This window comes from Plectropomus leopardus, chromosome 21, assembly GCF_026936395.1.
Source record: "Plectropomus leopardus strain MGB_pleo_1.0 chromosome 21, ASM2693639v1, whole genome shotgun sequence".
NCBI lineage: Eukaryota > Metazoa > Chordata > Actinopteri > Perciformes > Serranidae > Plectropomus > Plectropomus leopardus.
This window is the reverse complement of record NC_142196.1, coordinates 116,502-370,377: the sequence shown is the minus strand read 5'-3', so window position 1 is coordinate 370,377 and position 253,876 is coordinate 116,502. Positions and strand designations below refer to the sequence as shown.

General features: G+C 41.5%; 2 protein-coding genes and 1 long non-coding RNA gene across 6 annotated transcripts; 2 read left to right on the top strand and 1 right to left on the bottom strand.

The window, feature by feature from the left end:
* Nucleotides 1–15,102: 15,102 nt before the first annotated feature.
* LOC121960495 (rho guanine nucleotide exchange factor 4-like) lies at nt 15,103–175,509 on the top strand. 4 transcript variants are annotated; one of them, XM_088071809.1, is made up of 11 exons: nt 15,103–15,645; nt 108,851–109,002; nt 161,777–161,956; nt 162,420–162,620; nt 163,325–163,504; nt 163,933–164,165; nt 165,516–165,645; nt 167,439–167,570; nt 168,795–169,038; nt 172,434–172,511; nt 174,189–175,509. In XM_088071809.1, the coding sequence occupies exons 1-11, from the start codon at nt 15,387–15,389 to the stop codon at nt 174,341–174,343; spliced, it is 1,944 nt and encodes a 647-aa protein (XP_087927935.1). In that variant the 5' UTR covers nt 15,103–15,386; the 3' UTR covers nt 174,344–175,509. The 4 variants fall into 4 exon arrangements, with proteins under 4 accessions (XP_087927935.1, XP_042366151.2, XP_042366150.1 ...); XM_042510217.2 differs by having other exon boundaries at nt 174,186–175,509; XM_042510216.2 differs by lacking the exons at nt 15,103–15,645; nt 108,851–109,002 and adding an exon at nt 153,845–154,945 and having other exon boundaries at nt 174,186–175,509.
* LOC148185966 (uncharacterized) lies at nt 133,156–136,007 on the top strand. Its single transcript, XR_015775400.1, has 6 exons — nt 133,156–133,382; nt 133,925–134,078; nt 134,738–135,103; nt 135,256–135,435; nt 135,589–135,677; nt 135,801–136,007. It is a non-coding gene; the product is annotated as an uncharacterized LOC148185966 (long non-coding RNA).
* A 45,471-nt stretch (nt 175,510–220,980) lies between the features above and the next one.
* On the bottom strand, nt 220,981–253,639 carry LOC121961011 (CBY1-interacting BAR domain-containing protein 2-like). The gene is made up of 9 exons (XM_042510915.2): nt 253,567–253,639; nt 253,154–253,388; nt 253,001–253,069; nt 248,182–248,283; nt 239,501–239,506; nt 239,282–239,386; nt 239,086–239,199; nt 222,268–222,471; nt 220,981–222,119 (listed from the first exon to the last, which is right to left on the bottom strand). The coding sequence occupies exons 1-9, from the start codon at nt 253,584–253,586 to the stop codon at nt 221,934–221,936; spliced, it is 1,041 nt and encodes a 346-aa protein (XP_042366849.1). The 5' UTR covers nt 253,587–253,639; the 3' UTR covers nt 220,981–221,933.
* Between the last annotated feature and the right edge of the window lie 237 nt (nt 253,640–253,876).

Genomic DNA, 253,876 nt, shown 5'->3' with positions numbered 1-253,876 from the left:
AATGTTCATATATTGTAATATAATCTGCTATATCCTCTTGTAATCAAAGTTCAAATCCACAATGTGTAATTCAGTTCAACTAAACATCGAAACTTCTAAACTAAACTTCCTTTTGTAATCAAAGTTCAAATCCACAATGTGTTATTCAGTTCAATTAAAACACAAGAATCTTGCCTTGGGTGCCTTGGAAACTTGCCAGGGTGACAGGTCACAGGTTGTGCTCCAGAAAAGAATAAGCACACTAAAGAAACTAGGGTCACCAATTAGCTAACACATCTTTGGGGTCATCAGGTGGGAACCTCCTTTCATCAGCGTTTCACCTAGTTGGTTCCACAACACCTCCAGGAGGCTAGGCAGTGAACTCTGGCGTCCCAAAGCCACTCCCCTACTGCCAGCTCTTACTGCTCCTATGCAGCCCAAACAGCTCTGCCACATTTAACAGACCCAGGCTCCGTTAATGCAAGCTCAAGGTAGTGGCAGTACCACCTGGCTGTCACAGACACAGGGCTAAGCTAGACTACTACAAAGCAATCACAGATACAAGCTAAACTAATACAAAGCTATCACAGATACAAGCTAAACTATTACAAAGCTATCACAGATACAAGACTAAGCTATGCTACAACATGACTATCACAGCTACACTAGCCACGCTAGCTAGGCTAGTTATCACATGCCTATCACAACCCAAACAGCAATGCCATCTTCAACAGACCCAGGCTCCATTTATGCAGACTTCAGACTTCAGGTATCATCAGTATCTTTAGTATCATCTAAGAATACTTCAACATGTTGCCTGGAGGAGCTGGGGATCGAACCGCTGACCTTCCGATTAGAGGATGACCCACTCTACCTCTGAGCCACAGCCGCCCCAAGGAGTTGCCTGTTCAGTGGGTTCGCCTGCTGGTCCCCAACTACCATTGTTTCTTCTGATCCAAATCCACTGACTGGATTTAACTGTCTCATCTGACATTTCCGTTACTGTCTTTCTTAAGCTCTGTCCCCTTACTTCCATTTCCCCCAGGAGAGAGGTAGCTGATCCACCTACAAATCCACTACATCCCACTTTAACTGGGTGAACCCTAACTTTCCATCCTTTTTGCTCAACTTCTTCCACTGAGGCTTCCCAAGGGACTGTTAGCTCAATGAAATAAACGATTGAATAATAAACCATAAACCATAAATAAACCATTGACTCACTGACCACAGCACTATGTCAGGCCTCAAATTAGTACAGACTATTTCCTGGGGAATAACAAGCTTTCCTCTTCACAAGCTCCTTCCAGGCAACCACACCCCTGCCTCCTCCCTGTCTTACTGCCACTATGTTTCTCCCACTCACGTACAAACTGGACAGCTAGACTCACCTTTTTAAAAAATTCTCCTGAATTCACCTGTCTTCTTCTCCCCTCAGTCCCTGCAACTAAGCTTCTCAACACCTGAATATGTCACCACGTATACCGGCCCTGTGATGAACTAATTTTGCAGCCTCACAAAATATGTCTTAAGGTTGCTGTACCTGAACACAATGGGCACCATTTACTCAGAACTTCAGGTTCTGGGGGGTTGGCAACACATCATGTAGCCCCTATCAGGAATCTAATGCGGCTCTCCTTCATATTCCACAGGTCCCTCTAGCTAAGCTTCCTCCTCTCTACATTTTCCCAATTCAACCACTGACCATGCTTAGCCTGAGCCACTGACTTAGCACCCCTTGCAGTCTCCTCCTGCCCACGTACCTGTTCCGCTACCAGCTTTCTTCTATCCTTGGGGCCTGCTGTATTCCACACCAGTTTGCCTAGCCCAAGCCCCAAGCCTCCCCGGCCAAACTGAACATTACCTACTATCTCCGCATGCTTTAGCGGTTTAAATAGGGGATGTATTAATTAAAATTAATTAAAATTATTAATTTATTAATAAATTAATACCAAAATACATAACTATAACTCATAATGCTAAATTATGACTCAGAAACATTAATTGGTATAAAGATGAAGTGGAGTAATGGGATTCAACTTCAGCTTTCAGGAACAATAAGTTTACATTAAAAATTAGAGTTTAAAAACCTCGGAGCACCACCCATTAAAATAGAAAGGTTAATAGCCCATTTTGCCTTATAAATTAATCTAGTCTTATAATTTTAAGTTTGCTACAGAGTTCTTTTTCCAGGTGTACAGTGACCTGACATTATACACACACAAATCACAAGATCAAGTGTCTTTATAAATGAAATGTTTATTAAACTATTCACTACACAGCAAAACTACGCCTAAAAGACTACAAATGAATGAGTTTAAGAATAAGTATGGATACATGATGAAACAGTAAATACAGAAGAGACACCAAGTGAATAAAATGACTAAATGAACAACAAAATCATAAAAGAAGCAACAATAAAAACGAGAGAATGAAAACCAATGAGGAACTGAATTTGGTGAAACATCTGGACTTGATCAGGTGCACTGAAATAGTGCAAGATGATCAAGCAGATGAAAAGTTAAGATTAAAGAAAAAAGAGAGGCAACCTATCACATAAAACATAAAAGGAAAAGATAAAGAAAAGGCCTGATCAGAGAACAACCCACAATTGTATAAATTTGAGATCCTAACCTAGGTCTAACACTTCCTATGTGTCCTTATCATTTAAGAGCATCAACCCCATAAAGCCACAGAAAAGATCATTTTACCTTCCTCAGAAGTCTCGATGCCAGGGAAACGGTTTGCTTTAGAAAGTTGCAGTGTGGCCTTTGTGAGGACACTGGATGGGCAGTTTGGTTATACTCGTGCCGTTCCGGTGGCTGGCCTTGGTCGGTTTGACTCGGCTTGAGTTTGATTCCTCCATCTCTCTCTCCATGAACAGCTGGATCATCTTCTGACACCTCATGTGGCTGAAGCCCAAAGAGCCAAAAGCGCAGAACCCAAAAAGCCGAAAGAGCCAAAAGACCCCAAAATACGAAAGTCCTTCAACTTCACTGGGGTTATATCTCCTGTGAAAAAAGGGGTGTGGTGCTTAACCGTGAAAATACACTCCTCCCCTCTGTCACTTCTGCTGTTTTAACTGTCTAGATCTAATTTCTTTCTCAATCGATAAATTTCACTACAGGCCTTCAAATCTTCAATATTTGACACCATGACGCTCTCCTCTGCTGATCGATAACAAACACTTATGAGAAAACCAAATAATTATATGGCAGATCATTAACTAAGGAAAACAGTAGCAACCACGTGTAACAAATATAACGAATATGTGTTAAAGCCTTCAAAAAGGCAATTCATTTGTGAGAAAAATAAAAATAACAATAAGAATAATTCCTTCAGTTTCAAGAGGGTCCTCCCACTGTTCGGTGCTCTGGCCCTAATAATTCCTAGCATTCCAAGAGGGTCCTTGCACCATTCGGTGCTCAGGCCCTAATTAAATCAATGATGAACGGGCCTGAGCACCGAATGGTGCAAGGTGGAGTTACTGGCGTTACTCTGATTGGAGCAATCTTTAATTTTAAGTGAAAGCTGGAAAATACAAACAGAAACTTTGGAGCCTTGTGTGAAACATTTCACATGGTATAGTTCTTCCTCAAGGCCACACAAAATCTATGTCATTTTGATCTACATTATTTGTAGACCAAACCATGTACATTTAATGTCAGTGAAAGGATAATTGTGTGAAAAGCCATACTTCCTGTTGGCAGTAGGTCAAGCAGTGAGTATCATATCTCAATGACATGTTGATGTAGAGCTGCAGCCTGATCACAACTGTGAAATTTGGGGCCAATCGGTTGATGCAAAGTGAAGTTACTTCCTTGTTGGTGGCAACCACTGGGTCTCCATGGCAACAGCATTCATGGAAAACCTATTCTACAGAGGGAGGCATCTTTAAGGTCTTAAAGGTTTTGTCACCAAATGTGAAGTCAATCAGATAAAATCTGTTGGAGCAGTCCAACAAAGAAGAAAGCATGTAATTTCAATGACATTTCATGTTGCCAGTAAGGGGCGCTATAAGTCATGGTAACGGTTGTCATGTGGATGTGTTCAGGACAAGAATGTCATCAACCACGTGAAGTTTTGTGCAGATTGGACCATGTTCCTCAGAGTTATAAACTAGTTCCTGCTAACTTCCTGGTTCAAGGCAAGGCATGGAAATGTTTGGCCCAATGACACCCACAGTGTGATGAAAACTCACGAATTGAATAACTTTTGATGTCCCAGGCCTTCTGAGAAGATGTGTAAAATCTGAAATAAATAGGAGGAAATCTGTACGAGAAGAATGAAAAAATACAACCCCTGAAATTGGTCAAAAATACACCAAAATTGCACATTCAATTCAAAATGGCCGACTTCCTGTTGGGTTTAGGGATGGGTCCAAGAGGCTTTTTTGTGGGTCTTGGGGTTTTACACATGTCTCCCAAGTTTTGTAACTCTGGGTGAAATGTACCACAGGGGCTGCTTCTTTGGAATTTTGTAGGGGGCACAAAATAAAGGAAGAAACCTCAGGAAGAGCAGCAGAGGATGATGAGGACAGACAGACATGCAATAGATGTCATAAATAACAAATGAAATACAATCGTGGCAAAAAGGAAAGGGGGGGGTGGGGGGCAATAATCGAAACAGACATATGTCATATTACAACATGGTCTTTGCACCGTTCAGTGCTTGGGCTCTAATAATAATAATTTCTTGCATTCCTAAAGGATCCTCGCACAGTTTGGTGCTTGGGCCCTAATTACGTCTCCTCATCTTCATTCCTGTGTCCTGACTGACACACCATCCTGATAAATTACTTACCTGAACACATTTAATATTTCTACACACTGGGGTCCTTGAACAGTCTTTGTAACTGTATAAATTGCGTATGACTGGAAAGCTGAGACTCTTGCGAATTGACTGAGCCTAATTTTATTTATGTGTGATGATGTTAGCCCCCGTAGTATCCATTTTACTTTGTCTCTCATGATCAGACCTCTGCTTTCACTTGATTGGTCTTTCTTGATAAATAGATTGCCACAACAATGTCCAGTTCATTATTAGCAGTTAAGTGAATGTCAGTGATAATATAAGTGATTTGAAATAATGCTCTTCCATTTCCACAGACCGATGCTGGATTCCTGATGCTGGATACCTTAAGGCCTATTGAGGCCTTCTGAGGGATGTCCCTGATGGACCACTGCTTCTCTCAGAGCACACCCATTGTTCTTGACTGACTGACATGACTCTGTATTTATTTTTAAAAATGCACTACTATTTGAATTCACTCAGGGTTGTTGAATGGTGCACTGGCTGTTGGGACATTTTAACCTGTGACATTTTGGTTTGTGGACAGTATTTATTTTATTCCATCTTGGTGTGCCTTTGTGGCACTAACACTATCTGCTGGTGACTGAAGGGCTGACAGTTTGATTCCTGACTCCTCCTGTTTACATGTAGAAGTGTCCCTGAGATATACCCTGAAGCCGGCATGTAAAGCCTTGCATGGCAACTTTGTCACCATCAGTATGTGCATGTGTGTATGAGTGTGTGTAAATGGGTAAATGTGAGGCTGATTAAAAGTGCTTTATCTGTAAAGGTTTGCTGTTGGACCCTCTATTTTGTAGGCAGAGTTGTCCAGCAGTGCAGTTGGCTGGCAGTAGACCCTTCAAAGCTGCATGAAGTGGCATCATAAACAAAATAAGGAGATGATGGAGCTTGGTTTTGAAAAGTGTGTTAGTGTGTGTATGTGTGTGAGGACACTTTCTACTTTCATGACTGAAGTTAATATTGAGATATATACTTTTTTTGTCCCTAAGATTTGTGTAATCAACGTCATGTCGTGTTGATTTAACAATTTCCTAAAATGCATCTCTTTGTCCTTTGTCCTAGTAGACATCACGTTCTTAATTATTTATACTTTTTTAAAAAGTGTAATTATAATGCAATAATGCAAATGTGGTGCAAATAAAACAGAATTGGCTCATTAAAATGACTGAAAAGTAAGCACAATAACAGCATATAGTTTTTTGTCAATAGTCACTGGAGGAGGCAGGATAGATATGTCATGTTCAGCCTCCAAATTACGGAGACATCAAACAGTGCAGACGAATAATAATATGACATGAGGAATCATCACACAATCATACAAAACCAACATTTTAACAAGGAGGTGAACTGTCTAGTGTAACAGTATTATGCATGTTACTCTATTACAACAGGCTGAAAATCTGTAGTCCACTCCATGGGCACTTATTTAGTTAAGATAGTATCTGTCTTTTCATACATTTATACATTCTTGAAATTTACAGGGGTATACTCCCCATTTCCTTTTATAGTTAATACTCGAGACTTGCAAATGGCGAGGTAGTGCACAGTTGTGACAGAGAGTAATTTTTTTTTTATTTTAGTGGTGACATTACTGTTTTCCATAGTGTTTTAACACCAATCAAAGTCCCCTTAAACAAAGAAGACAAAGACTTGACTAATTTCATAGGTCTTTCAAAAAAAGGTGTTGAAAAGAGCATGTATTCGTTTTTTGTAATTCAAGCTTTTATTGCTTTTGTCTTTGGTTTATGAGAATACAGCCATTCACACTGTGAGAGAAACCATGTCACTTACAATAAAGGCATCAGTGATAAAATGATGAAAAGAAAAGATGGAAAAAAAGGTCAAATAAAAAGGAAGATTACAAAGCAGAAGTGCCCTGGGAATATTAGTATAAACATCGCTAGGAAGAACATCCACACACCAGATTATGATGTTATATGATAACAAGAAACAATGTTCCTGCAGCAGTTTTATCAGTCAGAATCTGAGCAGATTGAAGGCTTTATATGAGTCCAGAAACAATCCCACAGTGTTGGCTTTCTTTTGGTCCTGTCATTCATCCTGTCAAGCATTTACTGAAAAGAACCGGTTCTCGTTATCATGTTTACCCATTCTTTTAATTCTGGAGACTTGGGTGTTTTCCAGCGTCTAAGCACGATGCAAACTTCATTTGCTGTGACTTGGCAACCCTGTGTGGCACGACTTTGCGCAACTTCTAATGGCGGCCTTTCTTGGTTTACCACGCTTCAACTAGATGAGACGGCAGATACCAACATAATCTACCATAACGTTTTTCTTCACATAGGAGCAGTGGCAGAGGACCGGTTCAGAAGAAGTCCCCAATCAGGAATGTGGTGTGTCATGTTCATCAAAATTGCTGTCTGAGACCTAATGACCCAAATCTCTTGTCTGAGGAAGCTGCCCTTACACTCCAGGATACCTTTGCATTAGCTAATCATTTGAACTATGAGGAATGGGATGACTACACCCTTGTCGAGGTAGCCTTGTTTACTCTGGAGGTTGTTCTCTAATCGTAAGGTCAGTGGTTCGATCCCTGACTCCTCCAGTCAGCATGTCGAGGAATCCTTGGGCAAGATTCTAAACCCCAAATTTCTCCTGATGCTGCGTCATCGGAGTGTGTATGTGTGTGAATGATGTGTGGGTGAATGTGACGTAGTGTGAAAGCGATTTGAGGGGTCAAAAAGACTAGAAAAGCGCTATACAAGTACAGTACATTTACCATTTAAGTCTTGTCCTGGCGGCCACAGTAATGCCCACCATGATCCCCGAGAACTCCCCATCCGAGATGTTGTATATTGGGGTTTGTCCCCTACTAAACACAGTCTTAGTCACACTGGCAATGTCTTTCCCAGCCAGTTGCTCAAGTATTCCAGAATTGTCCTCCAGAAGGGCTGTATGTTTGGGCACTCCCAGATGCAATGTAGAAAAGTGCCTATATCTTTCTGGCACTTCCAACAGAGATTATTGTTTATTATACCCATTCTGTTCAATCTCAATGGTCCAGTAAAACCTGTTACTTTATATTGGGTAAATTTCCCTTTAGCTTCCCTTCCTACTGTTGATATAACTTTTAATGTGTTGTCCTCAATCGCACACCCAAAGTCCTTCTTCCACAGTTTCAGCAAGCTCTTATAGTCATTGGCAAGCATTTGGTTGGCTGCTCTGTAAAAAACAGAAGCACAATGTTACTCCTCTTATAGTGTGAAATAGTCCATGATGTGGTTTCCATCTTTGTACTGGATCCTGGAGATTATACAGTTCCTGATCTGTAATTATATCCAGAAATGCTCTTTCCCTTCGAGGTTATATTTCCTTATCATGTCTGCATAGGACATAATCACACCGTGTCCATATATATCACCAATATTACATAGCCCATTAACATGACACTTTTTTTAAGACACCACTGTCTTTCCAATGCTAATCACAAAGTTATACCATAAGGGAGACAGTTGTTCACTGTTTTTTATTGTTTACAACATAATATCTTACGCATCAACCCACCCTTTGTTCCTAGGAGAATACATTTTACTAAGCTTAATCCTTGGCCTTTACCCCTCCCATAAAAAAATCCTTAATTATCACATCATATTGCTTAAAAATTGGGGACCTATACTAATTGGCAACATCATAAGTATATGATTAAACTGTGGTACCACGACAATTTTATAATGTGAGATTAATTTTTCCCCACTTGTTTTACTTTTACATTCAAAATTTAGCACGGGCATTTCCTCCACATCTCCACTTTACTCGATTTCTATGTTTTAATCCATCTGATAAAAATGAATCCAAATCCAAAATTTGACAAAGGGCTGGAAAATGAAGCCATCGCAGCAGTGCCAAAAACTGCAGTTCCTCTAATGGCCACATTAGGCTGGCTTCAAAAGTGAGTCAGTCACCATAGACCCCAATGTTAAAATGCCCAACTTTACTGCAGAAATATGCAGGTTTACAGAAAAAAAAATTTTGGTCTGTATAGCTGATTATTAACATACAAGATAACTGTACAAGGGGTGATTTTTTTTTATTAAAGTAATTCACCCGATTACATTTTCTTAAGGCTTAAAGTTATGCATATTATTTAAGGGCATGGCCTCTAGAAAGACAGGCTGTTTGCTGATAGCCTGGCAGGACCATCCTAATGAGCTCAACATTTTGTTTGTCTCTCTGTATCAGTCTGGACTCTCTGCTGCCCCAAACACTTTCAATGAGCAGGATTACTTTCTTTGACATAGAAACTCCTCTAGACGATCCTGTCGTTAGCAGTAGCCTGTACTACACAAATACGTTTTTACAGTAGACAGCAAAGTAGATCTAAAAAACAACAATTTCCACAAGGTTTTTGTGATACATTGGTGCTGCCAGCATATTTTGCCATTTCTTATTCAGTAGCCAGCTGCCTTTGGACTGCTGACTACCAGCTGGCAGCATCCTTACTATCTATCTGAAGTAATGTGAATCTAATCTGGATGGCCACAATTCCTAGCTTTATATCTGGTCTGGCTTTTGTCAAATCCAGTCAGAAAATACTTTTTTGTCTTTTTCTCAGAGAAACTCAATAAGTGCATACTATTATTTAAACAACCTATTTTTAATTACCAGTCACCCAGTCCAACAGAATGGAGGGCAGTATTTCAACCTTTAAATGACTTTTCCACACATTTAATTTTGCCTCATCTCATAACAGTTATCCAAAGTGGTTACAATAAGGTGAACTGGTTGACATTATTTCAGTTGGTCTACTACTGTGTCCATACAACCGCAATGTACAGTCATCAGTCATGAATAAAGGCAACTCATAAGAAGAGCAAGAATACAGAGGCTCTAGTTTACTTTATAACTTAGCTCAGTTTTAGCAACTACACAGTGACAAGAAAACAGTCACATCAAAAGTTTATTGCAATCTATAAGCCTACAGTCTGTTACACTAAAATATGTTTATATAAAGTTTATATAGTCTAAAAGAAACTTACGAGTTCAGCATCAAACTGCACCTTTTTACTCTCCACCATGGGGAACGTTGCTTCTTTCCGGGAGCTGCTTGTGACAGGAATAACGGTTAGTGTGACTTGCTGGTGGCAGCATGACTCGCTATTACCTGTCAGGCCAGGATGTGTTATTACAGAAAGGATGCCCCGTCCCTGGCTGCTTAGCAGTGGTTATCTCTGCAGTACAATACATGGGCATCTTGGCCATAATGTCAAAGTTGTTACTTCTTCGCACTCTGTTGATACGGTTAGTTCATTTTTGGAATGTTTTAAACTAAAATGATGTCCATATAGCTCCTTTAAATTGTTGTTATTGACTTTCTTTCTGAAATAACTTCACTTATTACTATATTTTGTCTAGAGTTAGCACCTGCTGCTTGGTGAGCTTTCATTAGTGTTCTGCAAGCCTTCATTTTTCAACAACTAAGTCCCTGATTGGATGCTTACATTTTAAACTACAGAGCAGAGACCTGATTGGATTTTAATTACTGAATACAAGGCAGGGCCCAGCTCCGACATGCATAACAATTCTGAATGTTGAGCTCATGTCATCAGGATGGTTCTACCGGGCTAGTCTGCAAATGGTGTCCAAGCAGTCAGTCTTGCACAAATCTGGTCACCTCAGGCTCCAAAACAAAGATGGGGGTAGCTGAAATGCCAGAATTGAGGCTTTAAAATGGCAGTCCAAATACCAGTGGGTGACATCATGTTAGCTATATCCATGTTTTTTCCAGTTTGTCTGACTCAGACAGAGTGTTTTGGTTGGTCAATGATTGCCATTGATCATTATAAGGCTTCCAAAAGTTTCCAAACAAGAGCCAACAAACCAATGGGTAATGCCAGAGTAGCTATGTCCATCATATTGCACTACATGGGAATGCACACAGTTTATCACTTAATCTGCTGCAAGTGACTCTGGATCAGTGACAAGTCCTTCATTTATGTTAGTTTGCAGCTGTGTGATGTTTTATGAGGGACCAATATCTGGCATGTCTAGGTGAGGCTGGCATCATCGAACTAGTGCAGTTTCTTATTTCACCTGCTGGAGGCAGTAAGTTCTCACTGTAAGCCAAAGCTCGGACAGTTGCTTTTACCACACAGATGATATCAGGTTTGTCTCTCCTCAGGGGAGACATACACTTATAATTTTATACTCCTTTATTGTGGAGGATAGAAGTTTCACTTATCAGACTCGCTCAAATCAAACAAAAAACCTGTTAGTCCATCTCACTAAAACCTCAGTGCAGTAAATCATGTGACATAAATATCTATGTCAGGATGCTACAAAGAATTCAATACAGGACAATATGTGGCTGACTTTTAGTACCAGCCAAACCTGAGTGCAAGCACATTGTTCTAGGAAAACATATTTGTAATTCAACACAAAAGCCAGTATTCTTAACTAATAGATGTCTGTTTGGTAATATTATCTTAAATACCAAACCAGAACGTTGCCCTAAAACTACCAAATGTATTATTAATATTTTGAAATATCTTACGGAAGATAACAAGACAAGGTACCTGACCTAATGGGTGCAAATTAGAACACACTGGCAACACTTTGTCTTAATTCTTCTCTTCTGTCGTCCACCATCAATTTTACAAACAGTTACATTTAGTTAATTTAGTTTTTGTCTTTTTCATTCCAATGTTCTGTCACTGTTTATAACTCAACAGCTGCAGCTTTTTTCTTTGGACTCTTTTCCTTTTCAATTGCATAAAAAGCCCTAAAGGTCTGCCAATGTCATAAGATCAATTCAACCTGCTTCTACTTCAGAACACTTTTAATTTATTTCTTCTTAATATAATAATTTCTACTATTATTTGTTTTATTTGTGTATATAAAAAGATAAAAAAGCAGAAAGCTGTAATACAGTCAAAAAAATATTTTATATTATTCGAACCAACTGATGTAGTCTACATTTAGAACAGGTCAAAATGTAACCCCATCATCATATTCTTTTACTTGTTTGAAAAAAAGAGACAGTTTGATTTTGTAAAGAGTAGCATTTTACTTTTCTTTATTATTTGTCCTCATTAAAAGAAAAAAAAATGCAATAACACAGTTTGGTCAGAAACAAGCTTTCATGTCTAACCTTAAAAATACTAGCAACACTGCTGTAATGCAGCCTTCCTGGCCAACCAGCATAGCAATGGCTGTTCCTGGTGGTATGACAAACACAAATCCTAAACATCAAGATATCATTTCAAACAAAGATCATGATCAAAGTAGGGAACTTTGTTCTCATTCTAAAACCGAAGTGGTGCTTGTTGGTGTGAGAATGGTCTCAGAATGTGCTGTTGGGTGCTCAGTTTCATACCGTAGCATGGTTATTTGCTTAGCTTGTCTTTGCATTCAGTTGTGTGTTTATTACCTACCTTGAATGAATGCATTATTATCCAACAGTCCTGCAATAAATTGTCCTTACATGAAAGTCCTAATGTTCATGTATGGTTGGAACTGTTATAGAGAGGTATACAGTTTGGAGGCTGTAGTTTGTGCTATTGTTGAATTGTATTGTGTTATCGCTAGAGGTGTTTCCACAATTTTGTTCATCATCAATGATGGCATGCTAAATATTAAAAGACCTTAACTTTGTTTGCTTAATAAACTGACAACAGAATTGTGGTCTGAGGGGTCCTGGTGTGGTGGCAGACTATGTAACAGACTAACTGTCATGCACAAAGTAGTTACACGGCTGCATTGACATTACTACACCGTTATCATTCATTTAGTTACAGTCCACACCTGGACTGTGGTTCGTGAAAGCATCACATCTTGAACACAACAGCAGTGTGAGCTCACTGGAGTCTCTCAAAGTGAGCTCAGTGGTCAGACCATCAACAGTTAAGTCAGGCACTGCTAGGCTGAGGAGCATGCAGATTTATCCATTAATTGTTCATGACTGTAACTCAACAATGACATGGACAACACTGGCTTTGAACTGTGCATTTAATATGGCACAAATACAGTTGTATGGAAGGAACTGAACTGAACTGAAATGTGTGCAACGTAAAAGTATTTGATTAATTAGGAATAAAGGAAGTTTTGAAATCCATTGATTTACCTGAGCCCTGTTCCAGACATATCTATAGTCTGTGTTCTCTCTCTTTGTGTAACACACATGAAATTAAAATTCTTAGGTTAGTTCATACAGTTCACAGACACATTTTTCTTTTTGCCTTGATGGATATATACCTCTTTGGGTATATATCCATACAGACAGCTCTGGTCAAATTAGGAAATAATACAGGACATGCTGTTCCAACATCCTACATCCTACATTCTACATTCCAGCTTCCTGTGTGGTGGTCCTTGTAGTGGTTGTTATGGTGACAGCACGCGAATGCTCTGTAACTTATCCATTTTATGGGCAGTTGAATAAAGTGCTGCATGACCATCCATCGTTTTGCCAGATGGAAGGACACGTGTTGATTTCTGCTCACAGCAATATCTCCAGCTTTCAGCAGCATGCTACAAAGCAGCTAGCAAAACTGTGGACATAATAAGTGTGCACAGAACAGTGATGAAATCTAAACAAAAGTGGTCAGCTAGAGACCCATGATTATCATGGCTTGGGGTGGAGGAAGAAATCTCATAACTGATTCTTTAAAGCAGCTGACCTCTTGTGACTTAACTTTGAAGTGGCAGTGATTTATGAAAAAAAATGCTTTCACAATTAATAAATATTAGCAAAATACAAAACCTTCCCAATTTGATTTGACCCATCATTATTAACATCTGGGTTGCTCTGTAATGTATTGTACAATCATATTATACGTAATGATACAATTATGTAAATATACTATTGTAGCACTAGCACCAGCTGTCCAAAGGCTGTTCTAAGGTGTTCAACCATACCATTATCTATATTGTATGTTTTGTGTAGATGCTGCAGTTACATGATACATGATCAGTAACACTTTCTATGAACCCCATGTCTATAATTCATTATAACGCATTATGAACATACTTAAAATTCACCATAATGCCTCTATAATGCTGTATAATCATAGTTTTATGCACTCATGGTTATTTATAATGCCTTATAAAAAATAATCATAACTCATAATGATGCCAATGTATATAATGAATTATGAACACACTTTTAATATGTTGAGGTGCAAATAGCGATAAACATTTATAAATATTTAGATTCAGATTCACTCTTTATTGTTCTCTTAGAGGAAATTTTTCTATTATATATTCAGAATACTTCAGAACAGCAGTCGTCATTCTGTAGTTTAAAAGTAATGTTTGTTATGTCTCCAAATCCGAAAAATTCAAGGTTTTATTCTGAAAACTCTTTCTAATGTGAAATGATGCAGGATTTCCTGGTGATGAATTTGACCCCAGCTCACAACTCTGAATCTGCAGTAAGGCAACTTCATACAGGATTATTTTTGTGCTTTAGAGTTTTACCTTTGTGACAACCAGATAACACTGTTTTAATCTTCTAATTAACTGCTTAATCGACATTTGCTTTCATCATTCATTCTGCTGCTCGCTTGTATCTCTCTATCTCTCTTGTTGAGCTGCGGAGGAGTTATGCCTCTAAATCATAGCTGAATAATACAGAAGACAATCTTCCATCTGCATGCTTATATCTGTATTATTATCTCCACATTGAGACAATAAGTGTTGTTTCAAATGTTTGTCATCACAAAGTTTGTACTGTTTGTATGTTCCTGTTCAAAACAATATGTTTTACAGCATATTATGTGCTGTTCTTGCATTGACTCAGTGTTTTTCTTTGTCAATTTACTTAGGGCAAAAACAAAGACTACTTATAGTGACTTATAACTATATACACATTATAACACATTGTAAGCATGCTTTTAATTCATTATAGACATTGGCATCATAATGGGTTATGATTATTTTTATAAAGCATTATAGATAACCATGACTGATTATAACTATGATTATACAGCACTATAGGGGCATAATAATGCATTATAAGTATGTTTTTATTATATGAAGACGTGGGCTTCATAGAAAGTATTACAGATACATCTAATACACAAGTTTCAGAATGGCTGAAATTTGTCAAGAATGCAATATGAAAATCTGCTCTGTACTTCAAGGTGGAAACCAACACAGTGTGGTGTGTGTTTGTTGTTGTGTGTTTGGGAGAGCTGAAAAGGGAGGGGGGCAGGGAGACTGAGAGAGGCTGTTTTCATCTCCAGCTAAATGGATACTGCACCATTACTAAGCCTTCCATGCTGCAGAAACCCCCCTGCAGGACCCCCACTGATGTCAGCTGAGAGAGAGGCTGCCGTTGTATGAGAGGCGTTCCAGAGCAGAGAGGTGGAGGAGAGGACCGCCGCCACATCCTGCTGCTGTACACTCAATGGAAGGAGGAAGCAGCAAGTTGACAGCTGAAGCTTACCTCAGCGAATAGTGTCGCAGATATCACCGAACAGGCCACCTCCTCCTCTCTCTCCTCCTCTGAGCTCCTGCCCCAGGAATAAACCAGCAGTTCAGTCGTCTTGCGTCCTCTTCATTTCCACTTCTTTCTCTTCACTGCCCACTTCCACCCCCTTCCCCCGCCCCCCTGCTTGTTGTTGGGCATCCAAATCAGGATGCGGACCCAGCAGGGCTCGGAGGGGGGCGTGCCCCTGCCTGGGGGCAGTTGTGGCAGCAGTGGCAGCTCAGGGCTGTCGCCAGGGTCAGACTCGGACGGAGGGAGCCCGACAGTTGGAGGGGTGGACAACATGGTGGACGGAGGTCTGGGGCTGGGTGGATGTATGGGTGGAGGCGGAGGAGGAGGTAGCTTGGGTGGAACTCTGAGGGGGGTCCTTTCTCGCTATTGGAGCTTGGAAAGTCTGCACTCTACCACAGGTAAGTGCTTTCCACACACGAAGCAGGTCTGTGCACATCAATCTCAAAATAATTTAACTGCAGCACCTATGTCATTTGGAACGTCTCCTTTTTCATACACATGGATGCACACACTGCACTGCGTGTGAACACACCAGAAGACCAACACACTGTCGTGAGGTTAGTGTGTTATTCAGGGTTGGACTGGATGTACAGTTTGTGTGTGTGCTATGAGAGAGAATGTGCGTGTGAGCGTCATGCCAGCCATTTGGCTGACACCCGCTGACAGGGTAGGCTCTGTATCGATGTGTCTGGGTGGGCCGTATCCTTTTGCTTTTTAGGATTGCAGAAAGATCCAGAAAATACAAACAGGTTGCCTTTCACATGTTCCTCTTTTCACTGATTGAAAACTGTGTTTATATCTGCTGCACACATGGCTTGTATACCAAGTATCTTGGACTCACAGTGGCCCTCAGGTAGCAAAAAGAATCTGCCTGACCACCCTCAACTCTCAAGACTTGGGCAGGATGTTGTTTAAAGGTTTTCAAACTCAGTGCTGATATTGATGTAGATATTTTCAGACATTTAACTTGATTCAAAAATGACAGCACATAGCTAAAAAGAGAGGGAGGAGGCATGACATGCAACAAAGTTTTGCAGGTTTTACAGAGTCAAACCAGAAATAGGCTATCATTAAGTCGTTATATCAGGATTTAATGCCACAGTAGCTGGTGAGCAAAAACTTTGAAGTCAGGGTAAGGTGAAAATCAATTCTTTATAAATACATGAGAAAAAATACTTGTTGAAAACACATAAAAAGACTGTGACCTGTGAATTGTTATGCACTGGAGCCATGCTAAACATAACCCCTGCCTTGGACGTCAGAGTGCATAGCATCGGTGTGGTCTCGTTCAACCAGTGTGTGAGCGCCAAGTTTGCTGCATTTCACAAGATGTGTGAGCTATTTCATTCTATAAATACATTAACATCTCTGATAAATTCCACAGTCATATAAATACAAGCAAAATAACCATCACTAATGTGCCTTTCACCCAAATTGGTTACCCAGGCCGATGGAAGTTACTGCTCACTGCAGTGGCCGATGTTAACGCTAACATTAGCTGTTAACTGCTGAGCGAGTGTCTGTAGTAGGTGGCAGCATGTTCTTTGACTTAGATATATGTGTGCTTTGTATTACTGCAACACATTCTGACTCTCAACGTGTCTTCTTGCTTGTTCAGTGGACTTTTCATGTTTACATATGATGTATATCATGAATGCATTTGTTGTTGACTGTAACATAGTGTGCTTTTAAAATACTCTTCTGATTCCACAGGAAATGTAGAATTTCTGCTCATTACATGCATAGTCTTTTTCAAAATAAACATACAACTTCAGTAAAACAACTTGTATTTACCTTTAATTCCTTGTACAACACAAGCAGGTGGTTGGTTTAGGCAACAAAAGCACCTGGTTAGGTTTTAAAAAAAAGGCCTGTCATGCATACATACAGGAAGCAAATAGCGGGCTCCTGTGTGAAGGTCCGGTGTTTGCTGGACCTATCCACCACCACTCCCGTGTGCCCTATATGGATTTGCAGCTTATGTTAAGCTGTTGCCTGGCGCTCCAAACCAGGTTGGGCTGGTGTGAGGAACAGGCTGTCTATAGATAGTGTCCTTGGCTCTTCAGTCAGATCCACTAGGTAACACTCTGGTTCAAGTCAAAAGAGCCATATTAGGTAAAACACTAGTGAGGCTGATCGTTGCCTCAAGTTCCAGGTCAAGTTTATTCTTATCAGGTGTGCAACAATTACAGAGAATCAATGCTCCCTCCAAAGCAAAATCAGAATTTCAGACAAAAAAAGTGCATGTTAAAACACAGGGCTAAAATAAAAACAAAGACAGTCCCATAGAACCTGTCTGAATATTGTCTGATAAAAATTCTCCAACTCAGCCAGTTTTTTTTATGATGCACTACAAGTCCAGGCTGACTCAAACCTGGTTCATAATAATTTAGAAAATATTTAAGCAATGATGGATGACCCCAAAACCAATAGATTTGAGGTTGCATGATGTTTAAAAAGTCAGGGCAAATTTTCCTAATTAAAAGTAGGATATCACACATTGTACATACAATAATTATGAAAGCTCTGTGTCAATGACTTAATAAAAACAGAATTTTTCCCACAGTTTTCTCACAGTTGTTTTTGAAGTTGTATGGAGTAGCTCACCTTCTAGAAGATAAAATGTTTTACAACAGTAACACACAGGAGTGGGACTGTTTTTCTGGAGCCAGTGTTTTGTAATGACCTTTTGGGGTGGCTGTGGCTCAGAGGTGGAGGGGGTCACTGGTTTGATCCCCGGCTCCTTCAGTCAAGATGTTGAAGTATCCTCGGGCAAGATACTGAACCCTGAATTGCTGCATTGGAGTGTGTGTGCGTGTGAGTGGTTACTGAGTAGCAGGTGGCACCTTGTACAGTAGCCTTGGCCACCACTGTGTGAATGTGTCTGTGAATGGGTGAATGTGACATGTGGTGTGAAAGTGCTTTGAGTGGTCAAAAAGACTAGAAAAGTGCTATACAAGTACAGTCCATGTACCATTTACTATTTTACTTAATATAAGATAATCTTCACTTAATCCAGCAAGAATATTTTCAGGATAAAGACTGGATTTTGTTTTGATGATTGTTGTTACATCCCTCCAGAAAGTCTCAGTAGAAGGACAAAGACCAGAAATTACAGCCGTAATCAACCATGCTTTCTTAAAACCTCTGCTTGGGATTGATGGAAAAGCGAATCAGGTTTTTCCAGCAGATGTGTCACCAGGTCCGGAAGTTAGTGGAGGTCAACTGTGTTTCCCAGGCGTTCAGCCACATGTCCTCAGTTATTTCAATGTAGCTCTTTTTCCCATTGTTGTTTGAAATAATCTGCATTGACCTTATTCATTGATGTGATGCCGTGGTATAACTTACTTGTTACACCTTTTTGAGTAATAAACATCAATAAATATATGAATGACAGTTGGTGGAGTCCTGCCCACCCAAGTCATATGATGACTTGCAAAAAGGTTGGACAGCCAAGATTTATACATTGGATCAGGAGGTGAGGGTAGCAGAGGAGAACTCCTGCTATTGTTTCATGTTGCCAGTAGAATAAATATAGTTTATACATTCTTTGGTGCCCATCCTAATTCACCTTGACATACTTACGCATTTTCATCAAAAGCTTCCAGTATAGTACCTTTGGAACCGAAAGTAACTGGAGGGGTGGGGGTGGGGGCGGGGGGATGTCTGTCACATGGACTTTTCACTTGCCCTGCTACCTCCAACAGAGGACAATAAAAACCTCCAACCTAAATCTGATTAAAATTCTCTTTTAATCTCCATCAGAGGAAATCTCAACTGCAAAATCCCCATCACTCCTTCTCATATCTGTCAAGGACAAAAACTACACAAAAACAGTAACCAAAAAGTCTTTTAAACCTTGTATAATCTGTTTCCACCTCTTCCTGTCTTCTGTCTCTACTTTTATTGCAGTGACTACCTGCATGTTCTCTCTCACCATATCTATAAAGCTTCTCTTTGGCCTTTGTCTTTCTTCCTGACAGCTCTTACATCAGCATCTTTCTCCCAATATATGCAGCATTCTTCCACTGAACATGTCCAAACTGTCTCAATCTTTTCTCTCTCTAATATACTCATCATGTTCATCCTCATCCAACTAAAAATTAGCATCTTCAGCTCTGCCACCTGTGGTTTGGTCAGTGTCACTGCCTCTACACCATACATTATAGCTGGTCCCACTACCATCCCGTAAACCTTCCCTCTCACTGTAGCTGATACCCCTCTGTTGCAGATCACTCCCGACACTCTTTTCCATCTATTCCTCCCGCCTGCACTCTGTTAAGCTGAACAACTGCCTAAATTACCATATATTGTTTGCCAGTGCCTTTCTAATATGACCCATACAAGCTTAAAAAAAAGATCTAATGCCACACGCTGCAAGTTCTCATCCCAAGTCGTCATATGTTGCTGCTTTGTAGTGGATGAAATATTATACTTTAGGTATGCGTCTGCGTTGGCTCTTTGTGTTGCATGATGCAACTGTGATGTCAACAGATGCACATTGTGCAGTTGATGCTGCACGTGGTTACGTTTAAGCAACCAACGCCGGGATGTAAACAAATCTGCATGCTGGCATGGAAGATTAGGTTTAGGGGAAGGAGGCATGTTGTAAGGTATAGAAAAAAAAACATCATGTTCAGATGGGAAACAAACATATATACTACGCCATTACCGGCAGCGTTTAAACCTGATACTGTTCTGGCACATCTGTTTCAGGCACATGGGACATGTTTCATTTGGCTACATTCGCAAGGTGCCCATTCACTTCTCAGGCCAACACAGCAGGTGCCATCAGGCTAACCACCAAAATAATTGCATTGTCTAAGTCTAATTCTTTGTCACTTTACTTAAGGCAAACAACGACCTCTTATAGTCACTTATAACTACTTGCACATTATAACATATTATAAGTATGCTCATAATTCATTATAGATATTGCAATCAAAATGAGTATGTAATGAGTAAGTATGTTTACAATGCGTTATTATGAATTATAGACATGCGCTTCATAGAAAGTGTTTGCACTCGACTCATTTTTAACACTGTTACAGCAATTTACAGACAGAAAGTAAACAACAGGGGAGTGAGATAAGTTCAAAACCAGTTGAAAAAGAATTGTTATGCACACATCGCATAGGTGCAAAGCTTTTGAAAAACTTGAATGAAGAAAGAAGGTAACCCCTGCACACTTACTCCATGCCACACAAAATTGTTCAAGACAACGTTTCGATCCCACTTGGATCTTTGTCAGGTCGAATGTTTGAAAGTATCATCAGAATCAGAATCAGAATCAGAATACTTTATTCATCCCAAGGGAAATTCTGTTCGTAACAGTGCCCCGCTCAACAACAACAAACAGGTAAGAAAAACAAGACAATGCACATAGTGCACATAATGACAGAATAAAACTATATACATAGTGCAAAGAGCAGTGCGCAAGAAATAAATAAGACTGTACGATAAGTGTCAGGTTATTATGAAATAACCTGACACTGTGCAGTGAATGTGGAAGGATGACAGTGAATTTACAGAGATGAGTTGTACAGTTTTATTGCCACTGGGAGAAAGGACCTTCTGTGACGCTCAGTTTTTGAGGTGGGTGGTCTGAGTCTGTTGGTCCGTGTGCTCCTGTGCTGGACCAGGAGCTGATGGAGGGGGTGGGTGTTGTTGTCCAGGATGCTCCGTAGTTTGAGAAGCATCCTTCTCTCCATCACTGTCTCCAAGGAGTCCAGTTTCACCCCCACCACATCACCAGCTTTGCGGATGAGTCTGTTGAGTCTGTTTGCATCTGCAGCCCTCAGTCTGCTGCCCCAGCACACCACAGCAAACAGAATCGCACTAGACACCACAGACTCATAGAACATCCTCAGCATCGTCCTGCAGATGTTGAAGGACCTGAGCCTCCTCAGGAAGTAGAGGCGGCTCTGTCCTTTCTTATAAAGGGCTTCGGTGTTCCGAGCCCAGTCCAGTTTATTGTCTATGTGGACTCCTAGATATTTATAGTCCTCCACAGTGTCCACGTTGACCCCCTGGATGGAAACAGGGGTCACAGGAGGCCTGGTCCTCCTCAGGTCCACCACCAGTTCCTTAGACTTTGCCACATTGAGCTGCAGGTGGTTCAGCTCACACCATGAGACAAAGTCCTCCACCACAGCCCTGTACTCAGTCTCCTCACCCCTGCTGATACATCCAACTATGGCAGAGTCATCAGAAAACTTCTGAAGGTGGCAGAACTCTGACCGATAACAGAAGTCCGTGGTGTAAAGGGTGAAGAGAAAGGGAGAGAGAACAGTTCCCTGAGGTGCCCCAGTGTTACTGACCACTCTGTCTGACACACAGCTCTGCAGGCGCACATACTGTGGTCTGCCAGTCAGGTAGTCAATAATCCAGGACACAAGAGGGGCTTCAACCTGCATCTCCGTCAGCTTCTCACCCAGCAGAGCCAGCCTGATGGTGTCAAAGGCGCTGGAGAAATCAAAAAACATGATCCTCACAGAGCTGGCTGGCTGGTCCAGGTGAGTGTAGACTTGGTTCAGCAGGTAGATGATGGCATCATCTACTCCCAGGTGGGGCTGGTAGGCGAACTGGAGGGGGTCCAGGGATGCAGTGACCATGGGCCGAAGCTGATCCAGAATCAGGCGCTCCAGGGTCTTCATAACGTGTGACGTCAGAGCCACTGGTCTGTAGTCCTTATTGCTCCTGGGATGGGGAGTCTTCGGGACCGGAACCAGGCATGATGTCTTCCACATCACAGGGACCCTCTGGAGGCTGAGACTCAGGGTGTAGAGTCGATGTAGAACTCCACACAGCTGGGGGGCGCAGGCTTTGAGCACCCCAGGCCTGACACCGTCAGGGCCTGCTGCCTTGCCTGAGTGGAGGGCTCTCAGCTGATTCCTGACCTGGTCAACAGTCAGGGACAATGGAGGACCTGGTGGGGAGGGGAGAGATGGGGTCTATGGGCTCTGATGTGACAGGGGGGGCAGGTGGCTGAGCGAAGGTGTGAGGTGGAGGTGTGAGACCCTCACAGGACGATGAGTGAGGATAAGGAGGAGGGGGGGTGTCAGGAGATCAAAGGGCGCTGTTCGGGGACAGACACCAGCAGGGACTGATGGGGGTTGAACCGGTGCCACTGAGTCAAATCTATTGAAAAACAGATTCAACTCGTTGGCCCTGTCCATGCTGCCCTCAACCTTCCTGCTGCCCTTAGGTCTGTAGCCGGTGATGGTGTTCATGCCACTCCAGACTTCCCGTATATTATTTGTCTGGAGTTTGGACTCCAGCTTCCTCCTGTAGTTCTCCTTGGCCTCTCTGATTTTTAACTTCAGGTGCCCCTGAATGATCCTCAGCTCCTCCCTGTTGCCATCTCTGAATGCCCTCTTCTTGTCATTCAGGATGGCTTTGATGTCCTTTGTTACCCAGGGTTTGTTGTTTGGGTAACATCTCACAGTCCTTGTTGGACATTGGAGTCCACACAGAAATTAATGTAATCGGTGATACACTCTGTGAGTTCGTCGATGTCCTCTCCATGTGGCTCACAGAGTGCATCCCAGTCAGTGACTTCAAAACAGCCCTGCAGTGTCTGGTAGGCCTCCTCAGACCACTTCTGAACAGTCCTAACAGTCACAGGCTGCCTCCTCACCAGGGGCACATAGCAGGGGTTCAGGTGGACCAGGTTGTGGTCAGATCTTCCCAAGGGGGGGAGAGGTGAAGAGCTGTAAGCCTCCTTAATGTTAGCATACAGCATGTCCAAAGTCTTCCCCTCCCTGGTTGGACAGTCCACATACTGACTGAATCCTGTCAGGGTTTTGTCCATATTGACATGGTTAAAATCCCCAGAAATGGTGATGAGAGCACTGGGGTGATACGTCTGAAGCTCCGCGACTGCTCCGTGGATGACGTCACACGCTGCTGTCGGGTTGGCGGAGGGGGGGATGTAAACCGTAACAATGATGGCGTGTGAGATCTCCTGGGGCATGTAATATGGACGCAGTCCAACGGCTAACAGTTCAAGGTCCGGGCCACATATCCGTTTTTTAACAGTGATGTTACCGGGATGACACCACTTGTTGTTAATGAGAACAGCAAGCCCACCTCCTTTCCGCTTGCCGCACGCAGTGAAATCCCGGTCAGCCCGTAGAGTCTCGAACCCAGCCAGGGAGACGTTGTTGTCAGGAACATCCTGGTGAAGCCATGTCTCCATAAAGCACATGACACTGCACTCACGATACTCCTGAAACCACACTGAAACCACACTTATATTTATACATAGTTCACACCAACAGGCCGACAAGTTCTATGGCTGCAGGTGTGGTTGAGTCATTCCAGGTAGTTAAACAATTGCCAATAAACAATTAAATAGATTACATAGGAAATACATTGAATGCATAGACAAAAAAGTGATGTCAAGGCCATATTATAGAAACATTTGTATTAGATCCATCAACAACAAACGTCTAAAAAGCAGAACACATGTAGTTCCAATACAGGAAAATAATGTTTTAGTTCAAGTTCCAATGAAGGAAAAAAAGGGGGGAGGGACACATCCATAAAAGAGTAAAAATCTCAATGTGGAGAGACACACACTTACTATATTAACAAAAACACCTTGTTATATTAATAAGTTTGCACGTCCAAAACTGTATATATACAATGGTACACAAAACACAATGAAACACAGAAAAAGGAATTAATCTCGTATTCTTGGTTTAAACCTCTGGGTGTCAACATTTAGAGGGTGAAGATGTGGAAACTCTCTCTGAAATAGGAGAGTATTTAAATCTCCTCCTCTTCTTGGAGACCTAACGTGCCAATATATCTGAGGGAGGCCACAGAGTGATTAGCCTAAGCTAAGACCACATGGACATTTTATCAAGTAAATTACATTTTTTGTTGAGCAGTATATGGTGCCTTTTATTTTTAGTTTTTTTTACTGTTATCGAGTGGGTGTATGTAGTACACTAATATGTAAATTGCACTATGTGCATGAACCACACCGTTAGTTACCTGGCATAGGATCAAGGAAAGTGATGTTTTTGATTGGGGTAAGATCAGATTTTATGAGCATTTGTCTTAGGTTGGGGGGACGCTTGTACACTATTTGGGTTGATCCTTAAATTCATTTTGTAGAAGCAGATCACTATTCAAAAGATCCCCAGTCTTTTTGAAATCTAACTCGCTAAAAACTCTTTGACACATTGTCAGAATTCAGTCTTCTAAATGCATTTTCAAAGTATTCTAGTGTATGGTATGCATTAATCACTTATGATGTGCCATACATTCTTATAAATGCATGAAAATGATTACACTTTACTTAATACCTACAATGATAACTTATGATACAGCATGGACCATTATATCACACTATTGTCATGGTTCCTGCTTCCTCCCCCTCCTCCTCACCGCCAGTATTTTTCCACTCACCTTCTCCTGACCTGCTCTCCAGACAAGCCACGCCCACTGCTGCAGCCTCCTCTCTCACAGCTGCAGCTCATCGCCAATCAGGCCGGTATTTAAGACACTCCCACACATTCATTCACTGCCAGATTGTTCCTCTGCATTATGCACGACTCTCCAGCTGCTTTCCCTGCCAGATTTACCGTTGCCGACTCCAGCCTGTTCCCGACCAGCTCTCCGTGCCTGACTCCCCGTGTACCTACCTGCCTTCTGTCCCCGACCACGTGCTTGCTTCGCTCCGAAATCTGACGGCTTCACTGGCAAAGACCTCCCCGCTCAATTAATGACGCGATCCTCCTGCCTGCTCTCGGACGGCATTGTTGTTCTCTCGGACTGTTTTCCTGGCTTCGATCCACTGCCTGTCCTCGACCACGATTCAGCGCCAATCCCTCGACGCACGCTCACACACGTGTTGTCGGGCTCGTCGAGCCACGGGTTTCCAGCTCTCCAGCCACGGTAGATTCAAGCTTCGTGTCTTCTCCTCGTGGGATTCCCAGAGACTGTGTTTGGGCTCACGGCCCGAAGAACGAACTGAATAACTGTGAGTTGCTTTTCGTGAGTGTTGGTATTACTAAAAGTCATTACCAACCATCCATGAGCTTTGTAGTACTGCATCTGGGTTCTACACACCCGCTTCAGTACAATCTGGCCAGAAATGGACCCAGCAGACGCCAGCACTCTCCAGAATCGCTCGCAGCGCTTCGAGGAATGTTGCAGCAGCACGAGGCTCAGCTCTCCTCCAACGCGGCTGAGGCTCGTCAGTCTGCCTCTGCCTTGGAAGAGCTCTCACCCTGTTGGCTAATCAGGTCCACCAGATGGCAACCACGCTGGACACAACACGCCGCCCCAGCAGCAAGTTCGCTCAACGGCTCCAGTTCCACTCCATCGCCCAGCTCCGCCTCCAGAACCCCGGGTGAAGCGCGCCAGGAACGTATGCCGGAGATCCAGAGGGGTGCAACCTGCGTTCCTGACTTAACTGTTCCATCTTGTTTGCTCTGCAGCCACACACATTCGCCACAGAGGGAGCCAGAGTGGCGTTGCTATTAACCACCTCACGGGCCGAGCACGCCTGTGGGGAAACGGCCGAAGTGGAGAGGGGCACTCCAGCCTGTTCGTCATTCCACGCTTTCGCTGAGGAGCTACTGAAAGGTTTTCGACTGTTTCCCTGGGTCCCGACGCCACTGGAGGTCTCCTGAACCAGCGACAGGGCGATCGGACCCGTGGCTGACTTGCTATTGACTTCCGGACCCGAGCCGGCAGAGTGACTGGAATTGGCGGCCCAATGACGCATTCCTCAACGGGTTAGCTCTCTTACATAAAGGATGAGCTGATCTCGTTTGATCTTCCCCACTCCCTGATGGCCTCATCGAACTGACAACCAGGCTGGACAGGCGATTCAGGCAAGGAGGAGGGAGCAGCGACTAGAGGGAGAGCGCTCAGCTGGTTCCTGTTCATCGTCATGGTCCTTCTGCAACCGCCAGCAGTTCCCAGACTCAGCTCCTGGTGAGTACGGAGCCCATGCAGGTGGGTCGCGCAGGTTATCTCCAGAGGAGCGAGAGGCGACGTCTGGCTAATCTCTGCCTTTACTGTGGTCAGGCCGGCCATTTCATCTCCGGCTGTCGGTAAAGGGCAGGGTCAGCGGTAGAAGGGGGCATCCTGCTGAGCCGTTCACAGAACTCTGCTCCTAGTCTTCGTCCCCTATTCCACGTCCAGTTCCTGCTGAAAGAGGGTTCTCACACCCGCTCCACGTTCATTGACTCTGGGGCCGATGTAAACCTGATCGATGAGGACCTCGCGTTGCAGTTGGATATTGAGCTGGTTCTTCTTCCATGCCCGTTACCAGCCAGCGCACTGGATGGTCACCTCCTGGGTACCGTCACTCATCAGACCACCCCCATTTCCATGCTCCTGTCGGGGAAACATCACGAGACCATCCAGTTCCACGTCCTGAAGTCTCCCAGCTTACCCCTGATCCTCGGATACCCCTGGCTCCGTCGTCACAATCCGCACATAGACTGGTCCACTGGGTCAATCCTGGCGTGGGGGTCAGCATGCCAACAGATCTGCCTCCAACAGCCAGATGCAGCTAGACCCGTCTCCAGGACCGGGTCCGTTCCAGATCTCTCCGGGGTGCCGCTCAATACAACGACTTCAGGGAGGTGTTCAATAAGTCAAGGACCACTTCTCTGCCTCCTCACCGGCCCTATGACTGTGCCATTGATCTCCTTCCCGGGTCAGCACCTCCTAAGGGTCCTCCTCTACTCCCTCTCTGCACCTGGAGAGGGAGGCCATGGAGACCTACATAAATGACTCTTTGGCTACGGAATAATCCGCCTCCTCATCTCCTGCGGGCCGGATTTTTTCTTCGTGGGAAAGAAAGATGGTTCCTTACGACCTTGCATTGACTATAGGGGGCTGAATGACATTACCGTGAAGAACCGTTACCCTCTCCCCTCATAAGCCTCTGCGTTTGAGCTGTTACAAGGGGCCACCGTCTTCACTAAGCTGGACCTTCGTAACGCCTACCACCTGGTCCGCATCAGAGAGGGGGATGAGTGGAAAACGGCCTTCAACACCCCTACTGGACATTATGAGTATCTAGTGATGCCGTTCGGTCTCACTAATGCCCCGGCCGTTTTCCGGGCCCTCGTCAACGACGTCCTCGGAGACTACCTGAATGAGTTTGTGTTCATGTATTTGGACGACATCCTGATTTTCTCTCGGTCCAGACAGGAACACATTCATCACGTCCAGTCGGTCCTGCAGCTTCTCCTCAAAAACTCTCTGTTAAGAAAGGCGGAGAAGTGTCACTTCCACGCGTCCTCTGTTTCTTTCCTGGGGTACATCGTGGGTCACAACCGCATGGAAATGGACCCTGACAAGGTCTCGGCGGTGACCTCCTGGCCCGTTCGGACACACGCAAACAGCTGCAACGTTTCCTGGGGTTTGCCAACTTTACAGGACGGTTTATTGTGGATACAGCACGGTGGCAGCCCCCTCACGGCTCTCACCTCATCCAAGGTTCATTCCGCTGGTCTCCTGCCGCCGCCGACGCCTTCCGACACCTCAAGGAACGCTTCTGCTCTGCCCCCATACCCTCATTCCTGACCCAGACAGGCAGTTCGTGGTGGAGGTCGGCCTTCTCGGATGTGGAGGTAGGAGCTGTCCTTTCTCAGCGTTCGGCTGTGGATGAGAAGTTGCACCCATGTGCCTTCTTCTCTCGGCGGCTGTCACCAGCGGAGAGGAACTACGACATTGGCAATCGGGAGTTACTGGCGGTAAAGTTGGCATTGGAGGAGTTGCGCCATTGGCTGGAGGGCACCAAGATTCCCTTCCTGGTCTGGACGGATCACAAAAACCTCGAGTACATCCGCTCCGCCAAAAGACTGAACTCTCGCCAGGCCCGTTGGGCTCTGTTCTTCACCCGCTTCTCCTTCACCTCTCCCTATCGACCCGGTTCCTGCAATGTCAAGCCCGGACGCTCTGTCCCGCCCAGTTCCTGGAGGAGGAGGAGGCCACATCCCATCCTGACAACATTCTCCCTGCTCCCCGCCTCCTGGCTGCTCTCACCTGGGACATTGAAGAACGATCCTGTCAGCATTGGAGGAGCAGCCAGGTCCCAGCTCCCTGCCCACAGAACCGCCTGTCTGCCCCGGATGAGTACAGGTCGGAGGTTCTCCAGTGGGTCCACGCCTCGCCTCACCTGTCACCTGGGATCACTCAGACCAGGGAGGTCCTACAGCGACGGGTTTTGGTGGCCCACCCTGGGCGAGGACACTAAAGACTTTGTTAATGCCTGTCTGGTATGTAACCAAAGTAAAACGCCACGCCAAGCTCCTGCCGGCCTCCTGCACCCACTCCCAGTGCCTCCTCGCCCCTGGTCCCACATCTCACTGGACTTTGTTACTGATCTACCACTGTCGGGTGGCAACACAGCAGTCCTGACAGTGGTAGACCGGTTCAGTAAGATGGCACATTTGACTGCCTCTACCCAAGCTTCCCTCCGCCAAAGAGACTGCGGGGTTACTCTTGGAGCATGTGGTCCGCTTCATGGCATCCCTTCTGATGTGGTCTCCGATCAGGCCCTCAGTTCACTTCTGCGTTCTGAGAGAGTTCTGCCGGCTCCTGGGGCGTCAACCAGCCTGTCCTCGGGATATCACCCCAGTCCAACGGCCAGACCAACGCCTGAATCAGGAGATGGAGACGGGCGCTGCATGTATGGCCGCCAACCAGCCAGCGCCCTGGTCATCTCAGCTATTATGGGTGGAGTTTGCTCATAACACCCTCATCTGTTCCGCCACTGGATTATCCCTGCTCCAGTGCGCATGTAGTTTCAGCCTCCGCTGTTTCCTGCTCAGGAGAAGGAGACGGCCTACCCTTGGTGAGAGGCTTCATTCATCGGCGCTGGGCCGTCAGACCTGGTGCCGGGCCAGAGCGACTCTTCTACGGGCGGCGTTGGTCGGTACACCTCCACGGCCAACCGTCGCCGCCCCGGGCTCCCTCCTACCAGGTGGGCCAAAGGTCTGGTTGTCAACAAAGGACCTCCCGCTGAGGTGGAGTCCCGAAGCTGGCTCCAAAGTTCATCGGTCCGCTCCCCATAGAGAAGGTCATCAACCCTGTGGCAGTTCGGCTGAAACTGCCCCGCTCCATGAGGGTCCACTCCACGTTCCACGTCTCCAGGGTCAAGCCGGTTCGGGAGTGTCCCCTGCAGCCAGCCTCTCAACCTCCCCCACCTCCTCGTCTCATCGAGGGCGCTCCTGCCACACGTGCGCCGCCTCCTGCGCTCCAGGCGCCGCGGCAGGGGTCTCCAGTACCTCGTGGATTGGGAGGGTTACGGTCCGGAGGAGCGGTCCTGGGTCCCGGCCCGGCAGATCCTGGACGGCCAGCTCGTTGAGGACTTCCATCGTCTCCATCCGGATCAGCCCTCCCGCGCCGTCCCTGGACGGGGGTCCTCCGCCTCCGCTCGTCCTCCTTCTCCGGTTCCTGGACCGTAGGGGGTGGGATCTTAGCCCGGGGAGTTCCGCCTTCCGCCTGGGGACGTCTTCCGATGACGACGATGACGACGATGACGACGGTGACGACGATGCCGACGGTGTCGACGTTGGGTCGGAGGTTTCTGAGGAATTCCACGTGCTTCGTTTCGGCGTTCCGGAAATCTGACGGCTTCACTGGCAAAGACCTCCCCGCTCGACCACGACGATCCTCCTGCCTGCTCCTCGACGGTACTGTTGTTCTCTCGGACTGTTTTCCTGGCTTCGGATCCACTGCCTGTCCCCGACCACGATTCAGCGCAATCCCCGACGACGCTCACACACGTGTTGTCGGCTCGTCGAGCTACGGGGTTTCCAGCTCTCCAGCCACGGTAGATTCAAGCTTCGTGTCTTCTCCTCGTGGGATTCCCAGAGACTGTGTTTGGGCTCACGGCCCGAAGAACGAACTGAATAACTGTGAGTTGCTTTTCGTGAGTGTTGGTATTAATAAAAGTCATTACCAACAATCCCTGAGCTTTGGTGTACTGCATCTGGGTTCTACACACACCCGTTTCAACTATGAGTCCTTACTACAGTTAATTGTTTTAATATTTATAATGCATTATCGGTCCCAGCATTCAACCTCTAGTTTATAACAAGTCAAGAGCATCCATAAGATTATTGCTACTTATGAATCATTATAAGCCAAATCTATAATGGTTTATGACTAATGATATAGTGCATCAGTAAACATTATGTGTGTTTATGACGGTATTTATAAAGCATTATGAATGCATTATACTTCACTATGAATGCCTACATAATGCATTATAGATTTGGTCTTCATAGAAAGTGTTACAGTTTTTTATCATTTATAACAAAAAAAAAGAGAATAAAAAAAGGGTCACTGATTTAACCATGCAAGTGAATTTATGCACATTCTCCTTTGCACAAAATCTGCAGGGGGAGGCGCTGCAAAAAGCTGTCTGACGTATAAATCAAGCTTTATAAATCTCTCTCTGTCTCCTCCGCTCTGTATTTCAGTATGGACAGCTCCATACTAACCTCTTTCATTTAGTATTTCCATCAGTGACATGTCCACATTGACATTACATGCATATAAATAATAGTAACCTATGCCTGTGCCATATGAAGATATTAAATTGTGAAGAATTAGAATGAGCCCACGATTCGCCAATACAGAGAGGTCAATGTAACATGCTACAGTGCACATTCTATCACCTGTAGTCCTATGCTCATACACGCAACACATCCAAACTTCCGAGCGGAGCTGCAGAGGGAGGATGTGTTAATGATCAGCGGGTACAGCTCCAGAGAAAGCACCTCACCTCTGCTTTGTGACTGTGTCTAAGGCTTAGTGTATTGTTCTGCATTTTAACATTACAGGGTTGTCAACTCTCAAGCTTCTGGCGTTTGACACACGCTTTCACTGTCAGTCTCGTGCTGCCTGGGCAAATCTCACGCCAAAACACTGCAACAGCAGAAGTGTTCAACAATCATGTTATGCAGTGAATGACTGACCGTAGAATAAAGCTGATTATTTGATAAAAAAGCAGCGTTTCATTATCACGGATCAAACAGCTGATTGCTTCTCCTCACAGCACCAAAGTGTCTGAATGAACCAACAGACAAACATTCAGAGGTGGAAAGTGACTTCTTTAGACTCCTAAAGACTATTTCGCTTTAGGTTTAGTCAGACTTTGAATGGAAGTACTTAGAGCGCATCGTTCCGTGTCTCATCCTCAGCACTGATAATGAGAGCACTGAGGTTAGGGGCAGACTTAGTGATTTGGGGGCCTGAGGCCACAGGCACATTGTCTTATTTTCAACCTTTCTCTTAATTTAATATGAAATATCCCTAAAAGATATCCTCAGTGTACTCAGTGATAGTAAATAAATCCTTAAATAAGTCCCTAGTCTTGTTTTTTCTCAGCCGAAGGCTTGGTTGGTTGTACTGTTCAGTAACATGCACAATAGTCTTAAAATCCAAATGAAAAAGAATCGTGATAAAATTGTGATTGTGATCCTGCCTTAAAAAAATTATGATATGGTATTTGGCATATCACCCAGACCTAACCTATAGTAACCTTTATTCATAATTAATAAACAGCATCCATCTAAAACTGACAGCTTCGTAGTAGACAACCATGCCATTTCCAAAGTTGAAATATCTCTTGGCCATGACTTAATTATTTTGTGGCCACAAGATAATAATGCTTTTTATCAAATGTCACCAGACAGGACCGTACTTTCCCTCTTGACTCAGCCCATTAGAACTCCTGTCAAACTGCCAAAAGCACAAGACAATCCGTAACAGTTTCATTTAAAAAAAAAAAGAAAAAATTGAAATAAATAAACGTTAATTTGGTGAGTGTCGGACCAGCCCAGCCAAGCCCAAACCAGGCAGGTCAGATCTAGCCCAATCGAAAGAATCAAAGATCTATACTACAAGTCCTTACTACAAGTGGTTGTTGATGCATGTAAAGGTTAATATAGGTTTTCATCATGTATCATAAGCCCCATCAGTCAACATCCAGTTTAAAAGTAGTCAGTTCATAATACATTTTAAATTTATTATAAGTTACATCTATCATGTTTTATGACTGTTGATATAGTGCAGCAGACAGTAGTGTGTTTATGAGTGTAATCATAAAACATAAATACATTATAATTCACCATGAGTGCTCTTAAAACAAATTGTAGATGTGGTCTTCATCGAAAGTGTTACACAGATTTAAATCCTTGACGCTTGACCCCAATTCAACACTACCATGTCACTCATGACAATACAATTTAATGCCATAGAGGTTATGTGTGTAAATATATCTGTGACTGGCCCATGCTCGTCTTAACTCATGCCTGGGCCTGTCAATTAGAGCAAGGCCAGCTGGAAACTGTGCAGCACACAGTGCCACCCAAATAACACAACACACACTCACACACACACAAACACACTCACTGCCAAATGTCTTCATCTGTAGGGCAAGAAACAGTGAGAGGAGGAGGGATGAATGTCTGAAAGCATCCATCACAAAACATGGGAGGCACAGGGCTCTCTGGGAAATAGGTCACTGTTTAACAGCCATTGAGCCCAGGGCATCTTTGTGTTCTACCTCTGCTAGAGTTACTTGGTTAAGAGTGGGGCAGGGGAAACTAGGAACAGAAGTAATGCAACTATCATGTTAGTTTTATCTATCTGTTAACTATGTTGTCATCTAATAAGGGACTTTGGCTCTGTGGTTTCCATTGATGGGAGCAGTGCAGCCATCCGCTACATGTTTGCATTTGAAAGAAGAGAGTTGCCAGGGTGAGCTGCTCACTGTATGAAGGTATTTTGAATGCTAGCATGTCACTTAAAGCAAAAATATATGTAAAACAGATGAAACATCAAAGCTTTGAACTGCAAACTGAGAACTGTACCTTTTTGAACCAAAACAAATTATTTTGTTTTCACTTTAAACAGATTTTGTTTTTTTATGTTTTTTTTGTACTCAAATTACATGAGAATTACAGAACAAGACTCTTTGGTCTTGGTGAACCTTTTACCTCTTCTAGCTTTTTTACGGGTGGAGATTGATGTAGAAAAAAAAAGGTACGGTAATGTTAGGTGGTGTTTTGTTTTCAACAGGTCACTTTTGCTCATTACTAGCTGCAAAATCTATCAGCAGTTTCAATTTATGAAATTCTGGGGCCTTATTTGTAACAATTGTGTACAAGCAAAAAGGGACTTGAAATGTGTGTACGTCACTTTCTAAGCATAAATTTGGATTTTTTAAAAATAAGACCTGTAAGTAAGACATGTAAGTAAATTTAGGGAAGCCCTGTTCCATGCACAGGTATATTTTAAATAGGAGGGGAAGTGGCAAAACAGATGATATACAGGTTACATGGAACATGACTCTGCAAACACAGAGTACACTGCAGGGAACATGACTCTGCATGCACAGAGCACACCTGAGACACACTCTGCTTCTCCAGTCACCTCACCTGGCACATATTCACCACCTGCACATATGGATTGTGAAAGATGGTGGGGTTGGGGTGCAATTCTTTATTTGTTTGTTTTGTAAGATTTAGATCTGACCTTTTTATAAAAAAAAAAAAAAATCCAATATGATCCTGCATGTTGAACCCACTGCATGAACTGCTGTAGCAAAATGTTGCCACTCACCTGCTGCCTTTTCTTTTGTTTGTGATCCAACTATAGAAGGAAATTTGGCACTGGCAGGCATACACCATATGAATATTGTTTGGTATACCTACTTTTCCTCATTTGTATGTATTCTGCTGAATCAAATTGTTGTGCAAGATATTTAGTGTATCAGTATTTGTTGTCATATTCTCAGTCTCAGAGTTTAAACGGTGAAGGTGAATTCTACATTATAGACACGACAAGGGGGGGGGGGGCAGTATTTGAACTTGTAAAGTAAAAGTGTAAAAGTGTTCCTGTTCCTGTGAGCCAGTTGAAGGCACATGTGTGCATTTGTATTTGTTGAGAAAATATGTCTAGTATAAGACAGTTAATTTGAAGGTAGAGGAAGGTAGATTTATTAGTAAAAAATACATTTGTCCTTGATCCTGCTACATCCCTGGAGGTGAAATCACCTGCTACTATGAAGATTCCTTTTGGTTGTTTGGGCAAGTTGCTGCTGGTGGTATCATTCAATTCCTGCAGTGCATTTTTTGAGTCTTGTGTCCTTATGGCTCCCAACAAGGTCCGCCCATCCTGTACAACAGCTTGATGCTGGATGTTAAGGGTTTAACCATGGCTCTGTGAAGATGTGTGCAGGGCAGTCTCTGATTGCCAATTGGTGAGTGAGCCTCAATCACATCTCATCCGCTCATCTCATCCACATTAGCCAGAAGAAGGCTTGGTAGAGGAACAGCTCTCAGTCCAAGTTGTGTCAGCCTCACCCTGATGCCAGCTCTCCTCCCCCTCTTCATTTGGTGCTTTTGGCTTCATTTCTCCCCTCTGGTCTCACTTGCTGCTCGGCGTATGCCTTTGGTGGAAATCCTTTTGCGGTCTGTTGCATTAAGTCCAAACCCCACACAACTCTTCCCGATGTTGATAAATGCTTCCCTAACATGGAAAAGTTGTTGAGTAGCCAGTAGCTCCTCAAGGATTTGAGGAACTACTGGCTACTGCATCTACATGCGCTGCTGTCAGCATAGCAACTAATTTGTTGATGAACCTTGTGAATTGTATCTAAGCTAAATTTTCTAATGCTATCATTGTTAAATATTGCTCTTGTTGATGGCTTCATATGAGTAGAGGAAATATGTGCTAGCCACTAGGCTAATTTATACAATGTACAATGCTTGTTCTAATGACCATAGGCTTTTTCTAATGATGTTAGCATGTGATCCTGTCACAAAAAGTGAGATGCTTGCAGCCAGCTGTTTACAGTCCTGTAATTTATCCCTCCACCACTAGGTGTTGCGGTGTCTTTCTGCTAGTAGACCCCAGAGACTGAACTCTGGTGGTGCGTGCTGTGCACTACATACGATGAATTTAATAGAAAGAGAACCACCTTTGGGGCGGCTGTGGTTCAGAGGTAGAGTGGGTCGTCCTCTAATAAGAAGGTCAGCGGTTCCTGATGCTGCGTCATCGGAGTGTGAGTGTGTGTGAATGATTACTGAGTAGCAGGTGGCACCTTGTATGGTAGCCTCGGCCACCAGTGTGTGAATGTGTGTGTGAATGGGTGAATGTGACATGTAGTGTTAAAGCGCTTTGAGTGGTCAATAAGACTAGAAAAGCGCTATACAAGTATAGTCCATTTACCATTTACCATTTACCTGTACTTATGATGGTATTAAAAAATAAATAAATCTGGATTTCTAAATACACTGGTATAGAATAATACAGTGATACCACCAAACCCACTGTACATATTGCCAAAGCATATTTAAATGTAGAAAAGTAAATATTTTAGTTTGAATTAATCACATTTCTCTCTCTCTCGCTCTGTCTCTCTTTCTCTCTCTGTCTGTCTGTCTCTGTCTGTCTCTTGCTCACAGTTTTCACTCTCAAAGAAATTGGTGTGTGTAGTTGCTGTGGCTGCTTTAAACTGTATTTAGTCTGATGTCAAATACATTAAAGCTGTCTTAACACACCCAGGTTTATTTACCTTCCCATGATCCATGGTTTTCATGCTAATAAAGCAACCAACACTCAAAGTTAAACTTTATTTTCTTTTGGTTTTATCATATCAAGTCACAGCTTTACACCCAACAAAAACATCTCTGCTCCCTCATCAGCAGGTGGTTTTTAGAAACATTTCCTCTTTTAACAGATTTCCTCTGACAGAGGACAGAGCAAGGCATGCCCGCCCAGGCTGAGAAGAACTGAGGCTGAAACTCTTGTCTTCTTGTTCTCTCTCTTTATGCAACTTTCTTCAATCTCGCCTCCCCCCACTGTCGCATTGTTGCAACTCTGCCTGTCATCACTGGGAAGGACAGAACAGGGTGATCAGGTGCCTCCACCTGGCTGCTCACACTGGTGTTGATTGACAGGCAGGCAGAGAAACAGCACAGAGGATCACTGAGGTTCAGGAAGATGGAGGGAGACTGGCATTTGAAAACAAGTTGTTAAATGCAGATAATTGGCACTGTATCACTTCAGATATATGTTCCTTTTGCACAGCCGCACAAGATTTAAATCAGCTTTGAAGGCTTCTTCATTGTCAATGTATCTTTTCAAAATAATTGTTAGTATTGATTTGTAATAACTACTCTCTAGCATTTATTTGTTCTGCACTTTTTTTCATATATTTTTAAATCCCAACATGATGTTGCTAATCTCTATAGACAGATTTTTTCTTATGTATACATAATCCGTAGGTAACAGGATATTGGTGGTACTCACTCACTCAAATGAATAAATAAATAAATAAATAAAATAGCTCCCTGAATTTTTGAAAAAATCAACAAAATAAACTGAATTGAACTGTTCTCAAATTTGGGATTGATTTAGTACTTCCAATCCAGTAGCACCAGATTGTGGTGCAGAAAGCAGAGCTGCTCAGCATGCTCTCCTGTTAGGCGGCTTTTCTTCTTCTCATAAAGTGCAGAGACTTCACTGAACACTCGTTCACTTGGCACAGTGACTGGCAAAAAGACGAATATTTAACATCTATGCTGTGTGATCATTGTGTAGTGACAGCATGAGCGCTGAGGGAGAGGCGACTATAAACAAACAAGGACACATTAGCGTGTGGTGTTAAACTTATAGGCTATAATCGCCTCGGGTGTTGTTTATTGACAAACCAGGAGCCGCCCCATGGGTTGAGACATGTTAGGAGATTAATTATTCCCACAAAGTAATGATAACCGTAAGTGTCTCCTATTATTATTGTGCGTCTGGCCCCAGCTCTAAAGCGGCTGGTCGTGTCAATTATAATGTAGCGGTTAGCCATCATTAAATAGCCTACCCCATGTTGAAGTTGTGAAAAGTTTAATCTCAACAGCCAAACTGCAGGTTTTCCTCCCTTATACTTGCTACAGCCTACCTATGTCATATTTTTATTTAATTAAGCAAGGGACTTCAGGTCATCTTCACTCACATCTTTTTTTTTTTTTTTTCTTGTCGTGAGTGATGCTAGTCCTATCTTGCAAAGTCGTATGCTTGATGTGACTAGACAAGTAGGTTGGTGAAATGTCGACTCTGGGCCTGCATGTTATCACTAACATTGATCAAGGTTGTGGTATTTTTAAAATCATCCTAAAGGGCTTTGAAACTTCGACTGACACTGCCTTACCTTTTCTTCTGGATCAGCCACCGAAGCAGTCCTCTGTTTCTCCTCTGTGTCTGTGGCACTGCATGTAGAGGCTTCAGTGTTGATTGATTGGCTGTCACTGGCTCACTTGTGCCAAGTAGCCAATCAGTGAGGGATGTGGGCGGGACATTGTTACACAACCAAGAGAGTGGTGACTTCAGGCAGAGACGGCTGCATCAGAGCCGAAGGAGCGCATTTTAAAATACATTAATTAATTTTATCGGTTATCGGTGAAAAAAACGGCCGATGCCGATGATCGCAAAAATGCCGAATATCGGACGATATTATCGGCCAAGCCGATAATTGGTCGATCCCTACTGCATTCATATGCAGTTATCTGTTTATAGAAATTAATCAAAATGACTGGCAAGTGTCAGATAAAGTCATGGTCCAGAAATCAGCTGGCTACACTCCATCAGCCTGAAATATTGGCCCTCGCCTTCAGAGGCTTTATGGTTTTCAGACTGAAAGCCTATGAATTCAGAGATTGTGATGTTGATACATCTTGATGAATCATGCAAGAGCTTTCCATGTGCTTTAACACCACAGAGATGTAAGAGCTGCAGTTTTGACCTTGTAATGACCAGTGACAATCAATTACAAGCCAAAAAAATGTGTCTGGGTCAGACAAGTTTGAGTCAATACGATGCTGGAAAAATAATGTATGTATCTACCATGATTTTACCCACTGGTTTGTGGACTGAAATTTTGAGCTTTCCAATTACCTAGTGCGCTAACTAGGCATATGCTAGCTAACGCATATGCTAGCTAACGCTGATGGTCAAAAACAAATATATATGATCCATTGTTGCATTGACAGTCTAAACCAGGGGTGTCGAACTCATTTTCACCGAGGGCCACATCAGCGTAATGGCTGTCCTCAAAGGGCCAGATGTAACTTATAAATGTAACTAAATGTAATCGAATGTAATGTAAAATAAATGTAACTACTCCTTAATGTTAAATAACTCTGAATTTATTACTTATTCAAGTCACAAACATTACAGTTGCATAGAAAAAATATGTTTGCTTGTTGCTCTGTTATAACATAAATCCTTTTAATTTGTCAGCTTATGAAACCCACATAACTCCATCAATCATGGATCAAACTATCCAAGTGAATGAAGAAAAATAACATAATAAATAACTCTGAAAAAACTCAGAAAAATAACACAATAAATACCCATTAAAATGGGCTTAATTACTGTAAAATCAACAATTGTGAGCTGCTAAGAACATGTATGACAGATGTAGCATTTAAAAAAAAAAGGCTGCACACAGCCTTGCATCCAACTGATGGTTTGATTACAATAATTTGTCTGCATACACACATTAAACCTGCAAACACTAAATAATTGCAACAGCAGCTACACATAAATAATATGTAATAAACTAAAAATAACAAAATAAAGGTTGACTCAGTTCACAACTATATTGGTCAAGTTTTTAGGTTTTTGCAGAAGAGATGCCGCCTGTCCTTGAACACACCCTCTCTACCATCCATTGATCATGTTCTGAAAATAACAAACACAAAACAAAATGCAAGCACAATCATTAAATTGCACACAGAGTTTAACTATTATTCTTCTTGGTTGAATTACATTTTATTATATTCTAATGAAGTTTTTTAAAAATGCTTACCCGTGTGTTTTCTGACCAGATGTCTGACACCGTTTTCCCGTTACCAGTGTGTCAATGTCTGGTTTTAGGTCCTGTGCTGAGGCAATCCGTAGAACAGCATGGAGGTTGTCATCAGTGAGGCGTGATCTGTGCTTGTTTTTGTTCAGATTCATTATGGAAAACATCTGTTCGCACAGATAGGTGCTCCCAAACATGGACAGAACACGGGCAGCATGAAGTTGAAGCTGTGGCATCAAACCAGGGGGCAGCAGACGGTAAAAGTCCTGGATTGCAGCATCCTGGAACTTTGATCTCAGGCCACTGTCACTTTGAAGCTCAATTAACTCCATCTGAAGGTGTTGGGGTGCAGTGCAGACGTCGCTGGTGAAAGGATTGGCAAAGATGTCAAAGCCAGACTGCTGTGCTCTGAAGTCAGAGAAGCGCCGATCAAACTCAGTCTGTAACCGGCTCAGTTTGGTAGCCAGCTGAGTACATGAAAAAGTCTCGGGAAATGAGGCTGACATACTCTGACAAACAGGAAAGTGGGCAAGATTGTCCTGTTTCACTTGGCACATCCATAGGTCCAGTTTATGCTGGAAAGCCTTGATCGTGTCGGACATCTGCGTGATGACTTGTTTGCAACCCTACAGCTTCTGATTCAGTTGGGCGAGATGCTCGGTTATGTCACACAACACAGCAAAGTCACACAGCCACTTTGGATCTGACAGTTCAGACAAGGGTTTTCCTTTACTCTGCATAAAAAGAGCAATGTCCTCCCTGAGCTCAAAAAATCGCTTGAGGACTTTGCTCCTACTCAGCCACCGCACTTCTCTATGGTACGGCACATCCCCGTGCTCTGAGCCCATCTCCTGCAAAAACAGCTGGAACTGACGGTGACTCAGGCCTCGCGCCCGAATGAAGTTCACTGCTTTCATAACTGTGGTCACTATGTCATCCATCCCCAGCACCTTCCCACACAAAGCTTCTTGATGGATAATGCAATGATACGTTATCAGAGGCGTGACAGTTCATTTTTTGCATTTTCCCCTTCATTAGTCCAACCAAGCCCACTTTTCCTCCACACATTGCCGGTGCACCGTCTATAGTTAATCCCACCACGTTTTCCCAGGGCAATGCATTTTTACTTACAGACTTCTCCACCGCATCAAAAATGTCCTGTCCAGTCGTGGTCCCATGCATTGCAGCTACATCCAACAGCTCCTCAGTGACAGAGAGATCCGACTTCACGCCGCTAATAAAAATTGATAACTGCGCTGTATCCGTGTTATCTGTGCTTTCATCAACAGCTAATGTGTGCTTTCATCAACAGCTAATGAAAAAGCAGTGTAGCTGCGTGTCTCCTCGGCCAGCTGTGTTGCAAGATTTTCTGCTAGTTCCTTAACTCGGTCCGCGATGGTGTTTCTTGATAAACTGACATTTTTAAAAGTCTGTAACTGGTCGGGACATACCTGCTCACAGACCTTCAGCATGCACTGCTTCAAAAACGCTCCTTCTGAAAAAGACTTGGAAGCGCGGGCGATTTCTTCAGCCACAATAAAGCTAGCTTTCACTGCCGCATTGTTTTTGGCTGTGGATTTCGTGAACACACTCTGCTGCAACCGCAGTTTGCCTTTTAATTCTTGGGCAATTTCTTGCTTTTCTTGAGGGCTAGCTTTGCCGTACTTAGCTCCGTGTTTGGTGTCAAAATGCAGACGCAGATTGTACTCTTTGACAACCGACACCGCCTTGTAACACAAAACACATACCGGTCTTTCTCCTTGAAGCACAAACAAGTATTCGCCTTCCCATCTTTCTTGAAACAGTCTTCCGTCTGCATCAACTTTTCTCTTCCTGGACATTTTGGGATCATTATTTATTTCTCAATTCCACTCATTAGCATTGATGTGGAAACACTGCCGTGTAGTGGCGCTGAGCTGTCACTTCGCGGGTATCGCGGTATATATAGTCGACAGGCATTGTGGGTAATGTAGTTTTTGGTCAAAGCACTCTTTTGACCTATTTATTTTTAGACACTCAGACCTTTTAAGCTCTTGCGGGCCACATAAAATGACGTGGCGGGCCACATTTGGCCCGTGGGAGTTTGACACATATGGTCTAAACAAAGAACTTGTTGTGGTGGTTCTTCTAAAATGAGCAGTGGTGAAAGTTACTATACTCCATAATGATATAGTAACGATAAGCAGACCGTAGCAAGCACTAGCATAGCTAAGTAATTAAAAAATACTGTGAAGCGATTAGATAGGAATTGTTAGCCTATGACTGGCCCAGTTAAGCTCAAACATCCGCATGACTTAAATGGTGGCTGAAGTCGCCCATGTGCACCTCTTATGATGGCTCTCTGGCTCTGACTGGGGCAATGCTTCTCTTCAGTGTTGGAATCATTTTTCAGCCTGACAGTGGACATTCCAGACATGGATTAATCCTACATCATATCTTACTTCAAATCATAGCTTTAAATGTTTAAATCATATGTGTGCTTTACCCAAATTGTGAAATAATCTTTGATCTCACTTACCTCAGTTAGTATCTAACCAAGAAGATCTGTTTGGTTTTATTTTTCTGGGCACTATCTGAAATTTCTGCCTTCACCCTAATACAACAGAGGTAAATGAAATTTTGGTTGTGCTGCTAAAACCTTAATCATCTCTTTCCAGAAACCCCCTCCTTAAGACTCTGGTTTTCACAGAACACACTATCAACAGTTTTTCTTGGAACTGTGTTTTTGGTATACAGTGATTCTGTTGAAAACCAGCCACAATAATGTTTGCTATATCTCCAAATCTGGGCAAATGAAGCCATGCAGAAACTGTATAGAGTCTTACAGTTTTTGTACCACCAGAGCTAACTAATAACCAGATACCTCATGGTCAAACAAATCTGATAATTAGTTTTAGAGGGTCAGCAGGGACTTCCATAAGCTTACATTAATATTTCCACATAAATATGCTGTGCTAAGGGGCTCCATCGGCCCTGGCAGCGATAATGCTCTTACATGTCATACAATATCTCCGGGGCTTATCTCCCTTTTGGTTTTAGATGGTGTAGCCCTTTTGCCTGTGCCTTCTTGCACATTATTGAATGTTTTCTCTATGTGATCTACAGTCAAAGCACTAACTTTTCCATGCTGATGGCTGTTTTGGCAAATTAAATTGAATTTAAAATGCTGTCTTAAGCTGGTACACACTACAAGATAATTGGGCTGATTTTGGGCCCGATTCCCCCCTTCCGACCAGTCAGCAAAGGCCAGATTATCTGATGGTTCTAAAGATTATTTTACCAGATTCTCCTGTGGTGGATACCCTCTACCCTCTGTCCTCATCGCGAGCGCTGGCATTTAAGCGGCTGCTATCCCGTCCAATTAATCCACCCACGTCATCTCCTTGACCTCAACCATCCTCCCGTAGTAGGCCAGCTACGGGTCGGCGCATGGTTCTACCTGATTCCTCCACATGCAGGTGGTCAGTCAGAGAGACGACTACACACCCCCTCCGCGTCTATCAGCCAGCTCCGCTGTCAACCCTCATAATTGGAGACTCGATTGTGAGGAACATGAGAATAAAGGGAGGTTACACACTATCATTCCCTGCTACCACTGTTATAAACATTGTGGAAAAATACACAGACATTGTAAAATCCCATCCAGGCATTGATAAGATCGTCATTCACATAGGTACAAATGACATTCCAAAAGAGCAGTTTGAATTACTAAATGTGACTTCAGCGTCTTCATCTCTGGTCCCACTCCCACCTGTGACCATGAAGTGGGGCTTTTCACCAGGCTGCTCAGCTTAAGTACCTGGCTCTCCTCTATCTCCGACTCCCATTGCTTTGGCTTTATAGACAATTTCAATGTCTTTTGGGACAGACGGCATCTTTTTGGATCGGACGGGCTGCATCTCAATAAATCAGGCACACAGATGCTGGCAGCAAACCTGGTATATGGCATACAACATGTTCGCACCACCACACCTAGCGGCTCATGCCAACTGCACATGGTTGTTGATAGGTCCTTCGGAAATTGATGTCCCCCAGGTCCTTGACCCTACCGCTGTAGTTCCACCTTTAATAGTACTACATTATTTAATGGGCTTGGACCCGCTGCTGACATTTTCTTTGTTAGCAAAAGATCATTTTATGTGTAAGATCTGTTGTGTCATCGAATTTATTAAGTGTCATACTGCTCCCTTCAGTTATTTTCAGCTCTGTACTTAAATCTACCTCAGTTAAGCTCGGTCTGTCATAATTTAGAATCAGATTTATTTTATGCTCTTAACAGAAACATGGTTGCACTCTGGGGATGACTGCAAGGTGTACGATTTTATGATTGTATTAGTCAGCCCAGATTAAGGGGCCATGGTGGAGGTTTAGCTGCTGTGTTTGACAAATGGTTTAAATGCGACTCCATTAAGGTGTCAGATGTCTGTAGTTTTGAGGTACTTGTTTTTAGAATTAAGTGTGACACCCTTACTATATGTGCAATTGTCTATCGTCCTCCTAGATCTGCAATAGACTTTCTAATGGACTTTTCTGATTTCCTATCATACTCCTCTCTCTTAACTGTATAACTGCTCTGTGATCAGGAAAGACACCCTGATCACAGAGGACCCCTCTCACCCCCTCCACCACTCCTTCCAGACGCTCCTAAGTCCCACTGGCCCACAAAAACATCTACAAAAAATCTTTTATTCCATCTGCAATAACCACCCTGAACAAAATGAAATAGACACTCCACTACATATTTTTATCTGCTGCTGCTTTTTAATGTCTGTACTTTGTGAGTGTGGTTGTGTCTTAAGTGTGTTTAATAATGTGTTGTATTTTTTGTTGGAGCCTTGTTAAAGGAGAATTTCTGTCACTAATTGGGACAGACAATAAATTTTGTCCTTTCTTGTGATAGAATTATATTAGCTCATGATGTTAACATTCACTCTGATGACCTTTCTGATTCATTTGCCACAGAGTTCCTAAACATGGTTATGTCATTTGGGTTGCAGCAACATGTTTCTGGGCCTACACATAACTGTAGACATACTCTGGACCTGATTTTTTCATACGGTCCAAGTATTGACCACATAGATTTTGATGACCTGTACATATCGGACCACGTATGTATTTTATTGGATAGCATTTTTTACAGCCACATTTACAGTAGAAAATGCTCATATTATATGTTTACGCACTTTAATGGGAACACTGCATCAAAATTCACAGTGTGTTTTTCTGCCAAAAATAGCACTCCAAATTTTTTCAGACAGAAAACCTCATGAATGCCTCTAATCTCCTCCACACATCCACCTTAGACTCTGTGGCACCTTTTAAGACACAAATGAAAAATAGACAAGCTTTGGCTTTTCACTGGATAGATAATTACACTTGCACTCAAAAAAGAATGTAGAAGAGTGGAATGGAGGTGGAAGAAGGCAGGACTCCAGATACATTATCAAGAAATTAAAAAGTTAATGTAATGCAAGGGCCAACTATTTTTTGGCTTTAATTCACACAAATAAGCACAATCCCAGAGCTCTTTTTACTGCTTTAATACTGATTAAATACTACTTTAATCAGTGTAAATCATCTTGTGAAAAATTTGTGACCTTTTTTTAATGATAAGATCAGCAAGATACAATCAAAAATTATAGCTACAGAGTCTTTTATTGATGTAACCAGCCCTAATCGTGCTATTTTGTCTAATTTTATGCCGGTCTCTCTAAAGGACCTCATGACTACTATAGCACAGCTCAAACACTCTTCAAGCCCTGTCGATATTTTGCCCCCTGAATTTCTCCATGAGGTTATGGATGTGACTGCTCCTTGGTTGCTTTCAGTTGTCAATAGTTCATTATCCTCTGGCTGTGTCCCTGAATATTTGAAAACTGCATGTGTGCAACTGCTGATTAAAAAAACCAGCCTTGATCAATCGGAATGCAGTAACTGCAGACCAATTTCCAAATTACCGTTCATCGCAAAACTCCTTGAAAAGACTGTCTCCATACAACTCCTTAAAATGTTGAAACAAATATGAAAAATATCAGTCTGATTTTAGACAGCATCATAGTACTGAGACAGTGCTTATTCGAATTACAAATGATCTTTTGAGAGCAGCTGATATGGGTACATGCTCTGTCCTTGTACTGCTTGATTTAACTCCAATATTTGATACAGTTGACCACAATATTTTAATTGATCGACTGCAGCACTGGGCTGGTTTAAGCGGGACTGCCCTGAAGTGGTTTGTTCTTATTTAATAAATCAGAGATTTTTTGTATCTGTTGGTGACCATGTCTCGCCATGCTCATCAGTGTTTGTGGACATGAGATCTCTTTTCTCTACTATGCTGATGACACGCAGCTGTATCTCCCTGTTAAATTCAACAATACTCCAAATCTTTCTAACCTCACAAACTGTCTAACAGATATAAAAGATGGATGTCAACAAATTGTCATGACTCCTGCATTCTCCTCCTCCCCTCCTCTGCCAGTACTTTTCCATTCACCTCACTCTGCTCTGCTCTACCTGCTAGCCACGCCCACTGCTGCAGCCTGCTCTCCCCTCAGCTGCAGCTCATCTCCAATCAGTGCAGTATTTAAGACTCTCCAGTTCACTCACTCTTTGCCAGATTGTTCCTCTGCCATGCATGACTTTCCAGCGTTCCTTTGCCAGATTACCTGTTGCCGACTCAGCCTGTTCCCGACCAACCCTCCGTGCCTGCCACCCGGTGTACTTACCTGCCTTCTGTCCCTGACCACGTGCTTCGCTTCGGCGTTCTGCAATCCTGACGGCTCCACTGGCAAAGACCTCCCCGCTCGACCGCGACGATCCTTCAGCCTGCTCCTCGACGGTACCGTTGCACTCTCGGACTGTTTTCCCGGCTACGGATCCTCTGCCTGTCCCCGACCACGACCCAGCGTTATCCCCGACAACGCTGCCCCACGTGTTGTCGGCTCCTCGAGCTACGGGATTTCCTGCTCTCCAGCCACGGTTGGTTCCAGCTCTGTGTGTTCACCTCGTTGGATTCCCAGAGACATTGCTTGGGTAATTCACCCGAAGAACGGACTGAACATTTGTGAGCTGAACTTTATTCGTGTTGGTTATAATAAAGGTTATTACCAACTGACTTTGAGTGTTAGCGTACTGCATCTGGGTTCATACACACTTCGTTTCACAAATTTTGTTTAATTAAACTCAGACAAAACTGAAATCCTTATCATTGGTCCTAAAAATCCCAGTATCCAGTCCTCTCTTGGTCCACTATCTCTAAATATAAAACAATGTCAAGAACCTAGGTGTGCTCTTTGACACTGACCTCGCCTTTGAAAGGCATACATATACAATCACTCAGTCCTGTTACTTCCATCTGAGAAACATTGCCAGAATACTACTATCTTAAACTTTAATGATACCCAAACCATCCCTCATGCTTTTATTTCCTCTAGATTGGATTACTGCAATGGTCTTTTAACAGGTATAAATCAGGGGTCAATTCATAAACTACAAATGGTACAAAATACAGCAGTAAAGCTTTCAACTGGAATCAACAAAAGGGAACACATTACTCCTATTTTAATGAACTTACACTGGCTGCCCATTTGTTTTAGGATTGATTTTTAGATTTTACCGGTTACCTTTAAAGCCCTCCATGGCCTTGCCCCTGAATATATATCTGAGCTACTGTCCCCATACCGACTAGCCCGAAACCTGAGATACTCAGTAAGGCAGTAACCTATTGACTGTTCCCACCTCACACTTAAAGACCAAAGGTGACTGAGCGTTTGCAGTTAGGGCTCCTCGGCTGTGGAATGATCTGTCTGAAGATCTCCGTCTTGCTATATCACTATCTTCCTTTACATCACTTTTAAAAAAAGTATTTTTATCGAAAGGCATCTTTTTATAATAGATTCATTGATTAATATGTGGTACCTGAGTCTTGCATTGCACTCATTTGATTTTGTTTCTTAACCACTGATTCTAAATTTTCTTTTGTGCTGTATTTCTTTTTTTACTAACATTTTTTTCTCTGTTTTGTGATTTGTAAGTGTACAGCACATGGTTTTGGTAAGTGCTACATAAATACACTTTATTAATATTATTATTTATTATTTATTATAAGGAACTGTACTTTATTTATCAGAGGTGGTGACTAGGGTGATTTTTCTTTTATCTTGACCCTCACTGAAGCTATAAATGGTTTTCCTAATCAATCACCCTCCCTCCACCACAAATAATGCTTATTGATGAAGGAGTAAAATGATGCCTCTGATAAATAAAGTACAGTCCCTGGAGATGTTCCCTCAGTCGGTGGCATAAGCAGCTTGAATACTGCCAGCACTGACCTCATTTCCCCCGAGACCCAGCGCTGCTGCCCACTTAACAGCCCTTGCTACAGTGATTCCATCTCCTCTCCGGAGGTGCAGCCGCTCTCATTACAGCAAAAGTTTCTCACATAAGTCAGGAGTGAGGCACAGTTGAGCCTGGGAGTAAAAACTTGTTTCCCGATTTTAATTTTTTCATTTTAAATCAAAAATCTGTTGGTCACCATGTTCACAGAACATCAATACATTGAGCTCTTATGTCTTCCACCAAACAGCAGTGTGAATTTGCATATTAGGTTAATAATTAGGATCATGACATAAAGATTTAAGATTTTAATTTAACATTTAAGATTTAGATTTATCTTTTAACATTTAGATTTAATATTTCACATTTAGATATAACATATAGGCTAGCATTTAGATATGACATATGACATATGACATATTTAATAGCTAACATTTAGATTTAACATTTAACATTTAAATATAATATATAAAATTTATATTTAAGATTTAGATTTAATACAACGGAGTGCAGCTGCAGCGGTCGCCGAGGCAAAAACTCGGGAGGAGTTCATTGAGGCCATTGAGAAGGACTTCCAGACGGCTTTGAAGAGTTTCTGGACCACAATCTGGCGTCTCAGGAGGGGGAAGCAGTGCTCTGTCAACACTGCGTATGGTGGGGACGGTGCGCTGCTGACCTGAACTCGGGATGTTGTGGATCGGTGGAAGGAATACTTCGAAGACCTCCTCAATCCCACCGACATGCCTTCCGGTGAGGAAGCATGGCCTGGGGACTCGGGGGTGGGCTCTCCCGTCTCTGGGGCTGAGGTTGCCAAGGTGGTCAAAAAGCTCCTCAGTGGCAGGGCCCCGGAGGTGGATGTGGAGGGTGTGTTCCAACTATAGAGGGATCACACCCCTACAGTGCTTAGACGATCACATTGACTAAGGAAACCCCCGCAAAAAAAAAACCCTATAGGAAGAGCAACTGAGGAGGGTTCCCTTTTCCAGGATGGCCAGACGTGCAATAGATGTTGTAAAAACAATTACAGTACATGAGAAAATGATATATAGGAGCGAGGGAGAGAAAGGAGAAAGACAGGGAGGAAGAGAGAGGGAGAGAGGGGATGAGATACACAGCAACAATAATGGTAACAATATCATAACGTATAACAATCGTAATAGACAAAAATAATAAATGTAATTTATAGTAACATGTAATGTTACATGCAAATATTGCAGTTTATGTAAGTGGCAATAACAGTCATATGTTTAAATTAATAGAGGAGGCATGACTAAAAATATTTGCAGTAAAAGTTGGCATTGATTAGGATCACAGCATCAGTGCAACCATGACCATGATCCAAGATAAGCCACACAGGTGAAAGCACAGCATCAGTGCAATAACAATCCAGGCACAGCCAAAGGTAGGATCATAGCATCAGCACAACCATGACCGTGATCCAAGCGTAGCCATGATCCAGAAAATCTATGAAACATGGGGGAACAGAGGCCAAGTTAGTGTTATGCAGTAATAGGACAACTGTTTGCAGATGAAGAGAGCAAGAGGAGAGAGGAGCTTAGTGTATCATAGGAGGTCCCCTGGCAGACTGTATCACCCCCATTCTGACCTGTTGTCCTGGCTCCCCCTTGCCGTAGCATCGTTGTTGTACCTCTTCAATCTGAGCTAGCAGTTGTTTCTTAGGTAGTATTCATAGCTGAACTGTTTAGTCCACTTTAAATGGGCCAGATTTAGTTTCATTTGGGTTAGTGTGAAAGCTCATTCAAACACTGGTGCGGACCAAACAAGTGAACTCTGCTTGAAAAGAAGAAGTCAGAAGTTATCATATAATGACCTGATTAATGATCTCTCAACTGGTGATGCAGATGTGTGTCTCTGTAGAGCCTCCAGCAGCTGCTGAAAAATGCCTGTTCTTCTGTAGTGGAACATATATGCAGAGTTTATAAAGTTTTGTGATTGTGTCACAAAACTTGTGACACAACTTGTGTCAAAACAAAATACTATACACTTGAATATTAAAACATGTCAGTACTCTCTAATAAACAAAGTGTGTTATTACAACATAGTTTCTCAATTACATCAGATTGTACTTTGACATTTTTTTTCTTTGATCAACTAAGTTCTTGGCAGGGAAAAGTCAGTATTTAGTATATGAAAATTCAGGAGCTAAGGAGACAAGAAAACAATTGTGTGTGTTTTTTTTACCTGTTTTAAGTGTTTGTTGCAAGGTGCATCATCAATGACTGCTCCCTGTCATTCAAGACCCAAGGGATGTATCAACCCCCCTTCTCTCATTTTTCCAGCCTATGCTGCGTCGTCCTATGTTCCTGACTTTCCTACCTTACTACTCTGCCACTTTCCTGACTATTCCAGTCCTTTACTGTCTACTGTCTGACCCTTAGACTTATCCTGTTCTTATTCCTATTTTCACCTCTTATACTCTCATCCTCTGCCTCCATCTTCTACTTTAACTCAGCTTCCTGTCTCTCAAATCAACTTCTTGTCTCTCAACTTAACTTGTTGTAACTTGCCTAACCTTCCTGTCTCCCAATCCAGCTTCATGTTTCTCACCTCAACTCCGTGTCTCTTGACTGTCCTACCTGTCTCACAGGCCAACTGCCTGTAACTTGACTGACTTTTCTGTCTCTTCACCTAACTTCTTGTCTTTCCCCTAACTTCCCGTCTTGAATGTCCTTCCTGTCTCTCAACCCAACTTCAAAAGTCACCTGTCCCAGATAAGACTTGAATCACCAACGTCAGGCACATTTATCACCTGATTTACCAATCAATTTCATGGTTTATGTATAAATGTTTTAACAAACCAAGCCAATGCATCTGACACTTCACCTGTGTTTGACTTTGAATATAGCTCTTTGTTTTGGACAACTGACTTTAAAATTCACCTGCTGTGGATAATCATTGTCGTTGTTTCTTAAGTAGCAATGATGTGTAGATGATGAAGGTGGCGCTATTCCAGATAGTGAATATTGTCATATAGATGTGTTCAGGGCGGGACCCTTATCAAACCCTTATCAAACCTATGAAGTTTCATTGGACAATGTACACTAAAGTTACAATTTACAATTTACAGTTTTATGGTAAAACATTAAAATTCTATCCTGCACCATGGGTAAAACATAAAAGTTTTGCGTGGACTTTTGATAACTTTTTATCATCATGGGATTAATATTGGACACACGAAATTTGATGTGGATTAGGACAAATTTGCAAAAGTACGAGGCCAGAAATCCTCAAAAGTTAGCACAAAGTTCAAAATGGCTGACTTCCTGTTAGGTTTTGGATGGAGGTCAAATAGGTTTTTTGTGCATCTGGGCATGATACATCACCGTACCAAATTTCATAATTGTAGGTGAAACTGGCCACTGGGGCTACATGTTAGGGGTTGCTATGGAATCATTTTTCCACGCCCGTTTCACCAGGTCAGACGTGCGTACCAAGTTTCATGAGTTTTTGAGCATGTTTAGACCTCCAAAAATGCTATTCATTTGGCAGAAAAATAATAATTCCTTCAAATCAGATTCAACGGAGCTGAACTCTCAACTGAACCATCTTTTTTCAACATTCCATTATTGCAGTTTAGTGATATCTCTGCTTTTGTGGTCTTGACCAATCCTCAAATAAAATTCCAAGTCCTCCTTGTCTGGGACCAAGACAAGACAGAGTAGAATTCCAGTTGAGCCTAGAGACGAGAGTGATCTATGCAGCCATTTCACTATTAAGTGTTGCAGGGACCAGCCCTATCCCTTACAGTTCTCAAGAATTCTGGGGAAATGTATAGTTCCAGGTGATGTCTCTCCCTGACTGTAGTTATTCCCTGCCTTTTCATGTAATACAACTTTGAGCTGAATATCTCAACATGTCCCCATCAGGATGGATTGTAATATTTTAGCAAGCACAACATCTAGTCAAATGTTTAATTTGCACTTCTGACCAAATATCTGCAAGACTAATGGCCGTTCAATGAAGACCACATCTATAATGCATTACGAAGGCATGCATAGTTGATTATAATGCATTCATAATGCTTTATGACTACGCTCATAAACACACATAATGCATTACGAAGGCATTTATAGTTGATTTTACTGCATTGATAATGCTTTATGACTAAAACATATACGCACATAGTACTTACTAATATACTATAACAGCAGTCATAAAACATTATAGATGTCACTTACAATGATTCATAAATGGCAAGTGTCTTATGGATGCTCTTAACTAGTTATTAAACTAGAGGTTGACTGATGAGGCTTATAATGCATGATATATACCTATAATCACCTATACACACATCAACAATCAACTGTAGTAAGGGCTCACAGCGTGCTTAACAGTGCAAGTTATCGTTGTATGTAAAAAAAGTAAAGTGGGGTACATATTGATGCTTTTATAACAATTTATGCAATTATAACAATTTGTTGGTGTTCTTTCACGGCCACCAAATAGGAGTAATCATACAGTGAGGCTCAAACTGTTTCTAGGAAATATGTTCAGGGCAGAAACCCTGGAAAAAACGATGCAAAACGTTTTGAGATTAAACGTGCCCCTGCTAAACATCAGTGTTATGTGTCCTATATGTGACATGTCATTCTATGTTGTACATTCTGTTATGTTTCACATACGTATGTGTGTGCCTGCTCTCTGTTTTAGGTGAGGGTCACTAGTAGAGGTAAGATCTTAAGCCCGAGCCCGAGTCCGAGCCTGACCCGGCCCGAATTTCAGGCCGGGTCGGGCTGGGCTTCTCTCTCGCTAACTTTTTAAAAATAAATATATATTTATATATTATGTATACTAAAACGATGTATGGATATTAAACTAAGGAATACTTGTTATAAAATAAATAATTTGGAAAAAACAGAGAAGGCGCTGTATGGTAATTGCTATTTAACTACTAAACAGGAGCCGCAGACTGTACACACTCACAGTCAAAAGCATACTAGGAAGCTTTAGGGCTCTGCTTTTTCAACCAGAGGCAGTGGCACCTGTTTCACGGGCCATTGCTGACTGAAGTCTGTAATAACCAAATACACTGCTTGGGACACGCGCGCACTTTACGCAGCGCTCAATGCCAGATGTTCAAGAGGACAAGACCCGAGACTGAACTCCCGCACAATACGCACTTCACACCGAGATGACCGCCCTGGACCAGCTACCTCAGCAGGTCTGACTTCTGCAAACAGCAGCTGGTCCAGAAACATGTATGAATGGATTCATCCGTGCGCGCAGTCTCCAGCGGAGGATTTTTAAAGTCTGTTTGTTTTCGCCTTTGGTAACGAAGACTATAGTGAACCTGCTGCGCTCTGGAGGCTTTACCCCGTGTATCTCAGATGCCCTTCCTTGTGATCTACAATGAAGCCCAGAGACCTGCCCCTGCTGCTGTTCCTCTCCTTGTCAGAGAGGCGAGCACAATATCACACACAGAAATATAACAAACTTTTCCAGCGTTATTTCATTGTGTAAATGCATTTATAATGATCATAAAAATATGTAGTTTATTTTAACATTAAGAAAACTTGCGTTTTTTTCTGCCAACTCGAAGAAATTAAAATAAATGTCAAATGGGCTGCTGCATTTTGCCAACGAAATGAAGCATGAACGATCACACCTGATAGAACAGACACACAAATATAAAAGATATAAATGTTTATTGAATATGCATCTTACAGTCTTGTTTAACTGGGAGAATTCGTTACAAAAGACAGGCTTTAATTTGTTATCATTATGCACAGGCATCGTCACAAATGTGATCACACAAATCGCAACCAGTCCCTTTTCCCGGAGCAGTGCTCTGTCCGGGTCTGACTGACGCATCTCCTCCCTTTCCTCCTCCTCCTGAGTCCTCACAAATAAAATATAAAATTTCGGGTTTGTTTCGGGCTCGGGCCTGCAAATCAAGTTAATTGATCGGGCTCGGGCCAGGTCGGGCTTTAATACCCGCGGGCCCGGGTCGGGTCGGGCTGGATTTTTTAGGCCCGATCTTACCTCTAGTCACTAGTGATTGGTAACTGACTGACAGCTGATTCAGAGCAGCTGTGTGAAGCTGTGGGCTGAACCGTTATCAGTGGCTCCATGCTCTGCTCTCACTATCTCTGACTTCCTGTTAGTTAGTAGGTCCAGGCTGTGTTTGCTACATGAGGTAGATCCTTTTTGATGCCCGCCTAGTTAAGGAGGCCTGCGGGTGTTGGTGTGACCTTCACCACTTATTTGTTTTTGTGCAGTAACCCTGGGGAGGCTCCTGCCATGTCAGGTCTAGGTTTAATTAGATAGCTCTAAAGACTTAAATAGAGAGGAAACCAGATGAGTTCTATTATAAGTCAGTTTGACATGTCAATATTTAACCTAGGGATAGTGTGTGATGGCTTTTGCTGAACTTTCTTCATACACATTGTATTCTATGTGAATTGAGGGAGTCGGGGCATTTTTTTTTGTTATATGCGGTAGTTTCGTTTAATGCTGAGCTGTAGTTGTGTCCTTCTGAAATGTTTACAACCGTAATTGCTCTGTGTAAGCTTTGTATTTGTGTGGCCACATGCAGTGGCGTGCACAGACTTTTTGAAGGGCAGGGGCGAAAAGGAAAAAAAGGGCACATATAGCGTGTCCTCGCCACTGAAGAGGGCACTTTAGACATGTTTTATATGTTATACAAATGGCACATTAGGTAGCCTTAAAACAGACTAACTAGACAGACTACTCAGGTTAGTTTGTTGTTAGGATCAGCATCCATGAGAACTGTGTGGATTCAATGTTGGACTGTGAAGAACACACAGTGGCATGAATGTATTCTAATTTTAACACCATATTTGCACCAGATAATCCAAACTGGTTTTGTGAGATATAGTTCTGGCTCAATATACATCAACAAAGGGCCCAACATAAAAGTAATTGCAACAGTAATGTGTCATAGTATTTCTTAGTCCTAGCAGTCTTCTGGAGTTTGATGTGTTTTCTTCACACAAGAGGGCTCTGTGATAAAATCACACAGGGAACTATACACATTTAAACTATTTATTTGACATCTCGAAAGAAACAAACTATGATGAAGCATGAGAATAAGTGCTGCTCCATTGTTGCAGGTGGCAGGGATGAATCAAGTCTCAAGTCTTTGAGCTCAAGTGCAAGTCAAGTCTACAGTCTTTGAGGTACAAACCAAGTCAAGTCTAAAGTTTTTGAGGTACAAACCAAGTCAAGTCTAAAGTCTTTGAGGTATAAACCAAGTCAAGTCTCAAGTGTTTGACCTCAAGTTTTAAGTCATGTCAAAAGTTTTTCACCTCAAGTTTAAGTCAAGTCTCTGTGTGAGTGACTGAAGTGCGACAAGTCTCAAGTCTTTGTGCCCATACTGTATGTGGCAAGTGGAACTACAGTAAAATTCTTCGTTTGGCCATCTGTTTGTATATGTCAATGACCTTTTTCTGGTCAATTGGGATATCTCTTTCAATGGAGAGTAGCATTAGGTCAGAGAGCCTTTTTTCCCCACACTGGTTTCTCAGCACAGTTTTAATGAGTTTCAGTTTTGAGAAGGACCGCTCTACTGAAGCCGTTGTCACTGGTATAGTCGCATACGTTTTGAGGAGCATGGTCAGACTCGGAAAAACTGATTCAACATCCTTTTCTCCAAGGCACTTGAGTGCAGCTGTGACATTGTTGGAGGGGAGTGCATATGATGAGTGGAATACCTTGAGCTCAGTGATGAGGTTTTCTTCATCTACATCATAGAACTGGCACATATGTTTGACAGATGCAGCAGCTTTGTCATCTAGTTTACCCTTCCAGTGACGTGAGACAGTAAGGCAGTGAAGACCTGATAGGATTGACCCAGTAGGTGTGTCATTCTTTCCCTTGAATCTTCAGTGTAGCTCATGGGACAGCCTGTCAAGGAAGGAAAAGAACACCTTTCCCCGGTAGTGCTCTTCCAAGTCATGGGCTTGGTAATCCTCTGTTGCTGATTGAGAGCTATACTTGTACTTTTGAGGTACCTTTCTGCGTCTGGCTTGTCCAGGTATTTCTTCTGGCACCTCAATGCCTGCTGCCTCGGCTTGTCCTTTTGCTTTTGTAAAAAGGACCTTGAACTCCTCATCTGTCCTCATTGCCTTTACTCTTTGTATGACCCCTTCGACAATGGTGTATGATGCTGATAAGTCAAGGTTCTTTCTCTGAAGTGTTGCAGATGTGATGGCAGTCTCATTAAAGATGGGTGTGGTGATCTCCATGCACAGGATAAATTCAAAATCTATTCTGCGCAGGAGCATCCGGGCATCACCTGCTGCAGAGTCTGGTGGATTACTGTCAGCCATGTTCTGAAGAAGCTTCACCACTGCAGAAAGGACCTTCTTCAGGGATCTCAGAGCATCTTCTCTGCAAGCCCACTTTGTTTCAGACAGCCTTTTCAGTTCACAGACTCTTTGACCCAGGTACATGGTTTGTTGGAGTGTCTCAAATGCAGCATGGCGTTTTGGGGATCTGGCAAGGAAAGTGTAGAGACTCTCAACTAGATTGAAAAAACTAACAAAGGGCTGACTTGATTTGGCACTCTCCACCAAGACGAGGTTGAGACAGTGGGCATGGCAGTGCACGTAAAAAGCTTTCTCGTTGTGGCTTTGAATTCGTGACTGCAGGCCGTTGTATCCTCCACTCATGTTAGCGGCTCCGTCGTAGCCTTAGCCCCTGATGTTTTCCACTTTTAATCCATTCTCCTCAAGGACTGTCATCACAACATCGTCCAGTTCTTTTGCTGTTGTTCCGCTCACATTACACACCTGTAAAAATCTCTCCTTGATTTCCATTTGATGGACAAAACGAACAACAAAGGACACTTGCTCAACATGAGAAACATCTGTTGTCTCATCCAAGAGAATGGAGAATGTTTTTGACTCATCCATCTCTGAGAATTTCTCCTCTGACACAGGTAGCAAGGGCACTGGTTATGTCATTCTGTGTCCTGTTGGACAACAGTGATACATGGGGTGTTTTCTGTTTTGAATGGATTTTGTTGATTTGATCAAGGTGCATTTTGATGGCGGAGTCATATTTTGAAAGTAGCTGTACAAGCTCAAGGAAATTTCCTTTGTTCAGAGACGTATTACTTTCATTGTGACCCCTGAATGCTCCATTTTGTCGTGCACGATACAGTGTAATGTCTATCAGTCTTCTCATTATCTCCCTGTTTTGTTGTCCTTCTTCTTCTCTTCTGGCTTGGCCTTCCATGTCTGCCCTTCTGAAAGCTTTTTCCAGTGGTCTCTGCTTGAAGTTGCTCCACCTAACCATGCTTACCATATGTACTTCGGTTTTTTTATGCTCCTTAATTTTTTCTGTGCCTTTTTTCCAATTGTCAACTCCCACCGTTCTCCAAGCTACTTTACTCTCATACTCACCTCTTTCATGAAAAGTCGGCAACTAAAACAAAACATGGAATCACTTTCCACAGAATATTCCAGCCAGGGATTGTCTTGATACCTCTCCCTGTGGAATGAATGCCCCTCAGTTTTTGGGAAACCTTCAACTGGCTGACAAGGTCCAATGGAGCAACAAAACTCAACAAATCTGTCAGAGTGATCTATGCTGTGCTTTTGAACATGTGCTGGATCAGTGGGATGTTTTAATGAAGATAAGAGAGCATAATTGTTATTTGTTGCTGTATCATCATCTGTTTTCTCTGGTATGTCTTCAACTTCATCATCACTTCTCTCCATATCACTGTCGTCAGTCTTCTCTCTGTCTTCATCATCACCATTTCCCTCCATATCATCCTCATTTCCCTTCTCTCTGTCTTCATCATCACCATTTCCCTCCATATCATCCTCATTTCCCTTCTCTCTGTCTTCATCATCACCATTTCCCTCCATGTCAATATCTGTCTTCTCTGTGTCTTTAACTTCTTCCTCCCTGATTTCATCATCATGTTCCTCCTGAATATTTTCATCCTCTTTATCCTCTATCTGCCTTGTATCCCTCGGCTCTCTGGTATCTCCATCATCACTGTCTTTATTCTCTAAGATAGAGCAAATAACAATAGTATTATACCAGTTGAATATAATTGTACTGTGTACTGTATTGTATGATAAGTGGCCCAATGTATTATCAAATAGTAGGCCAATGCCATACAGCACTACTTAACATTCTTGGCTTGATTGGAGGAGAAAGGTCTATGGTTGGTCAATTCAAATGCTGGTGAATTTAAACCTTGAGAACTATTTTTCTGTACAAATTAAGCATTCTTGATCATGTTAGCATCAAATTCTCTGTGATAATCCAAACTGGCTCTGAGTGATACAATACTAACAGTGAGGGGTAGCCTATAAGCCTACACATACCTCTATCATGATCTCCTCTTTTGTTTCTTTGGATCCAGTCTTTCTAAGACAAGCTGCCTTTTGCAACAGTTTCCAGCTGCTTTTTAAGGACTTTCTGTTTTCTTTCTTTCCTGGGCATTCTGAATCTGTAATCATATAATATGCAGGGTTTCCCCCCAAAAAACTGTTAGGCCCAGGGCGGGGGCAAGTACTTTTTAAAGGTGGCCAGTGGACTGGTGTAGACAGACTGATAGCAGCATTAAGATTATTTATTTATTTATCTATTTATTTATTTATATTTCTCTGTTTGTTTTTCTCCCTCCCCTTCCACATTAAGCCAATTCCAAAAGCTGACTGGAGAATTTAAAATATGGCCACATAATGCATTGTTATAAAAAAAAAAAAAAAATCAACAATTCAAGAAGAGTCTTCTAGAGAATCAGACAATGTACATTCTTGTAATGCTGTTTCAACAGCAAAAAAATAAATGGAATTAAAATAAAACAAATAATATCAAAGCTTAAGCCATAGCTGTTGAAAAGCTCTGAGACACATTTACTGCTCCTTGGAATAAATTGTGGCTTATTCATGTCTCTAAAATTAGCTAGCCTAAATGTATCTAGCCTTCACAAAATTCAGGAAATCTGCTTTGCACAGATGACTGCAGATCTATTTTTATTGCAAAGTGTATCATAATATACACTAAAGCTACATTCACAGAACATAATGCTCACCCAGCTCTGTTCTACTTAGCTGATGGGGAAGTCAACTTAAACCTGGCGGAAACCCTGATATGCAATGCTAACTTTTCTTGCTAGCTTTGAAAAGCTATTCCCACAAGACGTAGTGAGGTTGCTCCTCCTTAATGTGCATGCAATAGGCATGTCTACCTAATAATAGAACTTCCAGGCTACATACACTAATATTTATTAGTGCATTATTGGTAACTCCAGAGGCAGCTTGCTATATTAGCTGGTTAGCTACCTACCTCACACAGCAGTAGGATGCACAGTTGTGACTGCACCTCAGTCAGCATTAAGCCCGCCTCATTTTTTTCTCCCACATTTAGCAAAGACCTGCCCTACCTCTGATTGGCTAGTGGGCCTACTGTCGCAGCACACCAGTGGGTTAAGGTTAGGGCCAGGGCAGGTGGCCAATCAGACGCAGATAGGGGTGGGTCTTCGTTTGAATGCGGGTGCGTCCCCACTGTGACCATATGAGAGAGTGTGTGTCTAAAACTGAATACTAAAATGGATGGAATGGACTCATTTTAACAATGGGAGTGTGTTTTTAAAACTTTTAGTTACTATCTATCTAGCTGCTATCAATTTATTCCATCATTTACTGAATGAATCCATTTAACTTGTCGGCACCATAAAACGACTCTGGGAAAGCTTGCATGCCTTCATTGGAATCAATATTGTCCATCCAACAGCAGCAGTTTAGTTTGTTTTTCCACCCAAGAGGGCAGTTGAGTGTTTTTTCCATCCAAGAGGGCATTTTAGTGTATTTTGCCAACCAGGAGGGCACTTTAGTGTGTGCTTTTGCCACCCAATAGGACACTTTAGTGAGTTTTGGCTCCCAAGAGGGCACTTTAGCACGCGTTTTGGCGTCCAAGAGGGCACTTTAACACGCGTTTCGGCGTCCAAGAGGGCACTTGAGCACGCGTTTTGGCTCCCAAGAGGGCACTTTAATGCGCGTTTTGGCTCCCAGGGGGCACTTTAGCACGCATTTTGGCTTCCAAGAGGGCACTTTAGCACACGTTTTGGTTCCCAAGAGGGCAGTTGAGTGTTTTTTCCATCCAAGAGGGCAATTTCGTGTATTTTGCCAACCAGGAGGGCACTTAAGCGTGTGCTTTTGCCACCCAATAGGACACTTTAGTGAGTTTTGGCTCCCAAGAGGGCTCTTGAGCACGCGTTTTGGCTCCCAGGGGGCACTTTAGCACGCGTTTTGGCTCCCAAGAGGGCACTTTAGCGCGCGTTTTGGCTCCCAAGAAGGCACTTTAATGCGCAATTGCCCCCCCCCCCGTTAAGTTGTATTTTGATGCTTTTAACGCACTGAATTATTAATTATTCTTGTGTCTAGCAGTTGTTGTTATTGTTATCCTTTTCTTTCTTTTTCTTCTTCCGCATGTTTTTTGGTCACTAACTACTTCTGCATACTTTCTATTCTATTTCAACCATTCAACTAATCAAAACATTCAGATCTTTCAGGACATTTCTGTGATGACATTTCTCATTTCAATTAGTTATATTTTTTTAAATATTTAATAATAACAACAATAATAGCTTTTTTCAACTTTTTCTCCTATTAAATGATTGAGAAAAGTCTTCAACTTCTCTTCAACCCATTCCACTTTGAAAGCCTACTGCTTCCACACAGTGTCAACTAGAGACTCCATTTTAACTTTAAACAGGTCCCAAAACCTTGAACTATTCAGCTGTGATTCAGCTCTTTGACATCATTACTGTTTTTGTATTCTTGCGATTTAAGTTTTACACTCTTTTCAGACGATTTTTGAGTTTATAATGGGCTCTTATGGAAATAGAACTCACATCTACAGTGGATGACATCACTAACGGCATCCCGCACTCTAGATAGTTCTGCCTCTGTTCTTTCACAAAAAATTGTCACTGAATCTCCTCCAGTGGCCACATTTTGACAATGTAAAACGCAATATTTACATCAAAACATACAGTCCCTGACAAAAGTCTTGTCACTTATCCAAGTTGTAGGAACAACAAATAATAACTTGACTTGTAGTTGATCAATTGGAATCAGAAATGGCTTCTACGAAAGGCAAAGCCCTCTAGATTATGCTTATTGTACCAAAATAGTTTTGTATCATTCATTGACTTTTATCATTTAATTAGGACAGAAAGGTCAGATTTTGCTTGGACAAAAGTCTTGTTGTGTCTTTAAATGATTCAACCAATCACAGATTAGAGCTGCACTTGTGACAAATACCAGAATTAACACATTCCCAGGTGTGTATAAAAAAAAAAAACCCAGCACACCAGACCTTTATGTGAAATGCAACCTACCAAAGATTCAACCACAGACCAAAGTGCTGATCATCAAAAGCCTGAAGACCAAGTCTGCTGCTGAGTTGGCAGAGATCTTTTAATGTATCAAAACAGAGGATCAGAAAAAGATCTGAAGAAACTGGTGGCGTTCATGGCAAGCCCAGGTCAGGTCCGTTAGACAACTGTTCAAGAGGACCATTTGTTGCTTTGACAGTCCAGGGCCAGCCCCTTTTCAACTGCAGCGGAGCTACATGAGAACTGGTCACCAGAAACCCCTGTATCCAAATGAACAGTTTGTCAAATTCTCTTACACAGTTGTCTCCATGGCCGAATTAGTGCTCAGAAACCAGCATTAAACAGACGACAACAAAAAAATCGTGTTGCATTTGCCAAGGACCACAGCTTGCAGAACAGATGGACAGTGGAAAAGTGGCAGAAGGTTGATTTTTCTGATGAATCATCCATTGAACTGCACCCCAATCACTGCAAATACTGTTGGAACCTGCATGGACCCAAGATTCACACAGAAAACAGTCAAGTTTGATGGAGGAAAAATCATGGTTTGGGGTTACCTCCAGTATGGGTGTGTCTGAAGTATCAAGAAATTCTTGCTGCCCATTACATTCTAAACCACAGGAGAGGGCAAATTCTGCAGCAGAATGGCGCTCCTTCTCACACTTCAGCCTCCACACCGAATTTCTTGAAAGCAAAGAAGGTCAAGGTGCTCCAGGATTGGACAGCCCAGTCACCAGACATGAACATTATTGAGCATGTCTGGGTAAGATAAGTTGGAGGCTTGGAAGATCAAACCAACGAATCTTGATGAACTCTTGGAGTCCTGCAAAACTGCTTTCTTTGGCATTCCAGATGACTTTATCAATAACTTATTTGAATCATTGCCAAAATGTATGGATGCAGTCCTCCAAGCTCATGGAAGTCATACACTATATAAAATCTTTTTTCCAAGGCACCATGACTTTATGTTCTGATGTTATTGTAGCATGTTTGTGTTTTCAAAAAAAAAGTATACGTATTATCTTTAAATTTTTCTGTATGCGACACGACTTTTGTCAGAGCAAAATCTGACCTTTCTGTCCTAATTAAATGATAATGATACATCTTTTGTGTACATACTTATTATATTACTTACTTATTATTATGTGTACATACCTTATTTCCTCTATGTACATACTTATTTTATTACTTATTTATTGTTATTTGTTATTGTTATTTTCTTTGTTACATTTCACTTTTCTTTTTTCATGCTGCTGTAACATTTTAAATTTCCCCCAATGGGGGATCAATAAAGGAATATTCTATTCTATTCTATTCTATTCTATAAAACTCAATGAATGATACAAAACTTTATTTTGGGAAAATAAGCATAATCTAGAGGGCTTTGCCTTTCATATAAGCCATTTCTTATTCCAGTTGATCAACTACAAGTCAAGTTATTATTTGTTGTTCCTACAACTTGGATAAACAACAAGACTTTTGTCAGGTACTGTAGGCATTTTTGTCTTCTTTAACCTCATATGCTCATTTAAGCAATAGTATTTGTATTTTGTGTGCCTTTTCTGCCTCAGAGCAATAAGAGATCCCTTCCAGCTCCCATTTGCTGCAATGTTAATTTCTCTCATAAAGTTTGAGAAAAACCCAGATGGAGGGACTTTTTGGAATTTGCGATATCTCCGTCATTGTTCATTTTATCTACACATTTGACACATCATTCTCTTCAGTAACATTTTGTAGTACTCATTGTCCGTTCATTTTGACAGCATAACTTAAAGTTATGTCTGCAGGGTGTCTTATTTAATCACTGCTTGTTTGTCTTTTATCAGTTCTGACCATGACTCTGAGATGCTGTCTGTACCTCTTCCCTCCTCTCACACAGGTGGGCCATTAATTACCATTGCAATGGTTACTGGCTCACAAACACAGAAGCATGTTGGTGTGTATGTGTGTTCTTCAAAACACAGATGCCTTTTATAGTTAACAGATTCAAACTTCCAGAAACTCAAGTTTTGAAACTACTTCTTTGTGTCTTTCTGTCTCTCTCTGTCTGTTTCTGTGGATGTTTATGTTTATGTCTGTTTCTGTTTATAGACGTAACAAAAAAAAAATAACTAAAAAATAAGACAAAAAGTGAAACGTGCAGGACAAATGAAGTAAAAACATCATGTCAGGTTGTTGTTCAGGTTGTCCCGTAGACTGTGACATGCACCAACAAAACTCGCTGTTTCTGTGACAGACACTGGTGCCTCCAGTAGATACTGTATTTTTGTCTGGTCAGTGAGAGCATCAAAATCTTGGCATTTACATTTAATTTGTGTGAAGAACTTTGTTCTAATATTCTGAGAAATTTTTGAATTTGAAAAAGTCATTTGAAAAGTCAATTAGATGAAATCTGTAGGAGAAGATCTAAAAATTGGGACTTCCTTTTGGGTTTAGGGTATGGGTATGGTATTGGTAGTTCTTGGGCTGTTACACATGCCTCCCAAGTTTTTAGCTTGAGGTGTAATGTACCACACCACTCAAATCTGTGAAATTTTGACCATCTGATCTGACCATCTGAGGGGAAGTTACAACAGTTTTTGATGTCATGCCGAAACATCGAAATTGTCCACCCCACTACAGTAACGCCTTTCAACGAAAACTCACAATGTTCATTTTCAAGCATCATCAACATCTTTAAAATAGTTTGAGACAATTTTGAGATCAATCGAGTCAACCTGCTAGGAGCTGGACGTCTTGGTGTAAAACTTTGCCTTTCCTGTGCCAATAGGTGGCGCTCTCATTATTGCTTAAAATTGTCATATAGATGTGTTCAGGGCGGGACTATCAAACATATGAAGTTTGGGTCATATTGGACCATTAACAGCAGAGTTACATACCACTTCCTGTTTACTTCCTGGTTCATAGCAGAACATGAAAATTAGATGCCTCATACAGATCACACAGTGTGATGAAAACTCATGAATTTGAACTCTTGCTTTCAAAGGTCCGATGACGGTAGCCATAACATTTAAAGTCTATCTGATAAAAGCTCTAGGACAAATTTGAAAAATTAGCACCCCTGAAAAAGGTCCAAAAACTACACCAAAATTAAAACTTTAAATCAAAATTGCAGACTTCCTGTTGGTTTTATGGTATGGCCCCAAGAGACTTTTTGAAGGTATTGGGGTGTTGCACAGGCCTCCAAAGTTTCACAGCTCGTGGTAAAATGTGATGAATGGGCCCTCGCACCTCCGCGCACATCAGGGCTTCTGGGAGGACGCCGACTGATGCGACTGTGAGGATGGGGAACACTCCACGCAGCAGTGAATTAGTATTTCCTCCATGTAGTGTTGAGGCTGGAGATGTTTGTTTTTGTTGTAGAATGGTTAAGCTATAGCCAAAGATTGACATGTAGATGTCCTCAGGCTGTGACACTTTAGCAGGATGTGAAATATGAGAGAGACTGGACCATGCAATGTCAAATGACAGCAACTTCCTGTGTTATGGTTGAATATTGAAATTTGCTGCCCGCTAAAACGGACAGTCAGTGTACACAATTAATTTTTTGATTAATCAGCCAATTTGGCTGGAAGAAAAAATCTACTAGCCAAGCATATTTTTTTCCAGACAAAATAATAAATACCCTTTTTATCCTCACATTTACATTTGTTTCAGTAAATGTAATTGAGATAATATGCAAACTGAAAGAAGAAGTCAGAGCACAATCTGAAGTAAAAGTATTAAATATTATGAACATCTCATCACACCACAACCTCTGTGTATAAATGAGTTCCCTCTGGCAAGCTGTGATGCTATGTGTCTGTCTAGGGCCTTTATTGTGGAAGGTAAGATCAGAAGAGTGCTGCTACTGCCCTGACACTGTCAATGTGAGAGCCAAAAAGAGTTTGCTGTGATGGTTCAAATTAAAGGTCCTCTGTCTTAATATCTCATAACCTTCATCAGTATGCACACAGCGTTAGCTCCCAGCAGACCGGCTGCTGGTGATAGTTTAGTGATCAGCTGATGTCTCGTGCTGTCAACAGAGCCGCAGAATGAGTAGCACTCGAGACGGCTGGCGCACTGCGCAGTTGACACAGAGACAGGTACAGGAGCGGCGGCACAGAAAAGCAATGCCATTTGCCCATAAAAACGCGTCAGAGATTCTCAGCAGAGTTTGATACATGACTATTTTGGCATAAATATTTACCCGCCAGTGTGGTGAATAAGCCTCAGAGATTTGATGACATTTGGTACTCAGGGGGTGTTTATTTGGGACCCCGCCGTCAGATTTTACCATGATTCCAAAGCACTGCGATCATGCAGTTATCATGATAATTAATATTGAAAAGGTAAAGGTTACTAAACCTCGTGGAATGTCACCACAGTTATCACTGGAAACCCTGCCATCTGTATACCTATGTATGTTATTGTGGCTTACTGTGAAAACACGCTGCTCCACTTTGCTCTGCTGTGCACTCTTTGCTGAGAGTAGTTTAACAATGAAGTAAATGACAGTATATTTCCTCCTTGTCCCCTGATGATCCAAATAAGTCTAAATGTGTCTCTTATTGCTTTTTAAACACAATGCCGATGAGACTCTCCTCCTGTCACCCTGGGACCTTAGATCGTCTTGAACATTTGCAGAATGATGAGGCCATTGTTTATTAACTTCACAGTATGTATTTCAACGTTGCTTACAGTGAAAATGCTTTGACTGACTGCACCACCATCCACTGTTCTCGAACGTTGTCTGTCACAAGGTGGTTGAGTGCTGAGAGTAGTTTAAAAATGAAGTAAGAACGCACTCTGCTGGACTAACTGTAAACACAATTTCTAAACCACCAGCCATCATATTCTGCATTATATGGTCACAAAAGTTTTCTTATCAGCGACACGCTGATGCCAAAATTCTCTATTATGTCTGTAAAAGGCTTGCATTGGCTGATAATATCAGTGAATTAAAAAATCAGTTGGGCTCTTATGGAAATGGCAAAAATTCGCCCAAAAAATTCAATGAAATAAAAAAAATGATGGACTTCTGTTGAGTTTACACCATGGATCCCAGAGGCTTTTTGTAGTTCTTGGTATGTTACACATGTCATCCAAGTTTTGCAGCTCCAGGTTAAACAGTCCGTGGGGGCTGCTTCGTTGAAAATTTCTAGGGGGCCCTACAGAGCCATTTTTACAGAGCAATGCAAAATATTATATTAAGTATCACAATTAGTGATTTCTGATGTTTCTATTCACGTTTGTTGAGTTTTGGTGCATAGCTTGCCCCTCAAAAAGTGCTTCAGTTTTATATCGTATGATGCGTATCTTTGGCATCAGCGTTTGATGAAAACTCAAAAGTTTAATTTCTGTGCATGATGAAGGTCTTTATTCTAATTTAATATGAGGTCAATTAAGTTAACCTGCTACAGGGGATAAAAATAAAGAGTAAATAAAGTAACTTCCTGCTACCAATTCAAAATTCGATTCAAAATTGCATTGCAGATGTCTTCAAGCCTGAACTCTTATCAAATCTGTGAAATTTTGTAAAGATCTGACCATCTGGGGCGAAGTTACAACAGTTTTTGATGTCATGTCGAAACATCGAAATTGTCCACCCAACTTCAGAAACGTCTTTCAACGAAAACTCAGGAGATCAATCAGGTAAACCTGTTAGAAGCTGGACATCTGACTGTAAAGCTTTGCCTTTCTCCTGCCAATAGGTGGCGCTCTCATTATCACTTAAAATTGTCATACAGATGTGTTCAGGGTGGGACTCCTATCAAACCTGAAGTTTGGGTCATATTGGACCATTTACAGAAGAGTTACATACCGCTTTACTTCCTGGTTCATGGCAGAACATGCAAATTAGATGCCTCACATAGATCACACGGTGTGACTTGAATACCTTTTGCTGTCAAAGGTCTTATGAAGGTAGCCATAACATTTGAAGTCAATCTGATGAAAGCTCTAGGACAAGTTCTCATGATTACAATCCCTGAAAATGGCCAAAAATACACCAAAATTACAACTTCAAATCAAAATGGCTGACTTCCTGTTGGTTTTACGGTATGGCCCTTAGAGACTTTTTTGTAGGTACTGGGGTGTTGCACAGGCCTCCGAAGATTCAGAGCTCTAGGTAAAACGTGCTGCGGGGGCTGCTTCATTGAAAATCAGTAGGGGGCGCAACTGATACATTTCCTCCCACCCACGCACAAGACCATTAAAATATCAAATTTTTCACCAGACCTGATAGGTCTGCAAAGTCATGACTTTTTGAATATGTTAAAGCCCTCAAAAAGGCAATTATTTTGAGAAAATAATAATAACAATAATTCCTTCAGTTTCAAGAGGGTCCTTGCACCGTTTGGTGCTTGGGCCCTTATTAAAGTTACAAGCAGCGATGAACAGGCCCTTGCACTCTCACATATGTCGGGGTTCTGGTGGGACTCCAGCTAATGCGCTTGTCAATTTCTATGAAAGTCAGAGAATATACGCAAAGACCACTAGAGTGAGCTACTTCACATGGTGTAGTACTTCCAGCAGCCACTAGGTAGCAGCAGAGGAGTGACAAATTCCATGTTGTCTTTGTGTTGACCAAACCATGTAAATATCATGTAAATCCAATGATAATTGTCTCTCAAGGCTTGCTTCCTGTTGCCAGTAGGTGGCGCTATCATGACTAGTAAATATTGTCATACAGATGTGTAAAGGGCGGGACCCTAATACAACCTATGAGCCTTCAGGCAGATCAGACAAAGTACACCAAAGTTACAACAATGTCCTGTTTTCTTGCGAAACATCAAAATTGTACGCCAGAAAACATGAAAACATTAAAAGTTTTGTTTTGATCATACACACAGAATTTCAACTGGATCCAATTAATTGTTTAGGCCAAGTTGACAAAAGTATAAAAAAATGTTATTTCCTGTGGCCAATAGGTGGCGCTATCATGACTAGTGAATATTGTTATACAGATTTTTTTTAGGGCGGGACTCTTATCAAACCTATGAAGTTTCAGGCAGACCAGACAATGTACACCAAAGTTACAACAATTTCCTGTTGTATGGTGAGACATCAAAATTGTACGCCACGCAATGGTTAAAGTTTTGCGCAGACCTGTGATAACTTTTCATCACCCAGGGGTTGAGAATGGACACACATATTTTGAAGTCAATCCGATTAATCCTGTACGACAAGATACTAAAAGTACAAGGAAATCGCCAAAAATCAACACAAAATTCCAAATGGCTGACTTCCTGTTGGGTTTGGGGGTTGGGTCCAAGAGGCTTTTTTGTGCATCTACACGTTAGGGGGCGCTGTGGAGTCAATTTGAGAAACCACAAAAATCCGATTTTTTTTGCCAGGCCAGGCGAGCATACCAACTTTCATGAGTTTTTGAGCATGTTCAGGCCTCCAAAAAGAAAGAAGAGAAAAAAATAATAAGTATTCCTGCATTCCGAAAGGGTCTATGCACTGTTCAGTGCTTGGGCCCTAATAATAATAATACCTTCAGTTTCAAGAGGGTCCTAGCACCGTTCAGTGCTCGGGCCCTAATTATAATAGTGCTAGACAGAATTATCTAATAGATCTTATGTATATAAAAGGCCTGTAACTGATTTCTCATAAATTACAAGGTACAAAGTACAAGGCAGATGTATTTTCATTTCTTTAAATGTAGTTTAAGAAAAAAAGAAATTAAAATTTGTCCCTAAATCCTGCTACATCTTTTGGCGTTGAAGGAAGAGTTTATGAGTCTCACAGCCTGGGGAACAAACCTGCTCCATAGTCTGGTGGTTCGGCAGCGCATACTTCTGTATCTTTTTCCAGATGGCAGCAGGGTGAACAGACTGTGGCTGGCTGCTGACCTGGAACAATAGGTTGTTCTCTGTGCACCACTCTGCAAGATTCCGGTATGAACTCTCATCATTGTTTGTAATATGGCCGATGATGGCGGTGTCATCCACATACTTCACAATAGAGTTCTCATGATGTCTGGGAGTGCAGTCATAGATGTACAGTGTGAAAAGGAGAGGGCTGAGCATATAGTCCTGGGGGACTCCAGTATTGAGCACAAATGTAGAGTAGGTGAGACTGCCAATCCTAACTCTCTGGGGTCCAGTATGTAAGGAAGTCCAGTATCCAGCTGTGTGTTGTACTGAAGCCCAGAATGTTAAGTTTTCCAATTAGCTTCATGGGGGAGATTGTGTTGAATGCTAAGCTGAAGTCAACAAACAGCATCCTGATGTAGCTTTCTTTTTTCCAGGTGAGTGAGGACTTAGAGAAAAGCAGGAGATATGGTGTCCTCTGTGGATCTGTTGGTTCTGAAAGCATACTGGTGAAGGTCCAGCCTGGCAAGGATGTTGCTGTTGATGTGCTGGAGAAGCAATTTCTCAAAGCACTTCATCAGGATGGGGATAAGAGCCACAGGGAGATAGTCATTAAGACGAGACACAGCAGCCTTTTTGGATACAGGAACGGTAATGGCTGTCTTGAGGCAGGAGGGAACAGTCTCTTGTGAGAGTGTGTCGTTGTTTCTTAAGTAGCAATGATGTGCAGACGATGAAGAAACCTCTGCTGACACTGACTTGGTTGCATAAGAATCAATTTATTACAACAAAGTTCAGCATCCACCAGGCACCATGGTCTGCCTGGGAGAGGATTCAGGACCAATGCAAATCTCTCTCTCTTACAGCTCATGCATGTCTCTTATATAGGTACAAGCATCTACACATTCATCAGTAAACGTTCCTCACCTCCTGTGTTCAATCACAAAAACCCCCCAAGGGGCCACATTCCATGTCATTTAAGCCTGGTGCCAGTACTCCAGACATCTGACCCCAAGGCCTAACCATCCATCAACCTCTGACCTCAAAATAAGACCCATATAAACAAAGCATAATACACCTCAAGTGCAATGTTTAAAATATCAGTTATAACATTAACATGCTGATCAGCACAAGTTTTTGGAACTCATCCTGGAATGTTTTCTGCGCCCGTGGACTTGTTTATATGTTTGTTTATATTCACTCTTGGCAAGAGTTTTCTCACATCTGCTGTGGTAACTGAGAGTGGCCGGTCCTCTGGATGCGGAGTAGACCTCAAAGCTGAGTCCTTATTAGGGAGGTCAAAGCGAGAGTAAAATGTGTTCAGCTCGTCCGGCAGCATGGTCTCACATGTGATGGGGATGCTCCTGCTTCTGTGACATTTTTATTCGCCTGCCACATATCTTTAGTGCTGTTGGTGTTGAGGTCTATCTCCAGTCCCTGCTGGTGTCTCCTCTCAGCCTCCTTGATGCCAGCTCTTAGTCTGTGGTCTGGCAATGATGTATGCCTCCTTGTCCCCTGACTGAAAGGCAGCCCTTTTAGCTCTGAAATGAGCCTTTACCTCCCCATTCATCCAGGCTTTCTGGTTGGGAATGATCTCACTGTCTTTGTGACCACCACATCATCAACACATTTGCTGATACATGATGTCACAGCAGATGCATATTCTTCAAGACTGATATTGTTATCTTGAGTGGCAGCATCTTTGAACATTTGCTAACCCATGCGCTCAAAACCAGTCCTGTATACCTGCTGTGGCTTAATCTGTCCACACTTTTAACAGTTTTAACTGTTGGTTTGAGCCTTTTTATCAGCTGACAAGATGTCAGCAGAAGGAGCAGAAAAATATGACCTGATAGGCCAAAGTGAGGGTGTGGGAGGGCTTTGTAGCTGTCAGGAATATTTATATACATGTGGATTTACACCAGGATGTTTCTTCGTCTGGTGGGGATCTGGACATGCTGGTGGAATTTAGGTAAGACAGATTTGAGGTCTGTTTGATTAAAATCACGAAATAACTAAAATAATAAAATACATGGAACATCAGTACCATATTTGGAGCATCGTCCACTCCTACCTTTCAGCATTAATGGTGCCTTCACAGATGTACAAGTTACCCATGCAATGGGCACGAACACACCCCCATAACATTACAGATGCTGGCTTTTGAGCTTTACGCTTATAACAGCATGGTCCTTTTCCTCTTTGGTCTAGAGGACACGACGTCCATGATTTCCAAAGACAATTCGAAATGTGGACCTGTCAGAACACAGCACACTTTTCCACTTTGCGTTAGTCCATCTCAGATGAGATCGGGCCCAGAGAAGCCAGAGGTATTTCAGGGTGTTGTTGATATATGGCTTTCGCTTTGCATGGTAGAGTTTTAACTTGCCCTTGTAGATGTTGCGACAAACTGTGTTAACTGACAATGGTTTTCCGAAGTGTTCCTGAGCTCATGTAGTAATATCCTTTATAGAATGATATCAGTTTTTAATGTGGTGCTGCCTGAGGGATTGAAGGTCACGGGCATTTAATGTTGGTTTTCAGCCTTGCCGCTGACATTCAGAGATTTCTCCAGATTCTCTGAATCTTTTGGTGATATTATGGACTGTTCCTTGCAACTGTAAGTTGAGAAACGTTGTTCTTAAACTGTTGGACTTTTTGCTCACACAGTTGTTCACAAAGTGGTGAACCTCACCCCATCCTTGCTTGTGAATGACTGAGCCTTTCGGGGATGCTCCTTTCATATCCAATCATGACACTCACCTGTTTCCAATTAACCTGTTGACGTGTGGAATGTTCCAAACAGGTGTTTTTTAAGCATTCCTCAACTTTCCCAGTCTTTTGTTGCCCCTGTCCCAGCTTTTTTGGAAGATGTTGCAGGCATCAAATTCAAAAAGAGTGAATATTTGCAATAAAACAATAAAGTTTCTCAGTTTGAACATTAAATATCTTGTCTTTGTAGTGTATTCAATTGAATATAGGTTAAAAAGGCTTTACAAATAATTCTTTTCTGTTCAGCTTCACTGTTAAATCTGTTAAATGTTCTGCAATTTTTTTTCTGGCCATTATTCAGCATCATAACTCAAGAACAGGAGGAGAGACATTTATTTAGAAAATGACTGGTGACACTTTGGGTGTCTTCCTTGAAACTGTGCTAAATGTAGAGATCTTCTGTACTGCTGCGGGGAAGATGCACACATCCTCTCCCTGGCAGCAAAGAAGCTACAGTCTTTAAACATAACGTATTCATGTTTTCACAGACATGGATGTACACTGTAACTGCAACTTGACTCTTGGTATCCACTGAGAAGCTGTGAGGTGTGCCTATATCTGTCTTATTGGTAAATAATTTATCAGCACTGTTGAGAAGCTCTCCAAGGTCACTCAGATTGATCGATTTAAGGTTTCTATGTGTGTGCAGATTCTGCTGCAGAGCTATGTTTTATTTCTTTCCTTCATGTACAGGTGCCCTAGCTGTAGGTTATCATGATGCACACAACCTAATTTTTTCAGACAAAGTGACAATTTTCTTTATTTCAGCCTGATGAACGCTTTGAGAAACTGGTTCTCTTGCACATCAACGACAACATCCCTGCCAGCCTGGACCCTCACCAGTATGCTTTCAGAACCAACATATCCACAGAGGATGCCATATCTACTGCTCTTCACTCAAGTCTTCACTCACCTGGAGAATAAGAACATCTACATCGGGATACTGTTTGTTGACTTCAGCTCAGCATTCAACACAATATCTCCCATGAAGCTGATTGGAAAACTTAACACTCTGGGCTACAGTACAACACTCTGCAACTGGATAATGGACTTCCTCACATGCAGACCCCAGAGTGTTCGAATTGGCAGTAACACCTCCTCTACATTAGTGCTCAACACCGGAGCCCCCCAGGGCTGTGTGCTAAGCCCCCTCCTGTTCAAAGGATGCGGACAACACCACCATCAGCCATATGACGCAGAGTGATGCAGAGTGGTGCACAGAGATACACTTACTGCTCAACATCAGTAAAACCAAGGAGCTGATTGTTGATTTAGAAAGAAGGAGGCAAAGACACACACACCTGTCTACATCAGCAGAGCAGCGTGGAGCCAGTGAACAGCTATAAGTTTCTTGGAATTATTATAACTGAGAACCTACCTTACCTACCTCACCACACATAACCACCTATGTTAAAAAAGCGCAGAAAAGGCTCTATTTCCTACGGAAACTTAGGAAGGCTAAATTCCAGAGCAAGATCCTGGTTAACTTTTACAGAGGAGCAATAAAATGCATACTGACTGGAAACATAACAAACTGGCATGGTTGGTGCACGGCCCAGTACAGGAAGGCTCTACAGTGGGTGATTAAAACTGCCCAGAACATTACTGGTTCCCATCTACAGAGCATCAGCTCTGTGGTGATGTTCAGCATATTTCAATATGCTCTTATGTTGAAAGGACTGCAACAGGAAGTAGTTCTGAGCAGAAGCTCTATATTGCGTATTGAGAGTTAGGCAGATGCTTGACGGATTTAATGCGGTCAGACAGTAAAGTGAGTTCCAGAAAAACCCGACAGTTGTGGCAGTGAATCCTTAACGCACAATAAGACATGGTGTCAGAAGTGCTGCGACAGCGAAGGGTACGTGCAAGAAAGCTGTAAAAGGGAGAGTTTTGACATTCTCACGGCGAGATGGACGAGGACGACGGCTAATGAGCGGCTAAGTGCTATATTCACTATTCAGCCTCCCGAAGCCTTCGACTTCACAAAATCACATGACTGGGAAAGATGGATACGGAGATTTGAACGGTTCCGACTGGCCAGCAATCTTCATTTGAGCTCAGAAGCAATTCAAGTCAACACGCTAATCTACTGCATCGGTGATGAAGCAGACGATATGCTGCGAGAACAAGCTGTTTCCGAGGCCGGAAGACAACAATACAACACGGTAAAAGAGACATTTGAGTCATACTTCGTGCCCAGGAAAAATGTGATTTATGAGAGAGCAATATTCAACCAAAGAGTGCAGCAGGCTAATGAGACTGTAGACACCTTCATTACTGCTCTATATGCATTAGCTGAAAACTGCTATGGTGCACTCCACGAGGAGCTGATCAGAGACAGTCTAGTTGTGGGACTGAGAGACGCTAGCCTGTCCGAGCGAATGCAGCTGGATAAAGATTTGACCCTACAGAAGGCAGTCAACATGGCAAGACAGTCGGAAGCGATAAAAATACAGCAAACAGATCTCAGAGGGGACAATAAACAAGACATTGATGCAGTAATCCCCCAGCTATGGGAAATCATAGTGCCCAGCCAAAGAGGTAACATGTCACACCTGTGGAAAAAAAGGACACTATAGCAAAGTGTACAGATCAGCTAAGACAGTGCATGAAATAGTAACTGCCAGCACCTCTAATGCCACACCACTATTTCTAGGCTCAGTTAATGCAGGCTCAGACCCATGGTTTGCAGATTTGACTATAAGACAACACAAAGTCAGATTTAAGATAGACACAGGTGCTGATGCCACAGTTATCTCAGCACAGACCTATCACACCATAGCTGAGCACACTCATCTAGCTCAACCTGACATACCACTGTTTGGCCCAGGTGGTAAGCCCCTGTCAGTCTTAGGCATGTACGTTGAGATGCTGAGCAAAGGACAGCTTGCAATACAGAAAAAGGTGTATGTACTGGAGGATCTACACACAGCTTTACTAAGCAGACCAGCAAGTGTCAGGCTTAACCTGGTGTCCAGAGTAGATGGCATTGACAAAGCTAAGATGGAAGAGTCATACCCAAAGCTGTGTCAAGGTTTAGGTATGTTGCAGCAGCCATACTCCATCAAGTTAAAGCCAGACGCCATCCCCTTCTCTCTTGCAACTCCAAGATGAGTCCCCATCCCCTTGCTAGGGAAAGTGAAAGCAGAGCTGGAACATATGGAGAGACTGGTGTAATCTCGAGGATCGAGGAGCCTACTGAGTGGTGCTCAGGCATGGTTTCAGTACCAACCAATGGCACAGTGCATATATGCGTAGACCTCACTCACTTCAACGAAGCAGTCTGCAGAGAGAAACACATCCTGCCTTCAGTCAAACAGACACTTGGTTCTCTCGCAGGTGCTAAGGTCTTTAGCAAGCTAGATGCTAACAGAGGCTTCTGGCAGATTCCTCTAAGCCTTGAGTCGGCAAAATACACCATCTTCATAACCCCCTTTGGCGCTTCTACTTCCACAGACTGCTGTTTGGCATAGCATCAGCCCCAGAGCACTTTCAGCGGATAATGTCCCTGATACTCGATGGACTACAGGGAGTTGTGTGTCATATGGACGACATTCTTGTTTGGGGAAAAGACCAACATGTGCACGACACCAGACTCCACACTGTCCTACAAAAGCTGCAGGAAAGAGGAGTCACACTGAACATGGAGAAGTGTGAGCTAAACAAACATGAGGTAAAGTTTCTGGGTCACATATTGCCCACAGAAGAGGTGAAACCAGACCCAGACAAAACTCGTGCTATCAGGGAAATGAAAGCACCTACAAGCACAGGAGAGATCCACAGCTTCCTTGGAATGGTCAATCAGCTGGGAAAAATTCATCCCAGGTCTGGCAGAGAAAGATAAGCCACTGCGCAACCTACTCTCAAAGAAAAACCAGTGGGTTTGGGGCACGGTACAACAAAAAGCCTTCGACCAACTAAAAACTGATCTAACATCAGCTCCAGTTTTGGCACTGTATGATCCCAACAGAGAGTTGAAAATGTCTGCAGATGCGTCATCGTATGGACTAGGCGCAGTTCTCCTACAGAGAGAGAGTGAGCAGTGGAGACCGGTGGCGTATGCATCACACTCCATGACAGAGACAGAGCAGAGGTACGCACAGGTGGAGAAGGAGGCGCTGGGATTAACATGGGGTTGTGAGCGGTTCAGAGACTTTCTCATTGGGAGACACTTTTCACTAGAGACTGATCACAAGCCACTTCGCCACAGTCAGTTTGTTAGGCCACCAAGCACTAACAGAACTTCCCGCAAGAATCCAGCGGTTCCAACTCAGACTGATGAGGTACAGCTACTCTATCTTTCACACCCCAGGTAAAGCCCTGCTAACAGCAGATACCCTCTCACGGGCACCTGTCAGCCAAAACACAAGTTTAAAGGACAGTGACAAAAGTTTAATGGAAGACACTAACATCTATGTAGATGAGATAGTGAACAACCTGCCAGCCAGTTCAACCTACCTTTCACAGCTGAGAGAACAGCTAATTGTGGACAGTGTTTGTGCAGAAGTCATGGCATTTTGCCAGAAAGATTGGCCAGACCGTAGCCAACTCAGGGCTCAGTGAAAGCCTACTGGCCAGACAGAGCTTTATTCACTGTTCATGATGGACTGCTACTCAAAAGTTCCAGACTGGTCATTCCCACAGCCATGCACAGTTTGGTCCTAGATTTGCTATGTGAGGGACATCAGGGTATGACTAGGTGCAGAGAGTGAGCCAGAGAAGCAGTATGGTGGCCAGGAATAGGCAGCCAAATAAACAAACTAGTGAGAAACTGCAGGACATGCATCCAAGAATGTCCAAACCCGGTAGAGCCACTGATGTCAAGTGAGCTCCCAGACAGGCCGTGGCAGAAAGTAGCCGCAGATTTATTCACTCTTATCAACAGCAACTATCTGCTTGTAGTGGACTATTATTCTAGATTTGTAGAGATTGCAAAGCTAACACCAACCAGATCAGAGGATGTGATAGTGCATCTCAAGTCCATTTTCTCACGGCATGGCATCCCTGAACTCTTCTACAGTGATAACGGACCTCAGTTTGCGAGCCAAGAGTTTTCAGACTTTGCAGCAAAATATGAGTTCAAACACATCACTAGCAGCCCCAGGTTTGCTCAAAGTAGTGAAGCAGAGCGCCACGTACAGACAGTGAAGAGACTGCTAAAGAAAGCACAAGATCCATACCTTGCTTTGTTAGCCTATAGAACTACTCCACTATCCTGTGGCTACAATCCTGCTCACCTCCTAATGGGGAGGAGACTTCGTACACCGATACCCCAGCTCCTGTCTCTGCTCACGCCAGATCTTCCAGACCGAGATGTTGTTGTTGGTAAAGAAAGGGAAAAGAGGATTAAGGACAGTTCAACTTTCAACAGGAGACATCGTGTGAGAGATCTGAGCCACCTCACACCAGGACAGCCAGTGTGGATCACTGATGTAAAGACTCCAGGTACAGTGGTATCAATACACTCCACACCACGTTCCTATCTTGTGGAGAGTCCTTCAGGCACTGTCAGATGAAACAGACGACATCTTGTTCCGTTAGATAAAACTTCACCTCACACAGAGACACTCAGCACTCCTGCGCAGCCAGACGAGACTACTGCAGCTATTCCAGTTCCTCACACGCAGAGGCGGTCCTGGGTAGTTTTGCGCCCTGGGCGAACCCCCCCCCCCCCCCCCCAAAAAAAAGTCATCCATTAACATCGTATTATCTAAGCATAATGCCTCAAATTTTAATAGTTGCTAGTTCAGCAAAGCTAAAAACCAAATAGAGTCGTCTTCTGTGGCTAAGTAGCAGCATATTAGCAAGAGGATAATAATAATAAATAGCGTATAAGCTACTGGTTCATTACGTACAATTAACGTCACTCGACCTGCATACCTTTTATCTTTTGAGCGTTTCTCCTCTTCTTCTTTCCCTTTCTTTCTGAACTGGACATCTGATGGTGTCTTTGGTCTTTTGTCCATGATACACCCTTGACTCAATTTAACATCATCACCTTTTCCCTCCGTCAAACGCCCATGTGGTGATGTTCAGCATATTCCAACATGCTCTTATGTTGAAAGGACTGCAACAGGAAGTAGTTCTGAGCGGAAGCTCTGTATTGCGTATTGAGAGTTATGCAGACGCTTGACGGATTTAATGCGGTCAGACATTACAGTGAGTTCCAGTAAAAACCCGACAGTTGTGGCAGTTTTTACATTTTCACATAGCGCAATAAATGTAAAAGTATCTATGTTAATTTTATGAATGAAATACAATTTATTTGGAAGCAGCTGGGATCATAACAGGTCAGTCTATCCCTCACCCCCCTCCTTGCTTTTCCTCTGAGAGTTAAACTCAACCTGCTCACAGCCTCTGCAGCTGTGAGTTGATCGCCCTCCTGTCTCCCTGCTGCCTTTTCTTCTGACGCACACAACCTGTAGACATGACTCAGCAGAAAGTTGACATGATAGTAAGGGCGCCCCGCACCTACTCCACTAACGTGACGTGGAAATGAGCGGTAGAAAACTTGCGATTTTTATTTATTTATTTATTTATTTATTTTGCGGGTGCTGGTGCGCCCCCAAATAGATTGCGCCCTGGGCGGTCGCCCACATTGCCCATAGCAAAAACCGTCCCTGCTCACACGTCCCCAGAGAAGGCTGCAGAAAAGACCCTTGAAAACTTTTCACCTGCCCATACCAGAACTAGGTTTGGCAGAGTTGTGTGCAAGCCTAAGAGACTGGACTTGTGAATTAAAGGACTGAAATGTGGTAAAGAAAAAGACAAACAAAACATAAACCAGTGTAACAGATCCTGTGTTCTTTTTGTTAAAGAAAAGAAAGCAAGAGAGAATTTGACATGACGTACTGAAATGTTTTGTCTTGAGTTACATGTTATTCCAAGGGAGAGTCGAAAGAAAAGAAAAGAAATGTTTATGGTTAGAACATTTTCACTGAAGAGGGGAGATGTGGTGATGTTCAGCATATTTCAATATGCTCTTATGTTGAAAGGACTGCAACAGGAAGTAGTTCTGAGCGGAAGCTCTGTATTGCGTATTGAGAGTTAGGCAGACGCTTGACGGATTTATTGCGGACAGACATTAAAGTGAGTTCCAGAAAAACCCGACAGTTGTGGCAGTGAATCCTTAACGCACAATACGACAAGCTCCCAGGTGAAGTGAGGTGTCTGCACAGAGCCCCAAGGATACTGAAAGACAGACAGCCACCCCAGCCACAGTTTGTTCACCCTGCTGCCATCTGGAAAAAGACACAGAAGTATCTGCTGCAGAACCACCAGACTACAGAGCAGCATTTTCCGCAGGCTGTGAGACTCCTCAACTCCTCCTTTAATGCCAAAAAGATGGAGCAGGATTTAGGATCAAATTCAATTTCATTTCTTTTTAAACCACATTTAAGAAAAATGACAATAAATCTACCTCATACCTTGTGCCTATTATCCAATTCCAAAGCCTGACTTGCTCTGTCATTTTGTTCCAGTGCACATTGTAGAGCGAGGTGACAAAACATAGATGCTTACTTTTTAATTTTGTCCATATTGACACAGGAGGGTCCTAGTGAAGAGATGAACCTCTCACTGAAATCTTCAAAAACTCTCATCCTCATCCATTAGCTGAGAAGCTTGAGGCATCAAAGAAGCCTCCTTGTCTTTTCTATTGAAGAGCAACTCTATTTAGAGAGAGGACAAAAGTTCCTCTACGAATGTGTGTGTGTGTTGAGTGTTCGTGTATATATATTCTGCCCACTGAGCTGCAGGGAATGGCAGCTGAGACACTGGCGGGCAACTCTGTCCCCTTCAGAAGAGCTTTTGGCATGGTGCTCCACTCCAATCTGTCATTTCCTATAAGAGCTGAGAGTAGAGAGGGGCAGTGGCAGTGTCACGCTTTACCCAGTTTTCTACTGAACTATTCCCTAAACAAATCTTATTTAATCTATTCAACTCCAATAAAGTCACTGTAGCTGATGGTAAAAGAAAACAACTGAGGAGGTTTTCATATTGTGTTTAAACACTTGGTCAACAGGGTGTGTGCAGTGTCGTCTTAAACAGTAATTCTGGCTATTCACAGTTTTGTCCATAACTTCTGATTCTGATAATCAGGAAGTAAAGCATGTCAAGAGAGCAGTCAGACGGTTAATACAGATGATATAAACCACTATATTTGGTGGTCAAACTGAAAGTGAGCACATCTGAAATGTTTCCAATAACCCAGAACTCCAGGAAGTAGAGTCAGTAACTGCTGAGGCAGGAAGTTTCTCCTTTAAGAGTTTACTCGTGGCTTCATGTTTGCTTCTTTTTCAGTGTGACTAACCAGTCAACCTCTCTGCAGCATGGTTGATAATGTGACAGCTCATGTTTCTTACCCTTCTGACCCATGTTGCTAATGTTTATCGGTGCAAAGAAGCTAGCAAAGAAAATCTAATGAGTAACAAACATCTCACTAAAAACACAGTAATAATGGTAACAATAGCATATCATATAACAATAGTGATAGATGTAAAATTACTAAATGCACTCTATGATAGCATGTGATATTATGTGCAAATATCATAGGTGTTGATAAGAGTCCCATGCGTATATTAATGGAGGCATGACACATAATGGCAGTAGAAGGTTGCGTCAAGCAGGATCACGGCATCTGTGCAACCAAGGCCCATGACACAGACGTAGCCTCAAGACAGGACCACAGCAACAACCCAACCAAGATCAAGATCAAGGTGAGCCGGAGGTGCAGCCACAGCACAAGCATGGCCAAAGGCAGGGTCACAGCATCAGCACAACCATCACTGCGATTCCAGCGCAGCCAAGATTGCAGCCAAGATCCAGGAAAACTACAAACAAGGGAGCACGAATGCTCAGGAGAGGCAACCAAGTTAATGTAATGCAGTAAAAAGACAAGAGTGTTTGCAAATGGAGGGAGCAAGAGAAGAAAAAGGAGCTCAGTGTATCCAAGTCCCCAAGCAGACTACACCTATAGAGCCAGCCTTAATTATAAGCTTTATCAAAGACGAAGGGGTTAAGTCTACCCTTAAAAATGGACACAGTGTCTTTCTCCCTGACTGAACCTAGAAGATGATTCCATAAAAGAGGAGCATAGTAACTGGATGTTCTGGTTCCCATCCTACATGTGGAGACTTTGGGAATCACAAGTAACCCTGCGTTTTCAGAGTGCAGTGCTCTTGAGGGTTGATAGGGAACTATGAGCTGCGACAGATAGGACGGACCCTGTCCATTCAGAGCTTTGTAGGTAAGGAGGAGGATTTTAAATTCAATTGTGGATTTTTCAGGGAGCCAATGCAAAGAAGCTAAAACAGGAGAAATACGATCCCTTTTCTTGGTTCCCATTAGTACGTGCAGCAGCGTTCTGCACCAGTTAGAGAGACTTCAGGGACTTGTTGGGACAACCGGATAATAGGGAGTTACAGTGATCCAGCCTAGAAGTAACAAATGTGTGCTCTAATTTTTACGCATCTGTTTGAGACAGGATATCTCTAATTTTTGCAAGGTTACACAAGTGAAAGAAGCAGTCCTTGAAGTTTTTTTTTTTATATGGGAGGCAAAAGATAGATTTAAATCAAATATAACTCCAAGGTTTCTTACAGTTGTGCTAGAGACGAAGGCAATGCCATCTAAAGAAATAATATCCTTAGAAAAGGAGTTTCTGGGGTGTTTGGGGCCAAGAACAATAACTTCAGTTTTGTCTGAATTTAACATAAGGAAATTGCGGCTCATCTCGGCTTTTATGTTCTGAAGGCATGCTTGTAGTCTAGATAACTGATGAGTTTCATCTGGCTTCATAGATGGATACAGTTGTGTATCATCCGCATAACAATGGAAGTTTGCAGAGTGATTTCTGATGATGTTGCCTAGGGGAAGCACATATAAAATGAAAAGGATTGGTCCAAGCACAGAACCTTGTGGTACTCCAAAGCAGACCTTAGTATGCATGGAGGATTGATCATAAATATGTACAAACTGGGAACGATCTGATATAATTATAATTATTATAATTTAAACCACCTTAGTGCTGATCCTTTAAGGCCAATTAGATGTTTCAGTCTGTGCAGTACGATTTGATGGTAAATGGTGTCATATGCAGCAGATCTAAAAGGATTAATACAGAGACCATTCCTCTATCAGAGGCAATCAATAAGTCATTAATCATTTTTACAGTGCTGTCTCTGTACTATGATGAACACTGAATCCTGACTGAAAATCCTCGAATAAACTTGGAGAAAGTCACAAACCTGATTAGCAAATACTTTCTCAAATATTTTAGAAATAAAGGCGAGATTTGATGTCGGTCTATAGTTTGCTAATACCTCTGGATCGAGAGCGGGCTTCTTTAGAAGAGGTTTAATGACAGCTACTACCAAGGACTGTGGTACATAGCCTGTTAATAGAGACACATTGATTTTAACTAGCAAAGAGTTGTCAATTAAGGGTAAAACTTCCTTAAGTAGCCTGGGATGGGGTCTAACAGCCAAGGTGATGGTTTGGATGCGGAAATAAATGTCGAGAGTTGGTGAAGGTCAATAGGGGAAAAACAGTCTAAATAAACTTCAGGCCCTGCCATATCCACATTACCTGTGTCTGAGGTCAGGTCGGTTAATGGCAAGAGGTGATGGATTTTATCGCTAATAGTTATAATTTTATCATTAAAGATTTCCCTCAATTAACAATGAGTAATAGTTTGCTCTGGCATGGCAGAGGGCCTTTCTTTATGTTTTAAGACTGTCCTGCCAGACTCTTCCAGGTTGGCTGAACACCAATTTCGTTAAAATGTTTGCGGTATTTGTTTTAATTTGCAAGTCTAGGTTAAACCATGGAGCTAATTTTCTTTGTTTCATTAGTTTCTTCTTAAAAGGTGCAACAGAGTAACGAGCTGATCCAAGAGCCATTAGCACTATCAACAAGACAATCAGTTTGAGCGTGATTTAAATTAGTAAAAGCATTCTCAGTCACATTGAGACATGGTAATGAGGTCAATGCAGAAGGAATCAGTTCCCTAAATTTATCTACTGCATCATTGGAGAGACACCTAGTATAGTAACTCTTGCTGAGAGGCGCGTAATCCAGTACCAAAAAAGTTATTAAATAATGGTCAAACAGAGTGAGATTGACATTCTCATTATAATGCTATATAAAAATAATCATAACTTGTTACGATGCTAGTGTCTATAATGAATGGTGAGCATACTTATAATGTTTTATAATGTGCATATATTTATAAGCATTTATAAATATTGAGAATACTTAAACAATAGCCATCATTCTGTAGCTTAAAAGTAGTGTTTATTATGTCTCCAAATCCGAAAAAAAATGTAAGTTTTTATTCTGGAAACTCTTTCCAACGTTAAATGGTGCAGGGTTTCTGGGCATGACTTTGACCCCAGCTCACAACTCTGTATTTCTAAGAGTTTCGGGTCTGTGTGTGATTGAACATAGCAGTGGTGTGGCTGAGCCAGAAGCTGCTTAGTGGACAAAGAGCAGACAGTATGAAACTCAGGTGTAAACTTAGGCTAAATTTAAACTACTTATAGTGACTTAGAAGGGTCTCTGGATGTGGTCAATGTGGGTACTAATTCCACCCAGTATATTAGGACAATGCCCAAAGCATGTGCAGCAGAGTGCTCTATCTCTATCTCTATGATGTGCCCAGATCAGATTCCCATACTACTTTGATGGCAGATGCCAAATTATCTGTGAGGAGCTCTCGATGGCGTACCATGGAGGGGCTCACTCTGGGGGTAGAGATCAGTGAACCATGTGACGCAAACAAAGGCAAAATGATGTCCTCCCCTATCTACTGCTCTCTGTAGCTTCTTCAACTTTAATCTGGGGTCTTTGCCATTCCAGAGAAATGAATTGCATAGTTTGTTGAATTGTTGAAAATACATACAGAGGAAGCTGATGGGAGGTAAATGTAACAGAAATTTTGGCACACAATTCATTTTGAGAACATTCGTCTAACCCCATAAAGAGAGATAGAGTGGGGCCCATTGTTCAATGACATTCATTAGTTTTTCCAAAGGTGGTTCAAAATTGACATGTATAAAATCTGTCAGCTGTGGGGGGAAAGTCAGACTGAGATATTTAAAGCCTGTTGTGGGCCACTTAAAGTCACCAGGTTTAAACTGATTTTGGGGGCAGTAGGCTCTAAGAGGGAGCGCCTCAAATTTCTCCCAATTAAGCTTATAACCTGACAATTTAGAAAACAGATTGATAGTTGTAAATAAAGATGGGAGTTAAAAGAACCAGCATGTCATCTGCGTACATCATTAATAATTAATACCAGGAAAATTGGGGCCTTTACGTATGGCTGCTGCTAGGGGTTGGAGTGCTAGTGCAAAGATTAGGGGACTTAGCTGGCAGCCCTGTCTAGAGCCCCTGCCAAGCTTAAATGATTGTGAGAGGACACCATTAGTCACAATCACATGTGCATTTGTTGACAAGCTGAGGGATGTGGCGCTGGTGTTGTGTCAAAATATGCTCCCCCATTAAGTAGTGTTTCCGACCTTGTAATGTAAGTGCCTACCTTGGTGGTTTGGGTTGGGGACTGTTCGTTATTTATGATGGGGAAAGGGGTGGTGCTAAAGCATTTTAAAAAAAACACTGAAGAGGGATGTATGTTTTGGTTTTTGTTTTGGCTTACTGTAGCTTATTTTTGATGACTAGGAAAAACATTTATAACAACATTTAAAGCTTTGAGGAGGATCAAGATGAAAAAAAGTCACAATCCAGCCACCCCCCTCCTCTGAAAAGTCTCTTAAAGAGTTTGGGTCAGGTTTAGGTAGGGAGAATATATATTGCTGTGGAAACAGTCTTCAACACATCACTGGCAAAGATGTGAGAGGCCAAAGAACCATGTCGACTGACAGGGTACAGTAATATTACTGGACTTTTGTTGCCATGCAACAGTCAAAATCTGCAGAACCGCTGCACTAAACGATAGGTGTGCTTGAAACCGTTCACTCACTCACTGTTCTTGTGTTGTGTATATTAAATAGTAAACTATTTAGTGAATAACTGTATTAACTGTGAAGATTTTGGACACTACACTGAAATTGTCTTCCTCTGGAAATACACGACTGAATTGCATTGTGTTATTCTACAATTCTACAATTTCATTTAGCAGACACTTTTATCCAAAGCGGCGTACAATACGGGAGTAAAATGTAAGGTACATCATATGCACACTCTAAGACTAATTTATCAATTAATCTAAAGATAATTTTTTTATTACTTGATTAATATTATAATTATTTTAACTGGAGGTAAATGTCAGAAACTTTTCTTATTAGTTAAATAAATGTATTCAATCATCTTCTCTCCAAAAAAAAAGAAAAAGATAATAGCAGTACGTTTTTCAATCAGTCTGATTTCAGTGTCACTGATGTGTTTTCATATTAATAATAATAATTCTTACTTTAATAGACCCTACCTGTCAGATGCCTGATCAGAAAAATATTGGACCTAAAACTCAATAGCATTGCTGTAACACATTTAATCACTCAGTCATGTCCTGCACTCCTAAAGTATTTCACTTAAAACATAAAACGATTATGACACGGATTTATTTAACCACTGGAGTAATATCCAGTTAAGATAATTGATGGTAATGCATTTTTTAACCAGTTTGGGACAAGGAGAATTACAAAAAGTTATTTACAGAATTGTAACAAGTGTGTAACACAAGTTGAAGCCGTGCACAGCCATTAAAGTGAACTAACATTATGAAACAGAAGAATAACAACGTTAGACAACATTTACGGTGATGTTAAAGCGATTTTGACAAACAAAACTATGTTCCATGTGTTGATAATGTTGATAAACAATATATCTTCCCTGGTTGGGGACGAAAAGTAAAAAGGTCAGTGTCTGCTGCTGGACCACACTCAGCGATACCGTCATTCATGCAGAGCAACTGTACTCCTGTGAAAACACATTTTAGAGGCAGCCATTGGCTACTGTATGCTCTTCGTTCGAAACAACGCTCTGCAGTAACTTACTTTATTGTAAGTTAATTAATGTATTTACTTGCAAATTAATGTATTTTCATAATCGATTACACAGATGAATCGCCCCTGCACTAATCACGGAACAGTAACATTATGCTGCTAAGATGCTACCTGCTAAATCTCTGTCCACATAGGCTGAATGGATTTATGATAAAAACATTTAAAAAAAAAAAGACTCAATTAATATGACAACGATCCAACAATGAAGTGCAACAAAACGAGCATTTCACTCACCTGTCTAACAGCAGCTCACCCAGCTCGTCATTACAATTGCTTCTACTGTTTCGCGAAACACAAGATCATTTACAAAAACACATACACAGACATAAGAGGCTTCTTTTTAGCTGAGGGCTGGTGTGTGCCATAGTGCTCTAATGTCACACAAACTTCTTGCTGAAAGCAGGCAACACTCTGTGAGAGTGGGATAGACATAATTCTCCCTGTTGGAAGTTAGTGTACAATAAGATCAACTTCCAAATTGCTATTTTAAAGTGGGAAACTTTCATAATGTTGCTTTAATTGTTATTTTTGTGTTATGGGTTTGTATGTAGCTTTGTTGAGTTTGAGAGAAGTGAAAGACAAATTTTCACTTAGGTGGACAGATAGTTTATGTGCATGTTTAGTTCATGTGCACATGAGATTTGTTGACAAGAGGAAATATATAGAATGCCACCAGACTTTTTCTTTAAGGTACAGATGCAAAAAAAGTTACTTCAGTCTAACTTGGAGCCTTGTGACGTCCCCAACCACACATCCCACTACCCATCTCTCTCATCCCTGCATGGCAAATAGTTAAGTGCAGTCAGTTGTACGAGACTATGCAGTCATGCGCTGTGAGGAGACAACACAAACACACACACACACACACACACACACACACACACACACACACACACACACACACGTGGTAGTAAGGGAGTATGTTTTCTATGTAGAAAAATTGGATTAATTATTGTGGCTAACCCACATTCAGAGGCTACAGTCCAAACACACGCTACCTTGCTTTACCATAGCTTGAGCTTCCTATAGTTACACTCAAACAGACACAAAGGCAGTTGAATCAGTGCTCTGTTCTGTGATCCCATTCGCATCTCAGCCATAGTACACACACACATTTCTCAAGGACAGGCTAAGCGGCAGAGCGAGAGGCAAAGAGTAAAGAGTGCAATTTAGTTCTCCCTGTGTGCTGTCAGTGACATGGTGGCCTGTAAGAAGCTGCTGCTGCAGCAGTGGCTGCTGCTATTCAATAGGTGACACTGATTGCTTTTGTTCTCTGCAGAGAAAAAAAGCTTTACTTGTCTCTCTCTTACCCCACTGAATATTTATCAGTCTTCTATTCAGCACATTGTTTCATAAAATAAGATCATAGAGCAATATCTCAGATGTTTCAATAATTGTTAAAACACATCTGTATGTGTTTCTTTGAATAGAGAAAACATTCTTTAAAAATGTTTTCTATATTCAAAGAAATTATTTCTTTGTAAGAGTGTCAGGAAGAGTGTGAATTCCCTATCATAGAAAGGTGAATGTCAGGAGTGTGTGAACAAGCTGACAACTTACTGTAATTGTATCGCTTTGCTGAGATAGAATTGTGGATTGAATTAAACTGAATACACTTTATTAAATGAGTGTATCATTCATTCATTTGATAGTCAATTTGAAATCCAATCGGAGCAATTTGTATGTCATTATTAGTTTATTAATAGTTTTGCCTTTTCTTTTGATTTATGCTCAGATCAAAAATAAGTAATTTAAAAAATGTGCCAAGGGCTGAACTTGGTTTTGATATTTAATTTGTTAGATTTTTTTGTGACCCGATAGTTGCTTCTACAAACGAACTGCTACACCTGCAGTTCCATCATGGTCTTGCTCCCAACCAGTCACATGGTCCCGCGTCAACCTATAACGTTCCGGGATGCCGTTACCATGATGTCAACAAATGCATGTGTGGTGGGATGAAGCTGCATGGTCCATATGTTCACACAACACCGTGGACTGTCACAATGGTTAGGATTTAGCACCAAAGTTACAGATGATTAGGTTTAGGCAAAAGAGGCAGATGGTAAAGTTGAGGAAAAAAAAAACATACACACACACACACACACACACACACACACACACACTCACACATTTACAAAGTGGAACTACAGCGTCATGTGATGCACACTGGCCCAGAAACACTTTTCCCCATTTGCTTAACACTGGGAAAGAGATGTCATATTCCCGGAGAACCCCCCACAGGACTCCCTGAGGGACACGGTTGAATGCCTTCTCCAAGTCCACAAAGCACATGTGGACTGGTTGGGCAAACTCCCATGTACCCTCAAGGACCCTGCCAAGGGTCCAGAGCTGGTCCACAGTTCCACGACCGGGGCAAAAACCGCATTGCTCCTCCTGAATCCGGGGTTCGACTATCCGGCGGACCCTCCTCTCTAGTACCCCCGAATAGACCTTACCGGGGAGGCTGAGGAGTGTGATCCCCCTGTAGTTGGAACACACCCTCCGGTCCCCCTTCTTAAAAAGAAGGACCACCACCCCAGTCTGCCAGTCCAAGGGCACTGCCCCCAATGTCTCCGCAATGTTGCAGAGTCATGTAAGCCATGACAGCCCCACAACATCCAGGGCCTTGAGGAACTCCGGGCGGACCGCAAAGGAGCTTTTTGACCACCTCGGCAACCTCAGCCCCAGAGATAGAGGAGCCCACCCCCGAGTCCCCAGGCCCTGCTTCCTCACCGGAAGGCGTGTCGGTTGGATTGAGGAGGTCTTCGAAGTATTCCTTCCACCAATCCACAACGTCCCGAGTCGAGGTCAGCAGCGCCCCATCCCCACCATACACAGTGTGCAGCATTGAAGTCCCCCCAGCAGAACGAGGCAGTCCCCAGAAGGAGCACTTTCCAGCACCCCCTCTAAGGACTCCAAAAAGGGTGGATACTCTGAACTGCCATTTGGACCATAGGCACAAACAACAGTCAGGATCCGTCCCCCAACCTGAAGGCAGAGGGAGGCTAACCTCTCATTCACCGGGATGAACTCCAACGTACAGGCACCGAGCCGGGGGGCATTAAGTATTGCCACCCCTGCCCAGCGCCTCTCACCAGTGGCAAATCCAGAATGGAAGAGCGTTCATCCCCTCTCGACAAGACTGGTTCCGGAGCCCACACCGTGCATCGAGGTGAGGTCGACTATATCTAGTCGGAACTTCTCAACCTCGCGCACCAGCTCAGGCTCCTTCCCCGCCAGAGAGGTGACATTCCACGTCCCCAGAGCTAGCTTCTGCAGCCAATGATCGGACCGCAAAGGTCCCCGCCTTCAGCTGCCGCCCAACTCACATGGCACCCGACCCCTATGGCCCCTCCTATGGGTGGTGAGCCCATGGGCAGGAGGTCCCATGTCACCTCTTCGGGCTGTGCCCGGCCAGGCCCCATGGGTAAAGGCCCGGCCACCAGGTGCTCGCCATCTCCCCCCACCCCCAGGCCTGGCTCCAGGGGGGGGCCCGGCGACCGGAAACTCTGGACCACTTGTTGTCTTCATCATAAGGGTCTTGTGAGCTACACTTTGTCTGGTCCCTCCCCTAGGACCTGTTTGCCATGGGTGACCCTACCAGGGGCATAAAACCCCCGACAATTGAGCTCCTAGGATCACTGGGACACGCAAACCCCTCCACCACGATAAGGTGGTAGCTCAGGGAGGGGTACTTTAGCTAAAAGTTTAGCTGTTTCATAATACACGGGGCAATGTTACAAGGCACCACCTTTTATTTTATTTTTGTGGGCACAGCACCTTTTGATTCTGTTAATTTCATTTCTCCGGTAGTGATTACGATATGATTCCCTATTAGGTTGTATGTATATTTGTGTGTGTGTGTAGAGAGATAGATATACCATTATCTTTTTATCGAGTAAATATTAAAACTGACACAGCACCACTGTAATTATACCGTTGATTAGCTGCTGTTGCTAATAAGCTACGCTACTACGAGACGGTATGCTCGAGAACAAGCGCTGTTGGTTTCGAGCACTCAATAGCTCTGTCCAAAATCTCCAAAAACAGCTTGCTTCAGGTGGGGGGAGATAGGTAGAAACTCTGTTTCTTCTAAAAAACCTGCCAGCGAGCAGGTTATGTTCACAGAGTTGGTTACCATGGTGAGTGACTTAACTCTCTTTCTGGAATGGATAACAAAGCGTTTCCCCCCATTTCAGGGTTAACATACTCAGAGTTTTCACAGGACCTGCTTTCTGAAATACCCTCCAGGTTCATCCTGCATGGAATCAACAACACTATCCAAAACCCCAATAACAACAATATCATTATTAGCATGCTTTACAACCCTAAGGCATAGGGGGTCCATGAAAGGGTCTGTGGTTACCTATTAAATGGGATCATTTATTTACTGTCTCATATCACTGACAATATATACAATATATCTATATCTATCTATCGATATAGATAGATAGATAGATAGATAGATACCTATATATATATGCATTTTTCTCCAGGCACTCAAGTCAAGTCAGTTTTATTTATAAAGCCCATTATCACAAAACACAGTTTTCCAGAGGGCTTTACAGTATCACATCATCAACCATCTCGCCTTAGACTCTCACATCATGAAATGAAAAAACTGGTAGAGAGACTGAGAAGGGATCCCTCTTCCAGGATGGACAGACGTGCAATAGATGTCATAAATAACAATTAAATTATAGTAATGACAAAGAGGAAAGAGAAAGAGAAAAAGAAAGGGGGCGGGGGCAACAGCAATAATGGTGACAATAGCATGTCATACAACAATAGTGATAGTTGTTAATGCACTCTATGATAGCATGTGATGTTAGATGCAAATATTGTAGGTTTTGATAAGAGTCCCATGCGTATATAGATAGTGGAGGCATGACTGATAATGGCAGTAAAAGGTCATGTCAAGCAGGATCACTGCATCTGTGCAACCAAGGCCTCAGACAGGACCACAGCAATGGCAAAACCAAGACCATGATCAAGGCGAGCCAGAGATACAGTACAGCCACAGCACGAGCACGGCCAAAGGCAGAGTCACAGCAACATCCGGGAAAACTACCAAGCAAGGCACAATGAATGCTCCGGAGAAGCAACCAAGTTAGTGTAATGCAGTAGCTCAGTCAATCAATCAATCAAATTTAATTTATATAACACCTTTTAAACAAAATTGAATACTATAATAAAGTGTGCTTTACAGTTTGATTGAAAAAATAAAAACAAAACAAGTACTTAGACTTAGACGACTTTATTGATCCCCGGAGGGAAATTTAGTTGTCACAGCAGCTTGGCACATAAGACATACAGAGACATACATAGATATGAAAAATAAGAAGAATAATAGAAGATAGAAATAAACATAAAATAGAATAAATAGAATGCTGAGGTAGTGCAAAAGAATACTGAGGTAGTGCAAATGCAGTGGTAAGGTGCAATCTGATGATGGTAAGGATACACATGAGCATGGTAATGATGACAGCAGAATAAGGGGAATATGTAAAGGAATACTTATAATACTAATAATGGTAATAACATCAGTTTGAAGACATCGCACACATAATAGTAGTAATAGTATTAATAATAGTAGTAATAATAGTAATAATAGTAGTAATAATAGTAATAATATTAATATTAATAATAGTATCAGCATCATGACATTAGCACTTGACATTTTTATGTCTGATGACCGATGTTATGTATAATATAATATAATAATAATGATAGAATGATATATATATATATATATATATATATATATATATATATATATATATATATATATATATATATATATATATATATATATATATATAATGATGTATAATAGAATATTTATAATACAATGCAGGCGACGATCCGATGTTATATATTTCTACATATATGTACATGATATGCATACACACATACTGCAGTCTGTACTGTTTGGATGTGGAGTGACGGAGTTTAGTCCAGTTCAGTGACAGTGACCACAGGTCTGACAGAGGTGGATGTGTTGAACAGTCTGATGGCAGCAGGCAGGAATGATTTCCTGTATCGCTCCCTCAGACAGCGGGGTTGGAGGAGTCTGTTGCTGAAGCTACTCTTCAGCTTGTCCAGTGTCTTATGGAGGGGATGGGTGACATTGTCCGTTATTGCCAGCAGTTTTGCCAGCATTCTGTCCTCAGCCACCTCCTCCAGGGAGACAAGCTTAGAGCCAACAACAGACTCTGCCTTCCTGATCAGTTTGTTCAGTCTGTTTGCATCCTTTGCCTTGATGCCTGCCCCCCAGCACACCACAGCAAAGAAGATGGTGCTCGCAACAACAGACTGATAAAACATCAGGAGCATCCTGTTGCAGACATTGAAGGACCTGAGTCTCCTCAGGAAGTAAAGCCGACTCAGGCCCTTCTTGTAGGCTGCCTCAGTGTTGGTGGACCACTCCAGTTTGTTGTCCAGAAGGACGCCCAGGTACTTGTATGATGTGACAATTTCCACATCAGTCCCACTGATGCAGACAGGAGAGGGTGGGGGCCTGTTCCTCCTGAAGTCCACCACCATCTCTTTAGTCTTTGTCACATTCAGCTGCAGGTGATTCTCCCCACACCACCTGACAAAGCGGTCCACCAGGTCCCTGTACTCGTCCTCCCGTCCATTCTCTACACTGCTCACGATGGCCGTGTCATCTGAAAACTTCTGGAGATGACACGACTCTGTACAGTACTTGAAGTCAGCAGTGTAGGTGTGAAGAGGAAGGGGGACAGCACCGTTCCCTGGGGGGCCCCGACGCTGCTGGTCAGTCGCTCAGACACACAGCTCTGCAGTTCCACAAACTGCGGTCTGCCTGTCAGGTAGTCACCGATCCATGTGACCAGGGGAGCGTCCACCTGCATGTCCTCCAGTTTGGCCTTCAACAGTCTGGGCTGGATGGTATTAAAGGCACTGGAGAAGTCGAAGAACAGGACGCGGACTGAGGTGTTGGGTCTGTCCAGGGAGGAGTAGGCCTTCTGCAGCAGATACAGCACTGCGTTGTCCACACCAACTCGGGGCTGGTATGCAAACTGCAGGGGGTCTTGTGATGAGCACACCAGTGGTCTGAGATGTGCTAGAACCAGTCTCTCCATGACCTTCATAACATGAGAGGTCAGTGCTATTGGCCTAAAGTCGTTCAGTGCTACAGGATGTCTCTTCTTGGGCCCTGGGACCCGGCAGGATGTTTTCCATAGCACCGGGACTCTCTGAAGGTGCAGGCTCAGGTTGAAGAGGTGCTGGAGTACACCACACAGCTGGCTGGCACACGCCTTCAGCACCCGGGGGCTGATGCCGTCAGGTCCTGCAGCCTTCCTCTGGTTGAGCCTCTCCAGCTCTCTCATCACCTGGTCGGCTGTGAGGTGTAGTCCAGTCTGGGGGGTGGGTGCGGTGGGAGACGGCGGTGGGGTGTGAAAAAGTTCTGTGGTGTGTGACAAGCTGGGGGCGGGGGGTGGTGATGACGGGGGTGGAGCAGAGAGGTGTCTGCTGTAGGTGTTGCTGGGGGCTGTGGTGGCAGAAGAGCAGCGGGGGGGGTGCTGGAGTCAAACCTGTTGAAGAACTGGTTTAACTCGTTTGCTCGTTGTTCGTCCCCTCAGCAGCACGCCCACCTTTCCTTTGGAAGCAGTGATCTCTCTCATCCCACTCCAAACATCCCTGGCCTTGTTCTGCTCCAGTTTGTCCTCTAAATTCTTCCTGTAGGCGTCCTTGCTCACCTTGATGCTGTGCTTTAGCTCTCGTTGTACCTGCTTTTCTGTACTTTACGGTCCCCTGATCTAAATGCCCTCTTTTTTTTGTTGAGGAGAGCCTTCAGTTCGCTGGTAACCCAGGGTTTGTTGTTTGGGTAACAGCGAACCTCTTTGAATGAGGGATGGAGTTGTCCATACAGAACCCAATGTATTCAGAGACAGTCAGTCAAGCCATCAATATCCTCACCGTGAGGCTCACACAGGGCATTCCAGTCAGTGGACTCCAGCGCACCACGCAGTGTCTCTGTGGCCTCATGAGACCATTTTCCTCACTGTCCTCACTGTTACTGGTTGCCCGCTGAACAACAGGCTTGTATGATGGTGTGAGCAGGACTGGGTGTGGTCTGACCTGCCCAGTGGGGGGAGGGCAGTGGAGCTGTATGCATCCGTCACGTTTGCATACAGCAAGTCTAAAGTTTTATTTTCACTTGTGGAGGATTTAACAAACTGGTAGAAGGTAGGAAGAGTGGCTGAGAGAGAAACATGATTGAAGTCACCGGTGATTGTGATGAAGGCACCAGGGTGCTTGGTTTGGAGACGGGCAGTCACAGTGTGGATGACGTCACATGCGGCGTCTGCGTTCCCGGATGGAGGAATGTAAACGAAGATGGCTACTACACTGGTAAACTCCCTCGGCAAATAATAAGGACGAAGTCCGACGGCAATGAGCTCGATGTCCGGGCTGCAGACACGCTCTTTGACAAAGATGTGTCCAGAGTGACACCACCTGGAGTTCACAAGCACGGCAAGCTCCCCTTCTTTCTTCTTACCGGTCGAGGTGGTGTCTCTGTCCGCTCGGACTGTGTGGAAGCCAGGGATGGTCACGTTGGAGTCCGGGATCTGGTCGTGCAGCCAGGTCTCGGTGAAACACATGATGCTGCACTCTCTGTACTCCCTCTGCGTCCTGACGAGCGCTTCCAGTTCGTCCGTTTTGTTAGCCAAGGACCGTACGTTCCCAGTGATGACTGCAGGGATGCAGGGTTTAAACTTCCTCTTCTTCATCTTTCGTTTAACCCCCGCTCTGCAGCCTCGCCGTCGCCGCCTCAGCTCCTCTGGTACTGTGGGTCTCTCTCTGGCCAAGGGGGCCGGTGCCCTCAGGGCCAACAGCTGGTCGCGTGAGTAAACAATGCCGGCGATGTTACAGGCGTTGCTTCCAGTCGTCAGGAGTAACCCGAGTGTGAAAAGTAGTAGAAAATGTCCGAATTTCCAAAAAAACATCTTGGCGTTGTGGAGTGCCCAGATGCGCAGAACAGTATACAATAAAACACTATAAAAACTTGATAGAAAACAATAAAAAAAGACACGTTCAAAGAGCTGCTGCAACAGGCTGCCACTCTCACGGCGCCATCTTAAGATTGTGACATAAGACATCAGCAAAAATGGGAAACAGAGTAAGTAAAAACCCTAAAACCATAAAAAACATAAAATAGTAAGACACTACATAAAGCCAGACTAAAATGGTAGGTTTTTAGTTTACATTTAAAAGTATCAATATTTGCAGCTCTTCTCAGATCCTGTGGCAGGCTATTCCAGCGTTTTCCAGCGTTTTGGAGGAAGGCTTAAGGAAAATATCTGTTGCTCCAGGGAGGGTCATGATAACAATAATAAAATAAAGAAATAAACAAGCATCTGTTGCTCCAGGGAGGGTCATGATAGCAATAATAAAATAAAGAAATAAACAAGCATCTGTTGCTCCAGGGAGGGTCATTTTAACTATAACATAACAAAGAAACACACTAACAAAGAAAACAAACAAAAAAATCAAAGTCACACTGCAGCCACCCATCTACCCTGATAAATAAAGTACAGTTCCTTACCATTTTTCAAAACGGGCTTGGTTTTTGTAATAATTTGTGTACTGGGGTCCCTAAACAGACTTAGTTCTGCACAGGTTTCAATCATTAAATTAAGAATAAATTTATTACTATGCATCACTAAATTCGTCACTCGTGATTTCTTCTAGTCATACTTATATTTTCCCAATCAATGGTTAATTTCACTTTTCTATCATCACTTTTAAGCAATTTTTGGTCCAGGACCCAAGGGACTACCTCTGCTTTTCAGAATGAGATCAAGTTTATCCCTACATAAATACATGTGATGTGTAAATATGATTCAGAGTATTCTATTCACAAGAAGCATGACACATGTTAAATTCCACTCCATTGTGAGAGCAATGTAAGTGCTATATGGGGTTTCAAGCACATTTTGTGGTCTAATGTCACACCAAGAAATGTACTTTAGTAACACTTTCTATGAAGCCCATGTCTATAATTTATTATAGTGCATTATGAACATACTTCTAATGCATTATATTATGCCTCTATAGTGCTGTAAAATCATTATAATAAGCACTTGTGGTTATTTATAATGCTTTATGAAAATAGTCATAACTCAATATGATGTCAATGTCTATAATGATTAAGAACATACTTAGAATGTGTTATAGCCTGCATGTAGTTATAAGTCACTGTAAGTAGTCTTTGTTTGCCTTAAGTAAAGTGACAAAGAATAAGACTGAGTCAATGCAAGAACAGCACATAACATGCTGCCAAACATACTGTTTTGAACAGGAACGTACATACAGTACAAACTTTATGATGATGATCATTTGAAAAAACACTTATTGTCTCAATGTGGAGATAATAATACAGATATGAGTATGAAGATGGAAGATTGTCTTCTGTATAACTCCTCAGCTCAACAAGGCAGATAGAGAGAGACAGGGGGCGAGGAGGCAGCATAATGAGTGAAGAGAGTGAATGGCGCCAATGTCAATTAAGCAGTTAATTAGAGGAACAAAACAGTGTTTTCTAGTTGTGACACAACAGTAAAACTCTAAAGCACAAAAAAATCAATTTCTTTACCCAGAAACCCTGTATCAGTTTTCAGAATAAAACACTGAATATTTTGGATTTGGAGACATAACAAACACTACTTTAAAGCTAAAGAATGATGACTGTTATGAAGCAGGTGTTCTCAAACTTTTGCAAGCTGCCCCCCCGAAGCTGGTTAGGTGTAGTGCCCCCCGGCTCCCCCGAGATAGATACTAGATAGACAGCATATGGCCTAGCTAACGCCTATGGTCAGACCTTAGTTAGGCCTATACAGACTATTACTACTATTACTAGGCAACTCTAAGGCTTATTATTACTATTATTATTTTTATTAGTACTATTACAATTATTGTTATTATTATTATTATTACAGTATTATTGTTATCAGTAGTCACTCTTGAGAAGCCTGCCTCACACAAATATGTTTATGCCAAAGGGAGGAGAATCTTTGCACAGCTTTGTGCACATACGATTCATTTTCAGTCTGGACAATGAGTGGCGTGGGTCTCCTCTCTGCTCTGAGTGCAGCTGGGACTGTGAGTCTACTGTGAGACTGACCGCCTGTTAGTGCTTTGGTACCTGCTGCTCATTGAGGACAGTAACTGCAGAATGATACATGCCTTCATGTCAGAGTTGTAGGTGCAACTCCCGTTTAAATAAAAAAGGCTCTGTTTTAATTGATGGATCAGTAAACGAACCTGCGTAAGCTTATTTGGTTTGTTTGTGTCAGTCCAGCCCCTTGCATTTTCATCATGTAGGGAGCCATCACTAACCAGTGACAGGTCCACGACCCTTTTTCTCCCTCTGTCTGTGACATCGCACCCCACCAGGAGAGTGTCCGTGCCCCCCACTTTGAAAACCACTGTTAGGTATTCAGAATATTTATAAATGCTTGTAACTATATGCACACTATAACACATAATAAGTGTGTTCATAATTCATTATAGACATCATAATGAGTTATGATTATTTTCATAAAGCATTATAAATAACCATGAGTTCTTATAACTATGATCATACAACACTATGGAGGCATTATAATACATTATAGTCCACAATGTGTTACAATGCATTATAGACATTGGCTTCAAAGAAAGTGTTATCTGTATTTTTATTTGTTTTTCTTATAACACCACTGTCTGTCTTAACTTGTACTTGTGTATTAACTTGTGGGATTAACATACTTTTTTGACTGTAAAGTTTTGGTTCAGCAATGGTCCTGTCCTAGCATGGCCACTGATCCATAAGGACACTGTAGTTTTGTGTATTTTGCAGTTTTTTAGGGATTTTGCTCCACAAAATAACAATAAAGTACAATATCAGTGTTTGCAGGTTGTGCAGCACAGGTTTAGCTAGTGGAAATATCTGTCCAAATGTAGTTTGAAGACTTAAATTATCAACAATGTCATTGCTTGATCAGTAGACTTCCTCCCCATTAATATCGACAGAATATGAACAAGCACTAAAAACAATGTCAAACAATAAAGCCCCTGGACTGGATGGATTTTCCACTGAATTTTATAAACATTTCTAGGAAATACTACCACCACTATTCACTACAATGGCAGATGGAATTAAAAAGAACAAATCCACCCCTTATCATATGAACACAGCACTTATCTCATTAATACTTAAACCAAATAAGTCACAGACCTATTTCCATAATAAACATGATATCAAAATAATCAGCCATCAATTCCACACTAATCAAACAGGATTCATCAAAGGCAGACATTCATCAAATAACACACGCCATCTTTTCAATCTGATAAATTTAATTCACCAGAACAACTCTAAAGCTACCACCCTCTCACGAGATGCCAGAAAAGCGTTTGTCAAGAAACTGGACATTTCTCATAAAACTCACAAACAAAAATTTGGTTTTGGACAGTCATTTATATATTGAATTGAAACACTCTATAACACACCAAGGGCAGCAATTATTACTAACAAGCTAATCCCTCACTCCACAGAGGCACCAGAAAAGGATGTCCACTTCCATCTTCACTAATTGCACTTTTTATTGAACCATTAGCAGCAGCAATATGATAAAATAACAGTATCACACAAACACAATAATGCATAAAATTTGCTAATAACAGATGAAATACCTATATTCCTACAAAACCCAGACAGATTAATTTAAAGAACTTATCAAGACCTCCAACATCTCTAATTACATAATAAACTGGAATTAATCCACCATTATACCAATAAATGGCGACAGCTTCCATGTTCGTCGCAAACCTTACCACCCACTTCAGGCAACATTACATATGACACATTTAGGCATAAAAGTATTCTCCAAGCTGTCAGAGTTGTTCCACCTGAACTTCACACCATTAATAAAAACAATAGAAGATGACTCAAACCGATGGATGACATTACCGCTTTCCATTATAGGATGCATAGCAACAATAAAGATGATGGTATGACCAAACTACTTATTTACAATGATCCCAGTCCAACCCACAGAAAATGGTTTCACACACTGGACACACTAATAACAAAATGATACTGGAAAAATAAAGAACCTAGAATCAAATTATCCACGATACAACAATCAAAACGCATTGTGAGGGTCTGCTGGGAACGTCTGGCAGAGTCTCCTGTCAGAAGGCTTCAACTCCACCTCCGGGAACTCGACCATGTCCCGGGGAGGCGGGGACATTAGTCCAGTGGGCCGTGTTCCGTGCCTCCATTGCTGAGGCGGCCGACCGGTGCTGTGGCCGTGAGGTGGTCGGTGCCTGTCGGGGCGGCAACACCCAAACCCTTCTTGGCCTTCTTGGCCTGTGGGACTCCGGAGGCAGCAGAAAACCCGGGCGTGGGAGGAGTTCGGCGAGGCCATGGAAAACGACTTCCGGGCGGCTTCGAAGAGGTTCTGGACCACCATCCGGCGTCTCAGGAGGGGGAAGCGGTGCTCTGTCAACACTGTGTCTGGTGGCGGCGCTGCTGACCTCGACTCAGAGACATTGTGTGGATCGGTGGAAGGAATACTTCGAAGACCTCCTCAATCCCACCGACACGCCTTCCGTTGGGGAAGCAGGGCCTGGGGACTCTGGGGTGGGCTCCTCTATCTCTGGGGCTGAGGTTACCGAGGTGGTCAAAAAGCTCCTCGGTGGCAGGGCCCCGGGGGTGGACGAGGTCCGCCTGGAGTTCCTCAAGGCCCTGGATGTTGTGGGGCTGTCGTGGCTGACGCGACTCTGCAACATTGCGTGGACATCGGGGGCAGTGCCCTTGGACTGGCAGACCGGGGTGGTGGTCCCTCTTTTTAAGAAGGGGGACCAGAGGGTGTGTTCCAACTACAGGGGATCACACTCCTCAGCCTCCTAGTAAGGTCATTAGGGTACTAGAGAGAGGGTCCATGCCAGATGGTGAACCCAGTTCAGGAGGAGCAATGCGGTTTTCGCCCCGGTCGTGGAACTGTGGACCAGCTCTGGACCCTTGGCAGGATCCTTGAGGGTGCGTGGGAGTTTGCCCAACCAGTCCACATGTGCTTTGTGGACTTGGAGAAGACATTCGACCGTGTCCATCGGGGAGTCCTGTGGGGGGTTCTCCGGGAATATGGGGTTTCAGACTCCTGATACGGGCTGTCCGTTCCTGTATGACCCGGTGCCGGAGCATTGGTCCGCATTGCCGGCAGTAAGTTGAACTTCGTTTCCGGTGAGGTTGGACTCCGCCAGGGCTGTCCTTTGTCACGATTCTGTTCATAACTTTTATGGACAGAATTTCTAAAGCGCAGTCAGGGTGTTGAGGGGGGCCGGTTTGGTGACCTCAGGATTGGGTCCCTGCTCTTTGCAGATGATGTGGTCCTGTTGGTTTCATCGGGCCGTGACCTTCAGCTCTCACTGGATCGGTTCGCAGCTGAGTGTGAAGCGGCTGGGATGAGAATCAGCACCTCCAAATCCGAGACCATGGTTCTCAACCGGAAAGGGGTGGCGTGCCCCCTCCGGATCGGGGACGAAGTCCTGCCCCAAGTGGAGGAGTTTAAGTACCTCGGGGTCTTGTTCACGAGTGAGGGAAGGATGGAACGGGAGATCAACAGGCGGATCGGATGCAGTAATGCGGACTCTGCACCGGTCTGTCGTGGTGAAGAGGGAGCTGAGCCGAAAGGCAAAGCTCTTGATTTACAGTCGATCTTCGTTTTCCTACCCTCACCTAGTCCACGAGCTTTGGGTAGTGACCGAGAAAGAACAAGATCAGCGGGTACAAGCGGCTGAAATGAGTTTCCTCCGTGGGGTGGCTGGGCTCTCCCTTGAGACAGGGTGAGAGGCTCGGTCATCCGGGAGGAGCTCGAGAGCCGCTGCTCCTCCCGGGTTGAGAAGAGCCAGATGAGGTGGCTCGGGCATCTAATTAGGATGCCTCCAGGACGCCTCCCTGGTGAGGTGTTCAGGGCACGTCCCACCGGTAGGAGGCCCCGGGGAAGACCCAGGACACGCTGGAGAGACTACGTCTCACTGCTGGCCTGGGAACGCCTCGGGGTGCCCTGGGAAAAGCTGGACGAAGTGGCCGGGGAGAGGGAAGTCTGGGTTTCCCTGCTTAGGCTGCTGCCCCCGCGACCCGACCCCGGATAAGCGGAAGAAAATGGATGGATGGATGGATGGACAACAATCTTCGTACCCAGATTCTTGACTGCACCATGTCTCCGGCGGCCATTTCTCCTACCACTTCAACCCTTTCCCCCGGGGCATCTGGCGGTGGGGTGCCGTTGCCCCCAGTTGTACACCCGCAGCAACCTTAACGTTTCGCTCTTGTTGGGGCTTCTGGCACTGAGATGCCGGTGCCCCCGGCTGTCCGACCTCAGCTACCGCACTGGTTCTCTCTTCTTGAGGCATCTGGCACCCGGCTGCCAGTGCCCTCTACTGCTTAACATCGACGCCTGCAGCGGATCGCTTTGCTGGGGAGTCCGGCATTGGGATGCCATTGCCCCCGGCTGTACACGCTCGGCAGCCGCACCACTTCGCTCTCGCTGGGGCATCCGGCACCAGCATGCTGCTGCCCCCAGTTGTACATCCACAGTGACCTCGACAGTTCGCTCTCTCTGGGGCATCTGGCACCGAGATGTCGGGGCCCCCGCTGAACGGCATCGGCTACTGCACCGGATCACTCTCCTTGGGGCATCTGACGCCAGGCCGCCAGGCCGCCAGTGCCCTCTGTTGCTTGACCTCCGCGCCTGCAGTGGATCGCTTTCGCTGGGGAGTCTGGCATTGAGATGCCATTGCCCCGTGGCCTTCCGCTCTCTGCAACTGCACCATTTCACCCCTCTCGCTAGGGCATCTGGCGCCGAGGTGCCGTTGCCCCCAGTTGTACACCCACAACAACCTTGAAAGTTCGCTCTCGTTGGGGCTTCTGGCACCGAGAGGCTGTGCCCCCGGCCGTACGACCTCGCCTACAGCGGTTCGCTTTTGCTGGGGAGTCTGGCACTGGGATGCCATTGCCCCTGGCTGTGCACGCTCGGCAACTAAACCACTTCGCTCTCGCTGGGGCATCTGGCACCCGGGTGCTGCTGCCCCCAGTTGTACGTTCACAGTGACTTCGACACTTCGCTCTCGTTGGAGCTTCTGGCACCGAGATGCTGTACGACCTCGCCTACCGCGCCGTTTCTCTCTTCTTGAGGCATCTGGCACCGGGCTGCCAGTGCCCTCTACTGCTTAACATCGACGCCTGCAGTGGTTCGCTTTTGCTGGGGAGTCTGGCATTGGGATGCCATTGCCCCCGGCTGTGCACGCTTGGCAACCAAACCACTTCGCTCTCGCTGGGAAATCTGGCATCGGGGTGCTGCTGCCCCCAGTTGTACGTCCACAGTGACTTTGACAGTTCGTTCTCGTTGGAGCTTCTGGCACTGAGATGCTGTGCCCCTGGCCATACGACCTTGGCTACTGAACCGGTTCTCTCTTCTTGGGGCGTCTGGCACCGGGCTGCCACTGCCTTCTACAGCTTACATCAACGCCTGCAGCGGTTCGCTTTTGCTGGGGAGTCTGGCATTGGGATGCCATTGCCCCGGCCGTACACGCTCGGCAACCGCACCACTTCGCTCTCACTGGGGCTTCTGGCACAAGAATGCCGCTGCCCCAAGTTGTACGTCCACAGTGACTTCGACAGTTCACTCTCGTTGGGGCATCTGGCACCGAGATGTTGGGGCCCCCAGATGTATGACATCGGCTACTGCACTGGTTCACTCTCCTTGGGGCTTTTGGCACCGGGCTGCCAGTGCCCTCTACTGCTTACCCTCGAAGCCTGCATCTGCATTGTTCCCCAGGGGAGGGCTTTCCTTTCTCACCTGTTGCCTGACGCTTCTTCCGTCCCGTCGCTCATGACCTCCGTCTCTCTCGTTGCGCCGAGCCGCGCAGAGCTCTGGTTCTGGCTCTATCTGCTTGGCGATTGGAACGAATCTCCTTCTTTTATGACACCTGTCTCATCCTCAGGACATCAACCTTTTCGATGATGCGGCTCCGTCTGCCGGTTTTGGGGTTTTTTTACGATGGAAGATGGTTCGTAGGCAAATGGCCCCAAGAGTTGGAAGGAGACTGCCAGGTCACTTTATCTGCTCTCTTTGAGATCTACCCCATCATCGTCGCCACCATGTTATGGGGCCGTGAATGGAGTTGCCTATCTGTCCTCATCTACTCAGACAATCTTGCAGTAGTTTGACATCATAAATAAAGAAGTTCAGAAGCTTGGCTCCTCATGTAGACGCACACCCGACTCCGGTTCCTCCATATTCGACCTTGCCTTTCAACATCTAAACCCAGCTTTCATGCCCCTTATCTGGAATCTCAGAACACCATCATCAACAGCCTGTCCCCTGCAACTCTCTCTCCATATTGGTCTGCTTGGAATTGTTTCCACAACTTTCACGACATGCATAACATAACTTTTCCTTCATTTGATCTCATCACCTTAACCTGCTTCATCACCCACGCCCATCCTGTCTTGGGAATTTAAAACCCAGACAATCAAAGTCTACCTCAGCGGCATTTCGTTCATCTCTAAACTCCTAACCGGTAGTCATGGCCAGCTCATGGTCATCCCCAGATCACCTCACTGCTCAGAGGCCTCTCATGCTAAGAACCAGCCCAAAATCCTCGTAGACTCCCATTAACCACGGATCTGCTGTCACGCTGTATCCACACCATCCGCTCCAGATATAGCATACCTCACGTCAACCAAACTCTAGAGGCAATGTTCATTCTCGCCTTCTTCGGTTTCCTCAGATGCTCAGAATTCACTGCTTCGACCCTTCGATATGATCCATGTCGGCATGCCTGCCTCTCGGACCTTTTTTCTCTAACGACACCATAGTTTATTGTTTAAAAAGAACCAAAACCAACCAATCTAGCCAACCCACTCCCATCTTCTACTTTAACATTCAATCAGTTTTAAACCCCTTCCTTATTCTCTCCAACTACTTATATTTCCGGACGTCACAAAGCAAATCCCAAGATGACCCTCTGTTTGCATCTGAATCCGGCCAGGTGGTTACCCGCTTCTGGTTCCACCAACACTTCCGTCCTGTCATTGTCAGGCATCTCTCCCATGCATTACTCCGGACATTCTTTCAGAATCAGAGCAGCGGTATACCGGAACACTTTATTCAGATCATGGGCAGATGGTCCTCCCAAGCTTATCACCGTTACGTCCGTTCCGACCTAAGAGATCTCAAATGGGCTTTTTCCTCTCTCATATAATGCACGCTTTTGGGGGTCTGTCGTGCCCGGGAGCCACGGCAGATTCCCACCGAAGCTTCCCCACACCTCACTCAACCATCCATTCCAATAATTCAACATCAATGTTTATACCAAATCTACATTCACGTCAATGAATTATTAAAATTAATTCCGATTGAGGTGTGGTCCTTGCTAGTGAATAATAGGTAAGTGCAGAGTGCAAACTGAGTACTGGTTGGTCTCTGGGTAGTGGTGTAAGTTAGTAATGATTAGCCCAGGTGCAGGCTATCATGACGGGCCCTTGGGGTAATTAGTTATGAAGCACACATGCACACACATATGTACGCACTCAGATATGCACACACACTAGATTCCAATCATGTGTTGGATTTTACAATGGTAAAGTGATACCTTGGCTGTTATTTATTTAGAAAAAGACCAGAGGTCAACGAAAAACTGATCAAAAGCATGGATAATGCTGTCAAAGTCAAAGTTCTGAAATGTGATAAAAGGCACCTGAGAGCAGAGATATCCATTTCACCGTGCTGCTGATAATTTCCAGCGTTTTTAGAACAACAACCTCATGACAACTGCTCTCCTCCACATAAAGGCAACAGATTACAGTAAATAAGAGACAAGAGAGCTGCAAAACTTATCAACAAGCTATCAACAGCTACAGTGTCACACACACAGTTTACCCACAAAAGTACACACACACACAATGATGGAGGTGCTCAGCGGTGACCAGACTCCCAAAATAATAACAACCTTTTAAAAGGACGCTTGGTGGCCATCAGATACCCCCAATCCCCTTGAAAAGTCACATGTACTTATTTGTTTGAATGGCTCTGACTCTGACTGGTTAGACTTGCAACCAAAAAAATGTAAATATAAAGGTTATGCAATGCTATATAGAATAGCCAGCGTACTGGGCTATTAGCCTACAATAATAACTCATAGGTTGGCTATTCACCTGTCAGAGAAAATTTAGCCCAAAAGCATGGCCTACATAATACATATATACCTTGTCTTAGAATTTACATCTAACACAACAATCTAGTATTATGATTATTCAAACCAACGTCATCTAACTGGCTGCTAAGGTTAGTCTGGTGCATGTATATTGACACACCAGTGGGGCTTGTATATGGGCTGGCAACTGTAAAAAAAAAAAAAAAAAGAATTCAATTCAGCTTTGTAACCATCTTCTCCTGTTCTTTATCGCCTGTCTTTTCCTGCAACTGCTTTTGTGTTTGAATGGCATGACTGCTCACATGGCTCGCCTAGTTGTGCTCAGCTAGTCAGTCTTGACAGGTTTTTTGCTTCACCAAGCAGGAGTCTTGTTGTCTTGTCACGTGATCAAGAAGACTCTTATTCATGGGTTCCATGTGATGTCATTGTGCCATTTCTGTGACCAATCACACTTGCATACCTCAGGTAAAGAAGATGATGGAGGCACAACAAAATAGAAATTTAACAAAGAAAATAAAGTTTATAAAATATGCCCGAAATGTGTTGTGCTGTTGGCTGTAACGACAGTCTTCAAAGTAACCCCAAACTACAATTATATTCCATCCAAAAGCAACTATTTTGGTAGAATAAACAAACAGAAACAGAAAGCAATAACTTATTTTGAGCAAACAAACAGTGGTGAATTATTAAGTCCTATTCGCATGGGACAAATATTACATGAGGACCTCTGCTTATTAATCATAATTGTAGAGGGTTTCTGTGATTTTAATCCCGTGTGAATCAGCAATGTCCATAATTTGTAAAGTTAAAAAAATTCCAGGGCAAATTAGCTTACATATTTTGGCAAACACAGAGGTCATGGGATAATATAAGTTCTGCGAATCTCCACGTCAATGATTTGGGTTTGTTTTTTTGTTTTCATTTTCCTCTGTCAAATGCACACCTTAGTGACTGGACCAGGCACCTGGTGTGTGCTCCTTGTCACTGCACTGGCCTCCTAGGGACTGTTCATTATTTAGGGGGGAAATTGGCGCTGAAAAAGGAGTCAGGCATTCTAAAATATCTAAGCAGTGATTACTTGTTTTCTTAGTTTTGGCTTAGGGGTCATACAACTTGAAAAGGTAGTATTTTATATGTATTTTGAATAAAAAAAGTCACACCCAGCCACACCCTCCCCTAATAAATTAAGTTGCAGTCCCTCAATACCGGCATGGAAGCAAAGCAATGTCCTGCTGTGGACGGATCTGCAGTAAAAAAGATTTTAGCCATCTGAAATATCACTATCAATTTAACTCTACACTATATTTGAATATTTAATCCTCTTTACCTTCCAAAATAGGCCTTTGTAAACCAGCAGTTCTGCTGTTAAATGGAGTAAAATGACAGTTTTTTTCAGTGGAGCCTGATGTTTTTGATATAACGGCTTCAAATGTCGGTCAGTAAAAGCTGTCTGATACCAAGGGAAAGCAGTGAAAATTTCAAATATGAAAAATGAATATAGTATACATTTAAACTTATCTTATTTTGTCTTATTTTTTTAGGTGGCTTTAAAATAATCAATGAAGGCAGAGTTTTCTCAGCGCCGTTAGATTATGTTTACATGACACGGTTTTCTACCCTGAACTTATTGTAAATAAACTCTTATGATTGTGATGCAGTTTATATCATAGACTGTATAAATAATAAAAGGTTATTTTGCATTTAGCTGAAAGAGGGCATATCTCCACCTGCCTTGGAGGGGTCGGACATACTTAATCTATAAACTGATTCTCCCTCATGCTTGCATACTGGAACAAGAACCGTCATCCAATTAAATTACTTAACTGAGCTATAACTGTACCTCCACTAAATTGTGCATGCAAATGTACTGAGTTGTCACTAAATTGAAGTAAAATACAGACATCACCTATTGCGTGCAAATGTGTTGCATGAAACACAGACATGAGGTCCCGGGGTAATATTTGTCCCGTGCGAATAGAGCTCTGTGTCATTTAGATGTGCTTTACCCTGTCTCTAGGCCTATGATGAAGCTGCTATGTGTAATCTATTTGATAGGACCTTGAAGGCCATAGTGTAGTGAAGGTGTTTTATAGGTGGTCAGTAGGGGCCCAACAGCATTTTTTTCCCAGGAGCCCCTAACACTTTAATCTAGCCATGATGTTGAGCAACTGTCTTCATGTGATGACAGCTAGCGGTAAAGTAAAGAATCATTGGACTTCTCTGTGCACTGATTTGAACACATTTTTATTGGATTGTTGTATTGCAAGTATTCACAAGTACATTTCAGAGAGTGTTATGTCATTATGCCATTGCTGTTTGAGAGCCCCCAGCTGATGGTTAATAGCAGTGCCTTTAGGAGAATTCATCCCTCCATGCTGCTGTAAACCAGACTGCACATGATAAGCCAGTCAATATGTGGAGCTTCTCCATCTCGCTATAGCATTACACCCCAGCAGTCAGTGTCCTACACTGCCCCCATGTGGGCAGCACCCGCTACTTCCATGGTCCAGATGATTGCAGTGAGGGCGATGTTACATTATATAGTGTTACATAATGGCTCTGATGCTGCCAGTGCTTCAGCAAAACAAACCATCCCTGTTACTTTGAAACACTTCCCCCTAACTGGGTCTTATTGTGTCCTCTTTAGTAGCTGGATGTGGTCATTTATCAAATGGTTGATTCGTCACCACAGATCCATCCTCCATGGCAACAGCTGTTTGTGAGGCAGCCTAGGGTGATGTTAAGCTAATTGGGTGTGGCAGCAAGTGTATTTTCAGCTCATGAGCCAGGTAGCCAGAAACTGTGAGTCTAATGCTTCACAGGATGTTTCTGTGAGGGCAGGAAACACAACGATAATAAAGTTTACCTTGGTTCCTTTTTGAAAACCTTTCAGTATGGAATGAGGAAGCTGAGAGATTATTATATTTAAAAAGTCTCGACATACGTGAACACATGCAAGCTCAGAGCTAAAACTTTGTAAAAAATATAGGAAAAAAGGTTATGGATTACTCTGAAGGAACTTAAACAGTCATCTGTTGTCATTGCCTCAGCAAGCACAATGATTCACCATGCAATGTTTGCATTTGATGTATTAGTCTCTATTGACTTTGTAATATTATTACTTAATTATTTACTGTGTAGAAATGTCTAGAATAATTACATACAATAGCCCTTGTTGCAGATGCCACGGTGATGTCTTCAAAGCTCTAATTGTATCTTAGCAAACTAAAGCTACAGAAAGTCAGATTCCAGTGATAAAGACTTGTGGAAAGCAAGAGGTCACAGTGATCATTAATGACAAATATGGTAATTGGTTCTGACTAAACAGCTTTTGTGTAGACAAGCCTGCAGCTACATGGACAAACTTTATTTTGTTTCCCTATTGAGTTTTAAAAAAAGGTGACATGAAATCTGTCTGTGTCATCATTGTTGCCTCTGTTGTCTCACCCTGTGAGGAGTTTCTGTCCCATTCTGAAACACTACACTCAGACAGGCTTTTCTACTCTTACAAAGCAGTAAGGAGTTCAGTCTTGTATTGTATATATATATGTATGTATGTGTGTGGCCAGTGTTGGGGAAGTTACTCAAAAAAAGTAATTAGTTACTTATTACTAGTTACTTCTGTAAATTGTAATGAAATTACTTTACTAGTTACTGCATTTGAAAAGTAACTCGAATATTTTTGTCCTTTCGAGCTATAAACTGAAAGTAGTGGGAATATCGCCACTGGCCGAACCCCCCAGTCTCCGTCTCCGTCTCAGTCTCAGTCTCCGTCTCCATTTTCCTCTCTCCTGTTCGTACCGGCAGCAACGTCACTCGCCCCTCTCTATGCAGCACGCGTCTCGCACGCACACAGACAGCAGCCGCAGCACGCACATAATTCCTGCGCCACTTAAACAGACAGACACAGCACAGGCAAACACGGCCTAGGTGACGCAGGAAAGCGCGTTCCTATAGTCAAGTAAAGTAGTGTAGTTACCGATATTTTTTAGAGTAATGCGTTACTTTACTTCGTTACCCCAAAAAGTAATATCGTTACAGTAATTCGTTACTTTGTAACTCGTTACCCCCAACACTGTGTGTGGCACCGAAGCTCTACTTGGTTGCTTAGTAATTGATTTGCTCTGGTGAGGAATGTAACTTCTTTAAGCGGCCACAGTTTCAGAATGGTTCAAAAACTCGTCCTAAGTCAGTTAATCACACCACCTAATGTCTTTGTTTTCCTTCTCTCAGCTGTGGTTGTTCCAGACGGGACGTCAGAGAAGGCGGAGCTTGGGGACGAGCTGGGTAGTGAAGAGGATCTCCTATATGAAGAGTTTCGCAGTTCTGGACATCGCTTTGGTCACCCTGGAGGAGGCGGCGGTGAGCAACTGGCCATCAATGAGGTAGGCAAGTCTAAAGTGCAAGCGCACTGAGCGCATGTCCAACTCCATTTTGCTAGTTAAACAGTGCAGTGATTTTTTTTTTAAGCCTATTCTCACTCTGTGCTTATAAAATAGCACAGCTTTTTCAGTTCATTCACATAAGAGCACAACACCAAAAGGCACCTTTCGCGTGAATTGCACTGGATGGCATTAGGTAAGAATGTGGCTGGACAAAACAGGTCAGAACAGTTGTTGATCTCTTGCATCATTGTTTTTTATGCTTTGTAGCTGTGTGGAGGAAGACAAATACATTAATAAAAAACCAAAGAGGAAGTTGTCATTATACACTGGTGGACGGCCAACACCTGCTGCGTCGTCCGATTGCACCCATGGGTGGCGTTACTTGAGAACACAATCTGACTGAACCTTTCATGTGAGCATGAAATGTGGCAGGATGTTGTCAGATTGATGTGCTGCCAGTAACAATGAAGTATAAAGAGCCCAAGGGCTTCTCAGCCTGTTCTCTCCTGCGTAATGCCAAAGTGCACCATTTGCATGTGCATGTCAGGTGAGAATGTGGCCGAACAGAACTGGACGGGATGTTATTGTACACCTGGCACCCATGCACTGAAATGCTGATGCATTTCATGCACACTCGGCTGGACAGAACCTGTTGCGTGCACATGTGCGTTTGTTGACGATCTGATGTTGGTTGCCATGTACTGTTGTTGTTTAAACATAACCATGTGCAGTTTTCCCACCATGAGCATTTGACATCACAGTAGCATCATCACACAAGGAAGAGAGCAGACACAGAAACGAAATATTTAACATGTACCTAAAACATTATGTTTTAGATAGGGAATTCCACTGTGAAGCTATAAGAACATTTTTAATTGATTTAATTTAAAACAATTGGAAGATCAACGCTTCAAACCCTGGTTCTTCCCTGCTCACTCCCTGCAGGACAGAGGAGTGGATGAGATAATTAATGCAGGCCCCCAGGAAGTGTGCCACCCTCTGAAGCAAAATTTACATAGTGGCTGAAAGTGGAACTACAGCGTAACATGATGCACACTGGCCCAGAAAGACTTTTCCCCATTTGCTTAACATTGGGAAAGAGACCTCCTTAAATCACTGGATAATTTTTTTGAGACATGTTGACTTTTCAGAATGCATTTTTGCACACTTTTTGATTCTGTTAATTTAATTTCTCCAGTCGTGATTACGATATGATTCCCTGATTTTTTTTTTTGAAGTTGTACGTATATTTGTGTATGTATGTGTGTGTGTGTATATGTAGAGAGAGATAAATATAACATACCATACCATACCATATCTGATTATCACGTAAATATTAAAACTGACAGCACCGCTATTATTATACCGCCGATTAGCTGCTGTTCCTAATAAGCTAAGCTACGAGAGGAATGCTCGTGAACGAGCGCTGTTCGCTTCGAGCACTCAATTCAGGCACCTTGTGTGAGCGAGCCAGTGAGTCGGAGTCAATGCTCGGGTACACTGAGACGTGTTTGGCTGTCGTTAATCACTTCTGCGAATGCTCTATGGGCCAGTAGATCCAGGTATTTTAATAGCCATTATTAAAAACATTAAATCCTAAAGACGTAAAATGCGTCATTTTCCAAATCAAGATTTGGAATTTGGTATTTCTCAAGACATAAGATGAATGCGCATAGGACCCGCGGGATTCTACCGTGTGAATGCGCAAGTAACTCTTAGATTCCCTGACACAGCACAGGCTTCGTGCCGGCCGTAGTAATGGATATTTTTGAATCATAAATCGTCATTTTGACCATTTTACAACACATCCATACGCTGTTGGCTGTAAAGTCTATAATATGGACTTCTTATATATACTTTCCATATATACAGTCTACGGTCTGTATTCAAACTACCGGTTATCAGTGAGCAGCGCGGAGCACTAGTGACAGTTATTAAACGTTACTGAACGTAGTATTTACTTAAGGTGGAGCTGTGTATTAATACACGGGGCAATATTACAAGGCACTGCCTTTTATTATATTTTTATGGGCACAACACTTTTTGATTCTGTTAATTTAATTTCTCTGGTCGTGATTACGATATGATTCCCTGATTAGATGTAGTTATATTTGTGTGTGTATGTGTGTGTGTATGAAGAGAGAGATAAATATACCATACCATATCTGATTATCACGTAAATTTTAAAACTGACAGCACCGCTATAGTTATACCACCGATTAGCTGCTGTTGCTAATAAGCTAAGCTATGAGAGGAATGCTCGTGAACGAGCGCTGTTTGTTTCCAGCACTCGATTTGGGTGCCTTGTGAGAGCGAGCCAGTGAGTCGGAGTCAATGCTCGGGAACACTCGGATGTGTTTGGCTGTCGTTACTCACTTCTGCGCATGCTCTATGGGCCAGCAGATCCAGGTATTTTACACTTTTCTAAACATGGAAAAAGAGTTTTCTCTGCTTCATGCGCCACTGAGCAGCTCTCATAGGAATGAATAAGGCCCCGCCCCCATGGATGTATCCAGATTTATAATAGATCCATGGATTGAGGCTCACTCAGCAACGGGAAATCAGAGACTGCTCTGTGCAAATCTTCACAGAGACATGGTTAATCCCTAACATCCCAGATCAAGCTATTGCACTGGATGGGTGGACCTTGTTGGGAGCCATAAGGACACTCTGATGCAAATTCAAAAAATGCACTGCAGGAATTGAATGATGCCACCAGCAGCAACATGCCCAAGCAACTAGATGGAACCCTCATAGTAGCTGCTGATTTTAATCAGAGCCCATTAAGAGAGAGTCACATAATCTCTGTTCGCTCCAATGGACTGTTTTTTCACAGCAATGGCGGAACATTTAGCATCTCAATAGTTCCTGGAAGTAGCATTAATTGCTTGCGGCACAGTGGAGTTGCAGCAGAGAAGACCATTTGTGATGGGCTGTAACAGGGTAAGCCGTCTAAAGAATCGTTTTTTATATTATCAGCATATCTTACCTAAATCAATGTGCATTAAAGCCTGATACTGAATTAGTTACCGCTAAATTAGTAGATTTACGAAGCAATAACAGATATGCTAACAGGGTACGCTAACGTAAGTACATTGTACTGTATATACTGAACACATATCATTAACCTTTAACAGCCTGTTAATTTAAAATCTCCTGCTCTTTAATAATTTCATCTATGACTGGGGAGTTAAGGGAGAGAAAAGGCTTGTGTGATTTATTTTACAGGTCAGTGTGAGTTACATGTCAGCTTTGTTAAAGATAACATGGTGCTTAAGTGCTATTTTATGGTACATAAGTATTGATATGGAGTAAGAGTGCATATCTGAGACTAATAAACAATGTAAAAAAAACATTACTGTAAACAGAAATATAATTTAAGGGTGAATGTTTTTAGCTTTGTGATTCTGTTGACTCCGTTTGTCTTTATTATGTTTCAGCTCAGCTGATTTCCCATTGATGGCAAAGGGAGGGAAGCTGAAAGACCTGAATGAGATCACAGGGTAAGTCATTTAAAAAATGAAAGGTACTAGGCTTAATGGGGAATTATTCTAAACACTACTGTTACACTACTGAATTATATTATTTTTTATGATGTTATATATGTAATCTTGTTATTTTATATTGGTAACTTACAATAGGAGCACTTTGTGCTGGAGGAACTATTTCGAGGCTGGTTATGAAAACGCAGAAGGCTCTAGTTTAATTCAATTCATTAACATATAAATCCAGTAGAGGGCAATAATACACAGCCTAATGAAGGCTCTCCTCTGGAGCACAGATCTGGCTAATTCATGCATTCACATGCGGCGGTTTACACTTTGTATTAAAATCACTCTCTATATTCACATTGTGACAGCACAGAACAATGAAGTAGCCTAGACCTTTTTAAACAAAGGAAAAAGCTTGGTCACAGGGACGGGCAGGCTGGTAAAGGATCATAGTCTGATAAATGATTAAAAAAGGATCAATATTTGTAGGCCTTTCATATAAAACACTATAGACAAGTGCTGAGGTTGGCACAGCAAAAGCTAAATTCCAAGCGAGTAATTCACTATGATAAGAACAAACTTTGCACAACTAACAAAGTTCCATAACTGAAGTTGAGGAACAAACACGCCTCATCTCCTAAAGTGGTTTCCCTCCCAGGCCTATAAAGGTATGTCTAACCTGCTCTCCTGTCCTTCCCCCCCCTCTCTCTTTCAGCAAAAGAGCTACACGGGATTCAATGAAGCCTGGAGACTCCCTGCACTAAGACAGCACCCTCATCCTGAGTATCAGCTCCCTGTCTTCTGCAAGCCTTTCCCTGTTCCTTATTTTTATTAAGGCTTCCCAATGGTGTGCTCTTTGTTTGGGTAAAATGTTCTAATGCAGTTTTGAAAATGATAATGTAATCTGTGGTGAGTGTAAGCTGGCATCACTCAACAACATTTTCCTCATCTGCGTGTCAGTGGAGAAAATGTGCACGTGTACCCCCTTTCTCTACACGCCTGGATCGTCCCCATGCAGCACAGCAAAGCATGGTGGAGACTATCTGAGAGGACACATCAAGGACAAATGTCATTTTGTTTTTTTAAACTTTGTTTAAAAAATGACAAATAAATCTACCTTCTACCGTTTACCTTCCTCCAGTCAACATGTTGAAGTATTCTGGGGCAAGAAATTGAACCCTAAAATTAATGGTTGCTCCATAAGTGTGTGAGTGCATGTGGTTTATACTGAGTAGCAGGTGACACTATGTAAGGTAGCCTCAGACCCCAATGTGTGAATGTCTGTAGATCTCTTGATGATGCACTTAGCAAAGCGCTTTGAGTGGCTGGAAGACTAGAAACCACTGCAAGTCAATTTACCATGCACCTGGAGCACTGCTTTTAACATGTTGGATTAAGCAAAGTGAAGAATTGAAAGGTTTTCTGCTGAGAATAAGGGCATAGTCACACATGAACGACTGCAGGCAATATTTGTACGTAATATGGGCAGTGCTGGCTGTGGCGGACACAGAAAGCTAGCTCGGTGGGTAATATTAGCTGGCGTACTCATTATTACCATAAAATATGATGTTCTGGGCCGATTTTCCATTTTCTCTAAGTTCCATGTCTGTCTCTAGACTCACTGCCAACTAAGAAGCATCTCTCCTGTGGGAAGTTTGTACTTTTCATGTCAAATGTCATACAATATTGACCGATTAAACATGACAACAATTACTGGGCCTCATTCACAAACAATGCATATGCACAAATCTAGGTTTAAACTGTGTGCAAAACCTGGGATTTGTTGGTACTCTTTGAACAAATGTGCAGCTGCCTCAGATGATGTTTATGCACAAATGTTAAAAGCTGGGCTGGCTAAGAAAACAAACCCACAAACTGAATGCAGAACATTCTAAAATGGCATTCATGGAAAAGTCTTCAATAGACAATCATTTTTTACCATTACCGTAAATTCATTAGTGCATGCACTTATTTGATGTCCTTTCATCTCCATCAATTATTGTCATAAGTAAAAAATTGGACTATAAAAATGAAGTGTCGATGCACCATGGCCTTTACATGTACAAAGACACAGCTGCACTGCTTTCTCCATGACACTCCTCTGGACAAAAGTATTTTTCTGTATAGAGAAATGCAGGTGTGGCAGTATGCTGATTGCAAGTAGTGAGCATGTACCTCTAAATTTAGAATAAAACTCTTATTCACTAACATAGGCATGGGGGTAAGGACAAAATTGTCAAGTGCGCCAGCCTATGTATCCGATGAAACTTTGCAGGAGTACTTATTGAGTGCACAGAGTAAGAATATATATGTACATATTATTTAAAAAGGTCCCTTGCTATCGGGTAAGGTTGCAGTTTTCAAAGTTCATTAAAGTTGAACTTGACAAGATGCAGACTGGAAGAAGATGCTTTGCCACTCGGAGTGAATGAATTTACTCCTCTGCATTGACTGTAAGTGACCAGGAGGCAAGTATTCACTTACATGGCTGTAGCTTACAACAAATGGACAGACAGTGGACCTCATGCAAGAAATAATATACAAACAAATTTTCTGTCATTTTTGCTTGTGTCCAGGATTTGTTCTTATTTGTTTCTTAACAATAATTAACAATTAATAATTGTTTTCTTGAGAAAATTGTACGAATGGTCCAGAGCACTGGTACTAAGATAAGAGAAAAATAATTTGCTCTAACCATCTGTGCCCCCTTAAAAAATTTTACTCTGAAACCCCTAGGTCCGAAAATGGGACCTTTCCTAAAACTGCTTTAAAAATACTGTACAGTTATATTATTTTCCAATTTATTAGGGGTAAATCTTTTAAACAATTTCAGGCCTGATCATAAATGCCAAATATTAATTTTCACTATTTTAACCCTTTAAATGCCATTTTATTTACACAATACCACTGCGTTTTAATGAAAAAAAAAAAGAATAATTTTTCTTATGCTAAATGCTAAGGAGATTTTTTTGGGCAGTGGTTTATCATAGTATGGGATATGTCAATATTTAGCAACAACATTGACCGCTATGAATTGTTAGTTTTTGTATAAATTCAGAATTCAATCAGAAAAACACCCTTTCAGACCCCTAGGTCCCAAAATGGGAAAAAACTGCTTTAAAATATTACACAAAAATATATTTTTACCATTTCTTTGGTTTAATCTTCAACCAACTTTAGACTTTTCATAAATACCAAATAATTATTCATATTATTCAATAATTTTTCATTTTCCTTTAAATCCACTTTGTTTACACAATACCATGATTTGGTGAGAAAATCAAAAAAAAAAAATGCATATAAAACTAAATTATTTCCCACATCATAGATGCTGAGGAGATTATTGCATACTGAGATATGTCAAGGATTAGCAATAACAATCATTTATATGCTTTTCTTTTTTGTGCAGGGTCAGATAATCAGAAAAACTCACTCTCAGACACCCAAATTGCTAAATGGAACCCTTCTGAGAGATGATTTAAGAATACTATACAGTTATATGTTTTTCCATTTTTTTCTTTGTAACTTTTAACAACTTCAGACCTGATCATAAATATCCAGAAATCCATTCATTTTCAGAATTTTAACCTCTTTAACATCAGTTTCTTTACATAATGCTACTGTTTTTAATGAGAAGAACACAATCAAAAATTAATTATTTTTCAAATGCTAAGGAGATTTGTTTGTTTGTTTGTTTGTTTTTCTTGTATAAACTCACTAATGGTCTCAAAATCTACTAAATAAAAAAAACAGACTTTCCCACAATTTGCTTTAGTACACCCTTGTTTTGGTGCCCACCTAGGTGGCATCTTTGATGTGCTGCAAGATGGCCAGTGTTTTCATTGCTTGAGGGAGTGCAGGTGCAGGTGTGTATGGGCCTCTGTGTAGGGGGGTGTGTGTGTGTGCGTGTGTGTGTGTGTGCACTCGCGCATATATATAACAGGGAACATACTCATCGTTACACAGTCACCAACAGGGAACGGCAAAACTAACAGGGGACATTTTTTAAGTCCCCACTTGGACATGCTCTAAATCATCATAAAATCATGTGTTATGGCCTCTGGTGAAATTTTTCAGATTTTGCCAAGAGGGGACCAAAGTGTGTGTGAGTGTTTATATCCATATTCAGAGCTCTCCCTCCTGGTTGGAGCTGGTATTTGAACGACCCATTCACACACGTCGCTTTTAACACTCCTCTCCCCAGCAGCCTTTCAGACTGCAGATGGGCCGTTAAACAGGCTTTTTAGTAATGTGGGTGACATGAAGGCCACAGAATGTAATGTATCAAATATGATACAAATAGCATGATAGGGTTAATAAAGACACCAGTCTCCTGAAAAGTGATTTGTTATTAGTCTTTGCATTAAAATTCAAGGCTTGGCTTTAGGTGATTTCATAAGTTTTAAGCTCTATACTGTATTAAAATAAAGGGCTACCCAGAAGGCAGGAGAGAAATCAGTATTTTAGAGCCTTAAAAAAAGCAAGAAAACTATAATCCAAGCAGAATAAACCTTTACATAAAATGATCAGCAGTAAGATTTTTTCTTTTTAGGTTTAATTATGTAAAATGATGTAACATCAGACCTTGACTAGACCTTTAAAGTTGTTCAGTCCCCTAGCGATACTGACCTGACCAGTTTTCACGAGCACTGAATGTCAATCAGTTTTCAATATACTTCAATATACACTCTCAGTCTGTACGCATAGAAATGTAATTTGTTTGTGGGTGCACATTATAGAAAACATGTCCAAACATAGGATAATGCAACATGGGTCCACTGTTGGCTGGTACATAATGACAATTAGTTCCTCTTGGATAGCATGGAGTGACGTTCACACTCCACCATGTAAAGAATAAATAAAATGAGATAGATAAGACTTACACAAAAAGAATCTCACCTAAATAATTCAAAAAATTATTCTCAACTATGATTACAATGACTGTGATTATTATAATTATAACTAATATTTTATAACAAACTATAAAGGCTCAGTTTAGTGGATGGCTTAAAACCATCTAGCTTGACACTGTTTTACAATACGGCTTCCCCAGAGGGCAAGGAAATATTTTTAAATCTAAAGAAAGGAGAAATAAATAACAACAATAATAATAATAATAATAATAAGGGTAGGAAGAAAATGTGAGAGAAAATACCAGCAAGATCTTTACTAATTTTAATGAATTGCTTAAATTAGTTTATTATCAGAATTTAACTTAACCTTGAGATTAGCTCAATCCTCCAAAACTCCTTTGAGTTTTTAGATGCACTAGAACACTAGATTTCTGTCAATCTTACAATGTACATATGTTTTTTTCTCTATAATCACAGGAATGCATTTTATTTGCTGATCTACTCTACAGGCAAGAGGTCCACACTTGTGTAGTATAAAGCAACAGGGGTCCACAGTTGGCTGGTACATAATGACACAAGTTACTTGTAAATATATCTAAACTAAATCATGTAATTTTTTTTTTGCTTCTAAAAGGATCTGTAAGTATGTATTTTTGTAACTGAATATAAAGGCTCAGCCGTTGTGGATGTCTTTACCATTTTATAGCTTGACACTGTGTTTAAAAGGAGCTACCCCAGTCCATTCTCATTGTTAACTTTTTCAAATACATTCCCTCTGTCAGTGCTTTTGGCATACCTGCATCAATCTGGATCATGGCAGGATGATGTGAGATGAGAACATAGCCGGACAGAGCCAATGAGCATTATTATCGTCAGTAGAACAGCCAGACAACCGCGAGCACATCTGCATACATCTTAGCGTGGCATCACTTGAGAATATGGATGGACGTACTCAAAACTTCCATTTAACAGTTTTTACAAGCAAAAAAATGCCATGCAAGTTTTAGGTTTTATTTTTGAAGATTTAAAGTTTTTTTTCTATTGGGAAAAGAATATTAAAACAAAATGTTATTTTTTTTTAAAAAAGAATAAAGTTTCATCATCATTGAATGATGCCTTTCAGACCAATATTTGCATAAAATGAAGCAAATAATTTAAAAATAGCTTTGCTGGTCAAAGTCTTCTTTGTAAAACATCAGAGCCACTCAGAAAGACTTAGAGGGCAACTGTGGAACTGAGTGGATTAGTTGTGTGAACGACATACAGTGAAAATCAGATTTAACCGGTTTAAATAGTTAAGAATTCTGTATAGTTGCAGTGATTTGACAAAATTGCAGGGTCTCCCAGAATTCACAGAATCAGCTGAATTTGGCATTTATTGTTATGGTTGAAATCCAATGTATGTGTGCCCATCTGAGGAATCCATTTTATTTGTGCTCCACATTACAGAAAAGAGGTCCACACTTGAGTTGTATAAAGTGACATGAGTCCACTGTTGGCTGGTATATAATGACACAAGTTCCATCTTAGATATATAGTATGGCGTGACATTCCATTTCAACATGGATAAATGACAAAGAATAGGAAAAAAAAAGTTAGATGCATTATTGTTAAAAGAAAATAATCTTACAAAATGTAATAATAAATTATTTATTTTTTAGAAATTGGAGATAGAAATATCATTTTAGTTTTTTCGTACATTGCTTTTTGAATCGTGCACCTGAATAAGTTTTGAGTTGCTGTTTAAGAGTGTGCTCCTTTTTACCTTGTGTTGGCACATTGACAACCCATCATGATATAAATGACTAGAAACAATCTTTAATGGTATTTATAATATGGGAGGTTTTGTGAGCAATCAGTTTGTCTCAGTTACAGGGATAAGTCAGTTAGAGGAATGATTAACCTCTGAAACCTCTGTTCAACTGCTGAGATGAACTATTTCAAATTCTATAGGTTTGGCTGTACTTTTGGCTGTACTTTAACTTTAAATTCTAAAAAGGAAAGTCAGTCCACACTTTGTCCCCTCTTGCCCTGTTCAAAATGACACTTCTTGTTTTGTTTTGTTTTGTTTGTTTTATATTTTTCTCCAATGTTTTAAATTAATCTTAAATCTGCATTAGACAGATAAAATTGTATATACACATTACTAGATCTCAAGAAAACCAAAACAACTACAACTACTAAAACAACTAAAGAAATATAAAACAGCCAACAATACAAAAACTGCAGAACTAGGATCAAAATAGGATTCACTTTCAAGTAAAATAAAAAATAACTGAAGATTTGGATTGGATTGTTACCACTGTGTACGACCTTTGAAGTCTTCTGTTGTAGGAGAGGGAACTGAGGATTTTTAAATGGGTGTACTGGCATGCAAAATTACCAGCACATTTATGGATTGTGTCTTTAACAGAGGCTGACTACTCATTTTGTATTGGATTAAATGATTTGCCATCTCTCTGTGTGCATGCTGCAGTGACCAGAGGGACTTATTATTATTCAACACAGTTTTGGTTTATATGAAGAATTTCAAATTCCTTAAAGGGTTTTAGTTTATGATGTAAGCATTAAACAATCCTCCCACATTGACTGAATGGAGTGTCCAGCACCATGTGCCTTTAAGGTTGCCTCTGAGAAATGAGTGACTTGGAGGGTGAGGGTCAGCGTGTGCAGCTCTGTGCCAGGCCTTGATTCTCTGCAGTGTGGGGTTGGTTTCTTTGTTGTTGACGATGGTCAATAGGCCATTCCACATTAAGCTTCAAGATGCTAATTTATATTAGCTAGAATGTTACATCCAACTCTGACTGCCTGAGACATGGGTCTGTCCCCTGTCCTGGGTTAAGCAAGTGGCACACAGTGCTTATTTTACCTGGTACAACATCTCTGGATTATTGGGAAGAACATCCTAAAAGTTTACAGATTGGGCATATAATTCTCCACTCAAATTCCACTAGCTTGAATACTGATACAAAAGTAGTACTTTTTACTGGATAGTTAAATATTTGAACATATTTAATCACCTAATAATTACATAATTTCATGGCAAACCATTGTGATGTTACATAGTTTATTGTGCCAAGTTAACATTTAATTGTTCTAATCATAATAAAGGTTTGGTTTCAACTATAGAGTAAAAACAAAACTAAAGAGTAAGAGTGATCGTCTGATCATCATGTTAAACATATTCAGGAAACAGAAATAAAATGTCAGAATGCAACATTGAGCCAAAGAAAAACATGGTGGATTATTGTAGTTTTGTAACATAGGTTTTGTTATTGATCTGTAATGTTGAATTTATGTAGTCCATTTTCACCTCCTGAACCCTTTTCATTTGAGCTGCAGTGATATAAATTTAAAAGGTTTGGTCATAAATCAGTTTGAACTTATATATGAAAATAAATAGTTTTCTAACCTATAAAACATTTAATGGGGGCAAACGTGTATGCATGCTTAACACAGCGCTGAGAAACAAAGCATTTTTTAAGTGACTGTAAGATTTAAAACAGCAAATGCAACTTTAAAATGGCCTCCCAAATAATATGTCAAGATCCACTACATGGTATTTTTTAACAGTTTAACAATATACCATCAGTAGTGTATCAGTGTATCAGCGTACCATCAGTAGTTGCAATTTATTTATTAGTTATCAAGTAGTATTGACAAAAGTGAAATTAACAGTCTGTTAACAGCCAGCTTAGGAAAGATGACACTGACATGTAAAATTACCAGCACATTTATGGAGCTTAAATGCATCCCTAAAGGAGGTTAAATATTCATTTGTTTGTGAAAAAATTGTTGTTCATCTCTCTAAGATGTTAAACATTTGATTCAGTGGTGCTCTGCATTATTAAGTAAGCTTAAATCACATGGTGTTATAGATATATTGTTAGATTTATGAGCCTTCAGTTGATGAAGCTGACAAAAATATGTAATTTCCTCTACACTGAAGAGGTGGAGTGACCAGCACCATATGATTCTCAGATCCTAACTTTGAATGTTGAACAGTGGAGACTGCTGCCACTGAGAAGTGAGTGACCTGCAGTGAGTGAGGGGTTTGACTCTGTGCAAGTCAGTCTGTGAAAATCTGTCAGGCCTTGATTCCCTGCAGTGCGGGGATGGTTTCTTCTAGCTGACGATGGTGGTTAGCACATGACACATTGAGCTAAGGGTTGCTAACTTCTCATATCAAGATGCTGTATCTGATTTAGACTGACTGAAACGTGGCTTATTCCCCCATCCTGGGTTTAACAAGTAGCACACACTGCTTATCTTGGTTAGTACAACATCCCTGGATTATTGGGAAGAACACCCTGAAATTATACAGATGAGTAGGGCATACAATTCTCCACTTTAATTCCCATTTTAAATACTGTTTTTTTTTTTTCAAAACTTGTACTATTATGGATATTTAACTAGTTGAACATATTCAGTTACCTAATGATTAAATCTGTTATTTCATGACATAACATTTTGATGTTACAGGTTATTGCCTCAAGTTTACATTTTCATTATTCTAATTATAATAAAAGGTTCTGTTTTAACTAAAGAGGTAAAACAATACTACAGAATTAGATACTCTGTAAAGCATCTACAAACATTATTTAGATAGTTAAAATGTTGTCAATGGTTATTGATTGTATGGAGTAAAACTAATTTGGCCCTTTTAAATGTTTTATAGGTGAGCTACATAAAGAGTACATGTTTTGTCCTGATTGTGTGATTATCATTTTAAACACATATATGAACAGAAAGTCAATGTTGACATGCAACTTTGAGCCAAAGATAAATGTAGTGGGTTATTGTTGTTTTGCAACTTTTGTAACCTATTAAAAATTTAATGAAGGGCAAACATGTATGTATACCTTACAAAGTGCTTAGAAAGACATTATTTATTAAGTGACTCAAAAGATTTAAATTGCAACTGCAACTTTATAATGGTCTTCCAAATAGTATTTCAAGATCTGCTACATGGTATTTGTTAACAGTTTAACAGTTTATTACCATTAGCAGTTGCAACTTTATAGAAACCATCCAAAACAATGTTTATAAACAGTTTTCAAACCAACTATTAATAGTTAACAAAGTGTTATAAATATTTGGTCTATCTATCCAAGAGATATTTATATTGTATAATTTACTTTTTTGTTTTACAAAGGTTTACAAATTAGTTGGAAACCATTAATACTTAGTTTATGTATTTATACAAGACTGTATAAGTCTTGGTATTTGACTAATAAATAACAATCTATAACATTACTTATAATGGGTAAAGTTAATTAGTTATCATTTCTTCATTGGTTATCAAGGAGTATTGACAAAAGTATAATTAACAGTCAGTTAACAAATTATTAATGATGCCTATAATACAGTAATGCCAGCTTCAGAAAGATGATACCGACACGTAAAATTACTACATTTATGGAGTAAGATGCATCCCTAAAAGAGGCTGAGTATTCATATGTGTGAAAAAAAAATGTTATTCATCTCTGTATGATCTATGTACATTTGATTCAATGGCTTTGTGCATTCTTTAGAAAGCAATCTGTCTTTATTACATTCACACACAGTTTTATAGATATATTTTTATATTTACTTGGCCTTCAGTTGATGAAGTGGACAAAAATATGTAATTTCTTCTACACTGAAGAGGTGGAGTGACCAGCACCCATATGATTCTCAGATCCTAACTTTGAGTGTTGAACAGTGGAGACTGCTGCCACTAAGAAGTGAGTGACCTGCAGTGGGTGAGGGGTTTGATTCTCTGCAAGTCAGCCTGTGAAAATCTGTCAGGCCTTGATTCCCTGCAGTGCGGGGATGGTTTCTTCTAGCTGACGATGGTCGTTATGGTCGTGAGGACATTACACATTGGGCTTCAGGGTTGCTTACTTCTCATATCCTAGATGTTGTATCAGACTGAAACATGGCTTTTCCTCTTTCCTGTGTTAAACAAGTGGATGTTGGGTAAGATAATGTTAAACTGTAAAGAGTAGAAATACAAGCAGAATTCCACATTTGTCGTCAATTGCACAATTGACTACAAGCTATTCAAAAAAAGGAGTTAAACATGTTTTTCACATGAAGGAACATCTGCTGGGAAGTGACATAATAACCACATGTATGTAATATCACTGAAATAATTGAAAGGTAATTATTTATTAAGTGGCTCTCTAAAGCAGTAGGGCATCTTGGCTCTCAGTGGCTCTGTTTGTCTGAATTTTTTTAACAATGGCCATCAGAAACACATTAACATTAGTTAAACTTTAAGTGCTAAGAGTTGTTTCAGTTGACAACACTGGAATGTAAAGACCTGTAAAGCTGAGTGTCAATGTAAACTTATTTTAGCAATCTCACATGCCTTCATGCACACACTCTCTGCCAGTGACAATGCTGTATACCAGCCCTGTATTTTGCCAACTAATTTACAACTCTATGTGTGTTACCAACTATAGTTATCAAAAACAACCAAAAATAGATATAACAATAATAAAAACTTAGTTCTGGGTTGCACAAACCTCTTTGAATGGGGTCAACAGAAGATAACTAGTGAAGGCCCATTCATAGATGTGTATCCTGCTGTGATGGTTTTGAGATGAGGTGTTGGTGGCTCATCACCATTTCAATGCCCATCAAAAACACTAACATACCAGTTAAACTTTAAAGTGCTAAAGAAAGGTTTTAGTTCCACAATACTGGAATTTAAAGTCCTGTAAAGCTGAGTGTCATTGTAGAACTTATACATTATAATTATTTATTATGTGCCTTTCACTTCATGCACACTCTTTGTGCACTGTGACAATGCTGCATGCCAGTGTGTGTAGTATATGTTATAGACTGTAGTTTAAAAAACAAACATCTTTGAATGGGGTCTAGATTAGATAATGCTAAAATACACTTACAAACACAGGTGTTTCATCCATCACTAAAAAACTATTCATTTTGAACACAATGGAACACATTACAAAACAAGATATTTGGTGTTCAAATCCATTACCTATCATAATAAGCATGAAAAAGGAGCCTTGAGAAATACATAAAAGAGACAAGGCTAAAAACCAAAATGAATGGCCATGACCTTTGACCCATAAAGCTGCACTGCATTAAATACCAACATGACTGAAGGATATCACAAAATGAGCTCAGGGACACTAAAACCACTGACAGTGGACACAGTTTATCACTGTATCTATAAATGCAAATTAAGACTTAACTATGCAAAGTGAAAGCCAGATATCAGCAAAATCCAGAAACACTGCCAACTTCCGCGGACCTGAGCTCATCTGTCACGTCACAGTGAATATTAAGACAAGTTATAATTGTGTTCACATTATAGCCTTTATTTTAAAAGCTACACTGGCAACATTTCTGGTGCCAATTTACTAAACAATGAGAAGCTTTACTGAATAGATACATTTTGTATTAGATATTTTCTCTTTACAAAAATGCACCTTTCTATTTCTTTTTCATTAATCTATGGTGGAGTGTGATATCACTCTGTCCTATCAAAAGGAACTTGTGTCATTATGTACCAGCCAACTTGGGACCACATTAACTTTTATTCTATATGTGTGGCCCTTTTTTCTGTAATGTTGATCAACAAAGAAAATGCATTCTTATGCATATAAATTGAAAGCACGCACATACATTGTAAAAGAGATCCTGTGCTTGTAATAACTCTTAATGGGAATTTCCAGTAAAAGTCTGATAATAAATCTATTTTTATGATTAATCAGCAAATACTGTTGCTGACCTTTATATCGTTTTGGTCCTTTCTGGGAAACCCTTCATTGTAAAGGGTGAACATCTAAAGTAGGAATTCCAGTATGTTTTTTCCATGGCCAAGGGATCAGCCAGTATGTGTGATATCTCTGATCTAGACACTAGAAAGAAGTCTCAGACTTGTAATGTCATGAAGTATAAAGTCTGGAGCTGCTCCTTCTGCTCATCGAGAGCCTAATTTTGGGGACCAACAGAATGTTTGTTATCCCTTAAACCCAAAATGAACTTTATTATATTGGTGTTGTCAGTTCTGTAACAGAAAATGTTCCCATATACTTATAACATTGTTCTGGCTGTTCTCAGTGTCATCTAGAAAATCTTTCACAATTTCATATCAATGGAAGCAACTCTACACTTTATATCACATGACATCACAAGCACTCCAGTTTTTGGATATGGGGCGAGTTACCCATGTTTGACTAATGTTTTTAGACTGCCTTAGATCATAGAAATAATATGTATGTATTTTAGAAATGGGCATAATTTCCCATTAATACAGTATCAAGCCATAAAAAGGTTAAGCCAGCCACTAAAGTTGAGCCTTTATATTCTGTTACACAAACATACTAACAAATCATATTTGAAGAAGAAATGTAACATTATTCAGATGAGATTTTTTTCACAAGTATTATTAAATATGTTTATGTGCTTTACATGGTTGAGTGTGAATGTCACTCCGTGCTATCTAGAAGGAACTTGTGACATTATGTACCAGCCAACAGTGGACTCATGTCATTATATCCTACTCAAGGGGTGGACCTTCTTCTGTAATGTGCACCAACAAACAAGTTGCATTTCTTTTTAAGTACAGACTGAGAACACAAGTATATTGAAAACTTGATTGACATTCACTACTTGTGAAAACTGGTCAGGTAAGTATTTTGGAAATTGAACAATTTTAAAGGTCAAGTCAAAGTTTGATGTTACATAATTTTTAATTTAAAACTCCTTTTTAGTTTTTCTTACAAAAGGAAATGGAGTGTGGACATTTTTTTTCTTTTTGGAGTGCAAAGTTCAAGAGTACAAACAGAAGTCGACTTATGAAGGCCCATTCATAGATGTGTATCCTGTTGTGATGGTTTGAGATGAGTTGTTGGTGGCTCATCACCATTTCAATGCCCATCAAAAACACTAACATACCAGTTAAACTTTAAGTGCTAAAGAAAAGTTTCAGTTTACAATACTGGAATGTAAAGTCCTGTAAAGCTAGGTGTCATGTGAACTTATCGTAACATTTATTATGTGCCTTTCACTTCACGCACACTCTCTGTGCACTGTGACAATGCTGTATGCCAGTGTGTGTAGTATGTGTTACAGACTGTAGTCATTAAAAAACAAAACATCTTTGAATGGGGTCTAGATTAGAATAATGCTAAAATACACTAACAAACACAGTGTTTCATCCATCACTGAAAAACCTTGTGAACACAAAGGAATACATTACAAAACAAGATATTTGCTGTTCAAATCCATTAACTATCTGCCATAATAGCATGAAAAGATTTAGAGAACCTTGAGAAATCTCTGCATAAAAGGGACAAGGCTAAAAACCAAAAATGAATGGCCATGACCTTTGACCCATAAAGCTGCACTGCATTAAATACCAACATGATATCACAAAATGAGCTTGGGGACACTGAAAACCACTGACAGTGAACACAGTTCATCACTGCATCTATAAATGCAATTTAAGACTCTACTATGCTAAGTGAAAGCCAGATTCAACAAAATCCAAAGCCACTGACTTCTCTGGACCTGAGCTCATCTGTCATGTCACAGTTTGATTTCTTTCTTTTGGAAGCAAACAGCTTTTAAGGATTAGTCACAGACTTGTGTTAAATCATTTTATAGTGATTAACTAATTAAAATAAATATATTATTTATTAAAATAAGTAATTATATTGCTGATCATTTTATGTATAATGTTACTCGTTTATAGATTTATTTTTCTGAATTTTTGGTGATACATTGGTAGTTACAATTGGTCTGGTCTAAATATACATATATATATATATATATATATATATATATATATATATATATACATATATAAAACAAAGACAACAATAAAGTTATTAACAGTAAATAGTAAGATAAAACTGAATTCACAGGATTATGGGAGCCTTCTTTAAAAGATATACTTTGCTTTGGCAAGTATTATTTCTGTAATATTTATTATCACAAAAAATGTTGATATATTTTAAGCAATAAAGTTTACATACCCATTTTTAAAGATACAAATGAAGTTTTAGTGAAAAAGAAGCACTCTATGGGTGAGAGAACCAGGATAAACCAGTTTGACTGCAGTATGGATGTCCCCTTTGATAGGCAGATGCCGCTCAAGGCTTCAGGTCCCCTCTTGGCAATTTCTTTAAAAATTGTAAAAAATCACATTTGCAAGTAATATTGTGAAAGAAGACCTCAAAAGTAAATTTTCAATTCTAGTTTTGTATTTTTAAAATGACTGCTAATAAAGGTTCCCTCTTGGATAGTACACTTAGATAGTCCCCTATTATTCATGTTCGCATGTATGCGTGTGTGTGTGTGTGTGTGTGTGTGTGTGTGTGTGTGTGTGTGTGTAGGGGTGTGTGTGTGTAGGGATGTGTGTGTGCGCGCGCATGTGCATATGATCAGGACACATTATTTAGGGCATTTGAACTTTGGTTTTATCCCTTTATTTCAGAGCAAATAGGGGAAAAACTATGGGGACCTATGCTGTGGGGACCAGTAGTTCATATGGTCACCCCCTACAAAGATGTAGCTAACACACACACACACACCGCTGCACTTGCACGTTCACGTTTGGTTGTTCTGCAACAGGCCAAGGATGAGGCCCATTTCACACAGCAGTGTGTGAGCAACGCCGCACGTGTTGTTTTTTTTTTTGGCGCCCAGGTTATCAAGTCAGAGCATGCACACTGCCCGCCTGAGCAGCACTTGTCAGGTGCATCTCAGCAGCGTGTCAGCTGCAGCACATTCAGAGAAACGGTGGCTCGCCGATATTTTTCATGTGACGTGCACGTTTGTCAGCAGAAATAGACGTGAAAATGGTGTTTTGATGATTATATTGACTCTATACCACTTTTTACTGCAGTTTAAAAGTCTCTCCCTTTCACAGAGATGAGAAAATACAAAGACATCTGTTTTACTCTAACTTCCCTGCTTTCCTTTCAAAACAAAAGCCCTCTGCCAGTGTCTCTGTGGATAGAATCCCATCAGTCGCTGATACAAGGCATTTTATTTTGAAACATTTACAGGACCGTGTTGTCAGCAATGCAGGGGCTTACACAACTTCATAAATGAGTGGAATTCGTGCTTACAAATATGGAAATACAGTACTCATATCTGTGATGCAGCATGTCTGAACACCACAAGCATGAAACACGCTGCAGTTTGGAAAGGCTGAAGTCACGCACTGCTGACACGTGCTGTGTGAAATGGGCCTAAGAATGAGACACGTGTCCATGTTTATAAGTTAGCTAAATGAAAAGTAGACTGGAACGTACAGATTTTGACTTTGATTTTTGACCTGGTGTAAGATTTACACCTGATCTTGGTAAGAAAAGGTCTTTAGTCATACGACTGACTTAGTTGTAGACCAGGTGTAGCCTAAGCCCTGTTGGTGCAACTGGCCCCAGAGGAACAAGATAATGAGGGCAGAAGATAAGATAATGTTCTCATCATTGTGTGTACATTGTAGCTACAAACCTACCATTTGCTGACTGTTTAGGCCGGCATTCTCTCTCCCTTATGCTATCTGTGTTTATGCAATAGTCTTTGCTACAGTAAAACACACTGAATATGGCAAGTTTTGGAAAAGATTCGGATCGTTCAATCAGTGTGTAATTTAGTCCTTTTTTGTGTCTTCCTACATTGTTGACTGCTGCTTCATAATTGTCCATGTTTCGGGATGGTTCTAGTAGTCAATGATTTCTAGTTGTGGAATGATTAAACTGTCCACACACCAGTCCTTATTCACCATAAAACACGGTCCTTCTTTCTTTAGAGTTCTCTGCTCTGTTGGATCACCACATTATAAAATAGTCACCTGGTTGAATGGTGCTGTCCAGAATTTAGCCAAGTTTTAGTGAATCAAAGAATGTTACAGTTCGCAATATTCTGTTGGAAACTGATGCGCCCTGGAGGTCATCCAGTTTATTTTCCAACATATGTACAATGGCTTAGCAGGTAGCTAGTTCATCTGATGTCCACTCTTCTTCTCATCAAATGTTTGTATTCTTGGTGCTATTTCTGTTTGGCTCTGGGAAGTTGTGGCGTGTTGCTTCAAGTGTGCTAGCTGGCTATAAGTTGTTAAAGAAAACGTTTAAAGACTGATTGAGTTGATTACCTCATCCTGATGATGACCTGCAGCCGCAAGCCACCCCCATCCAGCATCAACCACAGAGAACAGCACCAGCACTTGCAGAGATAGACATTTGAGCCTACATTTAGCAAAAACAAAAAATGTGTCACTGACAGAGAGGGAGCTGGAGCTCAGCATCTGTGCCTGACATCATACCTGAATTTTTTTTTTTTTTTTTTTGCACCAGGGGTCTGATCCCGGACCGTCTAGATTAGTGAACTTTCTGTTGCTGCCATTTCCAAAGCTGCTGTCCTCTCAGCAAATCTGCCCAGAAAGCTGCAACTAACACAGCAGCAGGGCTAACACTAATCTCTGAGCTGTTAAACAACTAGAGGTTGATCAATGCATTGGTCAAGCAGATTAATGGTAGCCAATAAGATGCTTTACAAAATATTGTTTTAGGCTATAACTATAGTTATGCTGGGGCATGCATCACTGTCTGGAGCTGAGGAAGAGAGAGTTTTGTTTGAATGACCAAAAAAGAGCTTGATCAGTGGGTATGACTCCAGAGAGTCATTATTATGTCCTCCTTTAGAAATTCACTATCTGTCGACCTTTAGTCTAAACAATCCCACACTGACACTGTCTGTCACACCTTGTCACAGTGTGTGGTATGGTGAAGTCAAGCATTGTGTATTTGACGAAGCTGGCATTTCAGCATGCTGAGATGGCACCAAAAAATTTAAAAGTATTGCTAAACTACAAGACTGTCTGTTCACTTGATGGGTAACAGATGAAGTACTTTATTGGTGTCATTGTCACTTTAAAGGTACTGGAATTGGTAATGTATTGTCATTTATTTTTAAGCAATATCCAGCCCTATCTGTTACTGTTTTTTGTGGTACTTTCTTTTGCAGACAATAGGTCATTGCTCACCTCCTCATATGCAAATGTTTCACCAAAATGCACCCTGGGCTTAGCACTACCCAAGGTAATTATTATTGTTTTTTTGTTTGTTTGTTTTTTTTTTTTTTAAAGGAAACCAGAGCTTTTATCCCTCAATGCAGTATGATAATTGGTGTTTCCAGACCTTTCCTTAGCACTAATACTTACAGCACTGTGAAGATAGGTATGGCTACGTGTAACACTTAGAGGGTATGGAGAGTATAACTTCAATTAGGAGTTAGATGGACCAGTAGGTTCGGCTGCTGGAGCACAGTGGAGTGTTTAATTGAGTCTCAGGAGGCAAGAACATGAATGTAAAAATATGCCTGGCTTTTAGTAGAAAAATAAAAACATGCTTTACAGTGTTCGTATTATAACAATATTACCATCAAAGGTAATTATCAGGTATTACAATGGCCAACATCATTTCTATTCTTTTCACCTTATGTGTGTCATGTCAAATTCAAGTGTTTCTGATCCAATTTACAGTTCACAACAACCAGAATAAACATATTTTCAGTTTATAAAACAAACACTATTAACTTAAGGAGAATGTCCCATACATTAGCCACCAAAGTACAGTTCCAGGGGATGAAGAGGTAGTAAGTCAGAATGAGTCCACAGTGCAAGATAAAGTCCAAAAGTGTAAGTCAGAGGTTCCCGGGATGTCCAAAAAAGGGGGTAAGTGTGGAGGATTCAAAGTTCCATGGAAGATGGGTAAGTATATGTGTGGCGGTTGAAGAAAAAGGGGAAACTGTATAGGGGGCTGAGCGCGAAGGTGTCTGCAGATACTGGTCCTACCACACCGGGGAGTGCAGCAAAACCTGTCCACTACCTACAGGATGTCTTGGTCTCTCTCTAGATCCAGGTGGGAAGGCTTGTCATCTATCACACTGGACAGGTCCACACGAAGAAATAATCCAACACATAAAACCTGACCTGTCAACAGACATGGTCAGAAAAATAACCGGAGTTACCACATTAAACAGTATATTTTACTTGCTTTTAACATCATGAAATCTATATTAACATCAACTTTTTTAAATGAAAATAATATGAATTACAGGAAATTCCTTTTATCTGCATCTTAATTTGTTTTTTGTGCACACGCCCTTTAACAGCGCAAATTATAAATGTAACAATTTAGCTGACGTAATAAACAACTTTCTCCACAAGTACAAAAATAAATGATAGTACAACAAAACATTTAATAAAGTGCCGGGCAGAAGGACTTTCTCATAGAAAAACATTAATCATGCTCACCTATCTCCATAAGTGGGTTGAGAACCAGAATAAATATAGTGGTGCCCAGTAAGGCCACGGGGCTCTTGCTCCTTAAACAGTACAAGGGGAAATGCTCTGAAACCTCCGCACTATCAAACCAACATGAGCAGATAAGAGCAAGCCAATTAGCATAGCATTTCAAGCTAGCGCTAACAAGCTAAATGGCAAACTGCAGCTACTGAGCTGAATTGACTCACGTGTAGTCACTTTTACAAGCGACCACTTAAGAGACAGTTATCTTCTGAAGACTCTGTCTCAATCTTTCTTTCTGGTTTTCTTCAGTTTCTATGTCTTTTTTCCACTTCTGTCTATAAGATACCAATGCTTTCATTCTCTCTGCATGCACCATGGATCTATTATAAATCTGGACACAGCTGTGGGGGCGGGGCCTTGTTCATTCCTATGAGAGCTGCTCAGTGAGGCATGAAGCAGAGAAAACTCTTGTTCCGGGTTTAGAAAAGTGTAAAATACCCGGATCTACTGGCCCATAGAGCATGCAAAGAAGTGATTAACAACAGCTGAACGCTGTCGAGCGCGGCAGAGTTTACCCAAGCATTGACTCCGACTCACTGGCTCACTCACATTTTACCCGGGTTGAGTGCTCGAAGCGAACAGCTCTTGTTCACGAGCATTCCTCTCGTAGTAGCTTAGCTTATTAGCAAGAGCAGCTAATTGGCAATATAATGACAGCGGTGCTGTCTGTTTTAATATTTACATGATAATCAGATAATGGTGTATTTATCTCTCTCTACACACACACACACACACACACACACAAATATACATACAACTTATTAGGGAATCATATCATAATCACGACCGGAGAAATTAAATTAACAGAATCAAAATGTGTTGTGCATACAAAAATATAATAAAAAGGTGGTACCTTATAATATTACCTCGTGTATTAATACACAGCACAAATTTAAGTGAATACTATGTTCAGTACCGTTTAATATCTGACACTAGTGCTCTGCACTGCACACTGATTACCGGTAGTTTGAATACAGACCGTAGACTGTATATACAGTCTCTGACACAGACACGGTAAGCCGTCCCTATTACAGGCTTTACAGGCAACAGCGTATGGAGATGTTGTAAAATGGTCAAAATGCTGAATTATGATTCAAAAATATCCATTACTATGGCCGGCACGAAGCCTGTGCTGTGTCAGGGAGTCTAAGAGTTACATGTGTGCTCATGCAGTGGAGTCCCACAGGTCCTGTGTGCGTTCATTTTATGTCTGGAGAAATACTGAATTCCAAATCTTGATTCGGATAATAGGGCATTTTTAGGACTTAATGCTTTTAATAATGGCTATTAAAAATGCATTCTGAAAAGTCAACATGTCTCAAAATTTTTTTTCCTGTAATTTAAGGAGGTCTCTTTCCCAGTGTTAAGCAAATGGGGAAATGTCTTTGTAGGCCAGTGTGCATCACATGACACTGTAGTTCTACTTTTGGCCACTATGTAAATTTTGCTTCAGAGGGTGGCGCACTTCCTGGGGGCCTGGCATGCACAATAATACCTGACTGCAGCCCGCTCTGCCCCTGAAGCCGCAGCAAACCACGCCCCTTACAAACCACGCCCCCCACAAACCACGCCTGCTGTTGGTACGGTGGCGCGCAGACAAGCAACAAACCAGGAAGAAGAAGAAGAAGACAATACAATTCATCAGTAAATGTAGGCAAGACGCGATGTCAAGATGCGATGTCAATGCCGGTTCAGGTGAGACACATTTATATTATTTCTAAATTAACACTTAATGTCATTAAATTAACACTTGTTTTACGCGCTCATTTTAACCGTACATTCGTCAACCGACGGCAGTTGCCAGCAGCACGTAGGTCGTTTGGGAAGATATTGACGTTTAATTTAACGTTAACGTTTTAGACATATTTTGCTTGGCAGAAAGAGCATTAATTACTTTTTTTCAAATAAAAAGCTATTTCTTCAAGCTCAATACACTGAAAATGTCTGCGAGGCTACACGAAAATCAGAGTAATGAGTGAGCAAGGGATGATAACAGAAGCAGTGGGGGAACAGGGCACGTAGACTCAGAATATTTTTATTTTCATTTAACTCAGCATATCAAACTTTTTTTTTCTTTAGCAAAAATATATTCAAAGAATAGTTTCAGTGATATGTGTGTTGATGAAGTTTGATTGAAGTGTGGTTTACAGTTCCTTTTATTTCTTTTCAGAATAAAATGTATAAAGTAAGGAAGTAGGCCTATGAGTTTTTTTTAATAGTATTTTATTCTCCTATAGACCAACATCACAACATTTCGGGAGGGCACATGCCCGGAGCTTATTAAATTGGGAGTGAACACTTTTCAGTGCCCAATGTGCCACAAGGTAGGGCCATACCATGCCCTAATTCCCCATTTACAAGGCCACCAGAAGTCCGTTGTTAAATATGGAGGTAAGTTCAACCACAGATATTGATAAAATTTTGTTAATACCAATGCCATTATCGATTTCCCTTATTGATCTGATTCTTTGTCGATTATGTTATTGATTTATGGTCAGTAGGCTATTCTATGTGGGGAAACTTAACTGTTCTATTATTGTCACTGTTAATCTTTTTTCTTGCTATATAGCCTACAGTCTGGAGGCTGCACTGCCCTGAACTTGAGTTCTGCCTTTGTTGATCAGCATCAGATGATATTGGTTCCAAATTCAATTTGTTGTTGATTTTCAACTCTAAGTGGTTCTCAGTTTCCCATCCCATCCCTAATTGTTACACTGTATGATAATTAGAGATTACTATGCAGCATGATAATACTTTTAATTGGTATCATATGTCCCCAAGCTCATCAAGTACTCTCATCACTGCACAGGCATCTGATGATGAACAAAAAAGGTAGAACTCAACTGTGGGGCAGTGCAGCCTCCAGACTGTCTATTGCAAGCCATGATCAACAGTAACAATAAAAGAACAGTTAAGTTCTTGGACAATGTGTAGACCTACTTTTCTATAAATCTTATAAAAAATTATTTTTTATATATTACGTATTTACAAAATATTTTCTTAAAATGCACCTGTTATATCTTCCATAATTTTTTCTGCCGTTCTTTCAGGATATAATGTCTACAAATGTCACCTTCATTGTGTGCCCAGCAGCCATTACCATTGCAGCTACTGTCTGAAGGTTATTGTAAGAAAGGAGCTGTTCTTCGATCACTTCAAAACTTGCCTAACGGCAGGTACACCAGTGGCAATGACTGCAGCTCCACCACTAACGGCCGTGGCAACGATGGGTCCACCACTGACACCAGTAGCACCGGCGGGTTCACCACTGATGTCGGAGGATCCATCACCGACACCAGCGGGTTCACCACTGATGCCAGCAGCACCAGTGGGTCCATGAACAAGAATGAAGAGTCACCAGTGAGCTTCTTTTAACTTTCATCACTCAAGATAAAGGTCTGCTACAACATCTTGAAGTGAGTTTGAAAATGAAATTTGACTCACATACTCCAGATAATTTTGGTAAAAACATGATAAATGAATGATTTAAGTAAACCATTTTCTGTTAGCCTAGTGTTTGTATATTTACTTTGAGCAACCTCCCAAAAATATATATTAATATTTACAGGCAGTCATGGCAGGAAAGGTTGCATCCTCCTGGGTATCATCAAAGGGCAGAGTCAGAATTTTCTTTGAGGAGAATGAGCAGCTGGACAGAGTGCTGGGCTTCTTGACAAGCCTGGTTGAAGCACAGGCAACCACATGTCACAATCAAGTGGCATTTTTTATGGATGTGTTTCTGCCAGAGGTTTTTTTTTTTTTTTAATTTATCATGTTAACATATTTTGTATTATTACTATTGTCAGTCTTTAACTTATAGTTAATATCTTGTTAACTGCTACATGACAGACTACTTTAATGTCTAAATGAAAGATATCCTTTTGTTCACCTCCTCACACAGGCAACAGTCCATGCCCTTGCAGCTGTCCATGCAGTTTCCCTCCACAGAGCCACAGAAATCTATAAATGTGGACTGCAGTATGACTTGAAGTATGCTACAAACATAAGGAGTGTGCTAATACCTATATGTTTTGTTTGTACATTGTTTATGACAACCTCTCAGTGTGAATTTCCTGTTACTAATTGCTATTTTCTTCCATTCTGCCTCATCAGTGAGAAACAGCTGTTGGCTCATTACATGGCAAAAAACATGAGCAAGGAGGCACAAAAGAAAATAAAAAACTACGCTGAAAAACTACAAAGAGCTCTGGAGTCCGAGGACTTTTTGAAGAGGCTGTAGCTGGCCGGACATTAAATGCACCTGTGTAACCCTGTATGGTACTTTATTGGCAATAAAACAACTGTTGCTGGCTGTTTCATTTGTCTGATTTTTTTCTAAAATAAAACTTTAAAACTTTTGCGTTTTAAGGTACATATTTTAAAGATTTGTGTATGGTCATTTATTTTACTAGTCTTGTGAATTATATACTTAATTCAAAAATATTGTAGCCTACTTAGTTCTAAATAAATACATTTTATTTGTGTCAAAGGGCCAGCGATCTTTTCTGTTAACCCATAAGAAATCATCACCTTTGAGTGTTATTTATGGCATGTAGGCCAAGCTGTGACACTGTGGCTCTTAGAAAAACGGCTGGTGTAAACAACCTATTTTAATTGAAATAACTGCTAATTATTATTATTGTAAATATTAATTTGTGTACATTAGTCAAAAAAAGAAAAGATGCATGCACCAGATTTAGCAGAAAGCTAATTTTCATTTGCAGTCCTATTTAATTACATTACTGTCTGTTTTTTTGTTTGTTTTTGTTTGTTTGTTTGTTTGTTTGTTTGTTTTAAAAATCAATTTATTGTTTCAAGCGCATTGTTTGCATTGGAAGGCATTTAATTTTGTGAATCAACCGTTAAATTGCAATATTGCTTTATTTCCCTTCGGTTTACTTTGCTGTGGAACTCCACAGCTACCATTGTGTCATGTGGGCGTAGTTTGAAGGGGGCGTGGTTTGTAGGGGCGTGGTTTGTAGCAACTGTGGCTTGGCTCAGGGCTGCTGTCAGACCCTTCTCGGCATGCACGGATGAAGAACACCCAAACTTGCTACCCACAAACCTGTGCAGGTGGGCGGAACAACCCGCATTATCATTGTCACACCACTCTCTGCAGTACCTATTGGATGAAAGTTCCCAAATAGAATAGAAGAAATAAGAATAATAGGAACAAGAAACAAGAATATAAATTAAAAAATAAGAACAAATGTGTGACATTTTCCTGAGTAGGGCTTCTGAGGCATAAGAATTTATAGTTTAATGGTCCCTTGTTTCTTTTGCTTTTCCCCCATATATTGTCCATAATATTATGTTGGTGACATACGCAAAAGTAAAATAATGTTGGTTTGGGGAAAGACAACATGTTCTCATCCTCAAGTTCAAGTCCCCGGTATAGCTGCTTTGCTGTGGACTTTTGCATCCACATATCATGCTCTAAGTATCCTTTTGCATCTGCTGTTGATGTTCCACAATGCTACTATGATGACAAACAAACTGTCAACAAAAGCACATGGTGGGATACTGCAGACCAATACCGGTACGCCAACAAAAGCACACCCTGGCCTGGATGGATAGGTTCAGGCAAAACAGGCAAAACAGGCACATGCTAAGGTGTAGAAAAAACCCGTCACATTGAGACGGGGAGCGAACCCCCCAGGCTGTTCTAACTCCAAACTTGTCAAATATGTCTTCTCTGTCAGTGCTTTCAGTGTCCGAGTGTGATGCCAAGAGCCACCTTCCATGTTCAACTGGAATGCGGGTAGATGGTGTCAACTAAAAATGCAACCTGACAGAGCCGGTGGAGTTGTTACTACACACCAGCAGATGGCACCAGGCACATCCACATGCAGCTCGCATGAGCAGCATCTCTTGAGGACACGGCCAGATAGAACCAGTTGTGTGTACATGAAATGCAGGTGGACGGTGTCAGGAATAATGCTGCCAGTGAAGATGTAATATAAGGAGCGTGAGTGGACTTTTAGGCTTATTGGATGGGTAGGCGGTATGGTGGATTGGTCACACAAGCAACTGACTTTCATGCTGGAGTCCGGAGTTTACTTCCAGTGTGGATATGAGGGATTTTTTTATACTCATGACAGGCAGCTTTTATCTGTGACTTTGTTGCACAATCCTAAACATCATGATACTCTGCATTGGTTGCCATGTGCTCATGTTGTGTCATCCCATCATGCACATTTGTTGATATCAAAGTTATGGCATCCCTGTGACATAAATATCTGACTCAGAGGGATATCTGAAATATCATAAGAAGACACAAAGGGTCACTGACAGAGCAGTAAAATGTGACGAGTCGGGATGAGAACATGTTGTATTCCCGCATGAAAGTCTGGGATTTGTTGGATTCCCTGACAGCAGGTTTCAAGACAGACCCAACAGACAGCATGGACAAAACAGGAGGGAGTGAGGGCGGGAAGAAAAGGAACTGGAACTGCAGCAGTGGAAAACAGGAATTATACTTGGCAAACATGCTGTACCAAAATGTACCAGAGTAGCTTGATAGGTAAGTGACTGTGGAAACAGAGTCTATGATCTGGCAGTGTTAAGGCAGGAACCAGATATTTAAAGCAATCACACCTGAAGCACTTTTTGCACTTACTAAGGGTATTTTCCTTACGTCTAAATTCTTGCTTGTGTTGTACGTCGCTTTGGATAAAAGCGTCTGCTAAATAAAATTGTAGAATTGTAGAAAAGCAGAGCAAATGATCGTGATGGCTGAAAGATGGTGATCCGTCTCCCTTGCACATGAGTCCACCCCTGTAATTTAACACACATACACACATGCACAGGAAAGGGAAGGAAGATGAAGAGAAGCTGTCAGCAACCCAGAAGTTAAGGTCATGACAATACTCCCAACCCCATATGGGTGCCACCTGGCACATTCAGGTGGATCTGGGTGCAAAATCTGACAACAGTACTCCTCAAGTCCCTTTGCCTGTTTGACCGGGGATGGTAACCAAAAAAGAGACTTGACATATTGACATATTCACTCTGGATAGCGAAACCCCTGATACATCAGTTGCTGTGCAGCCATCCGTCAACAGTTACCTGGCTGTTCACACAAGAAATTTCTCCACAACGGTCAGCAAGCAATTCTGCTCTTCTCCTTTTTTCTGGTCACATGCAGAGTTCCGTCATGGTCTGCTTGTGTTTGTCTGCTCATCTTTCTTAATCTGTTTCAGTGAAGAGTATGCGGAAGCATATGATGCATATGTTATAATTTATCATAATCATATAATTGATATCATATTTAATATAGCACTTATGAAGTACATTATACTTTTAACTGTGCATTTTCCTTTCAGATTTAGTCACAACTCACAGAGAAAAATAGACCAGACACTGAAACTATCACAAGCTAGCCACAGAGTTCGAAAGCCATGGCGCATCTTGTGTGAACAGTCCAACTAGTTAACAACAGCATCACTTTATGGAGATGAAAGATCAGGTGAGACAAGTGAGCCCACAGCAGCAACTGGGAGTGAACAAAGCGTGGGACAGATAAACAGTTAGCAGGACCATTCTTGCTTGTTATGCTCTAGTCTATGGGTATCAGAGCGCTACATAATGCTAGAATTTGCAAGCAAAAGTTTAAAAAAACACACAGAACAATTTATTGCTAAACACAGTAATGTTACTAACAAAAATATTAAGCTTTGACTTTAGGGTGACTCCTGAACTTAACAAAACCAGGGGGAAATTGTACTTAACCAAAATAGCAGTTCTTTCCTATGGCTTTTTGCTATATTGTAATTTTGTTCATGATATTAACAATATACACATGTAAAAATGTTAGCACATAGCCCCCAGTAAGCAGGGGCTAGTGATGAACTAATACACAAAGTGTTTCAACAAACAAGGCTTTACAGCCTCGATGTAGTGACATTAATACACGCAACTGTGAAGTCACGTGACCACTAAGTGATGCGACTGTAGTGTAGTTCGTATATAGCCTACGGTTAGGTTTTCACTTCTGGTGATTGCATTCAGGGTTTATAAGTCCTGAATGTGGTTTTCATTTGACTTTTGATGTTCTGTAATAAAACAACACCAATAGGAAAAGTGACTCTCCAAATATCTTCATAAAACCCAACCCTAATTCACAGGCACACATGCATAAAGGATAGCTGGGCTTTGTTTATCTTACTCATATGCACATCTATATGAAACTATATGAAACTGTTTTTTTTTTTTTTTGCTGCAGTGGTTCCTTATGTCTGTACTGCCAAACTGTTAAAATGTTCCTCCATTCCCATGAACACACAGCCGGTAGTTTATTTTCACTCAATCCCTCTTTCCACACTCCCCAGAGGGCACTGTTGTGTGGACTTCAGTTTGTATGAATGGTTGATACTATTAAAGCGGTAGGTTGTAAGTTTTATTTAAAATGAATAAATAAATAACTTCCTTTTTTTTCCACATTTGCTGAAACTGTTTCTATATCCACAAAGAAGTATATCATACAGATGATCCTCTGCCCACTCAAATTCAGATTCAGAAATATTGGTAACAGTTTCTATTAAGACTGCATCTAAAATGCATTATGAAGGCATTCATAGTCCATTATAATGCATTTATAATGCTTTATGAATACATTCATAAACACACATAATGCTAACTGATGCACTATATCATCAGCCATAAACCATTGGAAGGCACACCTCCTCTACATTAGTGCTCAACACCGGAGCACCCCCCAGGCTATGTTCTCAGCCCCCTCCTGTTCAAACTGTACACCTGTGACTGCACTCCCACACATCAGGAGAACTGTATTGTGAAGTATGTGGATGACACCACCATCATCGGCCGTATTACAAACAACGATGAGAGTTCATACTAGGAGGAAATCAACAATCTTGAGTGGTGTACAGAGAACAACCTACTGTTCAACATCAGCAAAACCAAGGAGCTGATTGTTGATTTAGAAAGAAACATACCTCTTTCTACATCAGTGGAGCTGAGATGGAGCAGGTGAACAGCTATAGGTTCCTTGGAATAACTATCACCGAGAACCTATCTTGGTCATCACTTATCGCAACCCAGGTTAAAAAAGCACAGAAAAGGCTTTACTTCCTACGGAATCTTTGGAGGATTAAATCCAGAGCAAGATCCTGGCGAACTTCTACAGAAGAGCAATAGAAAGCACAATGAGTGGAAACATCACAAACTGGCATGGTTCATACATGACCCAGGAAAGGAAGGCTCTACAGAGGGTGATTAAAACTGCCCAGAACTGCACTGGTTCCCATCAGTGACCTCGGTGAGGTGAGGTGTCTGCACAGAGCCCAAAGGATACTGAAAGGCAGCAGCAACCCCAGCCACAGTCTGTCCACCCTGCTGCCATTTGGAAAAATATACAGAAGTATCTGCTGCCAGATACTTCTGTATCCACCAGACTATGGTGCAGTTTCTTGCCCCAGGCTGTGAGACTCCTAAACTCCTCTCTCGACACCAAAGGGAGGGTCAACTTTAATTTCATTTCTTCTTAAACCACGTTTCAGAAAAATTATACATAAATAAATCTACCTTGTACCTTCTGTAAGTTTTACCCCATGATCTAAGATGTGCTTTGCTCTTGCTAGTTTTGCTTATATATGTTTTTTGTGAGGTTTCTAGCAAACTTTGGTTTAAAAATCACACCCAGAAATGTATAACCATACACTCTTTCTATATTAATACCATCTATTCTCATTTTTACCTGAGTTATTATTTTACAATTTCCAAATAACAATTTTTGGTTTGTTCAAGTTCAATGATAACCGGCCTATAGTTTCAGAAGTGGTGTCTATCCTCATATTTATATAATGAAATTACTTTTGCAGTTTTCATTTCAACAGTTAAAACAAAGTTAAAGATGCATGCTTGGTTTAGCACTACCTTCAATGACTTTCTTGATAATTGTCATGTCAATGTCATTCCAGTCAGTAGATGTTTTGGTCTTACAGTGGTATACAATATTTATGATTTCCTGGTCTTCCACATCCCTAAGAATAAAAAAGCATGGATTGCTTCCTCCATAATAATCATACATCCTCACTTCAGATGTCTCTGGCTTATTTCTTTTTTACAGCCAGTTTTGGTCCCACATTTACAAAGTTATTGAAACCATGAACCACATCATCCAAATTATTTATGGTCTTATCACTGTCAATGAAATACTTTGGATAACCCAAGTTAATAGGTCCATTCTAATAATACAGTTTCAAAAATTCCATATTCCTTTAATTTTTTTTTTTATTGTTATCTAATTATTTGATGTAGCATTATTTCTTACATATCCTCATAATATTAGTTAATTTATTTTTATATATTTCGTATTTCTTTTTGGTCTCTGGACTTCTTACGGAAGTGTATCGCTGCCAGTCTTGAAAAAGGAAAAAAAAGACCAGTTCAATGTTATGAGCTATATACCACTGTTTCGTAGAAATCTCAAGAGTGGGGTATCCCTATTGTGGGCCATGATGATCAATCATCGCTAAGCTAAATGCTGAGTGACAAACAGATGACAACAGTCGACAACCACACAGCGTCCTTTTCTTCTTCTTCTTCTTCTTCTTCTTATTTGTTGGCAGTGGCAAACCAGCTTAGGTGCAATGCCACCATCCACCCTGGAGTGTGCAGTGATAGATCAGCAATATAACTAAAAATACAGTATTGTTCAATACTTACTGAGCCAGTAGTTAAGATACATCTTTGGAGTTGAAGGATGAGTTGATTAAAATCACCAGCTGCTATAAAAATTCCATCCTGTTGCTTGGGCATGTTGCAGCTGATGGCATCATACAATTGCAGTGCATTTATTGCATTTACATTAGTGTCTTGTGTCGGTTCTGAAAAAGGCACACCCATCAAGTTCTGCATCTTTATCTTTGCTATGTCTCTGTGGGGATGTGTGATTTCCCGTTTCTCTGTGAGTCTCTATCACATCTCATCCACTTTATTCTCCTGGGACCGGAATTAACTTTATCTATATAGCACCTTTAAAAACAGAGTTTACAAAGTGCTTTGACAAACAAGGCAAAGTGAGAGGAATTTCTTGTGGAGGTAACATAACAATGAGAGCCAAATAGTAATACCAAATTAAGGCCAGACAAGAGAGAAACAATTACAAAACAAAAATGACATCTGCAAGCAGTGATAAACTGGCCCTTGCACCTGTCTGGGTTACTGGTGTGAGTCTGACTGTCCCAATCCTTAATTTTAGTGAAAGTCGGAAAATGTATGCAGAAAGTTTGGACCATTAAGTGAGATATTTCAGATAGTGTAGTACTTCCTATGACCACTAGGCGGTGCTGGAGACAACACAGAATCTAAGTCATCCTGGTCTACATCATTTGTAGACCAAACCTTGTAAATTTCACAGAAGTCAAAGGATAATTGTGTTACAAGGTAAACCTCCTGTTGCCAGAAGGAGGCACATTGAGTATCATGGTAAACTGACATGTTGATGTGCTCAGGGCTGCAACCTGATCCCACCCATAAAATTTGGGGCCAATCGGTCAATGCAAAATGACATATTTCACACGGCATAGTACTTCATGTGATCACTAGGTGGCGCTGGAGGCCACACAAAATCTACGTCATCTAAATTTCATGTCACTGAAAGCGTGTAATTTCCATGTCATTTCATGTTGCGAATAGGGGGTGCTATAAGTAATTGTAAAGGTTGACATAATGTGTTCAGGGTGAGACTGTCATCCCACATATTAAGTTTGGTGCAAATCAGACCATGTCCCTCACAGTTAAGTGTCTGGTTCATGGCCAGACATGGAAATGTTTGGCCCACATGGTGGGACGAAAACTCACAAATTTGATAAGTTTCGATGTCCCGGGCCTTCTGAGAGGATTTGTAAAATTTGAAGTCAATCGAATGAAATCTGTAGGAGAAAATGGAAAAGTTATGATCCCTGTAAATGGCTTAAAATGGGGAAAAATTGCACATCTAGTTGAAAACGGCTGACTTCCTGTTGTGTTTAGGGTATGGGTCCAAGAGACTTTTTTGTTTGTTTTGGGGTTTTACATGTGCCTACCAAGTGTAGCTCTATGTGAAACGTACCACAGAGGCTGCTTCATTGAAATTTTGTAAGGGCGCTACAGAGCAATTTTTGGCACATCAGTGCAAAACACATCATATCAGATAACACATTTTAGGACTTATGATCTGTGTGCCACATTTGGTGCCCCTCAGAAAGTGCCTCCAGTTTATGGCAAATAATGCGTAACTTTGTCAAAAGCGTTTGATGAAAGCTCAAAAGTTTAATTTCTGTGCGTCATGAAGGTCTTTACAGTATTCTAATTGAATATGTGTAACGGGTGGTTGTAGGACCCAGATGCAGTACACCAAAACGCTCGTTCAGTTGGTAATAACTTTTATTTAAACCAACACAGTCAAAGCTCAGCTTACAGGTAAAGAGTTCGTTCTTCAGGCCGGAAGCCCTAGCAATGTCTCTGGGTTTCTCACGAAGCGAAGAAACGAAGCTTGTACCCACAGTGGCTGGTGAGGAGGAAACCCCGTAGCTCCACGAGCCGTCCACACGTGCTGGAACGCCGACAGGGAACGAGTGGAGGACTGGTCTGGAACAGGCAGGGGTTCGATAACCAGGAAGTCCATCCGCGGAGGTAACAGCACCGACAGGGATCAGGCAGAAGAAGCGTCTGAGCCGAGCGAAGGAGTCTTTACCAGGAGAGCCGTCAGATTTCCGGAACGCCGAAACTGAACACGTGGTCGAGGACAAAGAGCAGGTAGGTTCACGGGGAGTCAGGCGAGGAGAGCAGGTCAGAAACAGGCAGAGTTGGCAACGGGAGATCTGGTAAGAAAACGCTGGAAAGACATGCATAGTGCAGAGGAACAATCTGGCAATGAGTGAGTGAACTGGAGTGTCTTATATACTGCACTGATTGGAGATGAGCTGCAGCTGAGGGGAGAGCAGGCTGCAGCAGTGGGCGTGGTTAACAGGTAGAGCAGAGCAGAGGGAGGGTGAGTGGAAAAGTACTGGCAGCAGGTAAGGAGGAGAAACAGCAGGTCCATGACAATATGGGGGTCAATTGAGTTAACCTGTTACAGGGGAAAAATCAACAAGTAAAAAAAGTAACTTCCTGCTACCAATAGGTGGCGCTATGACTATGACTCAAAATTGCACTGCAGATGTCTTCAGGCCCGGACTCTTATCAAATCTGTCAAATTTTGTAAAGAATTGACCATCTGGGGCAAAGTTACAACAGTTTTTGATATCATGTCAAAACATCGAAATTGTCCACCCCACCATGGTCACTATAATATTATTTATTAATATTCATTTTCAAGCATCATCAACACCTCAAGGATTTTTGTGACCATTTTGAGATCACTCAAGTCAACCTGCTAGGAGCTGGACGTCTTAGTGTAAAACTTTGCCTTTCCTGTGCCAAAACGTGGCACTCTCTTTATCGCTTAAAATTGTCATATAGATGTGTTTAGGGCGGGACCATACCACTTCCTGTTTACTGCCTGGTTCACAGAAGAACATACAAATTAGATGCCTCAGAAGGGTCATGGTGTGATGAAAACTCATGAATTGAATAACTTTTGGTGTCAAAGGTCTCATGAAGGTAGCCATAAAATTTGAAGTCAATCTGATGAAAGGTCTAGGACAAGTTCAAAAAATTCCAAACCCTGAAAATGGCTAAAAATTCACCAAAATTAAAACTTCAACTCAAAATGGCCAACTTCCTGTTGGTTTAACGGAATGGCTCCAAGAGAGGTTTTTGTGGGTCTTGAGGTGTTACATAGGCCTCCAAAGTTTCACTGCTCTAGGTAAAACGTGCTACAGGGGCTGCTTCATTGAAAATCGTTAGTGGGTGCCACTGATGCATTTCTTCCCACCCATACACAAGACCATTAAAGTCTGCAAACATGAACTTGAACATGATAAAGCCCTCAAAAAGGCAATTCATTTGAGAGAAAAATAATAATAATAATAATAATAACAATAATTCCTCCAGTTTCAAGAGGGTCCTCGCATCGTTCTGTGCTTGGGCCCTAATTAAAGCTGCAAGCAGCAATGAGGGGGCCCTCGCACCCCCACGCAAGTCAGGGTTATGGGAGTAACTCCGACTGTCCTGATATTTAATTTTTGTGAAGTTGTAAAATGCACACAGAGATTTTGGACCATTGAGTGAGAGAGAGGGTGTATTACTTCCCATGACAAGTAGGAGGCGCTGGAGACAGCACAAAATCTTAGTCATCCTGGTCTACATCATTTGTAGACCAAAGCATGTTAATTCCATGTAAATCAAATGATAATTGTGTTATAAGGTATACTTCCTGTTGCCAGTAGGTGGAGCATTAAGTATCATGGTTAACTAACATGATGATGTGTTCAGGGCTGCAACCTGATCATAACTTTAAAAAATTGGGGGCTGATCAGTTAATGCAAACTGAAGTTAGAGCAGCTTCCTGTTTGGTTGCGAATACAGCATTGCCATGGCAACGCGTTCATTAAAAACATATGATCTTCACAAGGAGGCATCATGAAGGTATTAAAGCAGCTTTTGTTACCAAGTCTGAGCTGAATGTGGTCAACCTGTAAGGGGATAAAAATTATGTGACTTCCTATTTCCAGTAGGTGGCAGTATGCTAAAAAGTCAAATGAGCCATGCGATGTGATCAGGTCGGAACTCTCATCAAGCATAAGTAGTTTGGGGCAAATTGGACAATGTCTGGCTGAGTTACAACAACTTCCCTTTTAATGGTGAAACATCGAAGTTAAAAACCTAGCCACACCCACATGGTGTGATGAAAACTCAGAAATTTAGTAACTTTTGATGGCCCATGATCTTTCACTACAGTGAAAGTCGAAACAACCAGGCAGAAAGTGTTGATCATTCAGTTACATATTTCATGTGGGGTAATACTTTCTGTGGCTACTAGGTGGTGACACAAAATGTACATCATCTTGGTCTACATAGTTTGTAGACCAAACCATGTAAATGTCTTGAAAATCAAAGCATAGTTATGTAAAGAGGCTTACTTCCTTTTTTCAGTTGGTGGTGCTGTGATCATCATACTTAAGTGGCATGTTTCTGTGCTCAGGGCTGTATCTTGATCACACCTATGAAATTTGAGTCCGACCGGTTGATGCAAAGTGAAGTTACAACAACTTCCTATTTGGCAGGGAAGACCATGTTGCCATGGCAATGATGTTCATGAAAAACCTTTGAAATCACAAGGGGGAATCATTAAGCTCTCAAAGCTTTTCTTACCAAGTTTGAGATTAATATGGTTAACCTGTAAAGAGGTGCACATCAAAATATAAAACATATAACTCCCTGTCTCCAGTAGGTGGCAGTATCATGATAACTCAATAGAGCCATGCAGATGTGTTCAGGCCAGGACTCTTATCAAGCATGAAAAATTTTGGGCAGATCAGATGATGTTTGGCTGAGTTACAATTTCCTGTTTAATGGCGAAACATCAAAGTTGGAAACCAAGCCACGCCCACATAGTGTGACTGAATTTTTAATTTAATTTTTTTAATGTCACATGTCTTAAGGGTGTCATGGATCACATTTGAAGTCAATTGGGTGATATCTGTAGGAGATTTACATAAAAGAAGATTACTCATGATTTTCATGTCATTTCCTGTTGCCAGTAGGTGGCACTATAAGAAATGGTAAGGGTTATCATGTAGATGTGTTAAGTCAAGTCAAGTCAATTTTATTTATAGAACCCATTATCACGAAACATGGTTTGCCTCAGAGGGCTATACAGCGTACACCATCCCTCTGCCCTTAGACCTTCACATCACCGAAGGAAAAACTCCGGAAAAAGAACCCCTGTAAGGGGATAAAAAAAGGAGGAAACTTCAGGAAATGTGGCAGAGGATGATGAGGGATCCCTCATCCAGGACGGACAGACGTGCAATAGATGTTTTAAATAACAAATGAAATACAATGGTGGCGAAGGGGAAAGACAAAGAGACAGGGGAGGAGAAGGGGGAGAGATGGGGAGAGAGGCACAGCAATAATAGAAACAGATACATGTCATATTACAATAACGATATTGTGATATATTGTGATGATATTGTGGGTGTTGATAAGAGTCTCATGTGTATATTGATAGGGAGGTGTCCAAAGGCAAGATCACTGCATCAGCGTAACCAGGACCGAGACCATGATCAGGGCGAGCAGGGGGTACAGTATCAGTGCAGCCACAGCGCGAGCACAACCAACAGCAGGGTCACAGCGCCAGCACAGCTATCACCATGGTCATGCACCGCCGAGGTTGCGGCCAGGATCCGGGAAAACTAGGAAACAAGGGAGAGGCAACAGAATTAGCGTAGTGCAGTTCAGAGCCCCAGGTAGTGACAGTCCCACATGGCTATCACAGATAAGCTAAACAACTGAGGCTAAGCTAAGCTAACAAACGGCTATCACACATACAAGGCTAAGCAAAGCAGTAAGCGTAATGCAGTAAACAGACATGCATGATTTTCAAATGGCGGAATTAAGAGAAGGAAAAGGAGCTCAGCGTATCATAGAAAGTCCCCCGACAGGTTAAACCTATGTCAGCCTAACTAGGGGCTGGTCCAGGCAGTCTGACCCAGTCCTAATTATAAACTTTATCAAAGAGGAAGGTCTTAAGTCTACCCTTAAAAGTGGAAACAGTGTCTGCTTTCCTAACTGAAAATGGAAGATGGAGCACAGTAGCTGAAGGCTCTGGTTCCTATCCTACTTTTGGAAACTTTGGGAACCACAAGTAATCCTGCATTTTCAGAGTGCAGTGATCTTAAGGTAAGGAACTAATCACAAATATCTGGTGCCTGTATTTCATCTTATCTGTGGAGGAAATACCTAAAATTTAATTACACTTAGACCCTCATTTAATGACTACCTATCGATATCTATCATGAACTTATTTTCAGAGAAACAAGACAGATCTGTTTCCTGCAAGAAACGCACTTCAATAGTAAAGAACATGAGAAATAAGGTTAGATTTGGGGAGGCCAAATATTTTCCAGCCCCTTTAGCACTAACTCCAGGGGCGTGTACATTCTCATAAATAAAAACTTCTCGAACAGCTGAAAAAGCAGAACAGGAACTGGGTGGAAGATTTTTATTAGTGAAGGGTAAAGTATATTCAGATGTTGTCACTCTTGTTAACATTTCTTCCCCAAATTATGATGACTTAAACTTTTTTCAATCTTTATTTTTAAAACTCAGTGAAACAGATGGGGAAATATTAATAGAGGGTGATTTTAATTTGACACTAAACCCTAAAATGGATTGTTCCTCTGACAAAAACCCACCAAAATGTAGATCAAGAAAAGTAATCAATTATTTTATAAAAAATGGAATTGTGTGTATGGAGATACACTCACCTCCAAAACTAAGGAATATTCTTTCTACTCACCTGTACATAAATCTTTTACCTGAATAGACTATTTTGTGATACCAATGACAATGATCCATCGAGTAAGCACTTGTGAATATCTACCCTGTGTTATGTCAGATCATGCCCCAATTTCCATGACAGTGCTTCCCAAAGATGATATTCAGAAATTCTACAGGAAGAGAATTATCCCTGGTCAAAAACTGACAAATTTATTACCTCCCAAGCTGATTTCTGTTTAGACACCAACTCCAAGACAGCCCCATCTCCCTCTATCCTGGGAGTCTCTGAAGACTGAGGGGACAGATAATATCTTTCTCTAGCCACATGAAAAAAGAATCCTGGAAAAAATTTGGAACTGTTAGAAGAAGTGATAAAAAAACAAACAAACAAAAAAACTTGGAGAAACCTATAAAACAAGATTGGAATGTTTATATAAGACACTTTTATGAAAACATAACCAATATAACATATCAACACCTACAAAACAGAAAAAGCGCTGCATAGAAATAAACAGAGATATCATAAACTGGAAGATAAGGGAAGTAAATTACTAGCTTGGCAACTGAAAAACCAAATTTCAACCTCCATAATTTTAAAAAAAGTTTAATAAAAACGAGATGCTACTTCCAAAAGTTTTATAAGAATTTATGTTCATCAGAATATGAGAATTCAGCAGACAAACATGAGAGGAATTGAAATTACCAAAATCATTTGACCTAGATGAGGCTCTTTCAGAAGAACCTTTTCCAGAAATGAAATTTTGATAGCTCCTATCTTTTTTTCAATCTGTGAAAGCTCTTGGGTTAGATGGGTTCACTCCCGAATTGTATAAGAGATTTCAGTATCAGCTAATTAACTCCTAATGGACATGTACCGCCATTCAGTCGATAGCAAGGTATTGCCTCCTATAACTCAGGAAGCCCTTATCATTTGACCAGAAAGGGACCCTGAACTTATGAGTTCTTACTGCCCAATCTCACTGATTTCAGTGGAAAGTAAAATATTTTAAGCTATAGCAATGAGATTAGAAAAATATCTCTCTTCGCTTGTTCACAAAGACCAGAGCAATTGAATTGAAAGTCTATCAAAAGTAGACTTTCAATGAACAATCTGAGGCGCCTTTTCTACATAATATCAGTGACAGATAATTCCAATGGGTCACCTGTAGTTGCCTCTTTAGACGCAGTAAAGGTATTCGATCCTGTGGAGTGGTGTTACATGTTTAAAGTCCTGGAATATTTCAACTTTGGCAAATACTTTATTGATTGTATAAGGCTTTTATATGATATGCCCAGAGCTAGAGTGAGCACTAATGGAATGATGTCAAGCCCTTTTGCTATTGGGCGTGGCACAAGACAAGACTTGATTTTTACTGTCATTCTAGAACCGCTTGCTCAACAAATAAGAGAGCAAGCTAATGTAAGGGGAATTACAACTGGAAATACCATACACAAAATTGTGATGTATGCCGATGATAAACCTTTGTATTTAATGAATCCTGATGTCTAAGTTAAAGCCTTACTAAATCTAATTGCCAACTTAAGTAGTTTTTAGGCCACAAAATTAACTGTGGAAAAAGTAAGCCCTTCCCACTAATTAATTCGGAACTTTACACGCAGATGACCTATCCACCCTTTTAGGTCAAACCCAAAATTAAATACCTTGGAATTTTGACAGACAGCAACCTTGAGAACCTGTATAAACTCAACTACCTACCCTTTTTGACAAAAGACTAAATGAGATGGGCCATCCTCCCTTTAAGCCTCATAGGTAGAGCAAATGTTATCAAAATAAATGTACCCCCTAGACTTATGTACGTTTTCCAATCGATACTGACTGCTCTCCTACAACTCTTCTTTAACAAATAAAGTAGTGGGGAAGTTTCTCCCTGACATACAACTGCACTGCTGAGCTGCCCGGCTAAGACCACTTTTTTAATGGTTTGGAGGAGATGAAATCCCATCTTGGACACAGATAGAAAGTCACATTTTTAATTAGAGAAGACTTATCACATATTCCATACTGCTCTAATAATAAAAATATAAAGAAACACACAAATAACTCAATTATAATTCACTCAATTGACATTTTGAACAGAATGACTCGTTATCAAGGACAAGACACCTCTCTATCTCCACCTGCTCTATAATGTCCAACTCTTCTTTAGAATTTCTCCAGAGAGACCAGGGTTTTAAAATTTGGGCCCAGAGAAATATAGTCAAGATTAATGACTTATTTGCTGGGGACATGCTGATGTAATTTCAATAATCAAAAGACTTGTATCAAATATCCACCATGCATTTTTATAGATATAAACAACTTCGACATTTCTTGCAATTATAACTGGGTCGGCCCTTGGAAAAACCAAAGCTTTCTCAATTGGAATTACTACTAATCCAAGGAATTAATAGCAAACGCATCTCACCTATAATTTCTTAATTACACATAATAAGGCTAATACTAACTTGGTAAGAGAGAAATAAAAGAGAGATCTTGGAATTCTGATAGATGGTGATTAGTGGTCCATATTGCTTGCAGCTTCACATAAAGGTTATGTTACTGCAGCTATCCACAGAATCTAATACACTCCTGAAAACCTGAACTGTTTCAAGGGCAATACATGTCCACATTGAGATTGGAAACTTCCTGCTCCTATGATCTGGGCATTCCCCAGAGCAATGGTGAGAATCCATAGGAAATACAATCAAGAATGTCCTGAAAATGGAGCTAAATTTATCACCTTACACAATACTTCTTGGATACTATTCTAACCTCCAGATTAACTAACTTTCTTTGGGCTGGCCATGACAGCAACAAAAAAATTTATTTTGGCCTAATGGATTGCTGAAGAACCTCCCAGCCACTCACAGTGGATAAATGAACTCAACTACATTATGCCCTTAGAAAAGATTACATACAATGTAGGAGGTACACCACAGACATTTTATTTTATTTCATTCTATATGTGTATATGTATATATGTATGTATTATGTATATGTGCATGTGTATGTACAGTATATATGTATGTATATATATATATATATATATATATATATATATATATATATATATTTTTTTTTTTTTTAATTTGTTCACCTATTTATTTTTGAAATGTATAGTTATTTTGTTAACCCCCTTCTTAATTCCTCCTAATTTTAATTGTGATTTGTGTACTGTTTGTAAAACCTCTTAAGTCAAATAAAAATGGTCCAAAAAAAATCTCTTCTTCCAGCACTTTTGGTTTCGTTTCCTGGTCTGACGCGCCGTTTGGTGTATGCCATTGGTGGGGATCCTCTCACTGTCTGTTGCATTCAGCCCAAACCCCACAGAACTTTTCCCAATGTTGATAAGTGTTTCTCTATCATAGAAAAGTGGTGCTTCAGCAGAAGGGGACATGGAGTCAAAAAAATAGATAAATACGACAAAAAAGTACGAAGGATTTGAGGAGCTCCTGGCTGCTGCATCTACACGTGCTGCTGTCATCATAGCATAGCATACTTTTAATGCATCTTGATCTCTCTGAGATCACATTTACTTTAAGTATCAGAGTTTCACTACTGCTGTTCTTGTTTTTGCACCTTTTTTGTGCCTTGTCTCTAGTCTTGGCCATGTGCCAGTGTCTTTGCACACAGCACAAAACCTGCCCTTAAATAGAGTGTAGTTACCTATGCCCTAATAGGTGACTTCTGATCAAGTGGGATTCATCACTGAGCACACTTGGGTAAGAGCAGATTTGGATGGTTAAGAACTTCTGGTGCATCTGGAGTTGACTTGAAGATCCACTTATTACTAAAAGTGTTTGTCATCCAGGAGAGACAATAAAAACAGATGGAGTGGTCAAAGTTGTCTTATTGAAATTTAAAGTGTGCTGATGGATTCATGTCATCAACTCATGCATTGAGTAACTTTACATGTCAACTATCCTCCTTAAAAGTTGCCAGCAGTTGACCCAGTAAATGAAATTATTTTTTCTCAGTCTCCAGATGCTGCTAGAGGCTGCAAGCACCCTCTTATTTTATTGTTAGAGTTTACTAATGTTTGAAATATTGTCATGGTATGAATAGTGGTTAAAACCAGCTCTAAGCACAGAGTGATGATTCTCTACAGTCAAAAGACTGCAGGGTTTCTAGCTCTACCTGATCAGTGTGCTAGGTACCCCAAGCAGAGGCGTGACTAAAAATGGGAACCATTGCTTTAGTAGGTAGTTACTAAAGGAAACTTACACAACTTTTCACAGTGGAAATGCGAAAAAAATCGTACCAAACTGAGCTGAACTGACCTGCAGATGGAAACACCCTATATTTGTCTGAATGTTTACTTCACTCCCTCTGAATGTTGCATCAGTCATTCTCTTTGTTTTGCACTGAGGACCAGGAACAACACAGTTTCATCTCTGTCTCTGTCACTGCCTCTGTCTCGTCTTACCTATAAAAGACTTTGAAATGATTTTTCTTTTGTGACTACTATCAGATTTCATATCAATCTTCTATGTGCTACCTAAATCTCTTTAAACCAACAATTTGTGAATGCAGCACATGTGCGCACACAAAAGCACACAATCCATTTCCCTTTCCATCCATCCTTTATTCTGCATGGCCTCCATCCCCTGTTCCTCTCATCCCAACACCCCAACCCCCCACCCACCCAGGGGTTGCTATGGCCCTGCCTCAACCACTCTGGTATCCAGGATACGGTGACACAGTCTACATCCTGATTGGCTGCCAGCTATGCAAGGGTGGGCACACAAAAAGGAAGGAAAGGAAGGGGGAAAAAAGGAAAAGAGGGTGATTGTGGTGCTGAGATGGATGGCTGAGGCAGCACAGCTCCAGGCTGAGCAGTGAGCACCATTTTAGCAGGAACTAAGACCGGGGGAACGCGGGCTGAAACGGAGGGAGAGAGAAGGAAAAAACACGCCGGAGGAAGGACAGATGGCTGCTTGGTTTGAGAGGTAAAAATGACTGAGTGTATGTAGGCAGGAGTGAGAGAAGAGCAGCCGGAAAACAAGGGGACACAAGGATAACAAGAAGAGGGAGGAAAAGAAGAGGAGGCATGAGCACGAACAACAGCGACGCAGCATCCCGTCCTCTGTCTTTCATTCTGACATCCTGACCAAGAGACGGAAAAGAGGAGCCCAAGCAAAAGACAGCAGACGCGAGAGAAAGGAGTAAAGGAAGACAGGGGGTTGGGGAGGGGAGACTTGGGTGCTCAGCACATAAAACACAAGAAGCCTCCTACACATAAACACACACACACACGCTGACACAGATCGCAGCCAGCCTCCAGTGGCAGGCCGTGGCAACGCTGGGCAAAGTGGCAGGAGAAGCAGAGGAGTCGCCCGCTGGAGCAGAGCGGAGGAGGAGAGCAGCACTAGAGGACAGCGGCGGAGACAGTCGAGGAGGAGGACGAGGTGACGCGGTGTGGTGTGGAGGCTCAGCACTGAGGGAGAGACGACGGGGGAGGGGCAGCGGTGCTGAGGAGGAAGAAGAGGAGGAGGCCAGAGGACTGATGGCTCGCGGCAGCGGCTCAGGAAGGTGGAGCAGGCAGAGGTTGGGATTCTTCAGCACCATGCTGCGCTGCAACCTCCCCCCAGAGACCCAGAAGGTGGTGGTGTTCCTCATCATGATGCTGCTCATTATCATCAATGTGGTGCTCATGTTCCTGCTGGCCTTCCAGTAGAACACGCACACACAGACCAACATTCTCTCTCCCTCTCACATAAACACACACACACACACACACAATCACACACACAAAGAGCAGAGGGAGTGAAACACAGAGGGACCAAGGAGCAAAGGAGGACTGCCCTGTTGATGAGCGGGGTTGCTGGGATTGATGGGGGTCCAGCACTGCAGAAGCAGAACACAGGTACAACGAGGAGGAGAGCGAACATCAAATGTGTAAGAATGGATCAGTTGTGTATATTTGTGTCATCAAAAACATGAAATATAAAACCTTATTTGTAAATAAGCATCTGAGCTGTAATTGGTTAGTTTGTCAGAACTGCAGATAAACATTTTTTCTCATACCCAAAGTAAGGCATATATTACAGATGGCTGAATTTGTCAGGTTTCCAGGTTTCTGTCTTTGTGTTTTCAGACACCCAAGTACAATGACTGTGATGCAGTTTTGATTGTGGTGCTTAAAGTATAACGCTTATGTTATCCTATGTTTCACAAGTTGTCATCACATTCCATAAAAGGCCCAACCAACAATTATTAGCCTGTCTTTCATTACTGTCTGACTTTCCTCTACTGTCTGTGGCTCTCAGCTCCAAGATGGTTCCTACCCATTTTTTTTTTTAAAAAAAGGTCAGTCATTTAATAAAACAGCTAGACACTGTAGTTTTTATCTAACATTATTCAAGTGAGCATTTCAGCCAAAATAAATGTATATGTGAGCTTACTGATGTTTTTTGTGTGTTTGGTTGCTGATTGACCTGCCTATTTAACCTCTGATTTAGCGCCATGTATCATCATAGAACATTAATGTAATACATGTCATATAATATAATTCAAATATCAACCTGCTAGTAAATATGACATGACTCTGTATACTGATGTCATTCATGCTGAGGACTAATGGCAATTACGCTGACTTTACCATGTGAGTCATCATATTACCCTCCAACATGTTTTATCTGCTTTTATTACCAGCTAGAATCGATTTGGCATAGCTTACCACTGACACACATCTTTGTAGTTCTGTATGAATTTGCTAAGATTACACTGTCAGTATTGTACAGCAACAAAGCAACATTTGTGACAGCTTAGCTAAATCAGAAAGGAGGCTGCTTTAAAGGGGCGGTGTCCAAAATCAAAAATACTTGTTTTTCCCCATACCTGTAGGCCTATTTTTCCTTATAGATTGTTTTGTGTATATAGTATAAAGGAACTAGATAGCACTTGGCTTGCAAGCACAAAAACATACATTTGAAGAATTCAACAGCGAAGTCTTCTTCCAGAAACCATGGTGTGGTTATTCAAGATAAACCACAGACCTTGTTGTGAGCAGTTTGATGTGGGAACTGTTGTCTGTCTGTGAAAAACTATATCCCCTATATGCGACTATAAAAAGTGTTTACAACATGCTTTGACTGTTTGACAGATATTGACATGTTGAAGATTTGTATTTAAACTTTGAAAATGTGTCCAGCCATGAAAAAACCAGGAACAAGTCACCAGAGGGGTGTATTGAGCTATTTACAGATTCTGAAAGCGTAGTTTCTAAGCTTTCCAATGATGTCCAATACATGTAAATCTGAAAACATTTACAGAAGATGTGGCCATTTGAATATTGGCACTCCTCAAACTAGTTTTGTGAGAAATCCAGCCTCAAATTTTCTGAAAGCCAGGTAACAGTGGCTGCTCATTTGCATCACATTTACATAAATCCAACCCCCTACTGGTCTAGCTATCAGTGACATCTGTTAGCCCACAGGACAGTCAATACTTTATTCATGTACCCATGGGTATGTTATTCACACACTATTCAAGCACATTATCAGGTTGCTGTGTTATTCAAATTAATAGCAGATGCTCAAAATTTCAATGTGCGTATCACTGCATTTTAAAACAACAATACTGAGCTAGCTAGCTAGATAACTCGGACATTAATGAAACTCAGTGGATTATTAAAAGAATTTGTAATCCCTGTAATCCCTGTATGTTACTTCAAATGAACACTAACATAATGAAGATAACTTGGACGTTAATGAAAACTCACCAAATAAGAAACTGAAAGGTATTCCTGCAGACTTCATTGCCTTCGATCAGATAACAAGTTTGGAGGTGCTTTCTTTTCGTCGCAGGCTTCTTGGTGGATTTAGTCAGCTCAGAAGTAACTACTGTATGCCTGTTCGCCTCAAGGTGTCCATTTATTCTAATGTCCTACCACTCTCTTTTGGCCCCTAAAGAATCCATCCGTATGTTGTACATAAGCTCTGGAGAAAGTTTGCGGGTACACGACTGTGTCCCGAGGAGAGAATTCTTCTTTCTTCTTCAGTAGCATTTTGCTCTTGGCGATTTCTTCAGTTTCATCTTCTAGTTCGGGTTCAGAATCAGAAGTGAGATCGGCGTCGTCATGACCAGAAGCATCTGGCTTCTTGAAGATGTACTGCCAAAGATTTGCACTGTAACAGCCCCAATTAGTTCTTCTGCAATGCATTTTTCCTGCTCCATCTTCATTCAATGATGAAAACACAAACAGCTTCCAGAGGTAGCAGTCGCAGTCACTAGCCTACTTTAAATGCAGGAGCGGCTGCTTAAGTAGCCATGTGATTCCTCTTTGACGTGCAGCAGATTTGCCAAAAAAAGGAGCAAAAGCACATGAATAGCCAAAGAAAGCCAGTATGCTAATTTACTGCTGTATCACCACACCCCCAACTAGAAACCGGCTTTTCCCTTAAAACAACCCAAATTCAAATACAAAGTTTATGGTTTTAAGGCCTCCAATACTGTTATTTGTAGCATGGAATGGCTTCTCTATGATTTCAACTTGCATATTCTGCAAAAAAAAGAATTAAATCACAAAAAAAAAAAAGATTTTTCATTGTTTACACGGCCGACTTGTTGTTGGTTTCCTGGTGGTGGGTCACAAATATAGAATGCCTGGTGTCATAGTGTTACACGGTTGTTGCACAAGGATGGTTCCTCAAACCATGGACTGCTGTTAAGTGTTCAACAGTGACAACTTTTTAAAACAAACTGTTGTTGCGCTGGTTGTTTTGGCGTACATTGTTCTGTAGCGCCTCCCACAGGGGAGAAGGTGGAACAGGTTGTGTTCAAGCTGTGATAGTCTGCAGTGCCAGTTTCTGACTCTGGAGGAGTATGATTTCTGGGTGGAGGGGCAGGCTGGTAATACTGGTTACTTCTGCTGTCCTGACTGTCAGTTGTAGTCTGTCCCTGTTGTGTTTGGTGGCTGATCAAGCCATACAGTGATGGATGTGCAGAGAACACACTGGACGGCTGTAGTGTAGAATTGTAGCTTCCGAGGCAGGATGAACTTCCTGAGCTGTGGCAGGAAGTTATCTTCTCCTATGCCTCTTTCCTGATGCAACAATGTTAGATGTCGATATGACTTCCTGGGTGGATGGTGGACCCCAGCTTTCAGTGAAACATGGGGCAGCAGATCTTCACATGTCTGTGTTTGCTTTCTTAAAAAGTTTACACAGTCTCCCTCTCCTGGTAATCCCATAGAGAGCTACCACCCCTCGAACTTGGTCAAGGTTAGTAAAAAAGTCATGTTTTGGGTTGAAAAAAATGTATATCTGATGGAAGGGCAAACTTTTCCATTTTCTTACTTAAAATTGTTCACAACATGGTCTCAAGATAATGTTGTGAGCAGGCTCATAATATCTTTGGTAACAGGGTCATAATATCTGGAAAAAGATTGATTTTTATCTATTTATTTTTTTAAAAATTTGACACTGAACACCTTAACCCTTGTGCCATCTAGTTGCTTGATATTGAAGAGAGGGCTGACATATCTACAGCTGATATCTCCAATACTCAGCAACTCACAACAGTACATTTAGATTGATGAAACAGTGCTACATGTAAGAGGAAGTGGTTCATATTGTTCATATTCTTTAAAAAGATTAGGTAAATTTTAAATTCTAAACATGTTTGGAGGCTTTGGTCTAAAGTGGCACCCAGGCTGGAAGAAGTAAGTAAATGTTGAATCAAGAATGACTGGATGCCAGTAACATGGTATGTTCATGTTACTCTGTGTCTAAAGGAGAGTGTAAAGCATCAGCAGATAAATTTCACCACTGTGTTTGAGTCATCTTGTGTTGACCAATCATTTACTGCTGCTTTGAAAAGAATGAATCGATATATAAATTTTTTCCTTTGGCTGCAGAAGAAATGCCACAGTGCTTCGCTGGCTCACGCTGGGAAACTGTTTGTACATTGTCACTTATTTCTTTCATTTAAGAGCTTCTCTAGAGAATCACCTGAAGTTAAATTCACATCACTAAGATATGAAATAAACCATCTGTTCCTTGACACTTGGAAGCCATTCAGTACATTTAGAAAACAGTTTTTTTTTAAAGGTATAATTTGTGTGTGTGTGTGTGTGTGTGTGTGTGTGTGTGTGTGTGTGTTAGCCATTGCTGTTACCATAGTGACCCTTAGTCACGCTCTATAAGCATTATCCTGATGCTTGACCTGTTTGCAACAAGCTGTATGTAGCCATTTCCTATCATAACATGAATTCTGAGGATGTTGTGATTCTGGAGAGAAGGGCAGCAAAGAGGCAAGATGATGTGGGTGTGTTGCTTAGCAACAGCAATATTGTGTGTTTTCCTCATTGCCATGATGGATCAGTGGAGCTAAGAGCCAGATAGCAGACAGAAAAAAATAAAAGCACCTTGTCTTTCCCAGCACTTGTGAGGTAGTGTGGGAGACATTAGAGTGGAGAGCTGCTGGACTGAGATGCTGGACAGCACAGTGAATGGCCTCTGTAGAGCCTGGGGCCATGTTGACGCAGTGAAACTGGCAATGTGGCGCTGTGAAATATGACTACTGCAGTGTCTCCATCAATAACACTGGCTCCTTTTCCTTCTGCTCTCACTCTGTTTTTGCCTCCCCTTCCTCTGATAATACTTCCTCTTCCCTGTTGTATCTCTATCTTAGTATGCTTCCACCTCAGCTTCTCAGTGATTTCTCCTGCTGTGCTCAGTTCAGGGCAGACCACAATGCATTTCTATGACCATAACCCCATAATGAGGCCTGTCCTGGTTATGATCATATCCAGGATATGTTGCAAAAAAACCTGGGTTATTCATATTTTCTGTATACATGAAAAAATACTCGTGATCCAGTGCAGGCACCTGTGATGTTTACAAAAACAAGAACTAAAAACTAAAACTTTGTACTTGGACGAAATGGTGTAAAATGTTTAGTAACACACTGACTGGATTGCTGCCCATTTTTAAAATGCTTCAACTACCAGTCATATTGTTTTTGTTTCTGTTTTTGGAGTCAGCTTCTTTACTTTGGTTGAATTGTGGGACAACTGTGTCCTCCAAACCATACTCAAAACTCAAATGACCAAATGAGAGTGCCATGATAATAATACTACTACTACTAATAATAATCCATTTCTACCATAATTTCCAAGCCCTTGGTGACCGCAGTATGACATCATCAAATTTATTTTCTCAGACTCACCACAGAGGAGGTTATACAGCTGTTTTAACAGGCAGAGTGGAGCTGACCTCAATGGAAAAAAACTCACCTGTGAGTGGCCTATTAATATACTCCATGAAAGTTTCTCTCAATCATCTGGAGAGTACTATATATTGGATGAAAGCTATTTTTGCACTGACCCCTTAAAGTCCTCATAAAGAAAGAAGCAAAAAAAAAAAAAAAAATGTTTTTCTAACATGTCATGTCATTTTGATTACTTTGACAAAAAACAATGTCAGAGAAAAATCAAAAATACAAATAATTTACTTTTAAAAACCTGTTATATGTGAGTATTACTTATATCAATTTATTAATATTATTTATTCCCATGTATTTATTCTAAGTCTTTAACGTTACAGTACCGTGGACACATCTCATAAATGGTGAAAAAAACATGCTGATATAATTTCTCTCTAAGAAGTATATAATGAATTAACATTACACACACAGTATTAACAACAGTAATTCTTCCTTTTTTGTGTCATAAAAAAGGCAAATTTATTATCTTAATATCACTTATTTTACCATATATATATATATATATATATATATATATATATATATATATATATATGTGCAATGCATAACACTAAATGTATCATTCAACAATGAATGATCAGAAGTTGATTTATTTCTTAGCAAATATTCAGTTTTAATATCATAAGTGCAGCTTCAGCAGTTTTAAGAAAGAAAGCTAAATCAATTTGCTAGAGCAAATTTTAAAAAAATTACTTGACTCTTTTAAGATTTTTTTTTGTATAAAGTTACATAAATCTGCCAATTAAGACCTCTGAAACTATAACGTCAAAATATCTGCCTACCTCTGAAAATTTTACCACACAGAGCCCTCATGTATAGTGTGGTTTTTCTTGTTATTAGCCTCCTGAAGAAGGTGAACTGAAAAGGTAGACCTCAACCTAAACTAAAAGGTAGAGATAGTTCAATCGGTTTGAACTGAGTTCAACACACTTCATTAAGATATAGTGACTGAAATGTACTCTACTAAAAGGGTGAGCAGGACAATATTGAAATCCCCATGAAATGAAAGATACATGTTCCCACTTTTAATCCTGTGTTCCTTCATTTATTTCTTGTTAAAGGCCAAATATATGTACAAAAAATCAGAGTATTTTTACATCAAAATCCTCTCAAAGACGTTTACCCACTTCTAAAATCAGGTCAAATGCTTTCAAATGTTTGATGACTCATTCTGCATTCGGGAGCATTTACAGAAGTTCATCCAATCAAATGATACTTTAGGCTCAGGGAAAAAAAATGTTGGGTGGGTTAAAAAAAAGCTATCAGAGCAATATGGAGAGAGATAGGAAGTGTTTGGATGTCAGTGAGCAAAACCTTTGTTTTTTTTCCAAAAGTTCCATCAGTGAAGCCCATCCTTGGTCTTTTTAGTCACTGGTTGTTGACCCTTGATATCAACTGTTTGACCTCTGCAACTATGACCTTACAGCATATTTTGACCTTTAACTTTTGTGTGGTGCCTCTTCTGCAGCTGATCAGTGATGGCAGCGTGGTGTATGCTGAGGCCCTGTGGGACCATGTCACTATGGATGACCAGGAGCTTGGCTTCAAGGCCGGTGATGTCATTGAAGTAGTGGACGCCACTAACAAGGAGTGGTGGTGGGGTCGCATCATGGACAGCGAGGGCTGGTTCCCTGCCAGCTTTGTACGGGTGAGACAAACTCTGTTCATGCGATTGGAGGGGACAAAAATGACCTGCCATACAGATTTTAATTGCACTGTTCAATTAAATCAAGGTGGACTGCAGCTGGCAGACTGGATCATATGAATCCTCAAGCAATATATCTGAAAAATTAGGGCTTCATCGTTTTTTGGATCCTTACCAAGACCCCATTCATAATAAGCATGCTATGCTCTTGCACACTTGTCCACAAATAAGAAAAAAAATTGAGAGAAATGTTGTGACAGAATTTAAACTTATCCTAACATTGATGTGCCTTTTCCTCTCATGAATGCTAATCTATAAAGCAGCAGCTGTTAGAAAATTGGAGCTGCAGTTCATGTTGATGTGAATTTGTGAAGAGACAATTGAAACTAAAAGAGATGCTGAAGCAGATGATGGGGAAAAGCCAAATCCTTCCTAGGGATTTAACAGTTACCTGTGTCCTCTGCAGTTGCGTGTGAACCAGGATGAGCCCATGGAGGAGTATTTGGCCCACCTGGAGGAAGCTCAGGCTGGAGAGGAGAACCATGCAGGCCTGGGCTTGTTGCTGGGACCTGGTTTACCCTGTAAAGAACAGATGAGGACCAATGTCATAAATGAGATCATGAGCACAGAAAGAGACTACATCAAGCACCTTAAAGACATCTGTGAGGTCTGTTATAAAATTAGGGATCCTCTCTGTAAACTTTCTGTCCTTGTCGCTGTCTTGAGGGGACATTAAAAGCAAATTCTCAGTGTTTGTTGTTTTGTTGAGGCCTCAGGTACCTAGAATGAACTGTCTTCCACTGAGTTTTTATTTTAGTCGCCTGTAAATCTTTTGCACGGATTAGGATACATTTATATATTATCAATATTCTAAGGCCATGAGAAAGCAGTGCAGTGGTGAGAAGGTGTTTTTGTGGGTGGGGACAGGGAGTAGGAGGTTGGTGACAAAAAAAGGCTCTCAAGGCACTGATTAACCAATAGCAAAATTCTATTGCAGTAGCCAGGTTTCAACCTTTAGAGGGCAGTCGATGTACATATTTAGACACGATATGTAGAATTTTATTGGTTTGCACTTAAATGTCAAGAGTTGGTCCCGGATCCATCAACAACACTACTAAATATTCATATATTGTTTTATAACTGAAAATCTCTGTAAGTGGCAGTTGAACAGCTGGGAAAACCCTGGCTCAAAGAGCGTTGGCTTATTGGCAGCAGAGGAAGCAATAACATTTTATGTTGTACTGTATATGTTTTGTGTGTGGTGGATGTTTCAAAGTGTTTATTCCTGCCATTTTTTGTTGCTCATTGTTAAAACAAAGGAAAAATGTCTGTGCCGCATGTTGATGCTGAGACATTGTGTGTTTCCCTCAGGGTTACATCAAACAGTGCCGCAAGCGGACAGACATGTTCACTGAAGAGCAGCTTCGAACCATCTTTGGCAATATTGAAGAGATCTACCGTTTCCAGAGGAAGTTCATCAAAGGCCTGGAAAAGAAATTTAACAAGGAGCAGGCACACCTCAGTGAGATAGGTTGCTGCTTCCTTGAACATGTAAGCTGAGTCGCAGTGTTGGAAGGTTACAATTTACCCTGTTAAAAATGTAATCAGTACTATAAATGACTTGATCGAAGTGATGTAACTCATTACATTCAATAACTTTTTGATTACTTTTCTAATAAATGTTTTATACTGGGTAATAAAGCTGACCGATTGACTAAAATAGACTATGCCAAAAGACAGCAAAAAGATGCAAAGGAACAGAATGAAGATTGTATTCTACATACCTTCTTTTTTTTTTTTTTTTTTACTAAGAAAAATAGATTTTGATATAACCCCTATGTAATCACCACCATTTGAATGGTGACTGTCATTTAATTACATTTTCTTCTCAGTAACTGTAACAGATTACAGTTATATCTATTTTGTAATTTACTATGATTTGTAATTAATTGTTCTCTTTTTGTATCTTTTATGTGTAGCAAACAGATTTCCAGATTTATTCAGAGTACTGCAACAACCACCCCAATGCCTGCATCCAGCTCTCTAAGCTCATGAAGGTCAACAAGTATGTGTTCTTCTTTGAGGCCTGCCGACTCCTTCAGAAGATGATCGACATCTCCTTGGATGGCTTTCTGCTCACTCCAGTTCAGAAGATCTGCAAGTACCCACTGCAGCTGGCTGAGCTGCTCAAATACACCAATCCACAGCACAGGTGACTGCAAACTCTTTCTGTGTTCCCGCAGGGAAGGATTTCAGAAGATCCACTAATCCTGTAAATATGTGCTGATTTTAGGATTATCACTTTTTTTCTTTGCTTTAGGTAAAGGCATGTTCTAACTGGTCACCATGACCAGAACAGTTGGTTTTCATTAATGTTTTTTGTTATTTATTTATTTTTTTTACCTTAGAACTGGTGCATGAACAACAAAACCTTGAGTTGAGAAAACTTTAAAAAGGAAAATAAAAACACTGGAAAATGGCAAGATGAACTTAAATGCTCTGAAAAAAACAGGGTAACACTTTATATCTATAATGCATTATGTCAGCATTAAAAGTGAATTATAATGCATTTATAATATGCTTTATGAATACTCTCATGAACACACATAATGCTTACTGATGCACTATATCAATAGCCTCTAGTTTTTAACAAGTCAAGAGCATCCATCAGACCTTTGTCACTTCCTTATAAATCAAATCTATAATGGTTTATGACTATTGATTTAGTGCATCAGTATCATTATATATGTTTATGAATGTATGCATAAAGAATTATGAATACATTACAATTCACTATGAATGCATACATAGATAATGCATTATAGATGTGGTCTTCATAGAAAGTGTTATCAAAAACAGTAACTGGACCTCAGGTTAAGATTTTTTCATTGTTATAGAATGTTGTACATTTAATAATAAACAATATTTTGATAAACAAAGCCCATGAATATTCAAAACATAAACACTGTATATGCACACACAATTCTTACTGGGAGTTAAGAGGTAGTAATCACTGACAGCAGCTCCTAGCTGTAAATATGTAAATATGGCAAAAATTCCATGAAAACACCAAAACTATTCTAGTCATAAAAGTCTCTTAATATTTTGCCACTCCCCTATCCTGACTGAGGCACTCCTCCTCCTGCAGACATTGAAAAACAGCTCAGTGTATTGTGTTTTTTTTTCTTTTTTTTTCAGAAAAGGCTCAGTAATTCACTGAAACAGCAGAAAACTGTGGTGTTTAGAAAACAAACAGGGTGAAATTCTTGGGGACCATTTACAGTGGCGGATTAATGCACATTTGGTGTGTCAGTGCAGGAACATGTTATTCAGGGATACTGTGAAACTCACTCATGCATCACGATAGAGCTCAATGGCAGAGAAAGATGATTTATCAAGCTTTGGACATACACAGAGGATACATGTTTAGTAGGTTACATTCCTTTTTGGTTTTGGTCTTTTCATGGAATTTCTTTACTATCGGAAAAATATAGAGTATCACCAGACTTTAAGCGTCTGTTAAGCTTTAGCTTTACACTGCATGCCCCTGTTTGATCTTTAGAGACTACAAAGATGTGGAGGCGGCCTTAAACGCCATGAAGAATGTGGCCAGGCTGATCAATGAGAGGAAACGGCGTCTTGAGAACATCGACAAGATCGCCCAGTGGCAGAGCTCCATAGAGGACTGGGAGGTGTGGCAAGATGCATCTTTGTTGTATATATAGTCTCTCTACTGTTCAGTACACCAGCAACAGGGCTGGGTAGCTAGCAGCAGCTGTGTGTGTGTGTGTCTGCGTGTGTGTGTGTGTGTGTGTGTGTGTGTGTGTGTGTGTGTGTGTGTGTGACTAAATGAAAGAATGAATGATGATTTTTTTTTATTATTGTGACATACAAACAAATATGCCCAGCATGCACGGGCTTACAAGATAGATGATTGGATGCAGCAAAGTTTGCAAAATTAAATGTATTGAAATTAAACAACCATTCTACCTTTTGGTCATCAGAGCACCAGAAAATATCAGGGTTTAGATGAGCCATTTAATGGAATATTAATCACATTCTGTGCAGTTAAAGAGAAAATAGGACTCACTTTCCACTTCACCCAGATCACACAACTCACATATTGTTTTCCTCCTGAATGTTGTGGAATTGCCCAACCTCAATGACCAGGAAGAATACCAGCTCCTGCTGTGCGACTAAGGATAAGGCTTCTAGATAAATGAAATAACACATATTAACATGATAAATAACACTTTTTTTTTTTTTTTTTTTTAAGAGTTAACATTGCCGCATACGTTTTTCCTGTACATATACACCATATCTACCTCCTCAAAGTTTGGACAAAGCTCTTTTGCCCATTGGGTAAACACCCTCCGATTTATTTATTCTCTGTCATTTTGATTAGACAGTTCCACAATCTGATCCTGTCACATTTCCATTGAACCACTCCTGTTACCCAGCCCATGTCTCTTTATCTGTTGGAATGCTAGCAAATCTATGAACCCCCAGAAAAGATTGTGTGACTCTATTCTGAATAGTTTCAGAAGTTTTAGATTCTTTTAGGCCCCATGTCCCTGCAGCATAATTCAATCTAGGAGGGACACATGCATCATAGAGTTATGTATATATAGAATAACCAAGATCTTTACATACTTTCAGTTTATTGAGCCCATTCCAGCCCCTAAAGATCAATAAGTCACCAATCAAGAAACCTAAATGTTTAAATGTACCAACATATTCTAAATGGATTTGACTGAACCTTTGTGAGCTTCTTTCCACACTTTTCTGTCAGAAATGCATTGTCTGTGTTTTACTTTGGTTTATTGCTAATCTTCATTTATAGCACTACACTTTGGCCATATTTAATATATTCTGTAGATCAAACTCAGCCAGTAAAATGATACAATCTGTGTAGAATAAATACTCAGTTTAGTATCATTCAAACATTTGCCTAGATTTACTTTCTTAATCTGGAGAGCTAAGTCAATTATTTAGTCAAATGCCTTTTGAAAGTCAATGAACCATGAGAAGGTGAATTAACTTTTACCAGATTTTAGTTTAATGATAGTTAGTTACTGAATGTATATGGTCAATGCAGGCTTCTTTCTTTCTAACTGCATCTCACTTGTCATCAAGATGCTGTCCCTTTTCTAAATACTGCATGAGCCTGGTGTTCAGGATATTAGAATGCAGTTTGTACACTGTGCTGCGAAGACTGATACCTCTGAAATTGAGGGGTGTTCTGGGGTCATTCATTAGTGATTTTAGTCCGGGTTTAATAATAGACTTGTACCGCATTAAAGAGATTTAACCGTGTTCAAAGAATGTCTTGAAAAGACAAAAGAGGAGTTAAGGCAAATGTGGAAATTTTAAAGCTTCATTTTGCTGTGTGTATGTGTGTGTCTGTCTGTGTGGGTGCGTTTGTGCGTGCGTGCGTGCGTGCGTGCATGCATATGTGCGTGTGTGTGTTTCTTGACCCATGCAGGGAGAAGACGTCCTCAGCAGGAGCTCTGATCTTGTGTTTTCGGGGGAGTTAAGCAAGCTGTCCCAGCCTCAGGCCAAGAGTCAACAGAGAATGTTTTTTCTCTTCGATCATCAGATGGTATACTGCAAAAAGGTGCCTCAGCATGTTACACTGTATTTGACATTATTTTACTTATGACATAACAACAAAAGAAAGGAAAGAAAAGGGCTTTTTCAGGCTGTTACTTCTCAGCTTATGGTTGGGGTTGCTTTCATGCAGTTGTAGATTTGTGGGATGGGGGGAAAGAGGCATGAATTTCTGAGTACTTTTAAGTCTTTTGGCCACCTGGACACACTCCATTTGTTTAATTGTGCACCGTTTCCCGTTTGCAGAGCTGTGTTGGTGTCATGAGTGGATGTTATATACATATATATATATATATATATATATATATATATATATATATACTGTGTTATAGTTTGGGAGTGACTTGATAATGTTTAAAATGGTTTAGGGAATATGCGCTACAATGTGTAAGCTTGATATGAAAACTATAAAATTTTATCTGACTCAAGACTGTATAAGCATGGACCCTCTGGCCCCTTAGGGCGCTACGCTCCAAGGACAGTTGGCCCCTTTGGCTACCTAGCAATACAAGGTAAAAGGTAGATTTATTGTCATTTTTCTTAAATGTGGTTTAAGAAGAAATGAAATTGAAGTTGATCCTAAATCCTGCTATATCTTTTTCGTGTTAAAGGAGAAGTTGAGGCGTCTCACAGTTTGGGGAAAGAAGCTGCTCTGTAGTCTGGTGGTCAGTGGTGCTCTGTAGATGGGAACCAGGGATGTTCTGGGCAGTTTTAATCACCCGTTGTAGAGCCTTCCTGTCCTGAGCCGTGCATGAACCATGCCAGTTTGTGATGTTTCCAGTCAGTATGCAGTATGAGCAATCACTCCTCTGTAGAAATGAACTACATCTTGCTCTCGAATTTAGCCTTCCTAAGTTTCTGTTGGAAATGGAGCCTTTTCTGTGCTTTTTTTAACCTCGGTGGTGATGTGTGATGACCAAGATCACTCATGTCAGAATCACACAGTCCAGTCATGTCTATGATTTTCAGCAATACATTTTGTTATACTCCATCATTTCATCAAAATTAAAACGTCGCACAACTCTTGTGCAGGACACAAGGCTTTATCAACAGACAGTTTGGGCTATATTTCCTTTAATATTAATCCTCTGTTTGTTTAAACCTGTGGATTGAAACACAACACTGATTTCTAAAATCAGTCTGCCTTATTGGCTCTTTTTGGTTCTGTGGATTATTTAGTTCTTAAATTCCTCAGAAGGATTCTTGGCTGAATTTATCCTCATAATTGCAGGACCTCCTGCGGCGGGACATGTTGTACTACAAGGGTCGGATGGACATGGACCACATGGAGGTGATAGATGTGGAGGATGGCAAAGAGAAGGACTTCAACACCAGTGTGAGGAATGCCCTGAAGCTGCGGTCACTGGTTAGTGATGAAATCCACCTACTGTGTGCCAAGAAGCCAGAGCAGAAGCAGCGCTGGCTGCGAGCCTTTGCTGACGAGAGGATTCATGTCCAGCATGACCGTGAGACAGGTCAGATATATGCACAGTTCATCTTCATGCTTAAAGAAAAACACACAAACTTGCAATCTTCTGGTTAATTGACATTGTCTCCATAACCTTTTAGTCATGCTTCATTCTCTGCAAACCACAAAGCTGATTCCATGTGATCTATGTCATCCTTTCTTCTCCCTCCACTGCATCTGCATTTACTCTTTAATATCCACACTTTTGGTAAATCAGGTATTGTGGGTCTGCCAAGAGTAAATGGATTTCTATGATGCTGATCCAAAAATAGAGAGGTAAAATGTCAGCCAGGCTTCTGTCCACAGTTATTACTCTTTATTATCTGGCTACTTCACTGTGACATTATCAATTAATTATCGATTTATTTGGCACATGAAATGATATAAAATACAATTTTAGTGAAGTGTAATCCTGTTTGTTCCATCAATGAGTGCAATAAAAGGACTTCAGTGGTGAATAATGGACTGGGCAATCTTAGGCAGGGTCCTCAGTCAGTCTCCCGTTGGCCTAAGAACAGAAGCTCGTCCTGAGCCCCTCAGTGCTGGCCTGGTGTTATTGTTACCTTCTTCCCAAACTCAGTTGGAAGAAAAGGCAGTTATCTGGGTGGCTGGGATTTTTGGCTGGACTGCAACATGCGCAACATGAGCCTTACATTTATTTAAAGTTATTAACTGATACGTGTCCGAATGGGTGTCGCTGCCATTTTAAAGAAAAGAAGAAAATAAAACACCTATTAAAACTTAAGTGAATATTACGTGTTACAGTGTCGGACCAGGTGCTGATGTAAAGACAAATTCTCTGTTTGTTTATCAGCGGTGATATGCTTCACAAACAATCGGTATCAGTGGAGCTTGGCTCTTATAGCGGCCATTATACCCCCCACATTCACATACACAAAATAATCAAGGACATAGTTTTCAATTTTGATTTTATTTCATGTAACCTCATTAATTGTAAACTTTAAACTGCAATAAAATTGTTTAAAAATTTGCTGCAACGGAAACCACTGTCTGAGCACAAAAAACTTTGGACTCAAATAACTACCAGCTCTCAGGACCAATCTAGACAACTTGACCTAAGATCTCTGAAGTCTACCAGATGCTGTTAGCCGTGGGACAGAATACATTTTATAGGTTTAAATAAATAACTGCAGTTTGCTTACAGTTTTCATTTTTAAGGCTTTTCATGCATGTATATTAGTTACAGGGGCAAATTGCTACATAGCCATTCCGATCTATAGTTACTGCACCCAGTGGTGCAGTTCCATGAGTATTGACACACATTATCATGTAGAAGTGCTCTACTTAGCCTACATGTAAACTTTCAAATCTATCACCTATTAACTAGCCTATTAACTTTTAGCTAACTAGCAACTGATGAACTAGCTAAACTAAACTTGCTAAACTAATCAATACTTTGGCTTAAAAACATCAGAAATTACAGCAAAAACCTCGATCTACCAATCTGAAGGACATTTGTATGCATTAACATATTGTGATCGATAAATTATAAAGAAATGGTGAGAGAAAGATGTCTACTCAACATGCTTGCTGAAATCCCTGCATGTCAAGAGCAAAATGATTTGTGAGGTGAGGTATAGTCTGGACAAGGGGGGTATAGTCTGGCCTAACCCCCCCCAAAATAATATGTGTATATATATATATATATATATATATATATATATATATATATATATATATATATATATATATATATATATATATATATATATATAGGCCAGACTATAGCTATAGGTATAGTTTGGCTGAAGATTTGAACCCACGGCAGCTGTGGCGATGACACAGCCTCTTTACATTGGGTCCCCACCCCACCCTATCAACTAAGCCCTGAAGCTTATCTTTTTTGCTTAGTGACATCCTGAGGGGGTCACAGTGGTGAACCAATCATGTTTGAAGATTACTGAGAGGTTGAGTTCAAATGGCTGTTCTTTGTATGAAGAACAAACAGTAGGACAACAGTAGCCATTTTGAAAAAGGAACTCACAGGATTGTCTTGTAATCTGACATATTCATCAGACATTGCCACATGCTTCTGGGATTGCCTTCCTGAAACTGAAATTCTACTTTCTTGCCCCGCCCCTAATATAATGGTTGGGGAAATACTGCTGTGACCTTGACCATTAAACACCAAATTCTAATCAGCTCACTGTTAAATCCAAATAAATGTTTATGTCAAATTTCAAGAAATTCTCTCATGGTGTTCATGAGCTATCACTTTCATAACTGAATGAATGCAAAGTCACTGGGATGTTGACCTTTGACCACCAAAATCTAATTAATTCATCCTTAAATCAAAGTGACTTTGTGCCAAATTTTGAAAAAATCCCTCAAGGTGATCATGAAATATAACATTCACAAAAATTAGACATAAGATATCAAAGTGACCAGAACCGTTGACCTATGACCACCAAAATCTACTCAGTTCATTTTTAAGTCCAAATGAATGTTTGTGCTAAATTTGACAGAAATACCTCAAAGCATTCTTGAGGTGTTCATGAGAATGGCAGGAAAACCCAAAAACATAACTCCTCCAGGCTCAGCTACTGCCGGAACAGAGAAAGTGATAGTAGGCACGTTTACATGGAGCCGACTAATCTGAACAGGATTAAACATGATCCATATAAACACCTCAGCCAGTATAAACAGGCCCAGACTGATTTAAATTTCCCTTGGTTGCAGAAGGATAGTTTAAACCTTTTCATAAACCAATCAAAAGAAAATTTATGTCATGAAAACATTGAACATGATTCCTCTCTGGCTACGTTCTTTTTATGCATTCTCTTTCCTCCCTTCTTCTCCTCTTCATTGGTATCACACTGTTATTTGATAAATCGGCATCAAAACAACAGTAAATATCTCTCTGAACACAAACTAAATAACTATTTTAGCCATTTGACTTCAGACTCCAAAAGGGGCAGACAAGGTGCTTAAACAGCTCCAGTGGCTCCGTAACCATAGTAACTCACTCACTCCTGCTAGGTTGCACAAGGTAGAGAGAGAGAGCGAGAGCGTGCTGTGCTGTTGGTTAGTTATCGTTTTTTTAATTTTTCACTTAGAGAAAATGCACTTGTGGCATCAGAGAGTGTGAAAAGTGTCAATTGCATGTGTCTCATGGTCAAAGTAGCCCTGTCACAGCAGCTGTAGCTGCAGCAGTATGTAAACACAAAATTGTATTTATAGGACATCCCACGTAAACAGTTGACCCGAAATCTTCACTCACATTATTAATCAGATTAAGTTTGGTCTAAGGACACAGGGTGTTGTACATACTGTACAGATTGTAAGGCCCCCTGAGGCAAATATGTGATTTGTGATACTGGGCTCTATAAATAAAACTGAAATGACTTCACTTAGTGTTTCTATGTCTTTTCCTCCTCTCAGGATTCTCTCTCACAGAGGTACAGAAGAAACAGGCCATGATAAATGCCTGCAAAAGGCATCCAGCTGGGAAACCCAAAGGTATGCATCCATGGGTTCAGAGACAGGCAGATATCTGGATTGCAATCACTATATATATATATATATATATATATATATATATATATATATATATATATATATATATATATATATATAATATACTAAGGACTTGCGCTGGAGTCGTTTTTGTATCAATGTAGACTTTACATTTTCCTTAATGTTCAGAGGTATGGTTTTCTTTTGTCAGGAAATATAGTACTAAGAGGAGTCCTCAGATATCTCCCTTTCTCCTATGTCACTAGGACCTATATTCTGAGAGCACACCAGAATCACTTCTAAGAATCATGTAAAGGTTTGACTACAAATAAAGATACTTGTCCTCCCTCAGAAGAGGACAGCAGACGTATTTATGAAGAGACCTACACAAAATGTATCAAGAAGATGCTTTTACCCTTTTAAAACAAAAACCAGCATACCAATAACTGTATATTGCAGTTCTTTAATTCATGTTAAGCCACTTTCAATTGACTCAACACCTTCTGCACAGGTGTTTTCACATTAAAAGGTTCCCTTTTCCTGGTAGGCTTTTGATATGAAGCATCTCAAGAAAGTGTTGAGTTTCATCATCATCATCATCATCATCATCATCATCATCATTATTACCTGAACTGTGCTTGGAAAAAATGGCAAAATAGAGGCAAGTGGCTGATTATAACACCAGAAAATTCCATCAAACCAAAAATGAAGTGAAATGTTGTGAGCCTATTCTCAGTGGTGTGGGCCAGGATGAGATTGGTGCAGCTAATACAGGTTGTTGTACATCAAGTTTTCAGAAATATCAGCATTTCAATTTTTTTTTGTTTGTTTCTGTGTTTCCTCCTTTGGCACTTGACTTTCTCAAGAAGTTTCTAAAAACAAAATAGGACCACCTGGAAATGGCTAACATCGAAAAGTCAGACTAAATAATGAAGTCAAAATAAAAGGGCAATTCAATGTGTTTATCAGGGTAAACAACCCTCCCCCTGGCAGAGCGCTGTTATTTGGACTGATGCAGGTAACACTACCTTCTTTGTTAGTTGAGCAACAAACAGACAGCTCTGTTTGATCAAACCAGTGTCTCTCTTTCTTCCTCTGCCAGCATCTCTTCCTCCCCCTATCTTCACCCACAAGGCACGGAGCTCCATCATGATAGTAATGAAACATAAATACAGCGTAGTTATTTGGCTGGAAGAACAGGTGATGGCAGCCCAATAGTCCCCACTGCAGCAGGCCAACCATGAACAGAAAATTGTCCATTCAGCAAGTGAGGAGTGGGGGCATTCCTAGATCTAGGCACTGGAGTTTGCTTTGGCTGAATTAGAGTTGCTACAGCTATGTTAGCTGGGCACGTAAGGCAGTCAGTAGCACATCTATGTAATGTTACAGTTTGAAATACAACACAGTTACCCAGCAAAAAACAGGACAATAGTTGGTTCAATCAAGGACTCACTCCACACAAAATAACTTTAGTCCACTAGACTCATGTATGCTTTCATAGGCTCACCTTGTAACATTAGGAGGTCTGGAGGATTAGGTCATTTGTTATGAGGGTCATGTCTACACAAGGAAAATCACTTGTTGTAGGAAAAAACACTTGTCTTTGTGCTCTGATGTGAAATACATAATGTGTATGAGATCGCTTCAGGAAGATATTTTCTGTTTATTGCCCCTCAGCAGTCACCAGACCCTACTACGACTTCCTTCTGCGACAGAAACACCCCTCTCTCCCCACTGCTTTGCCCCAGCAGCAGGTCTTCATGCTGGCTGAGCCCAAGCGCAAAACTTCCACCTTCTGGCACAACATCGGACGATTGACACCCTTCAAGAAGTAAAAAAAATAAATCAGAAAGGAAACGAAAAGCTGTGGAAAGAAGAAATGAAGGACAAAGAGAGGCGCTCTCTGCTTGTGCCTGAATAGACCCCTTTTTAAATGATCTCTTTTCTGTCTTTGTTTTCCTAACATGGCCCTAATTGACAAACTGAGTTATCATATAGATGAGGATGATTATGATGATAAGGAGATTCTTTTTTGAAAGCACTTTATAGGCTGGTTAACAATCAGACTTGAGAATGGTCTCCTGGAGACATTGAATCAACCAGGGAGAATGGATTGCTTAACTAACTACTACTACTACTACTACTACTACTACTATTACTACTACTACCATTACTACTACAACACCTTCAGTCAACTACTACTGTACTGCTGTGAGAAGGGACTTCTGACTGTGCGGCCTCTGTGAAGACATTGGCTGTCAACAAAGTTGTGTCATTTATTTCCTCATCTCTTGTATTGTTTTATTACTTCAGTTGCCAAGTGTTCACAGTGCCGGATTATTTGTTTTATATTTGTTTGGTATGTGTGTTTATGAAAAAAAATGTCAAAAAGTTGAGATGGGGAACTCATACTTCTGTGCAAATACATGATTTCAGGATCTGTTCAGTTAAGTTTTTATCTGCCAGGGCTTACTTAATTCTTAGTCCTCTGGTGCATTTATGGTATTGTGCCCCCCCCGCCCCCAAGGAAAAAACTACAAAAAAACAAGTCATTAATAGGAACTTAACATTAAAACAAACACTAGCAACACATATTTCTTGAGTACCATTTCAATGAACATTAACAATCTGTTAATGGATGACTTAAAATGACATGCATGGATGTGATGAAAATACTGTGAAGAATATTTTTTTATCTGTGCAGAGACCCTGCTATATTTAAGTAGATCACGAAATGAGATGTCATTGTGCTAGTATGCTAACATCACACACACACACACACACACACACACGCACACACACACTGATATGCTTTTATCTACCTTTTCTTCTGACAACCAGTGTTCCTGATTAGTGTATCTGACCTTCAGTATAAATGCAGCCCAATGATTTCACTCTGTAAGTGCATTCAGTGAAATATGCTCCTTTTCCCTTTATGTTCAAATGTTCTTCTGACAATAGGGAATATTAAACATTCCTATGCTGTCAGTTGTGACTGTCAGGCGGGGTGGTTATTAATTTATTTCACAGTGAAGTATAGCACTATTCAGCAGACATCATGGAGAAGTGAAGGTGCACTGTGATGCTGTTCTGTTATTAGTTCAGCTGCTGGTATTAAGTGAGGTTTTAGGGACCATACCATTGTTTTTGAAACTCTAGCCTCCTAAACTATAAAACATGTACCATTTACATTTTCACCAAAACTTTTCAAAAGCGAGCAAGTTTGTTTTTCTTTTCTTTGGGTATTTTCCTTTCCAAGCAGCAATATTTTATTTAATTTTTTGTGAAGTATGAAGATTGACTTTCTTAAATTCTGTCATCCACCTCATTGAACATCAAGTCTGATGTCTTTCTACAATACCTGCTGTAGCAGTTTAAATAGAAGATTTATTTATTAATCAACAATTAAATTAAATTATTAATTAATTCATAAATCAATACCAAAATATGAAACTTATAATGCTAAATTATGACTCATAAACATAAGAATTGTTGTAAAGATGAAGTAGAGTAATGGGACTCAACTTCGGCTATCAGAAACAATGAGTTTACATTTAAAAATAGAATTCATAAACCTCGGAGCACCACCCATTAAAATAGAAAGGTTGATAGCCCATTTCGCCTTTTTAATTAATCTAGACTTATGATTTTAAGGTTGCTAGTACTTTTTCCAGGTGTAGTGACACGACATTATACACATACACATCACAAGATCAAGTGTCTTTATAAATGAAAGAAGGTAGAAGGTAGATTTATTAGTCATTTTTTAAACAAAGTTTAAAAAACAAAATAACATTTACCCTTGATCCTGCTACATCTTTGGGGTTGAAGGATGAGTTGATTAAAAACAGCAGCTACTATGAAGATTCCATTCAGTTGCTTGGGCATGTAGCTGCTGGTGGCATCACAATTCCTGCAGCTCATTTTTTGAATTTACATTGGAGTCTTGTGTTCTTATGGCTCCCAACAAGGTTTTTTAAACTATTCACTTTACAGCAGAACTACTCCTAAAAGTCTACAAATAAATGACTTTAAGAATGACTAGGAATAAAACTTGCTGTTTTAAAGGCTCTCTCTTTCAAGGTTAAGATTAACAGTACCTCACAGCATTTCAGGGCTGCAACTCATTATGTACTAAAACTAAACAACTTTAGCATTTGAACACAACAGTGTATATGCACTGCCCCCCCCCCCAACACACACACACAGCTTGTGTTTGTAAGTTAGTTCTGTAGGCATGAGATCACCACACAACATTTTAAAGTATGCTTTACTTTGAATATGAAAATCAGTTACTGTGGTCTTCTCTTATTTAGCTAATTTCAACAAAGTGAATGATGCCTTTGAATTTGAGAGTGAATGAGGAAGAGAGATAGGACAACAGGAAGCAGAGGGTGAACAAGCTGCTGCTAGGCAACAAAGCTAAAGAGGCTGGTGCTGTGACCCTGTGCCCATAGAGGAAGAATGCCTGTGTTGTATAGAGTGTGATCTGTTGCTGCCCTATTTTGGTGTTGATGATGTGTCTGGGGATGATACTGCAGACAAGACACAACACTATGAGGGGCCATGTGGGACATTATTCACAATTACGTCTCACATTCACATATGAAACCAATATCATTCACACACACAATTGAAAACCACACACACATCTAGGTCCACTGTTATATATATTCACGAGTGCGCACGTATACACACACACACACACACACACACACACTTGTGAAATGCTTTCACAAGCACAACTGAAAACCATTCACACACATAACCGAAATCATTACACTCACACACACAACTAGAAACCATTCACACACATATCTGAAAACCATTCACATACACAACTGAAAACCATTCACACACACAACTGAAAACTATACATGCACACAACTAAAAAACATACACACACACAACTGAAAACCTCTGTCACACACACACACACACACACACACACACACACACACACAGGTGAAATGCTCCCACAAAAAACAGTGGAAAATTTCAGTTGAAAAGGGACACATTTCAGTTGAAATGGAACACATTTCAGTCGAAACCAAAAGGTGGAAAGAATTTAAACCATAAAGTATACATGAAGTCTAAATGGGGGGAATCCGCACGGATGTCTTTCCAACAACCTACAAATAATCTTTCTGAGGCAGCAACTTTACGCAACACTATTTGGCCTCACTAAGACCATAACAACATTGACAAATGCGACAACAGTTGGACAGCAACCAGTTGTTGCAACTATGAGTTCGGACACGCTGGATAGCCACCTGGCATCCCTCTTCCATTAGGCCAGCAACGCAAAATGCCGCAGCCAGCTACAGTTCTGGTCAGAAGAAGATAGCCCCTCAGAATTTGTCCCTCAGATAGCATCCCGTTACCATAGTAACTCGCTTACCGGCATGCTTGCATGCAGAGCGAGAGAGGAGAGGAGGGAGAAGAAAAGACACTGACTTAGATTACAGCATGACAGAGAATAAACCACTGTACAATAATTGTGTAGATATTTCAAACCTTTCCCCAGATTATCTGAATGACTCATTTGTCTTTGCTGACCTGTCTCGTCAGTGTGCTGCCAATAACCTTGTTTCAACACGTTGTTTTCAGTTATGTATTTTTTTCTTTTTTTATTGCGTGGGAAAATGGACGTGGCTTGAGTGTCAGTTGCGTTGCAGGAAGGAATTAAAGAAGGCTTTGTTCTAACGTGCAAAGATAGGCTACTACTTATACATGCATGCTTCTCACGAAAGCTCTGTACCTTTTGCTGGTGATGTAAATAGCCCTGTCAAGTGTAACGAATTCTGAGGGGCTATCTTCCACTAGTGTGGTATGGCAATATCAGTGATTTCGGATTGTGGACTTCCGACACCAGGAGAGTTAATAAATAGTCAGAGTTTGAAATCATTGATATGGTTTTCAGTTTTGTGTGTGAGTGTAATGATTTCAGTTGTGTGTGTGAATGGTTTTCAGTTGTGTGAGTGTAATGATTTCAGTTATGTGTGTGAATACTTTGCAGTTGTGTGCATGTATGGTTTTTGGTTGTGTGAGTGTGGTTGTAATAATTTCAGTTGTTTGTGTAAGAGCTTTTTAGTTCTTTTTGTGAAAGCATTTCAGTTGTGTGTGTGAATGATACTGGTTTCATATGTGAATGTGAGAGGTAATTCTGAATAATGTCCCACATGGCCCCTCATAGAGGAGTTCCCCACTAAAAAAATAAAATGGACTTTGCTGGCGACATTCTTTCATGTGCCCGAAATAAACTGGAAGAGATGGCCGAGACCACAAAGACTGGCTGCCTATCCATTGTGTAAGTATAATTAACATCTTTACCTAAAATGTATGCATCTGATGAGTAATTACTCCTGCATATTGTAGTTTGGCTTCATACTTTTCACAAATCATTAGGATCCTTTTCTTTCCTTCAGCCACTGCAGATGTGTGTGTGTGTGTGTGTGTGTGTGTGTGTGTGTGAGAGAGTCTTGCATGCAACTTAACTTTAACTATTCCAACACCTTCATACAACTTAGATCACAAACATATGCTCTTCTCTGGCAGTTAACATAGCGACAACCAGCGAGGGACCTCAATGATCACTTAAATAGATAGTTTGGGATTTTTGAAGTAGGGCTATATGAGTTACCTATGTATAGTCAGTGTATAACATCCAGTAGCTGGCTGTCGGCATGCTCCCAGTATGCAGAAACAGACAGGACGTGCACCCCAAGTATTACACTACTGTATACAGGGGTGGAAAACAAAATGTATTGAACTCAACAAAGATGAAAATGTCAATCATTATTTAGATTTTGACCCTGATATTAACTTTTTTTCCTCAAAACTGACATGCCACATTCCTGTGAATAGTACAGTGAGCTTCAATTAAGTTTTTGATAGAATCATTTCCAGTAGAATGTAAACTATTTTCAGTTTTGCATTTAAATATTTGCAGTCTTCGGAGAAATTGTGAACAGCTTGATCATTATTTATCATCTTTAAATCATGAGTTTTCTGTAATTGTTTTAACTGGAACGTGGCTCACTAAAGACTCTAAAGGTTTAGGTATTTATGAACTGCCATTGTATAACTCTATAGTCACTTAATCAGACAATCCAGGTCTGGAGGAGGAATTTTAGTTTTTATCCATCAAAAATTTTAATTTCTTAATCGACATCTTTCTCAGAATTCTGATGAAATGAATGCTGAATCTGTCTTTAATGAAATATTGTCTTATGATTATATAAAAAATATGGTCATAGGTGGTATTTTCTGACCATTTGGCACTGACATTACTTGTTCTAATAATGGCCTCATTAAGAGTTTGGAGCTTACTTATTAAGAAAAGAAAATGTGCCATATTCTTGATGATTTCAATATAAACCTTTTCAAAAGTGAAATTCATTCTCCAACAGAAGATTCCTTGAATCATGTATATACAAGTTACCTTTATCCCACTATTAGCAAACCTACCAGAGGAAGTGATCGGTTTGCTAAATTTGAAAGTAATATAAAGACTACATGGAAGATTATAAATCAAATACTTCAGAAGAAGTCCTCCTCTAAAATCCCTTCAGACTTTACAGATGAAAAATCTACTTTTACTGATCCTTTTCATATAGCTTGTAAGTTTAACAATTTCTTCTCAAGTGTTGGTGCATTGCTCGCTGAAAAGATAGTCAACAGAAATGTGGACCATTATATTATACATATGGCTCTTTTCCATATTTCAGTAATTTGAATTTGCCTGATGTAAAGGAGGTGATATTATATTAGAAGTCAAAAATTCTGCTCCAGGTCATGATGGTATTAGCTTCTCCTTAAAAGAAGAAGTCAGTTCTTTAATTGTTGAGCCTTTAACATTTATTTTTGCACTATCAGTGGAAATTGGCATTATACCTTCTGATATGAAAAGTAATTCTGCTATTTAAAAGAGGGTCCATTTTAGGACCTTTAGTATTTCTAATTTATATAAATGACCCTGCTGGTGTATCTAAATCCATATTCCCTTGGCTTTGTGGAGATGACACCAGCCTTTTCCTCTCTAATAAAGACTTAAGTTTAATTAGTGAACTTAATCATACTCTTCTCCTGTACTCTCCTGTACTGGTTTCAAACAAATAAGTTGTCTCTAAATGTCAAAAGTCAAATTTCATGTCATTTGCTGGTAATAAGAAGCATGACAATGCCAAAATTAAGTTCCATATTCAAAATGAAGAAATAGTGAAGGTCTCATCATCATGTTTTTTAGGTGTTCTGATTGATGACAGGCTGTCAAGGTGAGAACAGGTTGGTCTTGTCTGCAATTAAGTCATTTAAGTCAAGTCTCTGGGGATTCTTAGAAAAAAATGAGGTGTTTTACACAATATATGCTTGTTAACATTGTATTATAGTTTGATTTATCCATATTTAACATATTGCAATATTGTATAGGCAAGTACATTTTCAACTCATCTTTATAAAATTTAGCTGCTGCAGAAAGTTTGTTAGGAGGCAGGGATGTGGTCGCCTGGAGGGAGCTTGGGAAATGCAAGTAGATTTAAGAGGAAAGCTTGTTATTCCCCAGGAAATAGTCTGTACTAATTTGAGGCCCGACAGAATGCTGTGGTCGGTGAGTCAAGGGATCATTTATTTCATTGAGCTTGCAGTCCCTTGGGAAGCTTCAGTGGAAGAATCCTATGAAAGGAAGAAACTGAGGTACACAGACTTACAGGCAGAAGCTGAGCAGAAAGGATGGAAAGTTAGGGTTTGCCCAGTTGAAGTGGGATGTAGGGGATTTGAAGGTGGATCAACTATCTCTTTCCTGGGGGCACTGGGAGTAAGGGGACAGATTTTGAGGAAGATAGGGAAATGTCAGATAAGGCAGTTAAATCCAGTCAGTGGGTTTGGATTAGGAGGAACAATGGTAGTTGGGGACCAGCAGGGGGACCTACTGAATGGACAACTCCTTGAGATCAGGGGGAGAGATCCATCAGTCAGTCCTCTTAGGAGAAAATCCAGGAAGTGTGAGAGTATTTAGAAGTGGGAATGGCCTGTTTGAGTCTTTTTGTGGGAGACCATTGTAACCTGCCTCAGCTCTAACTGCTAATGGTAAAAGACTGGGAGATACAGATATTTATTTCATTAGTGCATCAATCACCTTGTGGACCAGTAGTCAGAAGTTTAGGTCGCTACAGGAGAAAGGGTGTATTAGCAAAATGCAATGAGTGACCGAGTAAAGAACCTCACACACATCAAAGGTAAGGTTTTAAGTGTGTTGTATTGTATTGAATAAGAAATGAAGTTGTAGAAAAATAAATAATATAAAAAAACAATTTTAGCTTTTCAGCTCTTCAGACATGAAGTATCAACCACAGTCCTCAATAAATCAGTCCTTTTTTCTTAAATAAATCACAGTCCCTGTGTAAATTGCAGTCTCAGTTTTTTGGGATGGCTCGCCACAACTACTGAGGTCCCGTTCTACCTTTACAGACACAGGAAGAATCCCCAGTAGAAGAAGATGTCTTGCAGATCAACACAGGAATCCGTACAAGGGAACGGAAAGAAAAGACCCGGCCTATAAAGGCCAAAAACAGGGTTACTGTGTTGTTCCCATAAACAAAATATACTTTTAAATTTAAATAAATACATATAAACACACAATTTTGTGCATATACTTTGTAACACAGCTTCTTAATAATTACTTTAACCACTTTTTACTGTAAATTCAATGAACTAAATACATTTCTCAGTATTAACATGGAGCAAAACAGCTGAACATTTCTTTCTCTCTTTTATCTTTTTTTCCCTACTGCCACTCACTTAAAAAAACACAGAATGAGGGCAAATGTAAACAAAACACTGTAATATAAAACATTTTTTTAACCACCACATTCATGGAAATAATGCCTCATTTATCCATATTAACATTAGCAGAAGCAGCACATTTCACTCAATTTATCAGACTAACTTCAGTAAAAGTTACTCACCAGAGGCTCACAGTTCATGTACACACACACACACACTCCAGGCACAGGGCACAATACACAGCTCTCATCAGTCCAGGATCCCGCTTTTTAAGAGACAGGGACATGGGAGTTCAGTAACGTGTAACCTCTACAATTTAGCAATGGATGTGGCTAACGACTGGAGTTAGCGCCGAATGCTAATCAACACAACTCACGTTCTCTTCCGCTTCTGTTGTGAAACACACGGTCCGCTCATCTACCCATGGCAAAAAGGGAAGGCTCCACTCTCTGCTCTGACAATAAAAGTGAACTTAAAATATCTGGCCCTCTCAGACAAAAATCGGCATAGTCCGCAGCAGGAAGTTAGCACACACTGCTGCCTCGGAGACGATCCGACAGAGAGAGAGAGAAAAAACGGAAGCACCCAGGCACCTACGCCCTGGTGGCGTCTGATTGGTTACACTATCACGCAAACTCCTCATGTCACCCGAATCTTTTACACTTTCAGAAAGGCACATTCACCACACTTAAAATGAAATAAAATACTCTTTTAAAAACAAATAAATGAACTTGTGTGTGTTGATCTTTTTAATCTATTTATTAACATATTTATGATTTTTAACCATAAATCCTATTTATTCATTTTATGCAAGACTGTAACTTATCTGTCACAGGAAAGATATGAATTTGTTAATTTATTGGTCTAATTAATCAACTGGTGAACTGAACTGTTAATAAGGCCTGGTAACCTGGGTTACACCATGCTGCCATCCAAGTAAGTGTGTTTGTTGATCCAATTCACCCTATTTTCCTTAGCTTGAGTCTTTTATATGAGTTGTAGTATATTGGCAATTGTGATGCATGTGTTAAGGAAGGTAGCATCAGCACAGTCATTACCTGAAGTCTGTATAAATAGAGCCTGGACCAGTTGAAGGTGGTATTGCTGTTTGGGCTTTGATAGCCATGCGATAGCCAGCCTAGCTAGCTTAGTTAGCTCAGTTTAGCCTCCTGGGGCATAGCCATGTGTTAGCTTAGCCTTAGCCTTGTATCTGTTATAGCCATGTTTTAGTGTAGCTTAGTCTTGTAACTGTGATAGCGTTGTGGTAGTTTAGCTTGTATCTGTGAGAGCTTTGTAGTAGTTTAGCTTAGCCTTGTATCTGTGATAGCCAGGTGGTGCTGCCACTACCTGGAGCTCGCATAAATGGTGTCTGGGTCTGTTGAAGGTAGCAGGGCTGTTTGGGCTGCATAGGAGCCCAAACAGCCCTCTAGTGCCAGCCCAGTGAGGGCTGGCACTAGAGGAGTGGCTTTGGGACACCAGAGTTCACTGCCTAGCCTCCGGAAAGTGTGGGACCAACTAGGTGAAACAATGATGAAAGCAGGTTCCCACCTGATGACCCCAAAGATGTGTTAGCCTTCACTGCTCTCTGACCTTTATATTTAAGCAATAATAGCTGATTGGTGATCCTAGTTTCTTTCGTGTGTATATTCCTGGAGCACAAGTTTCCTACACCTACCTCATCGGAAATACATCCTCCACGGCTCCCGTCGAAACTTCCAGTAGGTCAAATCCAACTCCATCAAGTCATTCTGGTCAACTGCTTGACGTCCACTGAGGAACACCGGTCGCCGCACTGATCACACTGTTACTGGCTCCCTGTGAAATCCAGGATTGAATTTAAAATCCTCCTCCTTACTTACAAAGCTCTAAATGGTCAGGCTCCATCCTATCTGTCACAGCTCATAGTTCCTTACCAACCCTCAAGATCACTGCGCTCTGAAAATGCAGGGTTACTTGTGGTTCCCAAAGTTTCCAAAAGTAGGATAGGAACCAGAGCCTTCAGCTGCCACGCTCCTCTCCTATGGAACCATCTTCCAGTTTCGGTCAGGGAGGCAGACACTGTTTCAACTTTTAAGGGTAGACTTAAGACCTTCCTCTTTGATAAAGCTTATAATTAGGGCTGGCTCAGGTTGCCTGGACCAGCCCATAGTTAGGCTGACATAGGTTTAACCTGCCGGGGGACTTCCTCTGATACGCTGAGCTCCTTTTCCTTCTCTCAATGCCGCCATTGGAAAATCATGCATGTCTGTTAACTGCATTGCCATTTGCAAGCTTAGCTTAGCCTCAGTAGTTTAGCTTAGCCTAACATCTGTGATAGCCATGTGGTACTCTCACTACCTGGGGCTCGCGATTACAGAGCCTGGGTCTGTTGAATTGCACTACACTAATCCTGTTGCCTCTCGGGAGCATTCCTGCTTCCTTGTTTCCTAGTTTTCCTGGATCCTGGCCGTAACCTTGACTGTGTATGACCGTCGTGATAGCTGTGCTGATGCTGCGACCCTGCCCAGTGGCGGTCCTAGCTAGTTTGGCACCCTGGGCAGACTAATGGGGTGCCCCCTGCCCCACCGGCAAAATTTTGGGGGTTACACGGATTTTGACAGCCTTTACAGTTATGTTATGGTTATTTTACACCTGAAAAGTAGCCTAATACATTACATTTATTATCCTAATGTTTGCATTGTGAACAGTTTTTACTTTGAAATTGATAGTTTTTTTTCCACTAAATATTTTCAGATAAAATACATTTATGTAATTTAACACACAGAGGTTTGCATCACAAAATGCATTTATTACAAATAAATAAAATACCAAATAAATAAATGTTAAAATAAAATGAACAGCTCAGTAAACAGCAGCAGTTGGCCTGGCCTCACTGTTGCTAGACTGCTCCTGCATCTAACAAAACCAAACAACAACAACAACAACAACAACAACAAACAAACAAAACCAAATACCACCATCTAGTGTCCAGAATAGGTACTGTCAGGCCACGGGGTCAGGCCATTCACACAGTTAACATAAATTACCCAATTACCCAGACAAACATTTACTAGTGCATTTCTGTTCTTGTTTCAGTCAGTGACTTGTGCATAACCATTTATTGGCTTTTATTTACAGCATTTACAGTGGTGGAACTAAACACACACACGCACACACGCACACACACACACACACACACACACACTACCTGAATCCTGCTGGTATGATGATTCTTCCACCTCAGCTTCAGCCTAGTCAGACTCAGTGTCAGACAATGCCCCTGAATTTTCATTAAAATAAACAATATGAGTATTCAGATCAGCAATCACTCAACTTAAACATAAACTCAACTACCACGCACACAATGATAATCATACCTGGAATCTCCAGGTATGATTATCACTGTTATGATGAGCTTTCTCCAGGCTGGAGAATGCTCATCAGGTGAATCTTTGGCATCACCCAGTGTGAAACAGGGAGCAAGTGCATCAGCCCTTTCCTTATGTATCTCTTGTTTATGTCACAGTATAAAGGGAGGCAGCATATGTGTAATGTGCACACAAACACACCTGGAGAATTCTGCTGGGAAGATGATGCTTCAACCTCAGCTTCACCCTGGTCACTGTTAGACATTGCCCCTGAATTTTCATTAAAATAAACAGTATTCAGTAATCAGATCAGCAATCACTCAGCAATCACTCAACTTATATAAACTCAACTAGCACGCACACGATGATATTCATACCTGGAGAATGCTCATCAGGTGAATCTTCAGCATCATTTTCCTCAGATATGAGCTGAACTTGATGTGAAGTACCAGGCTGTGTGGCTGGGTCCTGGGTAGATCCAGATCCTTCACCCTGGCCACTGGACTGTCCTCCCAAATATTTCAGAATTGCCCCTGAATTTTCATTGAAATATAGTAAGAGTCAAAGAGCATTTAGGATATATAGGACTCGAATCAACCAACCTATAAAAAAACAGTTCTATAAATTGGGGATAGAAATGCCATTAAATGGAGTTGGTAGCCTCAGTAGTCCAATTCATAGCAACCTGGGGGGGGTGGTCCTTGCTATTGGTTGGGTGAGAATCACTGCTAGAGTTTGAGAAGCACAGATGCCGCAGGGGTTTAAGGTTTGACTTGAGAACAAACAAGCAAACACAGGCTACAGCAAGACTTTGACGTTTGCTCAGCTACCAGTGGGTTAGCTCAGGTAACATTAGTCTCAGCTAATAACGTTACATGTACAAATAAAAACCTAACGTCACCTTTATCTTTTTCACGTTTTTCCTCCTCTTCTTTCTTCTTTTTTCTGTATTGGAATCCTGACAGCTTTATTCTTTTTCTTTTGGACATGATGCTGCTTGTGTAAGACAACTAGTTGTTTATGTTTTGATGCTTGATACGGCGCTAATGATGAGAGCGCAGGCGCCACCAGGCAGGCTAAAGGCTGATTGTTTGACCATTACACACACGCCGCGTGTGACACGCAACACACTGGTGTGCTGCTCCTGCTGCTCCTCGTGGGGGTGAGCGAGGCGAACATAACGTGGAGAGACTGCCTGGTTGATCTCATGTTTTCGGGGCGGCAGCTGCTGCACCATTTGCAGGCAAGGGGACGCTTTTTTTTGTGTGTGTGTGTTTTGGGCTCGCCTGCATTTTTTTTCTCATCATTGCTCTTCGCAAAGTGCCGCCCCCAGTAACGTGCCGCCCGGTGCCAGTGCCCCGCTCACCCCCCCCTTTGGTTGTGCTCCTACTGTGGCTGTACTGATACTGTGCCCCCCGCTCGCCCTGATTGTGGTCTGGTCCTGGTTGTGATGTTGTGATCTTGCCTTTAGACACCTCCCTATCAGCATATGCATGAGACTGTTATCATCACCCGTAACATCATCATAGAGTGCAATTAATAATTTCACAACTGCCGTTATTGTAATATGACATGCATCTGTAATATGCATAATAATGCATAATTTACCGCGAGAACTGGAGGATAGCAGCTGTGAATGGTCCTGTCTTTCACTCGAGGCCACTGTATGTCAGCTCTCTGGACCTATTCCCACTATCATTGCCACTCTGTATCGCCCACCAAACCACATAATATGGACAATGTCAATAATACCCTCACCAAAGACTTCACATCTTGTCTGGACAGTTTTGGACTTCAGCAATATAGTAACTTCCCCACCCATATTAAAGGACACAGTTTAGATTTAATCTGCTGCTCAGGTGTTACACCTGCTGATTGCAAAGCAGATTCCCTCCTGGTCTCCAACCATATGCTGTTGTCTTTCAATTTATCTGACAATTTATCTGTCAGTATCAACAGCCTCCCTAGTGCTGACAGTTTTTGTTACCCCAGATGAATTGCTCTCCCACTACAACTGCCTCAATAACCTTCTACATAATCTTGCTCCTCTCAAAACCAGATCTGTCTCATTTACTCTGTACCTTGATTCACTCCCACTCTCAGACAGTTAAAAGCAAAAGGACGTCAACTTGAAAGACTCTACAGGAAAACTGGTCTCACTGTGCACAAAGACATGCATTCTAACCATATTTGCCACTACAAGGACTGCATTTCTAGCGTCAAATCCATCTACTACTCTGGTTTAATCGGGTCAAATGAAGGAAACTCCAAAGCACCTTCTCTCCCTCCTTACAAATATTACAAATCCACTGGACTGACTTCCTCCTCACCTGTACTCCTCTGATTTCTGGAACACTTTAATAGCATTCTTCTCCTCAAAAATCGAACACATCCACCAACAACATACACCCACCTCTGCTCCTTCTTCACCTGTCCCAGTTCCATTTACCCCTATCCACTCACTTTCAGCATTCATTCTACTCTTAGCCAATGAAATATCCAAACTCATTCAAAAATCCAAATCCTCAACCTGCCGATTAACCCCCTTCCTAATGTCCTTGTAAAGGCCACCCTCCCCTTTCTGTCCTCTCATTACAGACATTATTCACTCCAATACTCAAGAAACCTGGTTCAGACCCCAACAACCTCAATAATTTTCGTCCCATTTCAAATCTTCCATTCACCAACAAAATTCTTGAAAAGACAGTTGCGGCTTAACTCCATACCCATCCATCTTGCTATAATCTATACGAACAATTCCAGTCTGGTTTCCGTCCCCTCCATGGCACTAAAACGGCACTTCGTAAAATCACCAATGACCTCCTCCTTGCTGCTGACTTTGGTTCACTATCCATTCTCCTCCTGCTTGATCTGAATGCGGCCTTCAACACTATTTCACACACCATTCTTCTGAATAGACTGTCTTCCATTGGTTTCACCAACACAACTCTCAACTGGTTTTATTCATACCTCATGCCGCAATTAGTTCATTCAGGTAAAATCATTCACATCCCATCAAGTCCCCGTCACCACAGGTGTGCCCCAGGGCTCTGTCCTGAGGCCCCTGCTGTTCATCATTTACCTCCTCCCCCTTGTAAGCATTTTCTGTAAGCATCATATTCACTTTCACTGCTATGCAGATGACACCCAGCTGTACCTCTCAATGAAACCCGATTCCTCACCTCCACCTTCATCCCTAACCAATTGCCTCCTAGAAATAAAATCCTGGTTAACTTCAGACTTCCTTAAATTAAACAGCAGCAAGACATAACTTATTTTAATTGGCATAAAATCCACATTAAACTAAATCCATAACTTCTCTATTCCCTTTGAAAACTCCCTGCCTTCAGGTAAAGAGTCTGGGTGTCATCCTTGACAGCACCCTCTCCTTCAACTCCCATATTAACCATGTCACCCGGTACGCCTATTTCCGCTTACATAATATTAACCGTCTCCGTCCTTTCCTCACTCAGCATTGCCATTCTTGTTCACAGCCTTGTCACCTCCCGTTTAGACTCTTGCAACTCTCTTCTGTTTGGCCTCCCACACAAAATTCTCCATAAATTACAACTAGTTCAAAATTCAGCTGCCCGTATCATCACAAGCACCCCCTTTATCCACCACATCACACCCATTCTACAACAGCTCCACTGGCTCCTCCTCACACACCATTTCAACCACAAAATACTTCTCCTCACCTGTAAAGCCATACACAGCCTCGCCCCTCCATATCTCTCTGACCTCCTCCATATTGCCACACCGTCCGAACCCTCAGATCCTCCTCCTCTATCCATCTCACTGTCCCCCCTGCTCACCTTGTTACCATGGGGAGCAGAGCATTCAGCCGTTCTGTTCCTCAGCTCTGGAACTCTCTCCCACCTGACCTCTGTAATACTGACTCACTCCCACATTTTAAATCAAACTCAAACACATCTGTTTAGACTAGCGTACTCCATCTGACCACCACCATTGTCCATTTTCCTCTCTTTCTTTCTTTTCTCTTAAACCTTTTGAAATTGTATTTTACTGGTATTCTTACCTGTTTCTTAAACTCTGTGTTTGTTTTTTATGAGGTGACCTTAAAAAACAAAATAAAATAAAAGCACCTATAAATAAAATGTATTATTATTATTATTATTATTATTATTAGTCTTTTTGAATGTTCATTTATTGGATTCTTCTGTATTGTTGTCTGTGTACAGAGAGACTTTAAAAAGCTCTGCTGTAAAAAAAACATCTTGTTTAATTCAAGAATGATCCCTCTATGACTGATGTTTAGATGTTCATAATGATTATGCATACCTTTATTTTTAACCCTATACTTATACTGTGACACTTCTCTGGGGAACTTCTCACAAGAAGTGAGGGGGCTCCACAGCTCAACTTTCACTATACAAGTAGGGGACATGTCAAGACTGTTTTATTAACCAACAAATTTAACACAGAGTTTTAAATTAACTTTGTTGAGACTCCCCGTGGAAATTAGCAAAAAGGTGTCCCTCAAACCACCGATGCTCCTGGAAGGAAATTTTTTTTTTTAAAAAAAGGAACTTGTAACCAAAAAAACTGTGGTGTAAAAGATCCAGATCCAGGCAACAGGGCTGGGGGTGGGGGGTAATGAAGATACAAAAACTATCAACTATCACAACAGAAATTCCCCTTGCATCATTGAAGCCAAATGTCTGGTTTGGAAGCAGGAAGAAAACTTCTGACTAGTTTGTCCTGAGATGTTGGAGCCCTTCTGAAACTGACCCCTAGGGGTTCAGTGACAACCTCATGTAAGAAGCTGTCACTCTTAATGATGTCCCAGTTTTTCTTTATGATATGTTTGATCTGTACAGCTTCTTTACTATAGCGTGTAGCAAAATAAGGCTTCAATGTTTGTTTTTGTTTAGGCTTAGGGCTGAGCAATTGACTCCTCTCCACTGACAGAGCCCTGTTATGGGCCTAGGTGAGGATCTAATGTTAGTTACCTCTTTCTCAAGCGTTGTTGCATATCCGTAGATTTAATGTGGAAATCCAGATCACTCAAATATGCATCTCAGCCTTTGGAGTTCCCCATAAGAGATATTTTTGATGAGCCATGGTGAGTGGAAACGATCAGCATGCAGTATGGTGTTTCTGTCAGTAGCTTTTCTGAAAATGGAGTTGTGTAAATAGCCTTGTTCATCCTCTGTGATTCATATATCCAGTAAAGTAATGGCCTGTTGGTCATATTCAATACTCCATTTCAGATTTTCATTCAGGCGATGGACATAAGTTTGGAAGTCTAAGAGTTCCGGAAAAGAGAGCTAGCCAGAAAAAAAACAATATGACACCATCACTATATCTGCCCCACCACACATTTATTTCTTTAAAGGTGTTGTTGTTTGAAAAAATATGTTGTTCTTCCTATAGTCCTAAAAACAGGTTTGCATAGTTTGGTGCAAAACATGCACCCATGGCTGTGTACTTTTCTTGTCTGTACAATTTGTCCTGGAATAAAAATACAGATCCCATGTCCCTTCACAATGGGAGATGTGTGTTTTTAGCGGGACATCTAATTCATAACAGGATGTTAAGACATCCAAGTGACCCCAGCATCTGTTTACTGCCTTTCTGTCACACAAGGACTGACGTTTGTTGTAGAGGACTGGAGGCAAGAATTTAAGAATGGTCAACAAGATTAAATGATGATTCGTAATCAGACATTTTATCCTCTGTCTCTCTGTCCCTCTATGTCTTCCTCTCAGTCTTTGTCTCTCTCTCCCTCTCTCTACCTCAGTCTAGATATACAAAGATCTTCTTCCCTCTTATGTTGAGAGGACAAAACTTTAATAGAGGCCTTTCACTGCACATTGATTACTTACAAACTCACAACCCTCAGCAGTTCTGGAATGAAATTAACAGGTTGGGTCCCATAAAGTCTCAAGATATCCATATGGAAGTAAAGCTAGAAAATGGTGAATGTCGCTCTGTTTTGGGGCTTGCGTTGCAAAAATGGGAAGATGGCTTTGCAGATTTGTTTTCTGGCTTTGGGAGTTTATTTGATGGTTTGTTTTTTTTTTTGAAGGAAATCATCAGCTTAAAAGAGGTCATGGAATCTGAATTGAAAGCTAAGGTTTATAATAATGATTTGCTCTTGAATGAACTTTATATAGAAGAGGTAAAAAATGTAATAGATGAGTATAAAGTTAAAAAAGCTACTGGAATTGACGAAATTACAAATTGAAGTCACCATGATTGTTTCATGTTCTTTATGAACTATTTCATGAGTGGCACAAGAATATTATTAGACCAATTCCTAAATCTTCAAAGAATGTCAATAAGCTATTTTCATCACTTCTGAACTGTAGAAAGTAGACCACCTTGAGAGAACAGGGGTGCTTGTGGATGAACAAAATGGACTTAGACAAGCCAGAGCGTGCATTGATCACATATATGCAATCTCATCTATTATACGTTCAAGAATTAAGGAGAATATATCTACTTTTGTCCATTTTATTGACTTTAAGAAGGTGTTTAACTAGGTCAGTAGGGAACTTCTTCAGTATAGTTTGTTAAATGCTGGTGTCGATGTAAGTTTTATTATGCCATTAAGTCTTTTTGTCAAGCACCTTTTGCATGTGTTCAAGTTATTGATTAAACAGCTGAATGTTTTCCCCAACAATTCGGTGTAAAACAAAGCGATGTGCTGTCTCCAACATTCATTTATGTTAATGATTTTGCTCCTCAGATAAAGCTTCTTCCCTTAGTATTAAAATTGATGATCAGATTGTATGTATTTTATTGTGCACTGATGACATAGTTTTACCTGCAGAATGCAAAAAATATTTTCAGATCATGTCGAACATTGTTACAGAATGGTACTTGAAATGGAGACTGGTGGTAAATGAAGAAAAAACACAAATAGTACATTTTAGACAAAAATCCCAGGAGAGAAGCTTTGCTGGTTTCAATTTGCGCTTAACTGTGTTGTCTTACACTGATCAGCACAAATATCTGGGCTTAATGCTTGATGAGCACATGACATTTAAAGATGGTGTAAATGTTCTAGCTCAGTCCGCAGGTAGAGCACTGGGATCTGTAATAAACCAGGTGAAGAGTTGTGACAGTTTAGGTTTCTATACTTATACACAACTTTACAACTCGTGTGTGTCTGCTGTCTGATTATGCTTCTGGTGTTTGGGGTTTCCGTGAATACACAAGTTCTAACACTGCATTATAGATTCAAGATTCAAGATTCAAGATTCAAAGTGTTTATTGTCATATGCACAGTATGGAAACATGTTTCCCTGTACAATGAAATTCTTACTTTGCTGTCCACAGAATGCCTAACGTTTAGCAAATATAAAAGAAATATGAAATAGAAATTTAAAAATTAAAAAATTACAATAGAAGAAATTTAGAAATTTACAATAGAAGTAGAAAGAACAGTGCAAATAAAACAGTACAGTGCAAATTCGAACAGTGCAATTGTGCATGTGTAAACGAAGTAGTAAACTGTCTGGTACAGTTATGAGGTCGTGTGTGTGAGGTAGTTGCTGTGTGGACTCCTGTCAGCGGTTTAGGAGTCTGACTGCAGCGGGAAAGAAAGAGTTCTTTAGTCTAGTGGTCCTGCATTTCACACTTCTGTACCTCTGGCCTGAGGGTAGAACTGTGAACAGACCGTGCTGGGGGTGGGTGGGGTCCTTCAGGATGGAGGCAGCTCTGCTGTGGACTCTGCAGTGGTAGATGCTCTGCAGAGAGGGCAGTGGAGTCCTGATGATCTTCTCAGCAGTCTTCACAACTCTCTGCAGGCGTTTGCGGTCCACAGCAGTAGCGCTGCCATACCACACGGTGATGCAGCTGGTCAAGATGCTCTCAACGATGCAGCTGTAGAAGTTGCTGAGGATCTTTGGCGACATGCCAAATTTCCTCAGCCTCCTCAGGAAGTACAGCCGCTGTTGCGCCTTCTTAACCAGCTCTGTGGAGTTGAGTGTCCAGGTGAGGTCCTGGCTGATGTGGACGCCCAGGTATTTAAAGCTGCTCACCCTCTCCACTTCAAGCTCCCGGATGAAGAGTTGCTGCTGAGGTCTCCTCTCCTTCCTCATGTCCACTATCATCTCCTTGGTCTTGTCTGTGTTGAGGGTGAGGTTGTTGTCCTCACACCATGACACCAGACTGGCCACCTCCCTCCTGCAGGCCGCTTCGTCACCGCTAGTGATCCGTCCTATCACTGCGGTGTCGTCTGCAAACTTCAGGATGATGTTTTCCTTATGGGAGGCGACGCAGTCATGAGTGAACAGGGTGTAAAGGATGGGACTGGGGACACATCCTTGTGGGGTGCCAATGTTTGTTGTAATGCTGGCTGAAGTCCTGTTACCGATTCTGACAGACTGGGGCCTGCCAGTCAGAAAGTCTAGGAGCCAGTCACAGAGGGCGGGGTGCAGACCAAGTGAGGACAGTTTGTGGGTGAGCTTGTGGGGGATGACTGCATTAAAGGCAGAGCTGTAGTCAACAAAGAGTATCCTGATGTAGGAGTCTTTGTTTTCCAGGTGGGAGAGGGAGTAGTGGAGGGCGGCAGCAATGGCGTCAGAGGTGGACCTGTTGGGCCGGTAGGCAAACTGCAGGGGGTCCAGGGTGTCCGGTAAGCTGTTCTGAATGTGGGCCAGCACCAGTGGCGGTTCTAGACCAATTTCACTGAGGGGGCCTGGCTGGGGCCAGGGGTTTTGATAGAGGGGCACATTAAACCCAAGGCAAAAAGACAAAGATTCGAAATCTTATTTGACTTTTTATTTTCATAAAACTTGTTAGACCATTGCAGTCATAACGTTACAGTGACAATGAAAAACAGTATAATAGTCACAGCCAGGGGTGGATGTGGTACCAGGCTGCCTTGAAGCTCCTCCTCCTGTCCCCCATCAGGGTCCTTGGAAACATCTTTAGGTCCGGCTGCATTGGTGGGTCTTCTTTACATTTGCTGATGTCTGTGGAGAAAGATAAACCGAATATATGTAAACATAAGTTCTGCATGAACACAACATATAGACTAAACTGCTACACTTACTGCTTAGGCACTCAGACACACACAATTGTCTAAACTGTATTTATTTATTAATGCTATTTATTAACTGTATTAATTAATTAATTAAATGTTTATTGCATTCAGTAAATATAAATTAATATATTCTAAAGCCTGACCAGGGACTAAAATTGCAAATACACTGAAGCTAGATGTTTTACATGCATATAATTTTCCCAATTTTAAAAAGCAATGTCTTATTTATTGTTCCTGTTAAATAAACATTAAAATAAAAAGGGTTATAAAAAAAGTTACACACACAAAACAGGATAGTGTTCTTTTCAGCATCACATACCTGATGGTCCAGTGCTTGTAGATGCACATATATTCTCTGTCTGTGTCTCACCCTCCGCTTGCATCTCAGTCTCAGCTTCCTCACTCTCAGGATCTTCATCTGTCTCTCTTTGCTGCTCTGTGCCCTCTCTCTGAAAATCAGTGTCTCCCATGTCCTCTGACTCTCCCTCTCTGTCGCTCTCAACTTGCTCCTCTTCAGCTCTCTCACCACCATCATCTGGCTCTGTCTCAATGTCTGCATCATTTTGTGTCTTTTTCGTGTAGAAATAGGACGTAATGTCCTTTTTTCTCTTCATTTTTAACTACAGACAAAAAGCAATGAAGAGGAATTACACTTCAGCAACCCCACTGTTGCAGGCTTGCTTGGTTTTGTGTTGTGGTAACGTACGTTAAGGGTAACTAACGTTAGCTAGAACCATACAATCAACTTAAGCTGGCATTAGCACCTGGTGTTCTGGCACGCTGCTATTATAATTCATAAGGTTAGCAAACAACATCTCTTTACCAGAAGTCTTACCTTGACAATATAATAGCGTTCGTTGTCGTGGTAATCTTCGGACAGCTTCTCTACGGGTTGTTTTACGTGTTCGCGCTCGTCTGTTTTCAGTAGTGCAGCGCACTAAAGGGTCTGACTAGAATGTTAAGCCACGCACTTTAGTTCCACCTTCGGCGTCGGCGACTCAGCGCTACTGTATAATCTACGTTCGGAGGGGGGGCCACAGGGGGGTCCAGAATCAGTGCTACAGGGGCACTGGCCCCTGTTGGCCCCTCCCCAGAACCGCCACAGGCCAGCACCACTCTCTCAAAACACTTCATGATGATTGGAGTGAGTGCTACTGGCCTGTAGTCGTTCAGACAGGTGGGTGGGCTCTTTTTGGGGAGGGGGACGATGGTTATAGAGCAATTTGCTCCTTTTTGGGAGTCCATACATTTACTTTAGTTTTTGCCATTCGTGGAGATATGGGATTGGAACCTAAAAACATCAGACATAAGTGTCAGTTACTTCAGCTTTGGAAAAAAATTGTGACAATGTCTGATCAGAGACTAACTAAAAATATATTCAGTAGGGACATCTCACTTGTCATCCCTGGGCGAAAGAGTTAAAGTCTTTATTTTATTTGAATTACTTGTCTTATATTTTCCTGAACAGATTGCTCTGTGATATTCAAGAGAAAAGGAAGAAGATGTTTCACATGTATAAAGAAAAATGGTCTGTTGAAATATGATACCAGCCAAAGTTAAGAACTCAAGCAAAGGACAAAGATTGCAGTGTGGACAGTTCAGTCAATCAATCAGGCTTTATTTGTATAGCACTTTCCATACAAACAAATTATAACACAAAGTGCTTCACACAATGAAAGCAAGTCAAGTCAAGTCAATTTTATTTATGAAGCCCATTTTCACAAAACACAGTTTACCTCAGAGGGCTATACAACGAACAAAATCACTCTGCCCTTAGACCCTCACATCACCTCAGATACTCCTGAAAAACAACCCCTGTGGGGGGGGGACAGCAGAGGACGATGAGGGATCCCTCTTCCACGACGGACAGACGAGCAATAAATGTCGTAAATAACAGTTTAAATACAATCATGACAAAAAGGAAAGAGAAAGAGAGAGGGGAAGAGAGAGGGAGAGAGGGGGAGAGATGCACAGCAATAATGGAAACAGATGCACGTAATACATTAACAATAGGTGTGAAATTACTAAATGCACTCTATGATAATATTGTGGGTGTTGATAACAGTCGCACGCGTATATTGGTAGTGGAGGTGTGGCTCATAATAAAGGCAGTAGAGAGTTGCGTCAAGCACGATTACGGCACTGGCGTAACCAGGACCCACAACACAGGCGTAGCTTCAGGCAGAACCACAGCAGTGGTAAAAGCAAGGCCACAGGGCGAGCCAGGGGTAAAGTATCAGTGCAGCCACAGCATGAGCACAACCATAGGCAGGATCACAGCTTTCACCACAATCAAGCACAGCCAAGGTTGCTGCCAGGATCCTGGAAAACTAGGAGACAAGGGAGCAGGAATGCTCTGGTGAGGCAACTGAGTTACTGTAATGCATTGAGCTTAAAGCAGTAAACAGAAATGAGTGTTTTCAGATGGAGGGAGAAAGAGAAGGAAAAGGAGCTCAGTGTATCAGTTCAACTAAAACACAAGGAACTTGTGCTCCAGAAAAGGATAAGCGCTCAATGAAGAACCAATGGTCACGAATCAGCAATCATGACTTAAGTATAAAGGCCAGAGAGCAATAATAGAAAAGAAAGAAAGAGAGACAAAGCCAGAAAGAAAGAGGAAAGAAAGAGGCAGAGGGTAGGTCTTGAGTTTGCTTAAAAATATCAAACCCCTCTGCGGCCCTCAGGTCCTCAGACAGGCTGTCCCACAGATGTTGACCATAGTAATAAAAAGACGCTTTATTAAAATTTTTGGGACTATTAAAAGGCCACTGCCAGAAGACCTGAGGTTACGAGAGGGCTCATAAGATAAAAGCAGATCTGACAAATAATTAGGACCAAGACAATTAAGAGCTTTAAAAACTAGTAAAAGGATCTTCAAATTGATTCTGAAACATACTAGGAGCCAATGCAGAGACCTCAAGATTGGCGCAATATGAGCTTGGTTCTTGTCAGAACACATACAGCTGAGTTTTGTAGTAATTGCAGTTGATATATATATTTTTTTTGGGAAGACCAGAAAGTAGAACATTACAGTAATCAGCTCTGCTGGTAATAAAAGCATGTATTAATATCTCTGCATTGGCTCGAGAGAGAAATGGTCAGACTCTGGCAATTTCTTACGATCTGAATCAAAGAAACCTCTGAGGTTTTTTACCTGATAACGGTGTTTCAGTGATAGTGTTTGTAGTCTTAAATCAGTTCCTCTGTCTGTGCTTCGGAACCAGTAATTAAGACCTCAGTTTTGTCCTGGTTGACCTGAAGGAAGTTTTCTGCCATCCAAGATTTTCTATCTAAGATACAGTTACAAAGGGCATCAACTGACCCTGAGTCATCAGGAGACACAGCAATGTATAACTGTGTATCATATGCTGATAACGTTTCAAAGTGACAGCATGTAAAGATTAAAAAGTGTCTGAACTAAAATTGAACCTTAAGGAACTCTGTAGTTTATTTTATTTTTGATGAATGTTCTTCCAAAGTAAAATACTGACATAACATATACATACAACATGTAAAATAAAATTCTCTATCTGTGAGATATGATTTAAACTAGTTAAAAACAGTACCAAAGATGCTTATCAAATTTTGAAGTCTTTGTAAAAGAATAGAGTGATCAACAGTGTCAAAGGTAGCACTTAGGTAAAGTAAGACCAGTACAGAAAGTGTTTTCATGCCCATATTTGAACTGAGGACATTTACAACTTAAACCAGTGCTGTCTCAGTGCTGTGGTTTGCGCGGAAACTGGATTGATATTTCTCAAACCTATTGCGGTTTTTATAAAATCATTTAATTGATTAAAGTCAAGCTTCTCTAAAATCTTACTTAAAAGGGTAGATTGGACACTAGTCTGTAATTATTAAGAACTGATCTAAGTTGTTTCTCTTTAGAAAGGGCTTAACCATAGCAGTCTAAACGCACATGTCTGAAGAGAATAGTTTACAATATCAAGAACATCTTTATCTAAAAAGTAATAAACTGTTTTAAAAAAGGATGTGGGAATGGGATCTAAAAAGCAAGTTGCTGGTTTTAATTGTGAAACCACCTTTCTTAGCATCTCAGCATCAACCAGGACAAACTTCTCCAATGTTTCCTCACATAAAAACAAAGGTTCTGAGGTGTTAAAATTCATAGACTGTGATTGACATACATTAGATCTGATAGTTTCTATTTTAAGCCCTGCGATAGTCTGGTGACCTGTCCAGGGTGTACCCTGCCTTCCACCCAATGACAGCTGGGATTGGCTCCTTAATTCAGTTGGTATTTTCACATATAAAGGCGTGGTCTCCTCCAATCACTCTACCTAGCCATCTACATAACAGAGCTTGCATAAAAGTAAGCACACAGGTATAAAAACATAAAAGAGTACCAACTATTTTTCTTAATAAAATAATCAGACAAACTCTCTACATCAAAACCCTAAGGTTTCCAATCATTATGCTGAAACAATCGTCTCTTTTGACTGTCCAGCTGCTCCATTGGGATGCCAGCTTCTTCTGGGATCTCCTGACCCTGCATTGATGGCATGCCAATAACACTTTTGCCCTCTGTATCTTCTTGCACCCTTGGTGATAACAGGTTTTCACCTGATGACTTTGGATGACCTGATGACCAGGACTGGACCATATACACTTTGGTGACCAACACAATGATGAGAAACCTAATCATGATTTTGTAGCCAAAATCCTCCTTAAATTTCTATTGGTTAGGTCATGCCTGTCTGGTTGAAGAAGCATCGCTGGGGAAAGGTTTGCACTGGGATACATGAATCCACGGTACCTAGACTGCAGTTGGAGTTGTCAACAACACCTGGTATGGTCCCACCCACCGGGGCTGATGCCAGTCCTTGACCGCTACCAAGTCTTCAGGCTGGATGTTATGGAGTTGTGCTGACACAGGCTCGGAAAGGGCAACTTTTACCTCAGGGATGATAAGCTTCAGACCATGGTTAAGTGGACAACAATATCTGAATGTCATCCTAAGTTTCGGCAAAAATTGAAAATCTTAGTGCATACCACAATCTATTTACAATATCCAATATCCAACATCCCACCCTTTTGACACATGATCAGAACCATGGGTCAGTTTTGCCAAAAAGGGGGAAATGGAGTCTGGGAGTTCTGGGAAACCATCTGCATTTACGCAGACCCCAGATGAGAGATTTTTTTTGCACCATTACTTTTGCCACAGTTCTTTTTCCTTAGCATCAGCTCCTGTTTGAAGCAACGAGACATCATCAATGGAAAAAATGTCATTCTGGACAAAAAAGGGCAAAATGGGGAAGGCAGGAGGTATGGGTCTGTCAATTAGTGCATCATGTGGTTTTGACACAATGCCATCCACCCCCATACATGAATGGGGTTCAGCTGTAGGAAGCAATGTTGAAGGATTTAAAGTGACGTGGTCCATGGTTAGTAGGACATTTTGCCAGTGCAATAGTCTTGCTGGAGTCAAATGAGCAGTTTTTTCCTGAAGGATTAGGAAATGGACAGCATGCGGTACAGGCACAGTAGTAACAATATCAACTGTGGCCAAAACGTCTTCAGAAGCAGCTGCTACAGCTCTTAAACATGGTACCATAGCTCTCCCTGTGGTGTTAAGGTGTTTTGAATAATATCCTATCGGTATATAGGATATACCCTGTGATTGAGTTAAAATAGCTGACATGAACCCATCACGTTAAGAAACAAAGACGTTAAAAGGCTCGGTTGGGTTTTTGAGTCCTAAACAAGAAGAGGTAGATAGAGCTTGTTTTAATTCAGTAAAGGCTATGTCTGCCTCAGTAGTCCAAGTCAACAAGTCAGTCATGGCCAAATGTTGTCCCCCATGTGTAATGTCATACAGGGGTTGGGAGATCTCCACAAAATTTCTGATCCATGGACGGTAATAGCCTGTTAAACCCAAATAGGACATCATTTGTTTTTTATTTTTTGGTTTTGGAACATCCAGAATTGCCTGGATGTGGTCCAGACCTAACTTGTGACCAAGGTAACCAACTGATTACAAGTTGCAGCTTATCTTTTGAGACTTTATGACCATTTTCTGCCAGAAAACAAAGCAATGACACTGTCGATTTGACAATCCCTTTGTGTAGGGGAGCACACCAAGAGGTCATCAACATATTGCAAAAGTGCACTACCACATGGTGGTTGCCAGTGCAACAGGTTTTCAGATACAGCCACAGTGAACAAACTGGACTGGACACATAACCTTGAGGCAACCTCCACCAAGTATAAGGTCTGGAATTGAAAGAAAAAGCAAATCGGAACTTTGAGTCAGGGTGTTCAGGAATGCTGAAACATGCATTTGCCAAATCAATTACAGAAAACCAACACACATCGGCTGGGACCTGTGACATGAGTGTTACAACATTTGGTACAATTGGGGCTGAGTGATGAACAGCTTTATTTACTGTTCTCAGGACTTGTACTGGCCTCCAACTGCCATTTGGCTTCTTAACAGGAAGGATAGGGGTGTTGCATGGTGAATTAGGACATTCCAAACTGGCACCTTTTTCTATGAGAGAACCTAGAGGGTGCTTTGAAGTCTTGCTTTAATTGTGCATATTGTTGGTATGTTACAACTAGTTTGTCATCTCCATCATTAGCATTTATGTGTGTGTTTATGTTTATGTGCTGTTGATGCTCTGACCTGCCTCAGCTGTCTCCTATGGCTGTGTTGCCTGGAATCCTGGAGAATGAACGGTAAGCTTTTTTGATGGAGCATGTGGCCATGTTTCCTCTAGATGTTGTCTTTCTTGGTAATTTGGAGCAGGAGTGGGACAGTCACGGCTTATATGTCCATAGTCCTCGCAGTTGTAACATCTCAATCTGCGTTGACTTTTGATGTTGTTCTTGAGGCCCCAGCCTCCTTCTCTCTCTGCCATGGCCTCTCATGTGGTTCTGCCAGGACTGCCCTCTCTGCCCCGTGTTTTGTATTTCCCCCGCTGGTAAAACATTAACTGAGCAGTTCATGGTTTTTTCTTCTGCTTGAGATCCAGGTCTACCTTATTCCTTTCAGCGTGCAAGACATGTATTCACCAACGCAGTCTTCAACAGGTCGGTGTATGTGCCATTATCCTGGTCAATGCCAGAATGTGCTGCAAAAACAGTTTACATATGAGTCCAATAGTCAGCAACTGACTCACCTTCCTTTTGTTTCATGTTGTGGATCTCAGACCAGCAGACTCTCAAAGGAAAGGCCTCACGCACTGCATCATGGGGTAGTGGGGTAGTCGACCAACTGGTAGGACATTAGTCCATCTAAGCTAGAAAATCTGCAAAACACAGCTTCCACCTCTTGCAGGGTTATACATAGACAATAGCTGTTGCATTGCTGTTACCCACTTCTCACCTCCTGTCTTTCTCATCTGGCTGCTATGGTCTGTACACAAGGACTTCTGGCTCCCATTGTTCTTGTTCATCTTCATCTCTCAGCCGTGTTTGGGGATTTGGGAATGTTATCATGGGCAACTGAAACACATTTCCTTGGTCCCCCTTGCTCCGGAGCCAGTAATCAGGAGGCTGCTGCTGGGGGAAAAGATTTTTTGGGAGACTTGAGGTTAATTTCTGTCTTTCTCTCAGTCTACCTTTTCTCAGTCACTTCTGCAGATTCCAGAGAAAGAGCTGACAGGTCAGGATACAAAAGTGCCCCCTCCTCCTCTCCGGTTGATCCTTCAGCTGTTGCTTCAGCCCCCTGTGGAGAAGGTGTCCTTGCTGGAGGGGGCTCTGCAGGCATGGAGACAGCATATGGAGGAAGCAGAGCCCCTTCTCTTTCTCTATGTCTTTTTCTCCCCTTCTCATCTGTACACAAACCTTCACTTTCTTGTTTTACCATTAAACCTGCCATTGATTTGGCTTCTTTCAGGTTTGCTTCTAATTCCCATTTTTCAAAATCTTGCCAACCCATCTTTGTCTTCCCTACTTTCTTTTTCTTTGCATTCTCTTCTAACATGACTCTACACCTTCTTAAACCATCTGTGCTTAGTGTGTTTACTAATGGAAACACTCCTTGGGTTAAATGGTGCCATGGTAGAACTTTTTCAACCCAATTTTTTTTTGTCCCAATTTTGCTGCCATGTGTGTACTGATTCACTGGGACAGATGTGCTTTGACTTTTAATGACCTTATCTTTCACACACAGTTCACACACACTCTGATCATCCCATAAGAGTATGATTGGATCTAATCATACACACACTAACTTTGGGTGACTTGATTCAGCCAGGTGGTTGACAATTTCATTCTGACAAACTCACCCTAATAATATACTCTCTGTATATTAGCCACTGAATTAATCACTACAAAGCTTGTTCTTTTATCTTCATATATTTCCACTCATATGCTCATTTTATTTCAGTGGGACACCTTTTGCTGAGTGTGCTGTAAACTTCTTAAATGTTAGTTCCCTTTCTATTTCTTTTTTTTGGGGGGTGGGGTGGGATTGGGTCCCCAAACCACATAGGAATTACAGTATATGGACGACAGGCACTTTTGTCTTTTTGTGATGTTCACTACTACTCAAGAATTACTTGAATATGTCTAATATACACAACCACTAAGGATTTAAGTGTTACACAACATTCGCTACCACAAAGGAATTACGTGGGAATACACCATTCACTACCCCAAAGGAATTATGTGAGAGTACAACAGTCAATACCACAAAGGATTTACATGCCCTGTTAACCTAGGTTTCCAAACATTAAAAAAGGATTGATTCATAACATCGTACTCAATTATCAAAATTGATGGAGCGTCCGCTGTCCACCACCCGTTCCTGAAATCAGGCGGGATCCTATCCTCTGTTTGTCAGAGTGGAACTTTACCTAGCCAGCAGTTACCTTCAATCTAGGCCCAGGCGTTGACCAGCGGAACATCCATCCCATACTCTGTGATAGATCAAAACTTTTTATGCATGAACACATGGAGAGAAGACACGGCTTGGACTTGCTTAAATACCTGGTCATCTTCCACTTCCACCACAAGGAACAAGACATCAAAGAACATTCAACATGAAAAATAACACAATAATAAAAAGGGGCAACCAAAATACCAAAGGGTGATAAACCACCAGGTGGAAAGACCACACCATAAAATCTTAAAGACAGGATGCCTGACAACTGCTCCTATCACACAGATCAAACTTGCCTAAAAATCTCTCACAAATAGCTGAGCTAAAACAGTCAGGTGACAGTACTGAACTGTGTTGCTGTAAAGTGATCAGGTAATCATTATGGTGTAGGTCTTTATCAGACTTTAGATTTATAAATATGATGCATCACTCCATATCTCATCCAGCTGCTCTCTGCTCATTTTGTTGTTATCAAGGCAGATTTAGTGATTTGGGGGCCTGCTGCCTAAGACTATTGCCTTGCTTGCCCATTCTCTGAATGATGATGGGCTGTTGGTAGATATGGTAGAGGTTATGCTATTCTGAATTTTGGAAATAAATACATCAAATTGTTGTCATTATATTTTGAACTTCGGACTTCTCTTTGCTCTGAAGCTACTGATAATCTTCTTACCTGCTGTGTTGGTCAGCTCGGCTCAGAGCTATCATGTTAATAATAGGCTACATACAGTTTTTTGCAGATGTAGTACTTAAATTTGTCTGTGGATTTTTTTTCAGGATGGTAAGCTAACTGCTTGTAGTAGTAACACATTCTTTGCCTTAATAGGAGCAAAATGACAAGGAAAATGATGATCGAAAAATGTTGGGTAGACTGAGAATATAACTGGGACACTAGAAAATCGAGAAAGTGGTCTGAAGGGGGAAAATAGGTTTCCTTTTATTTCTACTTCTCATTTGTTTGCTCTTGTGGTTATTAATTAAACACTCACCTATGAAACACCCATGTTAATATGTTTGAAATAAACTAAGCAGACATGAGATAAAGGTGCATTTGTTATGATCTAAAGGTTCTTAGGACTCACAATGCAGATGCAGGACACAGGTGGAGATATATTCAGTTTAATGCTCAGATAGAGAAAATAATAATGGGTATCAACAGGTTCTTAAGTGTATGTGTGTGTGTGTGTGTGTGTGTGTGTGTGTGTGTGTTTGTTGGTTTGTCCTGTCTGTGTTTGGTTTTGGTTTTCTTTTTGTGTGGAGATTTACTGTAGGGTTACTCTTGCTCACAAAATACCTCTTGTTGAGGCAAATTATTGTTTAACTGTACCTAATGGAAAAGTTGTCCCTCTATTTATTATAAACATAACATTATAAATATATTGTGCCTGTCTCTCATTGATTGGGAGACAGGCACACTTGTCATGCCATGCATGTGTGCACTAGAAGATGTATGGTACCAATACGTGTCATTGAAATCAGAAGCTTGTAACTGCAGTTTGAAGGACCTACAAGGCTCATCTCACTGATGAGTCTGTGAAAATCTAAATTTGAAGGTGTAGCTTCATCTTTTGCTGACAATAAAACAAAAGATGTGTTAATAATAGTCGGACGTTCACTGGACTTAAACATCACTGGCATCGGCAATGATACTGAGGGTAGGATTGCTTTTATTCAAGCTACAATATCTAATATGAAAATTGCTTTTGCCAGCGCTAATGCTCCTGCTAATTTTGACAAACGATTCTATTCAACATTATCTAATTTCCTAATGAATTAAGACTATTATGTAATCATTGGTGCAGACATAAATACTGTAATAGATCCAAAGCTAGACAAAGCAAATCCCTTAGTGAGCAGCTCTCAGCTCTCCTGTTCTAAGGCTTTGCCACAGTGTATGTTGAACCTCAGTCTGATGATATATGGTGATTTTACAACCCAGGAGTTATATATACTTTCTTCTCCAACAGACATAAATCATACTCAAGAATAGACTATATATCTTTTTTAATCTCTAACACATTATGCCCAATAGTGCACTCAGCCGACATCACTGTAGCATCTCTGTCTGACCGTCATGCAATCAATGTAAAGATTTTATGTCCAGGAGGTTCAATATCACCTTACTATCCCAGTTTAAACTCAAGCTACATGAATTTATCTCACTCAACTTGGATTCAGTGGGAGACTTTAGGTTTGTTTGAGAAGTTACTAAAGGTTTTATAAAAGACAATGTCACATCATTTGCTTCAAATTTAAACTGCTCTTGTTGACAAAAAACTGCTGAGCTAGAAGGACACCTGGCATCGTTAGAAAAAACACGCCTCCACTATAACAAGCAATGGGCATGCATTTCTGCTTTAAAATCTGCAGAGGGCAACATACCAACTACTTCTAATGAATACAATACCGCTTTCTCTTGTTTCTACAAAAAAAAAAAAAAGAAAAGAAAAATTGTCTAGTTCAGAAACAACTGACTTAGGAGCTAATATATCCTTAACAGAATTATGGGACACTGTACAGGAGATTAATCCTGTCAATTTTTTATTGAGGGAGGTTATATTTAATCTGGAGCTGATGAAATGATACAAATTAATTATTAATGTAAAGATCTTCAATGCAGCGCAGTCCCCTCTCCTTCCAGTCCAGAAACACCTTGTCCATCAGTGCTGGTTTAAAAAGGTGATTATGTCCTAAGAGTGAATCCTAAGACATTAAGCACTAGTAACTTATATGAAGGCTGTGCACTAGAAAGGAGAAGCACTAGAAGAAAGGTTACCGAGACTGACATGGATTCAATTTTAAACCAGGGTGGGGAGACAGCTGACCAGTCATCATCAGGGAAACCCCATTGCCAGAAAGTAAGAGCCTTCGCATTTGCAGCCCAATAGTAATGCCTAAATAAAGGAAGGCCGAGGCCACCACAGTTTACATTCTTCTGTAGGTGAGCTTTAGAAATGCGAGGGGGCTTATTGGCCCAGATAAATGAGAGAATAACTGAATCCAGTAATTTAAAGTAAGACCATGGTAAATAAAAAGACTAATAAAAAGTAAATAAAAGGCTACTGACATGTTTGCTATTGTAGTGGACTGCCTTGGCGTGGTCATTACATTTTGCCTCTGAGGAACTCCAGAGTTCAACGCCCCCTGGGCAAGTGGGGGACACGTCAAAAGACACTGTTTTATGGACCAGAAAGCATCCTACAGACGGTTGTTAATTAACTTAACTGATACTCCATGTAGGCATCTGCAAACACATTCTGCTTTTAAGTTACAGGAAGTGTCAGTACTTGACCCTTTCCATCATAAAATGCTGTGCGAGATAGGCATTCTTGAGGCCACATCCAGCATACGACAAGATGTAAGACATCTGAATGACCTCCTGGGGTCACTCAGGCACATGCCCCCCCTGCTGAGATGACAAAAGGCAGGACATGTTGTAAAATCATTATATATCCTTGTGTTGAGACTAACATCTGACAGAATCGCTTGGACCAAGGTTGCGAGTTAAAGTTTAACCTAATTCTCTAATCCTTCTCTTTGTAGGTAAGAGTTTCTCTATGTGCTTTGATAAAGAAGTAGGACCAACTCCCATTCTTTTATCATTTAATTTGAGTGATTTAGGTAAAAGGATGTTTTATTCCCTTTTTGTGATGGAGCCCTATTGCCATCTAGTGACCTTAATTATCATTAATCTCGTAACCAACTTTATAGTTACATCTTATTTTGCATTCATTGTATAATGTTAAAAAGTAATCCTATATCTAAGTAATCACCAAGTTTGTTAGAATCCATGGTACAATGTTATGTTATGTGTGGTCATTTAACAGAATTGAGCAAAGGATCTTCAGAATGATGTGTTACGTTATAAATTGCCTTTAGGTCTCCTAACATGTATTTGAAATTACTGTGATGAGACTATAGTGGTGATGAAATACTTGAATTTATACACAACGGGTTAGATTGCGTAATTCATCATAAAGTACAGAGAAATAAATGTCTCCTAAATTACATTAGGTCTTTTAGAAACTAATGCCAGATGTGTGATCGCTCGGCGTGAAAGTTCGCTAACCCCGCCTTCCATCCGCACCCCAAATGCAAAGATAAAAACTGAGTGAGCTCTTAGCTCTTTGCTTCTTAGTGTCTCTCTTTGCTCTTCACGTTTTGCTTCTCTTTGCTTCACTGTTCAAGCCTCTTCAAGCTTCTCTTCAGGCTTCTTCTTCTAGTGCTTCTTCAGTGCTTCTTTCTGCGCTCCCTTTTACCGCGGCGCTTCTCGTGCATCTGCGCTCACAATTTTTTCTTTTCTTCAATTTTATAATTGGAGCCACAACAGTTCACCAGAGCTTTGCTGAACTTTAACTTTTGAAGCCATTTTCTTTTTAAATCTGTTTGATGCTTTTCTTTATACCAGTTTTTGGTCAGTAAAGACACTTTTGTAATTCCTTTTTTTGTAAACTCAAATTAATAATTTAAAATGACTCTGTCAGAACAATGGGACTACTTTTGATTATTTCTGTAAGTTTTAATTGAGAAGGACACTCCGCGATTCGCCATCAACTCTGCCACAGATCTAGAAGCAACACCTGCTGCACAAACTATCAGCATCAGTTGCCTGCCCTTAAGGACTTTGTTTAGAGACTTTTACCTGTTCGCCGAGGCGAACACCGAGGCCAGTTAAAGACCGCCGCACACCGACTCCACCTGCCCGGCTGCCGCCGCCTTTCAGTGGGTCACCTCGCCTGGAAGACGCACCGCAGCTCTCCCCTGGAGTGAAGCGATGACCTGGACCTCCCCGGAGAAGTCTAATCAAGTCGGCAAAAGTAGGCAGAATAACACTTTCTAGTGATCAGAGTTGATGTCGTATAGCGAAACTTTAATGCCAAATTTCTAAATTCTAATTCACCGTTCAGTGCGCATCCACACTTTAGACGGTCACGTATTTCCACCCACTATCATCCATAATTAATCATTTACATCACCCGAACATACATCACGTAGGTTCCCTTTCATTTGTTCACTGCCCCTTATATGTCATACTACTCCCTCTATTTACTCATCATGTTATTAGCCTAAATAAATTATTTTCATTTATCGCCAAGTCATTGTCTGTGGATATTATTTCATGAGAGAAACAAAATCAATGTATAAAGGATAAACGGTACAGATTGTGAGATTGATTAAAGTGATGACATGTTTTAACACTGTCATAATTTAAGATTTAATTTTCTTCTGAATGGAGAATGGTGCCCCTTTTACTTTAATGAGTGCAAAATCCAAATTCTAACGTCGTTATTAATACTGCTACACTATGGATGGCACTATATTCATACTTAAGTTTTACTATTTCATTGTAATCACATTGTAGGAGGGGAGGATTTGTAAGACTCTTCAAGTGTTGGAAACATTTTTTCAATGTCTTTAAGTCGACCATTAAGTTCACATTTTTTAAATAATTCAATTGAAATAATGTGGCCCCTCATCACGGCTTTAAAGGCCTCACACAACATAGAATCAGAGATTTCTCCTGTAGTGGTGAGGACAACTCTTGATAAGAAGATATACAAATGCCTACCCATAACTGAAACTTCTTAGATGATCCCTTAGATCCCTTAGATGAACCCCGGGGTCAGTTTATGGACCTAACTGCCTTGTTCAATTTACGACTCTTGTAAGCAGACCTAAATTACGACAGATTTTATTGCGCGACTGGCAGTTTGAGTTAACTTGTGACTCATTTGGGGCAAGGAGCTGTCAACTGAGCTCCTGCAAACACTCAAGGAGACATCAGGAGACTTCTACATCATAGAAACTGACAATTCATGTCTTTGTTGCACAACCAACATGGGACATACCCGCACATCTCCAGACTGTAAGAGAGGACCACATTAACTGATTTTCGTATTCAAAGTACAACCTACTTTGAAATGTTGTGTGTTGTGTGGTCTTATACCTACAGAACTGGGACTTTGCTTACCTGCTGATTTTGAGGTCAAACTCACAAACACAAGCTGTGCCTGTGTGTGTGTGTGTGTGTTGAAGGTTGCGACCTTTCCTAACTCCCTGCCGGAAGTGTGCTACACACTGAATGGAAAGACTTTTAGTACAGACTTGCATTTTGATATGCATCTTCTCTATCTGTATCTTAATTAACCTTCCTGGAGCTGAGCCTGAGCTGATGCGCAAGGTTGGGAAGTTCCGACTAGACATAGTCGGCCTCACCTCAACACATAGCATGGGCTCCAGAACCAGTCTTCTCATGAGGGGTTGGACTCTCTTGGTTGGAGTTGTCACTGGTGAGAGGTGCCAGGCAGGGGTGGCAATACTTAGGGTATGGGTGCTGTAGAGTGCTCCTTCTGGGGATTCCCTCGTTCTGCTGGGGGACTTCAACGCTCACGTTGGCAGCGACAGTGAGACCTGGAGGGGCGTGATTGGGAGTAATGGCCCCCCTGATCTGAAACCAAGTGGTGTTTTGTTATTGGAATTCTTCTCGCCACAGACTGTCCATTAGAAACACCATGTTCCGCAGTCCGCAGTTTAATGATTGACTTTGTAGTCATGTCGTTGGACTTGCCGCTGCAAGTGTCTTGGACACTTGGGTGAAGAGAGGGGCGGAGCTGTCAACCGATCACCACCTGGTGGTGAGTTGGCTCTGATTCGACAATGATCAACCCTCCGCACATACTAAGGTCTGCTTTGGAGTGCCACAAGGTTCGGTGCTTGGACCAATCCTTTTCACTTTATATATGCTTCCTCTAGGCAACATAATTAGAAAACATTCCTTAAATTTCCATTGTTATGCTGATGATACGCAATTATATCTATCTATGAAACCAGATGAAACTGATCAGCTATCTAGACTTCAAACATGTCTTAAGGATGTAAAAGCCTGGATGAGCCGTAATTTCCTGATGTTGAATTCAGACAAAACTGAAGTTATTGTTCTTGGCCCAAAACACCTCAGATGCTCCTTTTCCAACAATTTAATTTCTCTAGATGGCATTACCTTGGCCTCTAGCACAACTGTAAGGAACCTCTGAGTTTTATTTGACCAGGATTTATCCTTTGCCTCCCATATAAAACAAACTTCAAGGACGGCTTTCTTTCACTTGCGTAACATCGTAAAAATTAGACATATCCTATCCCAAACAGATGCTGAAAAATTAGTACATGCATTTGTCACCTCTAGGCTGGATTACTGTAATTCCCTATTATTTGGTTGCCCAAACAAATCTCTTAGGTCTCTCCAACTGGTGCAGAACGCTGCTGCTCGTGTTTTAACGGGAAGCAAGAAAAGAGATCATATTTTTCCTGTTTTAGCTTCTCTGCACTGGCTCCCTGTGAAATCCAGGATTGAATTTAAAATCCTCCTCCTTACTTACAAAGCTGTAAATGGTCAGGCTCCATCCTATCTGTCACAGCTCATAGTTCCTTACCAACCCTCAAGATCACTGCGCTCTGAAACGAGGGTTACTTGCAGTTCCCAAAATTTCAAAAGTAGGTTAGGAACCAGAGCCTTCAGCTACCACGCTCCTCTCCTATTGAACCATCTTCCATTTTCGGTCAGGGAGGCAGACACCGTTTCAACTTTTAAGGGTAGACTTAAGACCTTCCTCTTTGATAAAGCTTATAATTAGGGCTAGCTCAGGTTGCCTGGACCAGCCCATAGTTAGGCTGACATAGGTTTAACCTGCCGGGGGACTTCCTCTGATATGCTGAGCTCCTTTCCTTCTCTCAATGCTGCCATCAGAAATCATGCATGTCTGTTTACTGCATTGCCATGTGCAAGCTTAACTTAGCTCTGTGATAGCCATGTGGTACGCTCACTACCTGGGGCTCGCGATTACAGAGCCTGGGTCTGTTGAACTGCACTCGCTAATCCTGTTGCCTCTCGGGGCGTTCCTGCTCCCTTGTTTCCTAGTTTCCCTGGATCCTGGCCGTAACCTTGACTGTGCCTGACCGTGGTGATAGCTGTGCTGATGCTGCGACCCTGCCTTTGGTTGTGCTCGTGCTGTGGCTGTACTGATTCTGTGCCCCCGCGCCCTGATCGTGGTCTGGTCCTGGTTGCGCCGATGCTGTGATCTTGCCTTTGGACAACTCCCTTTCACATATGCATGTGACTGTTATCATCTCTATCAACATCATCATACAGAGCAATTACTAATTTCACACCTACCATTATTGTAATATGACATGCATCTGTTTCTATTGTTCTGTACCCCCCTCCTCTCCCCCTCTCCCCCCTCTTTTCTCTTTCCTTTTTTGCCATGATTGTATTTCATTTGCTATTTACGACATCTATTGCTCGTCTGTCCGTCCTGGAAGAGGGATCCCTCACTATCCTCTACCGCTCTTCCTGAGGTTTCTTCCTCTTTTTTTTCCCCGTTACAGGAGTTCTTTTTGGGGAGTTTTTCCTTGGGTGATGTGAGGGTCTAAGGGCAGAGGGATGTCGTACACTGTAAAGCCCTCTGAGGCAAACCTTGTTTTGTGATAATGGGCTATATAAATAAAACTGACTTGACTTGACTTGACTTGATTGTGGGGGGGGACGCCAGTCAGACCCGGCAGACCCAAAGGTATTGTGACGGTCTGCTGGGAACATCTAGCAGAGTCTCCTGTCAGAAGGAGCTTCAACTCCTATCTCCGGGTGAGCTTCAGCCATGTCCTTGGGGAGGCGGCCATGGTCGGAGCTCGAGAAGCTTGAGTCCGAGTGCGCCATGTTCCGTGCCTCCATTGTTGAGGCGGCTGATCGGTGCTGTGGCCGCAAGGTGGTCGGTACCTGCCAAGGCGGCAACACTCGAACCCGTTGGTGGACACTAGCGTGAGGGATGCCGTCAAGCTATCGGGCCTTCGTGGCCTGTGGGACTCCGGAGGCAGCAGGCAGGTACCGGCAGGCCAAGTGGAGCACAGCTACGGTGGATGCCGAGACAAAAATCTGGGCATGGGAGGAGTTCAGTGAGGCCATGGAGAATGACTTACGGATGGCTTCGAAGAGGTTCTGGACCACCATCTGGCATCTCAGGAAGGGGAAGCATGTTCTCTCACAACACTTCCGGTGAGGAAGCAGGGCCAGGAGACTCGGTGGTGGGCTCTCCCAGGGAAGGAAGCACCAGGGAAGACCCAGGGTAGAGGGAAGTCTGGGCTTCCCTGCTTAGGCTGCTGCCCCCGCGACTCGACCCCGGATAAGCGGTAGGAAATAGATGGATGGATGGATGGCATTTGTGATTCTCCAATTATAGGTTTTGTTGATAGACCTTTGGTCATATTAAGTACTTTCATACTTTGTTATATTTTGATGCTAATACCTGTATACCTTTACTCAAATAGGATCTTTAACAACCTTCAATTATATCAGAGTGTTTTGACAGCGTAGTATTACACTTAGTTATTTTCACACATATTGGCTATGTTTGTTAAACGTGGTTAATACTGTTTTACTTAGTTAATGATCTGCCAAATAATTATTTGGTTTTCACATAAGTGTTTCAGCAGAGGAGAGCATCATGGTTTCAAATTTAGAAGATTTGAAGGCCTGTAGTGAACTTTATTAACACTTTAGGAAGAAATTAGATCTAGACAGTTAAAACAGTAGAAGTGATAGAAGGGAGAAGTGTTTTTTTCCTGCTTTGATGATCAAGTACCACACCCTTTTTTTCACAGGAGTTATAACCCCATGAAGTCAAAGAATTTCAGGAGTCTTTTGGCTCTTTTGGCTCTTTGACTGTGAGACAAAGAGAGACTTCGAATGAGATGAAGCCTGATAAGCTGTCATCGTGATCTCATCTCAGGGACATGAGGTATCAGAAGATGATCCAGCATCCCTCACTGGTTTTCATTCCCTCATTTTTATTGTTGCTGGATTTATGTGTTTGTTGTTCATTATATGAAAGTTATGTTAGGTAGTATTTCAGAAGATACCAGGAAATAGTCAGTCCTAGTGTAAGACTTATGAACATGGTAGTAAAAGGAAAATTCTCTGTCAGTGGGATGCTGCAATCGCTATACATCAACCATGTTTCTCATTTTGATTAAATCATCCAAAATTTGCACTGAGGTTATGGTAGGTGTGGTTTTGTTGACAGTCTGTCTAGAATTGGATCTAAAAAACAATTAAAATCACCTCTAATAATTACATTTGGGCTAGAAGCTGGTATCATATCAAAAACTTTACGAAAGAATTTGGGATTGTCAATATTTGGGCCATATATATTAAGCATTACTATTTAAGGGAATCTATCTGACCTGAAATCATTAGATACCTGCCATATGGGTCTGCTGTCATTGAATTAAGGCCAAATGAAAAAAAAATTTTAACAGAAAAGGATAGCAATCCCCTGAGCCTTGCAAGTAACAGGCGCTTGAAACACCTGAGAAATCCAATTAGCTCTCAGTTGGCGCTGCTCGTTTAACCCCATATGCATTTCCTGAAGGAAAATAATGTCTGGCTTCAGCGAGTAAGATGAGAAAAAACATGACCCCTCTTAATCACATGACCAAGGCCCTTTAAATTCAATGAGACCAATGTTACATAGCTATTGGTGCTGCTATGTCTATTACTGTCAGATAATGGCATTACCTCTGAAGTGAAAACAGTCTGGCATCCACCTGAAATGATACATAACAAAGAAAAACACAACACATATAAACCATACAATGTGCAGAACAACACATTCAAAAAGCCCTGCAAACATATTCCCTAACCCCCCGCAAAATGTTCCCCCAAACGAAGCACAAATGAACATCCTAGCTCGCGAGTGCTAAACACGCGGCTTGTGACCAGCTCCCACGGAAACAGCACCTAGCTAAAAAAAATGTTTTAAAAAGCTACAAGAAGCTAGCTCAACTCCGCAACCAAACATGGCTGACTGGAGTAAATAAATTGATAGTCCCATATGCAGTCAAACTAGATAATCTGAAAACACAGAGTCCTGTCGAAATAATGTGATGAGCCCTCTGCATAAACACAGAGTGGCATCATAGTTATTAGGGAGTGTTCTTTAAGTAAATGTTCAGAAATGACATTGCCTCACCCTGTATGGTGAAAATCTTGAACTGGTCCTTGTGCTTGATCCGAAGCCTCGCTGGAAACAGGAGACTGTGTTCCACCTTGAGCTCTTGCAGTGCACTCAGGACCTTGCTGAATTCACATCGTTGCTGCATCACCTCTGGTGTGTAGTCAGGGAAAATAAGCACCTTGTTGCCTTTGTATTAAAGCTCCCGCGTCCTCCGAAGTCACAGTATGTGCTCCTTCTCCCGGTAGAAGTGAACCTGGGCGATGATGGCTCAGGGTCTGGCTCCCTTCGGGGGTTGTGGTCACAGGGTCCAGTGTGCCCGGTTGATAACCACCGAAGATTGAAAATTGATTCTCTGAAGGTTTCGGTATCAAAGCCTTGACAAACTCCACTGGTTTACTCCCCTCTTCTCCCTCAGGTATGCCAACAATCTTAATATTATTGCGGCATGCCTGGCTCCAAGGTCATCCAATTTGAGCTTGAGTACGGTGTTTTCACTCTTCATGCTGGAGAAAGCCTTCTCTAAGCAGCATAAGCAGTTCTTATGCTCAAGCACCATCTCCTTGACAGCTTCCACCTTTTCGAGCAGCTCCTTTTTGGCGCTTTGGACTGCCTGGAGAGTCTGTTCTAACTTGTCAAACCTGTCATTCATGGGCTTTAGGATCCTGTCAGACACCTTCTCCCAGATTAATGGCAACTCATCCATATCGCCATCGGTAGTTTGGCATGGAGAGTCGCCGCCATCGTCAGCTTTAGTCGAAGCTAAAGCTGCTCGGGGTGGCTCGGACTTTTTGGCTCTGTTAGGCATGATGTTTCAAAAAGTCAACAAAGTAAGTCCTCGCGGCATCAGCAAACATCTCTCAATGGTTAAAATGAGAAAGAAGACTGTGGAGGAATGTGGATTTTGGCCCAGAGGAGCATCTGAAAGCCCATCTACTTCATGCGCTGCTTGACAGCACCCCTCCTCATTATTATATTACTATTACTATGTGAATTTTAGTCTAGCTTTTCTATATTTTTCCTTTTTTAAATATCTATTTATTTACTTATTTTTATTATTATTTACATTTCCCCAATTATTGATTTTTATTTATTTATTTTCTTCTTTTTAGATATATTGTTGTTATTTCATTATATCATTATTCAAATTCTATAAATATACCTATTTAATCGGAAAAGTGTAGGCTTATTATCATATATTATATTACATTACTCTAGTGTATTATTATGTACATTCTTAGGGCTCATTCAGAGCACCTACAACTCCATTCCACGACCACTATACAGAGAGGTAAAGGAGTATATTCAAAACCTCTTAGACAGGGGATGGGTCAGTAAGTCAGAGTGAGCCAATTCCTTACCAGTAGTGTGTGTGTGCAGCAAAGACAGTCCCCCTGTGCCTGTGTGTTGATTTCCGCAAGCTCAACCACAAGACCATCCCTGATCGCCACCTGCTACCACGGATTCAGGATCTATTGGACAGCCTGGCAGGCAATTCATGGTTCTCCATCTTGGACCAAGGGAGTGCGTACCACCAAGGTTTTGTGAGTGAGGAGTCAAGACACTTGCACACCCTGGGGACTCTACGAATGGGTAAGAATACCCTTTGGGCAATCGAATGCACCTGCCGCATCCAGAGGTGCGTGGAGGGAGTGTTAGAGGGCATCAGAGATGAGTGTTTATTTATTTATTTTTATTTTTCATTTATTTTACCAGGTGAGTCAATTGAGAACCAATTCTCATTTACAATGAGTAAATGAGTACGAGTGTTGTGTGCCATATTTGGATGATGTCCTTTGTTATTCTAAAACTTTTGACGAACATGTGGATCATCTCAGACAAGTGCCCTGCCAGATGTGACAACATGGCATTAAGCTTCTTCCAGCTGAATCTGAACTCTTCAAGAGGCAAATCCGATACATCGGTGAATGTTGTCAGGAGAAAGGATCCATATCGACCCAAAGGATTTGGAAGCGGTAATAGCTCTGAAGGATAAGAAACCCTACACAGTTGTCATGGTTCCTGCATCCTCCTCCCCCTCACTGCCAGTAAATTTCCACTCACCTTCCTCTGACCTGCTCTACCTGCAAGCCCCGCCCACTGCTGCAGCCTGCTCTCCCCACAGCTGCAGCTCATCAGCAATCAACCCGGTATTTAAGACACTCCAGCCCACACACTCATTGCCAGATCATCCTCTGCAGCATGCACGTCTTTCCAGCACTCGCCAAACAGATTCTCCATTGCCGACTTTGCCTGTCCCCGACCTGCTCTCCTCGCCTGACTCCTCGTGAACCTACCTGCCTTCTGTCCCCGACCACGTGCTCAGTTTCGGCATTCCGGAAATCTGACGGATTCCCTGGTAAAGACCTCTCTGCTCTGCTTCGACGATTCTCCTGCCTGATCCCTGCTGGTACTGTTGTTTCCGTGGACGGACTTCCCGGTAACCGAACCCCTGCCTGCCCTCGACCACCTCTCCGCTCGATCCCCGACAACGCTCACACACGTGTTGTCGGCTCACGGAGCTACGGGGTTTCCTCGTCACCAGCCACAGTGGGTACAAGCTTCGTGTCTTCGCTTCGTGTGATTCCCAGAGACATTGCTAGGGCTCACAGCTCGAAGAACGAACTCTCAGTCTGTATCCTGTTTTCCATTCGTGTTAGTTTTAATAAAAGTCATTACCAACTGCCAGTGAAGTGTACTGTACTGCATCTGGGTCCTCCATACACCCGTTACAACAGTCGGAGAAGTCCGGACATTGCTTGGATTTCTAAGTTATTATTGGTCCTTTATTCAAGACTTTTCATGACTGGGAAGGCCCTTGTTTGAGCTTCTCCAGAGCCCCGCTGAGACAAGTAATGCCACCTAACCCCAAATAAGAAAAGGAAAAGTTTGAGCAGTAAAAGGAGAAAAAGGACAACTTCCCTCTCATACACCGTAACTTGGAAATCTGAACATCAGAACGTGGTATCCAGGTTTGTGGAGATGCTGACACACCCTCCCATCCTGGCATACCCAATTTTTGATTGCCCTTCTGACTGCAAAGTTAGGGAGGCAACAATTATTATCATATTAATATATATGTGTGTGTGAATAATTTTTTAATCATAGTCTAGATTTTCTATACTTGCCCTTTTTTAATATCTACTTATTTTTGTTATTATTTTATTTCCCTAATTTTTTTTTTGTTTGTTTTTGTTTGATTGTTTTATCACTATTGACATTGTTTTCATTGTAACCATTATTACATTGCACCATCCCTCCAGTGTTTAATACATGATAATAATTACAGTTACATAGATCACATTTAAGATCTAATGTTGATGGTGTTGAAGATGGCAAGGTAATGATGATAATAATATAACAGCAGAAAAGGGTACTAACATCTTTGAAATTAAAAATAGTGATATTATTATTATTAATATTATAAATTAACAGTGTTATCATTGCAGCTACTTTATTATTGTCATTATCTTTATACACTATGGTATTGGCTTTGCAATTTCAGCACACGCACTGTATAGATGTATGTATTATTGTTATTATTTTATTTATTTCTTTTTTTAATTTTTATACTTTCCCTGTCAGCCATCCCTGTTATTTCTAACATGCACACACACACACACACACACACACACACAAACTAACACACACACACACCGCAAAATTGCCTTTCAACACCCTCACACGCAATGTACCAATTTGTTTTACTTGTTCGATTAATTGGTCTTGTCTTCTCCTGTAATGTCCAATTTTGCACTATCCTTTTTGTCTCACACACATTGGCTTCCCTGTCATGTACCTCACCTGTATTCTGTTGCATCGTGCAATGAAAAAACAAGAAAAAAAAGAGATTTGAGGGCTATATATATATATGTTTGTGTGTGTGTGTGTGTGTGTGTGTGTGTGTGTGTGTTTGTGTGTGATAGGGTAACAGAAAGAGTACCATCTTCATTGAAAAACTTTTTGTCACAAACTCACAGGCAGGCGGACACAGTAATGCAGCAGCACTCAAGATTAGGCAGTAATGTGGTCTTGTCACGATGAACTGGAGGTCTGATGATGGCTACGTGAGGCCTGGGGCTGTGGCGAAGCTGGTCTTCAGGCACTGGAATGAGCTTTCTGCTGCTGGAGACCACTGAAAGGAGATCTTCGGAGAGGTTAGTGCACTTAAAGAGGCGGTCACAGAACTAAAGTTCCGAAAAAAAATTTTTGTAGAAAAACCGAAAAACCTTTGCACCTCTTTCCGTGAGGCTGGAGTGGACCAATTGACGACTGGCTGGACCTTCTCTTGGTCCATCTCTATGCGGTTCTTTGTGATTACATTGCCCATGAAGTTGACTTGGGACTTGTGGAATTCACATTTCTTAGCCTTCACAAAGAGGGTATGTCTCAGCAACCTTTTTAACACCTCTCTGACCATTTTGATGTGGGAATCAATGTCTTGGAAGAAAATCAAAATGTCGTCAAGATAAACAAAAACATGTTTGTTTAACAAGTCTCTCAGTACATCGTTTACAAGGGCTTGGAAAACCACGGGCACATTGGTTAGACCAAAGGGCATCACCTAGTACTCGTAGTGGCCTAAGGGAGTCTTGAAGGCCATCTTCCGCTCATCCCCCTCTTGAATACGGACCAGATGGTAAGCGTTCCTCAGATCTAATTTGGTGAACACTGAGGCCCCTTTAAGTAGGTTGAATGCGGTGGAGATGAGTGGAAGGGCGTAACAGTTTATCGTGATATTGTTTAGTCTGGTGTAGTCTATACAGGGCTAAGGGTTTTGTCCTTCTTCTCAACACAGAAGAATCCTGCTCCTGCAGGCGAGGAGGATGGGCGAATTATCCCTGCCTGAAGTGATGACTGTATGTAGTCTTCCATGACTCTGTGTTCAGGGGTGGAAAGAGAGTAAAGGCGCCCCTTAGGCATGGGGGCACCTGGCAAGATCTATGGCACAGTCATAGTTGTGATTAGGAGGCAGGGATGTGGCCTTAGCTTTGCTGAAAACGTCACTTAGGTTGTGATAACACACTGGAACCTTGTTGAGGTCGGGGTTTGAATAGTCAGTTTCATCAGTGACGTGAGCAGTGTTAGACTCAGGAAGGAAACATTTATTACGACAACTATCCCCCCACCCACTTACTTGACCGGTGGCCCAGTTGATATGAGGGGTGTGCTGAATTAGCCATTGGTAACCCAAAATTAAAGGGTGGTTAGTGGAGTGATACAGATGGAAGGAGATCAGTTCTGTGTGGCCCCCTGGGAAGCCAAGCTTCAACAGGGAGGTCTGGTGTGTGATGGAGCACAGGGGTCAGCCATCCAAGGCCATGGCTGACAAGGGCTCAGGCAGAAGGTCCATCTTAGCGCCTAACTGTTTGGCTAGTCCATGAGGTTGGTGTATGCACCTGAATCAATTAAGGCTGGGCAGGCAGAACAAGAAGATGATGAGAACAGGTTCACCTTAGTCAACTGTCTGGGGTTTGGTGTTCTGCAGCCGCTCACACTCACCAGGGTCTTCTGTGTGGGCAGGGTACCCTTAAGGGGGCACGAGGCGAGGAAATGACCCAGCTGGGCGCAGTAGATGCACCAGCCCTCTGCCAGACGACGATGTTGCTCTGAGGGCTTCAGCCAGGTGTACCCAATCTGCATGGGCTGGAGGGTGTCAATCTGGGACTTCTTCAGGGAGGATGGTTCTGGGGAAACAGCTTGTGGTCAGTGAGCAGTAGGTAGCGGATGGTCGACCATCTCGTTGTGCTGGCATCCCCTCTGTCACTCCATTAGTCGCTTGTCTATCTGCGCTGTCAGGGAGATGAAGGCATCTAGCTCCTAGAGGGGCTAGGTGGTCCTTTAAAACAGCCCATTGTAGAAGGTGTCTACAAGAGTGGGCTGATTCCAACAGCTGTCTGCAGCCAGGGTGCGAAATTAAATCGCATGCTCCATAACTGACCGTCTGCCCTGCTTCAGTGCATGCAGGGCTTTGGCAGCTTCTCTACCTGGCATGACAGAATGGACAATCTGCTTAAAAGTGTCTATGAACAGAGGTAGAGCGTTACATACCGCTGACCTTCGGCTCCATTCAGCAGTTGCCTATGCTCTGGCTCGTTCAGAGAGGTAGGAGATGATGTAGGCAACTTTGGATCGGATGCGACGGGGAGATCCTGGGGATGAGGTGATCTCTCTAGTCCACGGAACTGACCGATGACGTAGTTCAGCTGGGCTGCAAGACTGGCGCAGGTGGATTTGGTGCAACTTGACGCCTCAGCGACCTTCCAATGGACCTGAGTGAGCTGGTCCTCATGACTCAGGATCCTCTGTCCTTGTGCTTCAAGGGTGGTCCACAAGGATTCATGCTCCGCTATGTCCATCTTGGCCAGTTTTTTCTGTCACGAACTCACAAGCAGGCGGACACAGTAATGCAGCAGCACTCAGAAGTTTAGGCAGTAAGGTGGTCTTTATTTCAGTCCAAGGTTGGTTCACAGGAATCAGAAACTCACAGCAACAGTACAGAAGGATCAGGCAAAGCTCACAGGTCCGGAAATTAGTCACGAAGGTCATACATGTGGAATCAATGATCATAAATGCTGGGACGTTTGCTCACAGGGAAGACAAGATGAACTGGCACAAAGGGAAGGGAGAGCTTGGCTTATATATACACAACGGAGGGGGAGAACGAGACACGTGTTCACCTTGATGACCGGACCTGGTGCAAAGTTTTGTATAATGCCAAAAAACCACTAGATAAGATAAGTCATACAAAAGACAATATAAGATAATCAATCAATTACATGTGACTCCTGAAGTATGTGGTAAATATGACAATTCATGCTCTGTTACATGTCAGAAATGCCAAACACAAGTTTGGCAAGTTTGTTTAGCTTGATGTACATCCATCTACATTAAGGATTTGGTCTAAAAAAAATTCTATCAATTCTTCCTCATGAGAGGCTGCCCCCCCCCCCCAAGTATTTTGGTAGTGAATGGCCAAAAGTAAGCTTTATTGGAGCAGACTAACCATGATATTCTTGTTAATATTTCATTTATTTCTAAAAAATACCCAAACTCCCCTTGTGTGTCTTTGTCACTTTGTTGTATGTTGTTTGTTTTGATTGTTTATGTGTCTGTTTTGTGTTGATGGGACAGCAAAAATGTGTCGAAATTATTTGACTGTAAATGCCGTTATACTGTTATGCTCCTAAACAATAAAACTTCAGTTTATGATAATATTAATTGCTTTATTTTTCTATTTTTTTTTAACTCCATGACCTCCTCTGCTGACACACAACTTTTCTACGATGTACAAAAAACGATATAGGAATAATGCAGCAGACCACAACGTCACCAACATAATTTTTTATTTATGCTGGCAAAGCATTGTGTGTATGTCGTTGGGTCTGCATATATGTGTATGTCTGCATGCACATGCTGTTACTCTGGCCTTCTGTGCTTCTGGGCATATTGAGCAGCATAAGACTGTCTGCTGGTGTGCTGACCCTCTTCTATCTCTGATTCATGAATATCCTTGTCTTCTTCATTTTCTTCTTCACCCTCTTCTTCCCCCTCCAGCTCTTCCTCCTCCTCCATGCCTCTCTGGCGTTGTAAAGTGCTGCGAGACTGCAAATTAAATAAGGTGAGAATTCTTAGACTAACTAACTGATGGCCTTCAGGACAACTCAAATTGGTCAGAGCGTAACTGAAGTAACTATCTAAACCTTAACAAGCACTCATTCTGTCACTACAGTAAGAAGACGTTAAGGCTCACCCTTCTGACTACGTCTGTGTACGGGCTGTGTAGTCTGTGATCTTGACCTGTGGTAGGGGCCAGTGATGAGCTGAGGTTTTGGCCTCCGGGGGAAGTCAGGAGAGGATGCGGGTGGCGGCTCATGGAGGGAGAAGGGTAGTTAGTTAGAGGGGTGTCCAGGCGCCCATCCAGTAAGTCAGTCATCTTTATCCGCCCTTTGAACAGCTATGGAGTCATAAAGACATTGTTCCTTTTATTACTTATTTATTGTTATTTGTTATTGTTATTTTCTTTGTTACATTTCACTTTTCTTTTTTCATGCTGCTGTAACATTTGAAATTTCCCCCAATGGGGGATCAATAAAGGAATATTCTATTCTATTCTATTCTATAACAAGAAAGAGATGTTAAGTGTGTTGTTGTCATCGCCTCGGAAGCTTAAAACTGCAATTATTCCGGCCTGTTTTTAGAGTAAATAAACTTTCATGCTGTGTTTTGTAAATTAGTGGATATCCTGAAGACCTATTATATGAAACTATTTACTGATGAAAGACAGTACAAACAGCAATACCTGAACAAGAACATATTTGAAGAACATTGTTTGGGCTGGCTGCTCATGAGGCCTATACTCTAGTTAAAAAACAAGTGAGGGAAAAGAGGAATCTTGAGTTTTACTAAGTGTAAAGAGCAGCTAGTCCTGGATGTGTTTTACTCCCCTTCTGTAATCCCATTTAAACTTTATCTTTAAAATATATGCCCAGTGGGTTCATGTCATGCTTATCAGTCCAATTTTCCAGATCAAAAATTAAAAATTGAAACTTGAAAAACTGGATTCAGTTTCTTAAACTAGTTTTCGTTTGTCAAATCAATGGACAATTAAGATTTTGAAGTGTTTTTTCTAATTTTCTATTTGTGAAATGTTGGATAGAAAAAGGGAGATGGAGAGTTTCCTTTTCTATTTGTGTTGAGCTGCCTGAGAGGGCGGGCTCTATGTGCCATACTCCGGATCATGATTGGCTGGCTGGAGTGGCTTGTCCCGCCTGCATTCAAGGATTACATCCGTTCACGACAGCGCACTGACAACGCAGGTACAGATGAGTTTTGATGGTAATTCTCTCTAAATGCACATTTGTCAGAGAAGCCAACTCATAGGGAAGACTCTGTATTTAGGTAAATATATATATATGTATATATCGTATTCAGCTCGATAGCTATACAGTATATAGTGATTTCCCGTGTTGCCCAGAAGGAAAAAGCCTGACCGAATCTTCCAGCCTGACCGAATCTTCCAGGGAGGCAGACACGTTTCCATATTTAAAGGTAGACTTAAGACCTTTCTCTTCGATAAAGCATATAATTAGGGCTGGCTCAGGTTGCCTGGACCAGCCCCTAGTTAGGCTGACATAGGTTTAATCTGCCAGGGGACTTTCTATGATACACTGAGCTCCTTTTCCTTCCCTAACTCCCTCCATCTGAAAACGCTAATTTCTGTTTACTGCATTACGCTTACTGCTTAGCTCAGCCTTGTATCTGTGATAGCTGTTTGTTAGCTTAGCTTAGCCTCGTATCTGTGACAGCTATGCAGTAAACGGAGTTAGTGGAGTGCAGTTCAACAGACCCAGGCTCCGTTTTCGTGAGCTCTTAGTAGTGACAGTTCACTAAAACGCGAAAATGAAGCCTACGCTAACTCTGTTGCCTCTCCAGGGCATTCCTACTCCCTTGTTTTCTAGTTTTCCTGGATCCTGGCTGCAACTTTGGCTATGCTTGATCGTGGTGATAGCTGTGCTGGTGCTGTGACCCTGCCTTTGGTCATGCTTGTGCTGTGGCTGCACTGATACTGTACCCCCAGCTTGCCCTGATCATGGTCTTGGTCCTGGTTGCGCCGATGCCGTGATCATGCTTGACACAACCCTCTACTGCCATTATTATGAACCACGCCTCCTCTATCAATATAAGCATGAGACTTATCAACACCCACAATTATCATAGAGTGCATTTAGTAATTTTACACCTATCGTTATTGTAATATGACATGTCTATTTCCATTATTGCTATGCATCTCTACCCCTCTCTCCCCCTCTCTGCCCCTCTCCCTTTCTCTTTCCTTTTTGCCATTATTGTATTTTATTTGTTATTTACAACATCTATTGCACTTCTGTCTTCCTGGAAGAGAGATCCCTCATCATCCTCTGCCGCTCTTCCTGAGGTTTGTTCCTCTTTTTTTCCCCCTGTTACAGGGGTTCTTTTTTGGGAGTTTTTCCTCAGGTTATGTAAGGATCTAAGGGCAGAGGGATGCCGTATGCTGTAAAACCCAAACTGTGTTTTGTGATAATGGGCTCTCTAAATAAAAACGACTTGACTTGGCTTGAAAAACGTTAGCCTATGTAGCTAACGTTAGCTTTCCAGGTAAAAACATACCAGGAGTTATTAGTGCTATGCATGTCTACATGTGTCTGTGTTAGATGCTCCAGTAGCCTAGTGATGATGGTTACCATCCATTATTTGTTATTGCCATTTTGTTTAATTTTGATCTTTTTCTGATTGTTTTGCATGTTTGAAATATCTATCTATCTATCTATCTATCTATCTATCTATCTATCTACCCATCTATTTCATCTGTGCAGTTGAATTCAAATCTCTGTCCTTGCCCTCAGTGATGCTGTGGTCATCCTGCTCCCTGCAGATCCTCATATCTCAACTCAGGACATTCCTCAGGCACTCCTCTACATTAAACACTCAGCATTTCCAGCTGTCTTGATAAACATTTTTCAGTACAAGCTTGTTCATTATTTAGCCCGTAAATAATGTATCGCAATTACACAGGTGCAAAGTGACCCATCCTTTGTCCTTCATATTTTGTTCTACTTTACTTACCTTTATTCATACAGTACTGTAATTATTACTACTTTTTAACAGATTACACTATGCAATAGTATATACTATACTTTACCATACTATATCATGATATATCTGATATTCTCATATGCTGCTGTATAATATCATGTTATGTGCATTACTGTTACTATTACATTGCATCATATGTCATACCTCATACCGTTCTGTACTATAAAATGTTGTTACTGTTAATTTGTCTATCATAGCTAGTCTAGCCATGACCTTGGCCAAGAATAGAAGTTGGTGTCCAACTTTCATCAATGTACAAGTGTTTCAACGCTTCAAGTCAATGCTACTCTCCTCTAAATTAGAGATGTGAGTCCCTCAGTGACTGATTTTGTGTGTATATGTCCATGTTTGTTGGCAGTCCTGATGGCCCAGGGGAAGAAGCTGTCAGTCAGTCTGCTGGTGTGAGACTTGGCTGACCTGTGGCACCTTCCAGTGGGCATCACCAGAGTGACAGTTTCACTACTTTGGCCCTGTACACTCTCTCGTTCTCATCACGGATGAGTCCAACCATGGTGGTGTCATCTGCATATTTAATGATGCAGTTGGTTGGGTGGGTCAGAGAACAGTCGTGGGTGTACAGGGCGTACAGTAGAGGGCTCAAAACATAGCCTTTGAGGGAACCGGAGTTGAGTGTGAGTGTGGAGGAGTGGTGAGAGCTGAGTCTCACAGACTGTGAGACTGCAACTCGAAAGGAAGTTCTTAATCCAGATGCAGGTGGGGAGGGGGATCTGTAACTGAAGCAGTTTAGTGAAAAGAATGTCCGGAATGATCATGTTAAATGCCTAGCTGTAATCCACGAAGAGCATCCTCACATAGCTTTTCGTGTTCTCCAGGTGGCTCAGCGCTGTGTGGAGTGTGAAGGCGATGGCATCCTCTGTAGACCAGTTTGCCCTGTATGCAAACTGGTGTGGGTCGAAGGAGGGAGGGAGGTGGTCTCTGATGTGCTGGGAGACTGACTGGTCCAAGCACTTCATGATTACAGACGTCAGTGCGATGGGCCTGTAATCATTCAGACTTAAGATGGCAGGTTTTTTGGGGATAGGGACGATGGTGGAGGCTTTCAAACATGTGGGGATGGTGGCATGTGTCAGGGACAGGTTAAAGAGCTTGGTGAGGATCTCTGTCAGCTGGTCTGCACACGCTTTAATCACCACCCCTGGGATACCATCAGGACCAGCATCTTTCCTGGGGTTCACTGCTCTCAGGTTTTTCCTCATCTCATGCTTCTGGAGAGAGAGAGGTGGGGTGCTGGAGTCGAGAGGAGGCAGTGTCTGCGGTGTGTGGTGTTGGTCTCAAACCTGGCAGAGCTGCTCAGCTCCTCTGCCAGGGTGCTGCTGGAGGATGTGGGAGGGGGCTGGCCTTTGTAGTTGGTTAGGGCCTGGATTCCCCTCCACATCTATCGTGGGTTGTTGTATGTCAGGTATCCCTCCAGTTTCCTCTTGTATGTGTCCTTCGCCTGTTTAATGCCTCTCCTCAGGTCAGCTCTGGCAGTGCTGTAGAGAGCTCTGTCACCTGCCCTGAAGGCCGAGTTTCAAGCTCTGATCAGGGTCTGGACCTCGTTTGTCATTCAGGGCTTCTTGTTTGGGAAGACCCGGATGCGTCTTTCCTCTGTGACATTTTCTACACAGCACCTAATGTAGAAGAGGACAGACTCGGAGTATGTGTCCAGATCCTGATCTTCAAAAATGCTCCACTCCGTGCAAGCAAGGCAGTCCTGCAGCTGGGTGAGAGCATTTTCAGGCCAGGCTTTGATGGTCTGAGTGGCTGGTTTTGTTTGCCTCCTGAGGGGTTTGTAGATCGGGAAGAGGAGCAGTGAGAGGTGGTCTGATAGTCCGAGGTGGGGAAGGGGGGTCGCTCTGTAAGCATGCTTGATGTTGGAATAAACGTGATCAAGTGTGTTTTCTCCACTGGTTGCACACTTGACGTGCAGGAGGAATTTGGGGAGAACAGACTTCAGGCATGCCTTGTTAAAGTCCCCTGCGATAGCCCTCTGTAGTTTGGTTACCATGAGCTGAAGCTGGCCGAGTGCTGTGCTAACGTTAGCATCGGGAGCGATATAAACAGTGGTCACAATGGCTACTGTTAGCTCCTGTGGCAGGTAGAAGGGTCAACACTGGACAGTCACGGCCTCAAAGTCCGGTGAGCAGTCGGTGTCGATTACTCTGCTGTCTGAGCACTAGTCCTCAAGCACATAAACACAGAGTCCCCCTCCGATGCTCTTACTGGAGGCTTCGGTCTGGTCGTGGTGGTGGATGGTGCAGCCTGCTAGCTCCACTGTGGCGTCGGGGATTTGCCAGGATTAGCCAGGATTCGCTTATGATCAGCAGACAACTCTCACGCTCAACCACACACTGACCGAGGACACAACCCTGGTCATTGGTAGCTCTATTTTGCGAAACGTGAAGTTAGTGACACCAGCGGCCATAGTCAAATGTATCCCTGGGCGACATCGAGTCAAATTTGAAGCTGCTGGCTAAGGCTAAACGTAAATACAGTAAGATTGTTATTTACGTTGGCGGCAATGACACCTGGTTACGTCAATCGGAGGTCACTAAAATTAACATAGAGTCAGTGTGTGAGTACGCCAAGATGATGTCGGACACCGTAATCTTCTCTGGACCCCTCCCCAATGTGACCAGTGATGACATGTTTAGCCGCATGTCAGCACTCAACCGCTGGTTGTCGTGGTGGTGTCCAGCAAATGATGTGGGCTTCGTTAATAATTGGCACCCCTTTGGGGGGAAACATGGTCTTATCCGGAGGGACGGCATCCATCCCACTTTGGATGGAGCCGCTCTACTCTCTAGGAATCTGGCCAAGTTTATTAGAGGCCCAAAGCCATGACATCCCAGGGTTGGGACCAGGGTTCAGAGTTGCAGTCTTATACGCTTCTCTGAGCTTCCTCTAGCACAGTCACACACCCATAATGTAAATGTTATAAAAACAGTGTCTGTCCCCCGACCACTTCATTTGTTTAAAGCTAAAATAAACAAAAGGGGAGTTGTACAAGAAAATCTCATAAAAATTAACTCATCTCCTGTCAAACAGCATCATAACCGGAGAATTAAATGCAGACTCTTGAACGTTAGATCCTTATCAACCAAGGCTCATTTAGTCACTGATTTAATATTGGATAACCATATTGATTTGTTATGCCTCACTGAAACCTGGCTTTGTCCTGAAGAGTACGTTACCCTGAATGAATCCACTCCTCCTGGTCATATAAATAGTAACGTTGCGCGGGACACTGGCAGAGGAGGGGGAGTCGCTGCTATTTTTGATTCAAGCTTAGCAATTCACACTAAGGCTAAGCTAAACTATAGTTCATTTGAAAGCCTTTTTCTTAGTCTTTCTCATCCATCCTCGAAAACTCTACAGCCAATTCTATTTGTCATAGTGTACCGTGCCCCCGGCCCATACTCTGAATTTCTATCTGAATTCTCTGAGCTTATATCAAATTTAGTGCTCAAATCAGACAAAATTATTATCGTAGGGGATTTTAACATTCACATGGATGTTAATAGTGATAGCCTTAGTTCTGCTTTCTCCACACTTTTGGATTCAATAGGCTTCAGTCAGTGTGTACATAAACCCACCCACTGCTACAATCACACCCTCGATCTAGTCCTTGCATACGGAATCGATATTGAAGATTCCTGCTCTGTCAGACCATTATTTAATAACTTTCAATTTTTTATTACTCGACTACAAGCCTCTCAGTAAGAGCTACTATTCTAGATGTCAATCTGATTCAGCAGTGGCTAAATTTAAGAAACTAATTCCTTCTGCTTTGACATCATTACCATGTCTTACAGCGACTGAGAACACTACTACTAACTTAAGTCATTCTCATATTGACTGTCTCATCGATAATGTTACTGGCTCACTGCAATCAGCTCTCGACACTGTTGCACCCTTCAAGAAGAAAATAATGAAACAAAGAAAATTAGCTCCATGGTTTAACCTCCAGATTCGCAAATTGAAACATCGCGAAAATTTGAAAGACAAAGGCATTCAACCAAACTAGAAGAGTCCCGTTTAGTCTGGCTGGACAGTCTTAAAGTGTATAAGAAGGCCCTCCGCCATGCCAGGGCAAACTATTATTTGTCATTAATTGAGGAAAACAAAAACAATCCCAGGTTTCTTTTCAACACTGTAGCCAGGCTGACTCAGAGTCACAGTGACGACTTTCTTTAATAATAAAATTATAACTATTCGAGATAAAATCCATCACCTCTTGCCCTCAACTGACCTGACCCTGGACTCAGATAGCCTGGCTATGGCAGCAAGGCCTGAAATTTATTTGGACCATTTCTCCCCCATTGACCTCTATCAACTCTATACTTTGATTTCTGCATCTAAGCCATCAACATGCCTGCTAGACCCCATCCCAAGTAAGCTCCTTAAGGAAGTTTTGCCCTTATTAGACAACTTTTTATTAGATATAATCAATGCGTCTTTATTAACAGGCTATGTACCTCAGTCTTTTAAAGTAGCTGTCATTAAACCTCTTCTAAAGAAGCCCACTCTCGATCCTGAGATTTTAGCCAACTATAGACCGATATCTAATCTCCCCTTCATTTCTAAAATCCTTGAGAGAGTGGTTGCTCATCAACTCTGTGACTTTCTTCAAGACAACTGTTTATTCAAGGACTTTCAGTCAGGCTTCAGAGTTCATCATAGTACAGAGACAGCACTAGTAAAAATTAATAACGACTTATTTATCGCTTCTGACACGGGTCTGATCTCTGTTTTAATCCTATTAGATCTCAGTGTCTCATTTACACCATTGACCTTCAAATCTTACTGCACAGACTTGAAAACTTAATTGGCCTTAAAGGAACCTCACTAGCCGGGTTTAAGTCATACTTATCAGATCGTTCCCAGTTTGTTCACATCAATGATCAACCCTCCGCACATAAAAAGGTCTGTTTTGGAGTGCCACAAGGTTCGGTGCTTGGACCAATCCTTTTCACTTTATATATGCTTCCTCTAGGCAACATAATTAGAAAACACTATAAATTTCCATTGTAAGCTGACGATACACAATTATATCTATCGATGAAACCAGATGAAACTGATCAGCTATCTAGACTTCAAACATGTCTTAAGGATGTAAAAGCCTGGATGAGCTGTAATTTCCTGATGTTGAATTCAGACAAAACTGAAGTTATTGTTCTTGGCCCCAAACACCTCAGAAGCTCCTTTTCCAACAATGTAATTTCTCTAGATGGCATTACCTTGACCTCTAGCACTACTGTACGGAACCTCAGAGTTTTATTTGATCAAGATTTATCCTTTGCCTCCCACATAAAACAAACTTCAAGGACGACTTTCTTTCACTTGCTTTCTTTCACTTGCGTAACATCGCAAAAATTAGACATATCCTCTCCCAAACAGACGCTGAAAAATTTGTACATGCATTTGTCACCTTTAGGATTACTGTACTGTCTATTATTTGGTTGCCCCAATAAATCTCTTAGGTCGTAGGGTGGCTGGGCTCTCCCTTCGAGATAGGGTGAGAAGCTCGGTCATCCGGGAGGAGCTCGGAGTAGAGCCACTGCTCCTCCGCGTTGAGAAGAACCAGATGAGGTGGCTCGAGCATCTAATTAGGATGTCTCTAGGACGCCTTCCTGGTGAGGTGTTCAGGGCACGTCCCACCAGTAGGAGGCCCCGGGGAAGACCCAGGACACGCTGAAGAGACTACGTCTCACAGCTAGCCTGGGAACGCCTCGGGGTCCCCCGGGAAGAGCTGGACGAAGTGGCCGGGGAGAAGGAAGTCTGGGCTTCCCTGCTTAGGCTGCTGCCCCCGCGACCCGACCCCGGATAAGCGAAAGAAAATGGATGGATGGATGGATGGATGGATCTCTTAGGTCTCTCCAACAGGTGCAGAACGCTGCTGCTCGTGTTTTAATGGGAAGCAAGAAAAGGGATCATATTTCTCCTGTTTTAGCTTCTCTGCACTGGCTCCCTGTGAAATCCAGGATTGAATTTAAAATCCTCCTCCTTACTTGCAAAGCTCTAAATGGTCAGGCTCCATCCTATCTGTCACAGCTCAAAGTTCCTTACCAACCCTCAAGATCACTGCGCTCTGAAAATGCAGGGTTACTTGTGGTTCCCAAAGTTTCCAAAAGCAGGATAGGAACCAGAGCCTTCAGCTACCATGCTCCTCTCCTGTGGAACCACCTTCCAGTTTCGGTCAGGGAGGCAGACACCATTTCAACTTTTAAGGGTAGACTTAAGACCTTCCTCTTTGATAAGGCTTATAATTAGGGCTGGCTCGGGCTGCCTGGACCAGCCGTAAGTTAGGCTGACATAGGTTTAACCTGCCGGGGGACTTCCTCTGATACACTGAGCTCCTTTTCCTTCTCTCAATGCTGCCATCAAAAAATCATGCATGTCTGTCAACTGCATTGCCATTTGCAAGCTTAGCTTAGCCTCAGTAGTTTAGCTTAGCCTAACATCTGTGATAGCCATGTGGTAGTCTCACTACCTAGGGCTCGCGATCACAGAGCCTGGGTCTGTTGAATTGCATTACGCTAATCCTGTTGCCTCTCGGGAGCATTCCTGCTCTCTTGTTTCCTAGTTCTCCTGGATCCTGGCCGTAACCTTGACTGTGCCTGACCATGGTGATAGCTGTGCTGATGCTGTGACCGTGCCTTTGGTTGTGCTCGTGCTGTGGCTGTACTGATACTGTGCCCCCCGCTTGCCCTGATTGTGGTCTGGTCCTGGTTGCGCCAATGTTGTGATCTTGCCTTTGGACACCTCCCAATCAACATATGCATGAGACTGTTATCATCTCCCTCAATATCATCACAGAGTGCAATTAATAATTTCACAACTACCATTGTTGTAATATGACATGCATCTGTTTCTATTATTGCTGGCCTCTCTCCCCCTCTCTCCCGCTCTCTCTTTCTCTTTCCTTTTTTGCCATGATTGTATTTCATTTGTTATTTACGACATCTATTGCTCGTCTGTCGGTCCTGGAAGAGGGATCCCTCATCATCCTCTACCACTCTTCCTGAGGTTTCTTCCTTTTTTTTTTTCCCCCGTTCAGGGGTTCTTTTTCGGGAGTTTTTCCTTGGGTGATGTGAGAGTCTAAGGGCAGAGGGATGTTGTACACTGTAAAGCCCTCTGAGGCAAACCATGTTTTGTGATAATGGGCTCTATAAATAAAATTGACTTGACTTGACTCACAGAGGCGGCTGTAGGCGATCTGTGATTGCAGCTCATCCTTCTTGTTGACAAGGGATCTGGCATTTGTGAGGAAGGTAGATGGTAGAGGAGGTCTGTGCAGCGCTTTCCTTAGCTGGGCTAGAAGGCCCGCCCAGCATCCACGCTTGCCCCACCCTACAACAATCCAAGGGGCTCCCGTCAGTCTCGCTATCTCTGGTGGGATGTTGTGAGTCCATAAAAAGGCGCTTCTGATTTCAGTTTCTGTTTGTTTTTGCCTGAAATCTAGTAGGTCTTGGCGGCTGTAGGTGAGATTACTATGGCAAAAACATATCCAGAAGAAACTCGAAAGACATAAAAAACACAAAAAGTTGTAAAGTAGCAGGGAGCCTTGGGCCGCTGTGTCTGTGTGCGCCGCCATCCAGCTCAGCCATTCTCTCTTTATATGCCGGAGCCAATAGAAGGTTTTTTTTCCCCACTTTTCCCACATTTTGTTCTGCTGTTCTAGTGTCCCAGCCTTTTTCTCCTGCCCTTGTCGGCAAATTCCACACCAGTTTTGCAGGGAATCCCTTGTTGCCCATCTCCACTAGGAACAATTAGTTCTGCCAGCCTTCATCCCTGCAGTCATAAACCAGCTACTGGTATTTGCTGGTTTACTGCTCCATTACCTCTTCACAGCCTTCCTCCCATGGTATAGTTATCTCCACCATGTGTCTTCCTGTCTTCCCTCTATTGAACAGATTGCCAAGTCTGGCCTCAGGGTGGCTTCTCTACTTCCTTAACAAAGCTAATGCTTTTCTTTGGCCTGATTTGTCTTGCACCTTACCTGATCCAAGATCTCTGCTAGAGTTGAAGGTACTTTGTCATGGCCCCATCTGTACTTCCTCGGGGAATAATGAGGTCTTGCATTGTGGCATGATATGTCCCAGTTGTTTCTCTTCCATTGCACAGCTTACACAGGGGTCCTGCCTCATCCCACACCTCTGCATGTTCGTTGGGGTGGGAAGGGTGTCATAGACTGTGCTTAGCAGGAAAGATATGGCTCCAGCTTCCACAGTTTAGTCCAAGTGGGGTTTCTTTTAGGGAGATCCCACCTTGTCTATGCTCCTGGGAACTTCAGCTTGACAACTCTGGCTCTTGTTGCTTCCTCCTCCAGGTTCCTCACTGAATGGACCATGATTCTTTGCTCCCTTGGACTCACTTTAACTTAATGTCCTGATGCCTTCTCCCTCAGTGCAAGGCTTTCCAACTCAGTTGTCCTGAGGAAATGCTCATCCTAGCTTCTCATGTATGCCCAGGCCTTGCTGTAATACTGACCTCTCCAACATGGTTATCTCTGAGGTCCCAGTAGGTCATGGTGACCCTGCATTTGAGCAGCTACTTATAACTCCTACATTCCCTCCACAGTTGTTTTTTGGTACCTTGTATGCCATCAATAACCATATAAATCTTGGCAGAAAACCATGTTGGAAAGGCCATGCCTACAACTGTCCCAGCAAACAACACTTTCGGAACTTTCTGATTGCAATGCTGGAGGACTGATTCCTGTTGTCATTCAAGACTCAAGATAACTTTTTTGTCCCAAGGGAAATTTGACTTGAATATATATATAGTGCAGAAATGTGTGCTAAGTGCATGGCACATCCAAGTGCTGATGGTAAGTGCATTCCAATACATGTAACTCTGCCCCTCATTTTACAACCTCCTGATGTCTTTCATCTCTGCTATGGCAATGGCAGCACATGTAGACACAGCAGCTGGCAGCTCCGCAAAACCTGCTACTTTTTTGCTATATTTTTATATTTTCTCCCCCTGTGGTGAGGCACGACTGTTGTACAAAAGAGTAGCACTTGTCAGCATCAGGAGAAGTTGTTTGGGGCTTGGGCTGAATGCAGTGGACCATGAGAGGATCGCCACTGGTGGCCTGTGCTAAACAATGAGTCAGACCACAGGGGAGAAACAAAACCAAAAGCACCAGATGAAGAGGGGGAGGAGACCTGGTGTCAGGGTGAGACTAATCCAACCTGGACCAAGACCTGTTCCGCTACCAAGTTGTCTTCCGTCTAATGTCCACTGGCAGGAGAGAAAAGTGGATGAAATGTGATTTAAGATGTGGCTAACAGGGGATCTAGGACTGCTCTGTGCATATCTTCACAGATTCATGATTAACCCCTGACATCCTGGATCAGGCTGTTGCACTGGATGGGCAGACATTGTTGGGACATTGTTCTATTCACCTCAACTTTTGACTTGATGTAGCAGGAAAAAGGACCAATGAAATTCTGTTTTTTAAACTTTGTTTTAAAAAATGACCAATAAATCTACCTTACCTTACCTTACCTAATGTTCTAAGTTTAGTTGATTCACTGATAGAGGGCCAATTTACCAGGCAGATTATGGGTTCTTCCTCAAGAACCAGGGATCACTTTGCAACTTTGTAACCTGGTCATGCTGTGTTACATGAGAAAACCTCCATGACTAGGTCTAAGTCAGAAGTAATTTACCTATCATCTACTTATCTATTTTTACATCACCTGGAGAATAAGAATAGCTACATCAGAATGCTGTTTGTTGACTTCAGCTCAGCATTTAACACAATCTCTACCATGAAGCTGATTGGAAAACTTAACACTTTGGACTTAAGTACAACACTGGATACTGGACTTCCTCACATGCAGACCCCAGAGAGTTCGAATTGGCAGTCACACCTTCTCTACATTAGTGCTCAACACTGGAGCCCCCCAGGGCTGTGTGCTAAGCCCCCTCCTGTTCACACTGTGCACCCATGACTGCAATCCCACACATCAAGAGAACTTTAATGTGAAGTATGCTGACTAAACCACCATCATCGGCTATATTACAAACAACGATTAGAGTTCATACTGGGAGGGAATCAACAGTTTTGCAGAGTGGTGCACAGAGAACAACCTACTGTTCAATGTCAGTGAAACCAAGGAGCTGATTGTTGATTTTAGAAAGAAGGAGGCAAAGACACACACCCCTGTCAACACCAGTGGAGCTGAGGTGGAGCAGGTGAACAGCTATAGGTTCCTTGGAATTACTATCACTGAGAACCCGTCTTGGTCACCACACATCACCACCCAGGTTAAAAAAGCACAGATAAGGCTCTACTTTCTATGGAAATGTAGGAGGGCTGAATTCCAGAGCAAGATCCTGGTTAACTTCTACAGAGGAGCAATAGAAAGCATACGGGCTGGAAACATTACAAACTGGCATGGTTCGTGCTCGGCCCAGGACAGGAAGGCTCTACAGCAGGTGATTAAAATTGGCCAGAACATCACTGGTTCCCATCTTTGGAGCATCAATGGCCTTGGTGAAGTGAGGTGTCTGCACAAAACCCAAAGGAAAATAAAAGACAGCAGCCAGCCCAGCCACAGCCTGTTCACCCTGCTGCCATCTGGAAAACGATACAGAAGTATCTGCTGCCAAACCACCAGACTACGGAGCAGCTTCTTTCCCACCTCAACTCCTCCTTCAATGCCAAAAAGGTGTGGCAGGATTTAGGATCAACTTTAATTTAATGAAGCTGGGACGTTGTGTAAAACATAAAGAAAAACAGAATACAATGACTTGTGAATCCTTTCCAATCCATATTCAATTGAATACACTACAAAGACAATATATATAATGTTCAAACATAAAAGCTTTATTGTTTTTTTGCAAATATTCACTTAAATTGCATGTGATGCCTGCAACATGTTTCAAAAAAGCTGGGACAGGGGCATGTTTACCATTGTGTTACATCACCTTTCCCTTTAACAACACTCAATAAGTGTTTGGGAACTGAGAACACTAATGTTGAAGCCTTGTAGGTGGAATTCTTTCCCATTCTTGCTTCATGTACAACATCAGTTGCTCAACAGTCATTTTGCACTTCTTAATGTGCCACACATTTTCAATGGGAGACAGGTCTGGACTGCAGGCAGGCCAGTTGAGTACCTGTACTCTTTTATTATGAAGTCACGCTGTTGTAACGTGCAGAATGTGGCTTGGCATTGTCCCGCTGAAATAAGCAGGGACGTCCCTGAAAAGACGTTGCTTGGATGGCAGCATATGTTGCTCTAAAACCTGTATGTACCTTTCAGCATTAATGGTGCCTTCACAGATGTGCAAGTAACCCATGCCATGGGCACTATCACACCCCCATAACATCACAGATGCTGGCTTTTAAACTTTGTGCTGATAACAGTCTGGATGGTCCTTTTCCTCTTTGGCCCGGGGGGCTCGACATCCATGATTTCCAAAGACAATGTGAAATGTGGACTCGTCAGACCACAGCACACCTTTCCACTTTGCCTCAGTCCATCTCAGATGAGCTCAGGCCCAGAGAAGCGGGTGCCGTTTCTGGGTATTGTTGATATATGACTTTCGCTTTGCATGGTATAATTTTAACTTGCCCTTGCAGATGTTGCAACGAACTGTGTTAACTGACAACGGTTTTCCTTAGTGTTCCTGAGTTCATGTGGTAATATTCTATACAGAATGATTTCAGTTTTTAATGCAGTGCCGCCTGAAGGATCGAAGGTCATGGGCATTCAATGTTCGTTTTTGTCCTTGCCGCTTATGAGCAGAGATTTTTCCAGATTGTCTGAATCTTTTGATGATATTATGGACTATAGAGGATGAAATCCCTAAATTCCTTGCAATTGTACTGTAGCAGTATGGCTGTAGCTGTGCGGTGCCTTAATTAGTGCCGCAGGATCAACATGTCTCTGCTGGGGGCACAGTCTATAAAGGTGGGTGGTTGTGCCCTGGGAGCTCTCTTGCCTCGAAGCTTCCGGGTGCTCCGCTTCCACCAGTAGCTTCAACTGATCGCCTCGCGGCCGGATTGCTCGGCTCGCCGATCCCGGGTATGTGCAGTGCTACATGGTTCTGTGTACTTTTCATAAAGTTTCGCGGTCATCATCAACATTGGCTCTTGTCTCTCATGCAGTGCCTGGACTTGGGTCTTTCTCTCCCTTGTCGGCGTTAATCGCCCAACGGTGAGTGTCTCTCCCCTGCACCTCATCTCACGTGCTGCAGCGTGGGAGAGTGATCTGCGGTCTGCCACGTTTGTAATTATGGCGCTGTGGTGCAGAGTGCTTCTCTTTCTCACTTTGTGATGCTCATTCAGACATCGTGATGCCAAGTTACCGGCATAGTTAATTTATGAAATAAAAAATATGTCTTTCAATGGCAGGGTACACGTGTGTGTGATCCCTTCCACCAGCTCTAACTCCGCCTCCCTCGCATGCCGCGTTGGCCGGTTGCTGTTTTGCGTGCCTGTTTCTGTGGCGATTGTTTATTTCCATTCATCCAACTCTACATCTCCAACCGTGCTGTTACTGGCACTCAGTAAGGTGATTGCTGTCCCTACCCTGAGCTGTGCATATCTTAACCTTTTCCTAAGCATGGACTCATTATTAAACCCTAACCCTAACCCCTAACCCCTAACCCTAACCCCTAACCCCTAACCCTAACCCAACCCTAACCCTAATCCTAACCCTATTTATTAGTAAAAGTTTCTTTTTCTTTACTAGTGTGTTGCATGTGTACTGGGGTTTAGTTACTTTTGATAGTTGTTATTTTATTTTTGGTTTATGTTTGGGTTGTTTTGCATGTTTGTTTTGGCTTACCTATCCTTGATTATTTTTCTTTGGTTGCCTTGCATGTTTATTTGGGTTTATCAGTTTTGATGAATTCAAGATTATTTCTGATTATCTTTATTTGTTTTGGGTTGTTTGTCAGTTTTCTTTTGCTTGCATGTGTTGGGTTTTGTTAAGCTATGTGGGCTCATTAATTTAACCCTGATGTAAAACCCAATTTAGTTATTTGTCCTTTTTTTGTGTATTTTGCGTGGGGTTTTGTTAAGCTATGTAGGTTCATTAATTTAACCCTGATGTGAAACCTAATTTAGTTATTTGCCTTTCTCTTTCTGTGTATTTTGTGGGGTTTTGTTTAGGGGTGAGTGCTTGCGTGGTGTGTGTGTATAACGATTTTATTGAACTGTGTTAAGTAAAATAATATATTGTTAAATAAAATTAACTTAATTTTTTACGCTGGACCCGGTCTCAAGCTTTCATCAGTGAATGAACTTGTGTGCTTTTCCACCATTTTTCACCCTGTTAAATGTTCTTTTTAGGGAGTTTTTCCACATGGACAGAGGGATGTCATATGTTGTAAAGCCTGCGAGGCAAATTGTGATTTTTTTGACTATTGTACCTTATTCCCACCACAATTAGAGGGTGCAGGCGGGTTTTTTAAACACAGGTAAACCCGTTTAATGTCTGAATTTCCACTGCTACATTTACTGCTGGAAAGCGAGTCAGCCTTTCTGTCAGCTGGCATTTGTGTGTGTGTGCATGTGTGCATGCGTTGTCTTGTTGGTGAGTCGATGCAGCATCATGGATAGGCAGGAGAACAGCTAAACAGTAGAGAGCAGCAGGAACAGAGGTCTTTGAAAGCTTTTCAGTGGTTTTATTCTCGTTATTTATTTCTTACTTATTATGTCCCCCTTTCAAAATCGGTGCTGATGTATTTGGATCATTGTTTTAGTTGCTTAGGTGGACACAGACAATAATTTTTTAAAGTGCGTCATTGCATCTCGCAGGTTAAGAAGCTGAAATTACCGCGTTTACCCGTGTGTTGCGTTCCTATCAATGCCGGTCGTAGCCGGAGGCAATAAAAACCTATTTCTACAATGTAATAATCACACATTGTTGTTTCAAGTGTTATCCACTGTGTAATTAGCATAAGCTACCTGTAGATCCTTTTGAGTGTCCATTGCTCCCAGGTTGTGGTATGTATGTCCATAGACCTCCAACGCTTTAGCATGAAAGAGCATCTCCACTGTGATGAAGTCTGTAAAAATCCTCTGCCAAAAAGAAAAAGCAATGGTTTTGTCATTGGGAGACTGCTGGAGGATGTTTCTGTAAGTGTGGTAGTGTGAGACTGACTTTGATATCCTCTAGCTTCTGTTTCTGGAAGTCTGTGATGGTTTCCTCCAGTTGTCTCATACTGCGCTGGGCATTGTTTGAAGCCTTCTGCGCATTTACCTCTGCCTGTCATTTAACACAAAATACATTTAACAAAGCTTTAGCTCACAGTAAGTATGAGCTGCTTGATGGTTCAGTAATGTGATGATATTCATAGAAATATGAAAACATGTACATTACCTGGGACTGAAAGTTCTTGTCAAGAAAATATCCCCAAGTGTGTAATATATATTTTCAAACAAATATGAAAAATATATTATATTTATATATATTATTATATTTTTATAATATAAATAAACATGCATATTGTATGTAGTTGTGAGTTTATAGCATTTTTTCTTATGTGGTGAGATCACTGTTATGGTGCTACACCAGATAAAAACAGGAAAAAAAGGATCAGTATTAGGTAATAAAGTGCAACATTTATTGTTATATCATGATATATTTCATATATTTCAGCAAGCCAGAGTGTCTCTCGATGTTTCTCTACCATCCGTTAACAACTGCACTGAAAAAACAACCCAACAAGTTCCACAATGCTCGCATGCTTGCATGCAGAGTGTGCTCTGGGACAACCATTGTAGGCGTTAGTTGCCATGTGCTTTTGTTGTCTGACCATTAACACATACTCTTGTAGCATAATCCCACCATGTGCTTTTTTTGACATCCCAGCTTCAGTAGTGGCATCTTGGAATGTCAACAGCAGTTGCAGAAGGATATCTGGAGTGCAATGCTATACTATATAGTCCACTGACAAAGCAGCAATATGTGATGAATTGTGATGAGAACGCCTTAGCTCAGCCCTTCCCTGTACTTCCTGTTCACACACAAGTTTGCTAATGACACAGCTGTCATCTTCCTGATCACCGACAACATAACATACAGATAGACATCTCTGTAACGTAATCAACAAAACTAAGGAGCTGATTGTGGACTTCCAGAAGAGATAGGAGAGGGCCACGCCCTACCCGCGACGCAACTTCATTTCCTCGAGGTTTACATCAATGAGGACCTGACCTGGACCCACCACAAAAACACTGTCTCAAAGATTGTGAGACACTGGCTCTGCGTCCTCTGCAGTCTGAGAGGGTTCAACGTGGACTTCGGGATTTGTTGTAACTTCTACAGATGCACCACCTAGAGATTCCTGGCTGGCTGCATCACCACCTGGTACAACAGTTGCATCATTTTTAAATTCCACCGGGTCTGTCAACAGCAAGTTACCACCACGGCCACCACAGCCTTTGGAACTGATCATAGATGTTCTGAACAATGTGATTCCTCCAGCCGTGCCAGCCACCCACTCTGCTCCATGGAAAATATGCACTTAGTCTATATGTGCTGGAGGCGGTCAGCAGTCGTGACAATCCGCACAGAGCAGTTTGTACCAGGCAAGAAGTCAAGCAGTGGTGCATCCTTTTCAAAATGAAACACTTTCCACAGATACAGGATCATCTATCACTTAACTAATGCTACATCAAGAGTATCTGTTCCTTCTCCTTCCACCAGCCCTCTGTATTTTGTCCAGCAGGAGCATTAATTCTCCTGCTGCACTACACTGTGCATGAGACAGATAGAAAGAAGATAATAAGAGTAGCATTGTAACTTTAACAAAAAGCACAGATTAAATATCCCTCATCTCTATTTGATTATTCAATCTATTTCATGTATAACTAGACTTCTTACTACTTCTTTGTAATTATCAAGCTGAACATGTTTTTTGACTGAAACAATGCCAGAATTCTTTTTTCTGCTTGGTTCCTGGCTGGACTAGAGGCTGCAGCACAACAAAGTGGGTAATAACATCAATGAACATTTAAGGATACTCTCTTGCTTGCACTCTGCTTCTGAAATGCTTACAGATGCTCCTGGTGGGATATAAAACCACGTGGAGGATGGAGCAAAACAGCGTTGCAGACATAATGTCATCGACACGTTGCTAGTGGAATCAAGGCATAATGCTCCACCGAAGTGGCTGTACCCAGACATCAGCAGGACAAAGCTGCCATCGATGGAGGACCTCTCTAGCCAGAGGTGCAAGAAGAAGGCCAAAAGTAGTATCAGCCAAATCACAACTGCTCTGCTTACTGTCGTGCAGCAAACGGCACTGCAACATCTGCCCCCACACCACAAGGCTCAAGGATGCTTCATCCTTTAGGCCAAGGGGGTGCAATTATTTTTCCTTGGGGGACACATCAGAAACACAGATTTTTGTTTGGGGTCAAAGACATTTTGTCATGCTCTCACCTCTAATTTTGTCACTATATCAAATGATAGAATACATACTGCACACTTATTCTTTAGTATTTGTTTTAATTAAAATGATTCAAAACAGCATCTTATTAAGAAAACTAAATACAAGAGTCTTTAAACTAATGTACATGACTAACTGTTTAGGGTAAAACATATTCATTAAAAATACTACATTAAACAAAAAAATCGCTTATCCATACCCATTTGAAGCACTGTGCAAACTGTCTGTTCAAGTTGCACATCACTGGGGACAGTGTCCACATCACATGTAAGAAGAGCTGACTGTGAGCATTTCAGGTTCTACTACTATTTCCAACAGATTTCTGTATTTTTCTGCGTGTTTTGTATTGAAGTGACTCAAGTTATAGTCTTTTAATACAGACACGTTCAGTGCAAACTCAGCACATTGCTTTACTTCTAACCTCTGTGAAAAACACAGACTTAGCAGTCCACTCTACATTCAGCATCAACCTTACATTTTTTTAGAGTTCATTTCGAGTAGCAGGTGTCGCTGAATTTTAATTACTAATTATAATAACGGCACTCGCTACTTATGACAGGAGGAAGCAAACTCACTATAGAAGGGTTTCAAAGTAAAAGACAATTTGAGTTTTATAGTAAAATTGTGGGATGTCCTCCCATGGAGGGGCAGAGCCATCAGGCCTGCGGGCCGTATAATGCCCAGGACTGTAGTTTAATTGTTTTTTATGACATCTATTGCATATCTTTACATCCAGCAATAGGGATCTCCCCTCAGTTGATCTTCCTGAGGTTTCTACCCTTTTTTCACAGTTTTAGGGTTTTTTATGGGGGAGTTTTTCCTTAGCTGATGTGAGGGTCTAAGGACAGAGGGATGTTGTATGCTGTAAAGCCCTCTGAGGCGAACTGTGATTTGTGATAATGGGCTTTATGAATAAAACCGACTTGAACTGACTTGACTAAAGCAGTGTGCTGATCTTGGGCCTCTCACCCCAAGAACCAGCCTAAAATCCTCGTAGACTCCCATTAACCACGGATCTGCTGTCACACTGCATCCACACCATCCGCTCCGGATATAGCATACCCCAAGTCAACCAAACACGAGAGGCCATGTTCATTCTCGCTTTCTTCGGTTTCCTCAGATGCTTGGAATTCACTGCTTCGACCCTTCGATACGATCCACGTCGGCACGTCTGCCTCTCAGACCTTTCTTTTTTCTCCAACAACACCATAGTCTATTATTTAAAAAGAACCAAAACCGACCAATCTAGCCAACCCACCCCCGTCTTCTACTTCAACATCCAATCAGTTCTAAACCCCTTCCTTATTCTCTCTAACTACTTACATTTCCGGACATCACAAAGCAAATCCCAAGATGACCCCCTGTTTTTTCAACCGAATCCAGCCAGGTGGTTACCCGTTTCTGGTTCCACCAACACTTCCATCAGGGCCTGTCATTGTCAGGCATCTCTCCCATGCATTACTCCAGACATTCCTTCAGAATCGGAGCTGCCACCTCGGCCTCCCACAGCGGTATACCAGAACACCTTATTCAGATCATGGGCAGATGGTCCTCCCAAGCTTATCAACATTACATCTGTTCTGACCTAAGAGATCTCAAATTTGCTTTTGCCTCTCTCATATAATGTGGCATATAATGGCTCCTGTCGTGCCCGGGAGCCACGGCGGATTCCAACCGAAGCTTCCCCACACCGCACTCAACCATCCATTCCAATATTCAAAATCAATGTTTATACCAAATTTACATTCACGTCAATAAATTGTCAAAATCAATTCCTGTTGAGGTATAGTCCTTGCTAGTGAAATGTTCTATGTACCTCCAAATTTTCATTCCTCTTCATGAAATGGTTTGCTGGGGCTGGCATTTAGAGGGCCCTACTGAGCTCCTTTTTTGACAGCTATATACGAGACCTTTAACATCCAAAAATTTTCACCAGTCCCCATAAGCATGCCAAATTTCATGAGTTTTCTAGTATGATAAAGCTCTCAAAAAAGCGATTCATGTGATGGAATAATAATAAGAAGAAGAAGACGAATTAAAGCTGCAAGCACCCTACGCCACTCGGGGTAACTGGCGTGACTCCAACTGCACCGATCTTCAATTGTAGTGAAAGTCAGAAAATGCATGCAGAAAGTTTGGACTATTAAGTTAGATTTCACACGGTGTAGTACTTCCTAAAACCACTAGGTGGCGCTAAACACAAAATCTAAGTCATCCTGGTCTACATCATGTTTAGACCAAACCATGTAAACTGCATGTAAATCAAATGATGATATTGTTACACGGCATACTTCCTGTTGTCAGTCGGTGCATTGAGTATTGCATGTTGATGTGTACAGGGCTGCAACCTGTTCACACCTTTTAAAATTTGGGGGCAATCGGTTATTGCAAACTGAAGTGAAAGAAGCTTCCTGTTTGGCGGTGAATACTGCATTGCCACAGCAACAGCATTCATTGAAAACATGATCTTCACAGCTGCAACAGCAGCTTCTGTTACCAAGTTTGAGCTCAATGTGGTCAGTCTGTAAGGTGATGCACCGAAAAACATAAATGATGTAAATTCCTGTTTCCAGTAGGTGGTATGCCGATAAGTCAAGTGAGCCATACAGATGTATTCAACTCTGTACTCTTATTAAGAATGAGAAATTTGGGGGGGACTGGACAGTGTCTGGCTGAGTTACAACAACTTCCAACATCTTATCTTACAACTTATCTTCTTCACTTTCCTACTTCTTTTAAGACTTTTGAATAGGAGCATCTGTAACTAAAGGCAATTTCTCCTTGGGGATCAATAAAGTATTTCTGATTCTGATTCCTGTTTCATGGCGAAACATCAAAGTTGACAAACTAGCCACGCCCACATGGTGTGATGAAAGCGGAAATTGAATAACTTTTGATGTCCCATGATCTTTTATTTCAGTGAAAATCGGAACAAGCAGGCAGAGAGTTTCAATCCTTCAGTTAGATATCACATATGGGGTGATACTTCCTGTGACAAACACCTGGCGCTGGAGACCACACAATACGTCATCTTGGTCTACATCATTTGTAGACCAAACCATGTGAATTCCATGTAAATCAAATGATAATTGTATTACAAGATATACTTCCTGTTGCCAGTAGGTGGTGCATTGAGTTTCATGGTTAACTGACATGTTGATGTGTTCAGGGCTGCACCTTGATCACACCTGTAAAATTTGGGGCCGATTGGTTGATGCAAAGTGAAGTTACAACAACTTCCTGTTTGGCGGCGAAGACCATGTTGCTATGACAACAATGTTCATTAAAAAGCTCTGAAATCACAAGTAGGCATCATCAAGGTCTCAACATTTTTCTTACCAAGTTTGAGCTGAATATGGTCAACCTGTAAGGAGGTGCACATCAAAATATAAAACATATAACTCCCTGTCTCCAATAGGTGGCACAATGATGAGAACTCAATTGAGCCATGCAGATGTATTCCGGCCGGGATTCTTATCAAGCATGAGAAGTTTTGAGCATTTCGGATGATGTTTGGCTGAGTTACAACAACTTCCTGTGTCATGGCAAAACCTGAAAGTTGGAAACCAAGCCACGCCCACATAGTGTGACGAAAACTCAAAGAAGAAAGCATGTTATTTCCATAACATTTCATGTTGCCAGTAGGGGGCGCTAAAAGTAATGGTGATGGTTGTCATGTAGATGTGTTGAGGGCAAGACAGTCATCAAACATCTGGAGTTTGGTGAAGATTGGACCATGTCCCTCAAAGTTAAAAACTACTTCCAGGTTAATGGTGAGACATGGAAATGATTGGCCCAGTAACAACAACACGATGTGACAAAGACTCACAAATGTTATAACTTTTGATGTCCCAGGCCTTCTGAGAGGATTTCTAAATTTTGAAGTCAATTGGATGAAATCTGTCGGAGAAGATAGAAAAATTGCAAGCCCTGAAAATGGCCAAAAACATGCCAAAATTGCACATTCAATTCAAAATGGCCGACTTCCTGTTGAGTTTAAGGTATGAGTCCAAAAGGCTTTGTTGTAGGTCTTGGGCTGTTACACATGCCTCCCAAGTTTTGTAGCTCTAGGTAAAATGTACTGCAGGGGCTGCTTCGTTGAAATCTGTAGGGGGCACTACAGAGCCATTTTGGCACATCAGTGCAAAACAATCATATCAAATATCACATTTTAGGACTTTTGATGTGTGTGCTAAGTTTGGTGAGTTTTGGTGCATGCCTTGCCTCTCAAAAAGTGCTTCCAGTTTTATGGCGATTAATGCGTAACTTTTGGCAATAGCGTAACCCAAAAGTGTCATTTCTGTGCATCATGAAGGTCTTTACTGTATTGTAATTGGATATGAGGTCAATTAAGTTAACCTGCAACAGGGGGAAAATCAAAGAGTAAAAAAAGTAACTTCCTGCTACCAATAGGTGACACTTTGAGTAAGATTCAAAATTGCACTGCAGATGTCTTCGGGAACAGACTCTTATCGAATCTGTGAAATTTTGTAAAGATCTGACTATCTGGGGCGAAGTTACAACAGTTTTTGATGTCATGTCGAAACATCGAAATTGTTCACCCGACTTTGGTAACGCATTTCAACGAAAACTCTCAATATTCATCTTTAAGCGTCATCAACGTCTTAAAGATTTTTTGAGACCATTTTGAGATCAGTCATGTCAACCTGCTAGCTGGACATCTTACTGTAAAACTTTGCCTTTCTTGTGCCAATAGGTGGCGCTCTCATTATCACTTAAAATTGTCATATAGATGTGTTCAGGGTGGGACTCCTATCAAACATGTGACGTTTAGGTCATATTGGACCATTTACAGCAGCGTTACATACCACTTCCTGTTTACTTCCTGGTTCATAGCAGAACATGCAAATTAGATGCCTCATACAGATTACACAGTGTGATGAAATGAATAACTTGAATACCTTTTGCTGTCATAGGTCTTATAAAGGTAGCCATAATATTTGAAGTCAATCTGATGAAAGCTCTAGGGCAAGTTCTCAAGATTACAACCCCTGAAAATGGCCAAAAAATACACCAAAATTACAACTTCAAATCAAAATGGCTGACTTCCTGTTGGTTTTACGGAATGGCCCCAAGAGACTTTTTTTGGAGGTACTGTGGGGTGTTGCACAGGCCTCCGAAGATTCAGAGCTCTAGGTAAAACATGCTGCAGGGGCTGCTTCGTTGAAAATCAGTAGGGGGTGCAACTGATACATTTCTCCCACCCAAGCACGAGACCATTAAAATATCAAATTTTTCACCAGACCTGATAAGTCTGCATAGTTTCATGACTTTTGAATTTTAAAGCCCTCAAAAAGGCAATTCACTTGTGAGAATAATAATAATAATAATAATAATAATAATAATAATAATACTTCCTTCAGTTTCAAGAGGGTCCTCGCATCGTTCAGTGCTCAGGCTCTAATAATAATATTAATAATAATAATAATAATAATTCCAAGGATTTCAAGATGGTCCTCACGTGGTTCGGTGGTCAGGCCCCGAGCACCAAACAGTGCTTGGGCTCTAAGAATAATAAAAATCCTTGGATTTCAATAGGGTCGTCACACCCTTTGGTGCCTGGGCCATCATAATAATAAAAATAATGGTTCTCGGGCCCTAATAATAAGAAAAAACTGACCAATTTCAATCGGGTCCTCGCACCCTTCGGTGCTTGGGCCCTAATAAATAGACCAATTACAATAGGGTCTTCGCACCATTGGGTACTCAGGCCCTAATTAGTACAGTGAATTGCATAGGGTCCTATTTGTCTGGTCGCTCACAATGTGCTCAAATGAAAAATGCATTATCATCGACAAAATCATGCACAATGGGAGTGCCACAAGGCTCCATCCTTGGGCTGTTGTTGTTTAGTCTACACATAAATGATCTCCCATGAGTTTGTGAGGATGTGGAGATCCAGATGTATGCTAATGACACGGTCATTTACACCCATGGGAGAGATGCTGAGCAGGTGGCAAAAACATACTAAAAAGATGAGAAAAAACATTCAAATATAGCATTGTTAACTTTGAACATAACAGAAGAATCAAAAACATTCTTGCAAGCCGTGATCTTCATCTCCACTACTGCATATCTGTGCAACTGAGATGTTGTTCAAACAAGCCTTAAAAGTCTTTAACAGCAAATCAGTAAATTATCGTCATTGTTAAATGCTGTCTAAATATGACTTAAGCTTTCAAGATCTGATATTGTTTTCAGAACATGGCCCAGACCATCAGACTTTCTCTCCTGATGGCAAAAAATGGATATTGAGTAACCAGACATGTCAACATTAATTTCACTGTGATCCAGGTTTTATGAATGTGTTGGTATGTTGATGTTTTTTTGTTTTTTTTTTAATCTGTTTGTATTGTCTATTGTTATGTAATTTTAGTTTAGTTAGTAGTTTTTTTATCATGTGTGGTTAGTGTTTTTTAGTGTGAGGTATTTGTCCTGTCTGTAACTGCCCAAGGACTGTAGATTTAAACTAGCTAATAGCTAAATCTGGCATGAATCATCTATTCTCTCTTTGAGATTAATGTTTTTTATGTATGGTCCTTGTTTAAATAAAGACATGTAAAAAAAGTTTGTATGTGAAGGATACAATGCTCTGTCGATCAGCTGGGTTCATTAGTGGGATTTTCTCCAGTTTCTGCAACTCCTTCAGCTCTCTGCTCAAGTCAATGCTGAACTTCTTCAGATCCGCCTGCATGGTAGCACAGTCAGCTCACACAGCAATACATAACAAATGTCAGTTACTTTGGTAACACTTTCTATGACGACCACATCTGTTATGCATTCACAGTGAATTATAATGCATTCATGATGCTTTATGAATAAACTCATAAACACACATAATGCTTACTGATGAACTATATCATTAGTCATAAACCATATAGATGTGACTTATAATGATTTCAACGAGAGGTTGAATGCTGGGGCTTGTGATGCATAATAAGTATTTATGCTCACTTATTCACACATCAACAATTAACTGTAGTAAGGACTCAGTGTGATATGACAGTCCATGCTGTATTATAAGTTATCATTGTATGTGTTTAGTAAAGTGAGGCACGTATTGATGCATTTATAATAATTTATGCTTTATCATAATGTTTGTTTTTGTAGGTGTTAAAAAAAGTGTAATCATTTCCATGCATTTATAAGAATATATGCCGCATCATAAGTAATTAAAGCATACCATAAACTACAATACTTTGAAAATGGACAGAAAGTGGACAGAGATACATCTCTAAAATCCCTGGTGAGTATGCTGTAAATTGGCCAGCTAACCAGTGCAGGGGCCTCTGCAAGCTTACTTTAGCTACTGGATTGTTTACCATTAGCCTGGAAGATAACTGTGTGGTTCAAAGATTACTAGCTCCAAAATTAATATATCAAGAAATCATGTCTTTAGCAGTCTTCAGCTAAATCATACAGTTAGCTTGTAGGCTTAATGCAAACATACCAGTGGGTAACCTAGATTGCAGATAGTCTGTTTGATATGGGGACAGTGGTTAGCTGGCTAGCTAACCACAGCACATTCAGCATACTGCAGCATACTCACTGCATTTCTCAAGGGCTGCAACAGTTACTGTCCACCTCTGACAGTGCAAAATCCCCAGTCTTTGTGAAATCTAATTCTGTGATTAAAAACTATCTGACACATTGTCAGACCTCAGTCTTTAAAACACATTTCCAAAGTATTCTAGTGTATGATAGGCATAAATCACTTATGCCGCAGCATATATTCTTATAAATGCATGAAAATGATTACAGAATTCAGTCTATAAAACGCATTTTCAAAGTATTGTAGTTTATGGTATGCATTAATCACTTATGATGCGGCATATGTTCTTATAAATGCATGGAATTGATAACACTTTACTTAACACTTACAATAAAACATTATGATGAAGCATAAATTATTATAAATGTGTCAATTTGTACCTCACTTTACTTAGCACATACGATAACTTATGATGCAACATGGACTGTTATATCGAACTATGAGTCCTTACTACAGTTAATTGTTGACGTGTGAATAAGAGAGTATATATGTTTATAATGCATTATAAGCCCCTTCATTCAACCTCTAGTTTATAACAAGTCAAGAGCATCCATAAGACCTTTGCCACTTATAAATCATAATAAGTCAAATCTGTAATGATTTATAACTATTGATATATTGAATCAGTAAGCGTTATATCTGTTTATAAGTGTATTCATAAAGAATTTTGAATGCATTATAATTCACTATGAATGCCTTCATAATGCATAATGCGTTTTTTTCATGATTTGTGCACACATGTAACTCCAGCCTGTTCTCATTCTGATCTTGGAAAATACTTCTGCTTTGACAGTGCTTTTGGCAGAAGATCGCAGTGCCACAAGCCACCTTTCATGTCCACATGAAATGCTGCTGGACAGTGTCAGGTGAAAACGCAGCCAGTGACTGCGTTATTATACATTGGCAATACCTGTTGTATCTGCACGTAACATCAATTGCGTTAATTGACCTGTCCATATATTAAATTAAATCAATTTTTATTTGTAAGGCCCCTTATCACAAATCATAATTTGCCTTTGAGGGGTTTACAGAATTCAACATCCCTCTGTCCTTGGAGCCTCACAGCAACTAAGGAAAAACTTTAAGGGGGAAAAAACATGGAAGAAACCTTAGGAGGAACAATTAAGGAGGTATCCCTCTTCCTGGATGAACAGATGTGTAAAAGATGTAAAGAATAGAATAGATAGAATAGAATAGAAAGAATATTAACATCTCAACAACAACTCCATAATTTCTCTATACCCGTCAATAACTTCTCCATCTCTCCCTCCCCTCAGGTTAAGAGTCTGGGTGTCATCCTCGACAGCACCCTCTCCTTCGCCTCCCATGTCAATAATATCACTCGGTCTGCCTACTTCCATCTTCGTAACATCAACCGGCTTCGTCCTTCTCTTACTCCTCACTCAACTGCTGTTCTTGTTCACAGTCTGGTCACCTCCCGTTTAGATTATTGCAACTCTCTTCTCTTTGGCCTTCCACATAAAACCCTCCATAAACAACAACTGGTCCAAAACTCAGCTGCCCGTATCATTACACGCACCCCTTTAATCCATCACATCACACCTATTCTACAACAGCTACATTGGCTCCCCATCACATACCGCATGAACTACAAAATACTCCTCCTTCAAAGCTGTCCACAACCTTGCCCCACCATATCTCTCTGACCTCCTCCACATGCTACACCCACCCGCACCCTCAGATCTTCTTCCTCCATCCATCTCATCGTCCCCCCCGCCCGTCTTGGTACCATGGGGAGCAGAGCATTCAGCCGCTCTGCTCCCCAGCTCTGGAACTCACTCCCACCTGACCTCCGTAACTCAGACTCACTACCACATTTCAAATCCATACTCAAAACCCATTTGTTTAAACTGGCTCACTCCCTCTGATCACAATTGCATTGTCTAATTTTATATTGTATTTCTATATTTTATTTTGTCTCTTTAATATTGTGTCTGCTTTTATGTTGATGATGTAAGGTGACCTTGAGTGTCAAGAAAGGCGCCTATAAATAAAATGCATTATTATTATTATTAAAGTAGTATATGACAAATTGATATGTAGAAAAGAGAGAGATAAAGAGAGAGAGAGGTTGAGATTCACAGCAACAATAATAATAACAGGAACAAGATACAATTAGTCCCTAAATCCTGTTACATCGAAGGAGGAGTTGAGGAGTCTCACAGCTTGAGGAAAGAAGCTGCTCTGTAGTCTGGTGGTTTGGCAACAGATACTTCTGTATCTTTTTCCAGATGGCAGTAGGGTGAACAGACTGTGGCTGGGGTGGCTGCTGTCTTTCTGTATCTTTTGGGCTCTGTTCAGACACCTTACTTCACCGAGGTAACTGATGCTCTGTAGTTGGGAACCAGTGATGTTCTTGGCAATTTTAATCACCTGCTGTAGAGCCTTCCTGTCCTGGGCTATGCACAAACCATGCCAGTTTGTGATGTTTCCAGCCAGTATGCTTTCTGTTGCTCCTCTGTAGAAGTTAACCAGGATCTTGCCTTTTCTGTGCTTTTTTAACCTGGGTGGTGATGTGTAATGACCAAGATAGGCTCTCAGTGATAGTACTTCCAACGAACCTATAGCTGTTCACCCGCTCTATCTCAGCTCCACTGATGTAGACAGGTGTGTGTGTTTGCCTCCTTCTTTCTAAAATCAATAATTAGCTCTTAGACTTTTTAGGTACAGGAACAATGAAGGCTGTCTTGAGGCAGGAGGGAACAGTCTTGTGAGAGTGAGATGTTAAAAATGTCAGTTATAACATTAACTAGCTGATCAGCACAGTTTTTGAGTGCACATCCAGGAATGTTGTCAGGGCGCACTTGTCTTTTGGTTCACTCGGCAGGAGTTTTCTCACATCTGCTGTAGTCACTGAGAGTGGCCGGTCCTCTGGAGGCGGAGTAGACCTCATAGCTGAGTCCTTATTGTGGAGGTCAAAGCAAGCAAAAAATGTGTTCAGCTTGTCTGGCAGCTGGGTTCACATATGCTAGTGGTGCTCCTGCCTTTTGGTGTCTTCGCTTCCGTCTTTCTAAAATCAATAATCCACTCCTTGGTTTTTCTGACACAGAGCAGTAGGTTGTTCTTTGTGCACCACTCTGCAAGATTGTTGATTTACCCCCGGTATGAACTCCAATCATTGTTTGTAATATGGTCGATGATGATGGTGTCATACTTCAGAAAACTGTGAATTATGCAGTTATGAGTGTACAGTTTGAACAGGAGGGGGCTTAGCACACAGACCTGGGGGGTCTGTGGCTCAACTTACCCCAGGCCTTCTGGCTCAAATTACACCATCCCAGCCATTTTTAACAAACTTGTGACATCAAGCAGTTTAGAGTTAGCATCATGCTAACAATATGGTCTCATACTGTAATTTACTGAGGCACTTAAACATGAGTGAAACCTTTTCAAACTTGTCTGTAATTTTTCAAGCACAAGAACCGTGATCTCTTTGAATATGAAAAAATCACTTTGAATAGTAAAAATCTTCTTTTTTTTTTATCTTAAATGTGCTTAGAGTATCTTTTATGCCATGTGCCTCTCTCCATCAAAGGGTGAGTTAAATGGATTATTCTTAAATGTGTGATCACACAAAATTTGTCTATGGTTGCCTGGAAACAAGTGGTGGCTAAACTTCCCCACAGGCTCAAATCTGCAAATCCTATCTGCAAGAAATGTTTCTATCAGGACAAGTCCAAAATTGTTTTGTATCTTAAAAAATGTTCTCCTGAAAAGAAAAGTCTTTTTTTAATCAGGGCTGTCTTATATTACAACCAACATGATCATCAGATGATATTAGTTTCCTGCAGATTTATCAGTATCAAAGGCACAGATCTGTAATCAAACTCACCCTTTTGTTTTTGACTGTGTCTCCATAGGCCTTTAGAGGAGCAATAACTCTCATCTCCAGTCTCTCTACCTGCAATAATTCCATATTTACCATGACAACATCTTCATTTAGAATAGTTAGATGCAGGAAATAAATAACTACGATGTCCCTTACCTGAGCCTGCCTAAAGTCCTGCACCATGGCCAGGTCCTCTGCTAGATTTTTCAGGCCAATGTGGAGCTCGGGGTCCTCTCTGCTGGAGAAGTCAAAGAGCAGAGCCACGAGCAGGTCTGCCTTGTCTCTAAGCATGGCTGTCTTCCTGGTGTAGGAGGCCAACAGAGAACAGATCCCACCCAGGTACTTCTCAGCACGTTTCACAGTCTGCTCCATACTCTTAATCTGGACATCCCTGCTGGGACAATTAAAAAAAAAAAACAATGGCAGTGGGATATGTTTTATCATAATATATTGGGAATAAACTAGCTTGGTAATATTCTGGCAAAGCTCCCCAGGTTAAAGAGAGAAGATTTTGCTGCTACTTCTGTTACTGTGTGGATAATGTGAAACATAAAAGCATGTACTCCTACCTGGAAAAGAGGTTGTTCATGTTTGTTCTGTCGACTACCCACAGCTCCTCTGCTCTGTTGTTTGCTTCAACTGATTCTCACCTGCACCAGGTAACAGAATTATGCTGTCATGGAAACACCAACAACAGATGCTCTGAAATAGCTGTGGTGGGGGTGTAGGTGAAGTTCTTGGCCAGATGATGGCAGCAGAGTATTATTGTGGCCATCAACTGGATCTATATATACAGTATATATATATGTGTGTGTTTGTGTGTGTGTGTGTGTGTGTGTGTATATATAGATATATAACACTGGAAAGCAAGTTTTACTC

What these genes read in the sequence shown, in the direction of transcription:
- LOC121960495 (XM_042510217.2), top strand. Translation starts at nt 15,387, where the DNA reads ATGCGGACCCAGCAGGGCTCGGAGGGGGGCGTGCCCCTGCCTGGGGGC. An exon ending in GTTGCTGCTTCCTTGAACAT is followed by an intron (nt 163,505 to 163,932) that starts GTAAGCTGAGTC and finishes TTTTATGTGTAG; the next exon opens with CAAACAGATTTCCAGATTTA. An exon ending in GCTCCATAGAGGACTGGGAG is followed by an intron (nt 165,646 to 167,438) that starts GTGTGGCAAGAT and finishes TGACCCATGCAG; the next exon opens with GGAGAAGACGTCCTCAGCAG.
- LOC121961011 (XM_042510915.2), bottom strand. Translation starts at nt 253,586, where the DNA reads ATGAACAACCTCTTTTCCAG. An exon ending in ATGAACAACCTCTTTTCCAG is followed by an intron (nt 253,389 to 253,566) that starts GTAGGAGTACAT and finishes TTGTCCCAGCAG; the next exon opens with GGATGTCCAGATTAAGAGTA. An exon ending in AGAAGCTAGAGGATATCAAA is followed by an intron (nt 239,200 to 239,281) that starts GTCAGTCTCACA and finishes TCTTTTTGGCAG; the next exon opens with AGGATTTTTACAGACTTCAT.